This window comes from Pelophylax lessonae (genome assembly GCF_965119305.1).
Source record: "Pelophylax lessonae genome assembly, chromosome: 8".
Taxonomy (NCBI): Eukaryota; Metazoa; Chordata; class Amphibia; order Anura; family Ranidae; genus Pelophylax; species Pelophylax lessonae.
This window is the reverse complement of record NC_138775.1, coordinates 249,912,198-250,200,555: the sequence shown is the minus strand read 5'-3', so window position 1 is coordinate 250,200,555 and position 288,358 is coordinate 249,912,198. Positions and strand designations below refer to the sequence as shown.

The 288,358-nt window shown below is 44.5% G+C and overlaps 2 protein-coding genes across 2 annotated transcripts; one reads left to right on the top strand and one right to left on the bottom strand.

Moving 5' to 3' along the window:
- Positions 1-64,594: 64,594 nt before the first annotated feature.
- On the bottom strand, positions 64,595-140,315 carry STIL (STIL centriolar assembly protein). The gene is made up of 17 exons (XM_082264925.1): positions 140,114-140,315; positions 136,970-137,055; positions 132,486-132,593; positions 126,271-126,383; positions 121,999-122,183; positions 114,474-114,721; positions 113,564-113,647; positions 111,090-111,176; positions 107,505-107,652; positions 107,318-107,427; positions 107,034-107,148; positions 103,305-104,285; positions 97,988-98,129; positions 84,944-85,169; positions 80,221-80,386; positions 78,860-79,146; positions 64,595-65,475 (listed from the first exon to the last, which is right to left on the bottom strand). Exons 2-17 carry the CDS (start codon positions 137,050-137,052, stop codon positions 64,668-64,670), a joined length of 3,891 nt encoding a protein of 1,296 aa, XP_082121051.1. The 5' UTR covers positions 137,053-137,055; positions 140,114-140,315; the 3' UTR covers positions 64,595-64,667.
- A 12,488-nt stretch (positions 140,316-152,803) lies between these two features.
- Positions 152,804-185,647, top strand: CMPK1 (cytidine/uridine monophosphate kinase 1). Its single transcript, XM_082264897.1, has 6 exons — positions 152,804-152,998; positions 164,983-165,129; positions 170,244-170,396; positions 178,371-178,447; positions 182,017-182,113; positions 185,478-185,647. Exons 1-6 carry the CDS (start codon positions 152,852-152,854, stop codon positions 185,517-185,519), a joined length of 663 nt encoding a protein of 220 aa, XP_082121023.1. The 5' UTR covers positions 152,804-152,851; the 3' UTR covers positions 185,520-185,647.
- The last annotated feature ends 102,711 nt before the right edge of the window (positions 185,648-288,358 follow it).

The following is a 288,358-nucleotide window of genomic DNA, read 5'->3' as shown; positions in this document are numbered from 1 at the left end:
TCAAACTTTGTTAACAAATAAAAAACTGAAAAATTGGGCGTGCAAAATTATTTAGCCCCTTTACTTTCAGTGCAGCAAACTCTCTCCAGAAGTTCAGTGAGGATCTCTGAATGATCCAATGTTGACCTAAATGACTAATGATGATAAATAGAATCCACCTGTGTGTAATCAAGTCTCCGTATAAATGCACCTGCACTGTGATAGTCTCAGAGGTCCGTTTAAAGCGCAGAGAGCATCATGAAGAACAAGGAACACACCAGGCAGGTCCGAGATACTGTTGTGGAGAAGTTTAAAGCCGGATTTGGATACAAAAAGATTTCCCAAGCTTTAAACATCCCAAGGAGCACCGTGCAAGCGATAATATTGAAATGGAAGGAGTATCAGACCACTGCAAATCTACGAAGACCTGGCCGTCCCTCTAAACTTTCAGCTCATACAAGGAGAAAACTGATCAGAGATGCAGCCAAGAGGCCCATGATCACTCTGGATGAACTGCAGAGATCTACAGCTGAGTTGGGAGACTCTGTCCATAGGACAACAATCAGTCGTATACTGCACAAATCTGGCATTTATGGAAGAGTGGCAAGAAGAAAGCCATTTCTTAAAGATATCCATAAAAAGTGTAGTTTAAAGTTTGCCACATGCCACCTGGGAGACACACCAAACATGTGGAAGAAGGTGCTCTGGTCAGATGAAACCAAAATCAAACTTTTTGGCAACAATGCAAAACGTTATGTTTGGCGTAAAAGCAACACAGCTCATCACCCTGAACACACCATCCCCACTGTCAAACATGGTGGTGGCAGCATCATGGTTTGGGCCTGCTTTTCTTCAGCAGGGACAGGGAAGATGGTTAAAATTTATGGGAAGATGGATGGAGCCAAATACAGGACCATTCTGGAAGAAAACCTGATGGAGTCTGCAAAAGACCTGAGACTGGGACGGAGATTTGTCTTCCAACAAGACAATGATCCAAAATATAAAGCAAAATCTACAATGGAATGGTTCACAAATAAACGTATCCAGGTGTTAGAATGGCCAAGTCAAAGTCCAGACCTGAATCCAATCGAGAATCTGTGGAAAGAACTGAAAACTGCTGTTCACAAATGCTCTCCATCCAACCTCACTGAGCTCGAGCTGTTTTGCAAGGAGGAATGGGCAAAAATTTCAGTCTCTCGATGTGCAAAACTGATAGAGACATACCCCAAGCGACTTACAGCTGTAATCGCAACAAAAGGTGGCGCTACAAAGTATTAACTTAACCACTTAAGCCCCGGAGGATTTGGCTGCTAAACGACCAGGGGGTATTTTGCGATTCGGCACTGCGTGAATTTAACGGACTATTGCGCGGTCGTGCGATGCTGTACCTAAACGAATTTGGCGTCCTTTTTTTCCCACAAACAGAGCTTTCTTTTGGTGGTATTTGATCACCTGTGCGATTTTTTGATCATGCGCTATAAACAAAAAAAGAGCGTCAATTTTGCAAAAATAGCAATATTTTTCACATTTTTTTATATGAAATTCCCCCCCAAAAAAATGTAAAAATCTAAATTTTTTAACATTTTCGGCCAATTTGTTTTATGCTACGTATGTTTGGTAAAAAAATCGCAAAAAGCGTATTTTGATTGGTTTGCGCAAAAGTTTTCGCGTTTACTAACAAAGGGAAAAATTTTTGTCATTTTTGTTGTTTTTTTTAACGCGTAATGGCGGCGATCTGCGATTTTTTTTGCGGTACTGCGACATTGGGGCGGACAGATCGGACCCTTGACTGACATTTTTGACACTTTTGGGGTTACCAGTGACATTTCTACAGTAATCAGTGCTATACATATGCACTGTTACTGTAAAAATAGACTGGTAGTGAAGGGGTTAACTTTATTTGGGAGGGAGGGGCTGTGTGTGTCCCTAGGGGCATGCTTTCTACTGTGATTGGCTGTGGCTTGAGCTGTAAGGACACTGATCAACGGATCTACATAGTAGATCCGTGTGATTAGTGTCTATACACCGAGGAGAATGACAGCTGCCTGACTTTCTCCCTCTCCCCCGCCGATCGCAGAGTGGCCGGCGGACATCTGGTCCGCTGGTCACACGCGCGGGGGGGGGGGGGTCCGTGACCACGCGGGAGCGGGAGCGCGCCTCCGGGGGCGCGCGCTCGCTCCCTAGACCCTCACAAGCAAGCGACGTAGACCTACGTCAGTTTGACTGTGAGGGGCTGACCGCCGACGTAGATAGTCGTGCGGCGGTCGGCAAGTGGTTAAGGGGGCTGAATAATTTTGCACGCCCAATTTTTCAGTTTTTTATTTGTTAAGAAAGTTTGAAATATCCAATAAATTTCGTTCCACTTTATGATTGTGTCCCACTTGTTGTTGATTCTTCACAAAAAATTACAGTTTTATATATTTATGTTTGAAGCCTGAAACGTGGCAAAAGGTCGAAAAGTTCAAGGGGGCTGAATACTTTCGCAATGCACTGTAAATATGCAACAGTGCAATAATCCACAAATTTAGAATATATAATGTCCAAATCAAAAGTGAAATCCGTATCCAAAAGAGAAAATACTCCATGTTCCAAAATGAAAGGTCACCACCAGTGCATCAGTCACCATAAGGGGAAATCGGGAGTGCTTACCAGAAATAATGGACTCTACTGCTTGTGGCAAAGAGTCATACAAGCAGGAGGTTTATAAGCCTTAGTAATACAGCCCTTGATTATCTGTGTCTCCTTCAATCTCTCAGGTGCTCAGAAAAACAAAGAATCTCCACATAAGTGTAATACCGTCAAAAATTACAACTTTATTATAAAAGTAGAGAACTTACATTTTCCTTGTAAATAAAAGGCATTCACATTATGATCACAAACAGTCTCCAATAGGCGCAATATCATAGGATAAGCTCAGTCCAATGTAGGTTTCGTCCACCTGCACTTCATCTGAGGGTACCCAGATTTTTGTAGAAATATACAAAAAATTATAAATACCTGTTTTTCCTTTTATTTTTTTAAGTGATCACATTCCCTCTGTTCTCAGCTGCATAAGAGATGGGGAGAGGAAAAGCAGCAGCACACTGAGTTTCCCAGTCTGATGATTGGAGGAGAGCATACTGGGTTCCCAGCATAGTTAGAGAACTGACCATGCTGTGCTCTTCTGCTTAGTGTGGTCAATATTTAATAGGAAAGCAGAGAGACTGGCAGGACTTTCACACAAAGGAAGCAATACACAGAGAACAGGATACTTTTTGATACAAGTTCATGATACTGCAGGCACATATGAGGAATATGAAGTGTTAGGGTAACTTGCCACTTGCCGACTGCCCGCCACAGATATACTGCGGCAGCTGCGCAAACCGCCGTACCTGTATAGCGGTTCGCGGAAGCGCTCCTGGGGGCGCGCACCCACCCCATTAGGAAGCGGAGAAGCCAAACTACGGGTCGGCGGCCACAATTGCCGCTGGGCACCCGCAATCGCTCCCCGTGGAGAGAGAACAACGGTCTGCTGTCAGCACGGTCAGCAAATGATTGTTCTCTCTGGAATGAACACAGAGAGCCTGTGATCCTCCTATTTAGGATCACAGGTCCCTGTGTTGATTCCTCAAGACCCTCCCCAATACGGTTAGAAAACACCCCCTAGGCTCACACTTAACCCTTTGATCGCCCCTGGGTTAACCCCTTCCCGGCCAGTGTCATTATTACAGTAGCAGTGCATATTTTTAGCACTGATTACTGTAGTTATGTCACTTGTCCCCTCAAGTGTCAAAAATGTCAGTCAGGGGTCCAATCTGTCCGCCAGAATGTCGCAGTCCCGCTAAAAATCGCAGATCGCCGCCATTACTAGTAAAAACATAAAAAATAAATAAAAATGACATAAATCTTTCTCCTAGCTTGTAGACGCGATAACCTTTGCGCAAAACAATCAATATACACTTTGCAGAGGTGATCAAATACCACCAAAATAAAGCTCTATTTGTGGGGGAAAAAGGACACCAATTTTATTTAGGTATAGCATCGCACCACCGCGCAATTGTCAGTTAAAGTAACACAGTGCAGAATCGCAAAAAATGGCCCGGTCATTAAGGGGGCAAATCCTTCCGGTCCAAAAGTGGTTAAAGCGGAGTTCCAGCCTAACCGCACACTCACCTGTCCCACGGTCCAGCGATGCGCCGTCTTCTCCCTCTCTGCTCTGCGGCGCCGGCATCACTGATGTGGGCACCCGGCTGTGACAGTTTGCGGCTTCACAGCCGGGTACGCACTGCACATGCGCGAGTTGCGCTATGCGTCGTGATTGGCCGGCAATCTTCTGGGACCTCTGACATGTCCCAGAAGATTGCAGGGAGGGAGGGAGAGAGGAGAACTTCCGCTCAGGGCGCTGCGGCGCTCGGAGCGGAAGTGGGAGCGGGTACTTGTCAAAACTAGGTACCCGCTCCCCCCCAAAAGTTAGGACTATTTAAAGCAGAAGTTCCACTTTTGGGTGGAACTCCGCTTTAAGGATAAAAAAGGCATCTGTAAGAAACTGGGATGGTTCCCCCAGGGTTTTTTTGGCAGTAAGTGAATTATCAAACAAAATAAATTATGTGAATATATCTTTTTATTATACAATTATTAAAATTCACAAGTTTTTAAAATATGAGCCCTGGTTGCAAGATTTTGAAACATAGTACATCAAGCATAACAACAATGTAAGATTAGGCAGGTGCACTCAATCAATATAGTAGTCCTGCCCAAAACCCCAAAACTTGAACCCGATGCATTTCGACCCAAAAAAGTCGTGATCTCCTTGCAATTCCAAAGAAACATGGATAAATAAAAAAGTATGTATTGACGTGGTTGGGGGGGGGGGGGGGGCAGCAGGGACGGTCAAGGGAAAAAATGTGTTTTTTCTATTTTTAAAAAAGGCACCTGTATTGCCCATTAGCAACCAATCAGTTTTGAGCTGTGATGTGACTGGTTTGGGTAAGAAAATATAAGGCAGAGTCTTATTCTATGGAAAGCTACTCCTGTCCTTTGGGTTCATAGATATTTACATTGCGTGCATTCATAACAAATACAATTCAGTAAAGTCGTGTATGGCGCGGAGGGCTGGACTGTGGTTATTGTTTGGGCAGGAATTTGAGCATGGAAACATTTTTAACTCCATATGTGCAGGCTTGGATTCCTGGAAGTCAGCCCCTACCAGAGATAATGGATGTTATGTATTACTGTAGTATCCAACAACACACATAGATATCCCGTAGTTCCTATATGGGTATTTTATGTATAATTAGTTACTCTTTTTGATGTTTAAATAAAATGATTTTAGCAACATTTATACCTATGCTTTCTATACTTGTAACATTATATTGTTGTGCTTTAATAAGCTTCACATCTTAGTCGGTTGTGATATACTAGATTTTGATCCTTTCTAGATATTTTCAAGGACGAATTTTCTTATTTGCTATACCTATTTTTACTCAGTCGGCTACCGACTCTTTGGTAGGGACGGATTGCACCTAAATGGGGGAAAAATGGGGGAAAAATCACAAAAGCAGCCAAAAAACATCAAATGAGGATATAATATGCAAACGGCCAAAATTACGAGGTTTGTATACCAATGCTAGAAGCCTGGCCAACAAGATGGGAGAGCTGGAGCTGCTAATGTACGAGGAGGACTTAGATTTTGTGGGGATTTCAGAGACTTGGTTTGACAGCTCTCATGATTGGCTGGCAACCATTCAGGGGTATTCCCTTTATCATAGAGATAGAGAAAGAAAAAAAGGGGAAGGGGTATGTCTGTATATTAAGAACAGTGTACAGGTAAATAGGAGGGACAATATTAATAATGGAGATAAGGAGAAGGTAGAATCCTTATGGGTAGAACTTCAAAGGGAAGGCACTATGGGGAAAGTAATATTGGGCGTATGCTATAGGCCCTCCAAACCAGAGGGAGGAGGGAGAGGAGGGGGAGGCTGCCCTCCTTTCACAGATTGGAATGGCAACAAGGATGGGAATAAAGGGGGACTTTAATTATCCAGATATAGACTGGGCAGAAGGAACCGCGCATTCATCCAAGGCTCGGCAGTTCCTAAATGTTTTGCAGGACAATTTCATGGGTCAGACCTAATACACCCAATACAGACCTAATCACGTGTATAGAAATATGGGGCAACTTAGGTAACAGTGACCATAGGTCAATTCGTTTTAGTTTAAATCATAGCAATAGGAAACACAAGGGCAATATAAGGACACTGAATTTCAAAAGGGCCAATTTCCCTAAACTGTGCTCTTTGCTAGAAAATATCAAATGGGATAGAGCCCTGGGAACAAAGAACACGGAGGAAAAATGGGAGTGCTTCAAGAGCATACTAAACAAAGGGATTGGCCAGTGCATTCCAAAAGGGAATACATTTAAAAGAGCAAAAACAAGGTGGCTAAACTCCAACATAAAAAGGCATATTAATACTAAAGAAAAGGCATTCAAAAAATACAAGGCTGAGGGGTCATTGGCAGCATTCCAACAGTATAAAGAGTGCAATAAGAAATGTAAAGGCGAAATTAAGGCAGCTAAAATAGAGCATGAGAGACTTATAAGGGAAGAGAGTAAAAAAAGAAACCCAAGAAATTCTTTAAGCATATAAACAGTTAGAAAGCGAGGCCAGAACACATTGGCCCCATAAAAGAAGGGAATCTGGCCACAGAGGGCAGTGAGAAGGCGAAAGTGTTAAATAATTTCTTCTCTTCAGTCTTCACAAAAGAATTGGGGGGCTACACTAACCCAGCTTGTAATGATAAATTAAATAATACACCTCAGAAAGTACCCCCATGGTTAACGGAAGATAGACTTAGAACTAAACTAGAGAAACTTAACATAAATAAATCACCGGGAATGGATGGCTTGCACCCGAGGGTTCTTAAGGAACTCAGCCAGGTGATAGCCAAACCATTATTCTTTATATTTACGGATAGTCTGCGGACGGGAATGTTGCAAGCTGACTGCAAAAAAGCCAACGTGGTACCAATATTTAAAAAAGGGCCAAGATATATCCCGGGTAACTATAGGCCAGTCAGCCTAACATCTGTAGTCTGCAAGATTCTGGAGGGGATGTTAAGAGACTATATACAAGACTTTAGTAATGAAAATGGTATTATTAGTAGTAATTAGCATGGTTTCATGAAAAATCGTTCTTGCCAGACCAATCTATTAACCTTCTACGATGAAGTGAGCTGCCATCTAGACAAAGATAAGCCTGTGGATGTGGTGTATCTGAAATATGCAAAGGCCTTTGACACAGTTCCCCACAAACGCTTCCTGTACAAACTAAGGGAGGTAGGTATGGACCATAGGGTGAGTACCTGGAATGAGAACTGGCTCCAGGGGAGAGTCCAGAGGGTGGTGATAAATGGGTAATACTCGGATTGGGCGGGTGTGGAAAGTGGGGTCCCCCAAGGTTCTGTCCTGGGATCAATCCTGTTTAATTTATTCATAAATGATCTAGAGGATGGGATATCCAGTACAATCTTGGTATTTGCGGATGATACTAAACTAAGTAGGGCAATAACTGCTATGCAGGATGTGGAAACTTTACAAGCAGACCTGAATAAAATAACGGGGTGGGCAACTACATGACAGATGAGGTTTAATGTTGAAAAATGTAAGGTACACTTTGGCGTCAGAATTACGAATGCAAGCTACTCACTAGGGGGGAACCTCTGGGGGAATCTAAGATGGAAAAGGACCTGGGGGTCCTAGTGGACAACAGGCTTGGCAGTGGCATGTGATGCCAAGCCACTGCAAGCAAAGCCAACAGAATACTGGCATGTTTAAAAAAAGAGGATTCACTCCAGAAATAAAAAGATTATTCTCCCACTTTCCAAGACTCTGGTCCGGCCACATCTGGAGTATGCTGTCCAGTTCTGGGCACCTGTCCTCAGAAAGGATGTGCTGGAACTGGAGAGAGTCCAGAGAAGGGCAACAAAAATAATTAGGGGAATGGAAGACATCAGCTATGAGGAAAGACTGCAAGCATTGAACTTATTCACTCTGGAGAAGAGACGCTTGAGAGGGGATATGATATCAATGTACTGGTGACCCTAGCATAAGGAATAAACTTTTCAGAGAAAGGGAATACAATAAGACACGCGGCCACTCACTAAAACTAGAGGAAAAACGGTTTAACCTTAAAACACGTAGGGGGTTTTTACTGTCAGAGCAGTGGGGATGTGGAATTCTCTTCCACAAGCAGTGGTTTCAGCGGGGAGCATAGATAGTTTCAAAAAACTATTAGACGGGCACCCTAAGGACCACAACATACAGGGGTATACAATGTACGGTTAACATCAAACACACACACACACATCATAGGTTGAACTGGATGGACCGATGTCTTTTTTTCTACCTCACTAACTATGTAACTATGAACTGAATGATGATGACACAGGCAGTCATATGGAATATTATTAATTGGTTCTTTAAAAAGTGTGATTTAATGGTGTTTTTTTGTAATGGTGCCTCATTTCATCTCAATGGTGGTGTCATCTGGCACAATGTATGTTACTGGTCTGAAAACAACCCAAACTAGAAGATGGCTGAAGGCTACTAGAAGATTATGTTGTGGAAGGAATGTTTGGTGGCAGATTAAACGGATCAAAATTTTGTTTATAGAAATGTAACAGGTGAAAAATACCTCTGTATCTTACATTCTTGTCTCTTTTAGATTACATTCTTTTGTTGGAACAACACAAAAAAGTTTCAGTAAGATGGTGCCTCACCACACTTTGCTATTGCTGCGCAAACTGTTTGCACTATATAAATCCTTTATAATAATAATGATAATTGCTGTGGGAAATTTCTTAAAACAAACTTTACCAAACAGGTGGACTAGAAGGTGAGGTCTAGTCAAATGGCCTCCTAGATCTCAAGACCTAACACCACCTGAATTTTTCCTTTGGGGTCACTTGAAGTCAGTAGTCTATTAGAATCAAAAAATGGTTTGTGGCTGCATATAACAACATCAGTTTTTGCTACGTTAGGAAATGTTAAATGCGCCATCGTACCCTACTAATATGTGTGCCTCCTAGGTGGACCTATCCCTGTGGTCTACATAGGCCCCATGAAATCTATATTGGGAAATCTGGCATTCCCTCTAGGCCTCCAGGCCCTCACTTTCTTGTGTTGGTCAGGTAGAACTGAAGTTTCTCTTTACAAACCAAGCCATTTCATTCTGGTTTGTGGAAGACTTTATGTGTGTTAACTGTGGATGGACCCCCCTTTCCCGGATGTTGGTTCCCCTATTTTCAGAGACTTTACCATCCCTCTCAGTACATTACGATCTATATCTAGAAATCCTTCACCCTTTGCGATTCTGTGTCTTCAGACCCATGCCCCTACCAATCTAATTTGCCTAATGTGTTCTATCCTCGTAAAATCAGGAGTATTTTTCTGCTTCTAATTACATTTCTGCTTGAGAACCCAGCGCAAGAGAAAAACTTCAAAATCCTAATATGCTGGTATAGATGCCCCTTCACCATACAGAAAATATTCCCCTCTACCTCGGCTCAGTGCTCGTGCTGTAAAAAGGAGAGGGAGGCAAAGCTACATCTCTAGTGGTTCTGCCCTCTGATTATTATTATTATTATTATACAGGATTTATATAGCGCCAACAGTTTATGCAGCGCTTTACAATATAAAAGGGAGACAATACAGTTACAATACAATAAAATACAAGAGGATTAAGAAGGCCCTCTTCAGGAGAGCTTACAATCTAAAAGGGTGGGGCAGGTGGTACAAAAGGTTGCAACTGTGGGAAATAAGCTGATGGAAGAGGTAAAAGATTTGTTGGAGGATTGATAGGCTTCCCTGAAGAGATGAGTTTTCAGGGATCGCCTGAAGGCAGCTAGAGTAGGAGATAGCCGGACCGGTTGAGGTAGAGCGCTCCAGAAGATGAGAGAGGCTTTGGAGAGGAGCGGAGAGGACGGTTTGGGTGATATTTGGAGACAAGATTGGTGATGTAGCTCGGGGCAGATTTGTGACCCCGAAAATAAGACCTAGCATGATTTTCAGGGATGGCTGCAATATAAGCCCTACCCCGAAAATAAGCCCTAGTAAAATCCTTGATCTCAGCCCCTCCTTCTGCAGTATTCGGAGAGGGAAAGTAGAGCTCCAAAGGGTCACGTGAGTGCCCAGCAGCGCTGTAAATAAGGTATTTTCCACAATTAAGTTACAAAAGGAGACATACTGCACATTACATAATCTTTTTACAAAATCGAATTACATAATTTTACAATGACTTTATCCAAGGTTTATTTTTGGGATTACAGAATGTCATAATGCTGACTCCTGAGCTGACAGGGAGAGAGGGGGAGAGAACTTTTTATTATTATTTTATTCCAGGTTTTTTTAGAACATAAAAAGGTCTAAATGACACAACACAAGCACTGTGCTGTCTACCATGCTTTAAAGGATCAGGATATTCATTTATTTTAGGGTTGCAATCCCTTTAAGATCGTCTTTTTACATACCATAAATAAATAAGACATCCCCTGAAAATAAGCCCTAGTGGGTTTTGTGTAGCCAAAATTAATATAAGACCCGGTCTTATTTTCGGGGAAACACGGTATATCCTCGTGGGGTAAAACCTGACTGGGTTAATATGGAACGCCAAGCGGTCCCTCTCCACACGATAGACTACCTTATGTGTTGTCAAGCAAAGTATCGTCCAGCAATTCTAGCACCTACTCTCTCACACTCGTTCTCTCTCTGGCACAGGCTCCGGGGTAAACCTGAAATCACCTCCCCCATACGACCTCTGGCTCTCTTGTTCCAAAACCCCAATTTCCCTCCGTGGCCGGAATATTACCTAGTTTAAATGGTGGCTAGATAAGGAGTTGTATAGAATAGGACACTTCTTTACATAATCGGGCCCGATCTCCCTTTCGTACTGCAAATCTAAACTCAAAATGCCAGCTACTGAACTATTCCGCTTTCAACAAATTTCCCATTCCTTTCTTCCATCTGGAAATCCAACGTCACTTCTCCTAGGGTAACACCATATGAGGCGTGGTGTGGTAATGTCATGGAGCAGAGGGGTGGCATCTCTGCGACCTATGGGTCACTTGCCGATAACAGTCAGAAACCTAGTTATGCCAGAGCATGGGAGGGTGACCTCTCGCAGGAGTGGGGGGAACAGTCGTGGTCCTCTGCCATGACTGCGGCCTTATAAAGGTGTACTGAATGTCTCCCTTATTGAGGCAAGTGTCAAAGTCCTCACTAGATGGTATATGGTGCCTGAGAGAATTCATAAATTCTACCCGGCTTCTTCCCCGCTCTGTTTTAGGGGTTCTTTTTACAAAATCGATTGTTCATACGTGGTGGGACTGCCCCAAAATACGGGGCTTCTGGAATAAAGTATTCAATATCATCAGGAAAGTCACGGGTCTATCTATTGTGCAGTCACCACAGATTGCTCTGCTTAACATGCCTACTCCGGGCGCATCCAAATTTCAAAAACGTCTCATTCACTTCATTCTTCTGGGAGCCAAAATGACCATAGCCAGCGCTTGGAAGCGACCTTCAGTTTCCATACTGCGCGCTAAAAGAAAAATTTCCTGGATCATGTCGCAAGAATTGTTAGCTAGCACAGTGGTTCCCAACTCCGGTCCTCGGGACCCACCAACAGGCCAGGTTTGCAAGATAACTAAATTACATCACAGGTGATCTCATTTGCTGCTCAGTGATTGCAGTATTCTAGTCTGCATCCCCCAAGGTAATACTTAAAATCTGGCCTGTTAGTGGGTCCCGAGGACCGGAATTGAGAACCACTGAGCTAGCAAACTCCTGGATACTCACCATATCTTTGAAGTGGTGTGGGAACCATGGGCTGAGTTCACTAAAACCCCATTGCATGCTCTGCAGCACTAGTTTGATCCTTCTTGTTCTTAGGGACCTGTCAGGAAAACTCCTTCCTATCACTTTCTCTCTCTAAGACCTCATTCCTCTGTGCTAGTATCGCACCCTCTTTATCATGGTCTTATCCTTCCTCTGTTCTCTCTTTTAATAGCCTCTTTAACTCTCCTTTCTATTCCTTTCCCACCTTTTGTCTCTTCTCTTTCTCTTCTCCACACAATTTTCTCTTAAGCATACCATGCTTGTTGTGAAGTTTTTGAGACGCTAGTTGCTCCCTACCCAGGGCCAGATTAACGTAGGGGCTATTGGAGCTGCAGCTCCAGGCCCCTACCTTTTATATAGGCCCCGGGTTGGCCATATTCACTGTTACCGCTCTTCTGTCACTTGTAAACACAGAAGTCTGGCTTCTATGCTCGCTTCCCCAGGCAGCACCCTCAGAACCTCCCCACACAGCGCGAAGGCCGGACAAGGAGGGACAGTTGCCGATGCATGGATGTGTTTATGGGCTTCAGAGACAGCATCCCATTTTGAATTAGGCATGCATGGCTGCACCCTTCCTCCTCTGGGTGCATGCCAAGGCACGGCCCTTAAGGCCCTTCAAAATCCTCAGCACCAAGCCCATGATGCTCTTAATCCGGCCCTGTCCCTACCTTCACGGTATTGGAAGCCTTCTCGACTCGTAGGGTTGCATATTACTCAATAGCATTTTGATCTAAATGTATAACTTTACGGCTCTCTTTTATATGGGTAAATCATTAATATCTCAACTTGGTTTGCCAGAGCTGAGTTATGGGGGAGCTGGGGTTGCCCTATCTCTCCTGAGGGGACAGTCTTAGCCCCCAGTAGAGGTCTCCTTGGGATTGGGCGGGCCTCTCCGGATCTCCATTTCACGGCGCATAACTTTTCCTCTGCGCCTTTCGCATTGTGGAACATGTGAAGACCACTTGCTTACTTACACTTTGAAGTTTTCGAGAGTTGTATGTATTCTGTTTAGTATGTTTCAATTTGTCAAATATTTGCTTCTAGTGCATGGTTCATAATGCTTGTTTTGTATCTGTTCCATTATATTACAAATAAAAATCTTTTGAAAGTAAAAAAAAAAGAATAAGTGGGTGGCCGTAGTAGTTGTGAGGGAACAGGATCCAGGGGACAATTGGTGGGCATCTGAGAAAAGTTTTGTAACCTCTTCAGTAGTAGCCAGTTCAAAAAAGGAGAGTGTTGACTGTGCTGTTAGGCAAGGTATGTTGAGTGGAGAAGATGTACGCACAGTGGAGGTGTCCTCACGTATTGCATCAATCTTGTCTTTGAAGTGATTGGAAATCTCTTGAACAGTGGGTGAGAAAGTGAGTAGAGGGGGTGGGGGACGGAGCAGAGAGTTAAAGGCTGAGAAGAGCCGACGGGGACTGGATAACAAGGTATTAATGACAGAGACAAAGTAGGCTTGTTTGGCAGCATGGAGGCAGGAATTGTATTATAGGAGGGCAGATTTATATACTGATCTCACCATTCTGGTTGCAAATTTTCTATAATCAAGTCATGGTCCTTAAAACCCTTGGAACACCAGGACTTGCACCCTCTATTTGAATCTGTGCCCAGTCACTATTGCTAAAAGAGGACTTTTGAGCTTCTTCTCACTAGTTGCCATACTTCTGATACCCAGGCACTGGAGATCCAACCTCTCCCCTTCCATTAAAGAATGGAAGACTGACCCATCTACAATGCATGGAGGAACCGACGGTGCGAATACATGCTATATTTAAAACAATATACAGTGGGTACGGAAAGTATTCAGACCCCCTTAAATTTTTCACTCTTTGTTATATTGCAGCCATTTGCTAAAATCATTTAGGTTCATTCTTCTTCCTCATGAATGTACACATAGCACCCCATACTGACAGAAAAACACAGAATTGTTGACATTGTTGCAGATTTATTAAAAAAGAAAAACTGAAATATCACATGGTCCTAAGTATTCAGACCCTTTGCTCAGTATTTAGTAGAAGCCCCCTTTTGATCTAATACAGCCAGGAGTCTTTTTGGGAAAGATGCAACAAGTCTTTCACACCTGGATTTGGAGATCCTCTGCCATTCCTCCTTGCAGATCCTCTCCAGTTCTGTCAGGTTGGATGGTAAACGTTGGTGGACAGCCATTTTTAGGTCTCTCCAGAGATGCTCAATTGGGTTTAAGTCAGGGCTCTGGCTGGGCCATTCAAGAACAGTCACGGAGTTGTTGTGAAGCCACTCCTTCGTTATTTTAGCTGTGTGCTTAGGGTCATTGTCTTGTTGGAAGGTAGACCTTCGGCCCAGTCTGAGGTCCAGAGCACTCTGGAGAAGGTTTTTGTCCAGGATATCCCTGTACTTGGCTGCATTCATCTTTCCCTCAATTGCAACCAGTCGTCTGTCCCTGCAGCTGAAAAACACCCCCACAGCATGATGCTGCCACCACCATGCTTCACTGTTGGGACTGTATTGGACAGGTGATGAGCAGTGCCTGGTTTTCTCCACACATACCGCTTAGAATTAAGGCCAAAAAGTTCTATTTTGGTCTCATCAGACCAGAGAATCTTATTTCTCACCATCTTGGAGTCCTTCAGGTGTTTTTTAGCAAACTCCATGCGGGCTTTCATGTGTCTTACACTGAGAAGAGGCTTCCGTCGGGCCACTCTGCCATAAAGCCCCGACTGGTGGAGGGCTGCAGTGATGGTTGACTTTCTACAACTTTCTCCCATCTCCTGACTGCATCTCTGGAGCTCAGCCACAGTGATCTTTGGGTTCTTCTTTACCTCTCTCACCAAGGCTCTTCTCCCCCGATAGCTCAGTTTGGCCGGACGGCCAGCTCTAGGAAGGGTTCTGGTCGCCCCAAACGTCTTCCATTTGAGGATTATGGAGGCCACTGTGCTCTTAGGAACCTTAAGTGCAGCAGAAATCTTTTTGTAACCTTGGCCAGATCTGTGCCTTGCCACAATTCTGTCTCTGAGCTCTTCAGGCAGTTCCTTTGACCTCATGATTCTCATTTGCTCTGACATGCATTGTGATCTGGAAGGTCTTATATAGACAGGTGTGTGGCTTTCCTAATCAAGTCCAATCAGTATAATCAAACACAGCTGGACTCAAATGAAGGTCTAGAACCATCTCAAGGATGATCAGAAGAAATGGAAAGCACCTGAGTTAAATATATGAGTGCCACAGCAAAGGGTCTGAATACTTAGGACCATGTGATATTTCAGTTTTTCTTTTTTAATAAATCTGCAACAATGTCAACAATTCTGTGTTTTTCTGTCAGTATGGGGTGCTATGTGTACATTCATGAGGAAGAAGAATGAACCTAAATGATTTTAGCAAATGGCTGCAATATAACAAAGAGTGAAAAATTTAAGGGGGTCTGAATACTTTCCGTACCCACTGTATCTTCACTTGGAGTATCTGGGTCACTTTTATGCACTCTACCCAATTCACGCATCTCCTTTAATGGCGCTATTTCCTACCCCATGAGCAGTGACCATGGGCTGCCTACCTCCCACTGAACACTGCAACCCTTTGCCCTCTACTCCTTCTTTCACACCCTTTCCGCTTACTCTTTATCATTTTTTTCTATCATGTCTTTTACACTGCAAGAGAGGACTTGGACGTTCACCCTACCTAACACTCCCAATGCTTACCCCAAGGCCAGCCTAACCACTTCCTGATCACTAGATTTACTCAAACTATTGCCTTGCGTTCATTACAATCGTCATTTCCCACTGTGCATTTTTACTTCTGTACCCTGCCTGTACCAAAAACTGTACTAAAACTTTACTATATTAAAAAGAAGTTCAACATTCTTGTGTTCAGTATATGCACAAGTGTTGTGAAGTCCAAGGCTGTAAATTTCAGAATTTACTGTAGTAAAACTTTAAAATACTTTTGGAGCCTATGGATTCAGTTTTTGTTCCGACACTCTGTATGTGAATTTTAGAAAATATTCAGCCAATATATAAAGTACAAATTATTCAAATCTCCTGCCTAAACCACAGTAAATCAATCAACAATCATCCCTCATTACAGACTAACGGATTGCTAAAGGATCTAATTCCATTGAAGGTTTGTCCAGTTGCTGTTGGTTACTGCCATTTGCATGCCATTATTTTCCAGTAGTGTGAATTTTATAGGCCGTGGTACATTAAAGCTCTGGGAAGGTGCTGTTTGCAGAGTGTGGAGGATGTATGGAATGCTATGAGGTGCTGCAGTCTTGTATCTTCAGCTGCAGGGCAGGAAACACTACAGGAAACAGGAAAGAGTTGAGTGCCTGAAAGTTGGTCAGGACGGCTAAAAAGGTTCAGTGACCTTCCACCGAGTTCTGCATCTTCTGTCCTTTTTCACATATTTTTCACTTTTGATCTCCAATGATTTGAAAGAGGGGCGGCCAAGAACAAGGCAGTATCATTTGCTATATGACCTGAATTAACAGAGGTTTTTTTATTGATTATACTGAAAGATCATTTTATTGCTGCCAGCGATCTAAAGATGACTTTAGATTTGAGAAGGTTGTCATACTTGCTGGCACAAGCTGACCACCTTTAAAGGCAAGCTATCCACAGATCGCTCTGTGAACCTGAAAGGTCGGCTCTACCTACTGTAATTTAATAGTAAGGGAGGAACAGAGATTTCGGGGGCAGAAGGCCAGCTCTGCTTTATCTATGGGGCAACAATGGTGATTGGAGCAGATTTTGTAACCCATCCTACAGGTTGTTTCCCCCCCCAACAGCGGCTGCCCTGATCCATATACATTAGGTTATTAATTGCACAAGTAGGGTCCTCTTAGGCCTCATGTCTTAAATAATTATATTAAACTGTACTGTCTTTCTTTTTTTTTTTTCTAAAGTGCTGCACAAACAGTTGGTGCTATATAAATCCTGTATAATAATGTAATAATAATAATTATTTTTTCATGGGCAAAGGAATGGCCCGAACAATCTATTTAGTTTACTAATACATGATTTATGATCTACCGATCGACTTTTACTAATATATGATCTAACGAATTACTTTTGTACAACCGTCCTGTCGGATTTGATGTGCTCGATCAGCATGCATGCTATAGATTGCAGTGCTGATTAGTGTATTCCAAGGGCTCATGACGTTTTTGCAGCTGCTTTTAGGGGCGCCAGGCGTTTTTTTTTTTTTTTTACTGCCTCTGCTCTCTCCTCCATGACGGGAGTCACTTTGGTTGTTTGGCCTGTGGAACCCAGCTTACCTTGGAGAGGTTGAGAAATCCCTCTCTCAGCTCCCTAGGCCCCTCTTATGTGTAAGTCACCCTGTGTCAATTAGGGGCACAGGGTGACCAAGGAAATGATGGACAGGTACTTAATGAACACTGAGAATATGGTTTGGATTACTTCATATGGGACAGTAATATTTATTAACCATATATCTCAAGAAATATATGAAGACTATTCCTGGCCTGTTTGATTCTGAACATGCTCATTGAAAGAGCTGGTCATATTGGCCTCTGTTCCATGTTCTTCAATGTAAGAGACAGACAGTCTGTTTCTCGTGGTCTCCTGCTATTGCCTGTTTAATAAGGTGTGATGTGTTTATATATAGGATAATGTGTAATGTATTTTGTTTTAGCCTTGTTGCAGTGCTGAGTTAATTACCATGTTAATTATAACATTGTCTAGATGTGGATTCCCATTCACCTATTGTTTCTGTCCAGAAGGCTAGGTAATTAGTTAAGGTTAATTTTATTTCTGTATACAATTTCATCTGCATATGATAATGTAATCAGGCACCTGACCTGGTGGGGTAATCTGATCAGGAAGGGGATGTCCTCCTGTGTGGTATATGTTGTGTGTGAGTCTGTTCAATAAAGTGTTCTAGATCTATTCAAGCTAAGTTACGGCTAGTTTTGTATGGGGCGCTGTAATATCTGATATCTATGTTCAAGACGGAAGGAAGCGGTATTCTGACGGAAGCACACAAAGGGCATTGTGGGGTTTGCGGTTTCTTTACAACGTCCATAAACGCAATTTAAAAACGCGGCTACAAGCATGTTTTTAACGCTGCTTTTTCCTGACAGCAGCGCTGGAGTTTTTTAAATTTCCTGTGTGCATGAGCCCTAATGGTGAGGATGTCTCCCTGCTGTCAGAATACAAAGACTCAACAGGGAATCAGAAGTTTTATTTGTTCAACCAGCTGGTTGAATGAAAAAAAAAAACTGACTAATATATGGGCTTCCTAAGGCCCCTTTCACACGAACGTTCTGATCAGGTCTGCCTGTCAGTTTTTCAGGAAAACTTGATGGGACAGTCCATTCATCCCTATGGACCGGCAAGTGTAAACAAATTTGTGTCCGTTTATACCCGCCTTCCTCTAATTCGATCTCGTCCACTAAAAACAACCGGAAGGGGATCTGTTCTCTTCTGTCCAGGCAGATTGGATCGGAAGGCAGTTGGGTGGAAAATGCCTGCCCTGCATTAACTAAGGCAGGCCATAGATGAGTTGAAAACTGAATGAAAATTCATGATTGTTCGTTTTTCGTATCATTAGTGTGCCAGCTGTGACACCTGATTTTCGTGCCGCAATTGAAAGTGCCTGATCCAACATGCTGGATTTTGTTTATAAAAAATACTTTGCGCCATTTTTGTTTTCCGATCCACAGAACGTTCAATTTTCGACTTGCCTGCCTTAGCAAACATGGACCTGTCATCCTCCTGCTCTGCTCAGATCTGTTCGCTGATCCCCTGCTGATCAAATTTTAGGTGTTAGGCTAAAGTGTATTTCTAGGCAGAACTTTTTGTCTCATATCCCATTTGTTGGTGAATATCACATTGGCCAATTAGTAAAAATTCTGTGTGTGAACTGTGAATAAAATTTTGGCTTAAAGTAATATTAACCGCTTGCTGACCGCCGCACAACTATTTACTGCGGCAGTCAGCCCCTTACAGGCAAAGCGACGTAGACCTACGTCGCTCGCCCACGGCACGCTCCCGCCCCCGCTCGTTACCTGCCTAGCCAGCACATGTGACCGGCGGCTCCGATGTCAGCCGGCCACTTGCGATCTCCCTAAGGAGAGGGAGAAAGACAGACGGCTGATGTAATGACAGAGGCTATGCGATGCTGCTATGTAGGATCGTATGTCTCTGTTATTACTTCACTAGCCACGCCTCCAACAGTTAGAATCACGCCCCTAGGGACACACGACCCTAGGGACAACCCCTTGATCACCAATAAAGTTAACCCCTTCCCTGCCAGTGTCATTTTTACAGTAACAGTGAGTATTTATAGCACTGATTACTGTAGTAATGTCACTGGTACCCCCAAAAGTGTCAAAAATGTCAGTCGGGGGTCCGATCTGTCCGCCGCAATGTCGCAGTCCTGCAAAAAAAAAAAAATCGCAGATCGCCGCCATTACTAGTTAAAAAAAAAAACAATAAAAATGACAAAAATCGTTCCCGTAGTTAGTAAACGCAATGACTTTTGCGCAAACCAATCAAAATATGTTTATTGCGATTTTTTTTACTCAAAATATGTAGCAGATAACAAATTGGCCTAAAATGTTAAAAAATTTGGATTTTTACATTTTTTTTGAGAATCTCATATAAAAAAATTTGAAAAATATTGTTATTTTTTCAAAAATTGTCGCTCTTTTCTTGTTTATAGCGCAAAAAACAAAAATCGCACAGGTGATCAAATACCACCAAAAGAAAGCTCTGTTTGTGGGAAAAAATGACATCAATTTCATTTGGGTACAGCGTCGCACGACAATTGTCTGTCAAAATCACACAGTGCCGAATCGCAAAATAGGGCCTGGTCATTGAGCAGTCAAATCCTCCGGGGCTTAAGTGGTTAAAGGCTTGTTTTTAAAAAAAGAACAAATATGTCATACTCACCTCCTCCACAGTTGGTTTTACACAGAACAGCCTGGATCCTTCTCTTCTCGGACCCCCCTCTGGTGCTCCAGGCCCCTCTCTCCTGCTGAGTGTCCTCAGAGCAAACAGCTTGCATGCCACGGCTTGCCCCTCTTTCTCCTCATTGGATCACTGGCTGTGATTCCTGCTGTTGCCTCAGCCAATGGGAAGTGAGAGTCCCAGAAGAGCCCAGGCTGTCGTGCACATTGCTGGATCTCGATAGGGCTCTGGTATTAGGGGGGGAATGCTGCACAGAAAAGGTTTTTTACCTTTATGCATAGAATGTATGAAGGTAAAAAACCTTGAGCTCATAGACGTGCACAGGGGGTGTGCCAGGTGTGCCTGGGCACACCCTAATCACTCTGTGTGGTGCCAATACCCCCTTTTTGCCCAGGCTTCCCCCCTTGTTGTGCACCCCCCCACTCAAGTGCTGCTGGCTTCCCTTCTGTCCTCTCCCCTTGGCTGCTGTAGGGATGGTTAAGGATTGAGCGTGGGGGAAGGTGGCTAATCAATATCTCATTAACGAGCCTCTTACTTTTCTAAATGAACACAGTGAACACACTCAGCACAAAACACTTCCCATTCATTTACTGTTCAGTGCAGAGAAAGGCATGTGTGTTTGCATGTGTGTTTGAGCTTTGGGGTGCACATCCTAATGCAATAGGCTTTGCACACCTTTGCTTGAAATTTACAAGCACTTTAACTGGACCAATAATATATTAAATGGAACATCAGAGCATGAAAATGTGATCCATGACTATTACATCATACAAAGCTCAGTAACATATTTCCTGTGTGTGTTGCCCAAGTACCTGCACAAACAGGAAACTGGGGAGAAGGTAATGACTTAATCTGACACTTGGATTTGGATTCTTTAATACAGGTCAGCACTTGTGTTCAAGAATGACATCCTGTTTCCTGTTCCATAATCTGCATTGTATCGTACACACTGGGTGCCACACAGCTGCTGGCATCCCTCTAAAGTGTACCAGTCATGGCTACCCCCATGTAAGAGTCTGAATGACCATCCTTAAAGTAGACCTAACCCCTAACTGGATGATATTTAAGTTTGCTAAAGCACTGTGCAATATAAACAACTGTCTTTTTAAATTGGGCGGCAGAGGTTTCTGTGCTGAGTATGCGCTCACTGCATGTTTCCAGCACAGTGACCAGGCTGTCAAAGTCCTGGTCTGTAGTAGTGATCGACCGATATCGGTTTTTCGTTGCCGATATCAATATACAGGGCTTTTTTTCAGCAGGAACGAGGGGGAACGCAGTTGCGGCACCTCCAGCACTGAATGTATTTTATGGCAAAGAGTGCTGGGATGTGCTGGAAGGTCTATTGATGCTGGCTGCTGGTAGATCTATTGACGCTAATGGGGATCTATTTGTGTGTGTGTGTGTGTGGGGGGGGTCTATTGTTGCCATGTATATCTATTGTTCCTGGTGGGGGGTCCTATATTGCTGGGAGGGATCTACTGTTGAGGGAGAGGTTTGTTGCTGGCTGTTGGAGGGTCTATTGATGCTGGCAGCTGGGAGATCTGTTGTTGCTGCTGATGGTCTATTGTTGCTGGAGTCGTATTTTGTTGAGGGGGTTCTATTGTTACTGGGGGAGGTCTATTGTGTTGTGTGAATGGGTCTATTGTTGCTGGAGGGAGTCTACTGCTGTTAGGGTGGAGTACAGTATATTAAATTTCATACAAATACGTAGTAGCACAAAATGATACATGGTTCTGTAATCTCACAAAGGGGTGGTACAGTGAGGTGGGTAGGGGGTGGAACCTAGGGACCATGCTCAGAAGTGGGTAGCGGGGCAGAGACGAAGGGTGACTCAGAAGGGGGGAGTTCCTGCACCTATTTTCTGAGAAAAAAAGCCCTGCCGATATCAATATTTTTGCCATTGCATATCGGTATCGGCCGATATGGGCTGATATTTTTGTGCAAACCCCAAACCCCTCCTCTGCACTTAAATGCTGTTTTGAATGCTGTCATTTTTTTTAATCTGGCGCCGAGTACCCGGAAGTGATGTCATGACATCACTTCCGGGCTTTTACATGGAGACCCGCTCAGAGCCGAATGCGGCTTTGATCGGGTCTTTGGCGGCCATGCAGGCTGGTTGCCCGGGTCTCCAGGTGGGATGGGGGACCCGGGCGAGCCACAGAAGGTGGCGGGAGGGGGGGAAGTTCCCTCCCTCTCCTTGTAATGACAGCCGAGCGGCTTCTCAGCTGCATCGGTTGTTATTACAAGACAGCCGACTGTTGGCTATGGACACCGGTACTGGGGTGATGCCTCTAGCTGCAGGCATCACTCCGGTACAGCACTTTTCTGAAATATCAGCAATATCGGCCACCTTCCGATATATTGGGGAAAGTGCATATCGGCCCTCGATATATCCGCTTTGCCGATAATCGGTCGATCCCTAGTCGAATGGACCTAGCAGGACCGGCTCCCAAACATGTGACAACTGTGACAGCCAATCACAGTGGTGAGGTGATCGGGGCAGACCTTCTCGCTCTACAGGTGTCATAGCCTGTTAAAGGGACACTGGGGTTGGGTAGGAAGGGGTTAACTGAAATACTGTTTTTATCTTTTTTTCACCCTTTGTTGCACCTTGGTGCTGCTGATGCCCTGCAGCCCCTTTTCTGCTACTTTCTGTCTCCATGCACTCCAGAAATGGCTGCATGGCATTTTTCAGGGGGGGCTCCCTAAACCTGACAACAATGGCACATACCTGCCCAATACACTGTATGTTGGCATGTCTGCTTGTAGTCTCCATTAGGAATACATATGACAGGGTGAAATCACAGGAGGAAAACCTATAGAAAAGGTGATGTCACCCTATGCTTGATAAAAATGTTCATGGAGGGATCATCAGGTATTATTTTTGCTGAAAACTGCAGATTTAGACTCATGCACATGGATGCAGGAGGGCAGCAAACAGTAAAAACAGCCATATTGCTGTGCTCAGGAGTCACAGGTGTTGCGTACAGCCGTATGTATAAATCAAAGGTAGGATGCAGCTGTATGCTGGTAAGCGTAGGCCTGGGCACATACATGAGTACAGGTACAGATGTACTCCCCTGGACTCGAACACCCATACCTGTACTCATATATGCACTTAGATCTGTGTTTACCTGCATATAGCAACATCCTGTCATTGATTTGTACAAGCGACTGTATGCAACACCTGTGACTATCAGGCACAGGAATAAGACGTCAAGAAACAACAAACACAAATTCCCAGCTCACTTACCAGCCAGCCTGCAGCAAACCAAACTGACCCTGTCTATAAATTCACAATAAAAGTTTGCACACATTTGCAAATACATGTGTAAGCTGCAGAATCCATGTCACAGCACCCCAGTGTACTGCAGTCGTAACTATAATAGAGGTGGGCTATGTGTTCAAGTAAGTTCGCCCGCCGATGAGCGCCCCATTTTGCACTGTGCTCTTGCAGTGCATTTATTGCCGATGATTGGCCAAAGCATGCACCTGACCTGTATGCTTTGGCCAATCACAGCACAATGTACTGTGAGAGCTATGATTGGCCAAAGACAGAGTGTCTTTGGCCAATCATGGCTCAGGGGCTAAGTCCACGCCCCACACTTTATAAGGCTACTGCTTACACGGCAGTCATGTGTGATAATGGACATTAGGCAGGTGCTTAGTTGATAGTGTGTTCAGTCAGTTTAGTGCAGTCAGTGTAGTGTACAGGAAAACCCAATTTTAGTACACAATGGGACCAGAGCATGTATGTAAAAAGAAAATGTACTTAAAGTGAAGCAATACCTTTTACACTTCTCAATGCATGTACCGTTTTGCAATAGCCATTTACAGGCATAACTGATTATCTAGGCAAGTTGTAGTCCTGGGTCCCCTCTCGGTGCTCCCCAAGATTGGTGTCTCTGTCACTTATGGTTTGGGAGCAGTGCCATGTCAAGCTGACCAAGATTTCCCATAGATGCCAACGAGCACTGAAAGCTGAAAATTGGTCTGGTCAGGAAGGGGATGAAAGTGAGACAAACAAAAATAAAAATTCCCAGTTCAATTTTCTAACCAGTTTGCTTACCAACCAAATTAACCTGTATAACAGTTTGCGTCAAAACAGGGGTTTAGTTAGCACACATTTGCAAACGCATGTGTAAGCTGCAGGGCCATTCCACGGCACCCTGTATTACCTGCAGTCCTAACTCTAGTAAATTTATGAGAGTCTTCACAGTGGAAGCACATGCAAGCTAATGGATAGATAGGGGGCAGGTGAGCCTGGAGGTGGCCCATCCCTCCTAAAGGTACTTAGGGGAATAATGGAAGCCCAGCCAATGGTTTTACAGCAAAGGCATCCAGTATGTCCACTCACCAGTATACATTAACAACAAAGAAAATGGCCTCTGTCCCAACCTATAACTGGCCTTCATAGCAATGAACACATGGAAGGGCAACGCACATGAGACAAACAAAGGGGATAAAAGTGCCCTGTATTTAAAGAGGAAGTAAACCCTCCTCAGGAAGTTGTACCTATAGGGAAGCCTATGTTAAGGCTTACCTATAGGTACTGTAAATATCTCCTAAACATGTACCGTTTAGGAGATATTTACATTTGATGCAGCCAGTGACGTCACTGGCGCATGCGCTCTGAAGGAACGGCAGATCGTGCCGTTCCTTCAGAGCCCTGTGCCGTGACCGTCGGCTCCCGCGCGCGTGCGCGGGAGTGACGTCACCGCGGCTCCGGCCAATCAGATGGCCGGATGCCGCGATCCCGGAAGACGGGCGACTGTACATGTCGCCCGTCATAGAGGTAAGAGAGCGGCGCGGCGAGGGCTCGTTCTAAGGTAAGTATTTGATAATGAGCTAGTATGCGATGCATACTAGCTCATTATGTCTTTATCTTTCAGGATGTAAAGAAAAGAAAAAAAAAAATTATCGGTTTGCAACCTCTTTAATAGTAAGGGTAACCCTATGACAGAATTTAAAAACAAACAATCGCGTTGGCCCCCCCACCCCAAAATCTATGCTAGGCCCTTTGGGTCTGGTATAGCTTTTAAGGGGAACTCCACGCCAAAATGAAAAAACAAAAACGGCGTGGGGTCCCCCCGACAATCCATACTAGACCCTCATCCAAGCATTCAACCTAGCAGGCCAGGAAAGGGGACGGATGAGCGAGGCCCCCCCCCCTCCTGAACCATACCAGGCTGCTTGCCCTCAACATGGAGAGGGTGCTTTGGGGTGCCCCCCAAATTACCTTATCCCCATGTTGATGGGGACAAGGGCCTCTTCCCAACAACCCTAGGCTGTGGTTGTGGGGGTGGGGGGGGGTTATCAGAATCTGGAAGCCCCCTTTAACAGGGGGGGCCCAGATCCCAGACCTCCCCTTTGTGAATAGGTATCGGGTACATAGTATCCCTTACCCATTCACCAAAAAAGTGTCAAAAAGTAGGAACCACAGGAAACAATTTTTGACAAGTCCTTGTAGAAAATAAAAAATAGTGTCCCTCAATGTAAATCCATCGTCAATCACAAAGACCCCCCCGAAAAATAGAAACAATAAAAAACGGTTCTGCCTCTTGGGAGGCATCCCTGCCCATGTCATTTTTACAGTAACAGTGCATATTTTTAGCACTGATTGCTGTAGTAATGTCACTGGTCCCCCCAAAAGTGTCAAAAATGGCAGTTAGGGGTCCGATCTGTCTGCCGCAATGTCTCAGTCCCGCAAAAAATCGCAGATCGCCGCCATTACTAGTAAAAAAAAAAAAGAAAAACAATAAAAATGACATAAATATTTCCTTTAGTTAGTAAAGACAATAACTTTTGTGCAAACCAATAAAAATACGCTTATTACGATTTTTTTTTACCAAAAATATGTAGCAGAAAACAAACTGGCCTAAAATGTTAAAAAAAATTAAATTTTTTTTTTTGGGGAATGTTATATAGCAGAATGTGAAAATTATTGTTTTTTTTTTTTGTTTATAGCGCAAAAAATAAAAATCGCACAGGTGATCAAATACCACCAAAAGAAAGCTCTATTTGTGGGGAAAAAAAGGACGTCAATTTTGTTTGGGTACAGCGCAGCACGACCACGCAATTGTCCATTAAAATAACGCAGTGCCGAATCGCAAAATAGGGCCTGGTCATTAAGGGGGGAAAGTGGTTAAGGGCGGCAGGAGAGCCGAGGAGCCACGTGAGCGCCGGAAGGTGCTGTGGAATCAGGTAGAAATCTGCTTTTTTTTTTTTTTTTTTATAAAGCACAGACACTAGGACACATGTTCTTATCTAACAATGCGGATGGTATAAAGATCACATAGTTTTGTAGCAGTGGGGAGGGGAGCAGAGTGGCACTAGTGAGAGCTGAAAGGCAGGGAGGGGAGGGGAGAGGAGGACAGAGGGAGACAGAGGGAGACAGAGGAGAGCTGCAGATGTCAGCGGATGGCAGAGGCACATAAACTGACCACGGTGTCAGGGCTGAGTAGCCATAAACTGTGGTTAGTTTACAGGGGGGAGGGCAGCATCAAGCAGGATCAGCCAGGTATTGCAGGTGATATAGGGGGCCAAATGGCACAGCACAAGCACTGTGATGTATACCATGCTTTAACCACTTAGGGCCGGAGGATTTGGCTGCTCAATGACCAGGCCCTATTTTGCGATTTGGCACTGCGTGAGTTTAACGGACAATTGCACGGTCGTGCGACTCTGTATACAAACAAAATTTTCCCACAAACAGAGCTTTCTTTTGGTGGTATTTGATCACCTGTGTGATTTTTATTTTTTGCGCTATAAACAAAAAAAGAGCGACAATTTTGAAAAAATAACAATATTTTATACATTTTTTAATATGAAATTCTCCAAAAAAAAAAAAATGTAAAAATCAAAATGTTTTAATATTTTAGGCCAATTTATTTTCTGCTACATATTTTTGGTAAAAAAAATTGCAATAAGCGTATTTTGATTGGTTTGCGCAAAAGTTATTGCGTCTACTAACTACGGGAAAGATTTATGTCATTTTTATAGTTTTTTTTTTTTTTTAACTAGTAATGGCGGCGATCTGCGTTTTTTTTTGCGGGACTGCGACATTTTGGTAGACAGATCGGACCCCTGACTGACATTTTTTACACTTTTGGGAGTACCAGTGACATTACTACAGTAATCAGTGCTATATATATGCACTGTTACTGTAAAAATTACACTGGCAGGGAAGGGGTTAACTTTATTGGTGATCAAGGGGTTAAGTGTGTCCCTAGGGGCGTGATTCAAACTGTTAGGGGGCGTGGCTCGTGAAGTAATGCCAGAGACATACGATCCTACATAGCAGAATCGCATAGCCCAGTGATGGCGAACCTTGGCACCCCAGATGTTTTGGAACTACATTTCCCATGATGCTCAACCACACTGCAGAGTGCATGAGCATCATGGGAAATGTAGTTCCAAAACATCTGGAGTGCCAATGTTTGCCATCACTGGCATAGCCTCTGTCATTACTTCAGGGAGAATGATAGACGGCTGTGTTTACATCAGCCGTCTGTCTTTCTCCCTCTCCTGAGGGAGATCGCAAGTGGCCGGCGGACATCGGAGCCGCCGGTCACACGCGCTGGCTAGGCAGGGAGCGAGCGGGGGTGGGAGCGCGCCGGCGGCGGCGCGCACTCGCCCCCTACAGGCTCGCGGGCGAGCGACGTAGGGCTTCGTCGCTTTGCCTGTAGGGGGCTGACTGCCGCAGTAAATAGTCATGCGGCGGTCAGCAAGTGGTTGAGGGAACAGGATAAATTTTTTTTTTTTAGGGTAACAAACACTTTAAGTGAACCAACGCTCTTAAAGAGCCTCAATAATAGCTGGCAGAAGAACAACTCAGAAGTCTGCCCCAGCCTGTAATAATTATTCTGCAAGCCCCCTTTGTTCCCCTCCCCCCCCCAGACACCATCCTCCATTTCTTTTGGACAAATCTAACCCAGTCAGTCTAGGACTAGCATCACCACCATAAATGCGGTCTGGCAGTATAGTTCCGGCACTCGGTAGATTCAACTTTACTACTGCTGCACTTGCGGTGGCCATGCTTCTGTTTATGCTGATCTGGCTGCCAAATGTCATCTTACGCCTAGTCCTTACTGTTAATCACTTTGTATGTTAAATTGTGTTATTACCAATGTTAATACATTTTATGCTTGCCTAGTCACAAAGCATATTGGTAGCACATTGGTATATTAAAGCGCAGTTCCACCCAAAAGACGAACTTTCACTTTAAGTGCTCCTGACCCCTTGACATGCCACATTTGGCATGTCATTTTTTTTGGGGGAGAGCGGGTACCTAAATTTGACAGGTACCCGCTCCCACTTCTGCTCCGGCCACCTAGGCGGCTTGAGCGGAAGTTCTCCTCTCCCCCTCCCTCCCTGCAATCTTCTGGGACACGTCACAGATCCCAGAAGATTGCCCGTTCACTGAGGACGCACCATGCGACTCGTGCATGCGCAGTGCGCACCCGGCTGTGAAGTCGCAAGCTGTCACAGCCGGGTGCCCACACTAGAGATGCCGTTGCCACGGGGAGAAGAAGTAGAGAACCGAAGCTCCCTCCGGCCGCATCGCTGGACCGTGTCAGCAGATAAACTTTTTGTAGCTGCTGACTTTTAATATACACAAAAACGGGTGGAACTCCACTTTGAGTTTGCTTTTACTACCTGATTTAGGGCCTGTTTTCTTTGAAATAGCTCTACCATTGTGTACTAAGTATTACTTTCAGTGATTTCCTTTTGATTTTGTATGTTTGTATACTAAAGCTGGTCCTGGCCTCCTATCCGATGGTTCCTACAGGGGTAGCGCTACATACATTTGACCACTATGTAGCTTACTTGGTGTCTGACTCTTTATCTTCTTCACCGAAACCTAAGCGAGTAATGAGGAACTGAAAGTGGGTACATTTTAACCACTTGCCGACTGCCGCACGACGATTTACGTCGGCAGTCAGCCCCTCACAGGCAGAGCGACGTAGGGCTACGTCGCTAGCCTGTGAGGCTCTAGGGAGCGAGCACGCGCTCCCGCTCGGTCACGGACCCCCCCCGCGCGTGTGCCCGGTGGACCCGATGTCCGCCGGACACTCACGATCGTCCGTGACAGCAGGAGAAAGGCAGGCGGCTAATGTAAACAAAGCCGCCTGTCATTCTTCCCTGTGTAAGAATGGAGATCAAACGGTTCTACTATGTAGGACCGTTGATCATTGTTCTTACACATCAAGCCACAGCCAATCACAGTTAGAAACACGCCCCTAGGACACACTTAACCCCTCCCTCTCCAATACAGTTAACTACTTCACTGCCAGTGTCATTTTTACAGTAACAGTGCATATGTATAGCACTGATTACTGCAGTAATGTCACTGGTAACCCCAAAAGTGTCAAAAATGTCAGTCAAGGGTCCGATCTGTCTGCCCCAATGTCGCAGTCCCACGAAAAAAAATCGCAGATCGCCGCCATTACGCGTTAAAAAAAAAAAACAACAAAAATGACAAAAATCTTTCCCTTTGTTAGTAAATGCAATAACTTTTGCACAAACCAATCAAAATACGCTTTTTGCAATTTTTTTACCAAATAAATGGTAAAAAAAAAAATTGGCCTAAAATGTTAAAAAATTTTGATTTTTACATATTTTTTTGGGGGGAATTTCATATAAAAAAATGTGAAAAATATTGTTATTTTTGCAAAATTGACGCTCTTTTTTTGTTTATAGCGCATGATCAAAAAATCGCACAGGTGATCAAATACCACCAAAAGAAAGCTCTGTTTGTGGGAAAAAAAGGAGGCCAAATTAGTTTAGGTACAGCGTCGCACGACCGCGCAATTGTCCGTTAAAGTCACGCAGTGCCGAATCGCAAAATAGGCCCTGGTCAGAAAGGGGGTAAGATCTTCCGGGGCTTAAGTGGTTAAAAAAGGTACCTGCTCCCTATTAACAAAAAAGATACATTTAAAAGTGCTAGGGGTGGGATGAGGAAAAGGATAGGTGACTCTTTCAAATTTTGAGTGGAGGTCCACTTTAATGAGTTTTGCCTGCAGTTCTGCTTAATAATAACGTACAAGGAGTGCTCCACAACAGCCTATCAGAATGAATTTTTTTAGCTACCAAGAATGTATAGACAGTTTTTAGTTGATTTCTGGCTGGGTATTCTTGTCTTTTTAGTGTAAATGTTTGTGTGTGGTATGTCATTTCATGGCCTTTTAGATTCCTGGACCAAATACTAAATATATTCTAATCGTAAGGTCTACACAGCATGTCCTATGTAATATTTGGTGCTCTCGGTGACCATTCTAAAACTTCTTATCAACCTTTTTTCAGGTCATTTCTGTAGCGTCAGGAGATTAAAAATAACCATTTAAAGCCGAGGCGCCAAATCTTTCAATTTTCTGCCATTCCTTGCTTGGGCAGCAGAGGTAAAATTAAAGACGGAGCATCCTCAGACATAGCAGATCTGCCTCCAGAAAGTAATAGATAGTAATGAAGTGTGACACTCAATTATTTCTCACCTTAAATACACTTTCCATGGTCATTCTTGTGTATCTCAGATTTTGGATTTTCACTGTCTGTCTACACGGTTTGGAGAAACGATGGCTTGGGAAGGCCCAAGTAAAGGTTCATGGGTTTTACTAGACCTGGGGGCTGATGGAAACATCTACCGACAATTGTATATACAATTAAAGTTGAAAATATGTTTACGGTTGCAGTGTTAATCCACCCAAAACAAAGTTTTAGACTCCGTCACTAGCTTTAGTGCAGAGGCGTAACTAGAACCTTCAGGGCCCCGGTGCAAGAAACCATGAAGGGCCCCCCGGACTCCTGGCCGGGGCCCTTCCCTTCAAGCCTGGTGCTCTTCCCACTGATCCTGGGGCCCTTTACTCTTATTGCGGGGCCCTTTATTATGGTCCTGCAGTGGGCCCCCTTCCTGCCATCTTGGGGCCTCCCCACAGTGGTGGAATGCCAGGGCCCGGTCGCAAGTGTGACCTCTGCGATCCTGGAAGTTCACCCACTGGTGTCAGTAGTTTTTATTTTTTGGTGTTTTAATTGTATTCTTTTTTTATCATTTTATTGTATTTTTTTACAATGTCACTGACTATGACTCTGTCCATTCAGAAAAGGAAGAAGCTGGTAAATTACATATTTACCGACCCCTTCCTGGTTCTCTATTGTGACACATCCCCTGCAGCAGCCGGCAGGAGAGGGGAGGAAGCGCAGTGGGGAAAGGGGGGAACCAGGGGAGCACACAGGGGCCTAGAGACAGAACACAAGTGAACTGGATAGGAGGATTGGCGGGGGCAGCATACAGAGGAACCAATCTCCTCCATTTTCCTCCTGCAGCTACAGGAGGAACAAGGAGGACAGTGATTTCTCTACATGGTGCCCCCGCCGCCCCTCCTATCCAGGTGTACAGGGGAGCTGCACAGGCCCCCTGGAGCATGGGACCCGGTTGCAATTGCAACCCCTGCAACCCCTTATGAGAAGCCAATAGATAATTTAGCTCATGAGTATATATCTGTAGCCAAGATACTGGTAAAAGGTTGTTTCCATACACCGGCCCTGGGGCTAGACCTGGCCGTCTGCTTGCCTTTGTCCAGCCCTTTAGGACACTATACCTCCTTCTCTTACACCATGTGCATCACAGTGGTTACAGAGGAGCTGCAGCCCCCCCCCCCCCCCAAAAAAAAATACTGTAGCTGCTGACTTTTAATATCAGGGCACTTACCTGTCCAGGCATTCAGCGGTGTCCTCATCCAAGCCAATTCTTTAATTGCCTATTCAGTGCTGGCGCTTCACAGCCGGGTTCCTATTGCTCATGCGGGAAGCACACTGCACTTTGTGAATGGGCCGCAGTCTTCTGGGACCTGTGAACTGTGTTTCTTCTCTGACCACAGTTAGCTTCTTCTATGACCACACTTAGCTTCTTCTATGACCACACTTAGCTTCTTCTATGACCACAGTTAGTTTCTTCTCTGACCACAGTTAGCTTCTTCTATGACCACAGCCAGCAGGGAAAGTGATAACAGAAACTGGAAGTGATGTTAAACAAGTCGCTTCTGGGTTCTTTGCAGCTAGGGGAGATCAGAGAGCTGTTCACTGGTCCCCCTCCTCTCCATCCAGTGACACTTGCCATGCGGGCCCTGGGCCCGTAGGGAGAGGGACAGCAGAGTCCAGGAAGCATGGTAAGAGAGGCAACACAGTTTTTGGGGGGTCACAGAAAACCAACAGTGGGCTTATGGAGTGTACATGCACACACCCAGCTGCTGGAGTTGGTCAATTCATGCCGAACTCTGCAAGGAGCATTATTTTGCCTCACTGCGACACAAGGCAACACTTTCACCGCCATGAGTCCACCTCCATCTGCTTCCTGTTTTAATAATTGTCAGTGGCGTTATTAGGTGGTCGGGAAGAAAGTGACTCAACAGCCAGAGACTTAATGCTGGTAAGTCTAACCAAAGTTAGAATATCACTTTAGGGTGGATTGACCCTTAAAATAAAGACATGAATCAGTAAGACATTTTTGTAGGAAATATACAGTGCCTTGAAAAAGTATTCAACCCCTTGAAATTTTCCACATTTTGTCATGTTACAACCAAAAACGTAAATGTATTTTATTGGGATTTTAGGTGATAGACCAACACAAAGTGGCACATAATTGTGAATTGGAAGGAAAATGATAAATGGTTTTCAACATTTTTTACAAATAAATATCTCAAAAGTGTGGCGTGAATTTGTATTCAACCCCCTTTACTCTGATACTCCTAACTTAAATCTTGTGAAACCAATTGCCTTCAGAAGTCACCTAATTAATAAATAGAGTCTGCCTGTGTGTAATTTAATCTCAGTATAAATACAGCTGTTCTGTGAAGCCCTCAGAGGTTTGTTAGAGAACAAACAGCATCATGAAGGCCAAGGAACACACCAGACAGATCAGGGATAAAGTTGTAGAGAAGTTTAAAGCAGGGTTAGGTTATAAAAAAAAATCCCAAGCTTTGAACATCTCATGGAGCACTGTTCAATCCATCATCCGAAAATGGAAAAAGTATGGCACAACTGCAAACCTACCAAGACATGGCTGCCCACCTAAACTGACAGGCCGGGCAAGGAGAACATTAATCAAAGAAGCAGCCAAGAGGCCCACGATAACTCTGGAGGAGCTGCAGAGATCCACAGCTCAGGTGGGAGAATCTGTTCACAGGACAACTATTAGTCGTTCACTTCACAAATCTGGCCTTTATGGAAGAGTTGCAAGAAGAAAGCCATTGATGAAAGAAAGCCATAAGAAGTCCTGTTTGCACTTTGCAAGAAGCCATGAGGGGGACACAGCAAACATGCGGAAGAAGGTGCTCTGGTCAGACGGGACACAAATTTAACTTTATGGCCTAAAAAAAAAAAACGCTATGTGTGGCAGAAAACTAACACTGCACATCACCCTGAACACACCATCCCCACCGTGAAACATGGTGGTGGCAGCATCTTGTTGTGGGGATACCTTGCTTCAGCAGGGACAGGGAAGCTGGTCAGAGTTGATTGGAAGATGGATGTAGCCAAATACAGGGCAATCTTAGAAGAAAATCTGTTAGAGTCTGTAAAATACTTGACTGGGGCGGTGGTTCACCTTCCAGCAGGACATTGAACCTAAACGTAGCCAGAGCTACAATGGAATGGTTTAGATCAAAGCATATTCATGTGTTAGAATGGACCAGTCAAAGTCCAGTACTAAATCCTATTGAGAATCTGTTGCAAGACTGGAAAATTGCTTTTCACAAGCGCCCTCCATCCAATGTGACAGAGCTTGAGCTACTTTGCAAAGAAGAATGGGCAAACATGTCACTCTCTAGAGGTGCAACGCTGCTAGAGCCATTCCCAAAAAGACTTGCAGATTTAATTGCAGCGAAAGGTGGATCTACAAAGTATTGACTCAGGGGGGCTGAATAAAAATGTACCCCACACTTTTCACATATTTATTTGTTAAAAAATTTTGAAAACCATTTATCATTTTCCTTCCACTTTACAATTATGTGCCACTTTGTGTCGGTCTATCACATAAAATTCCAATAAAATACATTAACGTTTTTGGTTGTAACATGACAAAATGTGGAAAATGTCAAGGGGTATAAATACTTTTTCAAGGCACTGTAACCTCTTCTGTACTGTCTGCATAGCAAATAATCAGATTCGGGCATCTTACAATGCAGGTTGACATCTAGTTAATTGTTATGATGCAACAAAGTTCTGATTTCAGACACTTTAAATAAAGAAGACCCTCTATAGGTCATATTCCTATGCAGGTCAGGTAACCAAGCTGGTTATAATATAGCTTATGATGTAATGAATCCGGAGAGCCAATGGGATGAGCACAGTTGACTGGTCTTGATATTTGGCACCTACGATGACACTGGAATCAGAAGTCATAACTGAACTATAGGCTATAATAATTTTTCACATGACTATTTTTTCATTTTAAAACCTGAATTTAATAAAAGATTTAGGCCCCTTTCACACTTGTGCGACTTCAAAGTCGCACAATTTTGCCGCGACTTTGTTGCTGCGATTTTGACTGGGCTTGAATGTCTTTGGCCTTAAAACGCTTCAAAATCGTGCCAAAGTAGTGCAGGGACTACTTTAAAGCGACTTCAAGTTGCACAGATATGAATGGTACTCATTGGAAATAATGGAGAATGACTTGTCATGCGATTTTGCAGTCCCAAATCGCATGACAAGTCGCACTAGTGTGAAAGGGGCCTTAAGTAACCACTTGCCGATGAGCCACCGTACATATAATGCGGCAGGTCGGCAGTTCCCACAAAACTACCTACCCGTACGTCGCTTCCTGGGAGTGCTCATGCATGTGTGCCCTTTCACCAGAGGGGAAGCTGATCTGCGGGGGCCGGCAGCCGCAAATGCTCCCCGTGGAGTCAGAACTGAACAGAACAGAACATTGTAAACACGGCAGACCCCTGTTCTGTCAGCAATGAACACAGAGCTCCTGTGTTTCTCCTATTTAGGAACACAGGTCCCTCTGTTCATTCCATAAGCTCATCCCCCACACAGTTAGAATGCACCCCCTAGATAAACATTTAACCCTTTGATCACCCTGGTGTTAACCCCATTCCTGCCAGTGTCATTATTATAGTAACAGTGCATATTTTTAGCACTGATTACTGTAGTAATGTCACTGGACCCCCCAAAAATGTCACTTAGGGGTCCGATCTGTCCGCCGCAATGTTACAGTCCCACTAAAAATCACTGAGCGCCGCCATTACTAGTAAAAAATAAATAAATAAAAATGACATAAATCTTTCCCCTAGTTTGTAGATGTGATAACTTTTGCGCAAACCAATCAATATACACTTATTTGGATTTTTTTTTTTTTTTTACCAAAAATATTTAGCAGAATACATATTGGCCTAAAATTATGAAAAAATTGTATTTTTTATTTTTTTTATTGGGAACGTTATATAGCAGAAAGTGAAAAATATTGTTTTTTTGTTTTTTCAGAATTGTCGCTCTTTTTTTGTTTATAGCGCAAAAGAAAAAAAAAAAAAAAAAACAGCAGAGGTGATCAAATACCACCAAAGGAAAACTCTATTTGTGGGGAAAAAAGGACATCAATTTTATTTGGGCACAGCATCGCACGACCGCACAATTTTCAGTTAAAGTAACGCAGTGCTGAATCGCAAAAAATGACCTGGTCCTTAAGGGGGAAAACCTTCTGGTCCAGAAGTGGTTAAAGCACAGCAAAAAAAAAAAAACCTTTTTTTTATTTGGGTTGTGTAGGGAGGGTTTTAACCGATGTCCTCCAAATCCCATAGGAACATTTTCCCTCTGTTCCTCTTCTGGTGGCAACCAAAAATTTGGATTTATCCCTACTTTCATTCTCAGTGATGTTGGTGATCAGGACAATTTACAAAGAGGAGACCCCCCCAAAATAGGGACACAGACAGCAATAAAAACCAGACAGCGGTTCTAACCCCTGACCACTAATGCAATTTTTGTCTTTAGTTATACAGTAAAACCTTGGTTTGAGAGTAACTTGGTTTGAGAGCGTTTTGCAAGACAAGCAAATTTTTTAAATAAATTTTGACTTGATAAACAAGCGATGTCTTAATATACAACTAGCGTCACGTCACAACTGAGTATAAGGCTGCATTCACACCTGAGCGTATCGTTTTCAGGCATTTTTTTTAGCATTTTTTGGGCGTTTCTCTGGCATTTGTTGGGAGTTTTATGAGCGTTTTTAGGGTGTTTTGATTTATGTAAAAAAAAAAAAAAGGGTGTGTTAAAAGGGGTGGGGACCACCTGTGTGTTTGAAAAATGCCCGTGAAACACCGAAAACGGCATTTTAACCACTTTACCACTAGAGGATTTTGCGGTCTTACGTCTGGGCCACTTTTTGCGATTCGGCGCTGTGCGAATTTAACTGACAATTGCGCGGTCGTGCGACGCCATACCCAAACTAAATTTACGTCCTTTTTTTCCCACAAACAGAGCTTTCTTTCAGTGGTATTTGATCACCTGTGCGATTTTTACTTTTTGCGCTATAAACAAAAAAAGAGCGTAAATTTTGAAAAAATAACAATATTTTTCACATTTTTTTATATGAAATTCCCCCCAAAAAAATGTAAAAATCTAAATTTTTTAAAATTTTTGGCCAATTTGTTTTCTGCTACCTATGTTTGGTAAAAAAAATCACAATAAGCGTATTTTGATTGGTTTGCGCAAAAGTTATTGCGTTTACTAACTAAGGGAAAGATTTATGTCATTTTTGGTGTTTTTTTTTTAACGAGTAATGGCGGCGATCTGCGATTTTTTTTGTGGGACTGCGACATTGCAGCGGACAGATCGGACCCTTGACTGACATTTTTGACACTTTTGGGGGTACCAGTGACATTACTGCAGTAATCAGTGCTATATATATGCACTGTTAGTGTAAAAATGACACTGGCAGGGAAGGGGTTAATTTTTATTGGAGAGGGAGGGGTTAATGTATGCCTGGTGCTTACTGACGTGTGTGGGGGGAGGTGACTGAGTGACACAGGGACAGATCGCAGGTTCAGCTATGCTGAACCCTGCAATCTGACCCTGCCTGTCACTTAGGAGATCCGCCTGCTTTGTTTACACAAGCAGGCGGATCTCCACACTAGATCCCCGACGATGGGGTAAGAGCAGGGCAGCCATCAGAAATTTTGGGGCCCCTTACACAGCTTAAGGCCTGTGCCCCACCGGGCCTGACCACCAACATTCCGCAGGGCCCGCCCTCTGGCCATCCCACCGAGTCCTTCAGTGCACCCACTTCTATTTTAACACTCTTACAACTTAAGAGTCAATGCAATCCAGCAAAGAGACATCCGTCCAGCTGCATTGGCTTACTCTGCAGTCGCTATGCTTTAGCAATTGCTAGTTACTGCAGCTGCAACTACTCGGTCTCCTTGGTTGGGGCCTGGGCAGCCGGGCCCCTCGGAACGCCTGGGCCCCTTACATGTGTATGGGCTGTGCCCCCCTGATGGCTGCCCTGGGTAAGAGCAGCGGCGATCGCCGCTGCTCCTCCCCTGGCCCGACTCCCGCTGTGACTGAATACAGCGGGAGCGAGCCTCCGGCGGCGCGCGCGCCGCCAAGAAAGGGGAGTGTCTGGCGACGTAGGTCTACAGACCACTTTGCCGCAGTAGTGTCAACGTAAGCAGACGGCAAGTGATTAATGCATTCCCATGGGACCAGAACAGCTCTTGATCAGCCCAAAAAGAAGCTCCTTTACTTTTTTGAGCTACAGGCGTTTTGCTTCAGGGGACAAAACGCTCAGATGTGAACAGGGGCCATTGAAATGAATGGGATTTTGATTGTTGGGCGTTTTGGATTTTCACAGAGAGCGTTTTAAGAGAAGAGAGGTGGACAGCTTTACCCCGGATTGCTGCATACTTAGATGTTCCTCTTTTATATATCAGCCATGTGAGTTGCTAAATGTTGTACCGTTAGACCTGGTTCACACTACTCTGACTTGTCAGGCGACTTGGTCGCCTGACAAGTAGCGCTCCATGCTGTGCAATGGAACCGTTCTAATCAGAGCGACAAGTCGCTCCGACTTAGAAAAAAGTTCCTGCAGCGACTTGCATTGACTTCTATTATGAGAAGTAGTTTGCAAGCCGCGATGAAGTCGTGCTGCACGGGTGACTTTGAGTCGCCCTGGTGTGAACCGACTCTTATTAAATGTAACTATATTGCTACACTTAGAGGCGCCTCTCTTCTTTTTTATACACTTTAGCTCCTGCTGGATTTTGCTTCTAATCCCCTTGTGGAGGCGCCCTTTGTAAATGGACATTTTATGGTTTATCGCATTGCTATAATCGTTTTATATAGACTATAAACTGAAGGACTTATGAATGAATGGTGGTTCTGGAACAAATCATCTGAGTTTCCATTTTTCCTTGTGGGGAAATTTGATTTGATATAAGAGTGCTTTGGATTGCAAGCATGTTTCCGGAATGAATTATGCTCACAATCCAAGGTTTTACTGTACATTTTTTGGTTTGTTAGTGACTATGAGCAACCAAACCTCTACTACGTGTTTTAATGCTCAACGCTGTATTATCTGTCTGCTTCGAACAGTGCCAGGTTGACTCTACAAGCAGGAAAGATATTTAGCGTATTGAGCCCAGTCCACGGCGAGTCTCTCTGATGTTTAGGTTACATCCAGGAAACTCTATCGGTTCCAGCCTACTTCCTCTGCCCAACAGGAAATGCTGGAGATGGAACAGGCCTGCTGTAGTCAAGTGTTATTTTTAGATGAAATAAGCCTTTACAAGCTGTTACAAATCTGGCCTTTTATTAGGGAGGGACCCTTTTTCCATAGAAGTTATCCAGTTGTATTAATTTCCTTAGCCTTGTGCCTTCAAATGAGTTTAAAATAACGGGTGACCTTGTAGAAATGATAATAGAGCAATGTTATCTGCGGGGAATTATGTATTTTTAGAACCGGCCATTTACACTTTAAAGACTGTTGGCTGTCGGAATACTTCAGAAAAGTAAATTGATTTCAGCTCTGGGTATATAGTATACACTCACCGGCCACTTTATTAGGTACACCTGTTCAATTGCTTGGTAACACAAATTGCTAATCATTCAATCACATGGCAGCAACTCAATGCATTTAGGCATCTAGACGTGGTGAAGATGACTTGCTGAAGTTCAAACCAAGCATCAGTTTGTGGAAGAAAGGGGATTTAGGTGACTGAACTAGAGATCGGCCAATTATCGGCAAGGCCGATATGCACTTTCCCCGATATATCAGAATCGGTCTTTGGATTTACCGATATTGCCGATATTTCGGGAAAGTGCTTGTACCGGAGTGATGCCTGCAGCTAGAGGCATCACCCCAGCACCGGCATCCATAGCCAACGGTCGGCTGTCTTGTAACGACAACTGATGTGGCTGAGAAGCCACTCGGCTGTCATTACAAGGAGCGGGAGGAGACGTTCCCCCCCTCCCGCGGCTCGCCCGGTGGGACGGGAGACCCGGGCATCCTACCTGCCCCGCCGCCTGACTGGGTCTCCAGTTTCTTGAATTCGGCGCCGGGTACCTGGAAGATGTCATGACATCACTTCCGGGTACTGGCGGCGCCAAATTCAAAAAACGTACAGCATTCAAAACAGCCAAACTTGGCGTTTTGAAAGGTTAAGTGCAGAGGAGGGGTTTGGGGTATTTTAGACCCCCAGATCCCTCCACCACAGTACCTGTAGACATTAAAAAAAATAATAAATAATAATTTTTTTTTTAATGTCCGAAAATATCGGCCAATACCGATGTCCAAAATATTGGTATCGGTGTTAAAAAAACGATATCTGTCGATCACTACTTTGAATGTGGCATGGTTGTTGGGGCCAGACGGTCAGGTCTGAGAATTTCAAAAACTGCTGATCTACTGGGATTCTCACACACAACCATCTCTTGGGTTTACAGAGAATGGTTTGAAAAAGAGAAAATATCCAGTGAGTGGCAGTTGTGTGGAGGAAAATGCTTTGTTAATGTCAGAGATCAGAGGAGAATGGGCAGACTGGTTCGAGATGATAGAAAGGCAACAGTAACTCAAATACCCACTCGTTACAACCAAGGTATGCAGAATACCATCTCTGAACACACAACACATTGAAGCAGATAGGCTACAGCAGCAGAAGACCACACCGGGTCAGCTAAGAACAGGAAACGGAGGCTACAATTAGCACAGGCTCACCAAAATTGGACAATAGAAGATTGGAAAAACGCTGCCTGGTCTGATGAGTATCGATTTTAGCTGCAACATTAAGATGGTGGGGTCACAATTCGGCGTAAACAACTTGAAAGCATGGATCCATCCTTCCTTGTAACAGCGGTTCAGGCTGGAGGTGGTGGTGTAATGGTGTGGGGGTATTTTCTTGGTACACTTTGGGCCCCTGAGCACCAATTGAGCATTGTTTAAACGCCACGGCCTACCTGAGTATTGTTGCTGACCATGTCCATCACTTTATGACTATAGTGTCCCCATCTTCTGATGGCTCCTTCCAGCAGGATAATGCACCATGTCACAAAGCTCCAATCATCTCACCACTGGTTTCTTCACCATGACAATGAGGTCACCGTACTCCAATGGCCTCCACAGTCACCACATCTCCTAGAGCACCTTTGGGATGTGGTGAAACGGGATATTCGCATCTTGGATGCGCAGCCAACAAATCTGCAGCAACTGCGTGATGCTATCATATCACTATGGACTAAAACCTTGTTTTATTTATGCCACAATTAATAAAGCAGTTCTGAAGGCAAAAGGGGGTCCCCAACCCAGTATTAGCAAGCAGGGCTGCTATTAAAAATCACGGGGCCCCGTACAGCCTACCCGGCAGGGCCCCCCCCCCCCCTTCAAATTTATCAAGACAATATTTTCACTAAATATACACTATTATTATTTTTAGCAGACACAAACATAACTAAGAACCTGCATTAATTAGCCCCTTTTTAAATTGTTTTTTTAAAAAGTTTTTTTTTTTTTTTTAATGTAAAAAAATTTTTATTTTACAATTTTTTTTTTCATTATTTATTAATGTTAATTATTTTTTTTTTTTATGTATTATTTTTTTCTTTACAGGAAAGGGAAACCTGCAGCGCTGCGGGAGGTAGGAAGTACAGTGAAAGGGGGAACATGGGAGAGGGGGTTCAGCTAATGCTCCTCTTAGAAGGAAAGAACCCTGCCCGTGGACAAGAGCGAAAATCGATCTTGTAGCGTGTAGGTGGGGAAAGAAAACACCTTTGCTGCTGTGGATGACTTGTGAGTGCCAAAGAGAACCTGCAACTCCGTCACAGCTGTGTCCACCATCTTTAGGGTCTCACGCACAGATACAATCAGTGCTACCACCAGTGCCTTTCCATGCTCAGTTGTAGATGCGGAGGAATCATCCTCACTATCTGAGGATTCTAGGCATGTGGTCACAGACCCAGCAGGGTGACCCACGTCAGTGACAGCCAAATCGGATTCAGAATCTGATGAGAGATGGGGCAGGGGAAGGCGGGGGGGAGCTTTTTTTCTAGCCCATCACCCGAAAGCCACCTCCACCCAGGAAACAAAGAACCCCAAGACTGCCATCAGTGTATCAATAGATGGTTGGAAACCGGAGGGTCCCGCAGCCTCAGAGAAGGGATTCAGGTGGGGAGATGTGCTCCAAAGACTCCATGAGTCACCAGGGGGACCCCACAAAAAGTGTAAAACACTGCAAAGGGACAACCCCTACCGTGCTGGCAGCACCACCTGGTGGCCAGGCACAAAGCATCAAGCGATCCTCAGCAGAGAGGTAGAGGACCCCATCAGACTCACCACCCAGCAGAAACCGGCACCTGCAGCCACCAGGATAATCTGCACTTCACTTGCGCCAATCAGGAAGTGAACAAATCCAGGAGTCAACAACAGGGGATGAGGGACTACCACTGCCAAAATTGCTGCCTACAGGGCTCCACAGTCATGGCTGCCGCTATTTTCAATGGTAAACCACTGTAAAATGGCCGGACTACACAAACATGATAAAGGAAAAGGAATTGGCAGCACTCCAGGTTCAGTCAAAATCCAGATTTATTGACTGGACATCCAAATTATGACAATCATTACAAGGTAGATGCGTTTCACACACTGACTGTGTGCTTAATCATTACAAAGAAAAATGGATATAACATCTCAATATATACACACACAAAAATCCAATCATCAATTAAAAAACAGGTGATACAAATAAGGGGTAAACCATTTTCCTAATTACCGAGGACTCGGATAGATCCATAAAACATCTATGTGAAACCAGTGAAAAATCAAATGTGAATGCTGTGACACAATTGTGTATGAAAAAATATATATAAATGCAAAAAATCTGATAAAATCTAAATATGTATATACTATGTGTGAAAATTAAATGTATTGTGATTAAAGATATGGATAAAATTACCATGGTTTAATAATATGTGTCAATTATAAAATGAGAATAAAAGCGCAAAAAAATGCACAAAAAATAAAAAATGGATTTTTGTAAAATCTTACCGTAAAATCCTTTTCTCTTAGCTCATCGACAGACGTAGTCCTCGGTGATACACCACCTTCGGGTTATGTTACCTCCGCAGGAGCAGGACTAGACAGGAAATTAAAAAGCTCTGGCCACACCCTAGGGGCAGTCCCAGAGGGTATATCCTCTCTCTCTCTGCCTCAGCAAATCAGTTATGTGAAAAAGCAGTGCTTAGAGAATTTAACCCAACCCAACTCCAAAACAGAGGGGCGGGGACTACGTCTGTCGATGAGCTAAGAGAAAAGGATTTTACGGTAAGATTTTACAAAAATCCATTTTTCTCTAGCGCTCATCGACAGACGTAGTCCTCGGTGATACACCACCTTCGGGACGTCCCAGAGCAGTATCACAACTGAGGGGTGGGAAAATGGAAATCAAATCCCAATCTAGAAGGCCCAACCGGTGCCAACTAGAAGTTTACAATGCTCATCCTTAATGATGAGACTCAACAAAAAAATTTTCAAACAGAAAAAAACCCTCGAGGTAGACCACCGGTCTCCTCAAATTGCGGCCTGCAAAACCTTGCGGCCAAATGAGGCATCCGCCGATGCCGTCACATCAATTTTATAGAATTTTGTAAAGGTATGTACCGACGACCAGGTGGCCGCCTTACATACCTGGACCACTGACGCCTGATGGCGAAAGGCCCAGGAAGTACTGAGCGCTCGAGTGGAGTGCGCCCTAACAGGGAACGGAGGACTCTGACCCTTAATAGAATAAGCCTGTACCACCGTCTGTCTAATCCATTTGGCAATGGTTGCGGCAGATGCAGGCAAACCCTTTCTGGGGCCATCCGTGATCACAAAAAGTGAATCCGTCTTACGGGATGATTCCGTAGCTTTCAGGTATACCCTGATTGCCCGAACCACATCTAAGGAATGCAACGCATGTTCCCGATGATGCTTGGGCTGAGGACACAAGGAAGGTAGTACAATATCTTCATTCAGATGAAAATCTGAAACCACCTTAGGAAGAAAAGATGGCTTAGGATGAAGTACTACCTTATCCCTATGAATCACTAGGTATGGTGACTGGCATGATAATGCAGCCAGTTCTGACACCCTGCGAGCAGAAGTAATAGCCACCAAGAAGGCCACCTTCTGGGATAAAGTAAGCAAGGGAATCTCCCTGATGTTTTCAAAAGGAGGTTTCTGTAGAACCGACAAAACCAAATTAAGATCCCAGGGCGGTAAGGGCGCGCGGACTGGAGGAGCCAGGTGCCGCACCCCCTGGATGAAATTCCGCACCAAGGATTTGGTAGCTAACGGCTTCTGAAAGAAGATTGCTAATGCTGAAACTTGACCCTTGATGGTGCTCAAGGCTAGCTTCTGCTCAACCCCTTGTTGCAAAAAGGCCAATATTCGAGACACCGAATAGGTACGTGGAGGAAATCCTAAAGATTCGCACCACGCAATATAAGTCTTCCATGTGTGATAATAGACTTTGCTGGAAGTCGCTTTCCTTGCTTTAATAAGGGTAGGAATGACAGAAGTAGACAAACCTCTGTCCTTCAGTACTTGGGTCTCAATGGCCAGGCCATTAAAACCAGCGACTGTAAAGCACGAAGGTAACTTGGTCCTAGAGACCACAGACACTCCCTGAGACGAAGTTCCCACGGAACGTCTGCGACTAGCATGTCCAAGTCGGCCAGGCCGGCTTGAGGAGGCCAGCCTAGAATTTCTAGGACCACTGGCGCTGATTGGATCTGAACCAGGCGTCCCTAGAGCTATCTGGCCCCGACCATCCGAGAAAGTCTGGTCGTTTTCTGTTCCCACACATTTATCAGATACCTGATAGTTATCAGGAAGGGTGATCTTTTCTGGTTGAACCTCAGGGACCGAAGTCACCCGACTAGAGGCTACTTGGCCTATCTGGTCAACCAGATCCGATTCCTGTGAGGTATCGGGACTAATCTTAGGAAAGGGTAAAGGAAAAGATCTATTCAGGGAACGGTAACTACCGCTTCCTGTGGTACTTAAATGTTGGAAGGGAAGAATCGCACCGGTAGTAGTGGTTGATGCTCGATCTGATGTCCTGAATACCGGTGAAAACGTCCCCCCACCCTGAAACCGGGTGGGGGCGCACCTTCAGGCTGTGTACTCCTTTGCTTCGGGTTTGGCTGGGTTGGTCCTCTGCTTGTCCGACCAGCCCTTCTTGAATCCTCCTGGAGGAGTCTTGCCTTTCCCGCTAGTACCAGCCGGGCGCCCTTTATGGGCGGTAAAGAAAGGTCCTCGCTTGTTGCGAGGTCCCTTAGCTTTTGCAGCCTGTGGCAAGAAAGTGCTCTTGCCCCCAGTGGCATCCTTAATGATTTCATCTAGGTTGGCCCCAAATAGACGATTCCCCTGAAAAGGGAGATTGGTCAAGGTCTTCTTGGAACCTAGGTCAGCTGACCAGCATTTTAACCACAGCACACGTCTGAGGATTACTGCTAACTTAGATGCATGCCCTAATAAGGGAGTTGTGTCCAAGGCTGCGTCACAGATAAACCGTAGCCCTTGTATGATCTGTTCCATCAAATCAGATGTCTCCTGGGGAATATCTTTTCCCCTAAGATCTTGGCGTACCATTTCCGCCCATTCCGTAAGTGTCTGGGAAACTAGACCAATAACAATTACTGGTCTAAAAGCTGACCCTATCAGAGAAAAGATAGTGCGGGACTCTGCTTCTATCTTTCGATCCACCGGATCCTTAAAGGACGAAGTGTCCTCCACTGGAATAACCGTGGCTTTATTCAGCCTGGAAATAGGCGGATCCACGACTGGTGGTACCGTCCATTTCTTAATGATGGATTCCTCAAACGGATAGCGTCTAGCAATACGCTTGGAAATAGTAAAGGTACGTTTAGAATGCTCCCATTCTTCTTTAATCTGATTACCAAAACATTTAGGTACCGGAAAAGCCTTCGCCATCTTGATGGGCTTATTAGTACCGAAAGGCCTCTCTGTTTCAGTTGCCTCTGCCGGTAAAGCCTCAAGTTTTAAGGTTTCTTGCACTGCCACAACTAGTGCGTCCACCAATGCTTCTTCCTGAATTATAGCAGGAGAAGAAGCGTCCTCCTCACTGTCTGAGGGGGCTTTACCTGGGATAACAGCCCTTGCAGAGGAACCTGCAACTGCCGTGACCATCTCTGAATCTGAGTCAGAGGTGTCAGATGGTATAGGGGTAGGCGGGGGTCGCTTCCTTGACCCCCGTCCCTGACAGGCCGCCTCCACCCGAGCCACCATAGACTCCAAAATTGCTGTAAATGATTCTATACTCTGTGCACCGGCGGGTCCCGAGGCCCCCTCGAGGGAAACAGGTGGGGGAATATGTGTGGCAGGGTCCATGATAACTCCAGTTACTTCCTGGATAATATAAATCAAAAGAAAAAAACTTTTTTTTTTTTTTTTTTTTCTGACCCCCAGCGCCACAAAAAGCCCCTTAGTGTTACCTGCTAGGGATCCCTATCGATCGAGAGAGAGAGAGATAGACCCCCAGGCTCACCACTTGATGCTCAGAGTTAAACTGCAACAGCTTACAGCGCTGTCCTGACAAACAGGAAGTCTTTTGGCTGGCTGCCCAGGAAGAAGGGAGGCGGCTCCGCCCCTCTGCACGCCTTCCGGCGCCTCCCCCAAGCTCCACGAGGTGTAGGATCACCTCAAACATGGCCGCCCCCATGCTGGAGACACGAGGCTACGCCAAAATGGCGGCTCGTGCGATCCAGCAAAAAAAATGGCGGCGGCCTGTGCTGACTAGCGGTGTGCTGCAGGGCACACAACACTCTCTCTGCATGGGGATATGGCGTGGTTGGCGGTACCGGCCCTGGCGGACCGCATGGCCGTTCGGGAGGCCTGCTAATAGCTGGAGATCTGATTTGGAAGGCAGTCTACATGTCCGTGGCTTCTGACTGGTAGGTAGCTTATACTTAACCCATAAGATTCCCAGAATGCCACAGATTACATCTTTAAAACATGTATACAATAGATTGTTAGCTCCCAAACCAAGCCTCCTGGCTTTTTGCACACATAAAATCACACTCAAAGTAGGAGGATTTGTGACATGTTATAGGATAGAAAGGACTCTTTCTTACCATACAGAGAGGGGCCCGCGTTCACCACAAACCCCGTCAGGGAAAAAGGGGGAACATACTACTCACCATACCGGAACCAGGCGGGCACCAACTCCTGACAGTACCCCTCTCCACCGGGGCGGGAGGGCTGTCGACCGATACGGACGCCGTGACTCATGGTCTTTGGCGTTTCAGCGAGACGTTTAACTCGCGGGTTCAGTCCTTTTAATGGGACTTTGTCGCGGCCGACTCAGCGTGGAGCTATGGCCTGCACGCGCTCGTAGGCTGAACTGGGGTGACCACCGGATCTCAACATCCAGCCCGTCGCCCAGTTCAGCTTTCTTGCTTGAAGATCTCACAGGAACACTGGAGAAAAAAAAAAAAAAGCTGTCTAAAAATCCTTTTAGAAAAAAATTCTTGCCAGGACCTAAGATCCCAGCAAGGTATCTAGGTCCTTACTCCTAACTAGACAGAAAATAACTGATTTGCTGAGGCAGAGAGAGAGAGGATATACCCTCTGGGACTGCCCCTAGGGTGTGGCCAGAGCTTTTTAATTTCCTGTCTAGTCCTGCTCCTGCGGAGGTAACATAACCTGAAGGTGGTGTATCACCGAGGACTACGTCTGTCGATGAGCGCTAGAGAAACACAGTTTCACATAGATGTTTTATGGGTCTATCCGTGTCCTCGGTAATTAGGAAAATGGTTTACCCCTTATTTGTATCACCTGTTTTTTAATTGATGATTGGATTTTTGTGTGTGTATACAGTGGGTACGGAAAGTATTCAGACCCCCTTAAATTTTTCACTCTTTGTTATATTGCAGCCATTTGCTAAAATCATTTAGGTTCATTCTTCTTCCTCATGAATGTACACATAGCACCCCATACTGACAGAAAAACACAGAATTGTTGACATTGTTGCAGATTTATTAAAAAAGAAAAACTGAAATATCACATGGTCCTAAGTATTCAGACCCTTTGCTCAGTATTTAGTAGAAGCCCCCTTTTGATCTAATACAGCCAGGAGTCTTTTTGGGAAAGATGCAACAAGTCTTTCACACCTGGATTTGGGGATCCTCTGCCATTCCTCCTTGCAGATCCTCTCCAGTTCTGTCAGGTTGGATGGTAAACGTTGGTGGACAGTAGGGCTGGGGAATATAATCGAAAGATCGATGCATCGCGATTCGACCCTTCGCGATTCTGCATCGATGCGGGCTGCCGGCATAATCGATTATACGAAATGACGTCATCAGCCGCGGCCACGCCCTATCGCGCAAGGGAAAAAAAAATAAAAAATCACAAGATCGCAGGATCGGCAGCTGATTGGTGGGTTAGTGGCGGGAGCTTAATAAAAAGGCTCCGCCCCTCCCCTTCCGCCTCTTTGACCCGGGCCGAGGCGCAGCAAGACATCCCCGCGTGTATCGGCGTCCCACCTGCGGCCTAGAAGCCAGCCAGCCAAGCCAGAAGCCGCCAGTCCAGTGAGTCCACACACAGGAGCGAGGAGCCCCAAGTGCGTCCCCATCATAGCCAGCCAGCGCCGCCAGCCTCACCTCACCACACCGTAGCCGACAGGCCCTGGAGGCCCAGCCGCCACGCCACTGCCAGTGACGCCAGCCGCCCGCCACAGAGCCCAGAGAGCAGCACAGCACCTGTCCTCCTCTGCAATGCAGTGCACAACAACCCACACAGTCACACAGCAGGTATGTCCGAACAAATAATTGTGTAATCATTCATGGGGGTCTCTCGTCTGTATCTCTGGGGGATGTCTGTGATGGGGGGGGCCTGGGACAGGGGACGGTCAGTCGGGGCCCGGGGGTACTGTTCTGCTGTGGCAGTCTGGCAGTCAGGGGAGTCAGTCAGTGTCAGTGGGGGCCTGGGGGTCTCTGTCAGTGTCAGTCAGCTATGGGGGTCTGGGCAAGGGGGGGACTCACTCAGTGTTTGTCAGTGCTGTGGGGGATTGGGGAAGGTGTGGGGGACATCTAGGTCTCTGTCAGTGTGGGGGTCTGGGCAAGGGAGGGACTCACTCTCACTCAAGTGTTTGTCAGTGCTGTGGGGGATTGGTGAAGGTGTGGGACTTCCAGGTCTCTGTCAATGTGGGGGTCTGGGCAAGGGGGGGGGGGACTCACTCACTCTCAGTGTTTGTCAGTGCTGTGGGGGATTGGGGAAGGTGTGGGACATCCACCCAGGTCTCTGTCAGTGTGTCAGGCTGCAGTCAGCTCAGCTGTGGGGGGAGGGGGGTCTCTGTCAGTGTCACAGGCAGCTGTGGGGTAAGGGGGGGCCCCGGGGGTTTTGGCTCAGTGCATGCAAGGAAGGGAGTCTGAACAACTATAGGCCAAACTTTATCCAAAATCCAAAAAGTTTGGCCTTTAGTTGTACTTTAAATGGTGGTAGGCCTGGCTTATATTAATATTTTCTTTTATGAAGCAGTAAACTGCACTACTACAGTTTTTTACTAATTTTACTGTTACTTCTAGTAAAATACTAGTGTTGTTGTCTGTCTCTGCTATGCTGTTTGCATTTTCAGACCTTCCTATACGTTTGCCGTGCAAGTGCACTAAAGTATGCAGGGCTTGCAGGCCATGACAGGGTCCAGGAAAGTGTCCTTTGAAGCAAATGAAAATAAAAAAGGATTCTTTTATTTGTGACTGCTTGATTGATTGTTTTTTTTTTTATAAAGTTTTGAAAACCATTGGGCAGTGGGCTGGCATGGGCAGTAATCGTGATGCATCGCGGAATCGAATCGCGACCCTAATAATCGTAATCGCATCGAATCGTGAGGTAAGTGAAGATGCACAGCCCTAGTGGACAGCCATTTTTAGGTCTCTCCAGCGATGCTCATTTGGGTTTAAGTCAGGGCTCTGGCTGGGCCATTCAAGAACAGTCACGGAGTTGTTGTGAAGCCACTCCGTTATTTTAGCTGTGTGCTTAGGGTCATTGTCTTGTTGGAAGGTAAACCTTCGGCCCAGTCTGAGGTCCAGAGCACTCTGGAGAAGGTTTTTGTCCAGGATATCCCTGTACTTGGCCGCATTCATCTTTCCCTCGATTGCAACCAGTCGTCCTGTCCCTGCAGCTGAAAAACACCCCCACAGCATGATGCTGCCACCACCATGCTTCACTGTTGGGACTGTATTGGACAGGTGATGAGCAGTGCCTGGTTTTCTCCACACATACCGCTTAGAATTAAGGCCAAAAAGTTCTATTTTGGTCTCATCAGACCAGAGAATGTTATTTCTCACCATCTTGGAGTCCTTCAGGTGTTTTTTTTAGCAAACTCCATGCAGGCTTTCATGTGTCTTACACTGAGGCTTCCGTCGGGCCACTCTGCCATAAAGCCCCGACTGGTGGAGGGCTGCAGTGATGGTTGACTTTCTACAACTTTCTCCCATCTCCTGACTGCATCTCTGGAGCTCAGCCACAGTGATCTTTGGGTTCTTCTTTACCTCTCTCACCAAGGCTCTTCTCCCCCGATAGCTCAGTTTGGCCGGACGGCCAGCTCTAGGAAGGGTTCTGGTCGTCCCAAACGTCTTCCATTTGAGGATTATGGAGGCCACTGTGCTCTTAGGAACCTTAAGTGCAGCAGAAATCTTTTTGTAACCTTGGCCAGATCTGTGCCTTGCCACAATTCTGTCTCTGAGCTCTTCAGGCAGTTCCTTTGACCTCATGATTCTCATTTGCTCTGACATGCATTGTGATATGGAAGGTTTTATATAGACAGGTGTGTGGCTTTCCTAATCAAGTCCAATCAGTATAATCAAACACAGCTGGACTCAAATGAAGGTGTAGAACTATCTCAAGGATGATCAGAAGAAATGGAAAGCACCTGAGTTAAATATATGAGTGTCACAGCAAAGGGTCTGAATACTTAGGACCATGTGATATTTCAGTTTTTCTTTTTTAATAAATCTGCAACAATGTCAACAATTCTGTGTTTTTCTGTCAGTATGGGGTGCTATGTGTACATTCATGAGGAAGAAGAATGAACTTAAATGATTTTAGCAAATGGCTGCAATATAACAAAGAGTGAAAAATTTAAGGGGGTCTGAATACTTTCCGTACCCACTGTATATTGAGATGTTATATCCATTTTTCTTTGTAATGATTAAGCACACAGTCAGTGTGTGAAACGCGTCTACCTTGTCACGATTGTCATAATTTGGATGTCCAGTCAATAAATCTGGGTTTTGACTCAACCTGGAGTGCTGCCAATTCCTTTTCCTTTATCAAGTTTTCATGGAGGCGAGCCGGGGCATGCACCGGTGTGAGTCATCAGGCAATTACACCACCTTGAGCAGTGAGTCCTTGTCTCTTCAATTGCTACACAAACATGGCCGCCGTGCATTGAGCACACAAGGCTACAGCAAGATGGCGGCACCACGAGGCTCCAAAGGACCCAGGAGGGAAATCCCTAGGCCTCAAGGACACACCCAGGAAGGACAGGACAGGGGGCCCTGGCAGGAGCCCCCCACCAGGTACAAACCCCCCCCCCCACAGTCAATCGTCCAGTCACCGGGAGCGCAACCCCTCTGCCCCCAATTGCCAGCATAACGCCCTGCCTCCACCCAAACTGAAGAGACAAGGACTCACTGCTCAAGGTGGTGTAATTGCCTGATGACTCACACCGGTGCATGCCCCGGCTCGCCTCCGTGAAAACTTGATAAAGGAAAAGGAATTGGCAGCACTCCAGGTTGAGTCAAAAAATGGATTTTTGTAAGAACTTACCGTAAAATCCTTTTCTCTTAAGCTCATTGACAGACGTAGTCTTCTTGATTCTCAAGAGCTGGGTTATGTTGTCTCCGCAGGAGTAGGACTAGGCAGAATGACAAAACGTTCTGGCTCCACCCTAGGGGGCAGTCCCTGAGGGTATATCCTCCCTCTCTCTGCTACAGGGAATCAGTTCTGTTTAAAGCAGTACAGAGAAATTAACCCAACCCAACTCAATGATAGAGGGGCGGGTACTACGTCTGTCAATGAGCTTAAGAGAAAAGGATTTTACGGTAAGTTCTTACAAAAATCCATTTTTCTCTATCGCTCATTGACAGACGTAGTCTTCTTGATTCTCAAGAGCTGGGACATCCAGAAGCAGTGCCACAAATGAGGGGTGGGATTGACAAAATCAAATCCAATCTAGTAGGCCCAACCAGTGCCAACTAGAAGTTTTAAAGGCTCATTATAAACAAAGAATGAGACTAAAGAAAAAATTTTCCAACGGAAAAAAACCCTCGAGGTAGACCACTGGTCTCCTCAAATTGCGGCCTGCAAAACCTTGCGGCCAAATGAGGCATCAGACGATGCCATTACATCAACTTTATAATGTTTAGAGAAGGTATGCACCGACGACCAGGTAGCCGCCTTGCACACCTGGACCACTGACGCCTGATGGCGAAAGGCCCATGACGCACTAAGTGCCCGAGTGGAGTGCGCCTTAACAGGGAACGGGGGCTCCCGACCCTTAATAGAATAAGCCTGCACTACCGTCTGTCTGATCCATCTGGAAATGGTCGCGGCAGATGCAGGCAACCCCTTTTTGGGTCCATCTGGGATCACAAAAAGTGAATCCGTCTTGCGAAACGAGTCTGTCGTTTTCAAGTATACCCTGATCGCCCGGACCACATCCAAGGAGTGCAAAGCAAATTCCCGAGGATGACTGGGCTTAGGACACAGGGAAGGTAATACAATTTCTTCATTCAGATGAAATTCTGAAACTACTTTTGGTAGGAAGGATGGATTCGGACGAAGAACCACCTTATCTCTATGAACCACCAGATATGGTGAACGACAAGATAATGCGGCCAGTTCTGACACCCTGCGTGCAGAAGTAATAGCCACCAAGAAGGCCACCTTCTGGGACAACGTGGGTAGAGGAATCTCCCTAATATCTTCAAAGGGAGGTTTCTGAAGAACCGACAACACTAAATTAAGATCCCAGGGGGGTAACGGCGCGTGCACTGGCGGAGCCAGATGTCGCACCCCCTGGATGAAATTCCGCACCAAGGAATGAGTAGCCAAAGGCTTCTGAAAGAAGATGGCTAATGCTGAGACCTGACCCTTGATAGTACTCAAGGCCAGTTTCTGCTCAACCCCTTGTTGCAGAAAAGCCAATATTCGACTAATCGAATAAGACCGAGGACGGAACCCCAAAGGTTCACACCATGCAATGTAGGACTTCCATGTGCGATGATAAATCTTTCTGGAAGTCGCTTTCCTTGCTTCAACTAGAGTAGGAATAACTGAAGCTGACAAACCTTTGTCCTTCAGCACCTGGGTCTCAATAGCCAGGCCGTTAAAGCCAGCGATCGTAAAGCAGGATGGAGGATCGGTCCCTGAGACAGTAGATCCTCTCTGAGAGGAAGTCTCCACGGGACGTCCGCCACCAGTCTGACCATGTCGGCGTACCAAGCTCGACGAGGCCAGTCCGGAGCTACCAGGATTACTGGGATTCCTTCCTCCTCTACCCTGCGAAGAAGTCTTGGCAGTAACGCGAGAGGAGGGAAGGCATATATTAGCTGGTATTGCCCCCACGGGGCGATCAGTGCGTCTGCGGTTTCTGCTAGAGGATCGCGGGAGCGAGCCACGAATCTCTGAACTTTCCTGTTGAATCGTGATGCCAACAGATCCACATCCGGGGTGCCCCACCGTAGGCACAACTGGTGGAAAACGTCTGGATGGAGGGACCATTCCCCCTGATCCAGGGTCTGACGGCTGAGATAATCTGCCTGCCAATTCTCCACCCCCGGAATGAACACCGCAGAGATTGCTGGAACAAATCGTTCCGCCCAGCGAAGAATGCAAGCCACTTCTTTGGCCGCTCGGACACTCTTGGTGCCCCCCTGGTGATTGACATAAGCCACGGCCGTGGCATTGTCCGACTGGATCCGAACCGGGCTGCCCTGGAGCTGCTCGGTCCAGTGAATCAGACAAAGTCTGATCGCTCTCAGTTCCAATACATTTATCGGTAATCTGGATTCTTCCGGGGACCAAAGTCCCTGGGCAGATAATTGACCGAGAATTCCTCCCCATCCGGATAGACTGGCATCCGTGGTCACTATCGTCCAATATATTGGCAGAAATGACTTTCCCTGGCTGAGCATTGGAGACCGAAGCCACCAAACCAGAGACTCTCTGGTCTGTTTGCTCAATCGTATCTGATTGTCCAGGGATTCCGGATTCCGATTCCATCTGAGGAGAATCTCTTGCTGAAGAATTCGGGTATGGGACTGGGCAAATGGGACTGCTTCGAAGGAAGCCACCATCAACCCCAGAACCCTCATGCAAGTCCGAAGGGAAGACCAGTTGTTGGACAGTAACAACTGGACTGCTGATTGAATCTTTCGAAGTTTCCCTACCGGAAGAAACACTCTTGTCCTGACTGTGCCTAGAATTAGACCCAGATATTCGAGCCTCTGGGTGGGAACCAGAAAAGACTTTTGCTGGTTCACCAGCCACCCGAATTCCTGTAAAGAAATCATAGTAATTTCTATGTTTTGTAGCAAGGTCTGAGGAGACTCTGTATGAAGCAGAAGATCGTCTAGGTAACCTAGAATCGATATACCTCTTTGGCGCAGAAGTGCCAACATTGGGGCCAACACTTTTGTGAAGACCCGCGGAGCCGTGGCGAGACCGAAAGGTAACGCCACAAACTGATAGTGGTTCTCCTCTACGGAAAAGCGTAGAAAACGCTGATGTCCTGCGAAAATGGGAATGTGAAGATAGGCGTCCTTGATGTCTATGGACGCTAGGACATCCCCTGGATGCAGGAAGGCTGCTACCGTGCGAATGGTCTCCATTCTGAATCTTCTTATGTTGACGAAAGAATTGAGTGCTCTTAAGTCCAGAATTGGACGCACTTTGCCCTCTTTCCTGGGTATTGTAAACAGGTTTGAATAAAACCCTTGAAACCGTTCTGTCCAAGGAACGTGGACTACCACTCCTTGTTGTAGTAGATCTGTGACTGCTCTCCGCAGATCTTCTAGACGATCCGGAGATAGTCGGATATTGGAAGGGAAGAATCGCGCCGGTGGGAGAGATCGAAACTCGATCTTGTACCCTGACTTTATGACTTCGCAAACCCATTTGTCCGGGATTCTGGAAAGCCATGGATCCGGGAACCGGCGAAGACGTCCCCCCACCCCAGTTATGGGTGGGGGCGCACCTTCAGGCTTTGGATGGTTTATCTTCAGGTCTGGAGGGGGCGGGCTTTTGCTTGCCCGACCAACGACCCCTGATGCCTCCTGTAGGAACCTTGGAGGACTTAGTTTTTTCACCCGCTGGACGAAAAAACCTCTTGTGAGCAGAAAAAGAAGGCCCTCGTCTTTGACGAGTTCCTCTACCTTTAAAATTTTGCGGTAAAAAGGTGCTTTTTCCACCGGTGAGATCCTTAATGATCTCATCTAAGTTGGCTCCAAATAGACGTTCTCCTGAAAAGGGGATATTAGCCAATGCTTTTTTGGAACCTTGGTCGGCTATCCAACCTTTTAGCCACAGTGTACGCCTGAGAACCACTGCTGAGACTGATGCTCGCGCCATTAATGGAGTGGCGTCTAACGCCGCATCACATACAAACTGTAACCCCTGTATCATTTGCTCCAACAAATCTGATACCGCCTGAGGGACTTCTTCTAAGTCCCGGCGTAACCACTTGGTCCATTCAGTTACAGCCTGCGAAACCAGACCAATAGCAATTATTGGCCTGAAAGCTGATCCAATCAAGGAAAACATGGTGCGAGACATAGCTTCTATCTTGCGATCCACTGGATCTTTAAAAGACGGAGCGTCTTCTAAAGGAATAACCGTGGCTTTATTCAATCTAGCAATTGGTGAATCCACCACAGGTGGTTCTGTCCATTTCTTAATAAGGGTTTCCTCAAACGGATAACGCCTGTCAATGCGTTTGGAAATATTAAAAGTGCGTTTTGGCAGACGCCATTCTTCATCGATTGGATTGCCAAAACATTTGGGCAATGGAAAAACCTTTGCCACTTTGATGCGCTTTTTAGTCCCAAAAGGGATCTCAGTTTCAGCTATTTCTGATGGAATACCCTGTAACCTTAAAGTCTCTTGAACAGATACAATGAGTGCGTTTACCAACGCTTCCTCTCGGGCTATGGCAGATGCCGAAACATCCTCCTCACTGTCTGAAGAGACAGGACCCGAGACACCAATACCAGATGAAGTACCTGCAACTGCAGAAATAGGCTCAGAGTCTGAATCCGAGGTTTCAGATAATAAGGGGTTAGGCGGGGGTCGCTTTCTTGCGCCCTGTCCCTGACAAGCCACTTCCACCCGGGACACAAAAGTTTCCATAATGGCTGACAAAGATTCAATTGTCAATGGGGTGCTGGAGGATCCCGCAGACCCCTCGAGGGGATCCGGAGGAGATACATGAGTGGCAGGGTCCATGTTAATACAGGACACTTTTGCCAGCAATAAACAAAAAAAAACTTTTTTTTTTTTTTTTTGTGCGTCTCCCCCTAGCGCAATAGCGCCCCTCAGAGTACCTGCTTCTCGATCCCAGAGAGAGAGAGAGAGGGACCCCCAAGGCTCACCAACCGATGCAGTGCAGTTTCCAACAAACTGCAGCCAGCGTCTGTCTTACACAGACTGGAAGGAGCTGTTTGCTTTTTCCCGGGCAGAAGGCGTGGCTCCGCCCCCTGTGTACGCCTTCCGGCGTTCCCAGCCCTCCACGAGGAAGCTGGGCTCACAAAACATGGCCGCCCCCATAGAAGAGACATAAGACTCCAAAAACATGGCGGCCAGCGTGACCTGAGGACATACATGCATTCGGTCTACGGCAAAATGGCGGCGGACCGCCGATATCGTCTTCCCAGCACATCCACCTGCACTCTGCTGAGAGGTGACATATGGATCTACAGAGATACACTGCACATAAGGTAGGATTATACCTCCTATGTTTGCTGTAATGTTACAGTCTGCTGGGTAGAGTGTTAGCTCTTGAACCAAGTCCACTTCCCACAAACACATGCTGTATTACAAGGGGGACTTGTAAGTGTCAGATATATACTGACCATATCTGGAGGGGCCCATAATATATACTGCCTCATAAATGAGGAAAAAAGGGAACGTTTTACTCACCATACCGAACCGACAGGCACCCTCTCTTCACAATACCCTCTCCACCGAGGTGGGGGTTTGTGGACGCCTCGACTCTCTGGTCCTGGCGTCCAAGCGAGCTTTTAACTCGCAAAGTCAGTCCCTTTACTGGGACTCCGTCGCGGCCGACTCAGCGCACTGGTCTGCACGCGCTTTTAGGCAGAAACCGGGGTGACCACTGGATCTCACATCCAGCCCGTCGCCCGGCCCCGCATACTTACTTGAATATGTCGCGGCCGACCAAGCGCAATGCCTGGTCTGCACGCGCTCGTAGGCCGGCTGGGGTGACCACAAGTGTCGCCCAGTCCGGCATTTTTGCTTGAAGATCTCACAGGAAAAAAACACTGGAGAAAACTACCTAAAAAAAGTCTTTTTCTTAAAGAAAAAAGTCTTGCCAGGACCAAAAGATCCCAGCAAGGAACTTAGGTCCTTACTCCTGACTAGACAGAAAAAAACTGATTCCCTGTAGCAGAGAGAGGGAGGATATACCCTCAGGGACTGCCCCCTAGGGTGGAGCCAGAACGTTTTGTCATTCTGCCTAGTCCTACTCCTGCGGAGACAACATAACCCAGCTCTTGAGAATCAAGAAGACTACGTCTGTCAATGAGCGATAGAGAAATCCAGATTTATTGACTGGACATCCAAATTATGACAATCGTGACAAGGTAGACGCGTTTCACACACTGTGTGCTTAATCATTACCAGATCCACCCAAACTGCCCCAGCATAAGTGGAGGGGGTGCCTTACGGGAAGGAGGGGAACCCGGGGATCTGACCATCCCAAGGAGGGGCTCACGTCCACCCCAAAACCCTCCAGGGGGAGAGGGGGGACAGCTACTCACCATACCAGGAACCAGGCGGGCACCGCTCCAGACAGAACCCCTCGCTATCGAAATCAGGGGACTGTCCGCCAGGAGGAATGTTGTGACTCGGGACTGAGACCCGATCATATGAGACCTCACGGGCCACCCCGTGCGGTGGGACTAGGTCATGGCCAACCTAGCGCGAAGCTGAGGTCTGCGTGTGCTTGCTGGCCAGACTGGGGTGACCACCGGATCTAGATTATCCAGCTCATCGCCAAGATCTCAAAGGAAAAAAAAAAAAAAAACAGGAGAAAAATTTATATTATTTATATATTTGTATTATATTAAATATATAAAAAGAAAAAATTGCCAGGACCAGAAATCCCAACAAGGAACTAGGTCCTTACTCCTGACTAGGCAGAAAAAAAAAAACTGAGTACCTATATCAGAGAGAGGGAGTATACCCCCTGGGACTACCCATAGGCAGACTTTTTTCTGCCTAGTGTCCTACTCCTGTAGGGGCCAGTATAACCCAATGGTTATGAAGATCAGGAGCTGCGTCCGTCAATGATAGAAAGAGAAATTTTATAGCCTGCACATTCAGGTTAGGTCATGTGAAAAATCAGAATCGGGTGTCGAAAATACTATACAAATGATCAGATAATCGGCTGATTGTTCGTTGTCCAAAATATTCACTTCCGATTTTCTTAGTGTATACGGGTCTTTTCTGTGTATGGAAAAAAAAACATGCATTGCTCTTACAGAATTAGATCTCTGATGGAGTGAAAGGGGGGCTGGTTAAACAAAATTAGAATGTATAAAATCGGTCATGTTTGCTCAGTCTGGAAATTGACTGGCTCTTAGAAAACTCAGTCTACACAAATCATACCCTTGAAGCAGAACTGATGCTCCCTTACAACCTACCAGCTTTGCTACATTGAACACTTTTAGTGCCTCACTAAAAAGCACTGCAACATAAAAACTTGTGTGACACTTGTCGCCTGTTGAGAAAATGGAAACACACTTGGGCCTTTCACTAGAGATATATCCCAATACATGGCAATCCCATGTTCCCTCAAGGTATGGATTACAAGGCTTTTGCTACCTAGAAGTCTAAAGGCTATGTTGTCATCTCTCTTCTGTTCAGAAATCCATCTAATAAAAGGTTTCATAATTGTCTCAGGAATTTCATCTGCAACCTGAACATTTTTTTCCATTGATACCAGTTTGTGGACTACATCAAAACATGCTACAAGTCTAAAACATTCCAGCTGCCAATGATAGACCAAGCGATACAGTGAAGTTCCTACTCTGTCTCTGATCTGTCCACACCGCTCAATCTTCAATTAACAAAAGTACATCAGAATGTATTTTTGAAAACTTAAGATTTCCTCAACTAAGGAAAAACAGAGTTTCGATCTGCCACATAGAGTATAGTTAAGTAGCCTCCATCCCTATAATGTATGCAAAAAAAGGAAAGAACCAGAGTAACAGGACTTTGAATGAGGCATGAAATAAAGAAAAGGAATATTTATTCTATAAGACATACAGTAATACAGTTCATATATTTTGGTAGACAATTAATGTTGAACAGTATACAATTCATATTGGGAATATAAATACAATAAAATAGGATCTCACCTAGGGTCTTTAAAAAATTTAATATGGAAAAACTGTAAATATCAATTCATAGATGATTATAAGATAATAAATAAATATATAAAATAGAATTATTGCATCCGAGTTTTGTGTAATCTCGACGCGTTTCTTGGACCTCCGTCCATTCATCAGGAGTATTGGATGCTGATAAAGTATCTAAAGAGGAGGAAAGGGGTTTAGACATTATTGCACCAGAACATATGTAATGAAAATATCATTTTAGGAATCTGTACGAAACCTCTGATGCCGTTACTTCCCCTCCCAGGCTGGGTTTCCTTTCTCTTGTGTCTCATGGACCTTGAGATGATTAAGGTATAAGGTTTTGTACAGATTCCTAAAATGATATTTTCATTACATATGTTCTGGTGCAATTTTATATATTTATTTATTCTCCTATTATAATCATCTATGAATTGATCTTTACAGTTTTTCCATATTGAAATTAATTTTTAAAGACCCTATGTGAGATCCTATTTTATTGTATTTATATTCCCAATATGAATTGTATACTGTTCAACATTGTCTACCAAAATATATGAACTGTATTACTGTATATCTTATAGAATAAATATTCCTTTTCTTTATTTCATGCCTCATTCAAAGTCCCGTTACTCTGGTTCTTTCCTTTTTTGCATTTCCTCAACAATGCCAAAGCAGACAAGCTTTTAGATACCTTACTATCATATAACCTGCAAAAAAAAAAAAAAAAAAAAATCACCAGTAAATCTGGAGGGAGACTTAATTTAGATCTATGTGCACAGAGCCTTCATCCTCTTCCTGTAAGATAAAACTAACCCTATGATATCCATGCTGTTGGTGTGGCTCACATGGTACCACTCTAGCACATGGTCTCTGGGACTGCCATGTTATCTCTACATTCTGGGATGAAGTGCTCAACTACATCTTTGGAGTCAGGACAATACAAAACCACTAAAACCTGGTACACACGATTAGCATATTGGACAAATGATCGCCCCTTTTTTTTTTTGCGAAAAATTCTCGTACGGCAGAATACAACTTCAGAAGTGTAAGTGTTGTATTGTATTCTTTCGTTTTTTTTTTTTTTTTGAGGAATACTGTACCTGATTAGATGAAAATCGTAAGAAAAATTTGTGCTTGTACCTTTGGATAAATTTGGATGATGAACTGTCGTGATTGGCTCTCGAAAGCTGTATACGAATGATCAGATTATCGAACGTTCGTGTCAAAAAACGGTATTTTTCGTCAGTTTTTCTGATTGTATTAGTCTTAAAGGTCCCATGCTTTGCCTGTTTGGATATGCAGGACAGACCTATTCAGCCTTGGCAACTTGTAGTAAAAGATTCCTCACTGGATTCTACTCAACAGCCTGCAGTGATACTCAAATCATGGGCTTCACCCTCTGCTCCATCGTTTATGGCAGTGATGAAATCACTGATGTACATAGAAAATCTAGACACCATAGTTCAAAATGATGGGCCTACCAAACATTTCTTTGCCAGATGGAAACCTAGGGAACGTACATGACCAGACTCGGAAATAACCTTGCTCACGACACAAAACTACTCAGTCGCAAGGAGTGCAAGAGGACACGAGGCCATTCAAAGTGATTAAGAGGAGAAGCGATTTAAGCTCAGGCTACGTAACGGGTTTTTTTTACAGTAAGGGCAATAAGATTGTGGAACTCGCTTCCACAAATGGTAGTATCTGTGGGGAGTATGGCTAATTTAAGAAGACTCTTGGATATACATCTCCAAGATCAAAACACTCAGGGGTATTGGAAATGAATACATCTACACACACCTACTCAGGTTGAACTATTGTCTTTATTCAACCTCAACTACTAGGTTACTATTTCAATACACAAAATGGTATGCAAAAGCCAATCTTACCCACTTCCTGGCCAATATAAAGCTTTATATATGAACACTATCCATAGGGTCCATGCTAGCTGGTTTCCTGAGAGCTCAGTTGACCAGAGGTTTTGTTTGTCCGTTTTATTTTCTTTTTACTTACGTTCCTTAAAGTAGAAGTTCCAGCAAAACCTAACTAATGCTAAACCTGCACTCTGCCACATTCTAAACCTAATTCTCTAACCTTGTAAAGCAAACATCGCTGTACTTACCTATTATCTAGTCCATTCCCAGCTTCAACAGCAGCTTCAGTGTTAAGGCAGGAGAGGCATCCGACATCGGAAGCCCCATAGTAACACTAGGGGGGGGGACGTCAGTTCCTAGCCGTGGTCAGATACTGGACTGGATCAGCTGCAGAATAGGTATGGACTGGATCAGCTGCAGAATAGGTAAGTACAGTGATTTTTGCTTTACAGGGTTAATAAGATTAGGTTTAGATTGTGGCAGAGCAGGTTCAGCGTTTAGTTTTTGTCTGGTCTTACACTTTAAAACATGTGACTGTGGAGCTTTGATTTGGGCCTTGAAAAATATTTATGATGTATTTGGAGGTAGACCCCATCTACACATCCAATACACATAGGTTGGGGTTTATCCTAACTAATCCAGGTCTTGAATTGCTTCTACACTTCAGAAATGTAGACTGCGATCCATGCAACTCTGCTTAAGATGATCATACCAAACGCCCCATTTCTTTTATAAAGTTTAAAAAATTCTAGCTTCCCAACTATAGGTTTAGGTGAGATTTCACACTTTTTTTTTTTTTTTTAACTCCTGAAGGTTAAATGTTTCTCAGGGTGCCAGGCCAGGTGGGTTGTTTGGATTAATTCCCCTACCCCACCTTTCTCTTTCCCCCCTCTCTCTATTCCTGGTTACCCATCCCCTCTGACTTTTTCATCTTTTCCACTGTGGTTTAGGGTTTGCTTTGATTTGTATATTGGGGAAAAAAAGAAAACCTATGAGGAAACTGTATATTCCAGTGGTATGTACAAGAAGCTCTGCTGAATACACATATCAAGCACAGTTTACAACAGAGCCCAATGCCTTCAAAATGTGTATTTGACTATGTTTTTGTGTACAATATTTGCTGCTTTTAATGCCAATAGGTATGCGCTGAAAGGACATGTCACCCTGCTTACTCTAAATAAAGAATAAAAAAAATTATAATATTATATATATATATATATTTATACACACACACACACACTAAATATATATATATCGTATTTTCCGGCGTATAAGACAACCCCCCTAATTTTCAAGTTAAAACAGGTTTTGGGCTATACTAGCCGTATAAGACTACCCCCCTTCCGAAGCAAGGCAACACCATTGAAAAACATCAGATTTCTCATAGATCTCCAAGGTACCCCAAGTACTGTAATACATGTAATCTCTCATAATATCTCCAAGGTACCCTAAGTATGAGTATTACCAGTAGATGTAATCTGAAGACGCTGGCCGTGTGGGAACCCTCTACCGGTATACCGTATGTACCGTAGCTTCGGCTACATACAGTATACCGCGCTGAGCCAATCACAGTGATCGATGTATTCTATTATTGAATGCAAAGTCTGCTCGGATTGGCAGAGTCAGAGAGGCGGGCTGATGTTACTCCACCAATTCGAGCAGGCTTTGCATTCAATAATAGAATACATCGCTCTCCCTGATTGGCTCAGCGCGGTACACTGTATGTAACCAAAGCTACGGTACATACGGTATACCGGTACAGGATTCCCACACAGCCAGCGTCTTGAGAGATCACATCTACCGGTAATACTTATACTTAGGTTACCTTGGAGATATTATACTCGGCGTATAAAACGACCCCCCCATTTTTGGGGGATTTTTTTGAGGTTCAAAAGTAGTCTTATATACGACAGAAAATACTATATATATATATATATATATATATATATATATATATATATATACACACACATATACATATATACACACACACACACACACACACACACACATATATATATATATATATATATATATCTCTATCTATCTCTCAACACAAGGCGTCTTGTTAAAACGCAAAGGGCAACATAGAAACATGGCACTGGCTAACCAGAAGGGGAGGAGCTTACAAACAGGCAGTCAGACTTTGCTTTCCTATGGCCATTGAAAGCTATACGGACTTGGATGCTGCCAATATCTATAGATTTTTTTTTTTTTTTTTGGTTGGTGGGCTCAACCAAAGAATACTTGCAGTTGGCATTGTAATATGCTGACTCTAGCAAAGAACATCTATTTCACTGAAAGTGCACACTTCAGAAAAAAGTAAAAAGTAATTTGTTAAACTTTATTAAAAAATATAAAATATTTAAACACAGATAAAAAAGCAGAATTTAAATAAAAATATCAGATTTACAAAATACGCAGACACACCACATATAACATCTTGCGCACAAACAAAAAAAAAAGAAAGACACACAACTTAACAAGTGCAAAATAAAACCTTGGCTTTGTGGCACATCCTGACATTATTAATATGTAACTGGAACTCCGAATGGTAAACATAATCAAGCTACTAATCTTCCATTTTGCAGCCATATATGGATAAATGTAAACAATTCATCCAATGTGTGACTTGCAAATGTCACACATATAGTAAAATATATTTTCATAAATGTCATCAGGTGGAGTTGTTCTATTTGGGTCCCAGAGTCATTGGACATTAAAATTGCAAAAGGAATAAAATGCGTGCTTCACCCAACGCTTCACCCAAATGTCTTCCAAAGGCAAGGCCACAAATTAAACATTATAAAATAAAAAAGTTTCCCCTTCAGACTGTTGTCATATATTGTTATATTGGTTTGTGCAAGCCTTTAAGAACCTTGCAATGTGAAAGCTAAACTAGAAACAAAGGTCTCCATGTAAAGGAAAGAATACTTAACCTGTTCAGCTGCCAGCCTGTGTTGCTCTTTTAAAGAGCCAGAGTGACTGACAAATCTTCAGCATCGGACATGTCTGAGTGTACGAGATGCCTTGACCGCTGTGGTTCGATCTGCCAGCCCCTACATCACTACTGATGCCAGCAGATTGAACCACAGAGCGTAAAACGGGGGATCAAGCATCCAGCACACCCAGAAGTGTCAGATGTTGAAGAGTTTTCAGAAGGGTTGCACTGATACCGAGTATTTATACAAATGCTCAGATATCTGAAAATGATACCTTTGCATGTGTTTTAAGTCCATACAAAATGAATGGGCTCAAATCGCACTGCAAAGAACATGCGATTTGTACAGGAATGCAGTTTGATTAAAATGTAGCTATGCCTATGGAATGGTTCTCTTGAAATGTTTTAGACAAAGTGAAGAAACAGCAGCATTCCACATACAACAGTAGGGCTTCATATAGCGCACAGCAGCATTCCACAGACAGTAGTGGTCCACAAGGCACACAACTGCATCTTCCCAACCTAGCTGTAATCAGTTTTCCTACCAGTAAAAATATTACTGCTTAGGAATAATTCTCATCTCTCCAAAAGGTACAAAAAAAAAAAAAAAGTCAGATATTTGAACCTAGACTCAGCCCTTTGGAGTCTTGATTATACATATTGGCTTACAGGAGATAACACTGCTCTCTAGACCCATAGTCATAAAACCAACTCAAACCTCTGACCACCTGGAACTCTGAAAAACATTTAAAAAGGATGCTAGAAAGTTGTGCAATATGAATGCTGTAAATTTCATATACAAGCCAAATAAGACTAAAAACATCTGAAGGTAAAAAACCCATCTGAATTAGGAACTAAGCAGTTCTTTGGGTTCTTAACTTCCATAGGAAGGAAAATGTACATGAACTGGTTTATTCATCCCAATGATCACCAAAAAAAGAGCTTAGTTAGAACAGTTTGGGGAGCTGCCGAAGATGGTGGACATCCAAAATCTCCTCAAGAGAACCTTGTGGACCCGTCGCTTTTCTCCCCGATGAGTTGGAGTCTTCTGTGTTCAAAAGTGGCGAGTTTCGACCATTTTCTTTATCATGGTGACCCTTAAACAGAGTTTTCCCTGACAAGAGCTTGGCTTTAGGGTTAATGTCTTTTAGAAAATGTAGAGATGCCTCATCGGATGCTTGCAAAGTTGGAAAAGCCTTCTTTGGTATCTCGTTTGTAATATTTCTTAATTTATTTCCTTCCGGGTGATACACAAATTCAACTGTAGCTTTCTCTGTTGCTCCTGTGGTGGTTTTAGGATCAGAACCCAGATCCAGGATTTGTTTATTGTTGGATGGGTCAGGGAAAACCTTGTTTCTATCACTCTGCACCATAGCTATATGACTGGCTTCTGAAGGTGGATCCAACTCGTCATCACTGCTGTCATTGCTCTCGATTAAGGCATAACGCTTCAGGTACTTCTTAGTGGCAAATGACATGTTGTTTGGTGAAATTAGGCTTAGGCCTACCATGCTCTTCTCGGAATTCCCAGGAAAAAGACCATGAAAGGAAGAAGAGCTCAGATCTTTGTTCTGGTTAGTGTGGCTGAGTGACAGCTGGGTCAGCTGAGATTCGCTCAAGTACTTCAAGGCGATTGCATTGGCTTCCATGCTTAAATCAACCCCGTTGGGCATAATGCCACTCAAGCCAATATTTGTAAATGACAGGTAGTTTAATCTTGGGATGATAGCATCGGGGTTAATACATGCCAAGACACTGCAAAAAGATAATTACATGTTATTAGAAGAAAAACATATCACATCCAATTAAAAAAAAAAAAAAAGCATCTGTAATGATAAACAGATCACTCCACATATTACCTGTTGTAAAAAACCTGATTGTAGCCTAAAACAGCCCATAGATCATTTTATTTCCTTTCACCACAGGTGGAGAATGCCTCCCGCTGCCCTATTGTGTTCTGCTGGGGAGCCTTCTGGCCAGCAGAACACAATGATTACTGCTGGTAGCTACAAGCGCCAGCAGTAATTGCATGTAAAAAAAAAAATCTGACAGGCTGGTTGTACCAAAGTTGATCGATGGATCACCTTGGGTACAATTAGCCAGCCCATACATAAATCAAAACTGGGCCGGTCTCTGTTGAACCGGCCGAGTTCCGACCCATGTATGGCCAGCTTTAGGCTACAATCAGATGTTCAAAACTACAAATCAAATGTACCAAAACTATGTAATCTCAGGACCTACCTGAAGTATCCCATCAATTTATATCCTCTCAGACAGGCCTATATACTACATACTTGGTGTGTCTAATTAAAATTGTACAATCAAATTGGGTTGTGTTTAAGCTTTTAAAGTTTGGGCAAAGCTAACAAGAATTGGATTTTCCTACATTCTCACCTGTAAAATCAATTTCTTGGAGTACATCACAGGACATAGAGCAGCTATAATTACTATCTGGGTTATACGCCACCTATAGAAGAATGTACACTGGCAAACCAAAAAGACAGAATGTCCCCCTCAATATAACCCCTCCCATACACGAAGTACCTCAGTTTTGTACCAAGCAATAAACTTCCCAGGCAAGGGGGGAGAGACCTCTGTGTCCCATGATACTCCAAGAAATGGATTTTACAGGTAAGAATGTAGGAAGATCAAATTTTCTTTGTCGTACATCACGGGACACAGAGCAGCCATAACAATTACTATCTAGGACATCCCAAAGCAATTTACTAGAGGGGAGGGGGGCACCGATTACGGCAACCGCCATCAGACTGAAAAAAATCTCCATAGCTGCCTGCAGCACACTGCAGCCAAATGCAGCATCCTCTTAGGCCCCAACATCCATCTGATAAAATCTAGTGAATGTATGTGTACTGAAGACCAAGTAACAGCCTTGCAAATCTGAGCCATAGAAGCTTGATGGCAAACTGCCCATGAAACGCTTACTCTTCAGGTAGAATGTTCCTTTACCCGAAAGGGTGGGGCCTTCCCCTTTAAACTATAAGCCTGGATAATGACCTGGCGAATCCATTAGGAGATAGTGGACTTGGATGCTGCCTTCCCTTTCCTCGGCCCTTCTGGCAGCACGAACAAAGAATCGGTCTCCCGAATCTGAGCTGACATCTTCAAATAGACTTTAAATGCACGTACTGCATCGAGAGAATGTAACAACTTCTCTGCCATTTGAGGATTTGGAAAGAAGGAAGGCAGTGTGATGTCTTGATTAAAATGAAAACTGGACACCACCTTGGGCAAAAACCCTGGGTGTAGTTGCAAATCCACCCTATCCTGGTGTAGGTTTAAAATTGGCTCTTTACAAGAGTGAGCTGTTAATTCGGACACCCTCCTTGCCGATGTTACTACAACCAAAAATACTTACTTTCTTGTCAAAAGAACCAGGGGCAACATGCCGAACAGGCTCAAAGGGTTGTCTCTGTAGGACCGCCAGAACTAAATGTATATCCCAAGGGCACAAGGGTGGCTTAACTGGCAGAAGCATACGAATTAGACCTTGTATAAAGGCTCCAACTAAGGAATGCAAAGCAAACGGTCTTTGAAGGAAGACTGATAAAGGCGGAAATCTTACCCTAAATCGTGCCCAAGGTCAGCTTCATTTCTACCCCCATTTGCAATAAAGCTAGAATTTTCCTGATATATTTACAGGGATGTCACTTCCTAGCCTCACACCAGGAAATGTAAGACTTCCAGACTCTGTAATAAGTGTTCCTAGAGACTGGTTTCCTCCTCATAGTAGAAACTGCAGGACCAGAGATTCCCTGCTCCCTCAAAATCCTAGGTTCAATAACCAAACCATCAAATTTAGAGACTAAAAAGCAGGATGGAATATCAGCCCTTGAGAGAGCAGCTCCGTATGTAGCGGGAGGACCCATGGCCTTCCCACCGCCAACCTTACAATTTGCACGTACCAAGTCCTTCTAGGCTAAGCCGGAGCCACCAGGATTACTGGTTATTCCTCTTCCTGAATCCTGTGCAGTCGTGGCAGCAGCTGGAGGAAAGGCCTAGATCAGAGAGGGCTGATCCCAGGGAGTCACTAAGGCATCCATTCAGACTGTGAGCGGATCCCTGGTCCTGGACACATCTGTCCAACTTGTTGCCAACAGATCTGTGTCCAGGATCCCCCAGCACTGGCAAATTGCTAAAAAGATCTCAGGATGTAGAGACCATGGAAACATCTGCGGGTGACTCAGAAAATCCGCCTGCCAGTTCTCTACTGCCCGAATAAATACTGCTGACAGGCATGGCACAAATTTCTCCACACAAGATAGGATGTGGCCCACTTCCTTCTGGGATGACTTACTTGGTGACCCCCTGGTGTTTGATGTAGGCCACAGCCGTGGTGTTGTCGGATTGGATCCCGACAGGGCAACCCTGGAGTCTTGGTATTCCAGAACCTTAGAGCCAGGCAAGCGGTTTGAATTTCCAGGATATTGATGGGCAAACTCTTTTCTATCCAGGACCATTTCCCTTGGACAGTGGCTTCCTCCAGAACTGCTCCCCATCCGGAGAGACTGGCATCAGTGGTCACCACTTTCCAGACCACTGGTAGAAAAGATTTCCCCCTCTCCAAATTCCTGGTTACCAACCCCCAAACGAGACTGACGCACCCTTGGTGACAGAAACATGACAATCTAGGGCCTGGATCTATTTGCTCCAGGCTGACAAAATGTTGTTCTGTAATGCTTCGAATGAAGACACCATTTTTCCTAGCAACTTCATGCAAAGACGTACAGAAGGGTATTTCTTCCCTCTACCGATCCGGACAAGATCCTTCACGGCCTTGACCTTTCTCGGCAGCAAAAACACCTTTGCTTGCACTGTGTCCACAAGGAGATCCAAATATTCTAGACTCTGAACCGGCTGTAACGCTGACTTTGCCAAGTTCAGAATCCAAACCAGACATTCCAAAAACTGAACTGCCCGGGACACATTCTGGCTTAGACTTGAAGCCAACTGATCTAAGAGTAATAGATCGGCCAGGTATTAGAAAACCCGATATCCCCTGAGATCTTAGTATTTCCAATACCGGAGCCAGGGATTTGTGAACGTTCACAGAACCGTGGCTAACCCAAAAGGTCAAAGCCACAAACTGAAAATAGCAGTGGGCCTGGAAAACTGGCACGTGTAGGTATGCATCTTTGATGTCTATGGATGCCAGAAATTCTCCTTGCAGAGAAGCAATGACTGAGCAAATTGACTCCATTCGAAACATGGGAACGTTTAGAAACTGAATCAGGGCTTTGAGATCCAGCATAGGTCTCACATTTCTGTTTGGTTTGGGGACTACGAAAAGATTGGAGCAGAAGCCCCTTAATTTCTCCTTGGCAGGAACCTAATCACTGCCTGTGATTTCAGATGGTCTAGAGCCTGGAAAAAAAAAAAAAAAAAAAAACCTCTCTCTTTAAGGGATCTGCGGATATGTGGGACCCTAAAAATCGAGAGGGGAGGAAACACTCGTGTGATGGTATTCACCGTCACTGGAGGTGAGGAGCAGATACTTAATGGTTTGAATTGCTTCAGATGGGACAGCAATATCTTCATATAGAAATATGAAGATTTAATCCTATTTTACACTGGAAGACTTAGACTGTTATAGACAATTGCCATGAAGTCTGACTCCTTGTTAATGTGCGTATTCCATGTCCCTGCATGCCAGACAGGCTTCCCTATTGTTTGTGTATTGAAATGCAATGTGTATTGCGTTAAAGTTTACCTGTCTCATTGTTAAATGTTAATGACCTCACATTCTTCTGTCCAGATGGCTAGATAATTTGTTTAGTTCCTGTATACACTTTCAAATTCATATGCTTCTGTAATCAGGCAGAGGGGAGGGATTGTGTACACTGTATGAGAGTGTAAAACTCTATTTTCATTGGATTGTGAATGTCAGGGCATGTTTTCAACAAGGTCCACCTGGCCGGTAACCTTGTGGGGGAAAACTGTATAAAAGTATGTTTCTTGTTCAATAAAGTGGAGTTAGTTCACCCTCAATCTAGAGTCCTGTCTCTCACTGGGGGAATCGGCTACAAGGGATTGCCATGTCCTCCATACTCCCTTGGATAATCACTAAGCTCTTGTAAGAGCTTGTTCTGCTGCACTCTGGGGAAAGGAGGTTCACCCAGGGGAACCTGGAGCCTTGTCGTAGGTCCAGGGTGGGTAGGAGACAGCGAGACCCTAACCAAGCTGCGGCGGTTTGTGGGGTCTGAAGTGGTTACGGTGTCTGGTTTAGTGCTTGAAGCCCTCAGGAAGCACTAGGAGCATCTGTCAACGGAGGTACCCGGTCGGGGTGCTGGTTGATCCGTTACAACCCAGAATTCTAGTTTGTACCCCTGTGAGACCATGACAACCCAGCTGTCCTGAATCACTTCTTCCCAGGCATCTGAGAACTGTAGTAGCCTTCCCCCCCTCAACTGAGTGGGGACACCCCTTCAGAACATAGATTTAGAGCTAGGCTTGGTAGGCCTCTGGATCCAGGGCTTCTTCTGCTCTTGACCTAGGCAGCTGAGGCTGTCGAAACTGCCAAGAAGTACTGGGTGCTGGAGCATCAAAAAAAAAAAAAAAAGAGGACATTGACTCCTTTTAACTGGTAGAAGCGCGGGCGTCATGAGGGGGAGGAGCCTATTGGCACGCACGTAGGACGGAGGGGGAGAGGGCTATCTCCTGCTAATGGAGGCATCAGGGAACCTGACCGCTCCCGATCCACCTCCGGCCAGACTCTGGATGCCTAAGCTCCCGGGGATGAGCGCTGGCGCTGCGAGTGGTGAACCCTGCTGACCCCCCCCCCCCACCCTCCCCGACGTCTCCCTCCACGGTGTGTAGCGACGACCTCACGCAGCATTAACATCCGGAGGAACCCCGCACGCTTACAGCACACGGAATCGGCCCTGGAGAGCCCTGTCTCCTGCACAGGAACGCAGGTGAGCAGCGACAGGAGAGACCTCCTCGCTAACCGGCAGTGCGGGGGGCTGGACACGGTCAGTAAACGCGACCAGGCGAACAGGTCCCGAGGGAGCGGACCCCAAGAGAGCTGCCAGGTCCATTTGAGCCAATCCATCCGGAGATGCTGATGTCCTGATGCCTGAGGGCTGGAAGCTAAGGAGACAAGAGAGTATACAGTCTAAAGACAAACGGGAAAAAGGAAAAAAACTTAAAAAAAAAAAGGGACAGTCTACAAAACCGTGAGTCACAGAGGAGTAATCCCTCTTTCTATATTATACCTACTGTCATTTTTCTGTTTATCTGAAGGTCTTATAAAGACTCCTTAGAGACATACAACAAAGCAGTATGGTAAAATGTCAACGTCAACACACCTGAGACTGATTCAGCTGCTCCCTGTTTAAACCAGCAACCTCTCATAAAGTGTTTTTTATTGGATTAACAGCCATAACAGTCTTTCAATACCCCAAACCAGCTAATTTTCTATTCTATACGGTCCCTTAATAACCGTACACAGAGACTCATAAGAAGATCACAAGTATAAATAAAGACCTTGGGGCTATATACAAAATATTTAAAATGATTAACACTCTCTCTGTGAAATAATACCTGACATTACTCAATCACCTGGCTACGACATACAGCCTGAGTTTCCCCTCTGCTCTATTGTCTTCTCTCTCTTCCACCTCTCAAATACTTAAAGTCGGGACTCACACTAGCCTGTATGGGAACTTGAGTAGGGAGGTGGGAGGCTGGAAGTGCCCCATGCCTCATACCTCCTATAACCGCCTGTGAACATTGATTCAAAGTGAAGGCTACCCAGGAGGTCTGTGTCTTCCTCTGGCTTGAAGGTGGACAGGATCTTTTTCTGATCATTGATATGGTATACCTAATTTTGGAGCACCATCATAGGAGGTTCTGAGATTCTATAAAAGAACCGCGGAACAACTCTCTACATAATGAGAGGTAAATCCACAAGAGGAGGAGCCATCGCAAAATCACCAAGGGTATCCTCAAGCCCTAACACAATAAGGAAATTTATGACACAAGAAAATGCCTTAGAAAAATCATCCCAGGGAAAACAACAAGGAACAGACAAGAAGAAAGTAGAGAAAAATCCAAAAGCTGAAGTAGCTAAATCACCAATCAGCCCAGCAAATTCAGAATTAAGCATAAGGACTGAAAACGACGAGGGAGAGGAGGAAGAGCGGGGAGAAATAAAAGAGCATGCCCCCACAAAAGGTGAAATGCGAGAAATGTTTGCAGGATTGGAAAAATCTTTAAAAATCGAATTGGTTAAAATTCAAACCGACCTAGGACGGGTCCAGATGGACCTGGGACACGCCCTGGGACGAGTAGAAGAACTAGAAAAAAAACAAGAGGACCAAAGAAAAATAATACAGGGGATGAGAAAGGAAATAAATGAGACCAAGAAAAAAGCCAGAGATCTAGCTTACAAACTAGAGGATCAAGAGAACAGAGCTAGACGAAAAAATTTGAGGATCCGAGGCTTAAAAGATACAACACAGGAAGAAAATTTAGAAGAAAAACTTCAAAAAAATCCTAAACCCAGTATTAGGCAGAAAGGAAGAAGACCAATTGCTGATCGACAGAGCACATCGCATAAGAAAACCGATAGGAGCCCCAGCAGAATCACCTAGAGACGTGATAATCAGGTTTCAAAATTACACAGATAAAGCACAAATATGGGAAAACCTAAAGAAGAATAAATCATTATTAAATGCAGTAAATACAGAAAACGACAAGATACAGATATTTACAGATCTGGCAGCGGAAACACTGAGGAGGAGAAGAATTTTAAAACCCCTGACAGAAGAGATGCAAAAACAAGGAATCAGATATAATTGGGGGTTTCCAGCCAGTTTAATAGGAAAAAGAGACGGGCGATCAGCAAAACTCATCTTTCCAGAGGAAACTCAAGAATTTTGCAAAAAACTGGATATACAGGAACCAAACCTGCCTGGATGGTATGAAGGTGACAGGGAAGACGAATTAGGAAGAAACTCACAGACGGAAGAACAGCAATGAACATTAGCCAGAAAAAACAAAAGATAAAATACGCGGAACACTGCCCAAATAATGCAAATCGGGAAGGGGAGTGGTTTTTTTTTTTTTTTTTTTTTTCTCTCCCCTCTCCTGCTTTGCGGGGAGTGGCCTTTCTTACAGATGCGAACTGTGTGGGGGGACTGGGGGAGGGGGGGTCGGGGGAGTGGGGGGAGGAGGGAGGGAGGGGAAGGGAGGTAAGCTATACAAAGGAAGCAGGATAGCCCCCCCCCCAAAGCCGGAACGTCCTTCCAACCGAGGAGGGAGGTATATCGTGCTAACCCATTAGAGCACCACCCCAAAGGAATGGGTATCAGGGAGAATGACCCAAAGAAACAACTAAATACCCTAAGATCAAAAATGGATCAGAAAAACATCAACATGAGACGGAAGGGGATGGAGGCGGGGGGGAGGGGAGGGGGGGGAAGGGAAGGGATAGGGAAACTCTCCATTGCCAAAAAAGAAAAGAAATTTTAAAAGCCTGCCAGACTAACAACATTGGTAGTATGCTGTTAGTGGAATTTAAATTGATCCGGTGCCCCCCTGTTCGTGGAGGAACTGGATCAAGTAGAAGGAAAAAAAATGAAAGATGAACAACTAAAAATAATAACGTACAATGTAAGAGGATTAAACTCCCATACAAAAAGGTATAAGATAATGGAAGAGCTGAGGAGAGAAGCAGCAAATATTGCTTTTCTACAGGAAACGCATATCTCTCTTCACTCGAATTTAAAACTTTTTTCTAAACACTTTCCTAAATGGTATTACGGAGACTCACCAATAGAACGTGCAAGAGGAGTAGCAATAGGAATAGCTGGAAATACAGAATTCTCCTTAGAAGAAATGAAAATAGACCCGAACGGTCGATACATTTTCCTTAAGGGACAAATAAGGGGGATGGAGCTGACATTGGCCAATATTTATAACCCAAATAAAAAACCAAGTGAATATCTGGGGAGAATCCTGTATGATCTAGAGAGCTTTAAAAAAGGCTACCTGATAATGGCAGGAGATATAAATTTTTGTTTAGATCCAAATGTCGATAGTACATCGGGAGTAAGGACGTTAGGAGACCAAAAACTGAGGAAAATAAGGGTAAAGTTACATCAGAGCCAATTAGTAGATGCATGGAGGGTTCAACATCCAAAAAAAAGAGACTATACTTACTACTCCTCAATACACTCGATGTACTCAAGACTGGATTACTTTTTTATTGACCACCGCCTGTTGGAATTTGTAGAAACTACAGAAATAGGCACAATCACACTGTCAGACCATGCCCCCCTAACCCTAACAATCAAGACACCGACACACCACAAAAGTATGGGAACATGGAGGTTAAATGAAGAACTAATTCTAGATGAAGAAATAGGAAACAGATTAGAAAAAGAACTAGAGCTATTCTTTCAAGAGAATGATACGCCAGAAATATCATCCGCCACACTCTGGGAAGCACACAAAGCGTATATCCGAGGGATATTAATAGCCAGTGCCTCAAAAAAAAAGAAAGAGAGGTCCAATCATATCAATACACTCATAAGAGAAATAAATGATCTAGAACAAAAACATAAAAAAGAATTTAAAAAAGAAACAGAGGAAAACCTTATAATTAAAAGAGACGATTTAAAAGATCTATTGGAAGAAGGATCTAGAAATCACTTCAATAAGATAGCTAGATACAGATACAACTTTGGAAATAAACCAGGGAAATCCCTAGCAAGATTACTGAGGAAGAAAAAATCAAAAAATTATATAGAAAAAATCAAAAACAGTAAAAATGAAACAGTAAATCCAACTACAGAAATAGCTAAAGCGTTCCATGCCTTCTATAGTACGCTATATAACGTCCGGAAGAAAGAAACCTCAAAAACAAGGCAGGAAAGAATAATTAATATCCAAAAATATATTGAGGAAGCAAACCTGCCCAAGATCCCAGAAGATAAATTGGAACTTCTTGAAGCACCAATTACTGAAAGTGAAATAAGAGAAGCATTAAAAACCACCCAAAATGGAAGGAGTCCAGGTCCAGATGGATACACAATAAAGTACTATAAAAGATTTAAAGAAATATTAATACCAAAAATGATAGAATATCTGAATAAAATAGGGAAGGAAGAACTAAGAGAAGAATCTTTAATGGCATATATAACGGTCATACCGAAAGAAGGGAAAGATCAAACCCTATGCTCTAGTTATAGGCCAATCGCGTTGTTAAATACAGATACAAAATTATTTGCGAAAATTTTGGCAACGAGATTAAAAGATTTATTAAAAATGTGGATCCATCCGGACCAGACTGGATTCGTTCCAGGTCGAGAAGGTAAGGATAATGTTATACGCACCTTGCTACTTTTACAAAAAACAACAAAACATGAAGTCCCCTCCATCCTATTATCAATTGATGCCGAAAAGGCTTTTGATAGGGTCGACTGGGACTTCATGAAAGAAAACCATAAAAAGTTTAGGGATTGGGCTAAGAATGAGGCAATGGATAGAAGAATTATATAACAACCCCACAGCAAAAATAAAAATAAACGGAAGCTTATCAGAGAAATTTGGAATGAGTAATGGGACAAGACAGGGGTGCCCCCTGTCACCCCTATTGTTTGTGTTAACCCTGGAACCATTACTGGCAAAAATTAGACAAAATGTAGACATAAAAGGAGTGAAGGTAAATCAAGAAGAACACAAAGTCGCAGCATACGCTGACGACCTGCTTTTCATTGTCACAAATCCAAGGATCACTCTCCCAAATATTCAAAAGGAGCTAAAAGATTATGGAAAGTTGTCAAACTTTAAAATAAATCCAATAAAATCAGAGATTCTCAACATAAGGTTAAATACTCAGGAAGAACAAAGTATAAAAACACACTTCCCATATACGTGGACAAAAGAAAAATTAAAATACCTAGGGATATATTTAACTCCTCATACTGAAAAATTATATCAAGCTAATTATATACCGTTACTGAACGAAATAAAAACAGAAATAAGAAATAAATCAAATGGTCAAATCTCATGGATTGGAAGAAACAATGTCGTTAAGATGTTTATTTTGCCAAAAATCTTATATACCTTCTCTTTATTGCCAATAAACATCCCCGCAAATTTTTTTAGGGTAATTAGAAACCTACTGACAAAGTATATATGGCAGTGGAAAAAACCCAGAGTACAGTACAAGATCCTGACAAGAAGCAAAGCACAGGGAGGATTGGCCACCCCAGACATAGAGAGGTATTATAAGGCGGTAATTATTACACGAATGGTGGACTGGACAAAAATAGAAAGGAGAGAAAAAAGATGGGTAGAGATAGAATGTACACAAAATAATAATCAGTTACACAGAACAATTTGGATTCCACCAAAATATAGGGAAACACAGGGAGCACATGAATTGACAAAAGTAGTTTATAAAATATGGGATGGAATAAATAAGCAACTGAAATGGGAATATAATTCACCAATGATAGCATTAAATGGCACTAAATACTTCCCACCCGGGGAGGAAGAACAGGGGGGAAATTGGATAGGGAACACTCAATTAAAAGATATTTTACACAAAGGGCACATAAAAACACTTCAGAAATTAAAACAAGAAAATAATAATATAAAAATAGATAATTGGAGATATCTCCAGCTGAAACATTTTGTCAGCTCATTACCACAGCCGATTAGGTCGGAAAAAAATCTCAACAATATCGAGAAACTGAGCTACTCTCTCAAGCAAAGGCATGGAGTGTCTCAGATTTACAAAATGCTGACGGAATGGCACAGTACAGAGAAACCGCCATATATAGGAAAATGGGAGAAAGAAATAGGAATACACTTGCAAGGACAGGAGCTAGGGATTGTACTGGGGATGGCGGGATCCACAGCCATAGATGTCAGTACTACAGAATTAAACTATAAATGTCTATACAGGTGGTACATCACCCCAGAAGTAATAAATAAATACCAACCAGGCAAGACAGATAAATGCTGGCGGGACTGCGGCAACATAGGTACAATTTATCATTTATTTTGGGACTGTCCCAAAATAAGAGATTTTTGGCTAGAGGTAAGACAACTGATTGAAGACATCACCGAAATAAAAGTGCCGGACGATCCATGGGCATGCCTATTTCACAAAACAACAATACCTTTAAAGAAATATAAAACGACTCTGGTCCCAACAATGCTGAATACAGCAAAAGGAACCATACCAAAAAAATGGAGAGAAAAGGAGAGTCCGAAAATAAAGGAATGGTGTAAAAAGATAAATAATAAATATAATATGGAATACCTATGTAATACACAAGAGGAGATTCCAAGAAATATGATAAGAAAATGGGGGAAATGGAAAGAATTTAAAAAATCAACTAAATATATTGAGATAAATATTTAGCATATCTACTATGGGGAGGCATCCTAGAGCGAAACGGCTGGCAAGTAGGGGAGGAATTCTGGGAGGCAGGGGGAGGGTGGGAAGGGAAAAATGTATATGTATTTCTTTTGTGTGCCTTTTTGATGCATAATTTAATTATGTAATTTGTGAATCTAAACCAAATTGGTGGAACTCTGTATATTGAGATTTTATATGCAAATAAAAATAAAGTAAAAAAAAAAAAAAAAAAACTGGTAGAAGCGCACTCTCCCCCCTATTTGTCACCAAATAGGCGATTCCCACGAAAGGGAAAACCAGCTAGTAACTTCTTGAAAGGTAACTCCACAGACCAACTATTTAACCACAAGATTCTGTGCATATGTACTGACAGAAGAGCAAAATGTGACACCTGCTGTAAGGGCATCTACTGCAAAACACAAAGCACGAGGCAAATCTACTAACTCTTCAGCTTACTCCACCTGAGCAGTAATACTCGTAGCTAAACGCTTAACACTGTCAAAGACTGACAAAGTCCTATAGCTGCCACTACCGACTGTGCTGCAAACCCAGCAATAGCAAAAGAAGCCTTTAGTAAAGATTCCAATTTCTTATCTGCTGCATCTTTAAAAACCTGGGCATTGTCTACAGAACAAGTTCCATTTCTATTCATAGAAGAAAAAGCAGCATCAACTGTTGGCATACTCCACTTCTTTGTAAATTGTTCCTCCAAAGAATATAACCGAGAAAACCTTTTGGTAGGAACAAAAAACTTTATCGGTGTGATCCCAATCAGCATACACTATCCGCTCTAAAAGCAGGTGCAAAGCCTGAAAATTCTGTGAAGAGCGTAATGAGCCTAATGAAGAAAAGGAGACAACCTAAATCCAGAACGGACCATTTCAGTTACTTTTGGAGTCAGGGTCTGTATCCCAGTGTCCAGCGCCCAAGGGGGTTGCATTCCAGGCAACACCTCAGTCTTCCATCTACTGAGGCTCAGGTACCATCCATTTTAGTATTTCCCTATCTGGATGGATCCGATCGCATATCCCCTTGGATCCTGCAGGATCTTTATCCAAGACCATAACAAATTCTTTAGAATATGGAGAGCTTCTCCAACTATGACCACCACCTTTAAGAAACTGGCGAAAAAACTGAGGTACTTCCTGTATGGCAGTAGTGTTTTATTATATATTCCTGTCTTTTTGTTTTGCCAGTGTCCATTCACCTATAGGTGACGTAGAACCCAGATAGTAATTATTAGGGCTGCTCTGTGTCCTGTGATGTACGATAAAGAAAAACCATTACATCTTAAACTTAGTGTTGCTTTTATCAGCTCTACAGTAGTGCTCTTGCGCTCACCCAAACTCCCATTCCCTAGCAGCCTGTAGCAGTGCGCTGCCATGTAGGAGAACAGCAGTCTACCACGCCTGTGCTTTATTCTACAATGCTGAAGCTCCCTGCTAACTGGAGCGCAGTAGTGGCGACTGTTTAGGGGATATGCAAGACCACCGACGATAGGTCAATGCTCCCACATTGAGTGCTGCGGTCCTCCATTTTAGCATGTTGGCAGCAAATGGGAATTGGTGAGAGCTCATAAAGAAGTAAAAGCAAGACTACTTAAGTACAGTTTATGCTTCCCGATTTGGTCAAGTTGTAAAAGTTTTTGGTGGAATTTCTTGTCTTGCCAGGCTCAGAGAAATAATTTATGTTAATATAGAAGTATAGGCCACCTCAATATAGAACTAAGGAAATGTCAATTACCATGCATTATCTGCAGTGTCTGCACTGTTCAGGTTCACTTCAGATGGTTCAATGCCAATTTCCACTCCCAAAGACTTCAGCTGCTTTAGAGTGGCCTTCTGTACGCTGTGCTGGTCACTACGGCTAGTGTCACATGCCACATTCTCTCTAGGCTTGGGCTCACTTGGGCGACACTCTCTAGGCTTGTCTGAAAGTGATTCACTTGCTCTATGACTGGCCATGGAAATATTTTCACAAGACTCCTCACTGGCAGAAGATGAGGTCTTCAAAAAATTGTTGACTTGGTTCTACAAAAAAAAGAAATGAACTGACATAAGAATTTTGTGTTACCGGTACATAAGAACAAAGACATGGTTTCTCAGACATTTTAATGTTACAGAAATTTTTGGGAAGCAAGGCTTTTATTGAGATAGCATTGCAGTTTGAGGTCCTAGGTCATGGTTTAAAAATTCCCAATAGGTTAAAGGAAAAGGTCACGTTTTGTACCGTGACACCCGTATTTAGGGTGTAACAGGTTACTGTTGCAGCAGTGATTCATTCACAATTATGTGAATGTGAAACTACAAGTCCCAACAGCCTTTGCGGCTTGTAGTTATTTGACGCTTCCGGTCAGTGTGTAACTGCTGTACCCAGCGTGTACCCAGCTTTTGTTCTGTCAGAATACAGTATCACAACAGCGATCTCTACGTTTTTTTTTTTGTTGTGGTTGTTCAAGTGGGTTGAACAAAAAAGACTTCTAGCGTGTACCCAGCTTTAAAACAGGTACACAATTAGGAAGTGATCAGAGGTCTGTTGAAGCGTTAAGCCTCGTACACACGAGTCGGGTGACACACGAGCCGGGTACACAGTGAGCCCACATGTATGGCAGTCGGTCTGACAGAAGCTGCCCATTCGGCTGGCTTCTGTTGGACGAGCATGCTGGAAAACCAGCAGTCAACTGGCTTCAGATCAGTGCACTCTGCCAATGGCTGAGAGTTCTGACAGGGGCCTGTCCCCGTCAGACTACAATAGCTTAGTGGGGGAGACTGTTGTACGAACATCGGATTGTTAGTAGAGCAGCTCCAACCTGAGCGGTCCATTTTTATTTATTTTTTTTTTAAATTTAACCTTGCTAGGTTGAGCGGAAGAAAACACTCAGTGAGTACTAGGCTTTACTTTAAAGAAGCTGAGAAGAATTTATGACTCACTTCCCCCATTTATTATGTGACAAAATTGATAAATGCCCATATATTGTATCAGGCATATACAGGGCATTGTTTTTTTTTCCCCTTCACAACCTTTTCAGAACTCAAAAACAAAACAAATCTACAATAATGCTTTGCCTCATTTAACTTTGAGTGTAAAGATATCAATATACTTACAAGTAAATCTTGATATAATTTCTCTGGAGGTAGACTGGGGGCAGACAATTCATGATCCAAGGTTTTTTGATTCTCCTGATGCTCTTGAGATGCATCATACACGCTGGAGGTAGCTGACAATCGCCCATCGTGCAGCAAGTGAGGCTCGTTCCTGGCATTACCAACACTGAGAGAAGAAAAATTTAACACAGACCATGAGCTTTAAAGAAAAGCTAAAGCATGTTTTCAGTGAGAACACATCTACTGCCACTGTAACATTGGCCCAAGAGACATTTCTATTGGACGACCCCAATTCTAAAAACTGCACAATGTCCCAAACTTTTATTACACGGTAAGGCCTCAATCACATTTTATTACATAGCTGTTCCATATATCCCTGTGCAGGCAGTCGCAATTATGTAAATTGGGTCACAGCCATTGCTTCCAACTGACATGAATGGAACTGCGTGCACAGGAACACCTCTTCCAACAGAAACACTTGTTCTCCATTATACTCTGCTGGGTTACACAGTGGGCAGCACAGTGGTGTAGTGGTTAGCACTTTCACCTAGCAGCAAGAGGGTCGCTGGTTCAAATCCCAACCACGACACTACCTGCTTGGAGTTTGCATGTTCTCCCTATGCCTGTGTGGGTTTCCTCTGGGTACTCCGGTTTCCTCCCACATATGCTGGTAGGTTAATTGAATCCTGTATAAAAAATTAGCCTTACTGTGTATGTATGTGAGTTAGGGACCTTAGATTGTAAGCTCCTTGAGGGCAGGGACTGATGTGAATGTGCAATGTATATGTAAAGCGCTGCGTAAATTGACAGCGCTATATAAGTACCTGAAATAATTAAAATAAATCCCTAATTTGGTAGCCCATTCATAAAATGCAGGTCTCTGTGTAACCTCCACTGCTCTATGTGTTCTATCTGACTAACACAACAGAGAATTCGAGGAGAGACGGTCATGTGACTATCTCCATACGGTCTCCATCCTGGCTGCCCCACCCCCCCTTCCCACACATTACATTTCTATTGCTCTCCACTGGCTTCAGTTTCCCAAAGCCAGATGAGAGCAATGCATATTTGTAATGCATACTTTTTTTTTTTTGTAAATGTGAGTTTTTGGAAAATCCAGCTTTGTAATTGTCCCCCTAAGGGTCATAAAAGCACCTTGCATTAACTTATTATTAATCTATTACAAATAATGGAAATTAATCAGTTTATACGCTTGTAAACATGATCCAAAACCACTACATGGCTTCCCTTTATAAAGGCTAAGTATAAAAGGTTACTTGCATTTTGTTCAGTCAAACCTTATAACTAGCAATAGAACACGATCAACTGAAAGCACAGAATATAGCGTGGAAAACAAAAATGGTAAAGTCATGAGTATTAGCATTTTCTCGGATTGTTAACGTATCCACCCAGCCCAAGAGTCTGCAGCAGATAAGCACCTGACATTTCAAGAGGAGGGTGGGAGGCGTTTTCTTATATGCAAGCAACAAAGTGCGACACACACGCACGAAATGTTGAATAGACTAAGAACTAGTTCTCACCAGTGCAAAAGCCTGAGGCTCCATGCACAATACAAGTTAAAAAAAATATGCAATAGCATTTTATGCCACCTTTTAGCAGCCGTTAGGAGCATTCAGTTTTTTTCTGCCAGCAAATCGCTCCCAAAAATGAAAACTTTTTTTTTCTCCTCTGCTCCTAGAAGCTGAAGCTTCAAAAAACAAACTGTAGACTATAATATTGTGCATGAGCACATAGAATTACGCTAATTGCTTATAGAAGCAGAAAATAAATGCTCATAACCTGCTGCTAGGAGAGTTTTTTAATTGTGCATGGAGCCTTCTACTTTCCTAAATATTCCCCTTTAGAATGCCTTAGGGGATCAGTAAAGATTTTTCCCCGATGGATGATTGGACTTTGCTTTATAAGGCTTTTTTTGCCTCCTTTTGAACAGTGGGTATAAGGTTCTGTGTATACTTATTTTTTTCTATTGGTAGAACTTGATAGACCTATAAAGATTATTATATATACACCCGAAGGGTCTTTAGAAAGTTTCTCTTCTAATAATTTACTTTTCATTTTGTTGATAGATCAAAATAAAGTATTAACACTTTCATTTCTGAAAGCTTTAATTTAAAGCATTTTTTACACCTGCCTATAGCCTTTGCACAGTACTATGTATAAAAGGATTCTTCAAAAAAAGTTTCTGCACTTTTTTATATTTAAAAGGAGTGGAAACTTTTTGAAGAACCCTGGTGAACACAGTACTGCGCAAAAGTTTTAGGCAGGTGTGAAAAAATGCTTTTAGAAATAAAGGGTTAATAGTTTATTTTTTATCAGTTGACAAAATGGAAAGTAGATGGATAGAAGAGAAATCCAAATCAAATGCCCTCAACATCAATTATTCTAGGTACTTTTGCACACAGTTTTTGAAGGAACTCGGCATGTAGGTTGTTCCAAACATCTTGGAGAACTAACCACAATTCTTCTGTGGATGTCGGTTGCCTCAAATTCTTCTATCTCTTCATGTAATCCCAGACAGACATCAGGGCTCTTTGGGGGCCAAACTTTCACCTCCAGGTGACAATAGCTCTTAATAACATTGGTTGTATGTTTGGGATCATTGTCCTGCTGCAGAATATATTTGGCGGCAATCACACTCCTCCCTGGTGATATGGCATGATGGATAAATATCCGTCAAATTTTATCTGCAGCAAGACAATGACCCCAAACGTACAACAATGTTATTAGGAACAACTATCTTTAGAATAAAGAACAAGGAGTCCTGAAGTGATAGTTTGGCCCCCACGGAATCCTGATCTCAACATTACAGGGTCTTCAAGATGTTTGGAACAACCTACATGCCGAGTTCCTTCAAAAACTCTGTGCAAGTGTACCTAGAAGAATTGATGCTGCTTTGGAAGCAAAGGGTAGTCACACCAAATATTGATTTGATTTGGATTTCTACTTTCCATTTTGATTGATAAAAGTAAACTTAACACTTCTAATTCTGAAAGCTTTCCTAATTTACAGCATTTTTTCGCACCTGCCTATAACTTTTGCACAGTACTGTATACACGAAGGTTCTTTAAAAAAAAATGTAAAAAAAAAGTGCAGAAACTTTTTTTTTTTTTTTTAACTGCAGTAAATATGTGAAACATTCTACCTTACGAGATCCTTAAAAACCCTATACAAGTGTACCTAGAAGAATTGGGGCTGCTTTGAAAGGGTGATCACACCATACCTTGGTTTGATGTCTCTTCATTTAAGCTCCATTTTGTTAATTGATAAACTATTAACACTTCGAATTCAGAAAGCATTCTTCATTTACAGCATTTTTTCACACCTGCATAAATCTTTTGCGCAGTACTGCATATATCTATCTTATCCATAGCACAGGGTTTATATATATATATATATAAAAAAAAGAAGAGCTACAACATTTAAAATGCAGTTTTGGATAGAATATTCATTGTGTGTGTGTGTGTGTGTATTATATATATATATATTATATGTATTTTTTTATTATATTATATATATATATATATATATATATATATATATATATATATATATACACATACACACACACACACATACATATACCCTATCCAAAACTGCATTTTAAATGTTGTAGCTTTTTTTTTTTTTTTTTAACTGTAGATTTTATCCCAACCACCGTTCTATAAGAAAATAGCAACCAGGCATGGATTGAGATGTTAGTGGTATAACGTACCCTTTTGGGTCACAAACCTCTATAAATGTCATTTTTAGATTCCATTTTACCCCTAAACTGTATATTCTATACTACAATTACATAATTCTTATTTCCTTCTCCTGTTATCCTCTCATCAACCTCCAATTCACTGACTATCTTATCTATGCTCCTCAGTGACAAATCCACCCAAACTGGACAGTGAATGTATGAATGGAAGAGTGAAGGTCAGTGTAGAAATTGGATAGCGATGGAATACTAGAAAAAAAGTGTAATGAAAATTAGAATGATATAAGGTCCAGAACACACCAGATGGAGTCATGGTGGTCACAAATGAAATGATAAATCTAATGGTGTGAACCTCTTGAATGGCTGTTTTGCCTTTTCCTGACACTTGCTCTTAATTCAAAATAATTTATAGCCGCGTGATATTCACACCCATATTGGGGAAAACTCAACCACAGCTCTCCAAAACTTTCACAGCGATCAGTTTTTCTTTCCATATCTATGGGATGAGATCATCCGTGTACCACAAAACACATCAAATAATGGAAATAAAAACCCTTCAACTGGAAGAGAGGATTCTTGCCAGTACTTGGCTAACTTGCCTTCTTACTTGGGAGTCACAGTAAAATTATCCCCCATGAGTTTCATATTGCCTCCCATCAATCCGGCAAAATAAGTCTCACCCCTTCTGCTGCATTTTTATACAGTGCAACAAGTGGAGAAACCGATGACGGGAGACACTCCTTTATAAAGACCCCTATATTTGTGTAAACCAGGAACTTTATTAGGGAACAACGGTCTCTAAAGCCCCTAAAGATAAGAAGCCCACATGGTCAATTTACTAACATCCACCCAAAACCGAAAAGTCGAAGTGTCTTTAAATGAACATAACAGTCCATACAAAACAAACAATTCTAAAGATCTCCATTATATATAGTCCAGGCTTGGTCACATTACAGTGCAAATGGTTAGCATTAGGAGTTTGCAGAATGCAGAGATACTCACGGTGGCAGTGCAGGAGGAGAACGGCTGGCGCTGTCTGTCAGCTGACTGCTCTCTGCAAAGCTGTAAATGTCCACGGCTTTTAAGGAGGAAGCGATGGTGGTGTTGCTTGTATCTTGCTCATTGTTCACAGCAGCAGTCAGCTCATTACAAAGCTCAGACTCATCCTGTTTGTTCAGGGACTCCTCTTCCTCAGGACATGGAGGGGGGTTCCAAAACAGACTGACACCTACAAGCAGAGACACAGCAGAGTTCAGCATTTCTCTGAAACACATACAGATCAGCATCGATTCATAATTTGATCTTCTAGAAAGTAAATTATTAGAAGTAAAACTGTGTACAGAATGTTAGGAGCCAGAGGGCCACCTGTAGATTGCAATGAGCCTTAGAGAGAACTCGTCATGATTGGCATTCTGCAATAATCCACATTAGATATGTGTAGGCTAATTTATAGTTTGTGTATGGAGTATAAACCTTCACTATAATAATCAGTCACCTAATGTCTGACAGTTGATGCAGTGTCAGCTACCTTGCCAATCATTTGCAGGAGTGCATTGCCAAAGCAGGAACTGTCCTCTTAAAAAAAGAGGTTGTAAACCCTCTCTTATAACTTGTACTCATAGGTAAGCCTTTAAATAAGTCTTACCTATAGATACTGTAAATATCTCCTAAACATGCACCGTTTCGGAGATATTTACATTTCATGCAGCCGATGACATCATCAGCGCATGCGCTCTGAAGGAACGTCCACCCATGCTGTTCCTTCAGGGCCCTATGCCGTGAACGGCAGCTCCCATGCGCATGTGCGGGAGTGATATCATGCCTCCAGCCAATCAGATGGCAGGAAGAAAAAAGCAACGACTGGATGCTCAGACATAAAAATTACAACAATGCAAATATAAAAACAAAAAGATCCAAGAGGGAATAAAGAAATAAAGGAGACACCATGGAGCACAGATACAGAAGAATAAACACTGCTCAAAACAATTAAAGGAACACTCTGAAAACACATCAGATCACAATGGGAAAAAATATATCATGCTGGATAGCTATACTGTTTTGGACTGGGTAATGTGTTAGGAACAAAAGGACGCCACATCATTTGATGGAAATGAAAATCAACCTACAGAGGGCTGAATTCAAACCCACCCCGAAAATCAAAGTGAAAAAATGATGCAGCAGGCTAGTCCATTTTTCTGAAATTTCATTTCAGCAACTCAAAATGGTACTCAGTAATTTGTATGGCCCCCGCGTGCTTGTATGCATGCCTGACAGGGCATGCTCCTAATGAGGCAATGGATGATGTCCTGGGGTATTTCCTCCGAGATCTGGACCAGGGCATCACTGAGCTCCAAAACAGACTGAGGTGAAACCTGGCGGTGGTGTCGGATGGACCGAAACATAATGTTCCAGAGTTGTTCTACAGGATTTAGGTCAGGCAAGCATGGGGGGTATTCAATGGCATCAATTCCTTCATCCTCCAGGAACTGGCTGCATACTCTCACCACATGAGCCTGGGCATTGTCGTGCACCAGGAGGAACCAAGGATCCACTGCACCAGCGTAGGGTCCGAAAATGGGTCCAAGGATTTCATCCAGATATTGAATGGCAGTCAAGGCGCCATTGTCTAGCCTGTAGGTCTGTGCGTCCCTCCATGGATATGCTTCCCCAGACCATCACCGACCCACCACCAAACGATGTTATAGGCAGCATATTTTTCTCCACTTATTCTCCAGACCCTTTCACGTCTTATCACATGTGCTCAGGGTGAACCAGCTCATCTGTGAAAAGCACAAGGCGCTATTGGCGGACCTGCCAATTCTGGTGTTTAACGGCAAATGCCAATCGAGCTCCACAGTGCCGGGCAGTGAGCAGAGGGCCCACTAGAGGATTTCGGGCCCTCTGGCCACCCTCATGAAGTCTGTTTCCGATTGTTTGGTGAGACACATTCACACCAGTGGCCTGCTGGAGGTCATTTTGTAGGGCTCTGGCAGTGCTCATTCGGTTACTCCTTGCACAAAGCAGATACCAGTCCTGCTCATGGGTTAAGGACCTTCTACAGCCCTGTCCAGCTCTCTTAGAGTAAAATGCCTGTCTCCTGGAATCTTCTCCATGCTCTTGAGACTGTGCTGGGAGAGACAGCAAACCTTCAGGCAATGGCACATATTGATGTGCCATCCTGGAGGAGTTGAACTGCCTGTGCAACCTCTAAAAAGGTCCAAGTATCACCTCATGATACCAGTATTAACACTGACCCTAGCCAAATGCAAAACTAGTGTAAAACAGAAGAGTAGTAGGAGAAAAAAAAAAAAGTCAGTGGCCTCCACCTGTAAAACAACTCCTGTTTTGGAGGTCGTCTCATTGTTGCCCATCTAGTGCACCAGTTCTTTTCATTACCACCAAAGCAGCTGAAACTGATTAACAACCCCCTCTGCTACTTAACAGACCAAATCAATATCCCATGAGTTTAATTGACTTAATTCTATACTCTGAATAAAAAGCGTTGCTTTAATTTTTTTGAGCAATGTACACAGAACAGATTGGATTCAGCAAATAGAAATGATCTCTACCTAGCACCTAAGGTTCCGGGAGAACTGCTTCAGGACAGTAAATCTCAAACCTCACAAATCTTATTAAAGCTGGATGCTAAAGCCCCGTACACACGCACAGATTGTTGGCCGTAAATTGTCGGCCAACGTCCGATTGTAGGCTTGTTAGTATGATGCTTCCGACAACCAACTGCTAATTTTCGGCCGAAAAAAATCTGGTGTGCATGCTATAAAATTTTCGTTGGCAAACAACAGAACGGCCGATTGTTCCTCAGTCAGTACAGATTTCGGCAGACAAAAATCATATGAGCAAGACTGGGCATGCTCAGAGAAGAAAAAAACACACGGAAAGTCAACCATCACATGGCATCACTTCTGAAGTTGGTTGTTGACTTATTAATTGTGCCCTGGATTTTATAATAGTGGTGAGTTTTTGACATGACACCTCTATTAAACCAATTTATGTCTAATCTTGATATCTTTTTTGCAATGTTGAATAAGATAATATATATGATACTTATAATATGTAATAGGTTATGTTAATATGTTGCATTTTCGGTCCCTGAAGAAGCCCATAAAGGCGGCGAAACATGTTGGACCTGTGTGACCCTGTTACTCTAGGATACGGTTCTTAAACTTTTTACATTGCACGAATTCCTATGTTTGTACTGATGCTTATGCATGGTTGTTGGTTATCACTTCATGTTATATATGTATTAATAAAATTATTGCATTTTTATCCAATTGTTCTTTATCATTTATCTATCTATGCCAAGTGAACTTCGCCTTTAAAGTCCCATTTTGGGTGTATCCTGCTCATACACATGGGTGCCTGTGGGGCCATTTCAGGGTCCGTTGTTTTGGAACACCGATTTCTTCTCTTGTTTCTATATATATATATTAGGGATGTGGCGAGAGCTCTCTTGGCCTATTGACATTTGGAGTCTGGCACCAATAATGTTCTGAAGTTGTTTTTTGTTGGCCAACAAAAGTCCAGTGCAAGTCTAGAGCACATTTCAACCAACAAACACTGGACAAAAGACGGCCGATCGGTCGGCCAACAATCTGTGCGTGTGTACGAGGCTTAAGTCATCAATTAATCCAGTCAAATGTTCCATTCTGCGTATGTCGGCTATAGTGGATAGGAGTTGAGAGCATGTAGGGAGAGAAGTAGACAGCAAGGAGCGTGGTAGAACACGTTTAGCTGCTAATAAAACCAAAGCCATAAACTTCCTAGAAGGCTTGGAGATGCCTGGGAAGGGGAGACCTAGTAGATAATGTATTGGATTTAAGGGAATAGAAACATTTAAGAGGCTTTGTAAGAGGGTTTTGACATAGACCCAAAAAGGTTTAATGCTGGGACAATCCCAGAAAATATGATATAGAGTGCCAATATTAATACCATATCTCCAGCATCTCAGGGAGACTTCTGGGTTACGAGCATATAGAACATTACTGGGGTCCTATACCAGATAAGGAGAATTTTGAAAGCCGTCTCTCTGCGCCACACACAGCGATACCTTAGAGGCGGAATCCTTGATTTTTCCCCAATCTGCTAGCGAGATAGGCTGTTGAATATGGCACCACTTGCTCATATAGGAATGAGTGGATTCAGTTAGGGGATAGCCTCATGGAGAATTTTATAGATGGAAAGTATTAAATGAGGCTCATATGGACCCCTCGCACAATAGTTTAAAACCAGTTGGTTTGTCCAAAAATAAAAGTAGGGGATTTGGAGGAGAAAAAAAAAAAAAAGTTTAAATCTAGAAGTATGAGTAAAAAAAGCGATTTTGGCATTCAATGTTTAGCTTGTGTAGCACCCTCCTAGATCGGAAGTGTAATTTGCTCTGCCTGCATATCAGGAGAGTGGCAGGTAAAACCTAGTTTCTCTGTCTGCTTATCAGGGGAGCAGGAATTATAGTCAGGCCTGTGGCATGCGTCCATGTGTGATTCACCTGGTCTGAGGGACTGCCCACACTGTCCAATAGGGAAGCCTGTTTAACAGTGGAGGAAACCCAGCTAGTGACACACAGGCTTTGTAACTGTCCCAGTTGGTTGGCACAGACAGTGGTGCATCCTTGGACAGGATATAAAAGCCAGGGGCACATGCAACAGGGTGTCCTTTGGGTGGAAAGCCAGGTCCCAGGAGGAGGGTGCCTGCTGTCTCGCCTCCTGCTGCTGTGGAGGGTGGTCCAGTGGAAGCTGACTGTGGAGGTAAAGGCAGAGCAACTCTGGAAAAAAAAAACAGTGTCTGAGTACAGGGGAGCTTGCCAAAGGGTCTGCCCAGGAAGGGGACCACTCCAGTGGCTAGAGTCAGCGGACGGGTGTCAGCACACAGGCAGTGAGAGTAAAGGGGGTGCCAAGTTGTTTAACCCTGAAGAGAATATTCAAGTGGGAACAGTAATCTTAATCTTCACTTCAGTGGCAAGGTGAAGCAGCGGCCTTGCCGCATTCTACAGATAGTTGTCCTCAAGATTGTGCATAGTTCATAGTTGGAGTATCCCACTCATCCCTTCTATCCAAGTTCTAAAATAAAACACACAAAAAAAAACAACATCCCTGGATTGATTATTGACAGAGCCAAGGACTTTCAATGCAGTTTGTCTGCTATCAGTTGCTAATGGTAACCCAGGGGAATCCAGAAAGTGTAATTCTCAGTAGTCCTCTAGGAGGCAGTGCCACACTTGTATAGACAAAAATTTGTGTCAATTCGTGGACAGAGGGTGGACAAAATGACAGAGTTGGAAAACCCCCGCCTGGGTCCAGGGGAACATACGACTTTAGGAGAAGCCATCAGGGATATGTAGATAAAATAACATTCAAAAGGGTCTAAAACATATCTAGATGTCCAAGAAATGACAGCCTGTAAATGCATGGCGTAATAATATTTCAATAACTCTGGAGCCCCCCTAACCTCCTATAGTTCACAGAGCTGGGACTACTGATCCCTCTATCCAATGAGAATCCCACACTAGTTTTTTAGAGCATATACATCTATAAATAATGTCTGGAGTACAAGAAATACAAGATGAAGCAGTTACAGGAACAAGGCAGTCAGGTCTTTGCTATCACTTTATAACAAAAATGACAGCTAAAATTTAGCCAACTGCTTTAAAGCGGAGTTCCACCCTGGGAAAGTTTTTTTTAATAAGTCAGGGCTAGTGCATTCCACAATGGCTAGCCTCTGATCTGTCCCGGGTTGCACTTACCTTTTAGAAGAAATACTTACCTTGAAAATGTATTATCCAGCGCTGCCATCTCAGGTGTGGGCAGCTTGAAGCCAGCGCAATCCTCTTCCATCTTCTTCGGTCCCACGATGCACTGCACCGGCCCCGCCGTCACTTCCGGTACTGCAGCGTCATCCCTGCACAGCTTCTGGGCATGCCCAGAAGCTGTTTAGCAAGGTATGACGGCGCGCCCCGGAACTGACATCGGGGCCGGTGCAGGCGCATTGATTCCTGGGAGCGATGACTTTCAGCTCCCAGGAATCAATGCATGCCAGGAAGTGACGATTCGCCACGGCCGCCGAGGGGAGGAAGAGGAAGTAAGGCGAGTATATTTTCTTCTAAACAAGGTAAGTAAAAAAAAAAATTGCGATTATCCATTTGTTTTTCAGGTGACCCCGGGCATGAAGATGGAGGCAAGTATAATTTTAGGGTTGAACTCTGCTTTAAGAGATAATTCCCATTCATCCTTGTTTAGAAATGCACTGACTACTTACATATTTGGCTTCCATAAAGGAAATATACATGTATAGAAATAATTCACAGGATTTATAAAAGTTGCCCAGGAAAATCCACAGTGCTAGAAACTCACTAATGACTTGGCTAAATAAAGATCCAGCCAGGTCACACAGCAGAAACATTGTAGACGGGAAAAAAAAGTGACTATAGTGACATCTGGTGGCCACTTTACACACCACAGAACTAAACACATTCATATTTATAAATGATTTCACCCAAAATTAACAGTTTTTCTACATGGATTCAGTTGGGGGGGAAACAAAAAAAAAAAAAAAGTGTGAATACTGGGTAAAAGTGGTGTAAAAAACACGTACTCTATAAAAAGAAACTCCAAAATATACCTCGACCCAACAAAAAAAATATATTACAGTTTACCAATTCTTAGATGTGGTGGGTGCATTGGTTTTAATTTTTCAAGCCCTTTTCTTTTACTCTCACCTGGTGATCCTGCCACTAACACTTCTTGTCCCTAGGAATGAGCAGCATAGTTGCTCCAGGCTGCTCTCCTGATTCAGACTACAGAACACCAGCTATTCTCCTTATCACCATAATATAAAGGGGGTGGGGGTGTCTAAGATCAGAGAGGCATTGGGTAGGACTTATAATACTGCTTAGAAAGTCAGTGCAGCTGAAAAAAGGAGCTCACTAAACGTCAGGTGGATTAACAGGCATTATTCTGTAATGTGTTTTGGAGAAGCAAACCATGGGGGGGGGGGGGGGGGGGGGATTGTATTTTTTGACTCACCTTAAAATCCATTTCTCTGATGTTCATTGACGGACACAGCTCCTGATATTCATAACCATTGGGTTATACTGCCCCCTACAGGAGTAAGACACTAGGCAGAAAAGAATTCTGACTACACCCATGGGCAGTCCTAAAGGGTATACTCCCTCTCTCGGCTATAGACACTCAGTTTTGTTACAAGCAGTGTCAGGAGAATTATATCTCCACAGAGGAGTGGGTGCTGTGTCCATCAATGAGCATCAGAGAAATGGATTTTACGGTCAGTCAAAAATCCCATTTTCTCTTTCACTGACTGACAGCTTCTGATATTCATAACCATTGGGTCGTCCCAAAGCAGTGTTAAACATAAGGGGTGGGAACAATTAAAAAATTCCCAAGGCTAAAACATTAGGCAACAAGAACTCAACCAAACAACTGGAACCCACCTGAAAAAAAAAAAAAAAACAATACACCCTCAAAGAGGATCAGGTCCTCTATAAACAGCAGCCTGCAAACCCTTGCGGCCAAAAGAAGCATCCGCAGATGCCAACACATCCATTTGATAAAACTTTGTAAAAGTGTAGGGATGCACGAGCCGACTTTTTTGGTACTGATCCCCATCTTTTGCTTTGTGAAATCGCCGATCCCGAGTCCGATCCAGAAGTACCGTTTTGTGAGCTTATAACAAAATAATACTTCCGGATCGGTATCGGCAGATCCCTTATAACAATTGTGCATTTAAGAGGTTAAACTTCCCTCCTCCGGCAGAGAAGAAAAGATGCATTGTATTCATTGTGTTTACTTAAATGAGAGACTGACAGGCATTTGCAGGAGGCTCTTTTTTTTTTTTTTCCTTCTTTGACAGCTGTTCTCTGCTCCCTCACAGCTATGTAAAGAGCAAAACCGGATAGGCCCGTGGATCTGTTAATTTTACAGATCCACCTATTATGGCCACATCGGCGCCGATATCCGATCCTAATATCGGATCGGTGCATCCCAATAAAAAAGTGTGCACCCGACGACCAGGTGGCCTCCTTGAAAACCTGCGTCACTGACGCCCGATGACGGAAATGCCCAGGAGGCACTCAGCACCCTAGTAGAGTGCGCCTTGACAGGGAAAGGAGGAACCTGACCCTTGATGGAATAGGCCTGAACCATCTGGAAATTGTCACAGAGGAAGCGGACAACCCTTTCCACGATCCATCCATGAGCACAAATAGTGAGTCTGATTTCCTAAAAGACTCTGTAGCTGCCAGGTACACCTTTATTGCCCGGACCACATCCAAAGGCATGAAAGGATATTTCCTTCGGCTTTTTAGGCCTGGGACACAGGGAAGGCAACACAATGTCTTCATTCAATTGAAAATCTGAGACACCCTTTGGAGGGAATGATGGACAGGGACAAAGAACAACCTTATCCCTGTGAATCACCAGGTAAGGTAAACGATAGGATAACACCGCCAGTTCTGATACCCTGCTCACAGAGGTGATAGCCACTAAAAAGGCCACCTTCTGGGATAGCGTAAGCGTGGGGAATGTCTCGAATATTTGCAAAGGGAGGCTTCTGTAGAGCTGAAAGCACCAAATTAAGATCCCAAGGCGGCAACAAAGCCCGCACTGGAGGAACCAAATGTTGGACACCCTGAAGAAATGTACGCACCAGGGAGTGTGTGGTCAAAAGGTCGTTAGAAGATCTAAGATGACCGCCAAAGCCGACACTTGGCCCCTGATGGTACTCAAGGCCAACTTCTGCTCAAACCGCCGTTGAAGGAAGGTCAAGATCCGAGCCACCGAAAGAAGAAGAAGAAGAGAAAAAAAAAAAAAAAAGAAGAAGGAGCGAGGATGAACCCTAAGAGACTCACAATACGCAATGTACATCTTCCACGTACAATGTTAGATCTTCCTCCTAGAACAGGCATGTCCAAACTGCGGCCCGAGGGCCGCATGCGGCCCAGAACCACAGGCAATGTGGCCCACTGCCCCCTGACAATTTTTTTTTTTTGCTGTGGAGGAAGGAAGTCAAGTCGGGGGCACGGCCACAGCGGCTTCCAACTAACTGTAGGCAGAGGCTGCCTCGGAGCCTCTGTCAATGATAGACAGCACATTGGAGATGTCTATCATAGGAGCCGGTCCAGGAGGCAGGACTTCGTATGACAGCGGTCACCGGGTAAGCAGGAGATCCCTGCTCTGTGTAATCCAGCGGCTCTCCTCTCTCTTCATTGCAGAAGGCATTGGATGGGCATGCACTGGTGAGGCTACATTGGATGGGCACTGATCAGGCTGCATTGGATGGGCATGCACTTGTGAGGCTGCATTGGCTGGGCACGCACTGGTGAAGCTGCATTGAATGGGCATGCGGGAAGGGTGCGGCGGGGTTTTATTGCTTATATACCTTAACTATAGTATAGATTTTATATGCGGCCCGAGAAAATTTCTCTACACTCAATGTAGCCCAGAGAAGCCAAAAGGTTGGACACCCATGTCCTAGAAGTAGATTTTCTACCTTTTGACAGCGTTGGAGCCACTGACTCAGACAAACCTCTATCCATCAGCACCTGGCATTCAACAGCCAATCCATCAAAGACAGCGGCGGTTAAACAGGATGGAAGATTGGTCCTTTGAATCCCTTCGCCTGAGAGGAGGAAAGGCAAAAATCAGATGATACTGACCCCCCACGGGGCCACCAGCGCATCCACCAGAGGGTCCTGTGAACGAGCCACAAACCTCTGCACCTGTTGAGTGGGAACACCAACAGATGCAACTCGGGGATGTCCCACCAAAGGCACAACAGAAGAAACACCTCCGGATGAAGGGACCAATCCCCTTGGTCCATTGCCTGCTGAGTGAGGTAATCCGCCTGCCAGTTTTCCACCCTGGGAATGTGTACGGCGGAGAGGGCTGGAATGAACCGTTCTGCCCACCTTAGAATGCCGGCTACCTCAAGAGCCGCCAGGACACAGCTTGTGCCCCCCCTGGTGATTGACATAAGCCACTACCGTGGCATTGTCCAATTGAATGTGCATTGGACACCCCCTGAAGATGATCCGTCCAATGATCCAGACAGTCTGATCGCTCGGAGGACATTGATCGGTAGTCTGGACTCTTCCAGTGTTCAGACCCCCTGAGCAGAAGGTAAGGATTTGCCAAGGCGAAGTGCCAAGAAATGAAGCCACCATATAAGGGACTCTTTCGTTCCCCAGGTCAGTCGGATCTGATTGTCCAGAGGCTGCAGATTCTTGTCCCATTTGGCCAGAATCTCCCTTGCAGGGACCTCGTATGGAACTGTGCAAATGGAACCGCCTCTAAAAAAGGTAGACACCATCAGGCCCAGCACCCCCATGCAAATCCTGAGGGATCATCATCTGCTGGACAGCAGGAGACGAATTACAGCCTGCAGTTTCTGGAATTTGTCCAAAGGAAGGGGCACTCTGGACCCAGATAGTCCAGCTTTGTGGACAGAAACAAGAGCAGACTTCTGAAAATTCAGAATCCAGCCAAACACCCTCAAGCTCTTATGGTGAATTCCAGGTTTTACACCAGAGCAGTAGGAGACGCCTCTCGCAGAAGGTCGTTCAAGTAGCCCAGTACAGCGATTTCCCGTTGGCGTAACAATGCTAGCACTGGGGCCAACACTTCTGTGAAGACCCGAGGAGCAGAGGAGAGACCAAAAGGGTAACGCCACAAACTGATAATGCTCCTCTCCCACAGCAAAGCTGACTAAGCGCTGGAAACCGACACATATTGGAATGTGGAGGCAAGCGTCCTTGATGATGTTGAAGTAGGCAAGAAGAACCCCCCTGATGCAGGGAAACCACCCCCGTCCGAAGGGATTCCATTCTGAACTTCTTCACCCACACAAAACAGTTCAGTGCCCTGAGGTCCAGAACTGGACGCACCTTGGCTTCCTTCCTGGGGACTGTAAACAGGAGTAAAAACCCCTTGAAAACATTCTGAAGTCAGAACCATCACCCTACAAAGTAAAAGGTCTTGCACCGCCCCAAAAAGAGCCTGTAAGCGGACTGGGGAAAGTCGCACGTTGAAAGGAAGAACCTTACCGGAGGTAAGAACGAAACTCGATCTTGCAGCAGGACCTAATGACCTCATGGACCCACCTGACTTGTAACCGGGGAGTCCTCGGGTCCGGAAACCAACGAAAATGTCCCCACACCCCAGATACGGTTGAGGGCGCACCTTTATGCTGAAGAGGCCTTGTCCGTGGGTCTGGAGAAGCCCGCTCTCGACTTGGCAGACCAAATTCGCTTAGATCCTCCAGAGAGGCCCCGAAGGGCTCCGATCCCTAATCAGTCGACCCTGAGGGACGAAAAAAACTTTGAGGCGAGAAGGAGGGCCCATGTCTACGACGAGGGTCCTTGCCCTTAGTAGCCTGCAGAAGAAAGGTACTCTTCCCCCTGTGAGACCTTTAATGATGTCATCCAGGGTAGCACCAAACAGGCGATCTCCTTGAAAGGCAAGATCAGTCAAGGCCTTTTTAGAAGTCTTGTCTGCAGACCAGCATTTGAGCCAAAATACATGCCAAAGGACCACTGCCGAAACAGAGAGCCGAGCCACTAGGGGAGCTGCATCCAAAGAGACATCATAGATAAATTGCAGCCCCTGGACCAGCTGGTACGTCAGCTCAGCAAAGGCAGGGGGGAGCTACTCCCTCTCCAGGTCATGGCGCAAAAGCCTAGCCCATTCGGTCAGAGACTGCGACACCAAGGCAATGGTAAATATCGGCTTCAGTACCGAACCAGCCAGGGTGTACATATTGCGGGCCACAGCCTCCGCCTTCCTGTCAGCCAGGTCCCTTAAGGCCAGGACTCTTACACAGGAATCATGGTTGCCTTGCTTAATCTGGAAACCGGAGGGTCCACCACCGGTGGAACAGTCCACTTCTTTAGAAGGGATTCCTCATAGGAGGTATCACCTAGCAAAATCGCTTAACCTAGCAAATTCGCTTGGGGACCTCAAGGGGACGCTTTGGTCGCCCCCACTATTTAGTGACAATTCTGTCAAAATAGGAGGGGATTGGGGGAGATAGAGCCCACAGGAACCACCAGACCGATGAGGGGGTGGTTCCTGAGGGAAACCCAGGAATGTCCGACCGTCCCATGGAGGGGCCACGTCCACCCCAAAACCTCTAGGAGGAGAGGGGGGGGGGGGGGGACAGTAGCTTGCATACCAGGAACCAGGCGGGCACCGCTCCAGACAGAGAACCTCATCTCCATCAAAATGGGGGGCTGTTGGCCAGGAGCAACACTGCGAGACTCGGTCATATGCGACCTCGTGGGGAGTTTAACTCGCAGGCCAGCCCCAGTCCATTTGGGCTATGTGGCAGCCGACCTAGCGCTCACTGAGGTCTGCCCGCACTCGCTGGCCAGACTGGGGTGACCACCGTAACTAGATTATCAAGCCCGTCGCCCAGTCTGGCAGTTGATTGTAGATCTCACAGGAAAAAGTTGATCTCACAGGAAAAAGTTCTATCTAAAATTGCAAGGACCAGAGATCCCAGCAAAGAATTAGGTCCAGACTAGGCAGGAAAAAAAAAAAAAGGAGTACCTAGTAGCAGACAGAGGGAGTGAGAGGAAGTATACCCCCTAGGACTGCCCATAGGCGTAGCCACATTTTCTCTGCCTTTTGTCCTACTCCTGTAGGGGGCAGTATAACCCAATGGCTATAAAGATCAGGAGCTGTGTCCGTCAATGAACAAAAGAGAAATAGGGTTTTTGAGGTGCAACATACAACAAACAGTAATTTTGTAAAAACTGAATTTTTTTGGTACAAAAATATAAAAGGGGTGCAAACATTAATAAAGCTTAAAAACATTGCGCGGTTATATTTTTGAGTGGAAGGAGATGCCCCCACAGTGGGCACCAGTAGGTAATCATGTCTTTTCTACCAAAAATTACAATGCCTTTTGGCTAGCTATTGATCCACTGTCCACTATAATATTAGTACAGCTTCAGCCCAAAAATTCCCATTCTTTTATATACACTGACCAATAATAGGGGCAAAGGGAAGAGGTTGTTACCTGTGCTGACAGCAATGCTCACACTGGTCTTCCGCACTGGCTCAGAGCTCCCAGTCTCCGTGGTCACAGATTCTGCAGTTTTCTTGGAGCGGGAAGATTTGGAATCACCCTGAAAAGCCTGGGCTTCAAGCAACCGCTGGATCTGCAAAGAAAACAAGTTTCCCATTACACATCCTTAATACATTTTTTTTTTTTGCTAGAAAGGAAACTTTTGGAAAATGCATGAATGCCTTACTGCTGACCTTGTGAAAATACTAGCTGCCTTTCTCTCATGCCTCGACAGTGATTCAAAGGGCTAATACAAGAGCATCACAATATTACTAAATATAAAATTAGATCTGCCCAAAAGGGAGGTGCCACAACCCTTAGAATGAGAAAGAAGGAAAATTGGGTGGGACTTTTAAATTTGGTTGGAATAAGCATGCTAGTCTCGGCCAGTATCACGAGAGTTAAATTAAATGCAAAAGACGCAAATAAGGCAAAGAGGCTACAGGAAAAAGAACCGATAAACTAATAAAGTATTTTTCTTCATACTTGTGCAAGTTTATCATAATACACAAAGCCCATAGAGTTCTTTAATGATTGTTCATTGCTTGCTATATATTTTATATAGAATATTTTTTATCCTTTTTTGTTCTTTCTTGTAGCCTGGTTTGCATTCTTTGCATTTAATTTAAAGCGGTAGTAAAGCCCACTGTGTTTTTTTACCTACAGGTAAGCCTATAAAGGCGGCTTACCTGTAGGTAAACTGACTATCTACTAGCCGTGCACTGTTTAGGAGATATCACTGGTGCATACGCTCTGAAGGTCCAGAATACCTTGCCGAAACTTCAGAGCTTTGTGCCGGAGCCTAGGGCTCCTGCGCACATGTACGATGTCATCGCGGCTCTGGGCAATCACACAGCCGGAGCGCACGAACCTGGAAAAAAGACTGGGGGGGGGTGAAGATATCAGCCCTCTCAGTAGTGACAGCGCGCGCCGTAGGAGGGAGGGACTTTGTTCTAAGGTATTTGATAATGTGCTAGTATGACGCATACTAGCACATTATGCAACTGCCTTACAGGTTTTTTTTTTTTTTTTTTAGCCAGCTGCGGTTTACAACTGCTTTCACGCTCGCTGTGAGACTAGCATGCTTATTCCAACCAAATAGTCTATGCACGAATCTGTGCTATATGATGGTATAAAGACTTTTGTAATTGTTTTGGTATTTTTGACTATCACGTATTGTTATTCAATTTATCCATATTTACATTGTACAGGCATACCCAGCTTTTAAGTACACAATGGGACCAGAGCATGTATGTAAAACGAAAATGTACTTAAAGTGAAGCAATACCTTTTTTTCATTTCCTAGGCAAGCTAGCTGGCCACAAATAGGATATGTTGTAGTCCTGGGTCCCCTCACATTGCTCCCTAAGTTTGGTATCCCTGTCACATATCGTTTGGGAGTAGTGCCATGTCAAGATGACCAAGATTTCCCATAGACGCCAATGTTAAAAACTGGGAGTAATGCCATGCCAAGCTGACCAGGCTGTGTCCGTACTCGCAAGTGTACGTAAAGTGAGTGTACTTAAAACGGGGTATGCCTGTAGTGCTTCATCGTGAAGAGGATGTTGGGTTCTATTGCTAGTCAAAAAGTGCATTGTTTAATTTTAATATTTTAAATGTCTTTTCCGTATCATAGACTTAATATTTTATCTTTTGTATAAATAAAATATTTGTTTTTAATAAATTACTGTGTTCGTGCCCTTAAAGTGCCACCCAATTCTCCTTCTGTAGCTCATTGTATCAGAATACCTGCCAAAGAACTAGCATTTTTAAAACAAGCTTCCTTTACACTCTCTCTCTCATGTTAAAAAGTGGTTTACAGATTCAAGCTCATCCAAGGAGGAAAAACCAAGAGCAGTGTGAAGTCCAAACCAGTATCTGAAATGAGCCATAGAGAGAAGCCTGTGATAATCGATCCATGGATTTGTCAATCTTGAGCTGCTTAATGCCCAAAACCAGGCACAAGAAAAAAAAAAGAAGACACCCTTGCAGTGGAACCTCTTTCCACTGCTAGGGTTAAATGCTTGTTAAAAGGCAAAAAGCACCATACTACCTGTCCTACCTACCCCAATCCTTAAACACTTGCCTGGCTCCTATAACAGCTCCAGAACTGCTCCCCTTCACTTTCTTGTCTCACAGAAGACACTGAGGGCAGCGTAGCAATAGGCTCCTGCTGCTGTTAGCCAAACTCCTGGGATGGGGAGAAGGGGGTGTGGCTTACTGGTGCTGTGTGTTTATGGTTGCTCACAGCTCGGCAAAGGAGCGCTCATGCACAGGTGCCTCCTAAGTACCCGGCTTGCTAAGGAGGCACCTGGAGGAAGGAGAATCTGACAGCACTGGCAGAGGACTCCAAGAAGAGGGGGGTAAGGAACCTTTCTGTGCAAAATTGTTGTGCAGAGTAGGCAAGCATGATCTCTATAAAAAAAAAAAAAAAAAAAAAAAAAAAAAAAAAAGTAATAATTAATCGCTCCAGCAGGCTCCTAAGGCACTCCTCATTACATACAATGCAAAACTGATAGTCCTATATTGTATGCTGAGGGACCGCCCACAACTCAATGCATTGAAAAAGAAAAGAGATGCAAGCAGGGACTATGGTCAAAGTAAGCCTCTTACTCTACCCCCCCAGTTACCGAGCATTTAACCCTTCAGGTACTGAAGCCAGGATAAGGGATAGTCCTGGTAACTTGGTCCTCAACTGACAAGCCAAAACACATCCTAAAAAGGTTTGCAGTAACCACTTACTCATGTTGGTCTGTCAGTCTGTACCTGATCCATGATATTCTAGGCTGAATTCTGCTTTACCTTTTGACACTACCTGCAATGTCCGAGGTTCTCGGGAGCACAAAGCTGTTTCCACCTCCCTAGCCCAATGTCGGCGCAGCTGAAATCCATTGCCTCGGAAGCCTATTGTGATCTCAAATCGCTCCCTGTGACAGAGGCAAGTTAACACCTTCTGCCCCAATCAAGGTAGAATTTACAAAAAGTATTAAAGAGCTGCTCCCAGGGATATGCCTTGCATCTATAGATTTACAAAGCCTCAATTCATTCTTTGAAGCTATTTTAGCTTTGACATAATATCAGACAAAGGTAACCTTAGTGGGTGTGATTTAATCATACAGGAGACCTCCAATCCTGATTAACAGATAAAAAATGCAAGGAACCTGATCCATACACCCAAAGGGTGATAGGGTACTGGTACCTAAAGATAAAATGAGGGATATGTTGAGGAGGGCTCCTGATGGGTGAGCATAAGACAATCACTTCACATATTGAAAAAATATAATTTATTTAATTTAATAAGTCATCAATATAAAATGAACAAACAGTTAAAAGAGAAAGAACATTTTTCATGGTGCATTCAATACAACAGTCCAGATAAGTCTCACATGCGCCCTGGGACAGTTTGACGCGTTTCGCCCTTGAGTGGGCTTTTTCAAAGACCATAGACAGTCCCGGGTGGACACATTAAAAAAAAGAGAAACTGAGGATAGTTGCTGGCAACCAGGAGGTTCCACAAACGGCCTGATGCACAACTCGGCCACGGTTCTTCAGCCTCCGTCCGTGTGTGGCGGTGGGGTGTCCTGGCTCGGCCGGTCGTGTAGACAAGCCTAACCGAGTTACCCTACTCAGGGGAAAACTCAATCCATTATTGGGCAGCCCTCTCCCCTGAGGTTATAAATTTTGATCACCCCCAAATCAAGGGGCGGGGCTCGACACCCCATCTTTTGGGACAACTCTTCTTGGCCCATTGGGGCCGGAAGTACCCAGTCTGTACCTCTTTGAACACGGGTGTGGAGTTGTGCATCGGGCCGTTTGTGGAACCTCCTGGTCACCAGCAACTATCCTCAGTTTCTGTTTTTTAATGTGTCCACCCGGGACTGTCTATGGTCTTTGAAAAAGCCCACTCAAGGGCGAAACGCGTCAGACTGTCCCAGGGCGCATGTGAGACTTATCTGGACTGTTGTATTGAATGCACCATGGAAAATGTTCTCTCTCTTTTAACTGTTTGTTCATTTTATATTGATGACTTATTAAATTAAATAAATGATATTTTTTCAATATGTGAAGCGATTGTCACCCATCAGGAGCCCTCCTCAACATATCCATTTTATCTTTAGGTACCAGTACCCTATCACCCTTTGGGTGTATGGATCAGGTTCCTTGCATTTTTTAGCTTTGACATAATTAAAGGAGCTATAACAAAAGAACCTACAAAGTGCTACTCTGTGCAGATTACTGCAGTGTCACAAGAGTGACCGCTCTGTAATTGCTGGGTCTGCTTTGGCTACAACAAAGATGGCAGTGCCCAGTGGCAGATTTATGTGAATTCATGATTAGGTGAATATCTACCACTGTGCAGGCAATTATGGGTATGGCAATTACATTAACCACTTGCACTTGAACAACGGGCACTTTCACCCCCTTCCTGCCCAGGCCAACTTTCAGCGCGGTTGCACTTTAAATGACAACTGCGTGGTCATGCAACACTGTACCTATATTACATTTTTATGATTTTTTTTGAGACAGAGCTCTTTTGGTGGTATTTAAATGACTGCTGTTTTTTTTTTTCTTTTGCAAAACAAGCGGAAAAAAAAAAAAAAAATCTTACTTTGTTATACAACAATGTGAATAAGTAATTAAGTAATTCTTTTTTTCTTCACTGATGTGCGCTGATGAGGCTGCACTGACTATTCGTGCCCTGATTACCAGTGTAAATGTCCCCTATAACTGGAAAGCCGGTTATCAACTTTGCTTTCCTCAGACACTGACAGCACTAAGGAAAGGAAATGTCGATAACCGGCATTCGTATACATGTGGTCAGCTGTAAGTGGACACAGCTGATAACATAGAATAGAGCCTCATCCTTGGCTCTTTACCCTGAACAGTGATGCGCTGTGTCAGAGGGACTGCACGATGTGAAGGACGTCATATGACATCCAGTCAGGATGGTAAAGCCACAGCCCGGCCATCATTCTGCTATAGGCCTGACGAGAAGGTGTTAATACTCGTGGCTGCATTGAGGACAATGTCTCTTTAAGAAGCGGTTTTAATGATAGGTTACAGCCATAGAATTGGTCTTTATGACCGCACTTTCCAACAACCAACCTCTGCACATCTCATTTCAGATCCAGGTTAAACCTTCAATATATAGTGGATACTATCAATTGTATTGGGAAGGATTATAATGTTGAATGTAAAGTGCATGTAGCAGTCTAATCTGCTACATGCACATTATAATAATTTACCAGCTCACATACTCTTCACAAACCTGAGCTTGCAGAAGCTTCAGCTGCTTGTCTTGATCTGTTAATAGCCGGTAAGCCTCTGCAGACAATCCCAACATGCCACTAGGTCCAGGAATTGTAGGAGGTGCCATGACCATGCATGGGTTTGAGCTGCAAGAATTTACAGGCAAGGAGTCTCTTCTGCCAGTAGGGTTGGCACCATCTACTGGAGTAGCACAACCCACCGTTCGGCCACAGTTCATTAACACAGGGCTGCAACAAGTATTCGGACATGGCATATTCTGATAAAACGGCATAACATTTCCAGGTGGTCCTGATGGGCTCTCCAGGCCCTGATGACTGATATGACTCAGAGCTGGCCAGGAATTATGTGAATGGCAAGGAACAGGACTAATGCCAACACAACCACTGCAGATATTAGTTTGATGGTGACAAGTAGCAAAATTCTGCGATGGCTTTTGGGCATCAGAAAATGGCTTTGTCTGAAGGGGAAAGGTTGCATTGTGGTTGGGAGAGTGAGGCAAGGACGACCGTCTAGAATAAGGTGAAGATGTTAGTGGTGGTTGCTCTTGACAGGATCCACTGATGCTGCATCTTAGGTCAAGTTCAGATGAGCCTTTGACCTGGTGTACGGATGAGTCTGGGGATGAACCAGTTCGAGGTGTGGAAAGAGAGGAGGAAGAAGTGGAGGATGATGTGGAGTTTCTTCTACTCTGGCCATTGCTGTGGAAATGTGTTTTGTCACCTGTAGAGGACTTTCCCCTGGACAGTCTTGTTGTTGAGGGTTTGGAAGCTTTGACAGGAACAGCTACAGGTTTTACCATAGATTCCTTCCTATATAAATCATTATGGGGATAAGAAGTAGTAATAAACTGGTTATTTACAACTTTTGGCGTCGAGGACAAAGGAGGAATCTTTTTATTGCCCATCTCTGAAGGTTTTGGTTCTACAACACTTCCGAACACCAAAGAGAGTTCAGGTACCGATGGGTGGATTCTAGTCACCTGTATAGAAAACATTAGAAATGTTTGAATATTTCATTCTGGGCAGCCAAAAGATTTTAGTCTATTACACAAAACAGTTTATGCAACAATTTTTAAGCCGTCACAGAAAAATAGATATTTCGCAGACTTAACACAGAAGAGGTTTCAAATAAACATGGTATAGTGAAGATAGGAAATACAAGTAAATTATCATCTAGAAACTGAAAAGAAACAGAAAACACCCCACAAAAATTGCAGCCATTCTTAATAAGTTACCCCTTATTCACAGACATTTCAACAGACTTCAGTAAACAGTGTCACCTAGTGGTCAGGGAAATCATATAAAGCTTATAGAAAAAAATGAAACCACCAAAAACAGAGACCTCTCAGGGTCATCGCGCCTGCGGCTTAAACCCAGCCAGGGCCTTGATCAATCCACAGAAAGATAGGCAAATCCCACCGAGCACAGGCAGTACTAGCGTAAAATCGGCAAGCAGCATGCAATCACAGAAGCAGACCTCCTCTGCACTCAAACTCAGCTCAGGATGACCCACTCATTTTCGTTCCCCAACATCACCGCGCATCTGCGATCCTGGAAGGACGGATGTTTGTGTATGGCCAGCCAGTCATTTGTTCCTACATACGTTGATGCTATTCTCACTGTAAGTGTATCCTTTTATATCACTATTAAAGTTCTGTACGATAATACACTAAGGTGAGCTTTTATGTCTTTTGGGGAACGACAAATGAGTGGGACATCCTGAGCCGAGTTTGAGTTCAGAGGTCGTCTGCATCTGTGATTGCATGCTGCTTGCCGATTCTACGTTAGTGCTGCCTGTGCTCGGTGGGATTTGCCCATCTTTCTGTGGATGGATCAAGGCCCTGGCTGGGTTTAAGCCACAGGTGTGTTGACCCCGAGAGGTCTCTAAGTTAGTAAGGAGGCAATCTTTATGGTGGAGGATACATTTCACTTCGGGTGTTATTCTCATGGGACAGAGCCTGATTTATCACAGTTGGACTTAACCAAAAACTTTGTTATTTTCACTATTTTTGCACTGGTGTAACTTACCTGGATGGATTTTATTTTTAGAATGGTTTTTTACATTGAATGCATGGTTCATAGATGCATTTAATGTATGTTAGCGCAGCTCAGATTTTTTTTTTTGTATATGTTTATTGTGTGTCACAGTTTAGTTGCTGCTTTTGGAAATTGGATAAAAATTAGCAGTTTCCTCCTTTTTTCTACCAAAAACATATACAAAAACCTTTAGGCCTCCTCTACATGGATGGGCAGGCATGAACAGTGGCGAAAGACAGAGTATTGCTGCAGCTAGGCTGACAGGTGGCTGCAGACAGTACAAAACAAAGACAGGTGCCGAAATTGTCCATAGCTCACCGCATAGATCTGTGCATTGCGCTGCTACCTGCAGTTCGGAACAGATGTCCAACCCTGGATGTACACAGATGCATCCAAGGACAGGTATCTGTCCCTAACTGCTTGATGTGTGGATACATACGAAAAACAATAGAAATCTTTGTCTCCAGTAAGCCTGTTATTTGCTTTGTACAGGCTGAGTGGCCACAGTGGTCTGCAACCACCTGTTAGCCCAGCTGCAATACAGTACGCTGTCTCTTGCCACTGTCCATTCGTGAAGGAGGCCTTAGGACGATATCTAATGGACGATTCTGCAACTGGTGACATATTGTCTAGGTAAGGGAAGCACAGATCCCAATAGTTGCTAGCCTGGAAGGCTTCAAAATTTCACTCATAAGCAAAAGCGAAGCAAGAGATACTTCACAGGAAAAAGGTAAATAGCCTGTTAGCGACACTATTGCTAGCGAGTTGTCGCCAATGGCAGGATTGCTCGCCTGTCAAGACCCTAATATGCCAAAATAGTTAATAAATATTGTTCACTTATGTGAGCTTAACGTTTATTTTCATTGTCAATCAGGCAGGAAATCTTATTTGATAAATTATTCAGGACATACCAGTTCATGGAGTGTTTAAAACCCGCAAAATATGTCAAAGTATTTCTAAACGAAGTCATTGTTAAGCAAATTATAGGACAACCGCACAATTGGTTCAGTTCTCATTTAATTATTGCCCTACGCTCCTCGGAGCAGCCTGCCTGGTAGAGAAGGGGGGGGGGGGTGACCACCTTGCTTGGTCCCTTTTCACTTGCATCCTATTCTTTCCTATAAATGACCTATGCTCTGCTAGGGAATAGTTTTCTTTTAAAATTTTACTTGTGTTGTGTGAAGTCTATTTTAATGTAGTTTTTTTTTTTTAACCATTAAACCCAGAGGGCTGAACGAAAGAAAACGGAGGAGGTCGCTGTACTAACTAGCGATGTTAGTATAGCAACCTCCCATACTGTGCTATTGTGTTCTGACAGAGGGACTGCCTCCCCCACCAGAACACACCAGTCAATGCTTGAAGCCATTAGCTGCATGGGCTGATCGGATGCCAATCGGCTGCTGGTTTTCCAGCATGCTCAGTTGACAGTGAGACCAGCTTCTGTCAGACAAGAAGCTGTACATCTGCAAAAAGCCAACCAGTTGCTCCCAAACTGACTGTTTTCGGCCTGTGTGTAGCTAGCTTTATGCTTACCAGAACTTTTCTTTATCAAAGTCAGGTGACAGAAAAAGGAAGACACATTGTTTTCTTTTTGATTATTTAGGCACCTAGTCTTTGCTATACTTCTAGCAGTTTTATGCTAATAATATACGTTTATTTTCCTTCCATTCCAAAACTGTTTTATAACCTACCTGCTGAAATGAAGGATGAGGGTGAGGCGAAGGCCTAGGGGAGAAATCCTCATCTTCTACTCCAGAATCGTGGTCACTTACGGATAACTTAGTGGGAGATGCATGCTGTTTATTTCTGGAAAAGCATATTAGGTAACCATATAAATTTTTGGGATAAACATTAAAAACAAGACCAGCTTTCAAACACATTTTACACATGCCATGGTAAAGAAATGGGAGCCATGGTATTGGTGTCATGCGGTCATCTGTGCTGCCATGTCATGTGTGTATTGAAGGAAACTTACACAGCTTCACAAACGGTCTTGGAAACTTCACTAAGCAGGTATGCTTCAGAATTCTGACTCTCCGTAGTGAGCTCAAATGACAAGGGTGAGTGTTTAGAAGATTCCACATTCTGAAATAAAACACAAGCTTCATAAATACTGCACAACACAGATTACAGGAAGGAATAAGATAGCAGTAGAAACTCACTTTGAAAAGATGTAAAGATTCTTCACAGGTCAGCAACTGGTAACCAAGAGGATCGTGGCCGATGCATGGAATACACTCATAGAACTCAGGCTCCTTGTGAGTCAATGAATAGAGAATGATGAGGAAACTACCAGACTCTGAAAGCACCCTGGAAAGATAGGTAGACATAGGGAGTTATATTTCCACATTATAAAATTTCTGTTTATATTAAAACTAAAAGGAAGAAACTTATCTGCATGAAACAAATCTCTCAAGTTTGCTTGTGCTTCTGCTTTTTGAATTATAGACCTAGAACAAATATGCACAAAGTCCTCCTGACAACCCCTATGTCACTACTGTGATCTGCAGTGACTACGGATTGGTGGGAGGAACCACAGCAGACAGTGAGGGACATGATACTTGACACAGAGGTGTCAGATAGTATTGGCTCATAGAGCTTTGCAAGAGGGAAGTCTCAACAATCTGGCTGGGTAGGAGTAAACCTGCTTCTTTCAGAGTAATCCTCTTAATTTTTTTACCCCGACAAGGTTTCTTTATGAAATACTCCTGACATGTTTTAACCAATGGCAGCAGGAAGAATTCCATTAGAGTATTCTACTAAAACGTATCCAGTCTGCTTGAGTTGCAGGATAAAAGGTTCCAATTACTTAAAAAGGAGCTCCGGTCTAATTTTTAAAAATCAAAAAGCAGCTACAAAAATTGTTGCTGCTGACTTTTAACAGATACTCACCTGTCCCAGGATCCAGTGTGGTCCTCACCCGAACTCCTTGTTCCACCAGTCTTAGGTCCCTGGCAACGGCATCTTAAAGTGTTACTAAACCCAGGAGCCTGCATTTACTATGTTATCTCCCACAGTACACAGAACATGGAAATGCAATTATATTAATAAATATAAACTGCTAAATATCTTCTTTTTTAACAGTATATAGCAATATTGGGACTTTTATCAGTTCCTCGTAAAGCTTGTAGGAGTTGTTATACTGCACTGAGCTGTCTCATCAGGATCCATGACTCCTGACCCTCTGTCTGGACAATGCCGATTGGCCCTGTGCTGATGGATCTCTTGCACTCTCCCAAAAGAAAAAAAAAAAAAAACCCCTCTCTAGCAAATACACAAACTGAGCATGTGCAGAGTGACTCCAAAGGCTTGGTCTTATCCAGACGTGTTCTGGAGTCAGTGGAAGAGGAGGATCTGTGCATACAGGATCAAACAGCCTTTTTACACAATGCAGAGAATTATTCCCTTAGGTTCCACAGTGAGTATACCAAGCATGCTTTACTGCATATACAGACTGATTTTACTTTTGTGGGTTTAGTACCACTAACTGTGGGCACCCAGCTGTGACAGCTTGCAGCTTCACAGCTGGGTGCCCACTGCATATTGTGAATGGTCCCGCAGTCATATAGGACCTCTGACATGTCCCAAAAGAATGCAGAGAGGGGAGGAGAACGTCAGCTCGGATCACCTAAGCGATCTGAGTGGAAATGGGAGCAGGTACTCATCACAACCAGTTATCTGCTTCCCATTTGTGTGAAGCTCCACTTTAGGTTTTATGCTCCTGTATTTCTCCTGCCTATGGCAGGCTCACAGCCTAAGATCAGCACATCATTGATTAGAGCGAGCTCTGACACTGGGAGGCTGCATAGAAATCAGACAGACATGAAGCAGGATAAGAAGTTTAATGTAGCGCTCTCGGGGGTAGATGGTTGTGTCAGTGACACTAAAGTACATCCAGAATTTACACTTTACACCATCTAAGGGCATGTGTTTTTGTTTGCTTAAAGTGCATTTTGCACTCCTATACAAGAGTAACTACAAAAACTTACCTAAAACAGTTCAAATGCAGGCCAGAAGGAGGTCATTTATTGAAGTCCGAATCATCTCAGAAGCATCCTGCACAGATGCCATTGACACAGGCCCTAATATGCTTTAAAACAGGATGACATGCGAGGTCCTACTAATCAGGATTATTCCAAAGCAGCATTGAATAATCAAATGGCTTCTTTATAGTTTAATTTAAGACAAGCTGTCTTAAATTGTGTTTTGTTTTTAGGTATCTCAGGGGAATCCACATCTCCTTAGAAAAGCTCTTAAAGCTGAATTTGAGTGTTTTTTTTAAAAGCTTCCATTGGGACACTTATATGCAGACTAGTACCATGCTTTTTGTGCTTGCCCCAAGATAAAACAATTTTGCTATGCCACCCTGAACCTAGTTAAAGTGGAGTTCCACCCTATTTTTATACTTACCTCCATCTTCTCGCTCCGGGTCACCTGAAAAAGAAATGGATAATCGCATATTTTTTTATTTTTTTACTTACCTCGTAGCGAAGAAAAAATACTTACCTTACTTCCTTCTTCCTCCTTCCTCGGCCGCGGCCCGTCGTCACTTCCTGGCTCTGCAATGATTCCTGGGAGCTGAACGTCATAGCTCCCAGGAATCATTGCGCCTGCACCGGCCCCGACGTCAGTTCCGGGTCGCGCGCGTCATCCCCTTCTAAACAGCTTCTGGGCATGCCCAGAAGCTGTAGAGGGATGACGCGCGCGACCCGGAAGTGACGTCGGGGCCGGCGCAGAGCATCGTGGGACCAAAGAAGGCGGAAGAAGACGCCGAAGGGGGTCTCGCTGGCTTCAAACTGCCCACATCTGAGATGGCAGCGCTGGACAAGACGTTTGCAAGGTAAGTATTTGTCTTAACAGGTAAGTGCAACCCGGGACAGATCAGAGGCTAGCCATTGTGGAATGTACTAGCCCTGACTGTCCCGGGGGTATTAAAAAAAAAAAAAAAAAAAAAAAAATCCAGGGTGGAACTCCGCTTTAAATACTTAACACCAACACCTAAACTTTCTGTAAAGCTGAACTTCTCTGTAATTAAATGATTAAAGGCTGTAAACAACTCATCTCTTTTGCAGCTAAAAAGCCCATTTTCATAGGTGGATATATTCTGAGGGAGGAAGAGCTTCACAGTAACAGGACATTGCATGTTTCTTTTGCCAAAAGACTATTCCCTCTTTCTCCTAGAAATTGTTTTGCTGCCTATGGTGCACACTTCCACTATCTGTAAGATGCTCAGACTGGAGTCAGGTGGTGAGAATGTAATTGCAACACACAGGAGTTACATGATCAGTGGCTGCCCAATGTCAAAAGATAGAACACGCCAGACAAGGGAAGAGTCTGAGCCTGGATCTACCTGCCCTGGAGGAGAGCAAACTAGGAGTATAACTGGAATAATACGACTAGTGAAATAAGTAAGCTGTGCATACTTCAAAGAGAATCCCCCCACCAGCTATCCGGTGAGTTTCGTTTTAAATAAGTACTGCTTTATTACATGATCGTTACATTTTAACTACATTATTCCAGCACACTTCCCTCATCAGTCATAGATTAAACACACACAAATAATTTTTCACCATGCGGAAAATCACAAAATTCACAGATCAATGGTCAAAAAGTCCAATTTTTTTGGCATTTGGAAAGATGCTTTGTGCAATAAACATCAGACTAACTTAGTTTCCAAGGCCATGTATAAATGTCAGTGGGCACCTTAAGCCTGCAAACATACAAAGAAGGCATTAAGCAGCACTTACCGTTCCTTAATTGATGAGCTGAACAGGTAGCGCAGACAGCTGGCCCAAACCTGTGGACTATGGATGTGTGTTATCCCGCTCAACCAACTGTTTAGAGGAAACACAGTAAAGGATCAGTAACTCAAGAGATATATATATACACACATACATACATACATACATATACATATATATATATATATATATATATATATATATATATATATATATATATATATATATATATATATATATATATACACACACATATATATATATATATATACACACATACATACATACATACATACATATACACACACACACATATATTCATACACACACACACGTGTGTACGTGTGTGTGTGTGTGTGTGTGTGTGTGTATATAATTTTTTTTTTTTTTTTTTTTTGTGTGTGTGTCAGGCTTGGGCAAAGTCATTCAAGGTGAATAAGAGCAATGAAATCCTTCAAAGAAAGCCTGCAGAATAAATAGGAGTTTTTTTATATTTACAATGACATGGCTGACATCATTGTTGAATTGAAGTGTTTTGTTTTGGCAAGGCAACTGGACAATGATCCTCCCTTTTCCTTACTAATAGAGAACCCCAAAATTTCTTAAACTATCATTCAGGACCCAAAATGAGTCCATGACATAGCAAACTTTATGCTTCAAATCTGAGCAATATCCTATAAATAAAGCAATGAATGCATTTGTTTCTACAGGATGAAAAAATGTAATCAATGTTCTGCCCATGCCACCATCAATCTTCACAAATATTGAATTTAACTAATAAAGAACTGACCACACAGATATGTATGGTGGAATAGAGTGGTCACAAGGAAGGTGGTGGGAATCACCCAGACAAGGTCATGTGGTGAGGAGACCATTAGTCTCATTTGTTGAAAAGAAAAATAAATCATTTACTTCTTTTAGACCAGAGAAATAATGGAGTGCCTGCAATGGGTTATATAGTCTTTGGTGTGCGTTTATGGCTGAGTTTTCTCTCAGTTCATTTCTCGGCAGTTCTCAGAGGAAAATTATCTTTTCTGGCACCCAGTTTATGAAGCGGAGAACTTCAGTTCTCACAGGGTGTACACAGGAGATGTTTTTTTCTCTGAAAACGGCCCAGATCTGTGTAAAAGTGAATGGGCTGCCTGTAATCTCGTGAGACGTAGCGAGATTAAAGTACCAGAAAAAAAAAAAAAAAAAATCACTGAAAACACTCTGGTGCCCATTTATTAAGCAGCATTAAATTACCACTGCTGAGCACAGGGGCATTCTCAGACGAGAGCCACACCTCGTTAATAAAATAAATTCGTCCCCCTACACAAAATGATTATAATGGCAGGGTGACATGTTTACTGTCTTAGGGGGTCTGATCAAAGAAGAAGGAAGTCAAAGTTCCTTCTTCCCCTTCAGTTCTCTGGGGATTCTGTCTTCTCTCCCCAATTCTCCACCTCTGGGCTGGTGAATCCGGGAGTGTGAATTTTGGCACAGATCACCAGTGAAGTGCAGAGATCACAGCTTCATAAACTGGCCGTTTCTGTGTCAGTCAATGACAGATTCTCCGTGTGTGGAGATGATCAGCAAAGAACATGTTCTCCCCCGATCATCTCTGTTTCATAAACCAATAATGATCTGAGATGAGCTGCGAGCAGCAGGATCGCTGCTCATCTTGGATCTTGGTTTCATAAATAGACACCTTTATTTGTTATTGCTGACATTTTGGCAATAATTCTCTTCTTTGGTCCCAGCACAGAAAAAAAAAAATAAATAAATAAATCTTATTTAGATGTTCAAATTCAAAGTTTAAGAGCCCCTGTCCTAAAGGCTAGATTCACCTAAATAAAAAATAAATAAATAAAAAACAGGCATACGTTCCTGCAGAACATTATTACCGGTCTTCTTACAGGAGTCTGCAAAGCATTGCACCCACAATCAATGGATCGCAGGTGCAGCTGAAGCCACTTCCTTTTGCTATCTGCCAGAACCATAGTATGACTTTCAATTAGAAAGCTGGAGGAAGTATCAGTGTGCTGAATACGCCTAAGCCTGGGTTCACACTTGTGCAGTATGGGACACCGCATGTGATTTGCACAGGAAATCGCACCACATGCCTATGCAAATCACATGTGATGTCTGTGCGGTGTCATTTGGGCCATTCATTTTGTATGACTCAAACCGCACCGCATCAAAATGGTGCAGGACCTTTTTTTCTTGCCGCACCTAAATCAGATCACATGAGTGTTTACAGCGATGCAATCCGATTCTAGCAATTGCAGTGCGTTTTGCAAGCTGTTTCAGGGTGTGGTTAATTTAGCATTGACACCCACAGCAGATCGAATGAATGCCATGTGATTTCAATGCAGTGCGGGAAACACACAGAATTCGCTGCATTTCCTGCATCACATCAGTGTGAACCTAGGCTAAAAAGGTGAACATAGCCGTTAAAAACACAAATCTCGAAAATAGTTATAGTAATAAAAACTCACATGCCGACAAGTGGAAGTGTATAAGCCTTTGGATCAGACTCTAGGACTAGAAGCAGTTTCCGAGTTTGGTCCATCGTCAAATATCTATTTAAGGAGAAGAAAAACATTTTTTTTTTTTTTTAATATATAAAAAAGGACTATTAAAAAAGGAGCTATATACTTTTTTTTTTTTGTAAAAACACACACAACCACCACAAATGTTAAAATTATGTGGGATTTTATCTTTATTGACTTTTCCCTACGGATGCCCTGGTTTCTTCAGATTTTTATATATATATATATATATATATATATATATATATATATATATATATATATATATATATATATATATATATAAAAAGCACAAACACACGTAGGTTAATTTACTTTCTTTGAAACAAGCTCTTCCAAATGTATAAAATGATTTAGGAATATTAAAATGCCGGTCAAAATAAGATTAAGGACAGTTGTAAAGCAGTAAGAGCTAATTAATAGAATACGCACATTTACTTTTCCCCACCACATTATGAAGTCATTGATATAACTGGTAAAGGATTCTTAGATAACCTTTTGCTATCAATTTTTTTTTTTTATGGCTTACACAAATACATCTGCAAATATATAATTTTATGGCTAAATAAGTCCATTACATTCTAGCAAGATGAACATATAATAAAAGACCCTCCATGTTTAAAACTGAAACCGTGCCATGCAAGTACTATAAAATACGTCCCTTTAAAAGTTTGTTTGCTATAGCACTTGCTGCAGATGCATTCAATTTAGACTACATCGAGTGTTTGCCAAATAGAAACAAACAGACGCTTTAAAAAACACTTTGTCGCCGCAGTCAAAAGGACAAGCATTTGTAGAGACACACAAGTATTATTTAGATTTTTTATTAAAGAACACTCAGAATAAAGAAGCTTACCCGCATTTGTGTGTTCCTTGAAGCTGTGCAATATTATTGTGACTGCTCAGGTTCCTGGCTAGGGCCGTGGGTATAATTGGGACAGGCTTTATGGGAGTACTTTCAAATGAATTCGCTACCGTGACAGCCGCCCAGCGAAGATCAAAGTGAAGATTGTCCATGTTCTCCGAGTAAGTGATATGAGCTCTCACAGTGAGCAATTTGGAAAGATCCAAGGCTTCTTTGCAGTGGAGATGGCTCTGCAGACCCTTAAAACAAAAAATATGAGAACTGCTTTTTCATCTGCAAAACAATACAATTAAAGTCTGACGGCGGTAATTTCCAGCTCCTTCCTCCTACTTGACATTCTGAAAAGACTAGATCTGCTTTGTACATGGAATGTAGAGACGCAAGAAGAGAAGGGGAGAAAATGTCCCTCAAGAAGACAAACAGAAAATCACCATAATAACTCAGTAAATATATTCATAAGACATGTATTGTTCCATAGGGGACGCATGAGGATTTTTCCCTACAGAGCATATTAACTGAAAATCAGTGTATTTCTAAGCAGAGATGATCACCAAGAGTTGGAAAAATTAGCAATTTATCACCAAGATAAAAAAAAAAAAAAAAAATTACACTTTTAATATGAATGGGAATATTATCCCGCTGGGGGCACTGACATGCTCAAATTCCCAGCATTTAAAATGACAGCCTGGAGTCGCTGTGTAAATACAATTAAAAAAAATAAAAATAAATAAATGAAAAGAAAAAAAAAAAGAAAAAAAAAAACAGCCGTTTGGCACAGTGTTTAACCCCTTCATGACAAAAGGTAAAATAAAACGCCTGAATACAGGTTTTTAACTTTGACATGCATTAGTAAAACTGTAACTATTATTGCAACTACTCTGTGTATCCAGGTGAATTATCCTTTGCTTTTTTTAAAGACAAATTGGGTTTTCCTTTGGTGGTAAATAATAATGGATAGCTCCTGATTTTTATTTTTATTTTTAACTATTGCAGGAAAATTGGCACAAAAATAGTAAAAAAAAAAAATAAAAAATAATGGTTTTAACATTTAGCTGTATATTTTTTACTATGACAGTAATCCCCCCGCTCCATCGCGGTTCAGTTTTTGCAGTCCCGGTATATTGCGGTTTTTTTTGTAATGTTATTTTACTATACAAATCATTAAAAATGAAATATTTTTGTGTTTTCCATAGCTCTTGCTATGTCTCTCAGTATCTTTTAGGTGTTTAAATGAGTTTCTATTGTTTTAAAAGTGTGTTTAAAAGACCCTAAAATGCTTTTACACGTACAGTGACAGTAAAAAAATCATGCCTACAATGCATTTTAATAGGGTTTTTCTATTTCGCAGATTTTCACTTTTCGCGGCTGGGTCCGGAACGTAACCCCCGCAATGGAGGGGGGTTTACTGTATAAACCAGGCCTCGACAAAACCCGGGCGCCAGGTCGCATTTGCGACTAGAATTAGCGACCTGGCGCCTGGGGTGCCCTGCAGAAGGTGTCCTGTCATTTTTGCACGAACTTCCGCGCACGGAGTGCACGGACTTCCGGGCCATCCGAAAATTGAGGCCCCGGCTTTTCGGCCTACTTGAGATGAGAGGCTTCCAATGGGGAACTGGCGCCCCTCTTGTGGTGGCCGGGAGTAATGACTGTTGTAATTACTGTTTCCACTGCCTGATTGTTCACAATGCATTACCATCTCCCTGTCCAGTTAGTTACCTTTGACAGGGAGTGTGGTTCTTTATTATTAATTTAATTTATTTTTTTAAATGTAAAAACTAAATATTTTTTTCTTTTTAATTATTAAAAAAATATATATATTTTCTTCCCAATTATTAAAAAAAAATCATATATATATTATATATATATATATATATATATATATATATATATATATACACACACACACAAAAAAAAAAAAATATATATATATATATATATATATATATATATATATATATATATAATAATTTTTTTTTTTTTTTTTCCCCTCATCGCCATGCCACAGCCGAAGGCCCCTTTCACACGGGCTGTCTGATCAGGTCCGCCTGTCAGTTTTTCAGGCAGACCTGATCGGACCCTTCATTCTCCTCTATGGAGCAGTAATCTGCCGCCATCTGACCTGGTCCTCCAAAAGCAGACGGATGGTGGTTCTATTTTCTATACATCCTGCGGATCGGATCAGATGGCATCGGATGGAAAGAGACAGACAGTCTGTTTTCATCCAATTGCGCTAGAGGAGAGTGGGGTTCTAGTCGTATTTATGTGTAAATTTAGTATCCGTTTTATTAAATAAAGCTTGGTTGTTAGTTTAAAAAAAAAAAAAAAAAAAACTGGCTCCTAACTTTTTTAGCTGGCTCCTAGATTTCAGGAAAAATTGTCAAGCCCTGGTATAACCAAACTACATAAAACCAATTCCCCTGCTCCTGATGATCACAGCAACATCTCGTGTATGTCATTTGGTGTTTGACTCATCGACGGGCTCAGAAACAACCATACTAATTTTGTCTTTTTGTCCTACATAAAAAACACACCGACACCAAAGCTCCAGTCACACCTGAGCGTAGTAATTTACTATTTTTTTTTTTTAAAGCATTTTTGCAGCTTTTCACAAGCTTTTTTTAAAGCGTATTACAAGCAGTTTACAGCTTTAGGCATTTTTGTTTAGCCAATAAAGAAAGCACAAGGGGGAGGAGAGAGAGGAAATTAGGGGTGGAGAGCTGCTATTTGAGCAGAAAACGCTTGTTAAAAAAAAAAAAAACACTCAAATCAGGCATTTTTGTTGAAGTCTATGGAGCCAAGACTGCTTGTAATCTGATAAATAGAAGCTCATGTAGCTTTTTCAGTGACATGCGTTTTACTTCAAGCAACAGAACGCTCACATGTGAACAGGGGGCCATTGAAATGAATGGGATTTAGCTTGTTGAAAGTTTTAGAGCTACAAGTAGAAAATCGCTCAGGTGTGAACGGGGGCCTAAAATAAAAAAATTAGATTTAGAATTTAAAAATTAAAAATGTATTTTTCTTTATCCTACCCAAAATACACAGACCCGGCATGAGAATCACCTTTGACCCCAACCTAAGCACTGGACCTTGTTTAAACACTGATCTAGCTATTTTATTTTTACACACACACACACTTTTTCTTTGTTTACAATTGTATTCCCTTAGCAAGGGGAGAGAAAAAAAAAAATGTATCTTTTTTTTCCATTAAGAGGACAAAAAAAAGAAAAAACCACCACACACACACAGGGCCATCTTACTGAATGGGCAAGCTGGGCAGTTGCCCAGAGGCCCAACTTGCCTGGGGGGCCCCAGCTGCCCAGCGACCAAGCCCCAGCCAAGCATTAGTCCCAATTCCCATGTGCATCCCGCCACCAAACTTAGAAGATGGGAAGCGCCTGTGGCCCCGTCAGGCTACTTGGGCAGTGGAGGGGAAGCCCACAACTGCAGGAATGCCTATCTGCCTCCACAGGTACAGGCACACACAGGACAGTAGAGTCTGACTCCCATCCGTGTGTTCACTGGACCCAGCCGCCGAACTGGGAAGCTGTCATTAGCCTGGCACTGCTGTACCAATAAATATCGCCTTATCGATAATTTGCATTTTCATTCTTGTGGGTGATTGTGTAGGCGGGGCCCCAGGGCACTGCATTGCCTGGGCCCTTTAATGCTCTTAAGATGGCACTGCACACACACACACACACACCACAGTGATTGATCACTGATAACCAATCTATAGGTGATCGGTCCGGGCCTCACAGTCCGGATTGTTAGTACAAGACCTGCACACTGTTGATGACAGCTCGCTCTGTGCTGGGGGCCTCAGAGAGATACAAACTAACAATTTTACTTATGTATTTAAGGCCAAGTTCACCCTAATCTGTTCTAGCTACCTCATTCATCCCCCTAGTATTTTACTGATGATTTTTCTAAGCATTAATATTTTAAAATCTCATTTTATTTGTTTTGTTAATTTTTGTGTTGCATTAAACAAGTACAAAATTAACAAAATAAAGTCTCAATTATAAAAAAATCTTTGCAATGGCTTGTACCAGAATCATTTAGTGTCATTTTAAACAGGACAAAACACAAAAAAAATGTATTCCATTTATCTTTAATACACTTTTTTTTTTTTATCTTAGCGAACGATGATTAAAGCATTAAATCAATTTTTTTTTTTTTTTTTTTGTCGATGGATTGCATAAAAATCATACAAGTTTGTCAAGACAATATCACCAAAAGAAAGCATTTCAAAGTAGTTGAAAGTCAGATTTCAGAGCCTGTGTTGTGGACTGGGCATGAGTGTGTGGGGAACGAACCTGAGTGCTGGGACCTGTCATCTTAGGCAGGAGAAGCGAGCCCAATTGGGGGGGGGGGGGGGGAAGCAGCTTGAAAAAAGTAAGGATTATTTTCCAAATGGAGGACTGCATGTTAATGTACTAGGAAGTTGTGATGCATAGGGATTTTTATTTTTTTTTTGCACATTTCAAAATTTGAAAATGAACTAACCCTTTTACTGCTTTTTAAAAAAATATGTAAAATGGTTTAAAGCGGAGTTCCGGGCAGAGAAACGTTTTTTTGTTGAACATACCCCCGGGACAGTCAGGGCTAGTACATTCCACAATGGCTAGCCTCTGATCTGTCCCGGTTCGCACTTACCTTTTAGAAGAAATACTTACTTAGAAATTTTCTTCCACAGCGTTTCCATCTCGGTTGTGGGCAGCTGAAGCCGGCGCGGTCCTCTTCTCTGTCTTCTTCCGCGTCTTCGTGTCCCAGAATGCACTGCACCGGCCCCTCTCGTCACTTCCGGCGCGGCGCCACATTCCTAAACAGCTTCTGGGCATGCCCAGAAGCTGTTTAGCAGGGGAATGCGGCGTCGCCCGGAAATGACGAGTGGGGCCGGTGCGGCGCATTGATTCCTGGGAGCTATGACGTTTAGCTCCCAGGAATCATCGCGAGGCAGGAAGTGACGGGGTGAGCCTCGGCGCTGGAGGAGGAAGCTGTCATAGGTGAGTATTTACGATAGTCAATAAAAAGGTGAGTAAACAAAAAAAAAAATAACTATCCAATTCCTTTTCAGGTGCGGCACACCTAGCGGAGGGGCACAAAAAAAAAAAATCTTTTTTGTGCCCGGAACTCCGCTTTAATGTCAATAGTCTGGGCCAGGGCCGGATCTAGTCTGCCTAATTTGGGGGTGCAGCGAGAAAAAAAAAAAAAAGTCCAGTACAATCCCTGCAATAGTTGCTCAAATATTATTTAAATCACCATTCTCACTAAAAATACACTAAAAGCAATAGTAAAAAACACACATAAGCACAACATAAACGTACAAAATTCCTACTAAGATCTTCTTCACATGGGGCGTACGCCTGTGTACAGGCCAGGTTTACAAGCATGGGGATTTTCACAGGTGTTCTGTGCATCCCTGTGCAGGCAGTCCTATTCATGTCAATTGGGACTCAGTGGCTGCACCGACAGTCACTTCCCCCAATCTGACATCTGTACGGGTGCTGGTCCTGAACCCACAAGGATGTCAAATCGAGAGCAGGGGCTGTGTCCGTGAAACCACTGCATTTCAATTGATAGCAATAGGAATGCCTGCATGGGGATGCACAGAACACCTGTGCATCCCCCTACGGGCAACTACAGCCTCACATGCTGTAGTATTCCCTGTGTGAACGAGGCCTTACTAGGTTTTTTTTTTCTACAGTGTTATTTTTCATATGGGGGGGGGGGGGGGTTTGGCGAGACATTGGGGGTTTAAACAGACCCCTGATACCTTAAAACAGAGAGGGACTGACAACCGAGTCCTCATTCACTTTCTCTGCAGCCTTAGCCGCACTGCAGATGAATGTAGTGAATAGAAGGAGGCTTCTACTCATTTACAAACAGTTTACAATGCTTCAGTAATGAATGATCACTTGGATATCAGCAAACTAAGAAGACATTCATGTTCTCAGAAGGGGTCTTGCAGGTATATGACTATGCCTTAGCAGTCACTTGACTAGAGCTCAATGATTACCTTTTCTGTTTAAAACATTTTTAATAAAAAACAACTGCATCTTATTGCCACAATAAAAAGGACATTTGTATAAACAAATGCAGTAGTTACCACTTCTAGACGCTTCCTGAGGCTGGGTTCACAAATGAAATGTATGCGGCTTACAGTATGGGTCCGGTGCGTCCCTGTTCTCAATTTCAGGGACGAATCAGTCCCTCATTTTTGGCTGCATTCGGACCTTAAACAGAGCCAAAGACGCACAGGACCCCTGTGCAATCTGCTCTGCAGCCACCCCGGAGATGTGTGAACCGGCTCCATTGAGAGTCAGTCACAATCTTCTGTCATGCAAATTAGATGCAGGGAAACCAGCATCCAACTCACACAATTGTGAACCCAGCCTAAAGGCTTACTGCTACCAGTGTGGCCCAGTTGCACAGGATCACGTAAATATACTGATTTGCATTCCCGGTTAGGGGGCACACGTGCGTGCGCTGCCCAGGCTACACGGTAATTTGCTACAGCACAAGCCGATCAGTGGGTCCTGGCCAATGATTTATGGCTGCAACCCACTGATCAGCTGACTGTATGACAGAAGAAAGCCCTGTGCTGGCCAACAACCACAGGCTCACTACAGACAGCAGTGAAGTGCCATTTATTTTTTTTCTACCTGCAAAGCAGAGAGTAAAAACAGCATACAGTAGACATTGTTAGGCACACAGTTAACCCTTTATTTGCCATGGATGTTAACCCTTTCCCAGCCAGTGTCATTAGTTCAGTAAAAGCGCATATTAGGACTGTTCACTGTCATTACTAGTATAAAAGTTCCAAAAAAAAAAAAAAAAAATTTTATATATATATATATATATATATATATATATATATATATATATATATATATATATATATATATATATATATATATATATATATATATATATACACACACACTCCTATCTCTCTCACATACACCATAGTTTGTTGGTGCTATAACTTTCACATAAACCAATTAGTGTTCACTTATAAGAATTTTTTTATACAAAAGGCATGTAGTAGAATACATTTTTAGCAACCATGTATGAAGACATTTTTTGATCAAATACCACCAAAAAAAAAAAATTTAGTTTGGGTACCGCGTTGCATGACCAGGCAATTGCCAGTTAAAGTAGTGCAGCGCTGAAAACCAAAAAGCGGCCAGGTCACAAATGGGAAAAAAAATCCTCCAGAGCTGAAGTGGTAGCAGGGCTGGTTATTCAGTTCGAGGTTTCTTTCAGGAAATATTCAATTACCTGGAAAGTATCTGAGTTTTCCAACAGAAAATTAGAAAAAAAAATGCATAGAAAATAAAAATATTAAGACCCAACTTGTTAAATTCAGGCTAGTATAAAAATAAGGAAAACATTCTTAAAAAGTGGAAACCAGAAGATAAAGTGGAAAACGAAAAGTACAGAAAATATAAAACAAATTGCCAATTTAAAATTCTCCCTGTGAGATGGGTGCAATATTAACACAGCTTACCTTAAAAGACAATGCAAAGTCCTCAGGGGTATGCAGAGTGACATTTCCCGCAGACTCTCTGGTAGATATAGAGCAAGGAATCACAAAATCTCCCGGTAAGAGAGTGGAGGGAACCTTCCCTACAATGCCAGCTTTCTCCCGACCAGGATCAAAGCGATCAATTGTCAAGGTTACACCTTCCTCATCTGATAGAAAACAGGGCAAAATAAAATATAAAAACCATCCTCGGATCTAAATCTTTTTACATTTTATAGCAGTTGTCTCCCCAGGATTTTCTAACTGAAATTGTTGGTCACAGCAACCAGATTCCAAATTTTAATTTTTTATCTTGGAGAATAAAAGATATACGTTTGCCATAGACAACTGTTCCCTTCAATCTCAGCTCAGCTTTTAAAAACATGAAAACTCTGCTTGCACAATGCAGATAAAGGGAAGAAGAGGTTCAGACATATCCATGATGATGAATCTACAGCACAAATCCCTCTCCAGTGCCAGTTAAGAGACCAAAGGGCAAAATATTGGTCTTGCTAAAAGCGGAGTACTAGAGTTTAATCAGACATTCACTGAGTAGGTCTGGCTCAACTTACACACGCTAAGCTCTTTTGGAGATCTTCTGACCACAGTCTGAGAATCTGGTCATTTAAGTGATACCAGGATATTTAAGTCAAATGGTTATTTTTTAATAGTATCTAGGGAAACTTGCACACGGTACTGATGTATGAACATCAGATTCCTGGCAGATAATTCCTGTGTAAAAAGTGCAAGGATGGGCTGTATAGTAAATGTGGGTGTATGCGTTGGTGAAAATAATTATTTGATCCCCTGCAGATTGTGTGTTTCCCACTTACAAAGAAATGAGTCTATAATTGTTTTCATAGGTGAATTTTAAATGGAGACAGAATATCAAATCAAGAAAAAACACAATACAAATGTTAAAAATTGAGTTGCAGTTCAGTAAGTAAAATAAGTATTTGATCCCCTACCAATAAACAATAATTCTGGCTACATTATGTGCTCATGTGGTAGAAAGATTAGTGCTGTCAATTTAACCACTTGCCGACTGCCTAACGTCTATCTACGTCGGCAGTCAGCCCCTCACAGGCAAAGCGACGTAGTACTACGTCGCTAGCCTGTGAGGCTCTAGGGAGCGAGCGCGCGCCGCTGGAGGCGCGCTCCCGGACCCCCCCCCCCCCCCACGCGAGTGACCGGCGGACCCGATGTCCGCCGGTCACTCACGATCATCGGTTACACCGGGTAAAAGGCAGGCGGCTAAAGTAAACAAAGCCGCCTGTGTTTCTCCCCTGTGTAACAGCACAGATCATAGCATAGCAGGACCGTAGATCTGTGCTGTTACACACACAGTCACATCCAATCACAGTAAGAATCATGCCCCTAGGGACACACTTAACCCCTCCTTCTCAAATAAAGTTAACCCCTTCCCTGCCAGTGTGATTTTTACAGTAACAGTGCATATGTATAGCACTGATTACTGTAGTAATGTCACTGGTACCCCCAAAAGTGTCAAAAATGTCAGTCAAGGGTCCGATCTGTCCGCCGCAATGTCGCAAAAAAAAAAAAGAAAAATCTTTCCCTTAGTTAGTAAACGCGATAACTTCTGCGCAAACCAATCAAAATACGCTTTTTGCGTTTTTTTCTTTTACCGAACATATGTAGCAGAAAACAAATTGGCCTAAAATGTTAAAAAAAATTTTGATTTTTACATTTTTTGGGGGGGGGGGGAATTTCATATAAAAAAAATTTGAAAAATATTGTTATTTTTGCAAAATTTAAAAAAAAAAAAAAAAAAAAAAAAACACACACACACACAACAACACAGGTGATCAAATACCACCAAAAGAAAGCTCTGTTTGTGGAAAAAAAAAAAGACATCAAATTAGTTTGGGTACAGCGTCGCACGACCACGCAATTGTGCGTTAAAAGTCACACAGTGCTGAATCGCAAAATAGGCCCTGGTCAGGAAGGGGGTAAAATCTTCCGGGGCTTAAGTGGTTAAGAAGGTGCTCCTAATGACAACTTGTTATGTGTATAAGAGACACCTGTCCACAGAATCTTTCTTCCATTCAAACCCACTATAATGGGCAAGACCAAAGAGCTGTCAAAGGACGTGAGGGACAAGATTGTAGACCAGCACATGGCTGGAACTGGCTAGAAGAAGCTTGGTGAGAAGGAGACAATTATTCGCAAACGGAAGAAATACAAAATAACTATCAATCGCCCTTGGTCTGGAGCTCCATGCAAGTTTTCACCTCATGGGGTAAGGATGATCATGAGAAAATTGAGGGATCAGTCCAGAACTACACGGGAGGAGCTTGTGAATGCTCTCAAGGCAGTTGGGACCAGTCACCACACAAACCATTGGTAACAATACACCACCATTTAATGAAATCCTGCAGCGCCCTCAAGGTCCTATCTGAAGCTTGCCAATGAACATCTCAATGATTCAGAGAAGGATTTGGAGAAAGTGCTGTGGTTGGATGGGACCAAAATTTAGGTCTTTGGCATTAACTCAACTTGCCTTGTTTGGAGGAAGAAAAATGTGGGCTATGACCTTAGCTAAGAACACCATCCCTACAGTCAAGCACGGAGGTGTAAACATGATGCTTTGGGGCTGTTTCTCTAAAAGGTACAGGCCGACTATGCCGCATTGAGGGTGCCAAATGGACGGGGCCATGTATATTTTGGATATGAACCTTCTTCCCTCAGCAACAACACTGAAGATGGGTTGTGGATGGGTCTTCCAGCATGACAATGACCCAAAACATACTGCCAAGGCAACATAGGAGTGGCTCAAGAAGAAGCACATTAAGGTCATGGAGTGGCAGAGCCAGTCTCCGGACATTAATCCTATAGAACATTTATAGAGGGAGCTGATACTTAGAGTTGCCAGGTGACAGCCAAAAACCTTAAGGATTTAGAGAAGAAGATCTGGACCAAAATCCTTTCGGAGATGATGTGTGCAAACCTGGTCACTACCTCTAAGAAACGTCTTACCTCTGTGCTTGCCAACAAGGGTTTCTCCACCAAAGTACTAAATCATGTTTTGCCTGGAAATTAAATATTTTACTCATTGAACTGCAACTCAATTTATAACATTTGTATCATGTGTTTTTTCTGGGATTTTTAGTTGATATTCTGACTCTATCATTTAAAATACACCTATGATAAAAATGATAGACCCTTCATTTCTTTGTAAAGCCCCGTACACACGTGCTGATCGTCGGCCGAACGATCGGCCGTCTTTTGTCCAGGGCTGTCGTGTCTGTTGAAAACTGCAAAAGACTGCACACGAATTTTGTCGGCCAACAACAGCCGACTGCAGAAGTGATGTCATGTGATGGTTAACTTTCCTTGTCTTTTTTCTTTTCTGAGCATGCCCAGTCTTGCAAATCTGTTGTCTGTCGGCGGAATTCTGTACTGACTGGCGAACAATCGGCCGTTCTGGTGACGGCCAACAAAAATTTTAAAGCATGCACATCAGATTCTATTCGGCCGAAAGTGCGCTGTCGGCTGTCGGAAGCATCATACTAACAAGCCGACAATCGGCCGATCGTTCGGCGGCCGAATATTTACGGCCGACAATCGGTACGTGTGTACGGGGCTTAAGTGGGCAAGCTTACAAAATCTGCAGGGGATCAATAATTATTTTTCCCACTGCATATGCAAACTCTTCTAGCTTTTTTTTGGGTGTGTTGTAAATGCATCAGAGTGTAAAATAGTGTCCAGCAACACAGATTTTTGTATTTTTCTAGGCCCTTATAGTGGAGCTGTGTAGATCTTTAAAACACAAACAAAAAAGTTAGAAGGTGGTTTAGGTTGCTAAATCCAAAAGGGCAGCAAATAAGCAAAAATTAACTGCTCTCCTACAACCAGGCACCTATAGTAATTAATTCTACAAATCCGACTTGTTTTCACTGTACTACAGAGCGCTTTGTTTAGTGCTACTTAGCAAGAGAAACAAACTCAGCAGCTGATCGCCTAGGCTTAGCACTGTCCCTAGCTTTCACCACCATAAACACCCAACAGAGCAAACGTTAGAAGCGGAGACTAGGCACCAAGACGAACATGATTCCAGGGCTGTTTTTAAAACAGCATTATGCAGGACTCAAAAGATTGACAAATAAAGCCATACAAGGTAATCATATTAGTCTGTCCTAGGCATCCCTCTAGATGTCACCAACTAATATGAGAGAAACCAAAAAGGGACTTTGTACATCGCATAAAATACAGCAACAGTAGAGAGAATAAACATACCATCATCAACAGAGAAAGATCCAAGTAAGAAGCAACAGAAAACTCTTCTCTCTGTCTTTGCATGTCGGTAAGCGAGTCGTAAAGCTTTTTCAGAGAGCAACAAGTGAGGATTTCTGGTAATGTAATACAAAGCAAAGACGTTATTGCTGTATGCATGATAAAAATTATTTTATACTTACAAGATATTCTATTTTTAAGAATAATTCCAGGCATAGAAATGTTCTACACAAAGTAGTTACATTGGTCCAATATAACTATAATAGAACTACATAGTATACCTGGCAGATGCTGCTGGAAATCAAAGAAATAGACACTGCTACTTAAAGGAGAAGTTCTCCTTTACAAAAAAAATAAATAAAATGCACGTTTTTTGCAGAGAAAAAAAAATAAATAAAATATTTTTTTTTTTTTGCTAGGATCCTGTAAAGCATTGCACCTACAATCAGCAGATCATGGATGCAATGACATTCTGACAGGTAGAATCAATGAACTACCAGAGCTATCAACTGTGCTCCGGTAGTTTGAGAACTACAAGCTGACAGCCACAAAGACTGTCTGTACTTGTTGTTTTCCCATTCACAAAAATGACACACTAGATTGTGACAGGGGGGAGAAATACTATGCTCGCTGTCAAACAGAGGATCGAGGGGGTACAGGGGCTGGTGCCTCCAACATGTTCCACCTAAATTATGGGTGGAGCATGTTACAAGAGAAACTTATTAAGTCATAGGTGCTCAACCTGTGGCCCTCCAGCTGTTGCGGAACTACATGTCCCATGAGGCATTGCAAGCCACTGATAATTACAAGCAGGATTCCCAAAGAAAGAGGCATTCTAGGACTTGTATTTCAGCAACAGCTGGAGGGCCACAGGTTGTGCACTCATGCTTGAAGTAATCTCCACTTCCGGGTCCTGGAGCAAGCGGCTGTTCTCCTGCATTGTGAACGCAGAAGGGCGGCTGTTTGGCACAAGGGCCACTCAGAGAATGCTTTGTATCTTCTGCATGAATGCAAAATGTTCTCCGATTGGATTAGGTGGAGAGGTGATGTTATGTTTTCCACCTGGTCCCATCAGAATACGATTTGTATCCATTCAGAAAACACAAAGCATTATTTTGATGGCACTCATGCTGAGCGGCCAACCACCAGTAACCACAATTCATCAGGCTGGCTTTTCAGCACAGGCCCTGGAAGCAAGTGGAGATCACTGGAGTAGGGATGTCTACATCCGATTTCCAGCTTCCAGGGGCAATGGCCAGGTATGTCACATACAGTTAGACTGGTCAAAGCTGTACCAATGTAACCATGTATAAAATCGTGATGCCTGGAATTATTCTTTAATGTTGGATATTGTCAACAATATCAGAAAGATAGGGCTTGGTACCAAACTGACCTGAAAATGATAATTTAGTAAAAGTAATGACTAAATATAAAAAGTTTTTTTTATTGACTAAAATGGGATTTTTGACTTACCGTAAAATCCATTTCTCTGATATTCATTGGCAGACACAGCTCTTGATAATCTTATCCATTGGGTTTTACTGCCCCCTACAGGAGTAGGACACTAGGCAGGAAAACAAAAAGTCTGGCTAAGTCTATGGGCAGTCCCAGGGGGTATACTCCCTCTCTCTGCTATAGGTACTCAGTTTTGTTACAAGCAGTGTCAGAAGAATTACAACTGCACAGAGTTCCACAAAAAATCCTGTTTTCTTTCACTCATTGATGGACACCGTTCTTGATCTTCTTAACCATTGGGACGCCAAAGCAGTGTTAAACATGAGGGGTGGAAACAGCGAAAAAGAAATTCCCAAGGCTAAAAACAGTAGCTAACCAGGTAAACAGGAGCGCAACCAAAACAGCTGGAGCCCACCTTAAAAGAACAATACAGCCTCAAAGAGGACCAGGTCCTCTAAACAACAGCCTGTAAAACCTTGCGGCCAAAAGGAAGCATCCGCAGATGCCAACACATCCACTTTATAGAACTTTGTGAAAGTGTGCACCATTGACCAGGTGGCCACCTTGTAAACCTGCATCACTGACGCTTGATGACGGAAGGCCCAAGAGGCACTGAGCGCCCTAGTAGAAAGCGCCTTAACAGGGAAAGGAGGAACCTGACCCTTAATGGAATAGGCCTGAATAACAGTCCGTCTGATCCATCTGGAAATGGTCTCAGGAGGAAGAGGACAACCCTTTCCAAGGACCATCCACGAGCAAAAATAGTGAAACTGCCAGGTACACCCTAATCGCCCGGACCACATCCAAAGCACTTTCCTTTGGATGTTTTGGCCTGGGACAAAGGGGAGGCAACACAAGGTCTTCATTCAAATGAAAATCAGAGACAACCTTTGGAAGAAACGACGGAGAGGCAAAGAACCACCTTATCTCTGAGCCACCACCAAGTAAGGTGAACGACAGGATAACGCCGCAAATTCGGACACCCTGCACGCAGAGATTAATAGCCACCAAAAAGGCCACCTTCTGGGACAACGTAAGCAGGGGAATCTACTGAAGATTCTCAAAGGGAGGCTTCTGGAGGACTGAGGGCACCAAATTGAGGTCCCAAGGCAGTAACAGAGACCGCACTGGAGGGACCAAGTGCCAAACTCCCTGAAGAAAAAGTACAAACCAGGGAGTGCGTGGCCAAGGGCCGTTGAAATAAGAGCGCTAAGGCCGGCCCTTGATAGTACTCAAGGCCAGTTTCTGCTCAACCCCGTTGAAGGAAGGTCAAGATCTGAGCCACTGAAAAAGAGCAAGAATTAAGCCCAGGATACTAACACCACACAATGTACATCTTCCACGTACAATGGCAGATCTTCCTAGAAGTATATTTCCTACCTTTTAACAGCATTGGAATCACCAACTCAGACAAACCTCTATCCATCGGCACCTGGCGTTCAACAGCCAAGCTGTCAAAGCCAGCGACTGCAAAGCAGGATGGAAGATTGATCCTTGGGACAGCAGATCCTCCCTGAGAGGAAGCTTCCAAGGATCGTCGGCGACCAGCAGCACCAGAACCGCGTACCAAGTCCGGCGAGGCCAGGCCAGTCCAGTTCAGGGCCACTAAGATGACCGTAATCCCTTCTGCCTTGATCCTGCGTCGAAGTCTAGGCAGAAGCTTAAGAGGAGCAAAAGGCGTAAATCAGACAATGATGGCCCCATGGGGCCACCAAGGCGTCTGTGGCGTCCTCACGAGGATGCGTGACGGAGCCACAAACCTCTGAACCTTTCTGTTGAGCCAGAGCGCCAACAGATCCATCTCAGGAACGCCCCACCGGAAACACAACTGATGAAACACTTCTAGATGAAGGGACCCCTTCCCTTGGTCCAACGCCTGCCAGTTTTCCAGCCCGGGAATGTGTACGGCGGAGAGGGCTGGAACAAACTGTTCTGCCCACCTTAGAATGCCAGCTACCTCCAGAGCCACCAGAGCAGTAGGAGACTCCACTCCCAGAAAGAGGTCGTCCAAGTAGCCCAGTACAGCGATCCCCTATTGGCGTTAACAACGCTAGCACAAGGTCCATCACTTTTGTGAAGACTCGAGGAGCAGAGGAGAGACCAAAAGGGTAACGTCACAAACTGATAATGCTCCTCTCCCATGGCAAAGTGGAGGAAGCGCTGGAGATCGACACATATTTGAATGTGGAGGTAAGCATCCTTGATGTTGATAGGAAGCAAGAAATTCCCCCTGATAAAGGGATGCCACCACCGTGCGAATGAGAGGGAGGCAGTCATTTACCATACCAGGAACCAGGCAGGCACCGCTTAAGACAGAACCTCCTCTCCATCGATTATGGAGGGCTGTTGGCCAGGAGGAACGCTGCGACTCGGGCCAAGACCCGTTAGTCGGGCCAGGCATTTAACTCGTAGGCCAGCCCCTGTCCGGTGAGGCTATGTCGCAGCCGACCTAGTGCAGAACTGAGGTCTGTGTGCTCGCTGACCATACTGGGGTGACCACTGGATCTAGATTATCCAGCCCCTCGCCCAGTCTGGCAGTTGACTGTAGATCTCAAAAGGAAAAAAAAAAAAAAACATGAGAAAAAGATTATATCTAAAAAGAAAGAATTGCCAGGATCGGAGATCCCAGGCCTTACTCAAATAACTGTGTACCTATAGCAGAGAAGGAGTATACCCCCCGGGACTGCCCATAGGCGTAGCCAGACTTTACCTGTTGGCTAGAGTTGGCCTTGGGAATTTCTTTTTCGCTGTTCCCACCCTTCATGTTTAACATTGCTTTGGGACGTCCCAATGGTTACCACGATAAGGAGTGGTGTCCGTCAATGAACGAAAGAGAAAAATGGGATTTTTTTTTGTATTACTGTAAAATCCATTTCTCTGATGTTCATTGACGGACACAGCACCCACCCCTCTGTGGAGTTGTAATTCTTCTGACACTGCTTGTAACAAAACTGAGTACCTATAGCAAAGAGAGAGTATACCCCCTGGGACTGCCCATGGGCGTAGCCAGACTTTTTTTCCAGCCTAGTGTCCTACTCCTGTAGGGGGCAGTAAAACCCATTGGTTAAAGCGGAGTTCCGGGCACAAAAAAGATTTTTTTTTTTTGTGCCCCTCCGCTAGGTATGCCGCACCTGAAAAGGAATTGGATAGTTATTTTTTTTTTTTTTTGTTTACTCACCTTTTTATTGACGATCGTAAATACTCACCTATGACAGCTTCCTCCTCCAGCGCCGCGGCTCACCCCGTCACTTCCTGCCTCGCGATGATTCCTGGGAGCTAAACGTCATAGCTCCCAGGAATCAATGCGCCGCACCGGCCCCGCTCGTCATTTCCGGGCGACGCCGCATTCCCCTGCTAAACAGCTTCTGGGCATGCCCAGAAGCTGTTTAGGAATGCGGCGCCGCACCGGAAGTGACGAGAGGGGCCGGTGCAGCGCATTCTGGGACACGAAGACGCGGAAGAAGACGGAGAAGAGGACCGCGCCGGCTTCAGCTGCCCACAACCGAGATGGAAACGCTGTGGAAGAAAACTTCTAAGTAAGTATTTCTTCTAAAAGGTAAGTGCGAACCGGGACAGATCAGAGGCTAGCCATTGTGGAATGTGCTAGCCCTGACTGTCCCGGGGGTATGTTCAAAAAAAAAACGATTCTCTGCCCGGAACTCCGCTTTAAGAAGATCAAGAGCTGTGCCCATCAATTAAAAGAAAAAAAGTCTGTTGATTCATTTACAAAAAAGACAGAAGGTACAAAACAACGCCTCAGCCTGCTCAGGAGAGCGTGGTGCAAAAAACAATACAGAATAATGACAACATGAACCACCACAAAAAAAAAAGAAAAACCCACTCCCCCATGCGCAAGCTACACCCAACTCCAGGAAGGCACGTTGAGTGGTAGAACACAAGCAATACCATAGTAACAGGTCCCCAAATGCATGTAAAACAAACCTCAGCTGCATATCAGGGGCCAGGAAATCAGTACAATTTACTTGTGGAAACCATAATATCAGCCAATGAAGTCTAGGTGAATTCAGACATGACAAAAAATAATGCAGGCCCATTAACAGGCCATTCCAAAACCTGAGGCTAAGGGATAGCTTGCAGCCACTCAATATTTAAAGTGTTACTAAACCCTGGAGCCTGCATTCACCATATCTGCTCTCCCACAGTACACAGAACATGGAAATGCAAATATTTTAGCAAATATAAACTGCTAAAATACCTTTTCTCATTTGCAGGATATAGCAGTCTTGTGACTTCTATCAGTTCCTAGTAATGCTTGTAGAAGGAGTTTTCATTCTCTCCTGACCCTCTGTCTGGAAAGTGCCGATTGGCCCTGTGCTGATCGCAAGCATCCTCCAAAGAAAAAGAAAACCTCTCTAGCAATACACACCAAACCATGTGCAGGCTGACTCCTAATGCTCTGTTTTATCACGAGATGGATTGGAGTCAGTTGAAGAGGAGGATTGGAGAGACAGGATCAAACAGCCTTTATACACAATGCAGAGGATTAACCTCTTAGGTTCCACGGTGAGTATAACAAGCATGCTTTACTGTATATAAAGACTGATTTTACGGTGGTGGGTTTAGTAACACTTTAAAGGCAACAAAAAGAAAGCCCCATGAATTCGGAATTAGCTCTAGGCATTGGTGGAGGAAGAGGACATAAAAACATATTAAAGTGTGCCAAAACTATTAAAGCGTGCCAAAGTGACAGCTAGGTCTTCCGTGTCAGCAACAAATTAGTAATTTAATACTACTATTTGTACCTGTAATAGCTGAAATGTAATCCTATTGGTTCTCCCATGGGAGTCGAATCCCAAAGTACAGTTTTCGTTGGAGGGAAATGAATAGGTAGCATCCTGTTTGACATATTCCTAAAATAAAAAGATAAAACATAGAAACACATGAAAATGATTTGCTGAAATATTCCTCTTCAGAAAAGTAGACCATAAAAGTTACCAAATAAATTGTATTCTCTACTCCTTAAACAGATGTAGGGGCGGGTCCACTGGGAGAACGGCTCCCCCTCCATCTGCCCACAATACACCTTTCTGCAGAAAAGGAACCTCACTGCTCATTAAAAGTCACACCTGGAATCACTGTACCTAGCATGTTATAAAATGTCAATTTACAATGAGAGTTTTAGAGTCGGTTCACACTGAGGCGACACGACTCCTACTACTTCGGGGGCGACTTGTGCATTCCCATGCACCACGACTTCGGAGCGACTTGCAGGGACTTCACATAATGGAAGTCTATGCAAGTCGCTCCGAGGTCGCTCTGAAGTAGTACAGGACCCTTTTTCTAAGTCGGAGTGACTTGTGTCGCTCCTATTAGAACGGTTCCTGTAGCGGTCAATGGACCGCGAGGGAGCGCGACTTGTCAGGCTGACAAGTCGCACTAGTGTGAACCGACTCCAAGATGTAAAGAAGATTCAATGTTGAACAGCAGATTGCAACAATGTAGAAACTGCTGATACTTAAAAAATTCCGCAAAAAAATTATATATTTTTAGAAAAATGGCACAATTGGCATAAGTTACCCCTGTTGATTGTTATCCCAGGTCTGCTACTTACTGTAAAAATTACACTTTCTCTGATGCAAGATACTACACAGTGTCCCCTCTTGTGGCATGGCAAATAACCGTTCTGGCTACAGTACAGTGCAGGGAGAGAAGATCCTGTTTACCTGCCCCTCTCCCCTTGTCCATTCACAGCAGCCCAGCATTCCATGAATTCAAGGATTTTTGCAAATAGCCAAAGGGTAAATGACAGCACAACCACTGTAATATAGACGTAATTAAGTCCCTGTGCCAAAGAGTGGTGTGTCTAATACCCGGCATAACTGAAACTGTCATTTTTACAGTAAGCAGCAGCCATCCAAACATAGCATTCTAATCATTAGATGTAACATCTCAACTGAGCTGTTCTACAAAAAAAAAAAAATAAATAAATAAAAATTCCTGGAGGTTCACTTTAAAACCATACTGTCATCACTATAATTGGCAGCAAGTACAGAAACATCTACAAACTGTGCGTTATATTTATGGAATTTTTATTTTCCTTCTTATACTAGTAATGGTGCCAATCAGCGACTTATAGCGGGGCTGCGATAGTATGGCGGGCAGTCTGACACTGACTTTGTGGGAACCAGTGACACTAATACAGTAATCAGTGCTAAAAATATGCACTGTTGCTGTACAAATGACACTGGCTTTTAACATCTAGGGCGATCAAAGGGTTAAAATGTGTGCCTAGCCAGTGTTTGTGTGTACTGGGAGCTGCTTTTACTAGGGGACGTAACGGTTTTGGCAGGACAGAGCTCTGTCCTGTCTTCCTCCTCACTGATCAGCAGGTGCCGGTGGTCATCCATTGGCCAACACCTACTGATCGGCTTGTGGCGTGTCTAATCACTGCACAGCTGGCACATGCTCCCACCCAGAATTGCCGGATCAACTACTAGGTACGTGATTTGGCGCAGGAGAGCCACTCTGCTGTCGTAGATGGTCGTTAGGCAGTCGGCAAGGTTAAGTAAAAATAATAAAAATGTATATGTGCATTGCACCCATGATCAATGGAATGTGGGTGCAAGGTCAGGCTCCTGCAGACACTTTATCCAGCTCTCTGCCAGCACCTTTGTACGGACTTTTAGTTACTGAGCTGCAGAAGTGTAAATGAAATAGCACTTAGTTGCTCAGCGCATTCATAGTCCATTAAAAAATACAAGTCCATCTGCTGTAGTGGAGGAAAGAACTTGTAGTTTATTCATTCAAAGAGCTCTAAATGCATGACACGGCTGGGTGGGCGGAGAGGAACCCCCGCTTGCTGTCACAGATGGGGGTGAGGGCTGGGGTGCTTCACAACAGGTTTCTAAAGGGGGGAAATAGCCAATGCTCAACTGCTGTTCCCAGGACCAGTGAGTACTTCAGCAAAATTAAAGTGGTTGCAAAGGCAGAAGGTTTCTTACCTTCAGTGTGCTGCTCCCCCCAGAGTTCTCCAAGTTATATTTACCCGAGCCCAATCCAGCGCTGTGCACGGGAGCCTTGGCTCTCTTGGATCTCCCTCTCCTTATTGGCTGAGACACCTCAGCCAGAGCCATTGGTTCCTGAATCTGTCAATCACAGCCACTGAGAAGAGAGCAGGGGGAGCCAGCACTCAGCAGGGGAGTGCCCAAGAAGAGGAGGATTGGGGCTGCTCTGTGCAAAACCATTACACAGAGCAGGTAAGTAGAACATTTTTTTTTTTTTTTTTTAAACAAATCCAAAGCTCTAGTGTTGCTATAAAGCAAATCCTAAGTAACAAAAAGTGAAACAAAGAGAGGTGTACAAATTTTCTAGCCAACAAAAATGGGACTTGAAGGCCCAAGAAGAAAGCCCTTCATTCCCCCTGCTTACCAATACTGAAGCCTGGTCAATGACCACACAGGCAGAGAGCAGCGTATAATGGAAGTTAGAGGAACAGGTCACATGCTTCCCCAAACTAGAAGTATTTCCAAAGGCTCCTGCTGGAATACAGGGGGGGGGGTTGGGGTGCAGAGAAGGCATGTTTTAAAAGCACGAAGGTGAGAAATAATAATAGATACTGCACTGAATGGACAAATTCACGAGTTTATTTTAACCACTTGCCTACAGGGCACTTTTACCCCCTTCCTGCCCAGGCCAATTTTCAGCTTTCAACGCTGTCACGCTTTGAATGACAATTGCGCGGTCATGCTACACTGTACCCATATGAAATTTTTATCATTTTTCTCACACAAATAGAGCTTTCTTTTGGTGGTATTTAATAACCTCTGGGTTTTTTATTTCTTACAAAAAAAAGAAAAAAAAAAAAAAAAAAAAAAAAAGTTTCTTATTTTCTGTGAGTAAATTTTGAAAGTAAATAAATTTTTCTCCTTCACTGATGTGCGCGATGAGGCGGCACTGATGAGGAGGTACTAATATGCCGCACTGATGAGCATTGATAGGTGGCACTGATGAGCACTGAGAGGCGGCACTGCTGGGGGGCACTGATGGGTGGCACTGATGGACACTGACGGCCGCACCATCAGTGCCCACACTCAGTGCCCATAGTGCTGCTAGTCAGTGCCCATCAGTGCCTAGATGAACAGGCACTGACTGGCAGCACTATGGGCACTGATGGCGGGCACTGTGGGCAGTTATGGCATTTTTTCCCCCTCTTGTGTAATCAGGGCACTGGTGATCGGTGCCCTGATAACATTCCTCTGTGTCCCCTAACCGCTGATCGGCTCTCCTCCTCCTCACACGCAGTCTCTGTGTGAGGAAGGAGAGCTGGCGATGAGAGATAATCTCATATGTTTACATTTGAGATCATCTCTCATTGCACGGTCCGATCACGTGGTAAATGGCCGCTGTGATTGGCCATTCACCACGATCTGTGATTGGCTGTGTCCAAGGGACACGGCCGACACAGATTTTCTCCGATGCACGCTCGCGGGAGCGCGCGGGGAGCCTGTTACTGGGAGGCTGCATAGCGCAGTGATATACTTGTTAATTTCGTCGACTAAAACGTTTTCGTCGACTAACACAATTCAGATGACTAAAATACGACTAAAACTAAAATGGCATTTTAGTCTTAAGACTAAAATACGACTAAAACTAAAATGGCATTTTAGTCAAAAGACTATAAAACTAAATCGAAATTTGCTGCCAAAAATTAACACTGGTGCACGCTCAAAGCATAAATAATAACATATTAGATTTTTCACTCCAGGACCAGCAGTAGTATATAATGAGTTTGGAAATTGTAGAGAAATGCTTAAATAATGCATTACAAATTACGATTGAACTACACCCATTTGATTATAGATGACTAAAATGAGTTTTAGTCGACTAAAATGTAGGGCGTTTTAGTCGACTAAAATATACTGGAGTTTTAGTCGACTAAATACGACTAAAACTAAAACACTTGCAGAAGACTAAAATAGGACTAAAACTAAAATGCCATTTTAGTCCTAAGACTAAAACTAAATTGAAATTTGCTGCCAAAATTAACACTGCTATAGCGCGAGCGGAAGGTGGTTAAAGTTGGAGGTATCTGCACTGAAAACATCAATTTAGGATGAAGAAAATCCCAGCAATACAAGTGTGCATGTTCATAACACGATAGAAAATACAGCTGTTAGTCAGAAAAAGTGCCCACCTGATCAACCATCATATATTACCTGTAGCAGGTTTAGGGTGGATCACGGTTACCAACCTATGGATTGGTCATGTTCACAAAATGCCTTCTTACCTAATGGTATTCTGGTTGTCACTGGAAATAGGTTTGGCTTCCTTGTGCTGCTGCAAACTCTTCAGACTCATCTTTGTGCTCATGTCCTGCATCAGAACAAAATGAAAATTTATTGGGCTGGAAATAATTCCTGTTTTTTTTTTTTTTTTTTTTAATAACAAACATATCATACTTACCTGCTCTGTGCAGTGGTTTTGCATAGAGCAGCCCAGATCTTCCTCTTCTTCGTTTCCTCACTGGCGCTCTTGGCCCCTCCCTCCTGCCAAGTGCCCCCAGAGCAAGCAGCTTGCTCTGGGGGCACCCAAGCAGGCTCGCTCCCGAGCCGCTGCTCTGCATGTCCATTCACACACACACAGTCATGGGAGCAACTGGCTTCCACTTCTGTTGCAGCCAATGAGGGGGGAGAGTCAAGGCTCTTCTGCACATGGTTAGATTGTGATGGAGCTCAGGCAGGTATTTGGGGAGCGGGGGCTGCTGCATAGAGAAGTTTTTTTTACCTTCATGCATAGAAAGCATGAAGGTAAAAAAACCTGAGGCTTTACAACCACTTTAAGTTTCCCTGTAATTTTCCCCTAAATGGGCAGCGCGAGTTTTGGGTCTCGTTCACACAAGGCATTTCAATCTTTGCCCCATTGGAGGGCCGTGTTTACCCACATGGGGATGTGCGGGTGTTTGTGCATACCTGTGCAAGCAATCCCATTACTCTCATTTGGGACACAAGTGCTGCTGCCAATGTGACTGCAGGTGCACGGCCCTGAAGGCATCTTGGAAGCGTTCAGGGCTGTGCACTAGCACCATTGTCCTGGCACGCGCTATGGGCCATGAGGTCACGACTAAACAACAACCGCCGCCGTACACAAACCATTCAAAGACAAAGGGCGCTGCAATTGGGTGCAAAAAAGACACGTTGGGGTGAAGGATTTTCAGGAATGAAGCAGTCAGTGAGGGGACGATATAGATCACCTTCTACCGCCTCAGAAAATCGATCCACCGACGATCGCCTTACAGAGGGGAGACAAGGGCTGCCGCCAGTGTAAACATACCCTAAGTGCCGGTTCACATTAGTGCGATGACTGAGATCGCATGCAAGTCGGAGCGCACTGCTCCTAAATTAAATGCGATCTCTGTGTGGTGCAAATTCAGCCATACAGTTTGTATGGCTGAATTCGCACCGCAATCGCACTAAACTCGCACAGGACCCTTTTTTTGGTCAGCAGCAGAACCGGATCGCATGGTGGTTCACACTAGTGTGATCAATTCTGTGCGAACTTACAGATCGCACTGCAATATGCGATCTGATCTGGGGGTGTAGTTAACTTTTAACCACTTGCCGACTGCCTAACGCCGATTTACGTCGGCAGTCAGCCCCTCACAGGCAAAGTGACTTAGGTCTACGTTGCTAGCCTGTGAGGCTCTAGGGAGCGAGCGCGCGCCGCCAGAGGCGCGCTCCCGCTCGCTCACGGACCCTGCCGCACATGTGCCCGGTGGACCCGATGTCCGTTAGAGCGGGAGAAAGGCAGGCGGCTAATGTAAACAAAGCCGCCCGTCATTCTTCCCTGTGTAAGAATGGAGATCATACGGTTCTGCTATGTAGGACCGTTGATCTCTGTTCTTACACCAGTAGTCACATCCAATCACAGTAAGAATCACGCCCCTAGGGACACACTTAACCCCTCCCTCTCAAATAAAGTTAACCCCTTCCCTGCCAGTGTCATTTTTACAGTAACAGTGCATATGTATAGCACTGATTACTGTGGTAATGTCACTGGTACCCCCAAAAGTGTCAAAAATGTCAGTCAAGGGTCTGATCTGTCCACCGCAAAAAAAAAAAAAGAAGAAAAATCGCAGATCGCCGCCATTACTAGTTAAAAAAGCAAAAAAAAATATAAAAACCTTTTCCTTAGTTAGTAAACGCGATAACTTTTGTGCAAACCAATCAAAATACGCTTTTTGCTATTTTTCTTACCAAACATAGGTAGCATAAAACAAATTGGCCTCAAATGTTAAAAAATTTTGATTTTTACATTTTTTTGGGGGGAATTTCATATAAAAAAAATCTGAAAAATATTGTTATTATTGCAAAATGTACGCTCTTTTTTTGTTTATAGCGCATGATCAAAAAATGGCACAGGTGATCAAATACCACCAAAAGAAAGCTCTGTTTGTGGGGAAAAAAAAAAGGACGCCAAAGTAGTTTAGGTACAGCATCGCACGACCGCGCAATTGTCCGTTAAAGTCACGCAGTGCCGAATCGCAAAATAGGCCCTGGTCAGGAAGGGGGTAAAATCTTCCAGGGCTTAAGTGGTTAATTGACACCCCCAGCGTATCGCATATGGCAGTGTAAACTGCCAGGGGTGCGGATGCGATGCGGGAAGAGGCTGCAAATTCACAGCGTTCCCGCATCGCAGAAATGTGAACCGGGACTAATAGTTATCTTTAGTGACGATTCACATATATGCGATGCGGGAACGCTGCAAATCCACTGCGGGTTCCCGCATTGCATTCAAATCGCAGGCAGTTCACACTGCCATATGCAAATCGCTGGGAGTTTCAATACTGAGTTAACAACACCCCCAGATCAGTTCTCATATCGCAGTGCGGAAATGAATCAGATTGCAGATGTGAACAGCCATGCGATCCAATTCTGCTGCGGACCCAAAGAAGGGTCCTGTGTGTGATTGTCCGAAATCCGATGCAAATTCAGCCATACAATCTGTATGGCAGAATGTGCATCGCACAGACATCGCATGTGATTTTCAGAGCAGTGCGCCCCGAATCACATGCGATGTCTGTCATGCAAGGATCCTCAAACTACGGCCCTCCAGCTGTTGAGGAACTACACGTCCCATGAGGCATTGTAAAACTGACATCCACATACATGGACTAGGCATGATGGGAATTGTAGTTCCTGAACAACTGGAGGGCCATAGTTTGAAGACTTCTGTATGAACAGCAATGTAATCGCTGTTACAAAACCACTCAGCAGACAAAGCCCCGAATCCTGAGCCCCTCCACCCATCACTATGGTGACCACTGCTACTTCCTATTCCATAATCACATCATAAGGAATGCTGATCCTTGTAGTTCCCTCAGGAAGGAAGTATAAGGCCTCCATTGTGTCCTTCCCATCCCAGGGACACTCACCTGCAGCTCACCATGGACACCGCCACCCGTCTGCTCTCCAGCCTGCACACTGCGCTCTGTCAGCCCCCTGAGCGGCAGCAGTGGCGGCAGCTCCCGAGGGAGGGGTTTCCGGGACTAACACTGACAGTTACCGGTCCTCAGCGCTTCACCCACAACACACACAAACAAATATGGCGCCAGAGAGTCCCCAGGGCCCGGGACACTATTCCTTCCCCGCAGCCATTCAGAGAAGGCAGGCGAAGCTTGTCCAACCAATAGGCACGTTCGCTGAGTGATCGCTGAGCCAATCCCGGACCATCAATTCAAATAGGTAACGGTAGACGCACAGGCTGAAGAGGGTGCGCATGCGCTCTTTCTAGGCGAGGAATATGACGGGACTGGTTGCCTAGCAACAGACAGGACGCTGAATGTGTTACAGTTGTACTATTACAGTTGCTGGCACACAGTTTTAGTTTGCTGCATGTTGTGAGACTGTTCTTTTTTTTTTTTTTGCTTAACCATTTTAAGACTGGAAGGATTTGCCCCCTTAAAGAGGAAGTAAACCCTCCTCAACTTTTACCTATAGGTAAGCCTATGATAAGGATTACCTATAGGTACTGTAAATATCTCCTAAACATGTACCGTTTAGGAGATATTTACCTTATATGCAGCCAGTGACATCACTGGCGCATGCGCTCTGAAGGAACGGCCGCTCGTGCCGTTCCTTCAGAGTCCTGTGCCGTGACCGTCGGCTCCCGCGCGCATGCGTGGGAGTGACGTAATCGCGGGTCCGGCCAATCAGAGGGCTGGATGCCGCGATCCCGGAAGACGGGCAACTGGACATGTCGCCCGTCATACAGTTAAGCAGGCGGCATGGCGGGGGCTCGTTCTAAGGTAAGTATTTCATAATGAGCTAGTATGCGATGCATACTAGCTCATTATGTGTTTCTCTTTCAGGTTGGAAAAAAAATAAAATAATTTTTAATGAGTTTACAACCTCTTTAATGACCAGGCCACTTTTTTCAACTTGGCACTGCGTGACTTTAACTGACAATGACGCTGTCATGCGACGCTGTACCCAAACAAAATTTACGTGCTTTTTTTCCCACAAATAGAACTTTCTTTTGGTGGTATTTGATCACCTGTGCGATTTTTATTTTTTGCACTATAAACAAAAAAAGAGTGACAATTCTGAAAAAAAAAAAAAAAAAACAACAATATTTTTCACATTCTGCTCTATGACATTCCCAAAAAACAAAAAAAATTTAAAATCAAAATTTTTTAACATTTTAGGCCAATTTATTTTCTACATATTTTTGGTAAAAAAAAATCGCAATAAGCGTATTTTGATTGTTTAAAATTATTGTCTCTACTAACTACGGGAAAGATTTATGTCATTTTTATTGTTTTTTTTTTTTACTAGTAATGGCGGCAATCTGCGATTTTTTGCAGGACTGCGACATTGCGGCGGACCGATCGGACGCCTAACTGATATTTTTGACACTTTTGGGGGGGACCAGTGACATTACTACAGTAATCAGTGCTAAAAATATGCCCACTGCATCAGCTTCCCCGCTTTAATTGTCCGTTAAAGTAGCGCAGTGCCGAATCGCAAAAAATGGCCTGGTCAATAAGGGGGCAAATCCTGCTGGTCCAAAACTGGTTAACAACATTCTCGGTTTACAACCGGTTTAAGAGTGAAGTGTGGGACTTCAAAATAACAGACATACACATTCACTTCATATACAGAAGTGCAGCGCTAAGAGTTGATAATCCAGACACAAAAAAATTGACTTTTGTAAGAATTTACCGTAAAATCCTTTTATAGGAGCTGCATCTGTCAATGGACGATAGAGAAATTTGTAAATACAAAGTAAAATGAATGAATGTCCAAAAAGGAGAAAAGGAGAAATCCAGTCCTTATTCCAAGATCCCGTGTGATGAGAAGTGCAGAGAATAGTAATGGAAAGGGGTAATCCAACTCCACGCCCGTGGTCTAAAAGCAAACTGCTTACCAGATATATTTGACCACTGAATTACAGGTGATCAAATAAGGTGCAGGGAAAATAATGGTCTCCCTCAAACCATACACTCAATGTCTCCACTCATACTCATGCAACAGGCACTTCCATAGCGTAATATGCAGTGGCGGCTGGTGAAGTTTTAAGATGGGGGGGCGCAAGACCCCGCCCTTCCATTTTGACCCCTCCCATTTCTCATAGGCCCCACCCCTTATAGACTCCACCCATTTTGTCCCCTGTATTTTGCTTGCGTGAACCAATTCTCCCAATATATCACATATTAAGGGGTCCATCAGTACTAGTATATCCCATAATAGGGAACAGGGGCCCTATTATGGGATATACTGTGAGAGACATCCTATTATGGGATACATGGACTGAGAGTGGCACAAACTCCACAGTACAGACCCCCCCAGCACAAACCTCACAGTACAGACCCCCCCCAGCACAAACCCCTCAAGCACAAACCCCGCACAAACAACTCAAGCACAAACCCCACAGTACAGGCCCCTAGCACAAACCCCACAGTACATGCCCCCTTCAATATAGTGACCAGTATAAATGCCCCCTTTCAATGTAGTGACCAGCATACATGTCCCCAATGCAGTGACCAGTATACATGTCCCCAATGCAGAGCTATGCGTGCGTGCCTCCAATGCAGTGACCACCAGTGTACATGTCCCCAATGCAGAGATATGCGTGCGTGCCTCCAATGGAGTGACCACCAGCGTACATGTCCCCAATGCAGAGCTATGCGTGCGTGCCTCCAGTGCAGCCAGTGACCACCAGTATACATGTCCCCCAATGCAGAGCTATGCGTGCGTGCCTCCAGTGCAGCCAGTGACCACCAGTATACGTCCCCCAATGCAGACCTATGCGTGCGTGCCCGACAGAGCAGTGCACTTACCTGGAGCCTGGAGCCCTGTGAGTCACGGCGGCTTCTCCCTTTCCTCTTCTCCGGTCTCCTCTCCGCTCCGCTCTCTGCAATGCCGGTCCACGCGACGTCAGCGGGGTCAGCATGGGGCCATGGGATGTCCTGGATGATGATTGGTCCAGGCTGTAGACTGGACCAATCACAGCCAGGATATCAGGAAAGTGGGGGTGTCCAAGCGCAATGACTTGCGCCCAGGTTACGCCCCCAGAAGGCAGCCAATCGGCGCCTCTTCTGGGTCGTAAACCCCCCCCCCATCGCCACCACATAGGCCGGTGTAGCGGCGAACACAGTTTTTTTTTTTCAAAACTTTATTTGTTCGTTTTGTATTTTTTTTTCAAAACTTTATTTGTTCGTTTTGTAATTTTTTTTTTCTTTTTTTTTTTTAGGGGTGGGGGGCGGCGCCCTGGCGCCCCCTATGCACGGGCCGCCACTGGTAATATGCATGAACCCGTTTAATTGAATAAAAAGGATTGCACTTACAAAACTCCAAGTAAAGTCAGCTCATATGCAAAAAAAGGAATAGCGGCGTCCCTCCAGATCTCCTTCCGGACTCTCTCATGCAAACAAACCAATCGGAGATGCGTACGCGTGACTCTAGCGCAGCGTTTTTTCTATTCTTTGTTTTATACATATTCACTTACTGTATGATTGTGGATGCAGCATCAATCTAATGCTGCATCCCTCCCCTTGCCGCCTGTACACCAAGAACTGAGCAATCAATGACAGCTCAGCGGCTCTCTGCTCTGCCCCTCCAGTGCTCACTGAAGCACCGGGCTGTGAAGGGGATAAGAGCGGCTGGCTCAGGCTCTCAACAGCACGTTGAAAGGCTGAGCCAATTGCCATTCAGGCATCTGGGTGGATCCCGACATTAAAGTCGTGACTGGCTTAGTGACTTTAGCCCAAATCTGGCTCACAGGAGTTCAGAACTAAGTGCACTTCTGTGACCCACAGGAGAAGTAGGACCAAAAGCGCTTTGGATCTACTTCTTCTTTAAAGCTGAACTGAATCCATGGATTTAACCACTTGCCTACTTGGCACCTTTACCCCCTTCCTGCCCAGGCCAATTTTCAGCTTTCAGCGCGGTCACACTTTTGAAGACAATTGTGTGGTCATGCAACACTGTACCCATAAGAAGATTTAATCTTTTTTTCCACACATATAGAGCTTTCTTTTGGTGCTATTTATTCAGCACTCGGTTTTTTATATTTTGCTAAACAAACTAAAAAAGACCACAATTTCTGAAAAAAAAAAAAAAAAATTTCTCAGTTTCTAATATAACATTTTGCAAACAGGTAATTTTTCTCCTTCACTGATGAGGCTGCACTAATGGGCCCTAAAAGGCATTGATAGGCTGCACTGATGGACACTAAAAGGCAGCACTGATGAGCACTGACGAGGCAGCACTGATGAGCACTGATGAGGCAGCACTGATAGGCTGAATTGATGAGGCAGCACTGGTGGGCACTGATGAGGCTGCACTGATATGCAGCACTGATAGGCAGCACTGATGGGTACTGATAGGCAGCACTGATTAGGAGGCACTGATTGGCAGCACTGAAGGGGCACTGATTGGCAGCACTATTGGGCACTGATTGGCAGCACTGATGGGCACTGTTGGGGCTGCACTGATCATCAGGACAGATGTCTCTTTTCACATTAGCTGGTTACCAGCTCTCTCCTCTTCCTTATGCTGTGACAGGGTGAGGAAAGGAATGATGATAATCGGCAAGTGTGTTTACTTCGTGATCAGCTGTGATTGGACACAGCTGATTACACACAGTAAGGAGCCACTGTGAATGGCTCTTAACCCTGATCTGTGATCAGCTGTGTGCAAAGAACACTGAGATCACAGAGCGTAACGGGTGCGCGGTTTTGGGAGGACATCATATGATGCCTTCCCAGAACTGGACCAAAGTGCTGCAGCCGTCATTTGGCTATAGTGCAGTGGTGCAAGCGGTTAACGTGGAACTATAGGCAAAACTTTTTTTTTTATTTGGATAGAGTAAGGGAGGGCTATAACTCCTGTAAGGTTTATTTTTGCCCTCTTTATCCCACTGGGGAGATTTACAGTACCTTAATTTCTGTCTCACAGTCAAAACAGGAAGTGAGAGGAAATCCCTGCAAATTAAGGGAATCCCTTGAGAACCCCCAGGCCACCAGAACTAGTGTCCCCATTGGAAGATTTCCCCTTTATTACTTTTCTGGGGGTTTTCTTTTGCTGTCATTTTCAGTGATAAGGGTACACCGGATAAATAGAGAGGCTGAAGCTCCCTAATGGGGACACAGACAGCAGTAATAACTGACAGGTGTTCTAATCCCTCTCCACTCTGTCCAAAACTAAAAAAAAAAAGTTTTGCCTTTAGTTATACTTTAACAGTTTCAAAAAACAGTTACATTCCTGGAATGTGGCAGGAATGTAACTGTCACATTGGTTGTGTTCTCAACCAAACTGTCTTCATCCAAAGGCTGATGCCATAACTGATCACATGTGTGCCACCATGGCAGTTAAAGATCAAACAGAGGTTAAGATGGAAGATTCCTTGGCTGAAAATAATAGGAGGGTTTAGTTCCACTTTAAATAAGGTTTTATTTCTGAATTAAAAGTGTAACTTTATAATGCATTAAAGTAAAACTACACCCATCAATCTCAAAGAACAGTTACAAGGAATGCCGTGAATGATAACTGTCATATGCCTCGTTTCCACTGAGCGGATCGGTTCGGGTCGGTTCGGTACGGTACGCTATTTTGGGTGTTTCCATTATGAAAGTGGCCCATACAACCGAACCAAACCGCACCATTCCTGGTCCTGCTTCAGATGTAGGGCCATAGGAAATGGTACGGTACGGTTAGGGCGGAGCTACTGGCGTCACACAATAGATTCCACTGATTGGCGGACAGGGAAACTCCAATGCTCACGTCAAATGAAAGCGCAAAACAAACACCTCATTTGGTGTAAACCCTGCATGGTCCCTGGTGGCCCGACTTGCAGTGGAAACGCTCACCTGAATAGACCGGACCATTCTAACCCTTCCAAACTGTACCGAACTGAACCGTTCCGCTCAGTGGAAACGAGGCATTAGTTGCTTGTGCAATGGAACTGTCAAGCCATCAAATGGCTGGTATTCCTAACTGATGACACGTGCAGCACCATGGTACCTACATAGGCTTATGATGGCAGTTTCATTGGCTGGGAAGTAGAGGAGGGTTTAGTTCCATTTAAAGGTTTCTTGCCTTCTTCCTCACAAATTTCCTCACACTTTAGGCAAATCTTTTTCTTTATTAAATAGTAATAATGGAGGCTTATAACCCCTGTCAGTTTATTTTTTGCAATTTGTGTCTCCATTGAGTAAATGTCCCTTTACTTTGGTCACATAGTAAATAGGAAGTGCCGCTGATCGGGTTTCCTTAGTTCGTGCCTGACAGGCACGAGTATAGGAGAGCCGATCGGCGGCTCTCCTGACAGGGGGGGGGTCTGCACTGGTAATCAGGGCATTGATTATCAGTGCAGATCATTAGGGGGGTGCCACTAGAACCACCAGGGATGCCCACCCATGACCCCAGGGATGCCCACCCATGACCCCAGGGATGCCCACCATGGCCACCAGGGATGGCAATCAGGGCTCAGGGAGCCCATCAGTGCCTTCCCCATCAGTGCTGCCCGCCAGTGCCCTCGCTATCAGTGATGCCCGCCAGTGCCCATCATTGCCATCTATCAGTGCGCCCCACCAGTGCCCATTATTGCCCAACAGTACTGCCTATCAGTGCCCATAAGTGCCCATCAGCGCTGCCCATCAGTGCCGCCTATCAGTGCCCATCATTGCCGCCTATCAGTGCCCATCAGTGCCATCTATCAGTGCCCATCAATGCCGCCTGTCAGTGCCCAGCAGTGCCGCCTATCAGTGCCCACCAATGCTGCATATCAGTGCTACCTATCAGTGGCACATATCAGTGCCCATCAGTGCTGCCTATCAGTGCCGCATATTCGTGCCATCCCATCAGTGCCACCCCATCAGTGCCTCCTCATCAGTGCCTGTCAGTGTTGCCTCATCAGTGCTCATCAGTGCAGGAAAAAACGTATCTATTTACAAAATTGTATAACATTAACAAAAAAACTTTTTTTTTTTTTTCAAACTTTTCGGTGTTTTTTTATTTGTTTAGCAAAAAAGAAAAAAACCTTGCGGTGATCAAATACTATCAAAAGAAAGCTCTATTTGTGGGGAAAAAATGACAATAATTTGGTTTAGGTACAGCGTTGCATGACCGCGCAATTGTCATTCAAAATGCAACAGCGCCAAAAGCTGAAAATTGGCCTGGGCAGGAAGGGGTGAAAGTGCCCTGTAGTGAAGTGGTTAAAAAGGAACTACAATCTGCTCACATAATTTGTAGCAAAAACAACTTTGCCTTTCTTAACCACTTAAGCCCCGGAAGATATTACCCCCTTCCTGACCAGGGCCTATTTTGCGATTCGGCACTGCGCGACTTTAAGGGACAATTGCGCGGTCGTGCGACGCTGTACCTAAACTAATTTGCCGTCCTTTTTTTCCCACAAACAGAGCTTTCTTTTGGTGGTATTTGATCACCTGTGCGATTTTTTGATCATGCGCTATAAACAAAAAAATAGCGTCAATTTTGCAAAAATAGCAATATTTTTCACATTTTTTATATGAAATTCCCCAAAAAAATGTAAAAATCAAATTTTTTTAACATTTTCGGCCAATTTGTTTTATGCTACATATGTCTGGTAAAAAAAATTGCAAAAAGCGTATTTTGATTGGTTTGCGCAAAAGTTATCGCGTTTACTAACAAAGGGAAAGATTTTTGTCATTTTTGTTGTTGTTTTTTTAACGCGTAATGGCGGCAATCTGCGATTTTTTTGTGGTACTGCGACATTGTGGCGGACAGATCGGACCCTTGACTGACATTTTTGACACTTTTGGGGTTACCAGTGACATTACTACAGTAATCAGTGCTATACATATGCACTGTTACTGTAAAATTACACTGGCAGTGAAGGGGTTAACTTTTTTTGAGAGGGAGGGGTGGTGTGTGTCCCTAGGGGCGTGATTCTAACTGTGATTGGCTGTGGCTTGAGGTGTAGGAACAGTGATCAACGGTCCTACATAGTAGAACCGTATGATCACTGTTTCTACACAGGGACAATGACAGGCGGCTTGTTTACATCAGCCGCCTGCCTTTCTCCCTCTCCACCAACGATCGCTGAGTGACCGGCGGACATTGGGTCCGCCGGTCACACGCGTGGGGGGGTCCGTGACCGCGCATGAGTGCGCCTCCGGGGGCGCGCTCGCTCCCTAGACCCTCACAGGCTAGCGACGTAGCCCTACATTACTCTGCCTGTGAGGGGCTGACTACCGACGTAAATAGTCGTGCGGCAGTCGGCAAGTGGTTAAGCTTCTCTCCAACCGCTTTGCATATTATTTTATATAAACTGTGATTCTGTACTTGCCAAATATGCTGCAGAAATCTCTCTCCACTAAGTCTGGCTGTAGCCATTTTGCGCGTGGGCAGCTGAAGCTGCTGCCTGTTCACTTCCTGGATTTACACAGACACACACACACATACACCACTGCCTGCCTGCACATGACTAAAGTATTAAATATGGCTTGTTATAACAACTGCCATACCAATACCCCCACCCTTTAAATAAAACCACGTACACATGAACACATAGTGCATAAAGAATTGAGCCAAAAGGTCCTAATAGGCATCAAAACCAAAGGACAATACCTGCAGTGGTGGCTGGTTCGTTAGGGGCGCAGAGGCGCCGCCCCCCCCATCCATGCATCCGGCCCCCTAATCTGCATGCAGGGGCGCCGGACGCATGGAGTTCAATGGGGATTTTTTTTTGCATCACCTGATTAGAGCCAGAGGCTCTAATAGGGCGATGCAAAGGGTGGACACGGGGCACAGAGCAGTGCGTCCCAACTCCACCCATTGTGTGACAATAGCGAATGAAAATTCGCTATTGTCACACCGATCCTCCTCCTGGCCAATCAGGAAGCACGTCCGATACGCGCTTCCTGATTGGCCGCAAGGCAAACCCCATGCCATTGGCCGAGGAGGAGGCGGGAGCGTAAGGACTGGAGGAGATGCGCCGCCAGGACCGAGGAGAAGCCGATCGCTGCCGCTGCTGCTCAAGGTAAGTAAGGGGGCATGCACGCTGATCTCTGCATTGGGGGCATGTATGCTGGTCACTACATTGGGGGCATGTATGCTGGTCACTACATTGGAGGCATGTATGCTGGTCACTGCATTAGGGACATGTATGCTGGTCACTGCATTGGGGGCATGTACGCTGATCTCTGCATTGGGGGGAATGGTATGCTGGCCACTGCATTGAAGGGGGCATGTATGCTGGTCTGTGCATTGGGGGCATGTACGCTGATCTCTGCATTGAAGGGGGCATGTACGCTGGTCACTGCATTGAAGGGGGCATGTACACTGGTCACTGCATTGAAAGAGGGCACGCTGGTCACTGTGCATTGAAAGGGGGCACGCTGGTCATTGTGCATTAATAGGGGGCACGCTGGTCACTGTGCATTGAAAGGGGGCACGCTGGTCATTGTGCATTAATAGGGGGCACGCTGGTCTCTCTGCATTGAAAGGGGGTATGCTGGTCTCTCTGCATTGAAAGGGGGCACGCTGGTCATTGTGCATTAATAGGGGGCACGCTGGTCTCTCTGCACTGAAAGGGGGTATGCTGGTCTCTCTGCATTGAATGGGGGCACACTATACCTTAGTTACTGAAGGCCCCTTTCACACTTTTGCGACCTCAAAGTCACGCAATTTTTTACAGCGTTTTTTGCCGCAAAGCAATGCCTATTACATTTTTCTGTTTGCGCCGCCCGAAAATTTTGAGCATCAGCCGCCACTGAGTATCTGCATGCCACTTCTCAGGCCTCCAGCCGCAAAACCACCGGCTCGGAGACAACTCGCAGACACACATATCATCACCAGGGAGCTGTACCTCAGACGGGTCCATATACACCATACCTTTTTAAGCCCATATTAACCTAAAAAGAACCTTGCACCCAGCCAAACTCAAAATCAACGTCTTGCCACTTCAGATACCCAACATTGCCTTGTTCAGTCTGGAAACCGGAGGTTCCACCACAGGTGGAACAGTCCACTTCTTAAGAAGGGACTCCTGATAGGGGTATCGCCTAGCAAAATCGCTTGTGGATCCCATGGGGACACTTTGGTCGTCCCCACTATTTAATGACAATTCTGTCAAAATAGGAGAGGAAAGGGAACACCTTTTCCGCTCTGGATGGCTTGTGAATGCCAAAGGAAACCTGTGCCTCCGCCGCAGCTTCAGCTGCATCGTTCATCTTTAGGGTCTCATGCACAGCTACAATCAGTGCGTCCAACACCAGTGCCTTTTCGTACGTGGTGGCAGAAGTGGAGGAATCCTCCTCACTATCTGAGGATTCAGGGCATGTGGTCGCAGACCCATCAGGGTGACCCACTTTTGCGGCGGCCGAATCCGATTCAGGATCAGATGAGACAGATGAGGCAGGGGAAGGCGGAGGGCACTTTTTACCAAGGATTCCAGGCCCGCAGTCAGTGCATCAATGGATGGATGGCCCGGTAGCCTCAGAGAGGGAATCAGGTGGGGAGATGTGCTCCAAAGATTCCATGAGTAACCAGGGGGACCCCACAAAAAAGTGTAAAACACTGCTAGGGGACAACCCCCACTGCTCTGGCAGCCCACTCAGTTGCCAGCCACAGAGCACCAATCGACCCTCAGTAGAGAGGGAGAGAACCCCACCAGATTTACCACCCCATAGAAACCAGGCACCACAGCTACCAGGAGAATCTGCACTGCACGAACGGCGATCAGGAAATAAGAAGATCCATGGGTCAGCAAGAAGGGGGGGAGGGGTGGCAGATGGGGGGGGGGGATATGACCCACATAGACCACCAGACCAATGAGGGGGCTGCCTAACAGGAAGGAGGGGAACCCAAGGGTCTGACCGTCCCATACCAGGAACAAGGCGGGCACCGCTCCAGACAGATCCCTCCTCTCCATTGAAATGGGGGGTTGTCGGCCAGGATGAACGCTGCGATTCGGGCAGAGACCCAGTCTATGCAACCTCGGAAGGCGTTTAACTCGCAGGCTAGCCCCCGTCCAGTGGGGCTATGTCGAGGCTGACCTAGCACGGGGCTGAGGTCTGCGTGTGATCCCTGGCCAGACTGGGGTGACCACTGGATCTAGATTATCCAGCCCCTCGCCCAGCCCGGCAGTTGATTGTAGATCTCACAGAAAAAAAAAACTGTAAAAAAAAATTATATTTAAAAAGAAAAAAAATGCCAGGACCAGAGATCCCAGCAGGGAACTAGGTCCTTACTCCTGACTAGGCAGAATTCAACTGAGTACCTATAGCAGAGAGACGGAGTACTGCCCATAGGCGTAGCCAGACTTTTTTTTCTGTCTAGTGTCCTACTCCTGTAAGGGGCAGTATAACCCAATGGTTAGGAAGATCAGGAGCTGTGTCCTTCAATGAGCGAAAGAGAAAGTAGATTTTTACATGTAGGAGCGAAGTGTCAGAATAGGCCTAGGAAGGAGGTGGTTAACTACTTGCCACCCGCCCACTGTCAAATGATGGCAGAGTGGTGCGGCTCTCGTTCTGGGAGGACGTCATATGATGGCGCCCCAGAACGGCCACTCTCGCGCTGGGGCGATCGCGACCGCGATGTGTTCCTAGTACACAGCGCGACCCCGATCTTGGTAAAAAGCCAATGACGCCAGTGCCTTGATTACAGTAACAAAAACAGTACAGTAAAAACAGTGCTCATCAGTGACACCAATCAATGCCCATCAGTGACCACAGTGACCTCAATCAGTGCCCATTAGTGATGCCAGTCAGTGCCCATTAGTGCCTGCTCATCTGTGCTGCCCATCAGTGTTGCCCGTCAGTGCCCATCAGGTCAGTCCCCAAGTGCCTATCAGTGCCGCCCACCAGTGTCCATCAGTGCCACCTATCAGTGCTCATCAGTGCTACCTATTAGTGCCCATCAGAGCAGCCTATCAGTGCCCATCAGTGCCGTCTCATCAGTGCACATCAGTGAAGGAGAAAAATTACTTATTTACAAAATTTACTGACAGAAATTAAGAAAAACTTTTTTTTTTTTCAAAATGTTATTATTTTTTTTTTAGTAATAAATAAAAAACCCAGTGGGGATTAAATCCCACCAAAAGAAAGCTCTATTTGTGTGAATAAAAATGATAAAAATTTTATATGGGTATAGTGTAGCAGGACAGCGTAATTGTCATTCAAAGTGTGACAGCGCTGAAAACTGGCCTGGGTAGAAAGGGGGTGAAAGTGCTCAATATTGAAATGGGAAAAATAAATGATTACTCTGGCCATTAAAATGAATGAATGGCCAAGCATATGACGCGCCTAGCGTTAGCGCGACTTTACACTGCGACCGGGAGGAGAGGCGTTTAGGAGAGCTGGGCAAATAATGTGCATGGGACCTAAAAAATGTGTACGTATTAAATAACACCTGGCAGTGTGTCTCTAAACCCAGAAGCAATGGCTAACCCTGACACGTTGTCACAACCAGAACAAACTATAATCACAGCACACGGGCATTTGCCCTCAACAATGATGGCGTCAAAGCTGCCTGTGACTGACTAGAGAGTGAGCCAATGAGATTCGGCCAATTGTGGGGGGCGGGCCGATTGTGGGAGCGGGCCGAGGCGGGCAGCGTACGTCACTTCCTGTGTGTGACACCTCAGCAGGCTTGCCGACCGGCTTTTCCCTCCCCCTTCGCTGTGTATGGTGTTCCGTGCCCTGGGCGCTTTGCCCCGCCTGTCTTCGCTGTCCGCCCGCTCTCTGCTCACTGCTGTAATGAAGCCGCTCGTAGTGTTCGTGCTGGGCGGGCCTGGTGCCGGGAAGGGGACTCAGTGTGAGAGGATAGTGGAGGTGAGTGACCGCCAATGGAAAGGGGGTGACCCCTTCTGAGTGCGGGCATCGCTGCCGGTGCCATGGCATGGAGGGGCAGCATGGGGCGTACAGAGACTTCGGGTCTGTACTGATATCAACTCCCTTGTGATAGAAGACCTCCATATATCCCCACCCCCCTCCCTCTCATGGTTCCTTCCTCTGACCCCGACCTCTCTGTAGATCAAGGTGGAGGAAGGAACCACTGCATGGGGCTGGGGGGGAGACAGGTACTTGACACTACCAGAAGAGTCAAAAATTTTGGAAGCCTCGGCCCTGGACAGTGAAAGCTTCACAGGTAGGGGAGACTACGCTGGGGAGGTGAGTACATCGCAGGGGTCAGGGCACACTAAGTCCCGGTTCACACTACCGCGACTGGTCAGCCTGACAAGTCGCGGTCCATTCTGTGCTACAGGACCCGTTCTAATAGGAGCGACTCAAGTCGCTCCGATGTAGAAAATAGTTCCTGTACTACTTCGGGGTGACATCGGAGCGACTTGCATTGACTTCCATTATGTGAAGGCCGTGCAAGTCTCGCCAAAGTCGCGGTGCATGCGACTTCACAGGTCGCCCCCGAAGTTGGATCGCCATAGTGTGAACCGACGCTAACAGGCCAGGTTTGCTAGATAACTGAAATACGTCACAGGTGATATCATTTTCTGCTCAGTGATTGCAGTACTCTAGTCTGCATCTCCCCAAGGTAATACTTAACCACTTTAGCTCCGGAAGGATTTGCCCCCTTTCTGACCAGGCCCTATTTTGCGATTCGGCACTGCGTTACTTTAACGGACAATTGCGCGGTCGTGCGACGCTGTACCCAAACTAAATTCACGTCCTTTTTTTTCCCCTGCAAACAGAGCTTTCTTTTGGTGGCATTCGATCACCTGTGCAATTTTTAGTTTTTGCGCTATAAACAAAAAAAAGAGCGACAATTTTGGAAAAAAAAAAAAAAAAACATTTTTCACTTTCTGGTATTTGACAGTCCCAAAAAAAAAAAAATGTAAAAATCTATTTATTTTTAACATTTTAGGCCAATTTGTTTTCTGCTACATATTCTTGGTGAAAAAAATCGCAATAAGCGTATTTTGATCGGTTTGCGCAAAAGTTATCGCGTTTACTAACTACGGGAAAGATTTATATCATTTTTATTGTTTTTTAATAGTAATGGCGGCGATCTGCGATTTTTATTTATTTTTTATTTTATTTTTTTTTGCGGGACTGCGACATTGCGGCGGACAGATCGGACTCCTAACTGACATTTTTGACACTTTTGGGGGTATCAGTGACATTACTACAGTAATCAGTGCTAAAAATATGCACTGTTACTGTAATAATGACACTGGCAGGGAAGGGGTTAACCCTATGGGTGATCAAGGGGTTAACGTATGCCTCATGCTTACTGACGTGTGGGGGGGGGGGGTTCTGTGACACAGACAGAGATTGCAGGTTCAGCTATGCTGAATCCTGTGATCTCCTCCTCCTGTCTGTGACTGAGAAGATCTGCCTGCTTTGTTTACATAAGCAGGCGGGTCTTCTCACCGTTTGGCGGCAATCAGTGCCGCTCCTCCTGCGGCCCGACTCTTGCTTTATCTAAACATCACTAGCAGTCCAGCGACGTAGATCTATGTGGCTGGAACCAGGGAGAGCCACACTGCCGCAGTAATATTACTGTTGGCAGTCGGCAAGTGGTTAAAATCTGGCCTGTCAGTGTGCCCTGAGGACAGGAGTTGAGAAACACTGCTTGTCATCTGAGTGGAAACATCTTATACAGGAGGACAGGTCACACCCATGAAGGAAATAGTCAGCTGCCAGCTCACATTCTATCTGGTAAAAGGCAGTGTCACCAGCAACATTGTAGCAGCTTGGAGCGTCTCTGATTCTTAGAATGGTAACCAGATACAATCTGGATGCAGCACTGGTCTGTGCAGATGTAAATAACTTGCTGGCCATGAGACCATCATCAGCTGATCCCAGAACACAAGGAGATTCTGAAGCCATTTATTTTGTATCCAACTTCAGATGCGGGAATCTCCATGTCACAGACACCTCTCTGACCACAATTCTGCTTGTCCTAGTAATGGACGGGCACCAGTCAGAGGTTCTGTAGCTTCCCAGTTTATGTAGCTTTATGATTTTATTACCTTTTATTAAAGATATTTAAGAAAACCTGATATAGGTATCGATTGTTACAGCATAGACCTGAAGAACAATCCGGACCGTGATACTTTCCTGTCACCTCATACTGCACGTCGCTTATCGCATCAAAAACACATGTTGTGCGTTTACCATACATTTTTATGTGCATTGGCATGCGTTGCGATAGGTCCTTGAAAGGGTTGAAATACTAACATAACATATATTCTTTACTTTCGGGTTGTGTTGGATACACTAGTGATCGACCGATATTGGTTTTTCGTTGCCAATGCCGATATTTTGGCCATTGAATATTGGGATCGGTCGATATTTTCGTACATTTAAATTTATTTTTTAGCACTTGACAGGTACTGTTGTGGAGGGATCTGGGGGTCTAAAAGACCCCAAACCCCTCCTCTGCACTTAAAATGCTGTCATTTTTTTGAATCTGGTGCCAAGGACCCGGAAGTGATGTCATGACATCCTTTTTGGGTTTTTACACGGAGACCCGATCAGAGCTGAATGCGGCTTTGATTGGGTCTTCGGCGGCCATGCAGGCTGGTTGCCCGGGTCTCCCGTCCCACCGGAACGCAAGCCGGGGAAGGCGGCGGAAGGGGGGGGGCGTCCCCTCCCGCTCCTTGTAATGACAGCTGAGCGGCTTCTCAGCTGCATCGGTTGTCATTACAAGACAGCCGACCATTGGCTATGGACGCCGGTACCGGGGTGATGCCTCTAGCTGCAGACATCACTCCGGTTCAAGCACTTTCCCGAAATATCGGCAATATTGGTAAATCAAAAGGCCATTCCGATATATCGGGGAAAGTGCATATCGGCCCCTGATATATCGGCTTTGCCGATAATCGGTCGATCCTTAGTATACACAGGTATTCTTGTGTGTTGTTACAATGCAGACAGGTTGAAGTTTAAAGCGTAATTAATTTTTTTCTTGGTACCCCCAGGTGATTTATACTATAATGTGCAACTATGCATCAGGTATTAGACCAGTATGACAGACAAAGCCCTCCAGCACTGAGCTGTCACCGCTCTCTCTGGTAAAGGGGCTTCCATGTTTGCCCAGTCTTCCATTTTTGTTTGCTCTCTCTGGCCACTTGAATGGCCGGTCATAATGACGTCACTCCCGTACACAGGAGTAACAATATCATGGCGTAGAACAATGCCGTAAATGTACGCTGAGCTGCGCATATGCGTGGCTCAGTATGCATTACAGCTGACAGATGGGGAAAAGCGTTTGATAGGAGACCTACCTGTCAGCAGTTTAATAAAAATTAAAGTGCTAGTAAACTTCGCTTTGTCACTTTTACCTCTAAGTTTGCTTATAATAAAGTTTACCTGTAGATAAAATTAACTCTTAAATGTGCAACGTTTAGGAGATATTCACATGTTCCAGCCAGTGATGTCACCGGTGCATGGGCACTGCACTCTAAATGGACGCTATATTCTAGTGTTCTGTTCATTGAGTGCTGTGCCGTGACCTTGACGTCATCGCCGCTCAGCCATTTAAACGGCTGGAGCCAGCGGACCTGGAAAGAACAACGGGTGATAATGGAAGCTCTGTGACAACCTGCCAATGGAGGGCTTTGTTTTAAAGCGGAGTTCCACCCAAAAGTGGAAGTTCTGCTTTAAGGACTCCTCGCCCCCTTGCATGCCACATTTTGTGTCTCCTTTTTTTTTAATTGGGGGGGTACCTAGCTTTGACAGGTATCTAGCTACCACTTCCGCTCGGCCTGCCTAAGTATCTCGAGCGGAAGTTCTCCTCTCCCCCCTCCCTCCCTATAATCTTTTTGGACTTGTCACAGGTCCCAGAAGATTGCCCGGGCATTGAGGAGGCGCAGTGCACACCCGGCTGTAAAGCCACAAGCTGTCACACACAATGCCGGGGAGAGGGGAGGGAGAGAACAGAAGGTTCTGGCGGCCGCATTGCTGGACCGGGGGACAGGTGAGTGTGTGTTTATTAAAAGTTAACAGATACACTTTTTTTTGTAGCTGCTGACTTTTAATAAACAAAAAAACAACTGGAATTCCGCTTTAAGTTGTCTTTCATAATATGCTAGTATGCGATGCAGGGGCCTGATTTCATAGTATTAAATTGCAGGGACCTTTTTTTTTTTTTTTTTTGTGTTTACCTTTACTTTAATTCCACTTTAAAGAGATTGTAAACCCAAATATTTTTTTTTTTTCAACCTGAAAGAGAATCGCATACTAGCTCATTATAAAATACTTACCTTATAATGAGCCCCCGCTAACCTATATGACGGGCGACATGTTCAGTCGCCCGTCTTCCGGGATCGCGGCATCCGGCCATCTGATTGTCCGGAGCTGCGGTGACGTCACTCCCGTGCACGGGAGCCGACAGTCACGTCACGGGGCTCTGAAGGAACGGCACCAGCGGCCGTTCCTTCAGAGCGCATGCGCCAGTGACGTCACTGGCTGCATGTAAGGTAAATATCTCCTAAACGGTGCATGTTTAGGAGATATTTACAGTACCTATAGGTAAGCCTTATCATAGGCTTACCTATAGGTACATGTTACAGAGGAGGGTTTACTTCCTCTTTAATTCACCGTACATTTATACAACATTGTGGCGTTAACCAGGCACATAGAAAAACATGGTTTTCTGTGTGCCTCTGCAGTGACCTGCATTGATCCAGTGCAGCAAAACACAGGTCACTGCACATGGTGTGAACAAGCACTATAGTTAGTATGATATCCTCCAGAAGGCTTTGGAGTTGATTTACTAAAACTGGAGAGTGCAAAATCTGGTGTAGCTGTGCATGGTAACCAATCAGCTTCTAACTTCAGCTTCTTCGATTTACATTTTTACAATAAAACCTGGAAACTGATTGGTTTCTAAGCACAGCTGCGCCAGCTTTTGTACTCTCCAGTTTTTGTGTAGAGATGAGAAGAATAGAAGGGTTCTCTCCTGAAATGTAAGGCCGGCCATAGTATGATCCTCAGCCAGTTCAGCAGGAACCCACCGAGATTCAAACCATGTATGGGCAGTATCAGTTTGATCAACTTGGGTACAACCAACCAGCCTGCTGAATTTTACTTACGATTATTGCTAGTGGCTGGTGTAGTCGTTAGCAATATTCACTGTCTCCTCCCGGTGGGGGGGGGGGGGGGGGGGAGTGTCCCTGCTGGGAGAATATAGTGGCTCAGTGGGAGGGATTCCCCTGTCAGCACTGTTTGTGTTGATGGGGGAACTGAGCACATTTCTTTCCTGCAACCTTTGGTTGCAGGGAATGAAATTCACTCTGTGTATGACTTGCTTATGTATATGAGATGTATGAAATGTTTAAAAAAGTATATGAGCTTTATGTGAAGGGATCAAGGTGGTAGACGGGGGGCTCCCTGAGCCCCTTGAGGCCTCGCCATGAGAAGTAAGGTGCTAGGTCTTGGAAGAGCATAAAGCTGGCCATACATGTAAAGATTTCTAGGCTTTAAATCCATAGATTTAGTGTCAGTTCACACTGATCTGACTCGAAATCACCCCGACTTCGGGCGACTAATGAAGTCGCCCGTGCAGCACGACTTAGGCGTGGCTTGCAACGACTTCTCATAATGGAAGTCAATGCAAGTTGCTCAGACTTTGCAAAAAAATAGTGCAGGAACCTTTTTCTAAGCTACTTGAGTCGTTCTGATTAGAACGGTTCCATTGCACAGCATTGGAAGCTACCAAGTCGCCTGACAAGTCGGATCAGTGTGAACCGGCACTAAAGGGTGCAGCTGGATGAATCTTCGGCATCTGACTATTGTATTATGACAGTTGGTTTCCACAATTCCTAAACAGTGATTTGACTGTAGCTGATTGGCTGCAGTCAATGTTCGGCTGACTTTTTTTCCACCCAACTCTTCCATTTCTGAATCAAATTTTGAGTTGTATCTGCAGGACCCTTTTCTCTCATCTTGGCCAATTCACAGGAATTGGCTGAAATTGGAACCATTAAAGATCAGCTTAAAGTATAAATAAAGGAAAAAAAGTTTTTTTTGGTTTTGGAAAGAGTGGAGATGGATTAGAACACCTGTTAGTACCTAACGCAATCTGTGCCCTCTCTCTGACCTCTATAGACCTCCACAATCTAACACTAACCTATCTAGCCCTATAAAGAAGAAATCAGTATACATACCTTTTTGGAAGCCGCTCCGGTCTCCAGGGACGGAAGCTCTGCAGAGGACACAGCCGACAACGGCTGTGAAATGAATGCAGAGTGACCTCACCCATAGACTTAGTATGGGGCTTCCGCTGTTGGATGTGTCCTCTGCACCCGTCTCCACAGGGAAGCCGCAGACAGCTCAGCGTGGGATCAGGTCGGATCGGCTTCAAAAAAGGTAAGTATAGCAAATGTTTTTCTTTACAGGGCTAGATAGGTTAGTGTTAGATCTTAGAGGTCTATAGATGCAGGGATTTTAGTGCTAGGGTGGACTTCTATCATCATAAAAGGGTTATATTGGTCTAAGTAGTGGAAATGAGTGATGAAGTTAGGTCTTTATGTCATAAACTGTATTTAGTTTTTCCCCAGCTGCATTGTGTTTTTTTGGTATGGTCAGGTCCAGATATTTGGAACTGTCATTCTAGTTGTAGTAATTATGATATGATACAATATAAACCGTGATCCTGTACAAGACTCGTTTTTATTGACGGACATCTCCAATCATGATTTAGCAGCTATACCTGCAAGCATCTAAAGGACATTTTTTTTTTTTTTACCTTCTCCGTGACTTAAGGCCCGTACACACGTACCGATCGTCGGCATACAAACGTCGGTGGACGAAGGATCTGCCGATTGTACGCGTGTTAGTATGGTGCCTCCGACAGATGTCTGCGCACAATCCGCGGACAAAAGTCTTTCGTGCAAACATGAAAATATTTGTATGCCGACACCAGAACGGACGATTGTTCGCCTGTCAGTACACAATTCGGCCGACAGACCGCAGATTTGCAAGACTGGGCATGCTCAGAAAATAGAAAACACAGGGAAAGTTAACCATTACATGACATCACTTCTGCAGTCGGCGGACAAAATTCTTGTGCTGTCCTTGTGCTGTCTTTGCACTTTTCAGCAGACACCGACATCCCGGGGAGAAAAGAGGAACATTTGTAAGCCGACCATCGGTACGTGTGTACGGGGCTTAAGTTTTATATCTGGTTTTTAATATTTAAGGTTTCCTGCCGGTGTGAGTGATAATTACTGCTTTCAAAGTACACGAGCCACGTTGTTTGGTCTAAGTGCACAGGGTGTGTCTGCCTGGAAATATGAACCTGTCATTCAGCAGTGCGGATCGCAGTGAAATCAGCTTTTCTGTCATTAGAAACACGTCAGTTTCTGGGGAATTTCTTCCATCTTGAACAGGAGGGGCACTTCTGCCCTATTTTTGCAGTTTATGAATTGTATGTTGGTAATGTGACATACAGTATGAGTTGTCATTTCTAGGCGTATGGTCTGTATTTGGCATTGCACCTCACAGGGTCCTTTCTATCAGAGGTCAGTAGTGACCCCTTCGTACTTGTGGTCACTGCTTTTTGTCCATATCTAACTTGGCAAGAAAATGTTGTGTTTGCCGGGACATCAGTGGCATAAAGCTCTGTACAAAGTGCACACAGGCACTGCTAAGGCTGCTGCACAGTGGGGGAGATTTACTAAAACTGGTGCATACAGAATCTGGTGTAGCTGTGCATAGTAACCAATCAGCGTCTAACTTCAGCTTGTTGAAAATTGTGTTTTCTGCATTTTGCTGATAAAGAAAAGGGTGCCGATAATGGCGCTGAAAACACACTTGATTTTTCCGCTATTTTACTGTGCTTATGGTGTGTTTCATAGGTCACCGGACTCAAAAATGTAACGCAGGTGCAGCATTGATGCATTCTTGCTGCGTTTTCAATGCATTTCAACGGAGAGGTGCGTGTTTTGTTTTTTTTTTTTTTTTCTGACCAAAAGTCAGCAAGCAGGGTTTTTAACACCACAATGTAAGTGCAATTTGAAGACATACATAGAATTTGAAGGGATTCATTTTTCTTGTGCTTAAGGTGCCTATAATGGCCGACAATAAATTCATGCTTAATAATGAAAAAGTCGAATACAGTTACATATATAAATATATATTTAAGAAAAATCGGCCAAGTGCATCCTGAATTTTCAGTTTTTGGCACCAAACTCTATTCGGTTCACCTGTGGTAGATATGTCCTTACAGTACTCAATAAGTAGCTATCAGTGCACAATATTACAGGGTGTGTCGTTTTATAGAAGTTTGCATGACTGTTTTGCTTTCCAGTTGTGGTTTGCGCAGCATATATTTCCTTGCTAACCTCCTCCTTGAAATTTATCAGACGCTTGTGCTATACGACTAAAGCTGGCCACAGTTGGATCGAATCTCGGCTGGTTCAGCAGAGACTGGCTAGGATTTAATCTATCTATGGGCAGGCTGATTGTACCCAAGTCAATCCATTGATCGACTTGGGTACAACCAACATCAGCTAAAACCACTTGCAGTAAGCACTAGGGATGCACCGAAATGAAATTCTTGGCCGAAGCCGAATAATAATGAAATGCTTGGCCGAAGGCCGAATACCGAACGCGGTGTTTCGCATTTTTTCCATTTATTTTGCCAATTTTTAGGGGGCACGCTGATGGGCACATTTTATGTTAGGGGGCACGCTGATGGGCAAAACAAAACATTTAAATCAGCGTTGCTCTTAACATAAAATATGCCCATTAGCGTGCCCCTTAACATAAAATATGCTCATCAGCATGTCCCTTAGCATAAAATAAGGGGCACGCTGATGGCCACATTTTATGTCAAGGGAGCACTCTGTTGGGCACATTTTTTTTCTTTTTTTTTTTTTTAAGGGTCACTTTATAGGGTACTCTAATGTAATGAGCATGGCAAGTGGCAACAACATATGGCAGTCTGCACACTAATGCTTGTGCAGCTGCCAGCTACCATATTCTCCCCCAAATGTGCTCAGCTCCACATCACATACCTGAACTGCAGCCAGAGCCAAAAGCCGCGAACAGGGGGGCGGGGCGTGGACCTAGTGTGAAGGAGCCGCAGTCAGGAGCAGGGGGCGGGACGCGCGCGTGACGTCACACCCCCTACTCGCGGCCGGACAGGACAGGCAGCGTGTGAGAAGGGAGCCGCGAGCCACAATGAGGAAGGTGAGCGGTCAGGGCGGAAGCTGACATTGTTCGGCTCAAAATTATTCGGCCTTTTGACTTATTCAGCCGAATGCCGAAAGTGCTATTTTCTCTATTTTCGGCCGAATTATGTTCGGCCGCCGAATATTCGGTGCATCCCTAGTAAGCACTGTTGTCCCGGCCGGCTGGGATACCCCAGCTGGCAGAACACAATAACTCAGTGGGAGGAATTCCCCCTTTGACACAGTCAGTGTTGATTGGAAAATCAAGTGCTTTTCCTTCTTGCAACCCATGGCTGCAGGAAAGAAAAGCGCATAATCTGTGGCCTGCGTTAGTGGCTGAGCTTATATTGTCCCGTATAATAGTAGACCTCCCCAGCTGCATTGTGTTTTTCTTCTACTCTAGTTGATGAGAACTAACCATTTACAGATTTTTGTTTTTCCTTGTATGTCTGCATATTGCATGCTGTAACACAGCCTGTCATACCTAGGAATCTTATCAGTTGGATCCAGCCAGTTTATTTACTGCTGCTTATAAGAAATTCTAGGCATTTCCAGCCTTAATGCCATACTTTATACATGGAAGATTTGCTGGCATGTTGTAAACAAATGCTAGCTGAAGATGGTTGCTTTGTGCAACATACGTTTTATTCAGGTTAGCCTTATTAAAGTGGAACTATACTCGCCTCCACTCCATTGATGCATTTCCCCAGAGCTTCCTCACTGAACACTGACCCTCTTTGGATAGACTTCCTCTGGGTTCCAAATCTTCAGCCTTTTCATTGGCCAGCCCAAGATGATGCCATTCCTACGCATGCGCGGGATTTCATCCATCTTGGCAGAATGCCGATATTGTACGCTGAGCTCACAGGTGTACAGCAGCTGACAAGCAGATAGGCAATGCTAATGCAGAAGATGCACAGTATGTCTCTTCTACAATAAAAATCCTGCTTGTTCACCACTGTTAATTTTGGCATCAGATTTCGATTTAGTTTGTCGTATATTAGTCATCTGAATTGTTTTTGTTTGGATAGTATTTTAGTCAACTAAAATCTCCAGTACCCCCGTGGATTTCCATTTCCTCTGAGCTCTGCCTGTCTGTTAAATCCCCATCCTCCCTGGCTCTATCAGTGAGCTGTATTGCCTGCTGCTTGGGAGTTCTGGAACAATGCCCTGCAAACCAGAGAAGAGGTTCTCCTCTATCAGATTTGTGTCTGTCTGGATGTGACGTGTTTCCCCTCCCAGCAAGGTAGCAGTGCTTAACACTGTGTAAAATAACCTCCCCAAACCAGTTCTCTGCCCTGTGCACTCCCATTTACTTCCCCATCCCCACTTGCAGCCTGGCATTACAACCAAATAAGTTATAGTTTTTTATTTGTTTTAAAGTTGCACTTCTGTTTGTCAAAAAGCAATATTTTTGTTTGATTTTGGAACTTGGTTGAGAAGACTCGCATGAGAAGTAGCACCCCATGATTTCCAATAAATACTGTTTGTATCTGTGGGACTTCAAAGTAGTCCCTGCAGTACTTTGGTCCGACTTTGATGGCACTTGAGGTCCATAGACCTCAAGATTACACAGGCATTGCTTCAAGTCAAGTCGCAAAGTGTGAAAAGGGGCCTTACGTTTAAAGATGTTCTATATCACAACAGCTAAATTTATGTCTGCAGTGCATGTTCAAACCTTAAAGCGGTGTTCCAGTCGTTTTTGTGTTTCTTAAAAGTCAGCAGCTATAAAAAGTGTATCTGTTGACTTTTAATAAACACACTCACCTGTCCCAAGACCCAGCGATGCGGCTGCCCGAACCCTCTGTCCTCTCCCTGGTGCTGACAATACAAGTGTGGGTACCTAGCTGTAACCTTGCCTTGCTGACAACTCATACCTGTCAGTTACAGAAAAACTTCTCTTCCCTTAGTTTGAATATGACAGGGGTGCAGAGTAAGAAGGGAGGCCTTTCAGGAAGCAATGTCTCTAAACGATAATTCCCCCGTTTTTATGGGGGCTCTAAATTGACAAGCAATGAATGCTTAACATCCAGCAGCAATAAATGCAATTGTCCCAAACATAGGTGAGACCGACAGAGAAAGATGGGCAGCGATCTCAACTTGAAAAGTCATTATTACAGCTTTTAGAATATGTTACATGTTATACCTGTATTTAAGGCGTAACATGGTGCCAAGCTCCACTTGTACGGCCGTAGCATTAATTCTCTGAGATCTGTGAATGAATGTCTGGTCTGCAATGGTGACAGACTTGTAATTCTCTGTGAAATACAAATGCAATGATCACTGCAGTCCTCCTTTGACACTTCATCTGGCTCTTCAACAGAAAGCCTTGATTTCAGGCAGGGCAGGGAGATGAAGGAAGAGTCGGCAGAAGCCTGGCTTTGCACCCGCTATCCACTGATCACGGGTGCAGTGCTTTGCAGGCTCCTGTAAAAAAAAAAAAAAAAAAAAAAAAACTCCTGCTTTTTTTCAGCAAAAATATGTGCATTTTTTTAATTTATTTTTTTAAGTCGACTTAGCCATTCATACTCGCGTAGAAGTTTTAGGGGTAGTAGGGTAGCATACCAGCAACTACTTTACTATGACTTTAGGTCTCGTTTAAATTGTTACTGTGCTTTACTTTCATATACAATATTTTGATATTTTCTGTCCTTTGTGTAACTTTCTCCCCTTCAGAAATATGGGTATACCCACCTGTCAGCTGGGGATCTGCTTCGGGACGAGAGGAAGAGACCAGGTTCTGAATACGGAGAGCTTATTGAGTCGTACATAAGAGATGGGAAGATTGTGCCAGTTGAGATTACAATCAGCCTCCTGAAAAGGGTAAGGGGAATTCTCTGCAGCTTAATCCAGGATTAATCCGGGTCTAATGCCTGGATCACCACATTGGATGGTTAACATGTACATGACTTATATTTAATAGCAAGGTGTAATAATATGGAAGAGAGGCATGGAAGTGGAAATCAAGGCTAATGGCTAAACTCAGTAAAAATCAAAGCTGAACGCCAGGACAAAAAAAAAACTCTTGAATCGGAGCTCCCCTACTGCAAGCATTAAACACTCGCTTTTGTCCAGGGTACTAGTAAAATTGACTTTTTTTTTTTTTTTTTTTTTAAATCTTTTTATTCGTTTTAAACACAAACAACAAAAACAGGTGAAATCGGTTCACATTACAGCAGTTCTATAAGTACAGGAATAAGGCACGTCACCCACGCAGGGGTCATATCAGAAAATGTAACAAGGCAAATCATGGTAATAAGTTTACACCGGTGGCATCAAACAAGCCAGGGGGGCGTCTAGCGGTGCTCAAGGGGCCAGGAAGGCAAAACATGGGGGGGGGGGGGGGAACGCACCAGACAAGTTGTCCCATTGCAGGATGGCAGGGGTAGGGAGGTGGGGTCCACATTAATCACCCATGAAAGTGGATGGGTCAGAAAGCCATTTGGCCCAGACTCTACCGTGTTTTTTGGGGCAACCTCTGTGAGCGTAAGTATCCCGGTAAAGAGGTATCAAGTAAAATTGACTTTTACTTACGTTATTCCTTGTTCCCCTAGCAGCTGGCTCTCACTGCTCCAGCAGCTGGTGTTGTAAAATTTCATCGGACCCGTGAAAATTCCAGACCCTCGTCACTTCCGGTGACGCTACGTCACCACTAGCTGGTGCGACAGCTGTTGCGAGCCCCGGTGTGCATGCGCACAAGACATTTTCCAGGTCCGATGAAATTTTAAGACTTTGCTAACAGCTGACTGAGAGGAGGAGGAGGGGCTGAGGTAGGACGACAACACCGCCACGGGAAAATTTTATAACACCGCCGCATCATCGAGCAAGGAACATGTGCAGAGCTGTCTTAGAGGGGTTCTCTATTAACTAATTCTCTATTAGTTTCCATAGAGAATGTGGAATTCACTTCTATGTGAGGGCGGAAGTCTATGGACTTTAGGCGGAGGTATGTGTCAGTAAGGGCGGAAGTATCGGTAGAACAGGCGGAAGTGGCTCTATGTGAGGGCGAAAGTCTAGGGACCTCAGGCGGTGTTCTAAAATTATATATATTCACTTCCTTCCTGCCTCCTCGGGAGGGACAGTCCCCTCTAAGTCAGCTCTGCAACATGTTCCTTGCTCGATGATGGGGCGGTGTTGTAAAATTTTCCCGCGGCGGTGTTGTCGTCCTACCTCAGCCCCTCCTCCTCCTCTCAGTCAGCTGTTAGCAAAGTCTTAAAATCTCATCGGACCTGGAAAATGTCTTGTGCGCATGCGCACCGGGGCTCGCAACAGCTGTCGCTCCAGCTGGTGGTGACGTAGTATAACCGGAAGTGACGAGGGTCCGGAATTTTCACGGGTCCGACTAAATTTTAGAACACCGGCTCTCTGGAATGTTGATCGCCCTCCGCATCCTCAGTGCAGCACTGTATTGTAGTTGTCAGAGCTGTGACTGCTGGTCAGAGTGCTTTTGGTGGGGGTGGGGGGGTGAGTGGCTTCTGGCGAACAATTGCATTGGTTGAGCCTGTGGAATAAATGTGTAAATGTCCCCTCCCCCCCCCCCCCTTTTTTTTTTTTTTTTAATATAACACTAGGCAAAATTGATCATTTCATTCTTGCAGTGCATGATAGTTGTCCAGTAAGGAGGGTGGGAGGCTGGAGGTGGAGAAGCGATAAAACAGGTTAAGTTGCTGAGAATGTGTAAATGAGAGAATTTACTGTCCAGAATTACAAATGATTTAGAAGGTAAAAGGGTAAATAAGTAGATAATTCAAGGGTTAATTTACACCTCATTCACACTTGTGCGACTTGTCATACGACTTTGGACATCAAATTTGCATGACAAATCGTACCCTATGTTTTCCAATGATAACCATTCATATATGTGTGACTTAGTCATTCATGCACTACTTTGGTCTGACTTTCACGCAACTTGAGGGCCATAGACTTCAATGTTAACCCTCAAAAGTTGCAAGTACTGTAAAACATTCAGGTCCGACTTTGAAGTCTACGGCCCTCAAGTTGGATGAAAGTCAGACCTGAATGTTTTACATGCAACAGGAGGTACAACTTTGCAGAGCAACGAGTCACATCCAAGTCACATCCAAGTCGCATCCATCCAAAGTTGCGTCAAAGTTGGGCAACTTTGGAATTGCACAAATGTAAATAAAGCCTTAATGGTTTTCCTGCAGTTTAATTTAAATGGGAACTTCTGCTTTATCAAAAGAATATAAATTGCCAGGCATATTATAAAATTATAAAGCAGCTCTATCTGTCATAATCTCCTTGTCTTCAGTGATGTTCTCCGCAGACTCTCCACACTGTCATCAAGTCTTCTTCCTCAACTCACTTCTGTGAGCCCCACAATGCATCACCACATTGGATGGTTAACAGAATACTGCAGAGATCAGTTCCGATACAACGTCGCTGTCCTCTGCAGTATCAAGGACCGCCTGGGGTCAGATTGATTTAGGATGTGTAAAAGGAGTATGTTTTAAAAATGAGTGGGAAAAGGATAAAGGGAGAATGGGGGATTTTTATTTTCAAATGGATATTGGTTAAAAATTCTGCAGCACTCTAAAGTTTGTGAGCATCACAACTGCTTGCTGTTCCTAGGCCCTAATATTACTGTTATTTCAAAGCACCAATTCTCAGTGCGGTGTGTTGTGGTATCATTCATCATGAATTGCTCCTCCATGCACTGTACAGTGGAGCGCAACACTGCACATTAATACTCATACCCTAAGTTGTGGTGCGCTGCCTTGCAAAGGAAAAGTCATATCCTTTTTTTTTTTCTGTGGTAGTGCATTGGCAGCCTAAATGAAATCATTCAGGTGTGAATTGGCCCGAAGTGTTTGTTTTTTGTAGTGAGGGGTGTAGTGATGGGTTGAACTGGATGGACTGATGTCTTTTTTCAACCTCACTAACTATGTAGGGAATAGACTGCTTACAAAACCCCTTAACACGAGGGTCAAAATGCCATGTTTAGGTGTGTATAGCATACATTTTTGTACACCTCTGTATAGAAGTCATTGGAGCCATGCAATAAGGTCCAGTCAACTTACAGTATACACAGGCAGCAACAACTCCTCCCATTGGCTGTTGGAGCAGACCTGATGGGGAACTTACTGTCTGGGTAATTGTATTGGCACTGGTGATAGGATGCAGCTGGCTGAAACCCTCTGTGGCCTAGGGTTAGCTGAGCGGTGGTGGCCAGTAGAGAGGTAATTTACACTGTAAAGTGGGGTACACACTAGTAGAAAATCTGCCGAAAATTCCTGTCCGAGGTAAAATCATCCAATTTTCGGCTAGTGTGTACACAACTTTCAGCAGCCGATGCCGACCTTTTCAACGAGAAAAAACAGAGAGACAAACACCAAAATTGTTATCGTCCGTCCCCAGCATGACCAATTTTTCGTTTAATGTGTATGCAGTACGCGAAAAATTGCATACGGAAGACCGCGCATTATCTGAAGTTGCTGACGACCCGGAAGTCTAGGTACAAACGTCCCCCAAAAAAAAATCGGACGAAAAATTTTGTGAGCATTATGCACTGTCAACTAAAAATGGTTATGACCGCTGAGCATGAGAGAGAAAAATCGGAGGATATTTCGTCCGATTTTCGTCAAGTGTGTATGAGCCTTAAGGCTGTATGCATGTAAACACTTCTCAAAAGTTACATGCCTTCTGCGTACAAAGCACTTATATGCAGAATCTTGCTGGTAGCATCTTCCAGCAATATCTTTGTTATGAAACTGCTGTGCTGTGTAAATGAGATTTGCTTATAGCTTCAGCTGTGTATATCTCTCGATCTACTGGGGCATACTGGATATTGCAGTTTTTGTTGTTCGAGAAGTCTTGGTTGCTCATGCCTGGATTGGCCATAAGCTCAGATAAAAGGTTAATTGCAGGCAATTCCCAGGACATTTACATTCTGTTTCCACAGTGCTTTTTATAGCAGCTGAGTATGATTCTTCTACATTCAGCCTGTTAGTAAAACCTTCAATAACCTATTCCTGTACTGGCTTATATTTTCTGTAATATTCTCCTGGCTAGCACAGAATGCAAATAACTACAGTCTTTATATTGTGTCAGAGCAGTTCATGCACAGGAAAGTGTATGTCAAGCCAAAAATCATTTCATATACAATGTTTAATGTACAATACAAAGCTAAAGATGAAGATTAATGCTTACAAAACCATTGGCCACTGCAGATAAGGCTGCTTTCACACTGATCAGTTTTTCTTTTATTTACATTAAGCGAAAGAAAAACGCATGACCATTAAATTCTATCAAGCTCTTCACATTGGTCTGTTGCGTTTTTAAAAGTTCTGCATGCTGCATTTTTTTTAAATTTCAGTTTTTAAATTCAATTTAAAAAAACGCACCTCTCCATTGAAATTGATAAAAAAAGGCATAGAAACTTGATGCAGATTTGAAGCCACATGTCCTTTTTCTCTCCTCCCCTTCCAGGACGGCCCAACAGTGAGAGATGATAGGCTCCTCCCTACCGGAAACACAATCAATTAAGAATAGTTAAAAGGCCCCACCTTTCCCTCTGGCCCTCAGTTTAGATTGTGTTTCTTCCTACAAGAGAAACACAGCAAAAACGGTAAAGATGAATCTGTGTTTTTTACTGCATTTTTTTTGAAACAAGCAGTGTGAAAGCAACCTAAAATAAAATAATCACCAGTCTGTGAAAGTGATAATAAAACGGTCATTCGCTGACAATGTATTCAACAAGTAGAAACTGGAGTGGAAACCTGCTGACTACCTCAAGGTGAAGGGATAATGGGGAGCACTGGTTTATAATGGTTTGCTTCTGCTTCACTTGCTCAAAACTAAATGATGTAACTGGTATGTAAACATTCTGAAATACTTGCTTTTAAAATTAGAAGGAAGTTTTTTTTTCATAACCAGGTTAATCAGAATGATAAATACTCTTCTGGTTTGCCTTCTAGGCAATGGAACAAACCATGGCAGCCAATGCTGACAAGAACAAGTTCCTCATTGATGGTTTCCCCAGGAACGAGGATAATCTGCTGGGCTGGGACAGAACAATGAATGGAAAGGCAGACGTGTCATTTGTCCTCTTCTTTGATTGTGATAATGAGGTAGGTGTACAGTCTGACCTGCAAATTACATGGAGAACCGTCAGAGCAACTAGGGGCAGCTGTGTTTTCTGGTTTGTGTCCACATGACCTTGGTTTTCTTCCTGACAATTTGGTACTGCAGATATTTGTGGGCAAAGGTCAGGCAAATGTGGGCTGATATACTAAAGGATTTTGCAATCAAATTTGAGAAAATGTTAGTATTTCATTAACATGTGGCATACCCTTAAAAAAAAAAAATAATAATATATATATATATATATATATATATATATATATATATATATATATATATATATATATATATAGATTTGTGTGTGTTATATAATATTACTATAACAATGTGTCAGCACTTTGGGTGGTCATTGAGGCACTACAATAATACATTACAGCTTAACTCATTTGGTGTGGGACACTCGTAGGTGTTAGAGGCAGAACCTGCTACAGTGCATCTGAGTCCTACAGTGCACATTATCCAAGAGACGCCTATAGTGGGGGATATCTATTGATTGATATTGTGAGCAGGGACTTATCCTCAGTGGGAGTGCTCTATCGCAGTGTTTCTAAACTCCGGTCCTCAGGGCACACTAACAGGCCAGGTTTGCAAAAAAACTGAAAATGCATCACAGGTGATATCATTTGCTGCTCAGTGATTGCAGTATTAGTCTGCATCTCTCCAAGGTAATACTTAAAATCAGGCCTGTAATGCCCCGTACACACGCGTCGAAAATTGGCAGGGAATTTTCGGCCAACGTCCGATCTGCCGATTTTCGCCTTGTTAGTATGATGCTTCCGACAACCAACTCCGACTTTTCGGCCGAAAATAATCTGGTGTGCAGACTATAAAATTTTTGTTAGCCGTCAACACAACGGCCGATTTTCGTGCAGTCAGTACAGATTTCGACAGGGAAAAATCTGATGAGCAAGTCTGGGCATGCTCAGTGAAGAAAAAAAACACAAAACAAACCAACACATGACATCACTTCTGAAGTAGAATTTTTTTGGCCGAGAAAATTAGTGTGCAGTCTAGGCACATTCCAACCAACGAAACACAACTTGGACAAAAGTCGGACGATCAGTCGGCCGTTAATCGTTGCGTGTGTACGAGGCTTTAGTGTGGCCTGAGGATCGGAGTTGAGAAACACTTCTCTATCGTACAGGGATAATTGTTGAGCTGCATCGCCAAGGAAATCGTGAGACGTGTATACAGATTATGTCCATACGCCATACACAAAGGGAAGTATACCTGTTAGATCTATCTATTATCTATCCAATTGCCTATATACAATCACTCTGAAGGATCAATCCCTAACAAATACAGTGCCTTGAAAAAGTATTCACACCCCTTGAAATTTTCTACATTTTTTTACAACAAAAAATGTTAATGTATTCTATTGGGATTTTGTGATAGACCAACACAAAGTGGCACATAATTGTGAAGTGGAAGGAAAATGATAAATTGTTTTCAAATTCTTTTACAAATATCTGAAAAGTTTGGCATGCATTTGTATTCAGCCCCCTTTACTCTGATACCCACACCTAAAATCTAGTGCAACCAATTGCCTTCTGAAGTCACCTGATTAGTAAATAGCGTCCACCCATGTGTAAATTAATCTCAGTATAAATACAACTGTTCTGTGAAACCCTGAGAGGTTTGGTAGAGAACCTTAGTGAACAAATGGCATCATGAAGGCCAAGGAACACATCAGACAGGTCAGGGAATAATGTTGTGGAGCGGTTTTAACACCAAAATTTAACTTTTTGGCCTAAAAGCAAACCTCTGTGTGGGTGGAAAAATAACACTGAACATTACCCTGGACACACCATCCCCACTGTGAAACATGGTGGCAGCATTATGTTGTGGGGATGCCTTTCTTCAGTAGGGACAGGGAAGCTGGTCAGAGTTGTTGGGAAGGTGGATGGAGCCAAATACAGGGCAATCTCAAAAGAAAACCTGTTAGAATCTACAAAAGACTTGAGACATACAGCCAGAGCTACAATGGAAAGGTTTAAATCAAAGCATATTCGTGTGTTAGAATGGCCCAGTCAAAGTCCAGACCTAAATCCAATTGAGAATCAGGGGCAAGACCTATTAATTCAGATGCTCTCCATCCAATCTGACAAAGCTTGAGCTATTTTGCAAAGAAAAATGGCCCAAAATGTCACTCTCTAGATGTGCAAAGCTGGTAGAGACATCCCCAAAAAGACTTGCAGCCGTAGTTGCAGCGAAAGGTGGTTCTCCAAAGTATTGACTTGGGAGGGAGGCTGAATACAAATGCACACCACACTTTTCACACATTTATTTGTAAAAAAAATTGAAAACCATTTATCATTTTCCTTCCACTTCACAATTATGGGCCACTTTGTGTTGGTCCATCAAATAAAATCCCAATAAAATACATTTATGTTTTTAGTTGTAACATGACAAAATGTGGAAAATTTTAAGAGGTATGCATACTTTTTCAAGGCACTGTATATACCAAATATACAGCTCAGTATGAATCTTTGAACAGTGCAAAACGCCTCCACTAATGATATATCTGGTTGGAAAATTATAGAGATTAAAATGCCTCCAGGGCAAACACAGTGGAGATTGTTATTGCAGAAGTCTCAACGAGTGAGGAGTCTGAATATAAACTTTTTATTGTTTACACTCAAGTGTGAACACTGATTTTTTATTTTATTTTTTTTAATTGAAGCAAGGCACCTGCCTAATCGTGAAATTATTACATGTTATACGGTTTATGTGGAGGAGACAGATATATGCTTAACTAGTTCCAGGCTTTGGACATGCTACACACATCCATCATACCCACTCATACTCCTTATTACACAAGGTGTGTGTAGCACTGCTAGGACTCCCACTACACAGCAATTCTCAGCTCTGATTAATCAAAGCTGGTGTTGCTGTGTACACAGAGCAGCTCTTGGCAGCTGTTTAAAAAAAAAAAAAAACTGCGTTTTGGCCTCTTTCACAAGACCCTCCATTCTCCTCTATGGGCAGTGCAATGTAAAGGGACTTTTGTATATTAACATCCAGTTACCTCTGATCTCCTCTGGCAAAAACAAGCAGAAGGGGAACTGTTACCCCCTTCATCTGGCCGAAATTAAATCGGTGAGCTGTGTATGTGGAGAGCGGACACGGACCTGTCATACAACAAATAGAATAGGGCGCCAGATCAGTATAAACAAGAAAAGTGTAATTTATTACATATCGCTTACATGTAAACAAGCTGTAAACTGCACACAGGGCTGGTATAGTTGTTCAGATTAACGTAGTGGTCTTGATAAACTGGAGAGCAATTACAGGCACAGACCAGGAATCGCCGTGGGTCGAGCCAGCAGCCTCCGGAGTTCTGACACACAGTTACTGTAGCTGAGTGCACAAGCAGACAGATTGAGACCGGGGGCTGGCTGCAATGAGTTTCTGAGGCCTGCCTCCTTCGTCAGGCTAATCTGATAGAGATAGATAGATCTATATATAGATAGATAGATAGATAGATATACAATCTGTCCTCGAGTGGGGAGGGTTAACCTGAGAAAGGAGGCAGAGCCTCAGAAACGCATTGCTGCCCGCGCCCTCTCTCAATCTGTCTGCTTGTGCACTCAGCTGCAGTGGTGTGTGTCAGAACTCCGGGGGCTGCTGGCTCTCCCCACGGCGATTCCTGGTCTGTGCCCTTAATTCCTCTCCAGTCCATCGATACTACTACTACTTTATTCTGAGCAACTATACCAGCCCTGTGTGCAGTTTACAGCTTGTTTACATGTAAGTGATACGTAATAAATTACACTTTTTATCTTGCCTATAGTGATCTGGCGCCCTCTTCTATTTGTTGCATGCTTTTGAGGGGATCCCAATACCCATCGAGGAGCTGCCGGTGAATGTATGTGTCCTTTCTCCTATCAAGATTACCATCACCTGCAGTAGTCTTCAGTGGACTCCTATGACTGTTTGCCCAGTGGAGCGCTGACTCACCTGCTATTCATTAGCGAGTGACTTTTGACGGATCTCACATGGCTACTCCGCTCAACTCAGCAAGGGTTCATTGTGGGCCGCATCAGCATTCTAGTTGCCCTCAAAGGGCTGGTTGTATCTGTAAGACTAGATGTCCAGAGCGCCCCTCCACCATCAGAAATGAAGAGTCCTCTACTCTCTCTTACATGACAGGGCATAGCTTGTGCTGCTGGGGGTGGGAGGGTCATTGGGAAACAAAGTGCTGGGTCTGGAGGAAGGCTGAAGTCCGCTGCCAGAGTCTACTAAATGCTGAGAGCAGGGGAGGCAGAGAGAAGAGGATTCTGCGGCTGCACAGAGAGTTGCAGGATCTGTTGGACCAGTTCTGTCCTCTCTGCTGCCGACTGCTGAGACAAGGTGGGGGCAGAAATGAGGGGTTTGCCGCAGCTGTAGGAGCGGTGTTAGGGCCACACGAAATGGCCTGGAGAGCCGGATTATTTTACACATGTTGTATAGCTCATAATCCATGTTGTCATAGCCACATTTTATTTAATGTATAACTCAAACGCTTTTTTTTTTTTTTTTGGATACAGTGGAGAGGAATTAGAACCCCTGTCAGTTTTTATTGTTGTCTGTGCCCCCATAAGGGAGATTCACCCTCTGTCATGTTTACCGTCATCACCAAAAGTGAAAGTAAAAGAAAACCCCACATTTTGAGTTGTCCCCAGTAAAGGAATAGAGGGGAAATCTTCCAATGAGGAAGCTAGTTCTTATAACCCTGGGGACAGCAAGGGATTCCCTCACTTTGAAGGGATTTCCTCTCATGTCTTGTTTTGGCTATGAGACCGGAAGTGAAGGGAAATCTTCATAATGGTGTGCCCCATTGCTGGCAAAAAATAATTGGCAGTTGTTGTAACCTCCTTTACTCTATCCATTATGGGGGGAAAAAAAAAGTTTTACCTTTTTAGTTCTGCTCTAAGTACAGTCTATTGTTGGTTGTACTATGTGTGTAGGAGCACGCCATTCTAGCGAATGAGGGGCTTTAATACAGTGTTTTTTTTTTTTTTTTTCCCAACTACTTTTTCGGAGTTGTAACCTATAAACTGGGATATGATTATGGTTTCTAAAGCACTATTCAAAAACATTTTTGCTCCATTATTGATGACATGAACAGGGTCTGGCTGTGGACTGCTTAAGGAGGTTTGGAATAAATCACAATAAGTGGTCCTGGGTTGGGTTTTAATTTACCATGATATTTGTTGTTTTTTTTTTTTTTTTTTTAGTGAAAAAAAGAAAAAATCACTTCCCTAGAGCAAATGTTACTATGATAACATTATATTGCTCTGGTCAGTGTGGTTATAAAAAAAAAAAAAATATATATATACACACAGGTCCTTTTCAAAAAATTAGCATATTGTGATAAAGTTCATTATTTTCTGTAATGTACTGATAAACATTAGGCTTTCATATATTTTAGATTCATTACACACAACTGAAGTAGTGCAAGCCTTTTATTGTTTTAATATTGATGATTTTGGCATACAGCTCATGAAAACCCAAAATTCCTATCTCAAAAAATTAGCATATCATGAAAAGGTTCTCTAAACGAGCTATTAACCTAATCATCTGAATCAACGAATTAACTCTAAACACCTGCAAAAGATTCCTGAGGCTTTTAAAAACTCCCAGCCTGGTTCAGTACTCAAAACCGCAATCATGGGTAAGACTGCCGACCTGACTGCTGTCCAGAAGGCCATCATTGACACCCTCAAACAAGAGGGTAAGACACAGAAAGAAATTTCTGAACGAATAGGCTGTTCCCAGAGTGCTGTATCAAGGCACCTCAGTGGGAAGTCTGTGGAAAGGAAAAAGTGTGGCAGAAAACGCTGCACAACGAGAAGAGGTGACCGGACCCTGAGGAAGATTGTGGAGAAGGACTGATTCCAGACCTTGGGGGACCTGCGGAAGCAGTGTACTGAGTCTGGAGTAGAAACATCTAGAGCCAACGTGTACAGGCGTGGGCAGGAAATGGGCTACAGGTGCCGCATTCCCCAGGTCAAGCCACTTTTGAACCAGAAACAGTGGCAGAAGCGCCTGACCTGGGCTACAGAGAAGCAGCACTGGACTGTTGCTCAGTGGTCCAAAGTACTTTTTTCGGATGAAAGCAAATTTTGCATGTCATTCCGAAATCAAGGTGCCAGAGTCTGGAGGAAGACTGGGGAGAGGGAAATGCCAAAATGCCTGAAGTCCAGTGTCAAGTACCCACAGTCAGTGATGGTCTGGGGTGCCATGTCAGCTGCTGGTGTTGGTCCACTGTGTTTTATCAAGGGCAGGGTCAATGCAGCTAGCTATCAGGAGATTTTGGAGCACTTCATGCTTCCATCTGCTGAAAAGCTTTATGGAGATGAAGATTTCATTTTTCAGCACGACCTGGCACCTGCTCACAGTCCCAAAACCACTGGTAAATGGTTTACTGACCATGGTATTACTGTGCTCAATTGGCCTGCCAACTCTCCTGACCTGAACCCCATAGAGCATCTGTGGGATGTTGTGAAGAGAAAGTTGAGAGACGCAAGACCCAACACTCTGGATGAGCTCAAGGCCGCTATCGAAGCATCCTGGGCCTCCATAACACCTCAGCAGTGCCACAGGCTGATTGCCTCCATGCCACGCCGCATTGAAGCAGTCATTTCTGCAAAAGGATTCCCGACCAAGTATTGAGTGCATAACTGAACATAATTTTTTGAAGGTTGACTTTTTTTGTATTAAAAACACTTTTCTTTTATTGGTCGAATGAAATATGCTAATTTTTTGAGATAAGAATTTTGGGTTTTCATGAGCTGTATGCCAAAATCATCAATATTAAAACAATAAAAGGCTTGCACTACTTCAGTTGTGTGTAATGAATCTAAAATATATGAAAGTCTAATGTTTATCAGTACATTACAGAAAATAATGAACTTTATCACAATATGCAAATTTTTTGAAAAGGACCTGTGCGTGTATATATATATATATATATATATATATACACACACACACACAAACACACATATATTGGAGAGAGAGACCCTGTTGTATGATAATGCTGTACTGCACTGGTGACAGTGTGTGTGCGTATGTGTGTGTGTGTATATGTATTTATATATATATATAATTTTTTTTTTTTTTTTTTCAAAAAACTTCTGACAAAAAATTACATTTTCAAAAAAACTCGCCATACCTCTTACTAAATACTTTGGACTTTCTGCTTTCCAAAAAAGGGCTATTTAGGGGGTATTTTGTACTGTCCTGATGTTTTTGGGCTTCAAGAAATTAGATTGGCCCTTCAGTACATCAGGACTGATCAATTTCCAGATATATTGCATAGGTTTTGGACTCTATAACTTTGACACAGACTAAATCTACACTGATTTAGGTTATTTTCACCAAAGAAATGTAGCAGAATACACTTTGACCTAAATTTATTAAAGATTATTTGCAAAATGTTGTAACCGAAACGAAGAAAAACACTTTTTTTTTTTTTTTTTTTTTTATTATGTTTCAGGTTTTTATAGTTTTTAGCAAAAGTTTAAAAAACCCAGTGGTGATTAAATACCACCAAAAGAAAGCTCTATTTGTGTGAACAAAATGCTAAAAATGTAGTTTGGGTACAGTGTTGCATGATCGCGCAATTGTCCTTCAAAATGCGACAGCGCTGAAAGCTAAATATTGGCCTGGGCATGAAGAGGGTAAAAGTAGCCAGTATTGGTTATAAAAAACCTTGTCACCAGAGTTGAGATTTTTTAGAAGGCTTCATTTACTTAGCAGCTTACCCTGGATTCATACAGTACATGCAGCTCAACCAGCGAAAGTTGAATGTTTCACAATGAGCAAAATTGGTGCTTCTGAATGGATATTCTCCCTATTCTAAAAGCAAAAAATGGGTAATGAAAATGATGATCAAAGCTGCTGCTGCTTCACATTCTTTCATAAAGATCACATTTTATACTATTTTTTTTTTTCTCTCCTTTCTTCATTTACAGACTTGCATTGAACGTTGCTTGGAGCGAGGGAAGAGCAGTGGAAGAAGCGATGATAACAGGGAGAGCTTAGAAAAGAGGTAATGGGAATTCATTTTAGCTTCTTTGCTTCTGTAATGGGTTTGAAATATGGCACCAACAAAGTATGAATTGGTCATACATAATAGGAAGTTTTCTTATCCTGTGCTGGGACCAGCCATTCATTGTCAAAAACACAAGCAAACCAAAAGATTGGTGCTGAGAACGAATGTTCTGTTAGCTTTAGTTTAAAAGTATGTCAGAAAATGATGAAAGACATCTCAGCAATGCATGCACATTTTCCCATGTCTTATCCCTCTAAAGACCCTGCAGGTACAGAAAAATACCTGATCCTGGCAGAAATGCAGTCTGCTAATTTTCTGTCATGGACTTCACAACAGTGTCTCTCCTGCTCTGAAATGAATGAGAATGGTCTCAGCCCTGCTCAGTTGTCTCTTTCTGAACTACCGAAACCTCCCACTCTTCCCATTTAAAAAAAAAAAAAAAAAGGCCAGGAGTTATGTCCACAAAAAGAACTGGATGGGATAATATGCCTCCTTGAGGTAAAAGAACAGGTGCACAGGACACTAGACATATCTGACATCAACTGTTTTTGTTTTCTTTTTGTCAGGGTTTACGTACAATTTAAGAGGTCTGGGTAGGAAAAAAAAAAAAGTACCATATAAATATTTTAAGTACCCCTTTGTGCCTAAGGTCCCTTTCACACGAGCGATCCGATCAGATCCGCCTTTCAGTTTTTTAGGTGGATCTGATCGGATCATGTCCACTGCCATCCGCATCCGATCCTATCCGTGAAATCCAATTCCCCCATAGAGATGCATGGGGCTCTGACATCTCCCTCTCTGCACTCGGAGCGGAGAGGGAGCTGTCACCTTCCTGCTCAGCGGGGATCTGTGTTTATGATCCCCTGCTGAGCAGCACGGATTCGCCTGGAGGCTGACCGTGTGAATGAGACCTTAAGCCCCGTACACACGTACCGAATGTCGGCCGAACGATCGGCCGTCTTTTGTCCGTTGCTGTCCTGTCAGTTGAAAAGTGCTAAAGACTGCACACGAATTTTGTCGGCCAACAACAGCCGACTGCAGAAGTGATGTCATGTGATGGTTAACTTTCCTTGTGTTTTTTCTTCTCTGAGCATGCCCAGTATTGCTCATCTGCTGTTAGTCGGCCGAATTCTGTACTGACTGGCGAACAATCGGCTGTTCTGGTGACGGCCAACAAAAATTTTATAGCCTGCACACCCGATTCTGTTCGGCCAAAAAGTCGGAGTCAGTTTTCGGGAAGCATCATACTAACAAGCCGACAATCGGCCGATCGTTTGGCGGCCGAATATTTACGGCCGACAATCGCTACGTGTGTACGGGCCTTAAGGGTAAAGCAAATCTGAAAGTGTTACTAAACCCACAGCAGTAAAATCTGTCTCTCTGCAGTAAAGCATGTAAAAAGGCTGATTGATCCTGTCTTCTCTCATCCGTCCCTTCTTCCATAGTCCCCAATCTATTTGCTGAACAGAGCTTTGGGGGAACTCTGCACATGCTCGCTAGGTGTGGATTTTCTTTTTTTCTTTAGAGTAATCAGTACTGTCCAGACAGAGGGTCAGGGGTCCTGTAGACTCATTGGACAATCAGGGTCAAATGAAAACGACAAGCTTTAACCAGAGAATGATAGAAGTCTCACAAGACTGCAATATACTGCTGACGAGAAAAGATATTTAGCAGTTTATATTTACTAAAATTGCATTTCCATGTTATCTGTACTGTGGGAGACCAGATATAGTGAATGCAGGCTCCTGGGTTTATTAACACTTTAATATGTAAGCACAAATCGGGCTTTAGTTTGGTGGTAAATAGTAATAGATATCTCCTAATTATTTATTTTTTCTTTTTTATTATCAAAGGAAAACCAGCCCAAAACAGTAAAGAAAGATATATTTAGCTATACATTTCTTGCTACTATCATGACCTACCACCAAAAAATAACCTCAATTAAATTCTCCTGCTCCTGACGATCACAGTAATACCACATAAGTGTATGTTAGTTGTTTGTACTCATAGTACAGCCCAAAAACAATAGTGCACATTTTGTTTTGTTTTTATTGATTCTAACTAAAACACACTGACACAAATAAAAAAAAATCCTGTCCAAAAAAATACTGACCCTGACCTTTGACCCAAACACTAACCCTGACTCTGGCCTAGCTCAAACCTTAATCATGGTTTTTTTTTCACACTTCTTTTTTTTTTTTTTTTCTTACTCTACAAGGAGAGATGCTGCCTATCTCCTACCTACATTTACAGAATAAAAACACTGGGGTGGGTTTCACAGGGACTGATCACTGTGATAGCCAATCAAAGGTTATCACAGCGATCAGGTGACCTGTTATTGGAACTTCCGAGTCCCAATCGTTTGTACGGGGCCCGGGGCTCTCCGTGAGAACCCAGTCTCTGTGCAAAGGGAGATACGCAAATATGTGGCCCCACGGAAAAAAAGCCCAGTCCAGTGGGGCCACATATTGTGTGTGGGTGGAGTTAAATATTCGCACAGGCACAATGAGTGATCACTAGTGGCCATAATGCAGTGTTTTATTTGATTGAGGAATATTAGAAAAATACCACATTATGAACACTAGATGGAAATGATGATTATAGGAGATAACCCTGTTACAAAAAATATGAGAATTGTTCGTTGTGGATGTTCGAATGCTTTAAGTGGAAATTCAGGCTAGAACTAACTAAGCTTAAAACTGCTCCTACCCACCTTCTAACACTTGTACTGACTACCCTGTAGAAGGAAGATGCATAAACTTCTTTATTCTCAGGGAGGTCTGGTTGAGTGATCGACCCCCCCCGCCCGGCTTCAGGGGAGAGGAGAAACAGCCAGCAACAGATGCCCCATAATAAGCCTATGGGTAACGTCACTTTCCAGGCTTTTCGACGATTGTTGGCACTCTCTCTTCTCCTCTGAAGCTGGCCGCTGGGAACTGATCTTGTGAATGGACAGGAGTGCTCTGAGAATAGGTACGTTTTAGTATCTTTCTTTTGCACAGTAGTTAGTATAGGCGTTAAAGTGGAATTCAAGACTATAACTAAGCTTAAAACTGCTCCCACACTATTACATTTTACACATAGACCCGTAAGTTTTGAAGGTCTCATTTTTAGGTGTGCTTTGTATCAATAAAAACCCATTCAGGGAAAAAAAATAAAATTGCGGCCTAGTCTGCATATGTTACTGTGAGATACACCCGTTGGATACTGTTGTTATATTCCGCTATTCAATAAACACCCATTTAGGGGAAGATCCTAAATTGGAGAAATGGGTTTAGGTAAGGGTAGTGTTATGAAAAGCGAGATTTACTTTTAAGGTTACCCATGATGTAAGTGACACTTTGAGAATAGTATAAAAAAACTTTGGCAAAAAAAGCCCTGAATTGAAATTTTGTTTATACGTATTATTTGCAAAAACGCAATTAACTTCCTGGAACATGCAGCAGAAAACATTTTGAAATGTTGTTCACCATACAAACAATTATGTTCTGTAAAGATCACAAAAATAAATGAACAAAGAATACCCTGTCTTCTGAGCTTCGCTGAGGGTCTCCTTTGTATTCCAGGATTCAGACTTACCTCAAGTCCACCCGGCCTATCATTGATCTGTATGAGAAGAGGGGAAAAGTTCGGAAAGTGGATGCTTCCCACTCTGTAGATCAGGTCAGATGAATTACCTCGTATAGTAACAAAAATTCAGTGTATTTCTGTGCCTTTAAAAAGATTCATGGCTTTTCTTCTACATCTTATCAAACTATGGGGTATTTTTTTATGGCTGTTTTTACCCCAGATTCATCCAACTTTAATTTTTCAAATTGAATCAAATATCAAAAAAGTCTTTAATAGGCCTCTAATTGTCTGATGCCCCAAGTTGTTTTATTTATATATATATATATATATATATATATATATATATATATATATATATATATATATATATATTATATATATATATATATATATATATATTATATTTTTTTTTTTCTAAGAGCGCAGCAACTCACAGGTCATGAAAGGTGTACGTACAATGAAGGTTTAATTTTGATGAGGCACAAGCTCCTGAGGAAGACTAGCTTGTGCCTCGTTGAAATAAAACTTTCATTGTGCGTTCACTTTTCAAGACCCATGAGTGCCGCTCTCTCTTTTGGATTATATGTGCTACAGTCTTTGCTGCACACCTGGGCCAATTTTTTGTCTCTGATGTGTGCAGTGGTGACTGTTGGATTATATACAATGGATATACAAAGTCTACACACCCCTGTTAAAATGTCAGGTTTCTGTGATGTAAAAAAAAGTGAGACAAAGATAAATCATTTCAGAACTTTTTCCACCTTTAATGTGACCTATAAACTGTACAATTCAATTAAAAAAACTAGCTGAAATCTTTTGGGGGGGTACAACAAAAACAAAAAAAATGTGGTTGCATAAGTGTGCACACCCTCTTTTATAACTGGGGATGTAGCTGTGTTCAGAATTAAGCAATCACATTCAGACTTATGTTAAATAGGAGTCAGTACACACCTGATATCATTTACAGTGCAACAAACAGAAGGGTGCACTGACCTAGTGCAAAACCATTTATTGAAGAGTAAAAAGGTATCATACATTATATTCACACAGTAGGTTGCAAATAGGCATGCAAAAATTCTACGTGGAGTGGGAAGGCCCTGTCCCCTGCCATGTTGGCTGCTTGTGGGGGAGTCTTTTATCACCTCCAACCTTTTAACTGAGCCGCAGGTGACGTTGGCCAAAACTGGAAGTGACGTATTTATTCGCTGGTGGAACGTGTTCTCGCCGGCACTCCCTGGTTTCTGAGCGTGGCGTACGTTCCAAGCACTGTCAATGCGGTCCAGGCTAACAGCTCTGCCACATAGGGCAATTCGGAGAGAAATTCCTTGAGCCCACCATCACCACCCCCCCCCCCCCCCAAAGGGGTGGGTGCACACATTTAGGTGTCTTCTAGAACTACTTCTCATGTCAACAGATGGTGTATGTATCCACATGTGTATTTATATCACTCTAGCAAGCAGCTATTGTGTAATAAACCCTGATTAGGTCGGAGGTTTGTGGTTCGCTTTTTTTTTTTTTTTTTTTTTTTTTTTTTGAGTCTTTGAAATGCATACAAACCAATGATATTTAAATGGTGGGACCGACCAATTTGGGAGGTCCGGGGAGGTGCGGTCTGCTGTGCTCTTTGTATATATAGGTGTAGCAGGTCATTTGTACCTATGGCTCTGATGAAGAGGGTCCTCTCTCTAAACACGTCAGCCATACCAGTACGGACGCCATTCATATCCCTCTGTAGCACTGGATGTATCCATGTCCTAGAGGTCACCTGATTGTTTTAGGATTTTTACATGCCTATTTGCAACCTGTGTTTGTGAGTATAATGTATGATCCCGTTTTTACTCAATAAATGGTTTAATGGTTTTGCACTAGGTCAGTTCGCCCTTCTCTTGTTTGTTGTTTTCCAGTATATGTGGACACCCATGGTCCTGAGAGGGCAGCAAAAACCTAGACTCTACCAACACAGTCTTTTTCCCTTAAGCGCAGCTTCTGAGTGCAGGAGAATTACTTGGTATCATTTAAAGTGCCTCTGATTAACCCCAAATAAAGTTTGGCTGTTCTAGTAGGTCTTTCCTGACATTTTCTTAGTCACATCCTACAGCAAAAGCCATGGTCCACAGGGAGCTTCCAAAGCATCAGAGGGATCTCATTGTTAAAAGCGTTCAGTCGGGAGAAGGGTACAAAATAATTTCCAAGGCATTAGAAATACCATGGAACACAGTGAAGACAGTCGTCGTTAAGTGGAGAAAATATGGCACAACAGTGACATTCCTAAGAACTTGACGTCCCTCAGAAGCTGATGAAAAGATAAGAAGAAAACTGGTCAGGGAGACTGCCAAGAGGCCTACAGCCACATTAAAGGAGCTTCAGTAATATCTGACAAGTACTGGCTGTGTGGAACATGTGACAATTTCCCGTATTCTTCATATGTCTGGGCTATGGGGTAGAGTGGCAAGATGTAAGCCTTTTCTTAAGAAAAACACCCAAGCCTGGCTAAATTTTGCAAAAACACATCTGAAGTCTCCCAAAAGCATGTGGGAAAATGTGTTATGGTCTGATGAAACCAAGGTTGACCTTTTTGGCCATAGTTCCAAAACACTGCACATCACCAAAAGAACACCATACCCACAGTGAAGCATGGTGGTGGCAGCATCATGCTTTGGAGGCTGTTTTTCTTCAGCTGGAACAGGGGCCTTAGTCAAGGTAGAGGGAATTATGAACAGTTCCACATACCAGTCAATATTGGCAGAAAACCTTCAGGCTTCTGCTAGAAAGCTGAACAATGAAGAGGAACTTCATCTTTCAGCCTGACTGCGACACAAATCATACATCCAAATTTAACAAAGGAATGGCTTCACCAGAAGAAGATTAAAGTTTTGGAATGGCCCAGCCAGAGCCCAGACCTGAATCCGATTGAAAATCTGTGGGATGATCTAGAGGGCTGTGCACAGGAGAAGCCCTTGCAATCTGACAGATTTTGGAGTGTTTTTGCAAAAAGGAGTGGGCAAATATTTCCAAGTCAAGATGTGCTATGCTGATACTCCTACTCAAAAAGTGCTGTAATAAAATCAACAGGTGCTTCAACAAAGTATTAGTTTAGGGTGTGCACACTTATGCAACCATATTTTAGTTTATTTTTACTCCACCTAAAAGATTTCAGTTTGTTGTTCAACTGAGTTGTACAGTTTATGGGTCACATTAAAGGTGGAAAAAAGTTGTGAAATTATTTATCTTTAAGTGCTGTTACATTTTTCTACATGTTTTTTTTTTTTATATATACTTAACCACTTTTAGCCTGATTTTTTCCAAAATGCATAGTCATTATTACAGGAAGAGCCATGTACACAGCCTACCTCCCCCTCCTTTCTCCTTCACAGGATCATGGTGATGGTGACAATTACATACTGCGGGATCTTTATATACACACCGTGCTGAAGTCTTTCTTCTTACTTTGTTTCAGGTTTTCGTCAAAGTCCAGGAAATCTTTGATCGGGAAGGATAACGATTGTCCATGGATAGGCGTTTTAGCTCCTTCGGGCTTAATCTTATTTACTGCATATTTCTTATTTACTTTTTTTTCTATTCTTCTTTTTTTACGTAAACATTGTAAACATGAGCTTGATCTTATTGGTGTATTTGCCTCGTTTCTGTCTAGCCATCTCAGCGGCTCCTGTCCTTTTATCACTACATGAGATTGTATTTTTCATGAGCTGCCGGTGAGGGCTTTTCAGTCTCTGCCATCCAGATCTGAGGTGGCCGTGATGGATTTTAATTCCACTTTTGAAACACCTTAGTTTTTTTTGTTTGGACAGAAAGTAGACAACAAAATTGTATCTGCAATGTACTCTTCACTACTCACTGACAGTGCAAGCCATTTACCTTTTTGAAGAATGCATTTAAGGATAAAGCTTTAAATGGAACTCCCCCAACCCCTTTATCCTAGTCATAGAAATAACTAGAACATCCAATATTTAAATGATTGTAAATATGTTTTTTGGATATGTGGTCATCTTAGAGCCGCCACATCTTTTTATATATTCCGGCCATATTTTAAGAACAGAGCATGGTCATTGGGTTCAGGACGTGACCTGCCGTGGAAAATGAGTCAGTGTGATGGTGCAGAGGAAGGGACTGCAGTTGTTAGTCCGGTCTCTTCTCTAGCCCAGCCCTCAGTGTCGGTTCACACTGGGGTGACACGACTTCGGGCGACTAATGCCGTCGCCCGTGCACCGCGACTTCGGCGCGGCTTGCAACGACTTTACATAATGGAAGTCAATGCAAGTCGCTCCGACTTTGCAAAAAAAAGGTGCAGGAACCTTTTTCTAAGTCGGAGCGTCTTGAGTCGCTCCTATTAGAACGGTTCCAATTGCACAGCACGGTCCGCTACTTGTCAGGCGACCAAGTTGCCTGACAAGTCGGAAAAGCGTGAACCGGCACTCATGCTCATATTTTGATATTATGTAGCTAAGGCTGCAGTGGCTTTGTCCTGAAGCACAATGATCCAAAAATGCAGCATGGGATGTAATGGTTGTTAATGTTGCTGAGGTTGGGGGAAGGGAATTTTTTGAGGAGTGTTTTGGAATTAAAAAGTTTTTTTTTAAATGTATTTTGTTGGTCGGTTGTGGGACAGTCGGTAATTATTTTGCCTTTAAGGGAAGTCAGGAATCTGTCACCTGTCCATACATGGCAAGGAGAGAGGTTCTCTTAAAAGCCCCCATCCCACCCAGCACACAGATACAGATATAAGCTGTTCTCACTCCATTTATTTATTGGAGTTCTTTCAAGATAACCTATCAGTTTTTCCTAAATGGGCAAAAGTGACTTAAAAATTGCAGCTAAAAGCACAGAAAAATCAAGCAAGTTAAATGCTTACCTGCAGAGTTTTTCCTTTCCAAATCTTTTGTTTACTTGCAATGTAAAACAAGGAGAAAAAAGCTGGTAACTTTCTTCCGAAGATTGCAGTTTTATTTTGCAGGTGGAGTACAGAAAATACAGTGGCTTACTTGTTTTGGCTGTTAGCCTTAATCATGGCTGATTAAGGCTAACAGTCAAAAAGCGTTCGCCACCTGCAATAAAAACTACCATTTTTGGATCAGCAAGTTGCCAGCTTTTTTCTCCTTGTTTTATGTTTAGATGCTGGAAAGACGCTACAAGCTAGTGCATCGTTTGCTTGCCTTCTCAGGGAATTGGTTCAGGCATTGCCTACCTTTCTATAGCACTTGCAATGTGCTTCTGACCTTTCTATAAAATCTGGCTAGTCAATGTCATATCACAGCCCCTCCTTCCTCGCTTGTCACAATCCTCTCCTCTTCTGGGAGTGTCTTATTACATTTTGTGCTGGCCCAGCTCCTGTAACCCTATCCTCACTTACCTACATAACATTTCATGTAGCTGCCGAGGGAGAAGTGAAAGGGAATGCCACTTGAGTGACCGCTATGACTCTGCGTGGGATGCTGATAGCACATCCAAGATGGCGGAACCCAGCAGTAGTCTCAGAGCTTTCAAATGTTTATACAAGGGAGGCTTTTGTAGGTTAATTGTATGCCAAAATGTTAAATGCACATCTAATCTTGTGGGAAGATTGTTAAAATGATCTGGTAACAGGGTCTCTTTTAAAGGGACATAAGCTGTTTGAAACCTTTTGTCTCTATCTAGATGTGATGGACTGGTTGTTAAGGTAAATGCTGCAAAAAAATCAATTTTCTGAAAATCTGACAGGATCTTCCATAACAAACAGCCCATCAGAACATGTGTGATGTCAGATAAGGACTCCGATGGCACCCAGCCCTTGTCTGTCCCATAGAAGGTAGCAAGCTGTGGGCTGTCCATTAGTGAATATGCTCACCTGATTTCCCTTATTCTCTGGGCATTACAAATGTTATGTCCCCCCTCCCTTAAGAAAATTCTCTAAAATGTATAATACACAAATAATTCTGGAGTGCGGTCCAAGAAAGTGGCATTGTCATCATGCTGTTGAGTGTCATAAGCTATTAAGTGCTATAGCTCAGCATTACCCTCCCAATTCCAGTTAATGGTGGAGTTAGCATTTAAGGGTAGAATGTGTGTCTACAGAGTTAATAGATTTTGTTGAACAGTTTGTTAGCAAAGAACAAAGGTGCTGAATTCTATTGGATGGGGGAATCTGTGAATAAATTGGCTCCCCTGGATATATATACACAGGCTCCCCAATGCCTAATTTTGGGCAAACCATAGATTATTCTCTTTCCTTCCACAGATGTAAGGAAAGATAATTGCTTGACTTCCCCCATCAACGCACTCAGTTTTGATGGGGGAATGCCTCCCGCAGCACTAGTGTGTTGATGGGGGTGGGGGGAGCCTTCCCGGCCAGCAAAATGCAATGATTGTTACTGCCTTGAGCTACAGCCACTAGTAATTGCATGTAGAAAAAGCTGACAGGATTGTTGCACCCAAGTAGACTGATGGATCGACTTGGATACAATCAGCCTGCCCAAACATGGATCGAAATTCGGCTGCGGAACTGTATGGCTGGCTTAATCAAGTCTTATTCAAGAATACATAACAAGGAGGTGTGTAGTAATTTATCCAGCACCTGGGTTAAAAGCCCCAATCTGGGCACCACAACCTTCACAGGATAAAGAAGTTGATCATCTCAAAAGCTACCTCCCAACGTGCACAATATTTTACACCCAGCTGCAAAAAAAAAATCCCGCTGTGCTGTACTTCCAGGCCACTTGCATGTAAGAACTGCAGGTCTCATAGATCCCATGTGCCACAGTCATGTTTCTGCTTCCCTCTCTTCTGCAGACCACTCACAAAAAACACAGCCCAAAGCTTTGTTTTGTGGCTGGCTAGGAGACTTGTATTGCTTACATCTGAGCAGCTCAGAAGTACAGTGAGAGCTGTAACAATCCCAGCATGTAAACAAGCAGATTCATGAGATCTATGAGGGGGCTTTTTCAGGTGAATTTTTTTAAAGGCTTTACCTGGTAAGGTTCTTGTGCCCAGAGTTGCGATTTAATCAAATGCAGTTTCGTGCAATAGCATTTTCCATCCCACCAAATAGTATGAAGGAGTTTTCAGTTTACGTTAAAAGCATTGGAAAGCATAATTGTGTTGGCATTAGTCAACAGCTAAAGACTGCTATGCTCTGAGCTGGACACTGACTTCTGTGCTAGGGCTTGGGGGTCAGCACCAGAATAAACAGTAAGGCAATAAACACTCATTGTTGAATCTGCACTGATTTTATTTTATAGAGCAATTGGGCTGACCTAATACTAAAAAAAAAAAAAAACTACTGAAGAGCAGCAAATAAGTAATGTCAGCCTTTTTCTGGGCTGCTATCCTAATACTTCCATACATAGTGAGTGGCTGCAGTGGAACAGGTATGCTGGTCGAGCAGTGTGTTGGGACATATGGTATGCACATACATGTTCCCAGTCAGTGGCTCACACTGTAGTGAAGGATGAGGAATGGTCACTTTAGATCTTGTAACTTTAGCAGCAAGTTGACAATGACAACTCATTCTATTCTTTTTAATAAAAACACAGTATCTACCTCTGATTCAGCTCCACAAAGGGGGAGATTTAAAAAAATTGGTGCAGACAGAATCTGGTGCAGCTGTTCAAAATAACTAATCCGCTTCTAACTTTAGCTTGTTCAATGAAGCTTTGACAATAAGGCTCGATTCACACCTATGCATGTTACTTTTGAGCATTTCTGCAGAGCTTTTTTCTGTACTTTTTGCGTTTTTTTTTTTCTGCGATTTGCATTTTTTTGATAAGTTTGTTGTTGGACAGATTCGAAAATGCAAATCACGGTAAAAACGCACTACAGTACATGCTTTTCTGCAGCTTTTCCATTGAAGTTCTTTGAACCAAAAGCGCAAAAAAAGCTCAGTTTTGCATTTAAAAAAAAAGACCCTGACCCTTTCCAAAGATGCAGAGGCACAAAAATGCATTGACGTGAACGTGTTCCATAGGAACACATGTTTAAAAAAAAAAAAAAAGTAATGCAATTCTGTAAAAAGCATGAAAACACCCATTGGTGTGAATGGTCCCTAAGGCTCAGTTCACACTCTTGGGACACAGCACATTCCTGTGCGAATAACATACAGTGCCTCTAGGGTACGATTTGAGCCATGGATTTGGCAAACTGGAGCAGGACCCTTTTTTTTTTTTTCCCGCAGCAGAATTGGATCGCATGAGATCCAATTCTGCAAATCTCGCTGCATTTTACAAACTGCTGGGTGATGATAACATACACTATGCAATCGGTTCACATAGACTGGTTGTGATTTAGATGCGGTGCCGATTTCGCACAACAGCTACTGTGAACCAAGGCTGGGACCAAAATTTGCAGGACATGTGAAATGCCATGTATCCCTTTTGAGAGCTGTTTCAGTTGAAACTACTGTGGTCGCTGTGACATCAGAAAATGTTGCTGCACTACTTTGCTCTGCCTCTGACACGGCTTCAATGCCGGAGAGTTTAATTGTCTTATCAAAGTAGGACTCAACTGAAAATCGCACAACTTTGGAGTCGGCTAGTGTGCCTTTAAATCTAGAAGCTGATTGGTTACTTTGCACAGCTGCACCAATTCTGTGTGCACTAGCTTTAGTAAAGCTCCCTCAAAGACTTTCAATCCAGGCACCTCATATTTACTACTGCTAGTTTCTTGATTGGCTAAATGCTGGCATTCGGCTACATCTAGATTCCATATCTGTTGAACTGTCCAGTCATTAAGCACTCTAAAAAGGGAAAATCTAGTGTATTTTTAGTGAGTACATGTCTTGAATTGTCTTATTTTGTGACTTATGTTTTACATGCTTGCTGTGTCTATATTTTATAATTGTATGTTGCATACTGTTTCAAAGGTTGTGGTGGCTGACTGTATACCAGTACAGTCAGCATACCTGTGAATAATTGCTGAGATAAAAATTGGTAAAGGTTAAGCCACAGTGTTTCTTTTTTTTTTTTGTAGTCTCTGTGCTCACTCATTGACTTCCAATTTGGAGCAGCTGAACACAATCACTGTACTATAGTGAAAAGCAAGGAGTCCCATAGCTGTGTAGGCAGCCATTTTGTTCTAATCAAATGTCTTCTCATCAGTTTACTGAAAACCGATACATTTTTAAGAGGCAGAGAGAACAAGGTTAAAATTCAGGTCCTGTTCACACATTTGGAGAAGTACCGTGTATCCAAAGCTATTCTGACTGTACTTCTCCTGTAGGTCACAGAAGTGTACTTAGTTCAGCACTCCTGTGTACCATTTCCGGCTAAAGTCTGCTGATGTCCTGGCTCTGAAAAGATCCCAACCATTTGGTCTGTCTTCCACCCAGATGCCTGGGCCGGCAGCCGGCTCAGCCTCCCAACAATCTGCTGAGAACCTGAGCTAGCACCTCCCGCCCCCCTCCACAGCCCAGTGCTCCAGTGAGCACTGGAGGCAAGAGCAGAGAGCCCCTGATTGACAACCACCAGCTCTCTGCTCCGAGCGGAGTGGAAGAACTGAGCACTCAGCGGCGTTTAATCGCTCAGTTCTCAGAATAGAGGTGGTAAGGGGTCAAATGCATATAAATGTTTTTTTGTTTCTCTTTTAACTGAATTTGCTATGTTCAGTGTGCATTTACAGCCCATTCAGACTGGCGCGACATGACTTGGTGGGGCGACCTGTGAAGTCAATGCAATGCATATAATTGAAGTCAATGCAAGTCGCCCCAAAGAAGTACAGAACCCTTTTTCTAAGTCGGAGCGACTTGTCGCTCCTATTAGAACGGGTCCTGTACTACTCAATGGCAAGCGACCGACCGTGACTTGTCAGGTGACTTGGTCGCCTGACAAGTCGCACTAGTCTGAATGGACTCTTAGACTGGCGGCTATGCCTTGTGATATCAGTTGCCAGACCAAAATGATAGAAGTCCAGATTAATTTATTGGTATTGTACTTAAAAACAGCCAACATGTTTTTGGGGGGGTCAGAGGAACTCTCCCTTTTAACAGGGCTACCACAAAACACAACATAATGTAATATTCTTTAAATACAATCGTGACTAATGAAATCATGAGTCTTCGCAATCAGAGCATCACAGATAACATGCTTATACATATGTGTACATATGAATGCATCCAATAATATACACGTACATATGCATAGAAATTAAGATTTCGCTCAGGACAACATATGTGTAATGAAATCTTTTATTAATATCTGTAGTCTTCTCTCTCTGTTAAAAAGTGTTAATTCTGTAACGGCTCCTTTAGAAGTATACAGTGCATGCATTGGGCAGCCATTCCATGTTGCTATGCCCAGTCTTTCCACCACAGTCTCTGTATTATTCTCATTGCATGTAGTAAAACTAGACCATAGAGCACAGAGTGGATACCATAGAGCACATTTACTGAGCTAGATACCAGCCCAGAATCTGCAAACTGACTGGAAGAAGGGCTGAGTAGGGTTAAGCTTTACAAAACACACTGTCTATCACTTGCTGTTTGTGGACTAAAAATATGTCTTATGCTTAATTTAAATGTTTTATCAGGAGCGCTTGGGAATTGGTGATATTTGGTTATTTTTTTATGTAAAATGACAGCACTATGTACAATTTTTGTTAAAATCTCAAGTGTGCAGAGTCTGTTGGAAGTGATAGTTTGTATCTCACCCCTAGCATTTGGTGAACATAGAATATTGTTCTTAGGAGTACAAGTGTGAATGGGTTCTTATTACCTGTAGTTTGATGAACGTGGAGGTTGCTGTATTTTGTATGTGCATTTTTACCTGCAAATGTGTGCTCCATTGCGAAGGGGCTCTAAAAGTAAATTTTACAACCTCACAGTACCTTTTTTTTTTTTTCTTGGTCCTATTCACATATAGATTTGTAGGTTTTCTCTCTACTAGTTATGTCTAAGAGTTCAGATAGCATATTAAAGTTATAACCACTACATGTTTTATAATTGGGTTCCCCCAAGTATCAAGTATTTTGTTTGAGGTTTGTCCATAGACCTGCATTGTGGTGAGAGGAACAGCTCAAGCCAATCAAGGGTATGTATACACATGCTGATGTGTCTAGTCCAATAATTCATAGCCCTCTTAAGGCCCGTACACACTTGACAGGAATCGGACGAAATATCCTCAGATTTTTCTCTCTTGCTCAGCGTTCATTACCGTTTTTAGTTGACAGTGCATAAATGTTCACAAAATTTCTCGTCCGATTTTTTTTTTTTATTTATTTATTTTTTTTGGGACATTTGTTCATAGACTTCCGGGTTGTCAGCAACTTCATATCATGCACGGTCTTTCGTATCCGATCGTATTCGTATACTGCATACACATTAAACGAAAATTGGTCGTCTGGGGACGGACGATAAAAATTTTGGTGTTTGTCCCGCCGTTTTTCTTTTTTTTTTGTTGAAAATGTTGGCATCGGCTGCTAAAAGTTGTGTACACACTAGCCGCAAATCGTACGATTTTACCTCGGACGGGAATTTTCGGCAGATTTTCTACTTGTGTGTACCCCACTTTAGTCCTTGCGCTACTTTACTAAATAAACCTGAATCTTTTGGTGGATGTGACCTGACTGTCAAAACTCTTTGGAACTAAAACATATCAATTAATTTTATAGTTGGACTTCTGAAAAACTGGAATGAAAAAACAAAATATTTTAAACAAATATTAAAATGTTTAAAAGTGTTTTCAGTTTGTCATGAGACTGTGTGATCGAAGCTTTTCACTAGAGCGGCCACTGCTGACTTTGATGGCTATAAAGGTGTGTATTCCGGTGCTGTCATCCTCAACCTTGCCACAAGTCCACTGACCCAGATCGTGCACATATCCGGTATTGTGACATAATGTGTCACAACAATGTCAATGCTTGTTCCAGGTCAGTTAATCGAGTAAAGTCAGTATCACTGCTTTGGAGCATGTACTTTTAACCACTTCCGGTCCTGGCCAATTCTGGCATTCCTCCTACATGTAAAAAAAAGTTTCTCTTTTGCTTATTGATGGACACCGCTCCTGATATTCATAACCATTGGGTTATACTGCCTCCTTCCTGCAGGAGTAGAACACTAGGCAGAAAATAATTCTGGCTCCACCTATGGGCAGTCCCTGGGAGTATACTCCCTCTCTCTGCTATAGCCACGTTTTTTTTTTTTTCTGCCTAGTCAGGAGTAAGGACCTAGTTCCTTGCTGGGATCTCTGGTCCTTGCAATTATTTCTTTTTCGATAGAAATTTTTTTTTTTTTTTTTCCCCTTAGATCTACAATCAACTGCCGGACTGGGCGATGGGTTGGATAATCTAGATCCAGTGGTCACTCCAGTCTGGCCAGCAAGCGCACGGGCAGATCTCAGCTCTGCGCTAGGTTAGGTGTGACATCGCGCCACCAGACGGGGGCTGGCCTGAGAGTTAAACGCCTCGCAAGGTTGCATACACCCGGGTCTTTGCTTGAGTCACAGCGTTCCTCCTGGCCGACAGCTCCCCATTGCGATGGCGAGTGGTTCTGGCTGAAGCAGTGCCGGCCTGGTTACTGGTATAGCTGTCCCCCTCTTGAGGGTTTTGGGGTGGATGTGGGCCCCTCCTTGGGATGGTTAGAGCCTCGGTTTCCCCTCCTTCCCACAGTCACCCCCACTGTTGCCAAGTCCCTCATCCTGACCCCCCCCCCTCCATGCTGGGGCTGTTTGGGTGGGCTGGCTACTTTTCCTGGAATGGTCGGGCTGGGGGCGGGGTGCGCCGCTGGCGACAGGAGCATCAACTGTGCAGGGGGGTTGTACCTGGTGGGGGCACCTGCCAGGGCCCCCAGTCCTGTTTGGATCTGTCCTTGAGGCCTGGTCTCCCTCATGGGTCCCTGTAAGCTTCGTGGTGCCACAGAGTTTTTTTCGTCTGCAGGTACAAAGGGCAAGGAACCTCGTCGTAGTTGCGGGCTTTCCTTCTCAGCTCCTATGTTTTTTCGTCCCTCAAGGTGGACTGACAAGGGCTCAAAGCCTCTTCTGGAGGATCCAAATGAACTACAACCGTGGACAAAGCTCCTTCTGCATGAAGGTACGCTCTCACCCGTATCGGGGGTAGGGGGGCGTCTTTGCTGGTTTCTGGACCTGTGGACTTCCCGGGTGCAAGACAAGTGGGTCCCTGAAGTCATTGGGTCCAGCTACAAGATTGTCTGTCCTGATTTTCATTTGAATGAAGACATTTGTGTTGCCTTCCCTGTGTCCCAGGCCTAAACATCCGCATGAAATTGCTTTGCATGCCTTGGATGTGGTCTGGGCAATTGGGGGACCTGGCAGCTACGGGGCAGCTACGGGGTCTTTCAGGAAATCAGACTCTATTTGTGCTCACGGATGGACCTTTGAAAAGGGGTGTCCACTTCCTCTGTGACTATTTTCAGGTGGATCAGACAGACGGTGGTTCAGGCCTATTCCGTCAGGGGTCAGGTTCCTCCTTTCCCTGTCAAGGCGCACTCTACTACGGCGCTTGGTGCCGCCTGGGCTTTCTGTCATCAGGCGTCAGTGACGCAGGTTTGCAAGGTGGCCACCTGGTAATGTTAAGTCTTAAGAATTTTAAGCTGTATTTGTCAATGGCAAAAAAGAGAAAATGGGATTTTTGACTCTACCGTAAAATCCATTTCCCCTGATGTTTATTGACAGACACAGCACCCACCCCTCTGTGGAGTTATAATTCTCCTGACACTGCTTGTAACAAAACTGAGTCGCTATAGCAGAGAAAGGGAGTATACCCCCTGGTACTGCCCATACGTGTTGCTAGAATTCTTTTCTGCCTAGTGTCTTATCCCTGTAGGGGGCAGTATAAGCCAATGGTTATGAATATTAGGTGCTGTGTCTGTCAATGACCATCAGAGAAATGGATTTTACGTTAATTAAAAAATCCAATTTTTTTTTTTTTTTAACTTGAGAATGACTTTGAACCCCCAAACATATAAAATATATATTTATTATCAGAGGCCCTAGAGAATGAAATGGTGGGTGTTACATAATTTTTCTCACACAATATGGGTACAGCTGTTTTTTTTCCAAACACAATTTATTTTTTTATTAAATACCCTTTTAATGCACAAAACCACAATATAATACCCAGTTGTTTGATAAAATATAAAAGCTGATGTTATGCTCGGTAAATACAGATGCAGTTCAAAAAAATCTGAATATTGTCCAAGTTATTTCAGTAATTCAATTTGAATAGTGAAATTCATGTATAGATTCATTACCCACATATTGCTATATTTCAAGCATTTATTTCTATTAATTTTGATGATGGCTTACAGCTCGTGTAAACCCAAAATGCAATACTGTATCTCATAAAATTGGAATATTACATAAGACCAATTTAAAAAAAAAAAAAAGTTTTAAATACAGAAATGTTGGCTTACTAAAACGTATGTCCATATACAGTATAGTATTCACTCAATACTTCGTTGGGGCTCCTTTTGCATGAAATACTGCATCAATGTGGTGTAGAATGGAAGCGATCAGCCTGTGGCACTGCTGCAGTGTTATGGAAGCCCAGGTTGCTTTGATAGTAGCGTGTCTGCATTGTTGGGTCTGGTGTCTCTCATCTACCTCTTGACAGTACCCCACAGAGTCTCTATGAGGTTTAGGTCAGGTCAGTTTACTGGCCATTCAAGGACACTGATACCATGATTAATAAACCAGGTATGGGTACATTTGGCAGTGTGGGAAGGTGCCAAGTCCTAGTGGAAAACGAAATTGGCATCTCTATAAAGCTGGTCAGCAGAGGGAAGCTTGAAGCGCTCTAGAACAGGGTTTCACAAACTTTTTTGGGCCGAGACCCACTTCTGAATACAGTTATTTTTCGGGACCCACTTGCTTGTAATTGAATATTGTAAAGTGCTACAGAATTTGTTGGTGCTATATAAATGCAAATAATAATAATAATGCATATTTTGAAGGGAGGGGTATGTTAGATTTAAAATATCAATTTATTTTTGAATACACTTAATATTTAAAAAAATATAAGGCTATATAGCATTCACCCTCCTTCCTCTCCCAGCGGTCCACAGTGAAGGTGAAGCCCCCGTTTGCCCTCTCCAAGGCCCAGCACACCTCACCCAGAGTCTCCATGATGAGTAGCTCTATGCTGGTCTTGGTTTCCTGGCTCTTCTCCTTCAGATCCTCTACTGGGGTCACAGAAGCTGCCATGAACTCCTGACACCGCCAGGCCACCTGGTCCTCCTATGGGACCAAGGCTGCTGTCTCTGTCCGCTATAGCTGAGAGAATCCCGCCGCCAGTCTAGCCACCACCGCTGCTGCCAGCAGGACCGAAGAGCTGGCTCTGCACCCCAACAACATATCCTACATAATAGCCAACATACGTACTCACTGATGCAAGTATCCTCCTCGCGGGAAATGCAGATCAGTCTCCATTAACTGCGTGGGCGGGGTCCTGAATCCATCGCAATCTGACTGCTCTGGCTCTCTGTAATTTGCGTTGGCTCGCACAGCACAATTTAAGCACGCCCACTCTCGGTGATTTCCGGCTCTTCGCGACCCACTCAAATGCAGCTCGCGACCCACCAGTGGGTCTCGACCCACAGTTTGGGAACTCCTGCTCTAGAGTTTCCTGGGTGAGGGCTGCGCTGACTTTGGGCTTGATAAAATACAGTAGCCCAACACCAGTAGAGGAAATGGCTCCCCAAATCATCATCCGCATGCGTGCAGTACCTGCAATTACATGTTAATAAGAGTGGCTATTGCTGCACTGCAAGTGAAATTCACTCCGGAAAAAGGTTTCTCCACCGAAGCTTTATCATCAATCCCTTTTTTTTACCACAACAACCCACAATTTTCAGAATCCATTTGTCACAGGGCCAGAAAGTGAGGTGAAAGCTTCTGAGCAGGGCACAGACAGCAAAACAAACATTACAGGGTCAGTATGAAGGAAGATGTCCCTGTGACCGCACATCCATGTTAGCCCAAGGTGTGGTAGTGAGTGGCAACCTCAATCTGAACTCTGACCAGGCCACGCCCCCAATGTGTTTCGCTCCACCTCTCAGAGTTTAGTCATGAAGGTTCCCGACTAACACTCCCAGCATGGGATGTTAAGGGTTAATATCCCCTTTAGTCAGCCTGAGCGGCACATAATACAGGTCTCTTGAAAATTTCAGGGATTTTAACCCTTCCCTATGCTATCCAGACAAAAAATGTACCTGTTCCAACTTCCATACAAATTCACATTAACCACATCCCGCCCAGCCTATAGCAGAATGACGGTCGCATGTTAGTTCCATTATCCTGACTGGGCGTCCTATGACGTCCAGCATGGTAAGCCTTCCGTGCACACCCCCGGTGGTGCGCAGCGCGGTGATCAGTAGTGTGGTGTGTTGCTCAGACAGGCTGCGTCTCTGATCTCAGTAAAACCATGTGATCAGCTGTGTCCAATCACAGCGTAACCAGGAAGTGCCGGTTCTCGGCTTTCTTGTACACACGCTGACGGCACGAGTAGAGGAGAGCTGATAAGCTGCTCTCCTAATGGGCCATACACACTATAAGATTTTCTGAAGACTTTTTCCTTTAGATTTACCAAAACCATATAATATGAGGTCAAATCTAAACACTTTCAATTTGTATGCAATCTGGCAGGCCCTTGCACTACAAAGAAAAGGTAAATCTGATGAAAAACTAACCACAAAAGTTGGATAGTGTGTATCCAGCTTAAGGGTGGGGGTCTACTCTGATAATCAGCGCATTGATTATCAGTGCAGCCCATCAGCGGTACCCACTTGGGAGGCCTATCAGTGAAAGAGAAAACTTACTTATTTACAAAATGATATAGGAGAAACTAACAAAAATGTTTTTATCAAAATTTTCATGCTTTTTTTTATTTATTTAGAATAAAATAATAAAAACAATGATGATCAAATGGGACTAAAAGAAATCTCTATTTGTGGGAATAAAATGATAAAATTTCATATCGGTACAGCGTTTCATGCCCGTGCAATTGTCATTCAAAGTGTGACCGTGCTGAAAGCTAAAAATTGGTCTGGGCAGGAATGGGGTGAAAGTGGTTCTAAAGGCAGAACTGTTTTCATTCTTTGCATTAAGATTAAAAAAAAACTGTGTGCAGCAGCCCCCTTAACCACTTTACCGCTGAGTACTGGAATAGTACTGCGGCAAAGTGGCTCGTTCCCGTCTGACGACGTAGACCTACGTCGCCAGACTCCTCCCCTGTAGGCGGTGCTCGCGCGCCGCCGGAGGCGCGCTCCCGCTGTTTTCATTCACAGCGGGAGTCGGGCCAGGGGAGGAGCAGCGGCGATTGCTGCTGCTCTGCCCCGATCGTCGGGGATCTAGTGCGGAGATCCGCCCGCCTGTGTAAACACAAGCGGGCGGATCTCCTCAGTGACAGGGAGTGACAGATCGGAGTGTTCAGCATAGCTAGACATCCGATCTGTCCCTGTCTCACACAGTCACCTCCCCCCCCACACGTCAGTAAGCACCAGGCATACATTAACCCCTCCCCCTCCAATAAAATTAACCCCTTCCCTGCCAGTGTAATTTTTACAGTAACAGTGCATATTTATAGCACTGATTACTGCAGTAATGTCACTGGTACCCCCAAAAGTGTCAAAAATGTCAGTCAAGGGTCCGATCTGTCAGCCGCAATGTTGCAGTCCCGCAAAAAAAAAATCGCAGATCGCCGCCATTACTCGTTAAAAAAAAAAAACACCAAAAAGTCTTTCCCTTTGTTAGTAAACGCAATAACTTTTGCGCAAACCATTCAAAATACGCTTATTGCGATTTTTTTTTACCAAACATGGGTAGCAGAAAACAAATTGGCCAAAAATTTAAAAAAAAATTGGTTTTTACATCTTTTTTGGGGGGAATTTCATATAAAAAAATGTTAAAAATATTATTTTTTCAAAATAAACGCTCTTTTTTTGTTTATAGCGCAAAAAATTAAAATCGCACAGGTGATCAAATACCACCAAAAGAAAGCTCTGTTTGTGGGAAAAAAAGAACGTCAATTTTGTTTGGGTACGGCGTCGCACGACCGCGCAATTGTCAGTTAAAGTCGCACAGCGCCGAATCGCAAAAAGTGGCCCAGACGTAAGACAGCAAAATGCTCTAGTGGTAAAGTGGTTAATATTTACCTGAGCCCCATCTCTCTCCAGAGATGTTGCACGAGAGTCTCTGCTGTTCGGGCCTTTCTCCCTCATTGGCTGAGACAGCAACGTGTGCCATTGGTGTGGGAGCCAAAATCAGTGAGCCAGTGAGAAGAGAGAGGGGTGGGGCCGAGCCACGGCTCCCTGTCTGAAACTGCTTGCTGTCGGGCACTTGACAGGAGGGAGAGGCCGGTAGGGCCTGCAAGGGATCCGAGAAGAGGCGGATCTGGGCTGCTCTATGCAAAACCACTGCACAAAGCAGGTAAGTATATGTTTATTTTTAAACAAAAAAAAAAAAAGACTTTTAATATCACTTCAACCACTTACTGCCCGCCCAAATGACGGTGGAGTGGTGCAGCTCTCGTTCTGGGACGCCGTCCTATGATGACACACCAAAACGGCCTCTCTCACGAGGGCGCGCAGTGCGCTGACCGTGGCTGTGCTGTGTTGCTAGGAAACTGCAACCCCGATCTTGGTAAAGAGCCAATGACATGGCTCTTTACTCATGTGATCGGCTGCGTCCGGTCACATGTAAATGAGGAAGTGTAGTTTATCCGCTCTCCTCGCCGCACACAGTCAGAGTCTGTGGCGAGGAGAGCGGATCAGCGGCTCCTCCTCAAAGGGGAGACTAGGACAGGTAATCTGGGCACTGATTACAGAAAAGTGAAAAAACAGTGCCCATAGTGATGCCAGTCAGTGCCACCTATCAGTATCACTGATCAGTGCAGCATATTAGTACCTGCTCATCAGTGCCCATAAGTGCAGCCTATCAGCGCTGCCTATTCAGTTCACATCAGTGAAGGAGAAAAATTACTTTTTTTCAAAATGTACTCGCAGAAAATAAGAAACTCCATTGCAAGACAGACAGGGAGTTGTCACACTTTAATAGGACGTGTCTGAACAAGGATCTTCATGGCAGGATTAGCAGCGATAATTAAAAAAAAAAATTTATTAAAAAATTGATAACCACTTTTGATGTTACAATTTCCTATTAAAGCTAATACAGTTTGAGATTTTTGTGACTATATACCTTAACAATGTTATATAAATTTGATCCTAAAACATCATAAAACCTTTTGAATAGAACCTTTTGTAAGTGTAATGTTAGATGTAACACACTTGGGTTGCATTCAGGGATTTCACAGAATGAAAAAATCTTCATAATAACTAAATCACTGATGAATTTGATCTGGATAGAAGATCCATTGTGTTGCCAAATCACTAGATCGATCTCCATCTTTGCATTTGGAATTAGCGATCGCCAAAAAAAATGTGTTTAAACACAGCACCATCCTGTCTGTCGGTACTTTCTTAAGCACTCTAGCCCTTCAAACAACAATGGCGCAGGGCCTCTTTTTAGCTTGCACCATGTTTCTTTTTGGTTCAGGCTGTTGGTTTTCCTGTTAATCTTTTAAAATTCATAATGGGTGCCTTGTTCATTCCATATACTTTCCACTATGGGATTGAGTCCAAAGCAAACTGAATATAAGCAATGCTGCAGTTAGTGGCCAACACTCTTTCTGTGTAACCAGAGTCTGGGATTTTATTGTGTTCGAAAAGTGTTTTTCTTTTTCCCCTTCTATAGAAAATGTATTTTTATCCCGTAATAAACGATAATGATTGTTTGTTTTGCCAGTACTAGAATTTCATGCTCTGCAATTGTCTTGCACAGAAGAGCCAAACCTAATGGCAAGTCTTGGGGTTTTGGCTCTTGCGTGTTTTGGAGCGTTGCCTAGTATAGCAAACTAGACCAGCGGACCAGTCACCACTGAATGCAAATTCTTCAGCTGAACACTAGGCTGTGATGTAGCCTCAGCCAGTGCAACTGCCTACAGCCAGGATCAAAGATGACCTGTAAAGCTGGATTCATACCAGAGCTTGTCAGACTTGTAGCAGGCTCTCTGATCAATCAACTCTTTGTGCAAAATGTTTTTCTATAATAAATATCAATTTTTAATATTGTGCACACCTTTACATGTTACAATCTGATAGCTCTGACAACTGAGGAGATACTGTGTAGGGCATCATGGACCAGTCCCCTGCAACAGCGCTTTTTATTCACAGTACAATGATGCATGATAATCTGCATCCTGCATAACCATCCATCAGCAGGAGAAGATTGGGAGAAAACAAGGATCTTCCGCATCACATGATATGCCCGACGACTAAAAAAAAAGTGTCCAAAAAAAAAAAAATTCAGCTCATATAATCACCTTGTTAGGCTGGCAACACTAGTGCTTAAGCCCCGTACACACGTGTCGATAATTGGCCGTGAATTTTCGGCCAACGTCTGATTGGCCGATTTTCGGCTTGTTAGTATGATGCTTCCGACAACCGATCACGACGTTTTGGCCGAAAAAAATCTGGTGTGCAGGCTATAAAAGTTTTGTTGGCTGTCAACACAACGGCTAATTTTCCGTCAGTCAGTACAGATTTCGGCACACAAAAATCTGATGAGCAAGACTGGGCATGCTCAGAGAAGAAAAAACACACGGAAAGTAAACCAGCACATGACAACACTTCTGAAGTAGATTTTTGTTGGCTGAGAAAATTCGTGTGCAGTCTAGGCACATTCCAACCAACAAAACACCACTCTGGACAAAAGTCGGACGATCGGTCGGCCAATAATCGTTGCGTGTGTACGAGGCATAAGTCTTTGGAAGGATTTGTTTCTACTAGATTGAAACTTACTGACACGACACTCTTTCACTAGCATTTTCAAAAGTTACATAATTACAGTTTTAAGTGCAAATTTCAGTATGTAGGCTACTTATGAGCTGAGAAGGAAGGCCCACGTCTACAACGAGGTTCTTTGCCCTTAGTAGCCCCCCCCCCCCCCCTCCGTGAGATATTTAAGGATATCATCCAGGGAAGCTCCAAACAGGCGATCTCCTTAAAAAGGAGGATCAGTCATGCCCTTTTTTGAAGTCTGATCTGCAGGCCAACACTTGAGCCAAAAAAAACGCCGATGGACCACTGCCAAAACAGAGGCGAGCCACCCAGGGAGCCACATCCAAAGAGGAATCACAGATAAACTGTAGCCCCTGGGCCAGCTGGTCCGCCAGCTTGGAAAAGGCAGGGGGGAGCTGTTCCCCCCCCCCCTCCAGGTCCCGGTGTAGGAGCTTACCTTACTCGGTCAGAGTATGCGACACTAGGGCAATGGTGAATACTTGCCTCATTGCCGAAACCAGCCAGAGTGTACATAGTGTGGGCCACAGCCTCCGCCTTCCAGTGAGCGTGATCCTTAAAGGCCAGTGTAAAGGTATCGCCGACCTACACTGTACTTGTAGTCTTCCGTCAGTATACGGCTTCCTTGCAGTCATGAACAGATATTCCGAGCCGCCCTCATACAAAGCTAGCCAATAATTTAGCTTGTACAAGTTTTGGAACCTTCTACTTTATTGAACAGGTTCACACTCAATTTATACACACGAGCACATCCCCCTCCTGATCAAATTACTACACACAGGTCAGGGTTTGCCTGACTATATTAACCTATGCACATGAAATTGTAATCAGAAATAGAATTAGAATATCTAAAGAACAACCAACACAAACAGTATATGTCCATTCAGCAACTAATAATTGCCTCAGGTTGATTGAATCACTGCCATCTAAGTAGCAGACGGCCATCCTCGAGCTCCTGCAATACAATACACAAACAATAGGTGTAAATACAGAACCTATTGTAGATAACTGGTGAGTACATCAGCATATTCAGCGATGTCTGGAAGACAGGTGTTTGAGTTGATGATATTGGCATATTCTCTGGCTTTCATTCCCAGAAACAGTGAGCACCGTCACAGCCGGGTACTCTTCAACCGGAATCAGTCCACTGCTAAGGGACAACCCCCACCGTGCTGGCAGCACCACCCAGTCTCCAGGCACAAATCCCAGAGCGATCCTCAGCAGAGAGGCAGAGGACCCCACCAGACTCACCACCCACAGAAACAGGCACCTGCAGTCACCAGGAGAATCTGCACTACATGTACGGCGATCAGGAAATAAAATGATCCAGGAGTCAGCACCAGGGGATGAGGAGGGGCTCCCACCGCCAAAATTGCCACCCACAGGGCTCCACTGTCATGGCCTCCGCTATTTCCGATGGCAAACCACAAGAAAATGGCCGCTGGACTACACAAACCTAGCCGCCATGTATAGAAACACAAGCTACCACAAATGGCAGCCCTGCACGGCCCCACAAGGCTTACAGGGACCCAGGAGGGAGACCAGGCCTTAAGGACAGATCCAGGCAGGACAGAGAGCCCTGGCAGGAGCCCCCACCAGGTACAACCCCCCCCCCTTTGCACAGTCGATCGTCCGGTTGCCGGCGGCGCACCCCCTGTCCCCTATCGCCAGTTAGGGCCCTGTCTCCATCCTAGGAACGTGGCCAGACCACCCAAATAGCCCCAGTGTGGAGAAGGGGGGCAGAATGAGGGACTTGGCAAGGGGGGGTGCCTGTGGGAAGGAGGGGAACCTGGGGGTCCGACCATCCCAAGGAGGGGCCCACGTCCACCCCAAAACCCCCCTGGGGGAGAGGGGGGACAGCTACTCACCATACCAGGAACCAGGTGGGCACCGCCCAGACAGAACCCCTCTCCATTTAAATGGGGGGGCTGTCGGCCAGGAGGAACACTGTGATTCGGGCCGAGACCCAGTTGTATGCGACCTCGTAAAAATGTCTACAGGTTACCAGTTTAGGGTTACAGAGGAGATCTAGTGCTAGAATTATTGCTCTCGCTCTAACGATCGTGACGATGCCTCACATGTGGTTTGATCCCCGTTTACATATGTGGATGCAACTTGTGAGCTCGGAGGGACGGGCACTGTAATTTTTTTTTTCCTTTTTTTTTTTACACTGTCCCTTTAAAAAAAAATTTTTTTTGATCACTTTTATTTTTATTACAAGAAATGTAAACATCCCTTGTAATATAAAAGAGCAGGATTGGTCCTCTTTATTGTGAGATCTGGGGTCTAAAAATCCTCAGATCTCACATCTACATTTAAAAGCAATAAAAAAATATATGAATGGAAATTTCTTAATAAAAAAAAAAAAAAAAATAGGCCCTTTAAGGCCGTTGGGCGGAAGCGACGCTCCTCCAAGGCCAAAGAGTTGAGTGGGGGCCATCTTGCCTTCACTCGACTTCCTGCCCTGCACCAGAGAGAATCGGATTGTTTTCCCTGCTACCCGACGGCTCTGGTAAGCAGGGAAAACTACCAGGAAGCGGCGGAAGAGGGGTGGGCACCTTTCCCACCACCCAAAAAAGTGAATCAGCAGCGAATCGGTCGCTGGGACCACTTTTATGCAAAAGAGGACCACCGGCTGTGTAGAAAAAATACCGGGGTTATGGCAGCTATCTGCTATGGTCGGGGGAGGCATATCTATAGAGGGATGCATACGATGTGGCATCCTTTCATTCCTAACACTTTACTCAATGCATATCAGTATAGATATCCAGTATGATATTCTTCCCCGTTGAGATTCAATTTTTTTGAGCTGTGTATGTATGTATGTATGTATGTGTATATAAATATAGTATCTCACAAAAGTGAGTACACCCCTCGCATTTTTGCAAATATTTTATTATATCTTTTCATGTGACAACGCTGAAGAAATGACACTTTGCTACAATGTAAAGTAGTGAGTGTACAGCTTGTATAACAGTGTAAATTTACTGTCCCCTCAAAATAACTCAACACACAGCCATTAATGTCTAAACCACTGGCAACAAAAGTGAGTACACCCCTAAGTGACAAAGTGCAAATTGGGTCCAAAGTGTAAATATTTTGTATGGCCACCATTATTTTCCAGCTCTGCCTTAACCCTCTTGGGCATGGAGTTCACCAGAGCTTCACAGGTTGCCCCATGGAGTTCTCTTCCATGACAACATCACGGAGCTGGTGGATGTTAGAGACCTTGCGCTTCTCCACCTTTGGTTTGAAGATGCCCCACAGATGCTCATTAGGGTTAAGGTCTGGAAACATGCTTGGCCAGTCCATCACCTTTACGCTCAGCTTCTTTAGCAAGGCAGTGGTCGTCTTGGAGGTGTGTTTGGGGTTGTTATGTTGGAATAATGCCCTGCGGCCCAGTCTCTGAAGGGAGGGGATCATGCTCTGCTTCAGTATGTCACAGTACATGTTGGCATTCATGATTCCCTCAATGAACTGTAGCTCCCCAGTGCTCGCAGCACTCATGCAGCCCCAGACTATGACACTCCCATGAGTCCCACCACTATGCTTGACTGTAGGCAGACACACTTGTCTTTGTACTCCTCACCTGGTTGCCGCCACGCATGTTTGACCCCATCTGAACCAAATAAGTTTATCTTAGTCTCACCAGATCACAGGACATGGTTCCAGTAATCCATGTCCTTAGTCTGCTTGTTTTCAGCAAACTGTTTGTGGGCTTTCTTGTGCATCATCTTTAGAAGAGGCTTCCTTCTGGGACAACAGCCATGCAGACCAATTTGATGCAGTGTGCAGCGTATGGTCTGAGCACTGACAGGCTGACCTCCCACCCCTTCAATCTCTGCAGCAATACTGGCAGCACTCATGTCTATTTCCCAGAGACAATGGATACAACGCTAAACACATGCACTCAACGTCTTTGGTCGACTATGGCGAGGCCTGTTCTGAGTGCAACCTGTCCTGTTAAAAACGCTGTATGGTCCTTGTAACACTAACGAGTCACATGACAACGGGGAGGGAAAATGGCTAATTGGGCCCAGTTTCGACATTTTGACTTTTGGGGTGTACTCACTTTTGTTGTCAGCGGTTTAGACATTATTGGCTGTGTGTTGAGTTATTTTGAGGGGACAGAAAATGTACACTGTTATACAAGCTGTACACTCACTACTTTACATTGTAGCAAAGGGTCATTTCCTCAGTGTTGTCACATGAAAAGATATAAAAAATATTTACAAAAATGTGAGGGTTGTACTCACTTTTGTGAGATACTGTGTGTGTGTGTGTGTGTGTGTGTGTGTGTGTGTGTGTGTATATATATATATATATATGACACTATATTACCAAAAGTATTGGGACGCCTGCCTTTACACACCCTTGAACTTTAATGGCATCCCAGTCGAATGCCTCGTACACGCATCGATAGTTGGCCGTGAATTTTCGGCCAACATCCGATCGGCCGATTTTCGGCTTGTTAAGTTTGATGCTTTCGACAACCTACTCCGACTTTTCGGCCAAATAAAATCTGGTGTGCAGGCTATAAAATTTTTGTTGGCCGTCACCACAACGGCCGATTTTCTGTCAGTCAGTACAGATTTCGGCAGACAAAAATCTGATGAGCAAGACTGGGCATGCTCAGAGATGAAAAAACACACGGAAAGTAAACCATCACATGACATCACTTCTGAAGTATATTTTTGTTGGCCGAGAAAATTTGTGTGCAGTCTAGAGCACATTTCAACCAAGAAAACAACACTGGACAAAAGTCGGCCGATCGGTCGGCCGATAATCGTTGCGTGTGTACGAGGCATTAGTGTAGGGTTCAATATTGAGTTGGCCCACTCTTTGCAGCTATAACAGCTTCATCTCTTCTGGAAAGGCTGTCCACAAGGTTTAGGAGTGTGTCTATAGGAAAGTTTGACCATTCTTCCAGAAGCGCATTTGTGGGGTCAGGCACTGATATGGACGAGAAGGCCTGGCTCGCAGTCTCCACTCTAAATCATCCCATATGTGTTCTATCGGGTTGAGGTCAGGACTCTGTGCAGCCAGTCACATTCCTTTATGCCTAACTTGTTCATAAATGTCTTTGTTGACCTTGTTTTGTGCACTGGTCCAAATAATTTGGTGGAGGGGGGATTATGGTGTGGGGTTGTTTTTCAGGGGTAGGGGTTTGGCTTAGCCCCTTATTCCAGTGAAGGGAATTCATAAGGCACCAGCATACCAAGACATTTTGGACAATTTCATGCTCCCAACTTTGTTGTAACAGTTTGGGGATGGCCCTTCCTGTTCCATCATGACTGCACACAAGTGCACAAAGCAAGGTCCATAAAGACACAGATAAGCGAATTTGGGGTAGAGGAACTTAACTGACCTGCACCTCAACAAGAACAAAGCATCACACAAATGACTCAGAGCTTCAATTTCCCCCAAACTCTCTTAGCAGCACCTTTTGGTAGAATGGGAGGGGGTTAGTTTCCTGGGACAGGTGGTCTCATATGAACTCAGATGGCAAAGCAGGTCAAGGAGTATGATTTTTTGACCACGGCCATACAGCACTGCTCCTGCTCTCCCAGCTCTTCTAGAGCCTAGATCTAGATTAGTAATCACCTAACCAGAGGTGGGGGACTCAAGTCACTGACTTGACTTAAGTCAGACTTAAGTCACCAGTTTGAGGACTTGAGACTTGCTTGACTAAAATTAATAAAAGACTTGACTTGACTTTGACTTGGTATTCATGACTTGAGACTTGACTTTGACTTGAGACATATGACTCGAAATTACTTTACTTTTTTAAGTTATTAAATATTTGCATTTTCTCAAGATGTGTTAAAGCAAAATTAATGTGCTTGTTATGTTTCTGACACCACAGTCACTTAAAACACCTCAGTGTGTTCTGATTTTTAGGACACTGGCTGTTTAACAGTGGAAATACTTAACATTTTTTAGTGACCGTGGTGTTGAAACATGACCGGACAAAGGATTTTGAGCTGTTTGGGCATTCAAAGTGTTTCTTAAATATGCCAAGAAAAAAGCACTAAGCAGTTTTGTTAACCACTTAAGCCCCGGAAGATTTTACCCCCTTCCTGACCAGGGGGTATTTTGCGATTCGGCACTGCGTGACTTTAACGGACAATTGCGCGGTCGTGCGACGCTGTACCTAAACTAATTTGACGTCCTTTTTTTCCCACAAACAGAGCTTTCTTTTGGTGGTATTTGATCACCTGTGCGATTTTTTGATCACGCGCTATAAACAAAAAAAGAGCGTCAATTTTGCAAAAATAACAATATTTTTCACATTTTTTTATATGAAATTCCCCCCCAAAAAAAAGTAAAAATCAAAATTTTTTAAAATTTTCGGCCAATTTGTTTTATGCTACATATGTTTGGTAAAAAAAATCGCAAAAAGTGTATTTTGATTGGTTTGCGCAAAAGTTATCGCGTTTACTAACAAAGGGAAAGATTTTTGTCATTTTTGTTGTTTTTTTTTTAACGCGTAATGGCGGCGATCTGCGATTTTTTTTGCGGTACTGCGACATTGGGGCGGACAGATCGGACCCTTGACTGACATTTTTGACACTTTTGGGGTTACCAGTGACATTTCTACAGTAATCAGTGCTATACATATGCACTGTTACTGTAAAAATACACTGGTTGTGAAGGGGTTAACTTTATTTGGGAGGGAGGGGCTGTGTGTATCCCTAGGGGCGTGCTTTCTACTGCGATTGGCTGTGGCTTGAGCTGTAAGGACACTGATCAACGGATCTACATACTAGATCCGTTTGATCAGCGTCTTTACAGCGAGGAGAATGACAGGTGGCTTGTTTACACAAGCTGCCTGACATTCTCCCTCTCCCCCGCCGATCGCCGAGTGACCGGCGGACATCGGGTCCGCTGGTCACACGCGCGGGGGGGTCCGTGACCACGCGGGAGCGGGAGCGCGCCTCCGGGGGCGCACGCCCGCTCCCTAGACCCTCACAAGCTAGTGACGTAGCCCTACGTCACTTTGCCTGTGAGGGGCTGACTGCCGACGTAGATCGGCGTTAGGCAGTCGGCAAGTGGTTAATGTTGAAAATAAAACAAAACCTTTCCTGACCACTGACTTTTAACTGATTTAAAGGTGAAAATTGGGGTAGATCAGTATTTTGACTTGATTTGTGACTTGACCAAAATAAATGATTTGACTTGACTTGCTTGACTTCTAGAAGGGACTCGAGTTGACTTGCTTGCTTTTTGCCACAGTAACTTGGGACTTGCTTCAGACTTGAAGGTTAAGACTTGAGACTTGCTTGTGACTTGCACATGTGTGACTTACTCCCATGTCTGCACCTGAGATTATCTACCCAGTCCCAATTTTAATCTGGAGGGTGGTGACCCCATATGCAACGCCCCTTCTTACTTTTAAACCTTTTGGCATTTCGTATATGTATTTCAATGGACTGTTTAGCCGTTTACGTAGAGTTACCCTTTATAAGCGGTGAAAGAGCAGCTGCTGCACATCAGAGATTGGGCTAATGGAAAAGGCAGCTAATGGAGGTATTTCAACTATTGTTTGTGAGAAGATGAAGATGAAGGTTTTAAGCTTAAATCCCTTTGTCAAACAGTGAAGATGATGGGCAAACTTTGCTGTGTTTTAGCGAGTCTCCAGCAAGCAGCTGACTCTGCCGATCACAGAACAATCCCGCTTTCCTAAATAGCACAGACCCTTACCTGCTGTCAATCAGCGCACTGAAAGCCTGTCAACCTTCAGAAGCTGCTCCTTGTGTGGGACAGCATTGACCTTTTGTTGGAATACCTATAGTACTAATTTGCGTATCAATAAGAGAAAGGCTCTAGTTCTAGGACAGTCCATACTTTTCTTAAAGTTGACCAGTTCTTAAAGCCCAGAAAAATGCTGGTGGCACTCCATTAAAATCAAATATGAAAAGCTTTATTGTTTCGGACAAACAAACATCAAGGGACACCTGGGACCTCCTCCTTTGATGCAGTTCACCCTAAAAGTGGGCTTAATCATAGAGCTTGAAGCGTGGGTGAAACACATCAGAGAAGGAGCTTGGTTTTACGGCCAGCCCTTATTCTGGACATTTTCGGCCAATTTGTTTTATGCTACATATGTTTGGTAAAAAAAAATCGCAAAAAGCAACGTACTACGTCGCTCGGCCTGTGAGGGGCTGACTGCTGAAGTAAATAGTCGTGCGGTAGTCGGCAAGTGGTTAAAGAGGAAGTAAACTTCCCTCTAATGTTTGTACCTATAGATAAGCCTATAATAAAACCTATGTATAGATACTATAAATATCTTCTAAACTTGCACCGTTTAGGAGATTTTTAGTGTATACTGTGCTGATGATGTCATCGGGGCATGCGCTCTGAAGGAACGCCCGTCCGCGCCATTTCTTTAGAACCCTGTGCCGTGACCGGTGACATTACTCGGCTCCGGCCAGTCACACAGCCGGAGTCTGCAGACCCAGAAGGAAGATGGGTGAAGATGGATGTGGCATCCAGTGGGGATGACGAAAGGCTTCGTTTGCAGGTAACATACTAGCACATTATGCCTTTACTTTGCAGATAAGAAAAAAAGAAGAAAAAAAGCATATACTTCCTGTTTAAAGATCCGTGGTGTGCTGGCAAAAATCTACACTGTAGATTGTGCAACAGGGGACACAGGCATCCGACACTCCCGGAAGTGTCAAATGCTGAAGAGTCTGCAGAGCAGGAACAGAGATGGAAGGAGACACAGTCCACCAAAGCACTGATATCTCACCTATTTCAGGGAATTGCCTTTTATACTTTTTAACCAGTTCCCGACCACCCACCGCCTTTTAACTGCGGCAGGGTGGCTCGTACAGGCAAAACTACGTAGACCTACGTCGCCCGCTTGAGAGGAACTTGGGGGCGAGCGTGTGCCGCCTCCAACGCACTCCCGCCCCCGATCGTCAGCAGGGAAGCCAATGCGTGTGCCAGGCGGCTCCAATTGCCGCCTGACACTCTCGATCGCTTACCCCTGAGAGAGAAGAACGGTTGGCTGTTGTAAACACAGCCGACCGTCCTTCTCCCTGGGATGATCACAGAGCTCATGTGATCCTTCTATATAGGATCACATGTCTCTATGGTCATTTCAGAAGCCACGCCCCCGCCCCCCCCAGTTAGAATTGCTTCCCTAGGGTCACATTTAACCCCTTGATCACCTATACTGTTAACCCCTTCCCTGCCAGTGTCATTATTACAGTAACAGTGCATATTTGAATCACTGATTACTGTAGTAATGTCACTGGTACCCCCAAAAGTGTCAAAAATGTCAGTCGGGTCCGATCTGTCCGCTGCAATGTTGCAGTCCCGCAAAAAACACAATAAAATTACATAAATCTTTCCCGTAGTTAGTAGATGCGATAACTTTTGCGCAAACCAATCAAAATACGCTTATTGCGATTTTTTATTTTTTTACCAAAAATATGTAGCAGAAAACAAATTGGCCTAAAATGTTAAAAAATTTAGATTTTTTAATTTTTTGGGGGGAATTGTATATAACAGAAAGTGAAAAATATTGTTTTTTTTTTTTTTTTCAAAATTGTCGCTCTTTTTTTGTTTATAATGCAAAAAAAAAAAAAATCGCACAGGTGATCAAATACCCCCAAAAGAAAGTTCTATTTGTGGTAAAAGAGGACGTAAATTTTGTTTGGGTACAGCATCACAAGACCACGCAATTGTCCGTTAAAGTAACGCAGTGCTGAAACGCAAAATAGGGCCTGGTCATTAAGGGGGCAAATCCTTCCGGTCCAGAAGTGGTTAAAGCAACTGACAAGGTTACTTAAAAGCTGGAGTACAACTTCACTTTTTCATAACTATTATTAAAGTCTGGTATTTTGGATGAGTATTTTTATTTTTATCTATATAAAAAATTGTGTCTAGATGTAATAGCTTATCCTTTAGATACGATATCTCACAAATGCTCTTTTTTTAAGCCGGTTGAATCAATATTTGTAATGAGGTCTGTCACCAGAATCTGTTGTTCCATGAATGACGGCCATCAAGTGTCACTGCTTCCCTTTCATCTTTTCTCATGGCTGCTTCTCATGAACTTTCCCGGGTTTCTCAGTCCTTTGACATGAATGCAGATACTAAGTGGATAGGTTTTACATGATGTGCAAAGATGATCAGCGATGACAACTAACTCAGACATGTTTTAAAATATTTATACATTCACTTACAGGCCACTCTTATGGGGGACACACCTGTATTCACTCTCCTGTGCTGACAACCAGCCAGCAATGGACAGTTCCCATTGTACTCAACTGACACATCAAACGCCTGCAGGATTATAGATAAATCTTATTTACACATTTTTTTATATTTTATTAAATGTTTTTTCATGTTGCATTGTGGCTAAACTCCAGGCAAACAGCTAAATATACAGACGAAATTTGCATTTGTGTCCATCCAGTCCTGAGCTTTACACAGGTCTGCCACACAGCACAACTCTGTGTGACAGGGTAGGCAACCTGATTTTCTGCACTCACAGATCGCAGAAGGTCTTATCCCTCCCATAGCCATTAACTGAACTATTAAATTATAACGAATTAGACCGCTAATCTCATTCCTCTGTCGCTTTGCTCTATGCTCCTATCATCATGCCCCCAACCACTCCACCTGTGGAAGGATCATGCCTCCTCGGGTCCCGTCACATGGGGGGGGGTCTGTACAGGAGGGAAGCTGTACTAAAGGGGGCAGATCTGTACAGGAGGAAAGCTGTACTAAAGGGGGCAGATCTGTACAGGAGGAAAGCTGTACTAAAGGGGGTAGATCTGTACAGGAGGGAAGCTGTACTAAAGGGGGTAGATCTGTACAGGAGGGAAGCTGTACTAAAGGGGGTAGATCTGTACAGGAGGGAAGCTGTACTAAAGGGGGCAGATCTGTACAGGAGGGAAGCTGTACTAAAGCGGGCAGATCTGTACAGGAGGGAAGCTGTACTAAAGCGGGCAGATCTGTACAGGAGGGAAGCTGTACTAAATGGGGCAGATCTGTAAAGGAGGGAAGCTGTACTAAAGGGGGCAGATCTGTAAAGGAGGGAAGCTGTACTAAAGGGGGCAGATCTGTAAAGGAGGGAAGCTGTACTAAAGGGGGCAGATCTGTAAAGGAGGGAAGCTGTACTAAAGCGGGCAGATCTGTACAGGAGGGAAGCTGTACTAAAGGGGGCAGATCTGTACAGGAGGAAAGCTGTACTAAAGCGGGCAGATCTGTACAGTAGGGAAGCTGTACTAAAGGGGGCAGATCTGTACAGGAGGGAAGCTGTACTAAAGCGGGCAGATCTTTACAGGAGGGAAGCTGTACTAAAGGGGGCAGATCTGTACAGGAGGGAAGCTGTACTAAAAGGGGGGAGAGCTGTACAGGAGGGAAGCTGTACTAAAAGGAGGGAGAGCTGTACAGGAGGGAAGCTGTACTAAAAGGGGGGAGAGCTGTACAGGAGGGAAGCTGTACTAAAAGGAGGGAGAGCTGTACAGGAGGGAAGCTGTACTAAAGGGGGGAGAGCTGTACAGGAGGGAAGCTGTACTAAAGGGGGGAGAGCTGTACAGGAGGGAGGATGTACTAAAGGGGTAGATCTTTACAGGAGGGAAGCTGTACTAAAGGGGACAGAGCTGTACAGTCAGGAGGGAAGCTGTACTAAAGGGGGTAGATCTATACATGAGGGAAGCTGTACTAAAGGGGGCAGATCTGTACTGGAGGGAAGCTGTACTAAAGGGGGCAGATCTGTACAGGAGGGAAGCTGTACTAAAGGGGGCAGATCTGTAAAGGAGGGAAGCTGTACTAAAGGGGGCAGATCTGTAAAGGAGGGAAGCTGTACTAAAGGGGGCAGATCTGTAAAGGAGGGAAGCTGTACTAAAGGGGGCAGATCTGTAAAGGAGGGAAGCTGTACTAAAGCGGGCAGATCTGTACAGGAGGGAAGCTGTACTAAAGGGGGCAGATCTGTACAGGAGGAAAGCTGTACTAAAGCGGGCAGATCTGTACAGGAGGGAAGCTGTACTAAAGGGGGCAGATCTGTACAGGAGGGAAGCTGTACTAAAGCGGGCAGATCTGTACAGGAGGGAAGCTGTACTAAAGGGGGCAGATCTGTAAAGGAGGGAAGCTGTACTAAAGCGGGCAGATCTGTACAGGAGGAAAGCTGTACTAAAGCGGGCAGATCTGTACAGTAGGGAAGCTGTACTAAAGGGGGCAGATCTGTACAGGAGGGAAGCTGTACTAAAGCGGGCAGATCTTTACAGGAGGGAAGCTGTACTAAAGGGGGCAGATCTGTACAGGAGGGAAGCTGTACTAAAGCGGGCAGATCTGTACAGGAGGGAAGCTGTACTAAAAGGGGGGAGAGCTGTACAGGAGGGAAGCTGTACTAAAAGGAGGGAGAGCTGTACAGGAGGGAAGCTGTACTAAAAGGAGGGAGAGCTGTACAGGAGGGAAGCTGTACTAAAAGGAGGGAGAGCTGTACAGGAGGGAAGCTGTACTAAAGGGGGGAGAGCTGTACAGGAGGGAAGCTGTACTAAAGGGGGGAGAGCTGTACAGGAGGGAGGATGTACTAAAGGGGTAGATCTTTACAGGAGGGAAGCTGTACTAAAGGGGACAGAGCTGTACAGTCAGGAGGGAAGCTGTACTAAAGGGGGTAGATCTATACATGAGGGAAGCTGTACTAAAGGGGGCAGATCTGTACTGGAGGGAAGCTGTACTAAAGGGGGCAGATCTGTACAGGAGGGAAGCTGTACTAAAGCGGGCAGATCTGTACAGGAGGGAAGCTGTACTAAAGGGGGCAGATCTGTAAAGGAGGGAAGCTGTACTAAAGCGGGCAGATCTTTACAGGAGGGAAGCTGTACTAAAGGGGGCAGATCTGTACAGGAGGGAAGCTGTACTAAAGCGGGCAGATCTGTACAGGAGGGAAGCTGTACTAAAAGGGGGGAGAGCTGTACAGGAGGGAAGCTGTACTAAAGGGGGGAGATCTGTACAGGAGGGAAGCTGTACTAAAAGGAGGGAGAGCTGTACAGGAGGGAAGCTGTACTAAAAGGGGGGAGAGCTGTACAGAAGGGAAGCTGTACTAAAAGGAGGGAGAGCTGTACAGGAGGGAAGCTGTACTAAAGGGGGGAGAGCTGTACAGGAGGGAAGCTGTACTAAAGGGGTAGATCTTTACAGGAGGGAAGCTGTACTAAAGGGGACAGAGCTGTACAGTCAGGAGGGAAGCTGTACTAAAGGGGGTAGATCTATACATGAGGGAAGCTGTACTAAAGGGGGCAGATCTGTACTGGAGGGAAGCTGTACTAAAGGGGGCAGATCTGTACAGGAGGGAAGCTGTACTAAAGGGGGCAGATCTGTACAGGGGAGAGCTGTATTGGGAGTGTACTAAGGGGGGGGGGGGAGAGATCTGTACTGGGTTAAAGCAGTTGTACAGCTTACATTTCTTTTTTGTAAAATAGCAAACATGCTTTATTTATCTGTTCTGTGCAATAATTTTGCACAGAGCGGCCCTAAACCTCCTCTTCTGGGGTCCTTGGCTGGCGCTCTAGGCTCTTCCTCTTATCAGTGCACCACCATAGGATGCCATTTCCTATGGGGTCACACCTGTGGGCTTACTTCTTAGCCAGGCTATAGACACACACAGCGTGGCTTGGCCCAGCCCCCCACTTCCTTCTTACAGGATTTGACTGACAGCAAGAGAACCCAATGGCTGCCGTGGCTCTTGGCCAAGCTTGTGAGAGGGGGAGGAGAGAGAGCAGGTGAAGCCAGGCACAGTGCTGGATTAATACAGCACTAAGCTTTTTTCAACCTCTCTGCTTAAGCCAGTCATAGACGGGTCAAAATGCGAACAAAAATTTATTTGTGCCAGCTACGAAATGTGATTTTTGGGCCGCAATTGATAGTGCCTGATCAAACATGCTGGATATTTTTTTAGAAAAATTAAACAAATGATAGCACAATCGTATGCGCTATATTTTTTATTTTTCGATCTACAGATTGTTCGGTTCTCGACTTGTCTGTGGTCGGTTTTACCCAAAGCTGGAATATCAGCCAAAGAGAATGCAAATTTTTGGATGACTCTTAAGCCCCATTTACATGACCTGAAAATCGGACGAAAGATCTCCCTTTTTTTTCTTTTTGCATGCTAGTCGCATTTAAAAAATGAAGAAGTTACGAAAATTCTTGTACAACAGAACAGTGGCGGCTGGTGCTCAAAATTTTTTTTTGGGGGGGGGGGGGGCGCAAACAGAAAAAATCTAATAGCCATTGCTTTGCGGCAAAAAATTGCATGGCTTTGGGGTCACAAAAGTGTGAAAGGGGCCTTCAGTAATCAAAGTATAGTGTGCCCCCATCAATGCAGAGTTACTACAGTGTGCCCCCTTTCAATGCAGAGTTACCACAGCATGCCGCCATCAATGCAGAGTTACTACAGTGTGCCCCCTTTCAATGCAGAGTTACCACAGCATGCCGCCATCAATGCAGAGTTACTACAGTGTGCCCCCATTCAATGCAGAGTTACTACAGCGTGCCCCCATTCAATGCAGAGTTACTACAGCGTGCCCCCATTCAATGCAGAGTTACCACAGCATGCCCCCATTCAATGCAGAGTTACCACAGCATGCCCCCATTCAATGCAGACTTACCACAGCATGCCCCCATCAATGCATAGTTACCACAGCATGCCCCCATTCAATGCAGAGTTACCACAGCATGCCCCCATTCAATGCAGTGACCAGCGTGCCGTGCCCCCATCAATGCAGTGACCAGCGTGCCTTGCCACCATCAATGCAGTGACCAGCTTGCCTGCCCCCCTCAATGCAGTGACCAGCTTGCCTGCCCCCTTCAATGCAGTGACCAGCTTGCTGTGCCCCCTTCAATGCAGTGACCAGCTTGCCGTGCCCCCATCAATGCAGTGACCAGCGTGACGTGCCCCCATCAATGCAGTGACCACAGCATGCCCCTATCAATGCAGTGACCAGCTTGCCGTGCCCCCTTCAATGCAGTGACCAGCTTGCCATGCCCCCATCAATGCAGTGACCAGCGTGCCGTGCCCCCATCAATGCAGTGACCAGCTTGCCGTGCCCCCATCAATGCAGTGACCAGCATGCATGCCCCCATCAATGCAGTGACCAGCTTGCCGTGCCCCCATCAATGCAGTGACCAGCGTGCCATGCCCCCATCAATGCAGTGACCGGCGTGCGGTGCCCCCATCAATGCAGTGACCAGCGTGCATGCCCCCATCAATGCAGTGACCAGCTTGCCGTGCCCCCATCAATGCAGTGACCAGTGTGCATGCCCCCATCAATGCAGTGACCAGCGTGCCGTGTCCCCATCAATGCAGTGACCAGCTTGCATGCCCCCATCAATACAGTGACCAGCTTGCCGTACCCCCTTCAATGCAGTGACCAGCTTGCCTGCCGCAATCAATGCAGTGACCAGCGTGTGTGCCCCCTTCAATGCAGAGACCACAGCATGCCCCCTTCAATGTAGTGTGGGTCCCCCTCCCCCCCCCCCGAGACCAGTGCACTTACCTGGAGCCCTGGAGCAGCCCGGCGGCGACGGTTTCTCTTGTCTTCAGTCCTGGCGGGCGGCTTCTCCTCACTCAGCGACCGCTTCTCTTGTTTTCAGTCCCGGTGGGCGGCTTCTCCTCACTCAGTGACGGCTTCTCTTGTCTTCTGTCCCGGTGAGCGGCTTCTCCTCACTCGGTGAGGAGTTACCACAACATGCCCCCAACAATGCAGAGTTACCACAGCATGCCCCCATTCAATGCAGAGTTACCACAGCATGCCCCCATTCAATGCAGTGACCAGCGTGCCGTGCCCCCATCAATGCAGTGACCAGCTTGCCTGCCCCCATCAATGCAGTGACCAGCTTGCCGTGCCCCCATCAATGCAGTGACCAGCTTGCCGTGCCCCCTTCAATGCAGTGACCAGCGTGCCGTGCCCCCTTCAATGCAGTGACCAGCTTGCAGTGCCCCCATCAATGCAGTGACCAGCGTGCCGTGCCCCCATCAATGCAGTGACCACAGCATGCCCCCATCAATGCAGTGACCAGCTTGCCGTGCCCCCTTCAGTGCAGTGACCAGCTTGCCATGCCCCCATCAATGCAGTGACCAGCGTGCCGTGCCCCCATCAATGCAGTGACCAGCGTGCCATGCCCCCATCAATGCAGTGACCAGCGTGCCGTGCCCCCATCAATGCAGTGACCAGCGTGCATGCCCCCATCAATGCAGTGACCAGCATGCTGTGCCCCCATCAATGTAGTGACCAGCGTGCCGTGCCCCCATCAATGCAGTGACCAGCGTGCATGCCCCCATCAATGCAGGGACCAGCTTGCCGTGCCCCCATCAATGCAGTGACCAGCGTGCATGCCCCCATCAATTCAGTGACCAGCATGCCGTGCCCCCATCAATGCAGTGACCAGCTTGCCTGCCCCCATCAATGCAGTGGCCAGCTTGCCGTGCCCCCTTCAATGCAGTGGCCAGCTTGCCTGCCCCCATCAATGCAGTGACCAGCGTGCGTGCCCCCTTCAATGCAGAGACCAGCGTGCGTGCGTGCCCCCTTCAATGCAGTGTGGGCCCCCCCCCCCCGAGACCAGTGCACTAACCTGGAGCCCTGGAGCAGCCCGGCGGCGACGGCTTCTCACGGCTTCTGTGACAATAGCGAATTTTTAGATGGCCCCCACTCGATTCTTTGGCCTTGGAGGACGGGAGCGACGCCATATGCCCTAAAGGGCCCATTTTGTTTTTTTCTTACTGAAAAGAAAATTACTTTTTCTTTTTTGCTTTTAAGGGTAGATGTGAGATCCGAGGTCTTTTTGACCCCAAATCTCACATTAAAGAGGTCCTGTCATGCCTATTTCTATTACAAGAGATGTTTACATTCCTTGTAATTGGAATAAAAGTGATCAAAAAATACTTTTTAAAAGGGACAGTGTAAAAATAAAAAATAAAAGGTAAAATAAATAAGAAAAACAAAATGTATGCACCCTGTCCCTCCGAGCTCGCGCGCAGAAGTAAACGCATACGCAAGTCACACACACATATGTATACAGTGTTCAAACCACACATGTGAAGTATCGCCGCAATCGTTCGAGTGAGAGCAATAATTCTAGCCTTAGACCTCCTCTGTAACTCTAAACTGGTAACCTGTAGACATTTTTAAATTGTCACCTATGGAGATTTTTAAGTGCTAATGTTTGTCTCCATTCCACGAGCGTGCGCAATTTTGATCACTGACATGTTAGGTATCAATTTACTTGGCGTAACATTATCTTTCACATTATAAAAATAAAATTGGGCTAACTTTACTGTTTTCTTATTTTTTAATTAAAAAAATTGTATTTATTCCCAAAAAATTGTGTTTGTAAGACCGCAGCGCAAATACAATGTGACAAAGTATTGCAACGACCTCCATTTTATTCTCTAGGGTCTCTGCTGAAAAAAATATATAATGTTTGGGGGTTCTAAGTAATTTTCTAGCAAAAAATACTGATTCTAACTTGTAAACAAAAAGTGTCAGGAATAGGCCTGCTCGTTAAGTGATTAAACGAAAAATGTATGGGAAAAATTTTAAGCAAAATAATTTTAATAATAATTTTGGAAAAGATAATAGACAGAATTATTTTCTTTTTAATATTAAAGTGGTTGTAAAGGCTCAATTTTTTAAACATATTATACTTACCTCCTCTTCTGGAGTCCCTGGCCAGTACTGGAGTCCCCGGCCAGTACTGTCTGCTCCACTTCTTCTCTGTGTACCCCCATAGGATTCTGCTTTCAATGATAGCACACTGGCAGGTGCACTCCCAAGCCAGGCTGTGTGTGTCCATAGACACACACAGCACCGCTGATCAGGGCTGCTGTTAGAAATCACAGGGCCCCGTACAGTCTACCTGATGGGGCCCGAGCTCAGTGGCGGCCGGCCAGGGGGGCAGAACTGAAATCCGGGTGTGCACAACACCAAACAACCCACCCCACCACCCCCCTAAATCTGTTCATGTGTGTCTCTCACCAAGCAACTGAAAGCCGACGGGAGGCAGAAGGGGAGAAATCGGCTTTTAGTTGCTGGGTGAGACACACAGAGTGCATTGTTCCTTCTCTGCTTCACCGATCCTCCTTCTGTCTGGGCCCCCTACAGGAGGACCGGTGGTCCCCCCCTATATGGCCCTGGTGAGGGGGGGCCCAGACAGGGAGGGGGATTAGTGAGGGACAATTGTCTCTTTCTCAGCAGATAAAAGCTGGTGGCAGGGAGAGGGGGAGAGATCAGATTTCAGCTGCTGGAGGAAGATTTCTGTAAATGTTGTTCTGTTGTTCATCACTAATCCCCCTCCCTGTGTGGGCCCCCCTGTGTGCTCAGGCCCCCTACAAGAGGACCGGTGGTCCCCCCCCCCCATCAGAGGCCCTGCCGCTGATTCAAGGATGGACTTGGGTAAGTATTTAGAATACATTAAGGCAAAAACCTTTTGACTTTAGAACCACTTTAACCACTTAAAGACCAGCCGCTGCAGATATAAGATATGGGTACGTCGGCTTGCGGGAGCGGGTCGGGAGCGGGCGCTGCCGGCGGCGCGATCGCACGCCTTCTCTCTAGCCCTGCAGCTAACAACGGGTCCGGCGGCCACGAAACCTGGCGATCGCTGTAGTGACTGACAGAAGGTGGTGTGCCGTTGTAAACACTGATTGAAATGTTATTTCGGAACACAGGAGCCCTGTTTCCATCCACCAAGTCTGGCCCCCACACAGTTAGAATCCCCCCCTAGGTTCACATTTAACCCTTTGATCACCCCTGGTGTTAAAGTGTCAGTGTCATTATTACAGTAACAGTGCATAGTAGCACAGTAGCGGCTGGTGCTTCTTGGGCCAGGAAGGGCGGCAGATGGACTGCACCATACACCCCCCCGGCCCCCACCAGGCCACACTTTCGGACCCCGGACCCCCCCACAGCTCACTCACCCTCGGCGGCGGCGGCAGCTTCAGCTTCTTTCCCCTCAGTAGAAGCATCTCCTACCCCATGCCCAATGGCATGGCTTCTACTTTCGGCCAATCAGGAAACAGGTCTCAGGACCCGCTTCCTGATTGGCCAGGAGGCGGATCCGTGTGACAATAGTGAATATTCATTCGCTATTGTCACACAAGTGGGTGGGCTCGGGATGCAGTGCTCTGCGCCCCTAGCCCACCCTTTTTTTTTTTAGCCTGTGAGAGCCTCTGGCTCTAGTCACATGGTTAAAAAAAAAAAAAAAGCCCCATTGAACTCCATGCATCTGGTGTCCCGCATGTAAATTAGGGGGCCGGACGCATGGATAGGGGGGGTGGCGCCCCAATACACCAGCCGCCACTGAATGTCAGTTGTGCCCCCAAAAGTGTAAAAAATGTCAGTTAGGGGTCCGATCTGTCTGCTGCAATGTCGCAGTCCCACTAAAAATTGCAGTAAATTACTAGTAAAAAAAAAACAAAAATAACTAAAAATGACATAAATCTTTTCCCTAGTTTGTAGACACGATAACTTTTGTGCAAACAATCAATATACACTGATTGGGATTTTTGTTACCAAAAATATGTGGCAAAATACAAACTGGCCAAAAATGATGAAAAAATTAGATTTTTAAATTAGTTTTCCTGACAGACTCCATGGCAGCATAGGTATTGGGTTTAGCCCCGCCTCCAAACCTACCCTATAGGACACCACTCACATAAATCTTTGCACCTATTCAGCACACGTGTTCCTTTTTTGTCCTCCAAAGGATTACCTGTATCCTACCTGAAAGTGGATCCCAGGAGATGGATGACTCTTTCATTCGGGTATTGAGTGTTCTCCAATAAGCCCCAGCTGCTGCAGGGTATGGAGTAGGGGGCGAAGATTCTCCTATTTTGCAGCCCTTGGCCGAAAAACCCAGCTGCTGCCGGTGGCATGTTCACTAATATGTGAGGTTCAGTGTGTGTCCATCCATCCCTGGTGGCTAGCAGTTTGTGAGTACCCCTTATGGTTCTTTTATCTCCATGGCAGCTGTTTTTGTATTATATATTTATGGCTGTGTGCTTACCATTGTTTTCTGAAGTTTCCCTGGTGGCTAGTGCTCCGGGGCCGGTCAGCGTCTTACTTCCTGACCGGCCGCCGTTTTTTTGCGCTACTACGCATGCGCGAAACGTCTCCGGAATGAGGCTTGGTTCTCGCGCATGCGCAGTAGCGTCGCAGCGCATGCGCAGTGGATTTTGGCTGCGCTGGGTGATGACATCACCAGGGCACCATATTTAAATCTCCTAGAATGTCAGCAGAGTGTACTGAATATACACCCTGCTGCTGAGAGGACGTTTTTGCAGTACAAATCATTTGGTGACCTGTGAAAGCGCTTGTCTGCTGCATCGCTGCTGCTCTGCACTGAGCCCACCCGGCTTCCTGGTGAGTAATCTGGACCCCAGGTTTGGGAGTTCCCCCCCCATCTCCACTTCCTTTCTGATCCCGTTGCCCGGCTCATCCCTGCAGGTCAGCGCCAGAATGGAAGCCTCTCCCCCTCCTGTGGTCAGCCCACCCTTAACAGGTACTCAGGGCTTTTGGGTTTGGGGTGTGTGTAGGGGGGGATTGGAGCACTACTCATGTTCCTAGCTCCCTGTCTGTGTTTTTCTTTGTTTTTCTTGTTTTTCAGCCCTTCCCGTTTGGATACTCGTCACTCCTCAAATAGGAGCGAGCATCGATCAGGATCACACCACTGGCACTCTTCAAAATCAGCTCGGAGGTCCCCGTCGGGCTCCCAGTGTCATGAAAAAGCGTCCACATCAGCTGGCCCCTCACGAAAACCTGACAGAGCGGGTTGTTGGGGTTGTGGCGCTCGGGTCCCTGAAACTAAGTCCTTATGTGACAAGTGTTTTTCCCAGGCTCCGGGAGAAAGGGATACCTCTGATCAGCGCCTTGAAGCCCTTGTGAAGAGAGTCATGAAGAATTCCTTGGCTGAATTAGGCGTCGGACAGTCCCAGGGCCCTGAAGCAATTCCTCCAAGCCCTTCTCCTGTGAGAGTACAGCCTCAGGAAGATTTTGAGTCTTCTCATTTGAGTCATCAGTCAGCCCTCCTTTCGGATAGTGATTCTGAGGCAGAGGACCCTTGTCTGGGCTTTGAATTCGCCCTAGTCCCTTCCCTTGTAAAGGCGGTAAGGGAGACCTTAAATAGGGAAGATCCAGCTGTTTCTCCTCCCAAGCAAAATACGTTTTTCAAACAGCTCAACAAGGAGCGCCTTAACTTCCCCTTCCTGGGTGAATTGGGAGATATTATCTCAGAGGAATGGAGTAAGGTGGAGAGGAAGAACTCCATGATCTCCAAGATGTCCAGACTATACCTGTTTAAAGAGGAAGATGTCAAAAATCTAGAATCTCCTCCTTTGGTGGATGCAGCGGTCATGAGGTTGGTCAAGCATGTGACCCTTCCACTGGAAGATACGGTCTCCTTCAAAGATCCTTTAGACCGTAGGATGGATTCGGATCTGAAGAGGATCTATTTGATGGCAGGTATGGCCTGTAAGCTGGCTTTAGCCTTAGTAGCCCTGTCCAAGACTATGGAGTCATGGGCTGATGTGGTAGACGAATCCTTGAGAGGTATGTCAGAGGAAGTGGCCAGAAGTTCCCCGATCCAGGAACTAAGGATGGCTTTGTCGTTTCTTGGGGAGGCTTCTATAGACCTGATCCGTCTCCTGGCTAGGGTTACGCTTTCCTCAGTTACGGCAAAACGGGCTTTATGGCTCCGTTCCTGGTTGGCTGACCCGGCATCCAAACATCCAGTGCTGCATTCCCTTTCAAGGGAATAAGCTTGATGAGGCCATAACCCGAGCTACAGGTGGTAAGTCTGGTCTCCTTCCCCAGGATTGGCGCTCGGTCAACGTGAAGAAGGGGCAACCAAGCAGGAAATATGTCCCAGATCGGGCCAGAGAAGCTTGTACCTACAGGCCTGGCCGAGAATTTGGTCGTAATTGGAGGTCAAGGCAATCCTTCTGGAAGACTTCGAAAAATGTTACCTCTGGTGACCGTGAGCCCACTAAGTCTTTTTGAAGTTGGGCCTGCTCAGGCATGTCGGGTAGGGGCACGACTACTTTGCTTCCATCATGTTTGGGCGGCCTTGATTCGAGACCCCTGGACCATCAGGATGGTATCATCAGGTCACAAGTGGGTCTTCAAAGAAACCCCCAGGTCAAGATTCCTGCCTACAGCTCTACCATCTTCAGGAGAGAAGCGGCAAATACTGCTTTCCTACGTAGAGTCTCTGGTGTCTCAAGGGGCTGTCATTTCCGTGCCAGTGCCTGAGCGAGGCCAGGGAATTTACTTCCTGCTTTTTCTAGTCCAAAAGAAAAACGGCTCATGGAGACCGGTTATAGATCTGACTTTCTTAAACCAGTTCATGAAGAAAGAAAGATTCAAGATGGAGACCCTTCTATCTATACAACAGGCGGTACAGGCGGTACAGCCGGCCGACTGGATGGTGTCCATCGACCTAAAGGATGCCTATTTTCATGTCCCTGTGGCAGAAGAGTTTCAGAGGTATCTCCGGTTCGCCGTAGGCCACTCACACCTTCAATTTACCTGTCTCCCATTCGGGCTTTCCACATCTCCACGGACCTTTTCATAAGTCTTGTTGGCTGTGGTAGCCCTGTTGAGAACAAGAGGTATTCGACTCCATCATTATCTGGACGACCTCCTCCTTCTGTCTCAAGACAAAGACCAGTTGCTAGTTCATCTAAATCAGGTTGTGTCTACCCTCCAGAGGTTCGGTTGGCTCTTGAACGCAGAGAAAAGCCATTTGACCCTAACTCAGTCCCTCGTTTACCTCGGTGCTCTGTTCGACACAGCAAGGGCAACACTCTCTATTCCAGAGGAGAAAATCGTGATTGTCAGCGACAGGGTTCGTCATGCCCTCTCGTCTTCCCATGTCCAAGCACGTCAATGCCTGAAGGTGATTGGGACCATGGTCGCAGTAGTCCCCATGGTGAAGTGGGCCTTGTGGAAGATGAGAACCTTTCAGAAGGGATTCCTGCAACAATGGGACGCATGACATCTAGATCAGCCTATCTTTATGACTCCAGCCATGAGAGCGAGCCTTTCTTGGTGGCTGTGCCGAGATCACCTGTTGAACTGCCATTCACTGATACCAACTCCCTGGGTAGTGGTGACTTCAGATGCCAGCAATACAGGCTGGGGTGTCCACTGTCTCATGGAAATGGCTCAAGTGGAGCTTCCCCTCTCAAGGGATAGTGTCCAATGTCCTGGAACTACGGGCAGCATTTCAAGCGCTGCAAGCGTTCTACCACCTGACAAAGGGTCTACCAGTAATGCTCAGACTGGACAACACCTCAGCAGTCACTTATGTGAGACGGCAGGGGGGAACACGCAGCTGGTCCTTGCTGAAAGAAGTGGAACCTATCATGTCCTGGGCACAGAAGAATCTATCCGATCTGTCGGCAGTCTGCGTGCCAGGAATCCAAAATGTCCAAGCCGATTTTCTGTCTCGTGTGAAGTTGGACAACAACGAATGGTCCCTCCACGAGGAAGTATTCAGCTGGATCCTGTCCCTGGGGTTCTCTCCAGAGGTCGACCTCTTTGCCTCCCCCTGCAACCACTAGTAACAGAAATATTACACAAGGTTCAGGGATTCCCAAGCTCTCGGTGTGGACGCTCTCTTGGATCAATGGAGGTTCCTCAGAGAGTATGCCTTCCCGCCAGTGCCGATAATATTACAATTTCTTCGGAGGCTCAGGTCAGAGGCAGTAGAGATGGTGGCGGTGATTCCTTTCTGGCCCAACAGGCCTTGGTTCTCCCTTCTGACACTTCTCGGTGTTCAAGATCCAATTCCGCTGCCTATCAGACCGGATCTGTTATCCCAGGGGTCTGTGCTCCATCCGTGCCCTGCTCGTCTACACTTGAGGGTGTGGCTGTTGAGAGGAGGAGGTTGCAAGTGTTAGGTTGTCCTGAAGAGGCAATTTCTATACTCCTAAGTGCCAGAAGAGACTCAACAAATAAAGTATACCAAAGGATTTGGGCAAGATTTTCCTCACATCTGGCTGCAAGCCCTGATCATCAGTCTTCTATTAAAATCCAGGATGTATTGAGTTTCCTACAATCCAGTTTGGATCTCCCTCTTTCAGTGAGCTCTCTCAGAGTCCAAGTGTCAGCCATTTCAGCCTTCACGGGTATTTCTTGGGCCAGTCATACCTTGGTACGCCAGTTCTTTAAGGGAGCAGTTAGAATCAGACCTCAGAGAAAGCCAAGATTTCCCAAATGGGACCTTCCTTTGGTGCTGGATTTCTTAGCACATCACATTTAAGATATGTCTGAATCTCTTACCATCAAAGAGCTGACTTTGTTGACTGTCCTCCTAGTAGCTGTGACTTCGGCAAAAGAGTGTCTGAAATTGGGGCCTTGGGGGCACAAGAGCCTTTTCTGACCTTTTTCCCGGACAGAGTGGTACTCATTCCTATGTTGGATGCAAGACCGAAATTTACCTCTGTCTTTCATGAGAATGCTGAGATTGTGTTGCCTACCTTCAGGCAGGAGGAAGGCTCTCCGGTCCACCCATTGGATGTAAGTAGCTGCATCAAGAAATATCTGGATGTCAATGTGTTTAAGAGGGCATGGCCTCCTTCTTCAGGTCTTATGACAATGCGTTTCAGAGGGGGTGGCCTCCTTTAAGTCTTATAACAATGCGTTTCAGAGGGCGTGGCCTTCTTCAGGTCTTATGACAACCCGTTTAAGAGGGCGTGGCCTCCTTCAGGTCCCCTGGAGGGTTTTTGTGATTTTACTGCCAATTTTTTTAAGATGGTGACAAGGTTTCTTAAACTAAGTCTTTAACCTAACACCTAAAGTTAAAGCCGAGCTCTAGTCTGGAAAATAAATAAAATAAAAGTCAGCAGCTATAAATACTGTAGTTGCTGACTTTTATAAGGACACTTATCTGTTCAGGGAACCTGCGATGACGGCACCCCAAACCGATTGGTCAGGTTGGGTTGCAGGCACCAGCCTTCAGGTTTCACAGCCGGTTTCCTACTGCGCAATGTGCTTTCTGAAAGCTCTTGCCGTCTTCTGGGACCTCTGTGTGTCCCAGAATGAACCAGGGAAAAGGAGAAATGTCCTGGAGCTCCACTTTAATATCTCAAATTCCCTAAGGCTGGAAACATACATCATTAGTGCTATATTATCTGTGGATTGCAATTTCTGCTTGTGGTGGTTTCCTTCAGGTACTCTGGCTTCCTACCACCCTATAAAGACATGCTGGTAGGTAATTCTCTCCTGTCTTAATTGGCCCTAGTATGAGTGGGGGTGTGAATGGACATTTGTCTGTTTACATGTGACAGTCCATAGGGGATGGAGGGTCCGATCGGGTCTGCTTTAACCAGTTAAGGACTGGAAGGTTTTACCCCCTTAATTACCAGGCCATTTTTTGCAATTTGGCACTGCGTGACTTTAACTGGTAATTGGTCATGCAATGCTGTACCCGAAAGGAAATTTATGTCCTTTTTTTCCAAGAAACAGAGCTCCCTTTTGGTGGTATTTGATCACCTCTGCGGTTTTTATTTTTTGCGATATAAATGAAAAGACCAAAAATCTTGGGAAAAAAATTCCATTTTGTATTTTTCTTATAAAAAATATCCAATAAACTACATTTTTGTCATACATTTAGGCCAAAATGTGTTTAGCTACACGTCCTGGATAAAAAAAAAAATCTCAATAAACGTATATTTATTGGTTTGCGCAAAAGTTATAGTGTCTACAAACTATGGTGTATATATAAAGTATATATATATATATATATATATATATATATATATATATATATATATATGTATTTTGAAGCTCTCATTTGTTTGGGAAAATGAAGAAAGAAGAGGAAATTTTTTTTCTTTTTTCAGTTTTTAAAACTTTGTGACAAAAAGCGAGATCTGCAAAATACTCAAAATTCCTCTTAGCAAAAAGCTTAGGGTGTCTACTTTCCGAAAAGGGGTCATTTGGGCGGTTTTGTGCTATCTTGGCATTTCATGGCTTCTGAAACTGTGATAGGTAGTGAGGAGTGAAATCAACAATTTACGCCCTGAGAAAGCCTGAAGGTGGTGATTGGTTTTCGGGATCCTGTACGCGGCTAGACTGCCAAAAAGTCTCACACATGGGGTGGGGTATTCCTGTACTCAGGAGAAGCAGCAGAATGTATTTTGGCTTTGGGGTGTAATTCCACATATACTCAAGGCATGCGTGAGCAATATAAAATATTCCATGGACTCAACATGCCCCTCAGCAAATAGCTTGGGGTGTCTACTTTCCAAAAAGGGGTCATTTGGGGGGTGTTTGAATTGTCCTGGCATTTTATGCCAAATAATACAAGATTTTGCCACACATCACCCACTCTTCTAACCACTTGAAGACCAAGCCTTTTCTGCCACTTTTTGTTTATATGAAAAAATTATTATTTTTTAACTAAAAAATTACTTTGAACCCCCAAACATTATATATTTTTTTTTAAAGCAGAGGCCCTACAGAACAAAATGGTGGTTGTTGCAATTTTTTTTGTCACACGGTATTTGCGCAGAGATTTTCCAAACGCAATTTTGTTGTGAAATTAATTTATTGCACACATACACTATATATTGCCCAATCGTTTGGTAAAATATAAAAGATGATCTAATGCCGAGTACATATATACCAAACATGACATGTTTTAAAAATGCGCTTGCCCATGCAGTGGCAACAAACTATGTACATTTTTAAAAGCCTTTAAAAAACTTTACAGGTTACCACTTTAGATTTACAGAGGGGGTCTACTGCAATAATTACTGCCCTCGAATTGACACTCACATGCATGGTGCAATTGCTGTTTACATATGACACTAGACCGATGCTTGCGTTCATCTTTGCATACAAACATAGGGGGGGGGGGTGCTTGAATTTTTGTTTTTATTATTTATTTTGCTTTTTTTATTTTATTTTGACACATTCCCTTTATTTTTTTTATCACTTTTATTGTTATCACAGGGAATTTAAATATCCCCTATGATAGCAACAATAAGTAGTGACAGGTACTATTTAAAAAAAAAAAAAAAAATTGGGGTGTATTAGACTCTAGATCTCGCCTCTGCCCTTAAAGCATCATCAGACCACACCAAGATTGGTGTGATAAGATGCTTTCCCAATTTTCTAATGGTGCTGTTTATATCTGCCAAAACCAAAATCATAAAATGCCCGTAGCTTCCTGTATTTTAGGCTATAGAGATGATTGGAGACATTCTGGTCTCCAATCAGCTCTATGGTCAGCTGAAGAAACCACAGGCTGCAGTCTTATGATACCCGGTGGGACAGAAGAACCTGAGAAAACTGTGGAAGGTAGCAGAAGTGGGGGTGAGTCCCCTCCCACTGTTTGTAAAAGCAGTATAGCAGCTAATTAACCACTAGAATTGCTTTTACATGAATGCTGACCGCTGGCTGTATAAAACAATACCGAGATGATGCCTAAATCCGCAGGCATCATCCTGGTATGACCACTCAAAGTCCAGCGATGTACCAGTATGTTGCTGGTCCTTGTTGGGCATATATTGTAAGGTTCTTTTTTTTTATGCAACCTGTTGGCTGAACGAAAAAAGAGAACCTAACAGATTCCTCCATTCACATCGATCGATATGGATGAAGAAATCGCTGCCAGAAAGTGGGTGGTATGACCCCCATTAGACCTCCCAGCATCCACCCACTTCTAATGATGGGCATACATGCAATTTTTTTTATTTTGTTCAGTCCATGGGCTGAAGGGAAAAAAAGAACATAGCAGATTCCTCCATTCACATTGATAGATGTGGATGAAGAAATCTCTGCCAAGAAAAGTGTTAAAAAATATATGGTGAAGCATTGGGGAGAACTAGCCTCTGTGTCCACACCATCCCTTATGCTTCGCCATATATGCCCTTTATTTTAACTGCGATGGTGAAATCACCTCCTACAGCGCTGCAATAATTGATTTATGTATATGCTGAGAGCAAACGCTGTTGCTGTCAAAATAAACAAATCAGTACTGCAGCTGATGGGCATATCTGCAAAGCAAACAATAGTTAACAATAAAACACAGTAACAATAAAACATTACATTATAATAGCATACAGTACAGTAAAACAGTAGAATGGTGGTATCTGCAAAGCAAACTATGGTTAACAATGAAAACAGTAACAATAAAACATTACAGTATAGCAGTATATTATAAAGTACAGTAAAACAGTAAGAACAGGAAATTAACTCAATAAAACTACAACTTTTTTTGGCTTTTTAATTTTTTTGTTTGTAACTTTTTTTTTTAGCCTTTTTTTTATAACTGTAAAAAAGCTTTAAACGATCCAGGCTAGGGTCTCTCAAAATGCGATAGCCATCTAACATCTTTTGAGACCCTGTGTAAAAGTGTGCCCTAGACAGTGCCTTGCTGTACCCTATACTAATACTCTACCAGTGTGTGGTAGCGACGGAAACAGTCCCCGATGCAGAGACCAGGTTGGCCAGGACAGGAGGAACAAAAAAAGCAGATGTCACGCCTATATCTGCGTTTTCTACAGACAGGATATCTTCTTTGGGGTGCTCTTTGAGTATGGGTACCTGGGAGGACATCTGGAAAATGCCTCTCATGCAGCCGGCTCACTGCATCTGGATTGGAAATTTGGGCCACAGCACCTTCTGGATACAGAAGGGCTGTGATGATCTCTTCCTGGAATTTTAGGAAGGATCCACTTCTTTCTGATGCTTTGTATTGCACATAAGCGTTCAGCATAGGCCAATTGGAATAAGTATACAGACACTTTCTTGTACCAGCATCTAGCCTTATGGGCAATTAAGTACAGCGCCATCATCTGGTTGTTGAAGTCCACTCCTCCCATGTTAAGGTTGTATTTGTGGACACAGAGGGGCTTCTCAACAACACCAGTCGCCGTTGCAAGTTGTACTGTCCTATCTGCGTGAATCGAGGACAGAACGAAAACATTCCGTGTGTCCCTCCACTTCACTGAAAGCAATTTATTACACTTCAAGCAGGCTCTCTCGCCCTGTTGAAGTCAGAAATCTACAAGCTGTTGGGGGAAGCCCCAGAGATTAGGTCTCACGGTGCCACATGCGCCAATTCCAGAATCAAAAAGGTGACTAAAAAGTGGCACGCTTGTGTCATAATTGTCCACGTATAAATGGACACCAAGTCCCAAACAATCTTGCCGCTGCTCCCTATGTAGTCTGGGCAGTTGGGGGGCTCCAAACTGCTTTCTTGTTCCTCATAAATCCAGGAACTACATGTATAGCCTGTTGCCCTGTCACAGAGCTTATACATCTTGACCCCATATTTGGCACGCTTGCGGTGGAGAAACTGTTTGAAAACAAGGCGGCCAGAAAATGTAATCAGGGACTCATCAACGCGGACAGCTTGTTGGGGTGTATACAAGGCTGCAAACTTATGGTTAAAGTGATTTACGAGGGGCCGAATTTTGTGGAGCCGGTCATATCCAGGGTCACCTCGAGGACGACAGAGTTTATTGTCACTGAAGTGCATAAACCACAAGATTTGCTTGTATCTAGTCTTGACCATGGCAGCAGAGAACACGGGCATATGATGAATTGGGTCAGTGGACCAATATGACCGCAACTCACTCTTTTTAGTAATGCCCATGAGAAGGGATAGGCCCAGAATGGTTTTAAATTCAGAAACAGTGATGCGTTTCCATTCAAATTCTCTGGCAAGGGACAAATTTGGATTTGCGGCGATAAATTGATCGGCAAATAAATTGTTTGGTCTACAATAGATATGTACAGATCTTCCATGAAAAACAGCTCATAGAAATCAAGGGGAGTAAAATTGGGTGTTTACACCTGAATTCCGGGTTGGCCAGTGAATGGGGGAAGTACAGGCGCTGCAGAAGTAGTGGGCTCCCAATCAGGATTTGCAAGCGCATCAGGAAGGGCACTATGGGCTCTACTGGCCTGTCTTCAAATTCTCAGTGGCTGCAGGACACTACTTGTGGTAGCCACTGCATCAGCTTGAACTGCACTTATGGAACTCGCCACGACACCAAGTGTTACTGCAGGGCTGGTTTGACTACAACTAGGATGTACTAGGCCGCTGGTGCTTGCCAGTTCAGCAGTAGGTTGAGCGGCACTAGTACCGACACTCTGCTGCATATGAGAACCCTGCGATTGTTGCACTTCAGCAACACAAGAACGGGGTCGGGTATGCCTGACCTTAGCAGGGACCACTACTCCGTCGTCAGAGCTATCTGTCATGGTGCCGTTGCTCTCTACAGGTTTGAATAATGAGCCTGATTCTGAGAGTGAGGCTTCCCCATCGCTCTCATCTGTCATGCTCAGCATTGTGTAGGCCTCTTCACTAGTGTACCTTTAAATTTGTTACTCAGAGGTAAAAAAGCACCTGTCTGTCAAGGACTGTTTGAACCGCAACCAAAAAATTGAACTGCTAGTGCTAGCAGAGATCAGGCCTGACTCTGCTAATGCTGCGGTTTAGTGTGCTGTGTATTGGAAGTGACAGTAATCTGCTGGTGCTGCACTTCTTGGGGACCGGGCGGAGGAGCTAATTGCAGGTGCTGGCAGGTGTCGGGGCTGATCCTGCTAACGCTGCCTTTTGGGAACACTATACTAAACTATTGGGGACGCCAATATAGTTCTGATCTGTTTAAAGATATTGATCCGTTCAGACACTATACTAGTAATGGAAGTATTTAGTGTGTGTGTCACTGGGATTAAAGTGTATTACTAAATTTGTGGGGGCAATCTGACGCTGTCTTGGTGGATTGACGCTAACTAACGTTAACGCTAACTGATGTCACCTGTGACACTAATAAAGTGATCAGAAAAAAGATCTGTACACTATAATAGTGACAGTGTGACAGGGCAATGAAGGGTTTAACTGGGGGTGATCAGGGGGTTAAATATTTATTAGGGGATATATGGCGGGTACCCTAAACCTATCTGGGACTGCCGCTAACTACCACTAACTGCCTCTCACACTAACTTGCGTCACAAGTGACACTAATACAGTGATCAGTAAATTACCTGTATACTGTATATAATATACACTGTGACAGGGAGTGAAAAGGTTAACTGGGGGGTGATCAGGGGGTGACAAACGTGCCTATGTGTACTGGTGTCAGTGTAGTGCTTGTGTACTCACTCTCTGATGTTCTCTCCTCTCACGCTGGAAGAGGGCTCCAGGAGAGGAGATTGCATAATTTCCTGTGCCTGTGTGTACATTACATGGACATTCTGCAATTGGTCAGAACCAATCACCAGGTCCAGGCTAAAAATCATTGGCTTGGAACTGATGACTAATTGGTTTTGAACTGAATAAGCACATCGCGGGGACCGCGGGTGCGTGCGCCCCCTACCCCTGCGCGCGACCGGCATACAGTTATGTCAGTTCACGTAGCCGAGCCACATTGCCGCAGTAAAACTGCGCCAGGTGGTCAGCAACTGGTTAAAAACTGACAGGCGACCTGATAGGCTCCTTTCACATAGTTGGACCTATGTACGTATGTATGTATGTATGTATGTGAGGGACCTTAGATTGTAAGCTCCTGGAAGCAGTGGCTGATGTTGCTGTACAACATGTAAAGCATTGCATAAATTGTGAGTGCTATATAATTACTTTACAATCCAGCCTGAACGCTGAATAGTTCCCAATCAGGTTTTTCAAATTCAAGCAATAAAAATTAGTTGATAACCCTTCCTTACTCTATCCAAAACTCTATTTTAAAAATATCTTTCTTTCACAACAGCAGGAGTCATCAATCCCTTACACGTTGGCACATGCACTCACCCCCCTGACAAAAGCATGCCACCGGCTGGAGATTTTGGACATGAAAAAGACTGCCGGAGTTGAGTCACCCAGCTTGTTCCTTCTTCTTTCATTAGCTACAAGATCTAGAGGTGATCCCTCTGCACTGCCTCCCCAACACACACACTTACCCATCCCAGCTCCTATGCACACTGCTGCCAGCTTTGCACCCCCTTTCTCAGCACTGTAGTTGGGAGATTTAACCTCTTCACCCCCAGAGCTCAGCTCCCTCCACTCAGCAGCTGTGTACTTTCTGCGCACAAAACTGATTTCTGCCAGTAATCCGGGCACCAAGGCTGTCCAAAAGGCCATTAGCGGGGAGGAAACAAAGAGTTTCAATATTAAAAGTCCTTTTAGAGACCCTTTGTGCTAAGGTTTTTGTATGTCTGTAAGACTATTATTTGTGAATTATGTAATGCAGGCAGTGCTGTATCTTGGCATAGGCCAACAAGGCCCAGGCCTAGGGCAGCAAAAAAAGCTGCACCCCACATTGAAAAAAAACAGCCTCCTCCTGGCTCCCGCACGAAAAGGGTCCCCATTGGCTTGCACTACATTTTTAGTATAGTGCCAGTCCTATGGGGCAAATCAGTTTGGCACCCCCATAAAGCAGTCACACTGCTACCTGCTGGTACTGATGGGCACTAGTAGGCTTCACTGATGGCCACTGATGAGGTGGCACTGATAAGCTGCACTGATGGGCACTGATAGGCTGCATTAATGGGCACTGATAGGCTGCACTGGTGGCCACTGATCGGGCTGTACTGGTGAGTCCGCACTGATGAGGCTGCACTGATGGGCAGTAATGATGCTGCACTGTTGGGCACAGATAAGGCGACACTGATGAGGCTGGACTGATGGGCACTGATAGACTGGTTGTGGTCTGTGGTTTACAGATGACAGGGCGGACCATAAACAGGAAGGGGTGTGTCATTTACAGGAAGAGGTGGGTCATATTTAAATTAGGGGCTGCACAAGTTTAGTCAGGCCTAGGGCAGCACAAAACCTAAATACACCACTGAATGCAGGAGGAACGTGTGAGTACAAGGACTGCGCAATACATGTCTGTTGTGTATGTGGTGTGGTACTGTGATGATTATACTCATGCAGCAGATGCATTTTCTAATAAGTTGCACCAGTCCAAACTGTATTTTAGGCCATGGCAGCCCACTTTTATTAAACAAAACGGAAAGTTGCCCATGCAGGGGTATCCACCATCAATACAACTAAAAATGCCAAGTAGCAGGTGGTGAAGTGGCGTTGTATTGCTTGCTTTAACCCCTGCACTAGCACACCACAACTGCGTGCATTGCACACGTTTGCAGGATGCTTGTAGAGCACCCTCATTCACTTAAATTAGTTATGCGTACTGGAAGCGACAGAGGGTGTAACTTCTAGTGCAAAGCAAAGCATTGTGGCCGTGGCACGTGTACATTCCTGGCCGCTGCCTCTGCAGGGGAGCGGTTAGAAGCGCCCCTCAACCACGAGTGTGAACAAGCCCTTACAGCTTTATTATTTTCTGCAAAAAGAGTACCCTTGCAAAACAGTCAATCAAAACCAAGAAGCATACTTAGCTAAATGGCTATTCTCTAGTTATATTTCTTACAGTACTTTGTGTTTTGTCTGCAATCCTTTTTTTTGAGGAATCTACAAGTAGTTTTGTCTTGATTTTTCCACCTCTTCCATTACGCAAAAAGCTATTTAGCATCTCAGAAGGCTCTTGTCCTCCTGTCTGTTGGTGACCTTTAAGAGCGTATCCTGGACAGTTGCCTAGGAGACAAGACAAGTGTGTTTGGGACCAAAATCTGCTCCCTCATACGTGTGCTAAAATGGGAGCTGTCATCACTTTCCTCAATGTTGTGACGGTCTGAAAACGTGGGCCGAATTATTCTTCTAAGGACAATATTAAAAAACATCTCAACTCTCAACGTTGGGTCATTAGAGGAAGTTAAGAACCTTCCTTGGGCTTGCTCCACAGCCTGGGCTCAAATGTTATTGAATCAATGAGGCTTTTGTTAGCGTGAAATTTCTCTTGAGCTGGCTCGGAGGCCCTGTCAGTGACGTGCGTAAGACTCAGGCATAATTGAATACTGTCTGGTTTCACAAGACCCGTGATGGTATTTAGGATTAACAGACTGGCACATCAATTTCTTTATGTATTTGGTATTCCTTGCATGTTATCAATCCTTGAAATGATTCCATCAGGTTTCATGCAGACCTGTCGCAAAAGTTACATGAAGACTGCCAAATACTAGTTGCTTGGCTGACCTGTTGACCCTCTTGCCACGGCACTTTAAAGCTTAACTCCAGCCAGAAAAACTTTCAATTACATTTTTTCCTCAATAGCCACAAATGATTTAACCACTTTAGGACCAGAGGATTTTCCTGCTTTACTCCCAGGCCACTTTTTGCGATTCGGCACTGTGCGACTTTAACTGACAATTGCGCGGTCATGTAATGCCGTACCCAAACTAAATTTATGCCCTTTTTTTCCCACAAACAGAGCTTTCTTTTGGTGGTATTTGATCACCTCTGCATGTTTCACTTTTTGCGATATTAATGAAAAAAAGCGGCAATTTTGAAAAAATAACAATATTTTTCTACTTTGACAGTTAAAAAATATCCAATATATTCAATTTTTGTCATATATTTAGGCCAAAATGTTATTTAGCTACATGTCTTTGACAAAAAAATTCTCAATGAGCGTATTTTTAACCGCTTTAAGACCGGAAGATTTTACCCCATTCCTGACCAGGCCATATTTTGCGATTCGGCACTGCGTTATTTTAACGGACAATTGCATGGTCGTGCGACGCTGTACCCAAATTAAATTTATGTTCTTTTTTTCCCCACAAATAGAGCTTTCTTTTGGTGGTATTTGATCACCTGTGTGATTTTTACTTTTTGCGCTATAAACAAAAAAACAGCGACAATTTTGAAAAAATAACAATATTTTTCAAATTTTTTTATATGAAATCCCCCCCCCCAAAAAAAAATCAAAATTTTTTAACATTTTAGACCAATTTGTTTTCTGCTACATATTTTTGTTAAAAAAAAAAAATCACAATAAGTGTATTTTGATTGGTTTGCGCAAAAGTTATCGCAGCTACCAACTACGGGAAATTTATGTCATTTTTATTGTTTTTTTTTTAACTAGTAATGGCGGCGATCTGGCGGCGATCTGCGATTTTCTTTGTGGGGCTGCGACATTGCGGCGGACAGATCGGACCCCTAACTGACATTTTTGACACATTTGGGGGTACCAGTGACATTACTACAGTAATCAGTGCTATAAATATGCACTGTTACTGTAAAAATGACACTGGCAGGGAAGGGGTTAACTTTTATTGGTGATCAAGGGGTTAATGTATGCCTGGTGCTTACTGACGTGTGTGGGGGGAGGTGACTGAGTGACACAGGGACAGATCGCAGGTTCAGCTATGCTGAATCCTGTAATCTGTCCCTGCCTGTCACTTAGGAGATACGCCCGCTTTGTTTACATAAGCGGGCGGATCTCCTCACTCGATCCCCGACGATCGGGGAAGAGCGGCAGTGATCACCGCCTCTCCTCCCCTGGCCCGGCTCCCGCTGTGTCTGAATACAGCGGGAGCGAGCCTCCGGCGGCGCGCGCACCGCCCACAAGGGGAGGAGTCCAGCGACGTAGACCTATGTCGCTGGACAATAACGAGCCACTTTGCCGCAGTACGCTCCATGTGAGCGGTCGGCAAGTGGTTAAAGTGGAACTAAAGCCACCAAGTAGAAATCTGGGATATATCTAACGTATCTTGAAAACTACTCATTCCCCCTTCCTAACACCTACACTAACTAACCTATGGAGGAAAGATCTGTATACTTACTTATTGGTCCAACCACGTGATCTCCCCTGTGTCAATCTGCGCTGGCTGCTATGGTCCATCTATTGTTGGCACTCCCTTCTCTCCAATGAAGCTGGGCTGGCACTTGCTGACACAGAGAAGCTGGATAGCCTGACCCAGAATAGGTAAGTATATAGATCATTTCTTACATAGGTTAGTCAGAATAGGTGTTAGGAGGGGGGAGGGAGCAGTTCCAAGATTAGTAGGCATATCCTAGAATACTTACATTTGGGGCCGGGACAAGGGGTGGACAAAATGGCTGGCTGCCCTTGGCACTATCTGTGACATAATCAAAGTGCTGTACAAAGCCAGTGCAGAAAACAGAGCTGTGGGAAGGATCCAGCAACTCCACACACTACAAGCTGTCTGCAGAAAACTACAGTAGGGGGCGGAGAGAAGACCAGTCACCCTGCACAAGAAGAGAGAGCAGCAGTGACCGGTCTTTATTACAGGAAGCTCCTACACAGAGGCAAGGTTTCACACTGGGTTACTGCACAGATCTGAAAGAAATATACAAACCTCACCAAGATTCAGGAAAAAATGACACATGACTCTTATATCTAGACAATATTTGTTCCCAGAGTTCAGCTTTAAACTAAACCATTCTTAACCACTTGTCGACTGCCGCAAGTACATATACTGTGGCGGTCAGCCCCTCACAGGCAAAGTGACGTATGGGTACGTCACTAGCCAGCTCGGTCACGGACCCCCCTGCGCGTGTGCCATCGGGTCCGCCGGTCACTCGCGATTGTCCGTTAGAGCGGGAGAAAGGCAGGCGGCTAATGTAAACAAGCCGCCTGTCATTCTCCCCTGTGTAAGAATAGAGATCATACGGTTCTACTATGTAGGACCGTTGATCACTGTTCCTACACCTCAAGCCACAGCCAATCACAGTTAGAAACACGCCCCTAGGGACACACTTAACCCCTCCCTCTCCAAAAAAGTTAACCCCTTCACTGCCAGTGTCATTTTACAGTAACAGTGCATATGTATAGCACGGATTACTGTAGTAATGTCACTGGTAACCCCAAAAGTGTCAAAAATGTCAGTCAAGGGTCCGATCTGTCCGCCGCAATGTCGCAGTACCGCAAAAAAATCACAGATCGCCGCCATTACGTGTTAAAAAAAAAAACAACAAAATTCTTTCCCTTTGTTAGTAAACGCAATAACTTTTGCGCAAACCAATCAAAATACGCTTTTTGCGATTTTTTTTTTACCAAAAATATGTAGCAGAAAACAAATTGGCCTAAAATGTTAAAAATTTTGATTTTTACATTTTTTTGGGGGGATTTCATGTAAAAAATGTGAAAAATATTGTTATTTTTGCAAAATTGTCGCTCTTTTTTTGTTTATAGCGCATGGTCAAAAACTCGCACAGGTGATCAAATACCACCAAAAGAAAGCTCTGTTTGTGGGAAAAAAAGGACGTCAAATTTGTTTAGATACAGCGTCGCACGACCGTACAATTGTCCGTTAAAGTCACGCAGTGCCGAATCGCAAAATAGGCCCTGGTCAGGAAGGGGGTAAAATCTTCTGGGGCTTAAGTGGTTAAAAGGGAAAAGTATGTCCCTAGCACACCAAGGATTTGGTTTAAGTTGCTTGTAAACCTTTGCATGTATGGACAGCATAAGGGAACAATTTTAGTCCTGGGAACATGTTATGTGTGCAGACTGCAGAGTAAATGCAAATAGTGCCTAATCCAGTTCCCCTTTGAATAAGGCACATGTCTTTAGTAAGTAGGGAGCATGGAAGTGAAAGTCTCATAGCACTCAGCTTCAGCTATAAGTGAACTGCAGGTAAACTTTCGTCTAAGTGTAGCGGTGAAACTGGTATGAGAATGTGTACACACACCTAGAGGGAGGATGGACCGCCAGCTGTCAAACCTCAGGATTCCTGGAGAACCTAGAAGAGGGTCATGTTGTTTTAGGTTAGACAAAAGCTTTAGACACTCGTTTAAATTGCTTAAAATTGAGTTCTACCTGGTGAGTTTAATCTCTCGGGTAAACACACTTGACGGTAAGAGATGTATGGATAAGAAAGGAATGTTCCCCCTTTGTGATAGAAATATTGGGATAAAAAGGCCTATGTAGTTTCTCCCTAGTCCAGGAGTACCTTGAGCAATTAGCAATGGCAAAATGATCACCTATACCTACACTCAGTGGCGGCTGGTGCTCGATAATTCGAGGGTTGGCAAACCAAACTAAATCTCCCCCCCCCCCCCCCAGGAGACAGATGGCCTCCTTACCTTAGGAAGCAGATGTCCTGCCCCGGATGACTCAGATCTCTGTTCCTCCTCCCTCCCCTGTCCGAGCTGGGGAGGGCTGGATGGCTGAGCAGCTGTGGGTGAGCCAACCCTGGAGACAGTGGCAGCTGGTGGGTCAGTCCAGGCTTCTCCTCCGGCGGTGCGTCTCCTCCCTCCCCCTTTTTGGTTAATAAGATTGCTTCTCCTTTCAGCCAATCAGGAAATGGGTCTCACGACCCACTTCGTGATTGGCTGGTAGGAGAATCAGTGTGACAATAGTGTATATACTTTTGCTATTGTCACACAACTGGGTGGGTTTAGTGCTCTGCACATCAAGCCGACCCTTTTTTTGAAGCCTATTATACCCACTGGCTCTAATCACATGCTTCAAAAAAAAAATCCTCTATTGGAATCCATGGAGCCCTGCATGTAGATTAGGGGGCCAGACATATGAATAGGGGGGGGGGGGGCGCTCCTGTGCCCCTAATGGACGGGCCACCACTGCCTACATTGACCACCAACACAAGGGGGTGCTTCTACACTGACCACCAATACAAGGGGGCACCTCTACACTGACCACAAATACAAGGGGGCACCTCTACACTGACCACCAATACAAGGCAGAACTTCTACACTGACCACAAATACAAGGGGGCACTTCCACACAGACCACTAACCAGGGGAGGGCTGGCAGCCTTAGGTCTAGGGGGCAAGTCCAGTCAAGTGGCCCACTGAACCATCAAATCAGCTCACGATCCATGCCCACCTGGTTTTATAATGGATATTGACGTTATGAAGCAAGACAAACATGATGCAATGTGGTAACATAATTTAATGTTAATAGCAACAAAGGAGGTTTAACAAAAATACATGACATTACGCCAGGTGGGGCCTGGGAAGCTCCTGTCGGGCGGAGATCTCTTGCCTGACAGGGAAGTTACTTTGTTAGTATTGTGCCAGTCGGGTGCAGTAGCGTACTCTGCACACTCATACCCCTCCGCTGCAGCTATGCACATATAACATTGTGTAGCGGCGACCAGCAGCTGTATACAGTGTCTGGCCCCTACATTAATCCAGCCCTGCGTGCGGCCTTTTTACATGGCATCAGAGCGGCCCGGGGGGCAATTGCCACCCTGCCCCCCTTCCCAGTCCTCCCCTGCCACTAACACAAGGGGGCACTTCGACACTGACCACCAACACAAGGACGGCACTTCTACACTCACCCCAAACACAAGGCAGCTCTTCTACACTGACCACCAATACAAGGCGGCACTTATACACCGACCACCATTACAAGGGGTCACTTCTACTATGACCACCAATACAAGGCGGCATTTCTACACTGACCACCAATACAAGGGGGTACTTCTACACTGACAACCAATCCAAGGGGGCACTGATACATTCACCACCAACAAAAGGAGGCACTTCTACACTGACCACCAATACAAGGGGGTACTTCTATACTGACCACCAACACAAGGAGGCACTTCTACATTGACCACCACTTTCGCTCTTGTCACACAACTGGGTGGGTTTAGGGCGCAGTGCTCTGCACCTCAAGCCAAACCTTTTTTGAAGCCTATTATACCCTCTGGCTCTAATCACGTGCTTCAGGAAAAAAAAAAAAATCCCCTATTGGAATCCATGCATCCGGCGCCCTGCATGTAGATTAGGGGCCGGACGTATGGATGGGGGGGGGGGGGGGGGGCGCCACTGCCTACACTGACCACCAACACAAGGGGGGTGCTTCTACAGTGACCACCAACACGAAGGGGCGCATCTACACTGACCACCAATAGAAGGGGGCACTTCTACACTGACCACCAATACTAGGCGGCACTTCTACACTGACCACCAATACAAGGCGTCATTTCTACACTGACCACCAACTCAAGGGGGGCACTTCTACACTCACCACCAACACAAGGCGGCACTTCTACACTGACCACCAATACAAGGCGTCATTTCTACACTGACCAATAAATCAAGGGGGGCACTTCTACACTCACCACCAACACAAGGCGGCACTTCTACACTGACCACCAATACAAGGCGGCACTTCTACACTGACCACCAATACAAGATGTCACTTCTACACTGACCACCAACTCAAGGGGGGCACTTCTACACTCACCACCAACACAAGGCGGCTCTTCTACACTGACCACCAATACAAGGCGGCACTTCTACACTGACCACCAATACAAGGCGGCACTTCTACACTGACCACCAATACAAGGCGGCACTTAAACACTGACCACCAATACAAGGCGGCACTTCTACACTGACCACAAATACAAGGCGGCACTTCTACACTGACCACCAATACAAGGCGTCACTTCTACACTGACCACCAACTCAACGGGGACAATTTTACACTCACCACCAACACAAGGCGGCACTTCTACACTGACCACCAATACAAGGCGGCACTTCTACACTGACCACCAATACAAGGCGTCACTTCTACACTGACCACCAACTCAAGGGGGGCACTTCTACACTGACCACCAACACAAGGCGGCACTTCTACACTGACCACCAATACAAGGCGGCACGTCTACATTGACCACCATTACAAGGGGTCACTTCTACTATGACCACCAATACAAGGCGGAACTTCTACACTGACCACCAATACAAGGGGGCACTTCTACACTCACCACCAACACAAGGGGGCACTTCTACACTCACCACCAATACAATGGGGACCTTATACACTGACCACCAATACAAGGGGGTACTTCTACACTGACCACCAACACAAGGGGGCTATTCTACACTGAACATCAACACAAGAAGGCACTTCTATACTGACCACCAATACAGGGGGCCCTTCTGCACTGACCACCAATACAAGGGGGCACTTCTACACTGCCCACCAACACAAGGGGGCACTTTTAGGTGATGCCTGTACCAATTTTATAACAAACAAAATGTTGAAACCACTACATGGTAAAATTATGGCAACATGGAAGTAATCAAGCAAGTACAATGCACATTTACAGTGACTCAAAACAGCATAATATCATCATAAAACATAGGTATATAGGTTACAAACAAGCTTTAACAGAACCCTTATAAATAAATCATCAACCACCCAAACCATACGTAATAGACAACGCAGCCATCCACAATTGGTCAATGTAATCTTAGGAGGGAAAAAAAAAAAAAAGAAACTCCCAACCCTCCACTTAAGCTGTCCATGGCTGCCATACTTTCTCAAATTTTTTAGGGCAATTCCTATTAATATATGTTAGTTTAAATAGGGAAAGTGCAGCATTAATTCCCTCTGGACCTACAGAGGGAAAGGAACGGGAGTTCCATCTGAGAATAATTTCTTTCTTGGCATAATAAAACAAATACAAAAGCAGTAATTTAGTACATCTAGGCCTCAGTTCGTCATCCTGAATCCCCAGTAAGATCAGTGCCGGTGAAGCTGGCAGAGACATTTGGAGACAGTGATTAATCACCTTCACCACCCCCCTCCAAAAGCAGGCTACCCGTGGGCAGCTCCAAAACATATGCAAGTATGTGCCCACATCTTCTCCACTCCTTGTACAGCTTGGTGACCTCTGCTGGAAACTTTTCTGCAACCTCTGGGGAGCGTAGTACCCCCTGTGTAAAAATTTAGCCTGAATGATTTTGTCTTGGGAAGAGATCAACAATCTGTTGTCGTCTTCAAAACAGTCCTCCCTGTAAAAGGCCATGTAGGTCAACCTTCCATGACTCCCACAGCCTGTCCATCTTGGGAGAGTCAACGCTTAGCAGAGCTAGATAAAGGGTAGAGAGAAGTTTCTCCAGTGACTCTTGCGCCAAAAGTTCTTCGAAAGGGTCCATGGCCAGGCTAGGGGGAACAGGGAACTAAGCGCGGGTCACATGGCGTAGTTGGAAGTATCGAAAGAGTATCCATTCCAGAAGACTAAACTTGGCCTTAAGGTCAGGGAAAGGAAATAGTGTCCTCCCTGATAGCACATCTCTCAGAGTTTCGATCCCATACCTGGCCCAAAGTTGGGGGTGAGGCAGGGAGAGAAATTGTGGGAGATTGGTATTCCCCAGAGTGGACAGAACGGTGACCATCTATTAGTCTGAAGAAATCTACGTCTAGCCATCACCCATATCCTGAGTGTCATCCTCGTGGGGTGCGGGAGATCGTCATATGCTTGCAAACCTCTGTACACCAAATTTCCCAGCAGCCACATTGGCCCAAGAGAGGACAAACCACCAGTGGACTGTCACAAGGGCAGCCGCCCAGTATCACGTGCAGCAGTGCCAAGCCCCCCGCACCTCACTGGGAGGAGAAGAGTCGACTTTGCCAGCCGGGTAACAGTGCCCCCCCCCCCCCAGATAAAAGTCCCAACACATTTTTCTATTTCTCCAAAGAAAGGATTAGGTATCCAGGTGGGGCAGGTCCAGAAGAAATAAAGAAATTTAGGGAGAGGGATCATTTTAAGGAGGTTAATACGGCCCATGAGGTTCAATGGAAGGGACATCCAAGAGGCACAGTTGGACCGGAGTTGAGAGAGCAGAGGAACCAGATTGAGGTCAGAAAATCTCCCTATATCCCTCCCCACCTGAATACCCAAATACCTAAATTGTTCAGCCATGTCTGACTGGGACGGGGGTCCAATGGAAAGATTATCGATTTTGACCAATTGATGCATATCCCTGAAAAACACGAAAACTCGTTAAAAAGCTCAAGGGCAGCCAGCAGGGATGAAGAGGCGTTACTCAGATATAGGAGAGCATCATCAGGGTACAGAGAGATTTTCTCCTCTAGAGATACAATCTGCATTCCCTCCACCAGTGGCTCCAGGGCCAGAGCAAAGAGGGAGGGGGACAAAGGACATCCCTTTTGGGTACCCCTCTGCAACGGAAAGGATGCAGATAAGTTGTTGTTTGTCCTAACCCGGGCCCTGGGTGTTTGGTATAGCATTTTAATCCACTGAAGGAATTTAGGTCTGAAACCAAATTGATGCAGAACCTCCCATAAGAACTCCCACTCCACCGAATCGAATGCATTTTCGGCATCGAGAGAGGCTATAACTGTACGTCCACTATTAGTGTGATCAATGGAAAGGTTCAGGAAGAGGCGACGAAGGTTAAGGTCAGTGCTCTTCCCAGGCATAAATCCAGTTTGATCAACATGGATCAGCTCCTTTAGTACATTAGACCAATGTTTCTGAACCTTTTTTCAGTCAAGGCACCCTTTACAATTATGGAAAGTCTTGAGGCACCCCATTTTAAAATGATTCTAATAGCTTTACATAATTCAGCAACATCCACATGTAGGAGGTGGTTTATTCTTCCAAAGAAAATAAACTTTTGCACACTGGTACTGACTAGTATTCCAATGTTTCTCTTCTCCCTCAGTTTCTTTCCATCAGTTAGCTAATGTCACCCCAGTGCTGAGGGAAAGGGGGAACAGGAGGGTCAATCAAGGATGCTGTGGAGGCACCAGACATCCTCCTTATTAACTGACGTCATTGGTCGTTAGGATGCCAGTGTCGAGAAAGGTGTAATGGTGCATAATATGAAAACCTGTGGCTTTGTGTAGCTAAAAGGCAGGCTTGATACACCTGCTGGCATGTATACAATTTTTGGCAAATTTTTTGGGTATTTTGCCAAGGCACCCCTAAAGAAACCTCAAGGCACACCAGGGTGCCTGGGCACCCTGGTTGAAAAAGGCTGCATTAGACAAAAGATTAGCTAGTATTTTTGCCAAGATCTTGGCATCTACGTAAAGTAAAGAAATCGGTTTATATTAGGAGCACTCCTCTGGATTCTTCCCCGGTTTGAGCACCAGTACCACCACTACCTCAATTATAGAGACAGGGAGAAAACCTAATGTGAAGAATTGCCTGTACCATTTTTTAGAGCAGACGATCGGTTTTCTTGTAAGAACAACCGATGCGGCTAAGCAGCTACTCGATTGTTATCACAAGCAGTGGGAGGGGACTCCCCCCCCTTCCCGTCACTTTCTGCCACTCCGCCCAGGCTTTCCCATCCCACTGGGAGACTCGAGCATCCAGCTGACATGTCTGCCGGCTGGCCGGAGACGGCTTTGCTCAGGTCTCGGATATAGTAACCCGGAAGGGGCATTTTGAATGCTTTCAAGTGCACAGGAGGGGTTTGGGGTCTTATAGACCCCATAACCCCAAAATGAAGAGAATATGTCACTGCCTATTACTGTCACAAAGGATGTTTACATTACTTGTAACAGCAAAAAAAGTGATAAAAAAAAAAATTTAAAGCGCCCCTCCGTGCTCACCCACAAATTTAAACAGTGTTCAAACCACACGTGAGGTATAGCCATGGTCATTAGAGTGAGAGCAATAATTCTCGTACTAGATCTCTTTTACTTTAAACGTGTAACGGTAACAATTTAAAACGGTGCCTGTAGAGGATTTTAAGTCCTGTGGTTTATTGCCATTCCATGAGCGTGCCCAATTTTAAACCATGACATGTTAGGTATCTAATTACTCAGCTTAACATCATCTTTCACATTATGCAAAAAAAAGTGGGATAACTTTAATTTAAAAAAAAAAAAATTCATTAAAGTGTAAAAAAATGCATTTGCAAGACCACCATAAAATATTGCAATTACCGCCATTTTGTTCTCTAGGGTCTCTGCTAAAATATTATATAATGTTTGAGGGTTCTAAGTAATTTTCAAGCAAAAAATACTGATTTTAACTTAAAGTGATTGTAAAGTCTCGTTTAAAAAAAAAAAAAAAACATGTTATACTTACCTCCCCTGTGCAGTTGGTTTTGCACAGAGCAGCCCAGATCTTCCTCTTCTCGGGTTCCTCTTCGGTGCTCCTGGCCCCTCCCTCCTGGTGAGTACCCCAACAGCAAGCTGCTTGCCTTGAGGGCACCTGAGCCGAGTCACAGCTCCCTGTGTCCATTCAGACACGGAGCCGCAACCTGGCCCTGCCCCCTCTCTCTCCTGATTGGCTGACTGACTTTGATTGACAGGACAGCAGCAGGAGCCAATCGTGCCATGCTGCTGTCTCAGCCAATAAGGAGGAGAGATTTTCAAACATTTTTTTTCCAACATTTTCAAAATCCAATTGTCACAGGGACAGAAAGTGAGGTGAAATCTTCTGAACGGGGCACAGACAGCAAAACAAACATTACAGGGATGTTTACCCTTCCCTATGCTATCCGAAAAAACTTACAAAAAGATTTTTTGCTGGAGTTACACTTAAAAAATGTACCTGTTCTATTTCCATATAAATTCAACTTAAGAACAAACCTACAGAATCTATTTATTTGTAACCCGGGGCCAGCCTGTATATGTTTGTGTTCGCATTTACACAGCAAAATATTTCTTACCTTTCAGATGTTTCTCAGGAGGAGGTATCATGGCTGACTGCAAGGTTCTTTGAGCAATATTTATAATTCTGTCCCAAGTTTGTCCTCATTAACATACAATGAAGCCCAGCCTTTAAACCTTTAACTCTTTGTTAGGACAAAGAGTGTTCAAATCTAGTTACAATTGAAAATAAGATCTGCCTATATAGTACATGGAAGCATTAAAGTGATTGTAAAGTCTTTTTTTATTTATTTTTTCTAGGTGTAGCACTGCCCCCCCCCCCCCACGGCCATAAGCAAAGACAATTCCTTAATTCTCCTTGGCTCACACTCCAATAATCAGCCCAGGGGTATTTGGTTGTTTTTGTGTTTTATTGTAAATTGGGAATAGGAGAAAGAAATAGTGGGATACTCCAACTTTAACTATTCACAGTGATTGAGGACTCCTATCTTCTCTGCTTTACTATAGATTTGGAACAGCCAGGCTGTTGAGTCATCCTGACACTTCGGGTGAATGTGGATTAAGCCTCTTATCTTTAAGATGACTTGGTGAACAATTAGTTATCTTCAGGACACTCTCCCTAGTACCCTCTCTCTCTTCTTCGGCTGACACCCGTCCACTGACTGTCCAAATAGCAGGGGTGGTCCCCCTGAGGTCAGGCCCCTTGACACGAGTCCCTGTACTCACAATACTGTAGTCCCAGGGTCTCCAGTGTCTCCCCTCAGTCAGCTCTCCTGGACCTCTGAGTTCAGCTCCTCTCCACCACTCCTCTGGCCTCAGAACGACTTCCTGCGACCGCATGGCACCTCTACAGAGGAGGAGGCAGCTGCCCCCTCTCTCTGGGACTCCGCTCTCCAGCCAAAAACACCCCAGCAGATGTGCTCCTGGCTTTTATACAGTTACCCATAATGCACTGAGGCGACCTGTCCTCTGCCAATCACCAGGACTGTATCATAAGCCTATGCACCCATTCGTCAGGTTTCCTCCAATTGTCCAACATGCCTCCCTATTGGACCAGTGTGAAACACTGCATAGAATGCATTAAGATAAAAAAACCTCCTGTCTTTACAAACACTTAACATTTTGGCAAACGCAGCTTCCCCCCCCCCCCCCCCCCACAAAACAAAGAGAACTATGTAGAATTTTTCCTTGCTGGAGAGTCCAGAATAGAACATTAAAAAAAAAAAAAAAGCTGAAATTTCTATTTTATTTAAGTTATGCTATATGAAAAGGGACATGTAACAAATATAAAGTAGGTTTATCCTAATTTGGCTGCAAAAGTGGAAATACACTTTAACCCCTTGGAGCCTAAGGCTTTCTCTGACATATGTTGCTTACAAGTTAAAAATCTGTATTTTTTGCTAGAAAATGACTTACAACCCCCAAACATTATATATATTTTTTTAGCAGAGACCCTAGAGAATAAAATGGCGATCCTTGCAATTTTTTAAGTAACACGGTATTTGCGCAGCGGTCTTTCAAATGCAATTTTTTGGGAAGAAATACACTTTTTATGAATTAAAAAACCATAACAGTAAAGTTAGCTCAATTTTTTTTATATAATGTGAAAGATAATGTTACACTGAGTAAATAGATACCTAACACGTCATGCTTTAAACTTGCAAACACTCGTGGAATGGCGACAAAATTCGGTAATTAAAAATCTCCATAGGCATTGTTTAAAACATTTTAACGGTTACCTCTTCAGAGTTACAGAGGAGGTCTTGTGCTAGAATTATTTCTCTCACTCTAACGAACGTGGTGATACCTCACATGTGTGGTATGAACACCGTTTACATGTGCGGCGCGACTTGCGTATGAGTTAGTTTTGAGCACGGAGGGACCGGGCACTTTACTTTTTTTTTTTTCTTAATTATTTTCTTTTTATTTTTACACTATTTATTAAAAAAAAAAAAAAAAAATGATCACTTTTATTGCTGTCTAAAGGAACTCATCAGGCATACACGAATGTTTTGTAATAACTTTTTGTATGTTGATTTATGTTGTCACTGTTTTTACCAACCCTATATATACATACCCCTTTTACTTTTGCTGTACTGTATTTATACATCATCGTTAACTGCCATTTATAAAATATTAAAACACGTGATGTTTAATGATTCTATACTTGTTTTGTGCTTACCAGCCTAGGTATATGCAATATCATATATAACATCATGTGCCCACTGGCCACATCTCATATAAAGTCCCAAACACTTTTTGAGCACTATGTGCTCTATGTTTCATGCTGTCAAAAGGAATGTAAATATCCCCTGGGACAGTAATAGGCAGTGACGTGCTGTTTATGGAGGGATCTGGGGTGTAAAAGACCCCAAATCCCTCCTTTGCACTTTAAAGGGTAACTCCACTTTCGTGGGGGAAAAAAATAGCAAATAAAAAAAAATAAATATAGAGTATACAAATGCGACACTAATCATATTGTAATTGAATGTTATTAAAAATGACCTTTTCTTTTCAATCTGCAGCTTTTGTAATTTTCTGAAAATGCAATGCAATATGGCTACCTGGAGCTGTTCTGTACACAGAATGTATACTGTCCACACCCCCAGAAACATCATTGCCTGCTTCTGTGATTGCCTCACCAATTTTCCCAGAAGTCTGCCTAAGATACAAGTCAGATTTCTGGCATCCCCTGCAACAAAAATGTAATTTTTGGTGAGATACTCCCAATAGGAACACATCAAAAGGGATGCAGACCCAGCAGATTTTCTCATTAGAGCCCTGCAGCTGCCACAGCTGACAGATAATTATGAAATCACTCCCATTTGACCCACTCGGCACAGAGGAACAAACAATGATTTCTTCAGAAGAACAAAAGGTAGGAATCTGCAACAAAGTTTGGTAAAATCCCTGCAATGTACAGAGATCACCCAGAGGGGAATGTTTTTTTCTCAACAAAAATGTAGTTACACTTTAAAGCATGGGTGTCCAACCTTTTGGCTTCTCTGGGCCACATTGAGTGTAGAGAAATTTTCTCGGGCTGCATATAAAATGTATACTATAGTTAAGGTATATAAGTAATAAAAGGCTGCGGCTGCGCCCTTCCTGCACTGACGCGCCCCCCCAGCACTAATTTAACACAACTAGTGGATGATCCCCTCCAAGGCAGCCTCTGCCTACAGTTAGTTGGAAACCTCTGTGGCGGTGCCCCCAACTCGACTTCCTTCCTCCCCAGCAAAAAAAATAAAAAATTGTCAGGGGGCAGTGGGCCGCATTGCCTGTGGTTCCGGGCCGCAGGTTGGACATGCCTGCTTTAAAGCATTAAACGCATGTTTTGAATGCTGTAATGTTTTTTAAATCTGGCGCCGTTAAGGCCGGTTTTACATTGGAGAACCAATCAGAGCCAAATTCAGCTTTGTTCAGGTCTTCTGCCAGCCAGCGGACGTGCCGGTTGGTCGCTCAGGTCTCCTGGTGGGATGGGAGACCCAGGCGAGATGTGAAAGGCGGCGGGAGGGGGGGGGATGGCCCGTCCTGCTCCTTGCAATGACAGCCAAGAGGCTGCTCAACCGCATCGGTTGCCATTACAAGAAAGCCGACCGCCGGCTCTAAACAGTGGTATCGGGGTGATGCCTCCAGCTGCAGGCATCACACCGGTACAACCCCCTGAATCTGGGGCCGCATATTTGCGTTCCGTCGGCGCTAAGGGGTTAAGCTTCTGTGAAGAATACATATCAATTATGACAATTTACAAATATCAATCTCCTCAATCTCACATTCTGCAGAATATTGCACCAATTCTCCTATGTCAGAAACATTGGGATGAATCTACAGGTACAGTAAAACCCCCTTTATTAGTAGGACTAGACACAGGGGCTTTCCAGGAGGAACAATAGAGACCGCAGTTCCATTCCCGCTGGATGATTAGTGTCTTTCTCCATTCTAACTTTATTCATAAAGTAACGCTGAAAAAACAGAGTTGGGAAGTGGCCTTGTGTCCTGCATGCTCAGCATGGGAACCGCACTGACTAAGCAGTCCTTACTCCAGTCACCTCCGTCTAGGAAGGCATCAGTAGGTGATGGGTTGGAAGCTGTCAGGCATTCCACAGAGTCAGTCACATGGACTAAACGTGGATCTTGGGAATCCGGACTTACAGAAATGGCCTGCAGCTAGACATAGATAAGAGTTACAGTAGTTTATTATTACCGGCAGACACTCAGGGTCTGATCCCTTCTCTATTACTTGTCCCGTCCCATCTGTCAGTGGCCACAGTGCTGGGCCTACGCTATCCAATCTTCAGAAGCAATAAATCAGTTTCCATGAAACTGGATGTTTTTATTCTTTAAAGATTTTATTGGGTTTAAAGAAATGCAATATAAAGATGTGACATAATATAGGCGGAAGTGAGTTTCCCATAACCTAATTTGAAAATAATGGCAATTTATTACAACATTTAGTGCCGGTTCACATTAGTGCGATTGCGGAGATCGCATGTAGTTTGGAGCGCACTGCTCCTAAATTACATGCGATCTCATGTGCGGTGCAAATTCAGCCATACACTTTGTAATAAACTCACACATGAGGCTTTTTTTCATCCGCAGCAGAATCGGATAGCATAGTGGTTCACACTTGTGCGATCTGATTCTGTGCGAACTTGCAGATCGCACTGCGATATGCAATCTCAACTGGGGGTGTCGTTAACTATTAACCACTTTACCACCGGAGGATTTTCCTGCTAAAAGACCAGGGTTTTTTTTGCGATTTTTTACTGCGTGACTTTAACGGACAATTGCGCGGTCGTGCGACGCTGTACCTAAACGAATTTCACGTCCTTTTTTTCCCACAAACAGAGCTTTCTTTTGGTGTTATTTGATCACCTGTGCGATTTTTTGATCATGCGCTATAAACAAAAAAAGAGCGTAATTTTTGCAAAAACAACAATATTTTTCACTTTTTTTTATATGAAATTCCCCCCCCAAAAAATGTAAAAATCAAAATTTTTTAACATTTTCGGCCAATTTGTTTTACGCTACCTATGTTTGGTAAAAAAAATCGCAAAAAGTAATGGCGGCGATCTGCGATTTTTTTTGCGGTACTGCGACATTAGAATTGTCTGATCTTCACTTTTACACAGGGAGAACTGACAGGCGGCTTGTTTACATAAGCCGCTCTGTCTTTCTCCCGCTGTACCGGCGATCGTAGTGTGACCGGCGGACATCGGGTCCGCCAGTCACACTCCCGCACTCCTCCGTGAACGAGCCTCGGCGGGCGCGCGCCTCAGCGGGTGCGCGCCTCAGCGGGCGCGCGCCCGCCCGCTATTGGCTCTAGAAGGAGTGACAGGCGAGCGACGTAGACCTACGTCACTCTGCCTGGCCGGGGCCGACTGCCGCAGTAAATATACTGTGCGCAGTCGGCAACCGGTTAATTGACACCCCCTGCGTATCGCATATGGCAGTGTGAACTGCCAGAGGTGCGGATGCGATGCGGGATCATGCTGCATATTCGCAGCGTTCCTGCATCGCACAAATGTGAACCAGCACTTAGTACTTTAGCAAAATAAATGTCATCCATTAAGGGCTTAGATCTGAGATTTTACAGAGTCAAACTAAAATGTTGATCTACGATAGCCATGATTCTGGGATTCCTGCTTGTCTCTTCCAACGATAATACTACCAAGAAGTACAGCGCCAAAGCATAAAAACAAAAAATATGTGAAATACGGTAAATACCAAGAAATAGAAAATAAACTGTATGGTTCCTTAAACCAATCCAAGTATTATGTGATCTACTCATGTATTACTAAAAACTAAAAAACATGTAAATCAAAGTAATAGTAAAAAAGTATGCATATAAAAGTTCACTTTCGTGTTCAAAAAGTATTTTTTTGTCCGTGTTATGTCTTCCACCAATATCAGCTTTGTTCCATCATGTGTGACCAGTGTTAATTTTGGCAGAAAATTTCGATTTTTATTTGATTCATTTTAGTCTTAAGCCCCGTACACACGTACCGATTGTCGGCCGAATATAAATGTAAATATTCGGCCGACAACCGATCGGCCGATTGTAGGCTTGTTAGTATGATGCTTCCGACAGCCGACAGCGCATTTTCGGCCGAACAGAATCTGTCGTGCAGGCATTAAAATTTTTGTTGGCCAACACCAGAACGGCCGATTGTTCGCCAGTCAGTACAGAATTCGGCCGACAGACAGCAGATTAGCAAGACTGGGCATGCTCAGAAAAGAAAAAAGACATGGAAAGTTAACCATCACATGACATCACTTCTGCAGTCGGCTGCTGTTGGCCGACAAAATTCGTGTGCAGTCTTTTGCAGTTTTCAACAGACACGACAGCCCTGGACAAAAGACGGCCGATCGTTCGGCCAACAATCAGTACGTGTGTACGGGGCTTTAGTCTTTTGACTAAAATGACATTTTAGTTTTAGTTCCATTCATTAGTTTTAGATCCATCTGCAATTGTTTTAGTTTTGTTGTATTTAGTCTAAATCTGTAGTACATTTTAGTCGACTATACTCAATTTATTCAACTAAAATCGAATTGGTTTTGTTAAAAACTGTAATGCATTATTTAAGCATTTCTCTAGAATTTCCAAACTTATTATATACTCCTAGAGTAAAGAATTCTAATATGTTATTATTTATGGTATTAGGTTTGAACAAACTCACAGATACAGATTTAGCCTCTCTGGATGGTTTGAGGAAGCCTGTAATGCACACAGTGCTCTGAACGGAGGTCTGAGAGGGCTGTAATGCTGCACAGTGCTCTGGACAGTTGTCTCAGGAGGCCTGTAAAGTACAGTGCTCTGGATGGTGGTCTGAGGGGAGGCCTGTAATGCTGCACAGTGCTCTGGATAGTGGTGTGAATGGAGGTCTGTAATGCTGCACATTGCTCTGGATAGTGGTCTGAGGGGAGGCCTGTAATCAGTGGTGGGATTCAAAAATTTTAGTAACCAGTTCCGACTTTCAACCATGGTGTAATTTTTTTTATCTAAAGTCAGTCAGGGGTCCGATCTGTCTGCCGCAATGTCTCGCTAAAAATTGCAGATCGCCGCCATTACTAGTAATAAATAATCAAAAATTACATATATCTTTCCCCTAGTTTGTAGATGCGATAACTTTTGCACAAACCAATCAAAATACGCTTATTGCGTTTTTTGTTTTTTTTCCTAAAATATGTAGCAGAAAACAAATTAGCCTAAAATGATGAAAAAAATTGATTTGTGTGAGTTTCACCACCTCAGGGGTCTCATCATCCCCGTCGGGCAGCAGTAGGACCCCCAGGACTCCCTGTAGGGAAAGAGTTCCTAGTGGGAGATAGCCAAGGAGAAGCCTTAAGGGGAGAAGGGGTCCCTGTCCCCCAGGAGAGAAGGGGTCCCTGTCCCCAGGGGAGAAGGGGTTCCTGTCCCCAGAAAAGAAGGAGTCCCTGTTCCCAGGGGAGAAGGGGTCCCTGCTCCCAGGGGAGAAGGGGTCCCTGTCCCCAGAAAATAAGGAGTCCCTGTCCCCAGGGGAGAAGGGGTCCCTGTCCCCCAGGGGAAAAGGGGTCCCTGTCCCCAGGGGAGAAGGGGTCCCTGTCCCCAGGGGAGAAGGGGTCCCTGTCCCCCAGGGGAAAAGGGGTCCCTGTCCCCCAGGAGAGAAGGGGTCCCTGTCCCCAGGGGAGAAGGGATCCCTGTCCCCAGGGGAGAAGGGATCCCTGTCCCCAGAAAAGAAGAAGTCCCTGTTCCCAGGGGAGAAGGGGTCCCTGTCCCCAGAAAAGAAGAAGTCCCTGTCCCCAGGGGAGAAGGGGTCCCTGTCCCCAGGGGAGAAGGGGTCCCTGTCCCCCAGGGCAGAAGGGGTCCCTGTCCCCAGAAAAGAAGGAGTCCCTGTTCTCAGGGGAGAAGGGGTCCTTGTTCCCAGGGGAGAAGGGGTCCCTGTTCCCAGGGGAGAAGGGGTCCCTGTCCCCCAGGGGAGAAGGGGTCCCTGTCCCCAGAAAAGAAGGAGTCCCTGTTCTCAGGGGAGATGGGGTCGCTGTTCCCAGGGGAGAAGGGGTCCCTGTTCCCAGGGGAGAAGGGGTCCCTGTCCCCAGAAAAGAAGGAGTCCCTGTCCCCAGGGGAGAAGGGGTCCCTGTTCCCAGAAAAGAAGGAGTCCCTGTTCCCAGGGGAGAAGGGGTCCCTGTCCCCAGAAAAGAAGAAGTCCCTGTCCCCAGGGGAGAAGGGGTCCCTGTCCCCAGGGGAGAAGGGGTCCCTGTCCCCCAGGGGAGAAGGGGTCCCTGTCCCCAGAAAAGAAGGAGTCCCTGTTCTCAGGGGAGAAGGGGTCCCTGTTCCCAGGGGAGAAGGGGTCCCTGTCCCCCAGGGGAGAAGGGGTCCCTGTCCCCAGAAAAGAAGGAGTCCCTGTTCTCAGGGGAGATGGGGTCGCTGTTCCCAGGGGAGAAGGGGTCCCTGTTCCCAGGGGAGAAGGGGTCCCTGTCCCCAGAAAAGAAGGAGTCCCTGTCCCCAGGGGAGAAGGGGTCCCTGTTCCCAGGGGAGAAGGGGTCCCTGTCCCCAGGGGAGAAGGGGATCCCTGTCCCCAGGGGAGAAGGGGTCCCTGTTCCCAGGAAAGAAGGGGTCCCTGTTTCCAGGGGAGATAGAGTGGGTGGGGGATGGGATGGAGTGTGGTGAATTTGGGGGTCGTCTCACTCACCATTCCCAAGCTGCAGTGCACTCATCCTCGGTCACCTGGGCTGAGGCTTCTTCCAGCAGCAGCACGGATGGCTGATCAGCAGCATATCTCAGACTCCGTGTATGACAGGGGGGAGGAGGGGGGCTGGCCTTGCAGAGACAAGCCTGCTGTGTCCTCGAAGGCATTATCTGACGTGACACTGGCTCTCCTAGGGCTTCTCCTGTATCATAGATGCATCATTTGCGCGGCAGCCGACTCGGGGGTGGGGGCGGGACTCTGGCTGGGGAGGAGACGTAACGTTGCCAGCTGAGCACAGGGGCGGGAAGTTTCAAATTGGCGCCTGGATCTCCGGCTTGCACACTGGTTCTGCAAACTTGTTAAATGTTAGTAACAGGTTCCACAGAACCGGTGCGAGCCGGCTAAATCCCACCACTGCCTGTAATGCTGCACAGTGCTCTGGATGGTGGTCTGAGGGGAGGCCTGTAATGCTGCACAGTGCTCTGGACGGTGGTCTGAGGGGAGGCCTGTAATGCTGCACAGTGCTCTGGACGGTGGTCTGAGGGGAGGCCTGTAATGCTGCACAGTGCTCTGGACGGTGGTCTGAGGGGAGGCCTGTAATGCACAGTGTTCTAAGATGGTGGTCTAAGAGACCTGTAATGCTGCACAGTGCTGGATGGTGGTCTGAGGGGAGGCCTGTAATGCTGCACAGTGCTCTGGACGGTGGTCTGAGGGGAGGCAAGTAATGCACAGTGTTCTGAGATGGTGGTCTAAGAGACCTTTAATGCTGCACAGTGCTGGATGGTGGTCTGAGGGGAGGCCTGTAAAGCACAGTGCTCTGGATGTCGGTGGTAAGAGACGGCCTGTAATGCACACAGTGCTCTGGACGGTGGTCTGAGGGGAGACCTGTAATGTGCTCTGCTCTGGATGGTCATGAGGTGGGGACTCTCCTCAGGAGGCCTGTAATGCACAGTGCTACGCTGGACATTTGAGGAGGCTGTGATGCTGCACAGTGCTAAGCATGTAGCTTCATGGAAACCAGAAGTTCATGAGGGTAAACGTCCCTACCTCACATTTTCATTTAGTTTTCGCTTATTAACGAAAAAGGAATTGGTCATATTGTCATAGTTTGCGTTTTTGTCACTGTAAAAAGGCCACTGACGAAAATTGTGAGGAAAATGTTTTCGTTGACGAAATTAACACTGCGTGTGACACCAGCCTCCCCTACTAATCTGCCAGAATGAGAGCAGCAAACGGCACATATGAAACAATGACCAGTTTCCTCCTTTGTTCCTCTGGTATAACTATGTCATATCTCTCTTCACCACCAGGGGCAGTCATCCAGCACTTGTCACTGTATAAGGAAACTGCTCACTGCATGGAACCACAAAGAAAAAGATGGCCACCAGAGAGCAGAATTGGCAGTGTGACATCAGCATGTAGCTCCTCTTACGCATTTCATATGAGGGCACGTCTTCAGGAGACTTTAGCAACTTCCAAAAACGACTACAGAACTACAGAAAAAGAAGATGATAAGCTCCAAAAAGTGTAAAAAGAGTTTCTTAGCTGCAACAGAGTTGCAAATTAAAATGATAATAAAACCCAAGAGCAAACATTTATTATATTGCAGCTTATAAATTCTTAGATGTGATGGCGGCATTAATTTTCTTGTTTTTGTCTTTCTTTCTTCTATTTTTATCTGGTAAACTGGCCAGTTTTGTTAAAAAAAACAAGTTTACCAGCAGAAAGTATCAATTATAGAGATGGGACAAACCATTTACCACTAGCAGGAGTGCTTAAAATGGTCAGCTTTTATTTATTTGCAGTAACTGCTTATAAATGTGAGCTATAGTTTGGCTTTAGTTTGTTAGTTTATTTAAATCTGCTAGTACATTCCACACTCCTCACCCCCCAGATTGACAATGCTGCTGTCTAAATCTGCCCCCTGTGCTCATTCATCCAGAATGGGGGCACTCTAATACAGGAGATGTTTTAGTGCGGGTTAGTTGCGTTGCGTTTCCCATAGTTCCTGTGGTTTTGTTGCAGTTTCAGAAAGCGCAATAAAACTCCTGCATACTACATTGTTATCAAAACAGTGAGGTTTATTGAAACTTTTGGTACAATACAAAAATAAACCGTGCATTGAAACTGCGATCAGATTCATAACACACAGGGGTACAAAAATACAAATATACACAGTGATTAACACTTAGAAACAGAACAGACATAGTAAAAATAAGGCAGTAGTCAGTTACTTTCTGTCGGCCCAACACTCAAACAGACAATATTGGTTTAACAGGGGCGGTCAGCATAAAGTAGTTACCCACTGCACTACTGAGCCGTATCAGGGCACTGCACCCATTTGTCCCAAATCTTGTTGAACTTCTGGGGGCACCCCCTATGTTTATATAAAAGTTTATGAAATGGGATGACACTATTAATTTCCTTAATCCACAATCCTAGAGTAGGAGGAGTAGGTCTCATCCACCGCCTGGCTATCAATTTACGTGCTATAAACAAAGTTTCCTGAAGAAATATGACAGTGGATTTGGGCATCTCTCCATCCGGATAGACCCCCAGGAGACACTCCTTAGGGGAGAGTTGTAGAGGAGACCCCATCTTGTCATGCAGAAATGTGACTACTTGTTGCCATAGAGTCTGTAATTGGGGACAGCTCCACAATAGATGAAAGAAGGAAGCATCAGGGTCTCCGCACATAGGACAAGAGGGGACCAAGTCAGGGTGATATTTGGACAGTCTAAGTGGGGTGAGATAAGCCTGGTGTATTATAAAGGTCTGGGTTAGGCGATCCGACAGTTTTGGCGACACTCTGCGGCACGTCTCCAGGGCATCCTCCCATTCCTCATCCTCCATGGCCCCCACACTGCGCTCCCAGCGGGTCTTAAGTGCAAAAGCCAAAGTGGTCGAGGAAGGTGTGTGAAGTTCAGAGTAGAACATGGAAATGAGGTGACTGGGTTCTGTACTTTTAACAATCTCAAGGGTGGTAACCGATTCTATCTCAGGAGGGCCGTCAGGGAATTGAGATCTATAGGCATGGGAGAGCTGTAAGTATCTGTAGTGCATGGGGCCCTGGAGCGCAAACTGGTCTCGCAAGGTCTCGTAAGACCGTAGACCAGTGGTCGTGGAGATATGGCTAAGGAGAAGAATACCCCTCCCACTCCATACCGACAGGTCAGGGATGGAGAGGAACTCACGCAATGTACTATTATGCCACAGAGGGGTGAATGTGTGAAATGGAGGGCACCGAAGCCTGGACGCTACCACCTCCCAGATCCGACAATAGTGGTATAGAAGAGATCTGGGGCACAGGGGCTCCGGCGAGCCCCTGACGCCCCTAAGGATAACTAGGAGGGGGTCCCCGAGGGGATGAGCCCACCCAGGGCAGAGCAGGGTCAAGAAGCGTTCTCTATCCGTTTTATCTATGTGAAAGAACTGGGACAACTGAGCTGCCAGATAGTACAGATTAAAATCCGGCAGGGCCAACCCCCCTAGATTTGTAGGATTCTTGAGTTTGCGCCAGGAGATCTTGTGCCGGTTAGCACCCCAAACAAAGGTCTTGAGGAGTGATTCCATCTGCTTAAACAGCCTGAGTGGCAGGTAAATAGGAGAGTGCCATACAACATAGAGAATTTTGGGAAGGAGAATCATTTTAATTAAATTGACTCTACCCATCACTCCCAGAGGTAATTTGGACCATACTTGAATTTTAGCCTTAAGCAGAGGGAACAAGGGTTGAACGTTATCCGGGACATAATCTGCTGAGTTAGCTGTCACTTGAATCCCTAAGTATTTAATGCGGGATACACATTGTAAGGCCGGGTTTGCGGGGGCGATCGCCTGCGGGCTCTCGTCAAGCGGGAGAATTTGTGACTTATCCCAGTTTATCTGAAAACCAGAGAATCGTCCGTACCGTTCAATTAAAGAAAGGGCTGTGAGCAGGGATTCTCGAGAGTCTTCCAAATATAACAAAGTGTCATCCGCATACATGCTGATCTTCTCCTCCAGCGGTCCCTTACGTAGGCCACGAATCCCAGGATGTGCTCTAATGGCCATCGCCAGGGGTTCCGCGGCCAGGGCATACAGCAGGGGGGAGAGGGGGCACCCCTGTCGAGTGCCACGGGATAAAGGGAAGGCGGTCGACTGCCAGCCGTTTGCCAGGACCCTAGCTACCGGGGCGCTATATAGAAGTTTGACCCACTTAATAAAATTAGGTCCAAAGCCGTATTGGTCCAGGCAGGTCCATAGAAATGGCCACTCTACCGAGTCGAATGCTTTAGCCGTGTCCAATGAGACCACCACCCTGCCACCCATTCCGTCGTGTTGTGCCTGGAGATTCATGAATAACCGGCGAAGGTTAAATGAGGTGTTCCTCCCAGGCATGAACCCGGCCTGGTCCGAGTGTATGAGTGAAAGGATCACCTTGTTAAGACGGAGGGATAAAATTTTCGCAAGGATTTTAGTGTCTACTGGGAACAAAGAGATGGGACGGTAAGACTCTGGGGCGTGTAAGTCCTTGCCCGGCTTGGGGATGAGCACAATTAGCGCCTCCCGCATAGAAGGGGGTAGGGTTGCATCTTTGAATAGAGATTGAAACAAAGCCAATAATTTAGGAGAAAGGAGTTCCGAATATTGGGAGAAGAATTCAATCGGGAGGCCGTCTAGGCCGCGGGCCTTAGATCTAGGGAACTTGGACACGGCTGCTGCAATCTCCTCCACAGAGATGGGTGCCTCGAGGGTCGCCAACTGGTCGGGTGTCAAAGTGGGAAAGTCAATAGAGTCCAGAAAGTCATGCATGTCAGTGCAGTCAGCGGGGGCCCTAGAGGTGTAAAGTGTACTAAAAAATGATCGGAAACACTGTGTCACCGCAGCAGGATCAGTGATCTCATTACCCAGGTCATCCTTTAAAGTAATAACTACCGGGGGCCTATCCTCACAATGGACTAAATATGCGAGGAGTTTCCCCGCCCGCTCTCCATGTGCAAACAGATTCTGCTTCTGAAAAAACATCTTAGATTTCGCCTTCTCATATTCAAGTTGGGAAGGGACTTTAGAGGTCAATTTATACTGGGATTCATGTGTCGGAGTCGGGTCCGCCATAAAGGCCTGTTCAGCTTCAATTAGATTTGTCGTTGCCCTGGAGATCTCCTCAGCAGCCCGCACTCTAACAGCTTTGATTTTGGAAATCATAGTGGATCTGGCGAACAGTTTAAATGCCTCCCACACTGCAGCCGGGGAGGCAGTGCCCTCATTATCAGAAAAGAATTGTGTCCAGGTCCCCTCAATGTCGTTCCCATCAGACACCAAGGGGAGCCAGGCGGGATTCAGGCGCCAGGCCGGGGGAGGTCTATTGCAGGGCAAGGACAACAGTATCCAATAAGGGCAGTGATCAGACAGAGTCCGTGGGGCGAAGCCTGCCGCCAGTAACCTGGGGAGCAGGGTTCGAGACAACAATATCAGATCAATGCGTGACATAGAATGGTGTGCAGCCGAGAAACAGGAGTACGCACGCTGAGCGGGGTATTTGCTGCGCCAAGAGTCGGCCAAACCAAAGCTCTCCAACAATCGGGAGAACCTGGTCGGGGACGACCCCGGCGGCGCCTGGGAGGCGCCACCGGATCTATCCAGACCCGAGTCCATCACATTGTTAAAGTCACCCAGCCAGATCACCGGGGCCCCCGGGCATTGTGCCATAAACGCCAGTCCCTCCATAATAATCACAGCAGAGTAAGGGGGGGGCACATAGAAAGCCATCAGCAGCATCAATTCCCCATAGACTGACGTTTTGAGAAAGACATATCTACCCATTGGGTCAACCTGAGATCCTAGGAGCTGGAAATGTACCGATTTGGCCACCAGAAGCGCCACACCCCTGGAGTGCGAGCTATAAGCAGAGTGCTGCACCCAGCCAACCCAGGGCCGTTTGAGAGACTGTTGTACGCGGCCCTCCAAATGTGTCTCCACCAGAACTATAATATCAGCCCGTACACGGCGTAAAACATTAAAGACAGCCGTCCGTTTAATCTTATCGCGCATACCCCTGACATTCCACGTCAACAATTTCAATGCGGCCATGGCAGGGGTAATACGGAGCGTGGAGCGGAGGCTCCCAGGATCTCAGGCAATAAGGCCACAGAACTAACAAGTCCACGGTCATACACTAGCAGTAATAAACGGCAGCAAAAGAGCAGATAGTTATTACTTGAGGTCAGTGTGCATAGAACAGAAACAGTATAGAGATTGTACCAAATATAAACTGTAAACAATGGTAATACCCCAATCCCCCCTCCCTGCCCTGCACCAACCCCAAATCGTGCGGGCATGTTCCCAAACAAGTGCCTCAACCAGAACAGGCCCACATGCGACTGGTAAAGAGCAAGATCAGGAGGCCAGGGACCCCCAGGATAGTCAGCAAAAATACAGCAAAATACAACTAGGACAAGCAAGGGGGCCCGGGGGCCCAGGTCCAACAGAAGTCGCAGGGGGCAACAGGGGAGTTGGGCACAAACACACGCCTTAGCGGGTGTAGGGGGCGAAAACCAACAGGTGTATCGCTGGGTAGCAAAGCCTATGGGCAGGTGGAAATCCATAGGAAGAGAACAGAAAAATCAGTTCCATCTGTGGAGCTAGGGCGCTCCGCCGGTCAAACACAGGAGCAGTAGTGCAGGGAAATGAGGGGGGAGGGGGGGGGAAGGGGGATGCAAAGTCATGAGTTCCGCAGGATCTACAAAACCCCCTCCACCTCTGCAGCAGCGTAAGGCATAGGCAATCAGGGAGAAAGTATCATGAAGCCGCCAGGGCAAGGTGGTCAGGCTCTAGCTTCCAGTCCTTCTAACCAGGAGATGGCGGCTTCCGGATCCTCAAAGAAGTGGGCTCGGTCCTCACCCTCCACTCTAAGACGGGCCGGATACAACATAGAGTATTTGTTATTCTTGATACGCAGCCTGCGTTTGACCTCCAAAAAGCTCTTGCGGCGCCTCTGGACCTCAGCAGAGAAGTCGGGGAAAATCGCTATTTTGTGATTTCCAAATGGAATGTTCCCCTTAACTCTGGCCAGGCGTAATATGGCATCTCTGTCCCGATAGTTCAGGAATTTAGCGATGAATGTGCGGGGGGGTGCACCCTGAGGGGGGGGACGCCCCGAGAGGCGATGTGCACGTTCCACAACAAAAGTGGGTGAAAAGGATTCTCTGCCATATGTCTGAGTGAGCAATTGTTCCAAATAGGATGAGGGGTCTGCACCTTCAGAGCCCTCCGGGAGGCCAATGAACCGCAGGTTACAGCGGCGCAGCCTATTCTCCATGTCATCTTGTTTTTGGAGGATAAGGTGTACTTGTTGCTGCAGCCTGTCTGAGGAGCTTTGCAATGGGGGGAGGGAGTCTTCCACCTCGCTAATTCTGTGTTCAGCCTCACCAACTCTGTCCCTTAGCTTCTGCATATCCTGACGCATCAAAGATATATCTACCTTCACCTCCTCGATTTTAGTTGTCAGCATGGTCTGGCAAGTGGCAATCGCTTCCAAAACCTTGGATGTAGCAGGGCTCTCAGGCTCCTCCACCACAAGCGACGGGCCGGCGCCATCTTGGATCGGGGCCTCCTTCTCCAGCCTCCGGAATGCAGCTAGTTTTGCCGCAGCTTCAGAGCCTTTCTTCGGCGGAGACATGCGGAGGTCAGTGCCGCGGGTGTGCGGGAGGTAAAGGGAGGATTATCGTGCCCGGAGGGCTGCAGGATTAGTGGTAAAGGATATCGGTCCGGCGGAGCTCCTCTCACACACGTCCTCTCACATGCTGCGCCAGGCCACGCCCCCTGCATACTACATTGTTGCTCTTTCTGAAACCAAATCTATGGGTTTTGGTTTTGGTTTTAATACCGCTTTAAGTTATGGCCAATATATTTTGTCAAGTAGGACCTCATCAGGGTTTTTTAAAACACAGCAATTAAAGAAAATCTACGGTCACAGCACACACTTTCATTTTATAACATCAGCATTGTAATAACAAGACAAACAATAGTCATTTTTGACAATCCAATATAAGCTTTCTTGAAAAACCTCCTATCTCATTGTGCTGCCTGTCTGCTGGCTGCCTCTTTACACAGCTTCCTAGGTTCCCTGCATGCTTTGCAATTTCCCCTCTGCTACTTACTTTCAATTCATAAGGACTACATATCCCATGGTACCTGGCTGCCTGCAATCAGTGTTTCAAGTACTGACTCCACCTCCTGAAACTCCTCCTCTCAGTACCTCTGTAGAAGGCAGGCTCTGTGAAGTAAATCTGTGGGGATCTTCACAAAGTAAGTAAGAGTGTTCAGATTAATAGTAGGCTAGAAATAATTAAAATACTGGAAATTAATATATGATTTTACATTTTGAGCATATATACAAAAGGTGTGATTATAGCCTAAGGCTTGCTATGCACATGTAGATTTCTGAGCATGGATAGAGGAATATCAGTTGTTTGACTATTGTATTCTGCAGCTGTAATACCAGTGACTGCCTAAACACCTTATCAGAGAAAGTATCTGATAAAATGACTGATAGTAAGCGAGAATAATTGTACCCCATTATTGGTGTCAGCGAGAATAATAGTGCCCCATCATTGGTGTCAGTGGAAGGAATAGAGATCCATCGTTGGTGTCAGTGAAAGTGATAGTGCCCCATTGTTGTTGTTAATGTAAGTAATAGTGCCCCATCGTTGGTGTCAGTGGAAGGAATATTGCATCATCGCTGGTGTCAGTGAAAGTAATAGTTTCCCATTGTTGGTTTTAGTGTAAGTAATAGGGCCCCATCGCTGATGCCAGTTGAAGGAATAGTGACCCATTGTTCGTGTAAGTGGAAGGAATAGTGCTCTATTGTTGGTGTAAATGGAAGGAATAGTGCACCACCGTTGGTGTCAGTGAAAGTGGTAGTGCCCCATTGTTGTTCCTACTGTAAGTAATAGTGCCCCATCGTTGGTATCAGTGGAAGAAATATTGCATCATTGTTGGTGTCAGTGAAAGTTATTGTTTCCCATTGTTGGTCTTGGTGTAAGTAATAGTGCCCCATCATGGATGTCAGCCAGAGTAATAGTGCCCCATCATTGATGTCAGCCAGAGTAATAGTGCCCCATCATTGATGTCAGCCAGAGTAATAGTGCCCCGTTGTTGGTGGCAGTTGAAGGAATAGTGCCCCATTGTTGGTGTTGGTGTAAATAATAGTGCCCCGTCATTGGAGTCAGCGAGAGTAATAGTGCCCCATCATTAATGTCAGTGGAAGGAAAAGTGCCCCATCCTTGGTGTAAGTGGAAGGAAGAGTGCACCATCGCTGGTGTCAGTGAACGTAGTAGTGCTCCATTGTTGTTCCTAATGTAAGTAATAGTGCCCCATCGTTGGTTGCAGTGGAGGGAATATTGCATCATTGTTGGTGTCAGTAAAAGTAATAATTTTCCATTGTTGGTGCGAGTGTAAGTAATAGTGCCCCATCATTAATGTTAGCCAGAGTAATAGTGCCCCATCATTGATGTCAGAGAGAGTAATAGTGCCCCATCGTTGGTGCCATTTGAAGGAATAGTGCCCCATTGTTGGTGTTAGTGTAAGTAATAGTGCCCCATCATTGGAGTCAGAGAGAGTAATAGTGCCCCATCATTGAAGTCAGTGGAAGGAATAGTGCCCCATCCTTGGTGTAAGTGGAAGGACTAGTGCACCATCATTGGTGTCAGTGAACATGGTAGTGCCCCATTGTTGTTCTTAATGTAAGTAGTAGTGCCCCATCATTGGTATCAGTGGAAGGAATCACTTTTCCAGTTGCTTTTTCAGGCATATTACGTTACCTTTATGTGACATGATGGTTACTCAATCATGCCCATTTTAGATGGATTAGGCTATGATTCTCATGTGTGTGGCTGCTACCAAACTTTAGCAGAAATATCTGGCCTAATGATCTCCGGAAGAATAGCGATAGGTTTCGTGAGATGTTTTCAGTAAAATGCTATTGTTTAAGCTGCAATGAGCCACTACCAGAAGTGTCTAGTCCTACTTGGCCCTCCCTGCCTATACTGACCTTAAAATTCACAGTTGGGAATTCCTACCTGGTTTTGATCCTGTTAAAAATATAATTTGGTGGTTTTATAATGCTGTTTAGCCAAATGATCTCTAATGTCTTTGGCCATGTTTGGTCCTCCTCACCAATACAGAATAATGAGACCATGGCTTCTGGATAAGAGAGCTTTAGGAATAACGAGAGCCAAAAGGAGCAAGAAAGCCCTTCACTAAAATATCGGGAACTACAGCATTACCTACTTACAAACAGAAGGTTTTAAATGTTTGTAGGAATAGACATAGATCAGGCATGTCCAACCTGCGGCCCGGGGGCCACATGCGGCCTAGAACCCCAGGCAATGTGGCCCACTGCCCCCTGACAATTTTTTTTTTTGCTGGGGAGGAAGGAAGTCGGGTCAGGGGCATGAGGCTGCCTCGGAGGGGAGGGGAGGGGGGGGGGGGGGAGGCGAGCATGTGCAGTGTTTCTGACTCCTACCACCATGACCACTTCTTCAAATCACTGAAGTGGTCATGGTGGTTAGAGTGTTCCTTTAATATATCTCAGAAGAAGTAAACCTCTGTATACTGATTCCAATTCATTTGACCATCCTCTAGTTGTGTTAAATTAGTGCAGGGGGTACGGCAGCGCGGGAAGGGCGCGGCGGCATTTTTTTACTTATATACCTTAACTATAGTATATATTTTATATGTGGCCCGAGAAAATTTCTCTACACTCAATGTGGCCCAGAGAAGCCAAAAGGTTGGACACCCATGACATAGATGGCTGACAGGTCATCAGAAACATGTCAACCATAATGTCTCCATTTCTGAAGGTAATGTGACCTCTGATAGCCCAGTTCCTCCAGTGACTGGCAACCTTTTAATAGAGCATTAGAGGATTAAGCCACATTTGTTTACAAAGGGATTCACCTGGCAGACATGTAGTTTGTGAAGGCATATGCTAAGGATTCTCATACACTTGCAGGTAATCTACCGAGAAGACTTTTGCTCAGACCTTCTCTGCTAATACTTGGAGAGTGTAAAGGTCGCTGCAGACTTTCCCGCTAAGTATTCTCATATTTTTGGTCAAGGTGGAATATTATGAAGGGCAAACACCTGTGGTCTTATCTTTGTTGGCTGCTACTATTACACAAATATAACAGCATACTGATCTGATCTATTCCTTAGCCTGGGTTCACACTACTGCGATGTAGGAACCAGCATGATTCTAGTGCGTATCCCCCGCAGGCAGTTCACACTGCCCTCTGCGACCCGCTGCAGGTATTAATACAAAGTTAATGACACCCCAGATCAATTTCGCAGATCGCAGTAAACACCCATGCGATCCAATTTCAATGCGTGGATAAAAAAGGTTCCTACAGCATTTCCATGCAAATGGGATGCGAGTTCAGCCATACAAACTGTATCGCTGAATTCGCATTGCACAGACATCGCATGTGCTCTGCACAACAATGTGGTGCAAATCACATGCCATGTCTGTGTTCGCAATAGTGTGAATCTAAGGAAATCACTGAAAAAAAATTCCCTTCTCTTGTATTAGCCACACTTCCATATTTCCCCACCATTGCCTTGGCACTGGTCACATGGGCATTTCCCAAGTAGATGATCTTGGGACACTGATGTCAAAAACTGTTTAGCACAGGTGGCCGACAGGTTTGCCTTAAAGTATGTGTAAACCCAAACAATAAAATCTTTTTCAAATATAAACATTAATTCAAAAGTCATTTTTAATATTTCTATATCTAGAGCTTTCATTAAAGTAATACTTGCCCTGAAAAACATTTATCATTTTCCTTCCACTTCGCAATTATGTGCCACTTTGTGTTGGTCTATCAAATAAAATCCCAATAAAACACATTTTCGTTTTTGGTTGTGACATGGCAAAATGTGGAAAATTTCAAGGGGGTATGAATACTTTTTCAAGGCACCGTATATAGAGGATACTGAACACCATAAAGGAGCTGGACAATTAAAAACTGACCCCTCCTAATGATGGTCACGTCTATGGATTACAAAAAGTATAGTGAAAAAATAATCAATTTATCAACGATCTTCTGCAGTTTCCTTTTTCTGCAAAATCTTGGTCACCGCACTTGTGAAAGCTGTTTATAAAATGCTGTTATATTAAGTTATCCTTCTGAATGATTTATTTTTAAAATGATCTGAATATACATACCAGTTTGTAATGGTGGATTTGCCTTGTTCTAGATGTTTACCGCCAAAGCTTCTGAGGAAGTGGGCAGCTCCCCTCAGATCAATACTGATAACTGTTACTGAATCTGATATTAACAAATGGGTGACAAATTTACAGGTGCATCTCATAAAATTAGAATATCATCAAAAAGTTAATTTATTTCAGTAATTCAATTCAAAAAGTTAAACTCATATATTTTATATAGATGTGTTACACACACACTGATATATTTCAAGCCTTTCATTCTTTTAATTTTGATGATTATGGCTTACAGCTAGTGAAAACCCAAAATTCAGAATCTCAGAAAATTTGACCAATAAAAAAAAAAAAAAGGATTTTTTAATACAGAAATGTTGGCTTACTGAAAAGTATGTCCATGTACAGTATAGTATGCACTCAATACTTGGTCGGGGCTCCTTTTGCATAAATTACTGCTACAGTGCGACGTGGCATGGAGGCGATTATCCTGTGGCACTGCTGAGGGGTTATGGAAGCCCAGGTTGCTTCCACTCATCTGCTTTGTTGGGTCTGGTGTCTCTCATCTTCCTCTTGACAATACCCCACAGATTCTCTATGGGGTTTAGGTCAGGCAAGTTTGCTGGTCAATCAAGCACAGTGATACCATGATCAATAAACCAGGTATTGGTGCTTTTAGCAGTGTGGGCAGGTGCCAAGTCCTGCTGGAAAATGAAATGAGCATGTTCATAAAGCCGGTCAGCAGAGGGAAGCATGAAGTGCTCTAGAATTTCCTGGTAGAGGGCTGTGCTGACTTTGGACTTGATAAAACACAGTGGACCAACACCAGCAGATGACATGGCTCCCCAAATCATCACAGACTGGGGACAGTTTTGCATTTTATTTCAAAATCAAGCTCCTAGAGTCTGGAGGAAGAGTGGAGAGGCACATAATCCAAATTGCATGAGGTCCAGTGTAAAGTTTCCACAGACAGTCAGAGAATTGTTGCTCTCGCTCTAACGTTCGCGATGATACCTCACATGTGTGGTTTGAACGCCGTTTATAAATGTGGGCCCGACGAACGTATGCGTTTTTTTTTTTTGTTTATCTTATTTTTATATTTTTACACTTTCCTTTTAAATTTTCTTTTTTTGATCACTTTTATTCTTATTACAATGAATTTAAACATCCCTTGTAATAAGAACAGGGCATGACAGGTCCTCTTTATTGGAGAAATGTGGGGTCGTCCCCGCCACATCTTTCATCTACGCTGGAAAGACAAAGAAAAAAAAAGATCTCAGCCTTTCCAGGCCAGATCACGGCAGTATTTACCACTGCCAGGCCGGTTGTGATGTCTTAACGTCACGCCCTGGCCCCTGAAAGTCATAAAGACTGTAGGGGACCATCTGCTGGCATCCCAACCTCAAAAACTAACTTCAGGGAGGTGGCACAGGTAGAGCGGGGACTCTCAAATCCTGTCCACCAATTAGATAATCCCCCACCTGTGCTGCTATTTAAAAAAAAAATGTCACCAGCCCCCTGTGTTTTGGTGTGAGCGGGAACAGTAAGTGGACTATTTTATCACTTTAGGGTTTAGGCGGAATAATACGCCACAGCATTTCCAAGCCTGTCACGGTCTATTCATATTAAAGAGGCTGGGGACCGAGCTTGAACTGTGTAGCGTGCTGTGGCGGATTAATCCGACTAAACCCAAAACTGATAAAATAGTCCGCTTACTGTCCCCCGCTCCCACCGAACACAGGGGGTCGGAGACATTTTTTTAAATAGCTGCACAGCGGGGGATTGCAGACATCCTAAGTCTTCCGCGGCAGCCGGGAGATCTCACGGAACTTGTGGGTTTCCATGAGCCGTCGGCCAAAGGCGGGAGACTCCCGCAAGCCGCGGAAGACTTGGGATGTCTGCATCTGGTCCTCGGTATTCCCTATGGGGAACTTCTGCCACCGGCAGGAAGGGGGGGGGGGGATATGCCAATATGATTGTTCTTATGGTGAAGGGAATCGCCAGCTGCAAAAGATGATATTTGAATGATGCTTACAGCTGCAGGCATCATTCAGATATCCCCACTCAAAGCCCAGGACGTCATATGACGTCCTTGGGCGGGAATTGGTTAAAGAAGATGTAGACCTAACTTGCCAGAATCTTATACAAGCATTATTATCCTCAAGTGATTTTAAAAGTGGTTTTCAATCTTTTTAAGAAAACGCAACTATCATTAAAACCATATCTGATGATCCTGCCATGAAGGTACCAATTCAAGCACTTCTTGTTATAGGGTGACAACTGTTTCCCAGTTGTGCTCTTTTAGGTGGAGACTACAAGCAGCTGTGCCAACACAAACTGCACAGCCAAAGTCTAATGCCTCGTACACACGCAACGATTGTTGGCCGTGAATTTTCGGCCAACGTCCTTGTTAGTATGATGCTTCCGACAACCGACTCTGACTTTTCGGCCGAACAAAATCTGGTGTGCATGCTATAAAATTTTTGTTGGCCGTCAACAGAACGGCCGATTTTCAGTCAGTCAGTACAGATTTCGGCAGACAAAAATCTGATGAGCAAGACTGGGCATGCTCAGAGATGAAAAAACACACGGAAAGCAAACCATCACATGACATCACTTCTGAAGTTGGTTTTTGTTGGCCGAGAAAATTTGTGTGCAGTCTAGGCACATTTCAACCAACACAACAACGCTGGACAAAAGACGGCCGATCGGTCAGCCAACAATCATTGTGTGTGTACGAGGCTTAACACTATATTAGGAAACCAGTTCAGGTCAAAAATGTGCAACCAGTGCTGGCATCTATGTAAGCAAGGGGTGGATAAAAAAGGCTGGAGGAGATCAGCTGCACAAGAAGGATGAAAAAAGATGGAAAAAATATTTTACACTAAAAAATTTGCCATTAGTTTCTCAATAAAAACTTATTGAAAACTAAAACATTTGCCATTAGTTTTTGATAAACCATGTTTTAGCAAACCTGGGTTTATATCTACTGTACTGAAAATATGAAATAACATGAATGCAAAAAATGTAAAAGTCACATAAAAAAGAAAATAATTAATAAGGATTTTCTGAAAACATTCTTTCTGTTCCCGTTAATAGAGGCTGATGTATGTTAAATGGGGGAATTGTTCTCCTAGTCAGCGAGGTCTTTCTATTGTCCAGAACAGAGGCCAAATGCCAGCAATAACTGTGTTTTTCCCAGTAGAAGAAGGTCATCTGTAAAATTTCAGGAACAATTGCCATGTTCCTGGTTTTTGTAATTGCGTGTCAGACCAAGTGCACTCCAAATGGACGCAGTTGTTTGATACAAGGAGAGTGAAATGAGATAATCCATGTTTTCATCATTGGTAGGCTCCTCTTTCACGGGACATGGGGCGTACTTTAATGGGCTGAGCAGTTCTGGGCCTGTAAGAAAGGCTCAGGCCTTTCTCATCGCTGGGAGAATGGGCCAGTGAATTCTTTCCAAGTGTTTACTCAGCATTTGTCTCCTGCCCATCAGAAGAATGAGGAGGGGTGCCGACAGGTCTTTTGTCCTAGCAAACAGCCTGATGTGTTATGACAATGTTCCATGAATATGCAGAATGGCAGAAAGGATTAGGCCCAGAACATTTCCCCTCAGGCTTCTCTTTCTCTTTTTCTCTTTGCCTCTCTTTTTTTTTTTTTTTTATCAGGCTGGGATGTTCAGAGCATTAAGGATGACCTGCTTATAGCTGGGACATCCAGAGTGAGATTTTACTACAGATAGGGCTCAGGGATCCCACGCATGTCCAAATTGGTTAATGTTTGACATGAAGACTGCTCATTGAAAGTAAAGATACCCCTACATGGTAAAGGCAAATGGCCAATTGGAATGAACAACAATAGGAAAATACAAATTCCATATATATATATATATATATATATATATATATACACACACACACACACAGTATCTCACAAAAGTGAGTACACCCCTCACATTTTTGTAAATATTTAATTTCTTTTAGGCTCCATTCACATGTAGGCGTTGGCGTTCTTCAGGCGTTTGTTTATCGTTTTTCAGGCGTTTTACAGGCGTTTTTATAGGCGTTTTTGCAAGCGTTTGCAAGCGTTTTACAGGCGTTTTTTTGGGCGTTTTTAACAGGTGTTTTTGGTGACCAATGGAAAAGCAGAGTGTTTTTTTTTACAACATTTGCAAAGGAACCTCCCAGGGACCTCCTCCTCTGCATTGGACCTCCCAGGGACCTCCTCTTCTGCATGATCTTTTTTTTTATGGTTCTGGACATGCTACAGAGCTGACACTTCACAGGTACACTTTTTAGACCCCCCAGACACTAAAATTAAAACTAAATCCAAAGAAATCTTTTTTTTTTTTTTTTTTTTTCAATAATTGGCTCTCTATCAAAAACGACAATTTTTAAGAACTTTTTTTTGCCTGATTCATAGTCCCTGGGGCATGATCCAGAACCCTAGGCACTTTTTAGGGGCATTTATTGGGTTTACGGGCTTCAAAATGGTGTTTTTTGATTCCATATATATATCTACATTACGGTCACCTTGGCATAGCAGAGTCAATTTACCCTAAACTACATTACGGTCACCTTGGCATGGAAGAGTTTGGTCACCCTGGCATAGTAGAGTCAGTTCACCTAAACTTCGTTACGGTCACCTTGGCATGGAAGAGTTTGGTCACCCTGGCATAGCAGAGTCAGTTCACCTAAACTTCATTACGGTCACCTTGGCATGGAAGAGTTTGGTCACCCTGGCATAGCAGAGTCAGTTCACCTAAACTTTGTTACGGTCACCTTGGCATGGAAGAGTTTGGTCACCCTGGCATAGTAGAGTCAGTTCACCTAAACTTCGTTACGGTCACCTTGGCATGGAAGAGTTTGGTCACCCTGGCATAGCAGAGTCAGTTCACCTAAACTTCGTTACGGTCACCTTGGCATGGAAGAGTTTGGTCACCCTGGTATAGCAGAGTCAGTTCACCTAAACTTCGTTACGGTCACCTTGGCATGGAAGAGTTTGGTCAATCTGGCATAGCAGAGTCAGTTCACCTAAACTTCGTTACGGTCACCTTGGCATGGAAGAGTTTGGTCACCCTGGCATAGTAGAGTTAGTTCACAGTCACCTTGAGTTCGGTCACCCTGGCATAGCAGAGTCAGTTCACCTAAACTACATTACGGTCACCCTGGTATGGCAGCAGGCTACGGTCACCTTGGTATGGCAGGGTCTGGTCACCTAAACTGCCTAACTGCTATTCTCCATGTTTCAGGAAAATGTGCTCACAGCAGAGGCATGCCAAGGGGGTGGAGACCTGGGTGGAGAGCTGGGTGGAGAGTTCTGCTGTTTGAGCTGATCAGGAGCAACTAAACGCTTGTAAAACGCCTGTGAAACGCCAAATATCACTTTACATTGAGGTCTATGGGACAAAACGCCTGTGATCTGCCCAAAAAGAAGCTCAAGTACTTTTTTGAGCGTTGGGCGTTTTCCTTAGGGCGTCAAAACGCTCAGATGTGAACAGGGGTCATTGCAATGAACGGGATTTGTCTTGTTGGGCGTTTTGAGAGCTGATCAGTGAGCAGAAAAACGCTCCAAAAACGCCTACATGTGAACGGAGCCATAATGTGACAACACTGAAAAAATTTCCCCTTACTACAATGTAAATTAGTGAGTGTACAGCTTGTATAACAGTGTAAATTTGGAAAATTGTGGTAGGGGAGATAGCGGCTTTTTAAACAGACATTCGTTGGCACCTCCCCCAAAGAGCAAAAATTGTGTGTAGAGGGTAAAGGCTCGTGCTGGTCTGCACGACAAGGTAATGCAGGCCAGCTACAGAGCCTGGGGGTTTAAATGTGCCACATATACTGAAAAAATATTTCCACACTTCCAAGCAATATTTAAAACAATGGATACAAATTTTATTAGTTTTTGTTTACAAAATAATACCAGAGAAAGGGAAAGACATACATATACAGTACAAAGATAGTATATTAATTATATTCATTACACTCCAAGAAGCCCAATAAATAGGGGCTGTACAAATAGAAAGGGAGCTGGAACTACGTGTTTCGCAGAGAATGCTTCTTCGGGCTCCAGCAAGTTAAGAACATTAATTTTTCTATAACATTGTTGCATCGTTGATTCTTACTGAATACATATATATAGTCTGTTGACTGGGTATGTGTCTTTCAAAAGAACATAGATGGGGAAGGACTGGGGAGGAGGGGGTGGGGAAGAGAATGGAGGGATAACATTTGAAACCCTGTGAGGATGAGATGAATAATCTCAAAGAAATATGTATATAGCAAAATATAAGTAAGCTTCCAAGGGGATGGTTGACGTGTGGTATTCAAAGGATTGGATATGCCATGGGGATGTTGATATGAAATGATTAGCCGTCTCTTTAAATAGCGCTGTTTAGGGGTTCCACTGACTGGATACCAGTCTCAGAGACCCTGTCTTGTTCCATCAGCGCAGATTGAAAGAGTATGCGGATCATAAAGAAACAAAGATTTGCTGGAAAGTATATCCCCGTGTATCAGCTGGCAATAGTGAATTGAGACTGGTATCCAGTCAATGGAACCCCTAAACAGCGCTATTTAAAGAGACGGCTAATCATTTCATATCAACATCACCATGGCATATCCAATCCTTTGAATACCACACGTCAACCATCCCCTTGGAAGCTTACTTATATTTTGCTATATACATATTTCTTTGAGATTATTCATCTCATCCTCACAGGGTTTCAAATGTTATCCCTCCATTCTCTTCCCCACCCCCTCCTCCCCAATCCTTTTGAAAGACACATACCCAGTCAACAGACTACATATATGTATTCAGTAAGAATCAACGATACAACAATGTTATAGAAAAATTAATGTTCTTAACTTGCTGGAGCCCGAAGAAGCATTCTCTGCAAAACACGTAGTTCCAGCTCCCTTTCTATTTGTACAGCCCCTATTTATTGGGCTTCTTGGAGTGTAATGAATATAATTAATATACTATCTTTGTACTGTATATGTATGTCTTTCCCTTTCTCTGGTATTATTTTGTAAACAAAAACTAATAAAATTTGTATCCATTGTTTTAAATATTGCTTGAAAGTGTGGAAATATTTTTTCAGTATATGTGGCACATTTAAACCCCCAGGCTCTGTAGCTGGCCTGCATTACCTTGTCGTGCAGACCAGCACGAGCCTTTACCCTCTACACACAACAGTGTAAATTTGCTATCCCCTCAAAATAACTCAACACACAGCCATTAATGTCTAAACCACTGGCAACAAAAGTCAGTACACCCCTAAATGAAAATGTCCAAATTTGGCCCAATTAGCCATTTTTCCTCATGTGACTCATTAGTGTTACAAGGTCTCAGGCGTGAATGGGGAGCAGGTGTGTTTAATTTGTCGTTATCGCCCTCACTCTCTCATACTGGTCACTGGAAGTTCAACATGACACCTTATGGCAAAGAACTCTCTGAGAATCTGAAAAAAAGAATTGTTGCTCTACATAAAGATAGCCTAGGCTAGTGATGGCAAACCTTGGCACCCCAGATGTTTTGGGACTACATTTCCCATGATGCTCCTGTACTCTGCAGTGTAGTTGAGCATCATGGGTTATGTAGTTCCAAGACATCTGGGGTGCTAAGGTTCGCCATCACTGGCCCAGGCTATAAGAAGATTGCCAAGACACTGAAACCGAGCTGCAGCAAGGGGGCCAAGACCATACAGCGGTTTAACAGGACAGGTTCCACTCAGAACAGGCCTCGCCATGGTCCAGCAAAGAAGTGGAGTGCACGTTCTCAGCATCATATCAAGAGGTTGTTTTTGGGAAATAGATGTATGAATGCTGTTAGCATTGCTGCAGAGGTTTAAGGGTTTGGGGGATCAGCCTGTCAGTGCTCAGAACATACGTAGCACGCTGCATCAAATTGGTCTGCATGGCTGTAGTCTCATAAGGAAGTATCTTCTAAAGATGATGCACAAGAAAGCCTGTAAACAGTTTGCTGAAAACAAGCAGACTAAGGACATGGATTACTGGAACCATGCCCTGTGGTCTGATGAGACCAAGATAAACTTATTTGGTTCAGATGGTGTCAAGCGTGTGTGGAGGCAACCAGGTGAGGAGTACAAAAACAAGTGTGTCTGCCTACAGTCAAGCATGGTGGTGGGAGTGTCATGGTCTGGGGCTACATGAGTGCTGCTGGCATTGGGGAGCTACAGTTCATTGAGGGAACCATAAATGCCAACATGTACCATGACATACTGAAGCAGAGCATGATCCCCTCCCTTTGGAGACTGGGCTTCAGGGCAGTATTCCAACATAACGACCGCAAACACACCTCCAAGACGACCACTTCCTTGATAAAGAAGCTGAGAGTAAAGGTGATGGACTGGCCAAGCATTTCTCCAGACCTAAAGCCTATTGAGCATCCGTGGGGCATCCTCAAACAGAAGGTGGAGGAGCGCAAGGTCTCTAACATCCACCAGTTACGTGATGTCATCATGGAGGAGTGGAAGAGGACTCCAGTGGCAACCTGTATAGCTTTGGTGAACTTCATGCCCAAGAGGGTTAAGGCAGTGTTGGAAGCAATGGTGGTCACACAAAATATTGACACTTAGGGGTGTACTAACTTTTGTTGCCAGAGCTTTAGACATTAATGGCAGTGTGTTGAGTTATTTTGAGGGGACTGCAAATTTACACTGTTATACAAGCTGACTGTACACTCACTACTTTACATTGTAGCAAAGTGTCATTTTCTTGAGTGTTGTCACATGAAAAGATGTAATAAAATATTTACAAAAATGTAAAAATATATATATATATATATATATATATATATATATATATATATATATATATATATATATATTGTGGGAGATTTAGCTCGGTGGTGGGTATGGATGACCCCTTTGGGGGGTGCGTTTGCACAGGGAGATAGCTGAGAAGTGGTTGCAAACAACAGTTTGGTTTATTCTTGCAGTTTACTTCACACAAGTGCAATCCTCAAAAACATCAAAATAAAAATAAAACACAAAATAAATCCTTGCCACTGTGGGCGGCTACCTTCTCACACACAGGAACCTACCTACGGAGTCTGTCTCCAACCTACTGTTGGGCAAACTTTGCTGATCCTACAGCAGACACTCAATAGTCCATTTATTTTCTCTTCACATAACAAATGTCCATTGAACATGTCCCTTTTCCTCTTCACATTGAACATGTCCCTTTGTTTGTCTCTTCACATAGCAAACAGTTCATTTATTTCTTCCACATAGAAACAATCCCAGACCTCACCTTGAGTAGTCTTCACACTTTTTACCCTCCTCAGCACACATCGCTTCAGGAGGTCTTCTCCCATGCTCACACAGCGTCGGGAGGCACACATCTGACTGTCCTCCTCTCCCCAGCTCACACAGCGTCAGGAGGCAGCAATCCTTAGACTTCCTTTGGACAAATTATAGAGGCCTCAACTTCCTCATTCTGAACAGCTGAAGGCCTTTCAACTTCTTTACACCTTCCTGCTGCCTTTGCAGCCGACACCCTATAGTAATTGGTGAATTTTCTAAACCAGGTGGAAATGTATCTCCTGTCTGTGACTACATCCACAGATTTACCTGACTTCCTGTCACAATATATATATATATATATATATATATATATATATATATATATACACAAGAAAAAAAATATATATACATGAAAAGATATAATGAAATATTTTCAAAAAAGTTAAATATATATATATACAAACACATAGTATCTCACAAAAGTGAGTACACCCCTCACATTTTTGTAAATATTTTATTATATCTTTTCATGTGACAACACTGAAGAAAATACACTTTGCTACAATGTAAAGTAGTGAGTGTACAGCTTGTAGAACAGTGTAAATTTGCTGTCCACTCAAAATAACTCAGCACACAGCCATTAATGTCTAAACCTCTGGCAACAAAAGATAGTACACCCCTAAGTGTCAATATTTTGTGTGGCCACCATTGCTTCCAACACTGCCTTAACCCTCTTGGGCATGAAGTTCACCAAAGCTATACAGGTTGCCACTGGAGTCCTCTTCCACTCCTCCATGACGACATCACATAGCTGGTGGATGTTAGAGACCTTGCGCTACTCCACCTTTCATTTGAAGATGCCCCACAGATGCTCAATAGGGTTTAGGTCTGGAGAAATGCTTGGCCAGTCCATCACCTTTACCCTCAGCTTCTTCAGCAAGGCAGTGGTCGTATTGGAGGTGTGTTTGGGGTCGTTATGTTGGAATACTCCCTGCTGCTCAGTGCCTAAAGGGAGGGGATCATACACTGCTTCAGTATGTCACAGTACATGTTGGCATTCATGGTTCCCTCAATGAAATGTAGCTCCCCAGAGCCGCCAGCACTCATGCAGCCCCAGACCTTGACACTTCCACCACCATGCTTGACTGTAGGCAGGACACACTTCTCTTTGTACTCCTCACCTGGTTGCTGCAACACACGCTTGACACCATCTGAACCAAATAAGTTTATCTTGGTTTTATCAGACCACAGGAAATGGCTCCAGTAATCCATGTCCTTAGTCTGCTTGTCTTCAGCAAACTGTTTGCTGGCTTTCTAATGCATCATCTTTAGAGGAGGCTTCCTTTTTGGATGATAGCCATGTAGATCAATTTGATGCAGTGTGCGCCATCCAATCCCACTGCCAGTGCCACTCATCCCATCCCACTGCCACTCATCCCATCCCACTGCAACTCACCCTATCCCATCCCACTGCCACTCATCCTATCCCATCCAACTTATCCCCTCCCATCCCACTGCCACTCATCCCATCCAATCCCACTGCCAGTGCTACTCATCCCTTCCCATCCCATCCCACTGCCACTCATCACTTCCCATCCCACTACCACTCATCCTATTTCATTGCCACTCATCTCATCCAATCCCACTGCCACTCATCTCATCCCATCCCATCCCATATCCCATCCAACTGCCACTCATCCCATTCAATCCCACTGCCACTCATCCCATCCCATCCCACTGCCAGTGGCACTCATCCCATGCCATCCCACTGCCACTCATCCCATCAAATCTACTGCCAGTATCACTCATTCCATCCCACTGCCGCTCATCCTATCCCATCTGACTCATCCCATCCAATCCCACTGCCATTGCCACTCATCCCATCCTATTCCACTGCCACTCATCCCATCCCATCACAGCTGCCACCCATCTCATCTTATCCCACCACTGCTGCCACCCAGCCTGTCCCATCCCACCACTGCTGCCACCCATCCTGTCCCATCCCACCCCCGCTGCCACTCATCCCATCCCATAACACCACCACTGCCACTCATCCCATACCACCACCACCGCCACTCATCCTATCCCATCCCACCACCGCTACTACTCATTCTGTCTCATCACCACATCCACTCATCCCATTCCACCACCTCTGCCACTTATCCTATCACTACCACTGCCATTCATCCTATCCAATCACCGCTGCCACTTATCCCATTACATCCCAACACCACCACTCATACCATCCCATCGCACCACTGCCACTCCTCCCATCCAATCCCACTGCCAGTGCCACTTATCCCATCCCACTGCCACTCATCCTGTCTCATCCCATCGTCCCTCATCCCATCCCACGGCCACTCATCCTATCCCATCTCACTGCCACTGCCACTCATCCCATTCCACCACTGCCACTTACCTCATCCCACCACTGCCACTTATTCCACCTCTGCCACTCCTCCCATCCCACCACCACCACTGCCACTCATCCCATCCCACCACTGCTGCCACTTATATCATCCCATCCCATCCCCCCCACTGCTGCCACTCATCCTATCCCACCACTGCCACTCATCCCATCATTGCCACTTATCCCACCACTGCCACTCATCCCATCCCACCACCACCACTCATCCCATTCCATCCCATCCCACCACCACTACTGCCACTCATCCCATCACCACCACTGCCACTCATCTAGGGTTGCCACCTCATCCCTTTAAAACCGAACACATAATAATTACACAGGTTCTGTGGCTGATTAGGGTGGTAACTAAACTCACTTGGTGCTTTAGGTGCATTAAATTAGCCACAGAACCTGTGTACTTCATATGTGTTTGGGTTTAAAGGGATGAGGTGGCAACCCTACACTCATCTCATCCCATCCCATCACCACTGCAACTCATCCCATCCCATCCCACCACTGCCACTCAACCCATCCCTCCACCGCCACTCAGCCCATCCCATCCCATCACCACCACTCATCCCATCCCATCCCACCACTACCACTGCCATTCATCCCATCCCATCACCACTGCAACTCATCCCATCCCTCCACCTCCACTGCCACTCAGCCCATCCCACCACCGCTGCCACTCATCTCATCCCATCCCATCCCACCACCCCAATAATGAAGGAGTAGTCCACACCTGGCCATGAAACAGCTTTTGATTCCATTGTCCAATTACTTTTGGTCCCTTGAAAAAGGGGATGGCTATTCTTAAGAGCTGCAATTCCAAAATTGTTCCTCTGATTTGGATGTATAGTACATACCCTCAAATTAAACCTGAGAGTGTGCATTTTCAGCCCATGTCCATTATATATAGGTTGAGTATGTTTTGGTAAATACCTGAAAAAAAAAACTAAAATTGTGCCTGTGTCCAAATATATATGGATCTAACTATATATATATATATCTTTCCAGTGTTTGTCTTTGATTTTAGGATGCACAATGTGGCAAGAAGTCTAAGCTGGGATGGAGTTTACAGGTACCAATAAACATAAGGTGGACATCCCCAGGGGATTGAAGTGGATAAACATCAGATGTATTTTTTCATGTTAAAGAGGAATTTCAACCAGGTCTGCAAAACGTACTGTAGCTGCTGACTGTCACAAAGCAAGTACCTACCAGCCCATGAAGGCCAGCACTGTCTTAATATACCTGAAATCCTCAGTGCCGTCTTTAGTTCTGCGTCTCCATCTTGGATTCTGGAGCCAGCTATGATCTTCTAAACAGTCACAACTGGCTCCCCACTACACATGTGCTAGATGCGTGGATTGGGGTAAACAGCCCTGAATCCTCCTGAGATATGTGACTAGCAAACACCATCCTTGCCTAGGTGAAGAATAAGGAAATGGGAGCAAGCTCCTTATGGCAAAGGTACTTGCTCCCCCCCCCCCCCCAAAAAAAAAAACTTTCCAAATGTGTTAAAGGGTGGGCCCTTTATATTTTAAAGTTACATTTCTGTTTATATCTCTGTTTGTTTATGAAACGTTTTATTTATAAATATAAAACGTTTTATGTTATATATCACAACCGCTAAATCTATGTCTGTAGTGCGTGTTCAAACCTTAAGGCTGCATTCACATGTCAGCGTATGGATCGCGGGCAGAATCGCCGCAATTCCGCCCGCAATCCGGAAATCATTGCAAATCGCGGGACGCCTGTGCGTTGCCCATGATTTGCAATAGCACCCCAAACGCTGAGCGATTATGCCGCGATTTCCGCCTGCCGAATCGCGGTAACATCGCGCAAAAAAAATTGCGGGACGCATTACGCTCCAAAGAAGCTCTTGTACTTTTTTGGGCGTAATGCGTCCCGCAATTTTTTTTGCCCACGATCCATACGCTGACATGTGAATGCAGCCTTATACCCTAAATAATAACATGTCACTAGATTTTTACTCCAGGAGTATATTAAAAGTTTGGAAATTCTAGAGAAATGTTTAAATAATGCATTACAATTTAACCAAACTCATTTGATTTTAGTCAACTAAAATAGGAAAATAGGAGACAAACCATTTAACACCGACAGGGAAGCTTAAAAATGTCAGCTTTTATCTATTAATGTAAAATGTTTGTCCCAAAAGTAATATAACTATTGCTATAACTGCTTGTAAAGCTGAAGTTTGACTTAGCATACCTAAATCTGCTAGTATCTAACATTACCCCCCCCCCCCCCCCCCCCCAGACTGACAATACTGCTGTACAAAGGTGCCCCCTGTGCTCATTCATCCTGAGTGGGGACACTCCAATAAAGGAGGTGTGTTACTGGCCAGATCACCAGGTAAAAAAGAGGGGAAAAAGGCCTAAAAAAGAAAACAAATGCAGCCACCACATCTAATGATTGAGAAGCGGCAGTATATGACATTTTGGGTTTAATACCGCTTTACAGTAAATTATCATACACAATAGGCAATTGCTGTATTATGAACTTATCTTCCTTGATTGTATTTTTTTAAATGTATGATTCTTTTCAGTAGAGAAAGTTGTGACTGTTCATTGAACTGTCCTTCATATAAAAGATAATGTGACCGAGGAGTGAGCCACAAATCTAGCAATCCCTATTCTTTATCTTTGGCCAGTTTAGGGTATGGGTTAATGCTTTTTGACATATAATGTAAACTGCAGGCATATTTCTGCACCCACGATGCTTTGTTGTCAGAACTGCAACTACCTCTAACAGCCCTAAAGTACAGTGCCTTGCGAAAGTATTCGGCCCCCTTGAACTTTGCAAACTTTTGCCACATTTCAGGCTTCAAACCTAAAGATATAAAACTGTAATTTTTTGTGAAGAATCAACAACAAGTGGGACACAATCATGAAGTGGAATGAAATTTATTGGATATTTCAAACTTTGTTAACAAATAAAAAACTGAAAAATTGGGCGTGCAAAATTATTCAGCCCCTTTACTTTCAGTGCAGCAAACTCTCTCCAGAAGTTCAGTGAGGATCTCTGAATGATCCATTGTTGACCTAAATGACTAATGATGATAAATAGAATCCACCTGTGTGTAATCAAGTCTCTGTATAAATGCACCTGCACTGTGATAGACTCAGAGGTCCATTACAGGCTCGGTTCACACTATTGCGATGCGGGAAGGCTGCGAATTCGCAGCCTGTTCCCGCATCGCACACGCACCCCCGGCAGTTCACACTGCCATATGCGATCCGCTGGGGGTGTCAATGTAATCTTAACGACACCCCCAGTTTGATCGCATATCGCAGTGCGATCGTGCAGTTCGCACAGGATCGGATCGCACAAGTGTGAACCGCTGTGCGATCCGATCCTGATGCGGCAGCAAAAATGCCTCCTGTGCGTCTTTGCTGCGGGTGCGGTGCGAATTTAGCCATACAAACTGTATGGCTAAACTCGCACCGCACAGCTGATCGCATGTCATGTCGGAGCAGTGCGCTCCGACATGACATGCGAACCCGGCACACGCAGTAGTGTGAACCGGGTCTAAAGCGCAGAGAGCATCATGAAGAACAAGGAACACACCAGGCAGGTCCGAGATACTGTTGTGGAGAAGTTTAAAGCCGGATTTGGATACAAAAAGATTTCCCAAGCTTTAAACATCCCAAGGAGCACTGTGCAAGCAATAATATTGAAATGGAAGGAGTATCAGACCACTGCAAATCTACGAAGACCTGGCCGTCCCTCTAAACTTTCAGCTCATACAAGGAGAAGACTGATCAGAGATGCAGCCAAGAGGCCCATGATCACTCTGGATGAACTGCAGAGATCTACAGCTGAGGTGGGAGACTCTGTCCATAGGACAACAATCAGTTGTATACTGCACAAATCTGGCCTTTATGGAAGAGTGGCAAGAAGAAAGACATTTTTTAAAGATATCCATAAAAAGTGTCGTTTAAAGTTTGCCACAAGCCACCTGGGAGACACCAAACATGTGGAAGAAGGTGCTCTGGTCAGATGAAACCAAAATCAAACTTTTTGGCAACAATGCAAAACGTTCTGTTTGGCGTAAAAGCAACACAGCTCATCACCCTGAACACACCATCCCCACTGTTAAACATGGGGGTGACAGCATCATGGTTTGGCAGTGGCGGAGCTAGACTTTTAAAACAGGGGTGGCAAAGGGGTGGCAAGGTATTATTTTGGGGGGTCAATATACATGCGTGTGTGTATATATATATATATATATATATATATACACATACATATACACACACTTTTATAAATAAATGTAAACAAACATCCTAAGCGGTATTAAAACATTTTTAATTAAATAAACAATTATCAAAGTAAACATTATACTTTTAAGGCCGCACACTGATCACAGGGCTCTGCTCTAAAGGGGATCTATGGGGACCCTGCTCTAAAGGGGGATCTATGGCATAGATCCCCCTTTAGAGCAGGATCCCCATATATCCCTCTTTAGGGCAGGCTAGGGCAGGTCGCCCATAGATCCTCCTTTACAGCAGGCCAGGGTGAGGTGAGGTCCCCTATATAGATGCCCCCTTACAGCAGGCCAGGGTCCTACCCCAGACAGTCCCTCTCTGTCTCCGCACCGACAGGATTGGGTTCGGGAGCTGAGCAGCCAGGGGCAGAGAGCAGCAGACACAGCGGCGGCGGCCATGGCAGAAGCACTGCATGAGGGTGATTAGGGTGTGCCTAGGCACACCCGGCACACCCCGTGCGCATGCCTATGAGTAGGGCTGCACAATATTGCCCCCCATCAATGTAGTGACCAGCATGCCCCCCATCAATTGACAATGTAGTGACCAGCGTACCAACCCATCAATGTAGTGACAGCCAGCGTACCAACCCATCAATGTAGTGACAGCCAGCGTACCAACCCATCAATGTAGTGACCGCCAGCGTACCAACCCATCAATGTAGTGACCACCAGCGTACCAACCCATCAATGTAGTGACCACCAGCGTACCAACCCATCAATGTAGTGACCAGCATGATTGCCAACCTATCAATGTAGTGACCAGCATGATTGCCAACCCATCAATGTAGTGACCAGCGTGATTGCCAACCCATCAATGTAGTGACCAGCGTGATTGCCAACCTATCAATGTAGTGACCAGCGTGATTGCCAACCTATCAATGTAGTGACCAGCGTGATTGCCAACCTATCAATGTAGTGACCAGCGTGCCGTGTCCCCTTCAATCATGCAGAGACCAGAGAGAGACTTACCTAAGTTTACAGGTAGAAGAAGTGAACGAGAGGGCCCCTGTGTAGCTAGTTCTCTGTGACTGTCTGTGACTGAGCGCGGTGAGCAGCAGCGGCGCCGTGATTCGCTGCACAGCTAACCAATCACGCGTGCCTTCACACCTGAGTAGAAGGTGTAGAAGGGGAGTAGTGAGAGAGGGGGGTAGTGAGAGAGAGGGGGGAGGGGGGAAGTAGTGAGAGAGGGGGAGGGGGTAGTGGTGAGAGAGGGGGAGGGGGGAGTAATGACAGAGTGGGGAGGGGGGGAGGGAGGGGGGGAGTAGTGAGAGAGGGGGAGGGGGGGTAGTGAGAGGGGGGGTAGTAGTGAGAGGGGCGGTATTGAGGGGGGGTAGTAGTGAGAGAGAGGGGGGAGGGGGTGGTAGTGAGGGGGTAGTAGTGAGAGAGGGGGGGTAGTGAGGGGGGTAGTAGTGAGAGAGAGGGGGGAGGGGGTAGTAGTGAGAGAGGGGGGGAGTGAGGAGGGGTAGTAGTGAGAGAGAGGGGGGAGGGTGTAGTAGTGAGAGAGGGGGGTAGTGAAAGAGAGGGGGGAGGGGGTAGTAGTGAGAGAGGGGGGTAGTGAGAGAGAGGGGGGCAGAGCCAGTAACACTTACCAAGTCCAGGAACCGGCGCTGACACCATCCATCCATCCCGCTGGTGAATCCTTCCTTCCCCATCCAGCTTCAGTCAGTTTCTCTCTCTGATGGCAGGGAGGTGGGCGGAGCCAATTTCAGGTGCGGAGGATGAAATGAAAATCCTCCTGGCTCTGAATGCTGGGGGAGGATGAGAAGCTCTGTGTGCCCATACAGCAGTTACAATTGGTCCCGCCCCCTGCCACCTTCCTTCCCAGCCAGCTTCTGTTTCTCCACGGAGCTAGGGGGCGGAGCCCCGCATACGGCCCCGCCCACACCCGACATTAAATGCCTAAATTTGACGGCTGCAATCACTCTCCTTGCAGCTGCCCCCCCCAATCGCCCACTTATCACTGGCTGTGCTAGTGTGCTGCCTTTAATGTTAAAGTGCTGATATGTAGCCCTGAGTTCCCGGCCAAACCCAGGCCTTGGGACTCGGCTCTAATCATTTTTAATGAGCAACAAGAGACCCGGGGCTTTTGGGGAGCACACTCGGGGCTTTAGCCCCGGTCAGCCCCCCCCCCTGCCGACGCCACTGGTGTGCGGGGTGGCAACAGGGGTGGCAAGGATTTCGTCTGGGTGGCAATTGCCACCCCAGCTAGCCCTCTGGCTCCGCCACTGTGGTTTGGGCCTGCTTTTCTTCAGCAGGGACAGGGAAGATGGTTAAAATTGATGGGAAGATGGATGGAGCCAAATACAGGACCATTCTGGAAGAAAACCTGATGGAGTCTGCAAAAGACCTGAGACTGGGACGGAGATTTCAACAAGACAATGATCCAAAACATAAAGCAAAATCTACAATGGAATGGTTCACAAATAAATATATCCAGGTGTTAGAATGGCCAAGTCAAAGTCCAGACCTGAATCCAATCGAGAATCTGTGGAAAGAACTGAAAACTGCTGTTAACAAACGCTCTCCATCCAACCTCACTGAGCTCGAGCTGTTTTGCAAGGAGGAATGGGCAAAAATTTCAGTCTCTCGATGTGCAAAACTGATAGAGACATACCCCAAGCGACTTACAGCTGTAATCAAAGCAAAAGCTGGCGCTACAAAATTTTAACTTAAGGGGGCTGAATCATTTTGCATGCCCAATTTTTCAGTTTTTTAATTGTTAAAAAAGTTTGAAATATCCAATAAATTTCATTCCACTTCATGATTGTGTCCCACTTGTTGTTGATTCTTCACAAAAAATTACAGTTTTATATCTTTATGTTGGAAGCCTGAAATGTGGCAAAAGGTTGCAAAGTTCAAGGGGGCCGAATATTTTCGCAAGGCACTGTAAGTGCAAATCTCTTTTCTTTCCTATAAAAATACCAAACATGTTATACTTACCTCCTCTGTGCAGTGGTTTTGCACAGAGCAGCGCGGATCCTCCTCTTCTCAGGTCCCTCTTCGCCTCTCCTTGTCTCTCCCTCAAGCAGCTTGCTATGGGGCTATGGAGCTTGCTGGGGCACCCGAGCCAAGTCACAGCTCTCTGTGTCCATTTAGATACGGAGCCCTAACCCAGCCCCGCCCCTCCATTTCCTGATTGTCTAGCTGACTTTGATTGACAGCAGCAGGAGCTAATGGCGCTGCTGCTGTGTCTCAGCCAAACAGGAGGGAGAATCTTGGACGGCTGAGACACTCGTGGACATCGCTGGATGGAGAGGGACCTCAGGTAAGTATTGGGGGGCTGAGAGGGGCTGCTGCACACAGAAGGTTATTTATCTTAATGCATAGAATGCATTAGGATAAAAAAAAAACCTTCTGACTTTACACATTTTATTTTTTTATCCGTTTAGGCCAATTTGTATTCTGCTACATATTTTTGATTAAAAAAAATCCCAAAAAGCGTATTTTAATTGCTTTGCGCAAAATTTATAGCATTTACAAGTTATGGGATAGATTTTTGGACTTTTTATTT

Excerpts from the sequence above, each read along its gene's own strand:
- STIL (XM_082264925.1), bottom strand. The coding sequence starts at position 137,052 with ATGAGCACAAAGATGAGTCTGAAGAGTTTGCAGCAGCACAAGGAAGCC. Across the intron at positions 122,184-126,270 it reads ATCTTTCTCTGTTGATGATG|ATGAGGAAGGTGTAACCTTG; the intron begins GTATGTTTATTC and ends GTTTTCTATCAG. Across the intron at positions 107,653-111,089 it reads AGCTCATCAATTAAGGAACG|GGTGCTTTCAGAGTCTGGTA; the intron begins GTAAGTGCTGCT and ends CTATCTTTCCAG.
- CMPK1 (XM_082264897.1), top strand. The coding sequence starts at position 152,852 with ATGGTGTTCCGTGCCCTGGGCGCTTTGCCCCGCCTGTCTTCGCTGTCC. Across the intron at positions 165,130-170,243 it reads CAATCAGCCTCCTGAAAAGG|GCAATGGAACAAACCATGGC; the intron begins GTAAGGGGAATT and ends TTTGCCTTCTAG. Across the intron at positions 182,114-185,477 it reads CTTCCCACTCTGTAGATCAG|GTTTTCGTCAAAGTCCAGGA; the intron begins GTCAGATGAATT and ends ACTTTGTTTCAG.